Raw genomic sequence first — 247677 nt, 5'->3', positions numbered from 1 at the left:
ACGGGACCCGCTAGAGCCCATGATGCAGTGTAAACTGGCCAGCGAAACACTGAATCCAAGAGGCCCGTTTTGCCGGGCGATAACCGACAACTGAGGTTATGATGGTGAAAATAGCATGAAGGGTTGATAGCAACGAATCATCATCTTTTCTCTCCGACCAACACCTGACGGGTACCGAACCGTCAATTGCGGTACAAAATATGACGTCACCTGCAAGATTTCAGGCTCTTTTCGTCAGTACCGTCGTACAGAATATTAAATAGTTAAAACACGACAGGAATTCTAGAAGCTCCGAGTGCAACATGCAACAATTCTCTCACAACCCGTTCATTTATTCTGGTTAATCTCCAGGTCCCACGACGCAACTCGATCTTCAGTTTCGTAATTATTCGTATTCTTCCCTCTCCCCGGGCCCGCAACCATGAACCCGAACCCTCTGTCCGATCGCGAAAAGGCATTAGAGGACCAATGGATAAAGCAGAAAGAGTGTGTTTCCCGCGTCATCGGTGGCTTTTCTGACACCATGCTCTGACCAGGGGTTACTAACACAACGCAGAAAGCAAATGGCAAAAGATGCGGCCGCAAAGAAACAGGAAGCGGCCAAGCAAACGACTCAGGGTCAAGACCAAGCGGGACAGAAGTAATTAGGCGGGGTCAACAAAGGGAGTTTGACCTCAGACGATGAATCGATGAACTCTTTAAATTCCTCTTTTCGGAAGTTTTGCTTATTGCAGGACTGCGCACCTCGCCAAGTATTACTATGTATGTAATGCTGTTGTTGACCCTTTCGTCCGTGGGACTTTTCCGTATCTCACGTCGTCTCTGTCGACAATTCACTTCATCCGCCGGCAGTCCGGTTCCGTTCAACCTTTCAGTGCTTTACGGGCTGTCAGCGTCGAAAACTAAGTCCTCTTGGAAGCTCTTGGGTCCCTTCGACGAACAAAACCAGCGCAGATCCTTCTGGGGTGTGTTCCCTTTTGGCCCACTCGGAAGGTAACCGATTGGCTCGGAATTTGTTTCAACGCGTGGCTTTCAGATGCAGGAACATCGGCATCGCCGGTTGAGAGCGCCTTCGGCTGAGTATCGTCCGGACCCTTTTGGGGTTGCATTTTTGTTCCGGAACCCGCGATAAACTGCGATGATCGCGGGAAAATTGCCGGATCCCATTGCCGCACGAACGGGATGCGAGCAACGGTTATGTCGGACGGGAACGACGCAGCGGGACGGGGGGGTCTTCGTTTGTGATCCACGTGTAGTAATAAGACATTGATTGTCTCAACCTCTTGGCTCTCCCAGCTTCCCGGGTTTGTGTCACTGCTGCCGTTGCTCTCAAGTCAACAAACCACCAACAGGCGATCGCCACATCACGCCCATCCACGAGTGACAATGCGGTTCCTCCTCGCCCTCTCGACCGCAGCCGCGGTCGTGGCCGCGACCAGCAGCCACAGCACCAGTACCAGCAGGCCTCACAAGCGCGCCGACATAGACGACTGCCTCGCAGACGCCGGCGTCCCCGTCGACGAGCTCGACTCCGACGACTGGGAGCTCGACGCCAGCCCCTTCAACGACCGCCTGCCCTACACCCCCGCCGCCATCGCCGCGCCCACCTCTGTCGAGCACATCCAAGCCGCCGTCTCGTGCGCCGCCAAGCTCGGCATCAAAGTCAGCCCCAAGTCGGGCGGGCACAGCTATGCCTCGTTTGGTCTTGGTGGTGAGGACGGGCATCTGGTCGTGCAGCTCGACCGGATGGATAATGTGACGCTTGATGCGGAGACGAATATCGCGACTGTGCAGCCCGGTGCGCGGTTGGGGCATGTGGCGACGTTGTTGAATGACCAGGGGAAGCGGGGGTTTAGCCATGGGACGTGTCCGGGGTGAGTGTGCCCACCGCTTTTGGGCTGTCTTCGTCACGATTAACACGAAATGTATAGCGTTGGCGTGGGTGGCCACTCTATCCACGGCGGGTTCGGCTTTAGCTCGCACACCCACGGTCTCGCAGTCGACTGGATCGCCGGGGCCACCGTCGTTCTCGCCAACGGCACAGCAGTCAAGACCTCCGCCACCGAGAATCCAGACCTCTTCTGGGCCATCCGCGGCGCCGGCTCCAGCTTCGGCATCGTGTCCGAATTCCAATTCAACACCTTCGCGGTCCCGGACAACGTAACCTCCTTCGAAATCAACCTCCCCTGGAAAAACGCCACCAACATCACCGCGGGCTGGAGCGCCATCCAAGACTACCTTCTCGCGGGAGATATGGACCCGCTCCTCAACATGCGCGTCCTCGGCAACGGCTACCAAACCCAAATCCAGGGTCTCTACCACGGCAACAAGACCGCCTGCAACGAAACCATCCAGCCCCTCGTCAAGCTCGTCAACGGCACGCTGACCAAGCCGGTCGAATACGACTGGATGGGCGGCATCTCACACTACGGCTACAGCCAAGAAGTCGACCTCACCCGGCCCTACAAGCAATCCGAGACCTTCTACTCCAAGAGCCTGGTCACCTCCGCGCTGCCCGCCGAGGTCCTGCAAAAGGTAGCCGACTACTGGGTCAACGAAGCCAGGAACGTCACCCGCTCCTGGTACATCATTATCGACTTCTACGGCGGGCCGACGTCCGCTGTCACCAAGGTCGCCGCGGAGGACACATCGTACGCCTACCGCGACCCGGAGAACAGTCTGTTCCTGTACGAGCTGTACGACCGGAGTTTTGGGGATTACCCGGAGGATGGGTTTACGTTTTTGGACGGGTGGGTGGATGCGTTCACGAGCGGGCTGGAGGAGAGCCAGTGGGGGATGTATGTGAATTATGCGGACCCGACGATGGATCGTGAACAGGCGCAGCAGGTGTATTATCGGCAGAGCTTGCCAAAGTTGAGGGATATCAAGAAGGCGGTTGATCCGGATGAGGTGTTTTATTACCCGCAGGCAGTTGAGCCTGCGAAGCCGGCGGACCCAGAGAAGTAAACGATATTAACGAAGAGGGGTGGAATGTATATTGGGGGGAGCGTTGTACATACATACACACGAGCATGAGCATGGCACCTGCGGCGGCCATATTGACGTCAATACTTTTCATGTGGATTGAGGACAATTTTTAGCTTGCTTAGAGCAATTATTACTGGATTTACAAATTTCACTAGACCTTAATACCGCTCTTCACCAGCCGAGACCGAGACTTCCTTTGTAACCGTGTTCATGAGTGGTGTTTAATGTTGCAGGGTTAGGGTTAACCCCTTTTCTCTCCCGTCAGAATTTACCCTCAGTTGTAAGCCCCTTGCTGTTCCGGAATGGGTACGTTCAAACGCTTGGGTGACTCGGAGTAAATTATTACTGTCTGCCGTTACAATCTCGGTGTCATTTTGCAAGCGTGACCCATGGTGCAGCTCGGGACCGGATGACGAGTTGATGCCTGGGAGGCTGGGAGGCAGACATGGAGGCGTACACTGCGTGAGTGATGTGTTGGTTGATGCAAGGGCATCTGCCTCACGCGCTTGTCGTGCAAACACCCGTCCCAGGGAAATTTACGGCCCTTGATAAACTTGGCAGATGTTGACTCAGCCAGTCAGCCTCCGTTTACATGAATGACTCGGAGGTTCTGGTTATGATGCATGTTGAGCTTCATGAATTCCGCTCGGTGGGCCAGTCCTGTACTACCCACGAGACCCATTCTGGTTGCCTGAGTACATTCATTTTTGGATGGCCTCAGATTGCCTCTCTTGGTTCTTGAGATAGGTTCGCCCAATTACAGAGTTCGGCATCCCATGTTGACATCCGGGCTTGTCATCCAACTGTGCTATGAGGTTGGCCTCTTCCACAAGACCCACGATGGAATCTGACGTCGAAGGTTCGAACCTAAGTGGCTCTTTGTAGTACATTTTAATTGGTTGGATCCACCCCGGCACCCTGTCTGGCCTCTCGCTGTGTTATGCCGTAGGCCTCAGTGGCGCTCGGCCTCAGTGCAGATTTGAATCACAGTGGACCTGTGATCAAGGGAGCCTCGATGCCTTCGCCGTCCTCAAACTTTGGAGTCTTACAGAGAGGAAGAGGCGGATGGGAAGCCTCAGGAGAAGCCTCAATATTGGGTACTGTAGCCTCATTGATGGTTCGGAATGTGAGGGTATTTGAATCGTGGTTATCGGCCGCCTTAGAAGCATCAAGTCGCTGGCCAGGCCAAAACATCAGTTTATTCTCCAGCTACAATTTCTTCAGCATCACGCAGTGTGGGTACACCCAGCCAGTCTGCATTGGAGCACGCACTAACACAATCTTCATGCAAAGGACTTAGCAGTAGCAACTTGACGAGCGCTTGACCCTCCTACTTGAGCCTCACCGTTTCACCAAGGAACAAGCTCCGACCACTCAACATCGAAGGCCCAACCATACGTGCTATCAACGTCAAGATGCCCCCGCGTGCCCCCTCCCATCGCAGCTCGAGGCGTGGGTCCCGCCCCCCTGAAGCCGCCACTCCCGCAGCTGTTGTTGGGTGGGATCCAAGCCAAGGAATTATCGACCCCCAACTATTAATGGTCCAAAACTCCCCCTCTCATGTGCCGGTGGTGGAGGAAGAGGAGTTTGCCAGTTCGTATCACACCCACACTGTCAGTACCCCATCCTCAGGACATTACACCTCGTCTACCGGCCCCTGGTCCCCCGACCCCTACCAGGAAGTCAACCCCAACTACCCCTCCATGTCAGTCTCCGAGGCCCCCAGCCTCGCCGATCGTTCTTAGTTACATCACCAAGGAGATATGGCCAACGACCAACACCACCACGCCGATAACCACAACATCGAAACCGACCCGGCCTTCGACGCCCAATTTTCTCATCTTTCCATGTCCGCCAGCGCGTCTACCGCTCCGATGGGCCACGACACCTATGACACCACTGCTGCCGCCCAGCACTGGCCAGACCACAGCGTCCCGCTAGATCCCAATAATACAACAACCGCAGCAGGTTATCAACTCCCGTACGGAGCATCTTCGGCTGACGCAGTCCTTGCGGCCCAGGTCGGCGACGCAACCCACGATCATCAGTATTCCTATGTGCAACAGTACCACGATCATCAGCAACAGCAACAACAACAGCAACACAGCAACCAGTACGCCTTGGCATCCGGCGGCCAGGGTGAGGAGCTAGATGAACCGCCGGTTCCTAACCCGAGTAACAAACCTTTTCCTTGCGATTGGAGGGGATGTACCAGGGGTTTTGACAGGCTGTGTGACTTGGTGTAAGTATCTCTATTCCTCCTCCTTTTCGTTTGATATCCTCCCCGTCGTTTATCCCCTTCTCTTCCACCACCAAAGTAAGGCCCATGCTAACATATTTCTGCCTATACAGCAAACACCAGCATAACCACTACCCACCTCGACAGTGCGAGTACTGCGACGTTAGCAAGGCTGAAATGAAAGACCTGTATCGACACATGTGGGCACGCCACCCGGATGCCGCGAGGGCGCTGAAAATTCCGAAGGAGGAAGATACTTGCAATGTGTGCGGGTATTCTGGGAGGACGGATAATGTTAAGCGTCACCGGGAGAAGAAGCAACATTAATGTGGCTAGGGATTAGGGTCTGAGGATGGTTGGGGGTTTATTATGGGTTGAGAGTTTCGTTGTTGTTTCTAAGTTTGTTTCTTTCTATTCTCTTGCCTCTTTCATTTCCTTTACTTATCCATCCATCCTTCCCCCATCCACCCCCCCTTACCTCCGCCTCTTCTCCCTTTCTTTCTTCTTTCCTTATTGCGCTCGGGGTTTGGTATTTACCTTTCTTTGTTTCGCATCACAGACGATGACAATGGCTACTATCGCTACGTTCCCCACAAACTCTCGTCCCAGGAGCAGGTGATTGTGAATGATGTCCACGCCAAGGGCCGGGCGATTATGGCTTTTGGGATTCTCATCACGTATGTTGTCCCTCTTCTCTTCCGTTCCGTTCTCGTTGTTCACCCCCGTCACAGCGTAAGATCAAGAGATGGTTTAGCCCCTTGCCTCTTATTTTGACGACGTGGCTTAAATAATAGCTTGGTTTTGAATAACTACACCCGGGGCTTTCTTCGCGTCGGTCTTCAAAGATCCCCTTTCCTTATCTTCGCTTCGTTGTTGTTTAAGCGACCGTGTTGAGTCCTCAGAGCGACTAGTTGTGGGTGATTTTACCATACGGAAAGTTGAGAGAGACGAATTGTTGAATCGGTGGCGGTCATTATACAGCAAGGCCCCTCTTCTAAGGTCTACGGTTCCAAGACAGTGAGACTCAGGTTGGGTGCCGTTTTTGGTGGGAAACGGAGTCTCGGACCTCGAACATGCCAAATGCCCCTTGGCTGAACTACTTGTGCCTACCTGTGTTCTCAACCGCCAAGAGGCCTCCGTCGTCTGCCTCCTCACGGTGGACTCACTCCCGGGCGATCTGGACGATTGGTGAACTATCCAGGAATGTATCTATTTCCCTTATCGTCATGGTCGGGTTAGGAATCAACACCAAGAGTCTAGTACTAGAGTACTTTGGCAGCCACCCGGAGCAATACGCCGCGCTATCCCATATGTGGGCGGCCAACCAAGAGATCTCGTTTCAGGACTTCCACCGGCTCCAGGAGGTGAACCACAGTGCTGGCGACCAGTCGACTTCTCACCTGCGCGCCAAGACTGGTTACTAAAAGATTCTGCAATGCTGCAAGCTTGCCTAGGACAAGGGCCTGCAGTACGCATGAGTCGATACGTGTTGCATCGACAAGACCAGTAGCGCCGAGCTGTCTGAGAGCATCAATTCAATGTTCACTTGGTACGAGTGTGCGACCGTCTGCTTGGCATACCTCGCCGACGTCCGATCGAGTTCCGACACATATCGGCTCGACGGTCTTGCCAGTCAGTGGTATTTCCGCGGATGGACTCTCCAAGAGCTTGTAGCACCGCTGTACTCAACTTTTACAACAGTCAATGGCAAAAGATTGGGACCAAGTGGAGCCTCTGCAAGGAAATATCAAGCATCACTGGCATCAGCGAGCTGGATATCATCCTTTTCAACCCGGCGCGGTCCAGCGTCGCGCAAAAGATGTCGTGGGCGGCCAAGCGTATCACCACGCGGGTTGAGGATATAGCCTATTGCCTGCTGGGCCTGTTCGGGATCCACATGCCGCTCTTGTACGGCGAAGGGAGAGATGCCTTTCGGCGTCTTCAGGAAGAATTACTCAAGACCACGGCCGACCAGACAATCTTCGCCTGGATGCACCCGGCGTGGGAAGAAGCCCTTCCTTGGGGAGTTCTCGCAAGCTCCCCGGCAAGTTTTAAGCGGTGCGGACAGTTCACCGGGTATTACGCTGCCACCAGCCCTCCTGCACCCCATTTGGCTCGGGCCGCTAGGCGAGGCGGCCCCTTGTTCGCGAGTGAGACGACCAATCCGCCGGCTCTCGATCCCTCGGGTCAGGGATCATACGTGATGACCAACACTGGCCTGAAAATCGAGCTCCCGGTGATCGAGAATTTGTCCGAGTCGAGAATTTACTGGCACAACGATCACAGCGACCGGATCTCCAAGGTTTTGGAGGCGTCGTTGAGGGATGGCACGGGGTTGGGGATAGAGAGCCATGTCGTCGCGGTTCTCGGCTGTTCCGACCGCGTCAAGGGCGCCGCGATGGGAATCATGTTGAGCAGGTACGAGGGCAAGTCGACTTTCCAACGCCTCTTCAAAGATGACCTCGTCGAAGTCGAACCGACACTGGCAGCATCGGCGCCGCTCAAGGTAATGACCATATTGCCCCAGACAAAGTGGCCCGTCCCGCGAGGCCCACAGCAGTTTCTCGAGAACGAGTACCACGCTTGGATTTTTCTCCAGGTTGGCGTTTCGCAAAAGAGCTGCTCCATTCGCGGACCGCGATCGACCGACCCGATGCATGTGGATTACAGGAACGGTTGCTTCTCTCTGGAGCTCAAGTACGAGATGGCAGCGAAGATATCTTTGAAATATGGCGCACTGCAATACACCGTATACCTTGGCATCATCTCGCGATTTGGCCAGCAGCCCCCGACAGTCTTTTGCAGCGTAGTCGGGGGCGCAGGACGGGGAGACAGCCTCCATGACTGGAAGCACCGCCTGGAGTGGTCTGGTAGTCCCCGGAGCAAGCGGGACGGCTTCTGGACCGGCCTATCCGGCGCTAGCAAAGGCGGGATAACCATCATGGCATTCGACACGTCCGGGTCCAGGTCCAGGGAAAGGCAGCGAGATCTTGTCTACAATGTTGCGATGCGCCCGTGGAGCAGTAATGGTCTCACCACTCGCCGGCAAGACATGGAGCCTAATTAATTATAGTCACCCCGGCGCCAAAGCTCAGAAATAGTCCCTACTCGAAGAAAACCACTCCCTCGGGCCCAGGATTGGATACCAACGGTGAGATGCTCCATCTCGCTCACTACAAGGCCTAATTACCTACCAGCGGAATCTTGAAAATTTGAATAACCAAAACTAGAAATCTCGGTTTCGTGTGTGGTGGGGTTTGATGTGAGATAATTAGGGTGGTGGATGAACGGAGCCCCCGCCGTCGTTCGTTTAGGCCCAACTTTGTTGAGCAGCTCTCAAATGGCAAAGTGACGCCGACTCTCAGTTGTCACCTGGCGGTCGGTCGTGGCGACATTGTTCCGTCGCAAGTGGTTAGCGAAGCCGGCGTTTCAGGCTCCAAGAAGCCGTTATCAATCTCTTGTAACTAGTGGATTTCATACCAACAAGCCAATTGCGTGGCTTCGACGAAGAAAGCACATATATTAATAGCTACCTCATCATCCCCTCCCCCCTTTGTTTCGGTTAGTGGTTGAATGTGTTTCAGTTGAAGTTCGTAATTGAGGTACATGCACCTTGTTGGTAGATGTAACAGACCCAGCCTGTTAATAATATGTCGTATTTGTTTCAACAAGACGCCGTCCGGCCCTCTGAACCGCTGGTGTTTTCTTCTACTCAGCAAGTTGCAGCATTCCCAGTCTTAATTAGTCCCATTTTGCGTTATATCTTGTCATCAATGCTACCAAGTTCGCCATGTTGCTTGACAGAACCCCTGCGTGAAGTGGTCATATGCCGTCAGCATCTAGATGCAAGAGATAGTAAGTGATGGATAGAAACAGAGACATAATTATTCTAAGCTCAATTCGAACTTTTGGGGCCAGCGGATCGGGGAATGCGCCCAAGCCCATGCCGCCTTGACTCCTGAGTCTGACAAGCCGACAAAAACTACCTCACCTACTAGCCCAGATGATTGCGTCGGTATCCGATACATTCGCCATCATTCTCCAATATGAGTGGCTCATTCTTGGGCCGTTTGGTTACAGCTTGGGAAGACACAAGTGGCTATCTAACCGCTGGGATTAAGGGGCCCAGAGAAAAAAGAAAAAAGAAAACAAGAAACATCAAAAACATACAACACCGGGGATTCCCCAGTCGTCACCGACCTGAGTACTAATCCAGCGATCAGCAGTTTGACTAGGGGAGAGCGGACGGGATCCCGTATTTTCTACTGTCTATGGTCGTATGTGATGGTGTGGTGTTCAAACGATGCTTAAGAATGGTCGGTTAGGCAGGACAGGACAATTTAGTGGTGGTTTTTGGGGCTGTACAACGGACTAGCAGCCAGGTTTCGGTAACGGAAAGACGACAGCAAGTGCCAACACAACTTCAACCGTGATTATTGTGACATAGCCAACCGTGTCTTGTCAAAGTAGAAACGGTCGTTAGTGCTGTATCCATTAATATTTGCCTTTTGTATCAGGTCCGAGCATGGATAATGGCGTTGAAAATGGAGAAGGGTGTAACCCCACCCCACCGAAACCTTGGGACGATCTTCGATCAAGACCAGCGAGCTTATTTCCGGGTCAAACCAGGTATACATGTTATCATCATATTTGAGATCTTCAGCCCGACCGAGAAAGGAAAAGCGAAGAAAAAAAAAAAACAGAAAGGGGAAAAAAGGAAAACAAAAATTAGTCAATGACATCTACATGATTTCTGCCTCTCAAGACACCACAACTCAGCAGTCATTGCCTCCTATCTCATGATCCCTTCCCAGTGAAACACATTTTCGAATTAATTATTCTGGATCTGATCTCGGAATCGGAACAGACTTGACATCGACATGGGGAGGTGATGATTGGGGGTTTCTTCTTCTTCTTCTTCTTCTTCTTCTTCTTCTACGTAACTCTATGATAAAGCCTCTGCATCCACAAATCCGTACAGAACCAATCCCCCTCCTTGCGCACCCACTTCTCGCGGTAATGTCCGCCGCCTGTCTCGTGCTTGTCCCCGGCCCCGTACCCCTTGGGACCGGAGTGGTACAGCACCGAGAACACGGCGCGGACCTCGTCCTCCTGGACCATGTCGAACTCGCCGGGCCCCACCTGGTGGATGACCTGGAAATCGGCGAGCCCCTTGTCGAAGAAGGCGGCCCACGCGTCGCGTGAGACCCAGGTGTGCGGGCTGTCGGCCCCGGCCGCGGCGTCCGGGGGAAAAATGGCCTTGCCGTCGATGTCGACGAAGTGGAACGTTGCGTTGTCGACAAAGATGGTGTCGAATTTGTCCCACTGCTTGGTGTCGGCCAGGCGTGTGTACTGCGCCTTCTTGTGTCGGATGCGCTCTACAACTTCGGGAGGCGGCTGAGTCATTTTTTCCACTTTTTTTGTTTTTCTTCTATGTCGGCGTTGTCCGGCCCGAGGTTAGTTAAATATCGATCGAGTTTCGCAACCTTGTCGTGGTTTTTCTTGATCCACTTAGTGATGGTAGTTATCCGGTTGTATGTTTTGTATTTGTGTGTATGAATCTGTGGATGTGGTATTGGACCTTGTAACGGCTCGGGGACCAGGTCTCTATTGATATAATGTTATTTCTAGACGAAACAAGTCTGCGGTTTCAAAAGGGGTAACCAGAGCGGGCCTCCATTCCCTGGCACGCGACACAACCTGTCACTCTGCTTCCCCTTCGTGGCCGTCCACAGGATTAGCCCCAACAGAGTGGAGAGAGATGAATGGGTACCGAACGCACGAACCGCTCGCAAGCTAGGCACTAAGTGCTGCGTGTTGGGACCAACAGGGGTGTTGGTTATGCACGAGGACAACCAACATCACACCGCGGAGCAAGGTCAAGGCCCGAGTTTCACCGGGGTTTCTCCACTCCCACTAAGGTCATCGGCTTGTTTCTCTCGGTGTGCTCAGCGAGCTTGCATTTTACGAGAGATTCTCCGTTGATGATAATTTCGTGGGCGGCTTGGGGTTCACGCTAAAGGGGGGGGAAGGAAATGTCAAGGTCAACAATGGTGTCAAATGATCTCCTTGATTATCGTTACTCTATGTTGTCTGATGATCTGACTAAACTTGGCTACTCTAAAAGCTCTTGTCGTCTACTCATGCAGATGCGATAGGCTCTCAACCTGCCACCCAACCCCCCGCTGGCACATCACTGCTAAGCAATTTGTCTTTCCTTCCTACTGAAAGGCGTCCTTTATTAGTTGGGGAGCGAGGCCGCGGCGCTTCCCGCGTCCTCGGCATCGACGCCCCGGTACTCAAAGTACCTGTTGAACTCGGCGTCGTTGATGAGGTCCTGAGCGAGATGCTTCTCGTAGGCGATGGAGAACTCCGGGCCCTCGTCCGAGGCCGGGTCGGCGTTCCGGGTCGGGTAGATGATGATGACGCCCTCGGTCACGCGGTCGAGCAGGTGGCGGTAGGTCAGGGGCGTGGCAAAGCCAAAGTTGGCGGAGACGATATTGGCGTCGCGGTGGTCGGTCTGCAGGATGGACATAGGCGGCTTCGAGTCGCTGCGGATGTTGAGGCTCGTCTTGTCACGCACCAGCGCCACCATGTCGAGTGTCTTGTCTAGATTCTCCTGTGTCACGCTGTCGGTCATCTGCCGGACGTACGAGGCGATCTTGGATAGCGGCGCGTTCAGGATCTCGTCGATGGTGAGCTGCGGAACTGGCGAGGTCGGTGACAGGGCCGCGAACATGACGTTGTGCTGGATGCGTGGGTGCACCTTGGGGCTATGCATGCGCCGGCGCATGTCGACAGCCTCGGCCCAGAAGAGGTTCGACGACAGCTCCGGCTTGAAGACGGGGACGCGTAGGCGCGTCACTGTACGCCAGATATAGGCCGAGAAGGCGTCGTACGTCGATACCCACGAGCCGTCTGTTGGCGTCGCTAGCTTCTTCAGCTCGGCCGCCTTGCTCTTAGGCAGGTGGAAGAGCAGGAACTGGCCAACCTTATGGTCGGGATGGCGCTCCTGCGGCGGCGGACCGTCCACCTTGGACGCCTCGGGCACCTCGCTCTTGGTGAGGCGCGAGAGGTCGAGGCAGGCCGGGTCCCAGGCCGGGAAGGCCACCGCCGTCGCCGTCGCCGTGTTGGAAGCGAACGCGGCCCGGCAGTTCTCGGCCAGCTGGTGGGTGAAGCCGGACCAGCCCATGACGTCGTTGGCGTAGTGGTGGTGGTGCATGTTAAAGACGAGGCCGCCGCGCACAAAGTTGGCCTTGAAAGCTGACACGACGGGCTGATTATCGGGGTGCGCCTCGGCCTTCTCGCCGTACGTCATGGGCGGCACGCTCCAAGTCTCGAGGTTACCGAGCGTCACGGCGCTGTAGTTGGTCCGCTCGATGTCGTCGATGGACGGGTACTTGGCGCCGTCTTCGGGGGTATCCAGCCACTGCACCACGAAGCGCACCGTACTGTTCTTCTTTTTGACGAACGAGTGGCCGCCCTCCGGGTCCTTCTCGATCGTCCCGACGTAGTGGCGGGCCTGGCTGAGCGTCCGCTCGAGGCCCTCCTTCAGGGTGGCTGCCGCCTTCTCCTTGTCCGCATCGTCGCCGAGCCGGAAGAAGAGGGCGTAGTTGTTGTAGGTGCAGGCCGTCAAGTAATCGAGCGTCGTGACCTTGAACCGCTCCTCCTCCGGGTCGTTCTCCCAGCCAAAAGGCCGGAGCTGATGGACTTCCTGGCGGGGCATGGCGGAGGCGTGTGTGTGTGTAGAATCAGGACAACCTTACTCCTTTGTTTTTCGTTTCTCGCTTCTCGCTTCTTGATATCTCGTTTCTCGTTTTTGGTTTTCTCGTTACTCGTTACTCGTGTCTTGTTGCTCGTTGATTGTTGACCATGTTCCCTTCCTGCCCGAGACGCTTCCTCCTCATGACGCTAACCTCGCTTCCCCAGGGTTGGTTCCAACAGCCCAACCGTGCAGCGTTCCGACCTCGAGAGCGGGGTTGTCTAGGGTTGTCTGCGTGCCATGTTCCACATGTCCTACAATGCTGCATGAAGAGAGTCCGGGGGGGTTGAAAAGGGGGGGAAACGCGCGCTGCAGGAGGAGGTTTCGCTCCAGCAAGCGTTACATGGACTTAGTCACATAATTACAGGGAACCAACTTGGATTTGGTAATGATCTGCCCAGTCTCTGTTGTGTGTAAACTGTGGTCGGAGATGAAATGTCGCAAGTATGCCTCAAATGGTGATTCCCGACACCTGCGAGCCTACCTCAGGCAGCCAGAGTCATCGGAACATTTCCTGCAACCGAACGAGACCGGCGGGCGGAGAGGCCAGGAAGCATCGGCAAGCTTGGCGGAGATTGATGAGACGATACGATGGAGTCAAGAGCTGCAGAAAACCCTTCTCTCTTCGTCAACGAGGGGTATGCAGACGCGTCGAGCCCCACAACGAAGCGACGGTACAAGGTTTTAGCCCATCATATCGCGGCTCGTCTCCAGGCCAAAGTTTCCCGGCTGGCAGGACATTTTGCAGCCTCAAACTGTCAGAACAACAACAAAAGAGAAAAAGAAAGTGTACCACTGGATAGCGGAGTCTTGGATCTTCTACAATATGGTCTTCCTACAATATTTTGTATATAAGGTTTAACGGTCAGCCTGTCTGGCTCCTCGTCAACGAGCTCTTGCTTGTTCTCTGTTAAGAGGTAGAGAACTCAAGGGCGACCGTTTTGGAGAGCGATCGTTCGATTCGAATCACGGATCGGATTTGGCGAGGTCTCGAGCTCGTATTATGGAAAATGTCAAATTGGCCCATTCTCTGCACCAAAATACTACGTGAAAAATATGAGCCCTTGCCTCGGCCCCCAGATGGGGAGTTGGGGGCGAGGCCTGGCACTTGTTGTTCGAGGGATTGTGCTTTGTCTTGTTGAAAAGGAAGGGAAGGTGCGAGGTGGTTATTCTTCGTCTCCCCCTTGCCGGGGACTCCCCTGCTGGGGATAAACCGGAGAGAAAGCCTCGCTTGAGACCACACTAAAACGCCCCACTGCCCCCACGCGTTCCCCCATTCCAGGCCAATTAGATTTGGCTTTGTGGGACGGACGTTAAATCCTCGAATGATACCTGGGGGCCACCCGCAAAGCGCTCATTGGCACAGACGTCCGTCGCTAGGATGCCGAACCCGGGCAGATCCGCCAGCCGAGACAACGCTAGAGTTCCGGGAAGCTCACCCGAACCGTCGAGAACCTCTCGCTACAATATCCCTGGTATTTTGGGTCCGGTTTCTCCCAATCGCGGGCCTCACCGGGGCCCACATACGGTGCCAAAGTTCCAAATCACATCACCCACGGGGGGGAGAAACCCTCACCCATGCTCCGATGAATGCGAGCGGGTGCAGTGTGGAAACGCCCAGTGCCTCGCAAAGAATCCCGTCACTGTGTTGCCTTTTTTCATTGCCGAAACCGAGACCAAGAGCCAGGAACGGGAGAGATCGGCACGATTCACGAAGGATCAGCGAGAAACCATCAGTCCCTCTCGTGGCCCTCGAGAACGAAGGGAATGCCGTGATTGGTGGTTGGATGTGTAAGAAAGTTTGGACGGATTTTTCTCCGGTCCATCACATTGCCAAGCATTCCGCCATCCCTCATGTCTACACAGCAGTGTACTGTGTCCCGGGACGGTTGCATGCATCAGGGGAACGGAAGGGACGAAGCGACAGTTTCTTCCCAACGGCTCGCTGCCGAAAACCGTAAACCAGCCACAAGACGAGCAGCCGGCACTCGTGGGGGGAGGCTGGTCAGCAACTGAAGAAAGGTAACCGGAGAAATTCATGTTGTCGCAGTATGTGTACGCAGGAAGTGAAGGCCCCTGGTCGTAAGCCAGGTACAGTCTCCTCTCATTCGCGGTGATGCAACGTCGAGAAGCAATAACTGGGAATGTACTATGACGATCTAGGGGGGGGGGGGAGAAAGGGATGTTTTGGAGCCAGGCTACCTATGATCGAATCGAAAGGCTTTGTTTTTCCTCTTTTTAAACAAAAAAGGCCTCCCAAGCTGAAGAACGCATGGGATGAGATAAGACGAAGGCTGAACACCACCAGTCGTTTCTTCTTTTATTTCACACTTCGACTTTCCTTGGACCTCGCCGGACGAGTGATCCTCTGGGTTGGCCGTCTTTTAGTCTCGCTCTCGCCCAGTTTTAACCGGCAACTCCGTCTCCCAACGACTAGCGGACTACACGAAACGAACTAAACTACCTGGGCGACCAAGAACGCCGCGTCCTGATTGACGCTCGCCGCTATGGATCTCGACGGACCGGCTCTCGCACCGCCTACGGGCATCGTCTCCAACTTTGACAACCCTCCCAATGAGAATGCACTGGCATTGGGGGTGCTCAGCGCCTGCACCGCCATCGCCACCATCTGCCTTTTGCTGCGAGCTTATGGGCGGTTCTATCTGCTGAGGACGATTGCTGTGGAAGATGGTATGTCTTTTTTTTCTTTGAATCGTCTTCCTGCCTCAATGCCGAACTGTGGCTTTTTTGCTAACTCGGAGTGCTTTGACAGTTATGGTGGTTCTTGCATATGTTGGTCCATTCCTACCCGGTTCACGCCTCAATTCACCGTCGTGTCGATCGTGTCTGACATGTTTTTTTTCTTTCGCCCTTTAGGGCTGCTTTTGCGGCGCAATAAACTCCACGTTTACCATGGTCAAGACGCCGGGCTATTTCGTACATCAATGGGACATCCGGCTGCGCGATCTCATTCCTACTAGTTATGTAAGTGGCAGCCTGGGAGGGAAGGGAGAAGAGAAACAGAAAAGAGGAGAGCAGGAAGAGTGACCGGAGAACTGACCGCCTTCAACAACAGCACATCTTTGTTTTCGGCGTCTGCTACTCGTTCGTGCTCCCGCTGCTCAAGGTGTCCATCCTGGTAGACTGGTGCCGCATGTTCGTCCCGCACGGCTCCCTCACCAAGAACGCCTTCTGGTGGGGGTGCGTGATTATCGGCTTCGTGCAGATCACCGCTGGCATCGCCACCGCCGTCGCCCTGAACCTCCAGTGCATCCCGCACGAGGCCATCTGGGACTTCACCATAACCGACGCCCAGTGCTTCAAGCTGTACAACCTCCAGGTGGCCTCGGCCAGTATCCAGCTTGCCTCAGACATTTGCATCTTCCTGCTACCGCAGCGTGTGATCTGGACGCTCAAGATGTCATGGCAGAAGAGGCTGGGTGTGTCGGTTATTTTCGGGCTTGGTCTTCTGTAAGTTATTCTTCTTGTCCAAGAGACTCTTTCAGTTTCTGTTTTCCCCGCTTCTTTCCCCTTCATTTTCCCCCAGTTTTTTTTTTTAAAAGCTTTCAGCTAACCACACCCCACCCTTGGGATTCTAGTGCCTGTGTCTCAGCTGCCTTCCGGCTGGCCACGACCATCGCGTACGGTGAAGCCAAAGATGCCATGTTCGCCCTCGGCCCCCTGGTATTCTGGGCGACGGCCGAGATGGCCTGCGGTTTCTTCATCGTGTGCGTGCCCTGCATACCCAAGATCCTGCAGCAGACAGGGGTTTTGCGAAAAGTTAGGAGGGCGCTTGGCATGCCCACCGGGCCCACCGCCGGCTCGGGCATGCCAAACGGCGACTCCAGCGGCGCGAGCGGGCGGAACCGCAGCCGGCCCGCGGCCACTGATGCCAACAGCACCATGACGGGGGGTGGCGACTCGTACTACAAGCTGGATGAGGAGAGCGTGGGCATGGACGACCTCAAGTCGTCCGACTCGACCGAGCACCTGCGCGATAACCACCACAACAACAAGATCACGAGCGGCGCCGTCATCACCCGTACCACCCAGTTCACCGTTTCCGAGGGCTTCCGGTCGACGAGCGAAGCGGACAGCAACGACGGCTCGCACTTGTACACTAAGAAACAGCGGGCCCCGTGGGTGACATGAAGTAATTCATGGACGAAACCCGCTTCCACGTCATGTTTGCCGTTCCCGAGTCATCCTTCTCATCGACTAGCTGGGATCTGGGCCCGAAAGAAAGGGAGGAAGATCTTGGTTCGCAGGATGTGGGGGAGAGGAGGGGGGGGGGGGGGGGGGGGGGGGGGTAGGCAAGGGCCAGGGAAAAACTGAAACCACACCCCCTGGTGATCCACGTCGGTGTATTTTGTGTGTGTGTTTTTATGAATTTTTTTTTTAATTTTTTCTTGGCTCGGCAATGACCCGGCAACGACCCGGCAATGGCGGAGGATGATGCGATTTTAAGCTTGCTTTGGTCCGTTTTTCTTATCCGGAGTCACGGCGAAGCAACAGACTAAAAAAGAAGGACGATTGGGACCAGGACCTGCGGGGAACTTGGGAGCGGAATGTATTATTCATACTCATACTGATTGGAATCATCAAATCACGCTTTACCGCTGAACAAACTGTTTTGTTTGTGTGTTTTGACATCCTTTTGACCGAGTTTTGTTAGTTTTCCTGTCCATAAGAAAAGGGCTACCGAAGAAGGAAAGAAATCCCAGAAAGACTTCGCATGCTACATGTCGCGAGCAGAACACAAGTTCTTCCCCATCACAAGAGAAGAGGTCCGTGTACCGGCGGTCAAGAAAAAGACAAGGATCCCGGCCGACAGGCCCAGTGCTGCATCAGTCAGGGGCCAAAGTGAGAGATTTCTTCCATGTGGGGGCCGTTTGGGGCCGTTTGGGATATATTCGTATATAATTAGGTCTCGGCAGGCAAGCCGGCTTGGCTTTTTTTCTGCGCCCTCTCCGAGGATTACATAACCCGGCGAAAGGTCTCGGACTCACCGCTGGCTTGCTGATCCTTACGCTAACTCTAGGTGCGAAGCGGTCCTCTGAACAAGTTTGAAGAAGGAATTTGGAACCCTGGGACGTTCTCGGCTCCGCAATCGAGCGGGTTTCGAGTGGATTATGACAGTAAACTCGGTACCTAATCACGTTCCAGCCTGGCTTGGCAGCAAGTGAGGAACCGAATCCCTGGCTCGTGCACGCATCAGCGCGATCCGATATCCCCGGTCTTCGATCCTGCACTGGATAAAATTTGCCGACTTGCTAAGATGCTGCTGCTGCTGCTGCTGGTGGTGGCGGTGGCGGTGGGGTGGTACAGAATTTGGGAGGGGACGGAATGGTAGTTTGTTGTCCCTTTTTTTCTTTAGTGTAGTGTAGTTAACGGTGTTTTTGACAGGTTGGGAAGGTATAATTTGCGAGGGCTCTGATTGGGCTCGTGCACGGGCCAGAACCGCATTCACGCCGTCACGGTCACTTTGTGCATTACAGGGTTTTATGGTGGTCGGTTTGTCTTCGGACCCCTGGGATGTTGGCAAACCTCTCGGCCAGCCGATGACAAACATTCCGGAGCTACCAAGTCCTGGTTAGTGTGAATCCAAATCTTGGGCCGAGCCCCTGGTAGGAACCTGGTAGGGACACCGCCGGAAGCATCGAGGTCTGCGACTCAGAGTGCAAGTCTCGGCGTGTACATCGTGTAGGGCACGAGACCCGCACAAACCAAAGATCTAGGGTTGGATTCGCGTTACTGGCGTATTGCCAAGCGCGCAAGTAGTGTGTAAGAGTCTGAGACTGTGGAGAGGGAAAGGACATCGGAAAAGTCACGGGATCGCCAGAAAGCCTGCTTTCTGATGCAGTGACATGCAGGTACCAGGTGAAGCCTGCTCTCCTTGCCCTATCACATCGAAGAAGCGCTCCGGGACCGCGGCACAGGAAAGAGCTTATCGGAAGAAAATCGATGGGACCATGACAACGCACGGTGACTGGAGTAGGTAGCTGAGAGAGTGACAGAGAACCCACAGAGAGCTAAGAGCCAATAAGCACGCACGAGTCCAGAGTTGGGGGCGGACAGAGGGACAGAGGCCAGTTGCCCACCTCCTACAGCTCGCTGAGGGAAGTATAAGTAGAGACGGTGGATCACTTGGGTGACTCGGCGGGACTGTTCGAGAGAGAAAAGATCACATCGCTTCACCAGACCAGATCGTGTCCAAATCTTTGCCCTGCCATCCCATCTCATCGAATAGATACATACACTTACACCACACACAATCACATCTTCAGAATGGTTAAGACATACGGCCGCACCAGGCCGGCAGCCTTGCTCGATGACATCGCCATTGTGGGGTACGCCTTCAAGCTCCCGCAGAACATACACGACGACTCTTCCTTCTGGGAAGTCCTGGAGAAGCGCCGCAATATGAGGAGCGACTGGCCCGAGTCTCGACTCAACGCTGCTTCCTTTTCGAACGACAATAACCACAAAGTAACCCCCCCCCCTTCCCCACTTCAGTCCCCACTCTATGAAGCTTGAGGAGGCCATGATGACTGACACTGACCTTCTTTATATATAGTCTGATTTTCAACGCCAAGGAGGGTATTTCCTCAGTGAGGACCCGGGTGCCTTTGATGCCCCCTTCTTCTCTGTCACGGCCAAGGAGGCCGCTGCCATGGACCCGATGCAACGATGGACGCTGGAAACGTCATATCATGCGTTTGAGAACGGTGAGTGAATGAGAGAGAGAGAAAGAGAAAGAGAGAGAGAGACCTTCTGGGAAAGATAATTTGAGATGATTTAGATTTTGACTGACATCGATCTTCTCCTCTTCCCCAGCCGGCATGCCGTCCGAGACGCTCAAGGGGTCGCAGACCGCCGTGTTCTCGGCCTCGATGCTCGAGGACTACGCCCGAATGGCGGCCATGGACCCAGACAACACGGAGCGCACGGCAGTGACAGGGAGCACCGTCGCCTGTGTCGTTCCCAACCGGGTCAGCTGGTACTTTGATCTGCGCGGCCCGAGTATCCACGTCAATACCGCCTGCTCCAGCGCGCTGTCCGCGGTGGACATGGCTTGCAAGAGCTTGCAGGCGGGCGATGCTTCGTGTGTAAGTGCCCCTGTTTTCTTTCTTCTTTCCGTGCCCGTGATGGCTAGTAGGTGGTAAATCCAAATCCCAACTCCATCTCAAATTCAAAAAAAAGGAAAACCTGGACCAATATAAGAAAATATATATGTTAACAACCCCAAAACAGGCCCTAGTCACAGGTGCCAATCTCCTCCTCGACCCGGGTGTATTCCAGGTTCTGTCAAGCGGCGGCTTCCTGTCCCCCGACGGGCGGTGTTACAGCTTCGACGAGCGCGCCAACGGGTACGCCCGCGGGGAAGGTTTCCTCGCGCTCGTGCTCAAGCCCGTCACGGCGGCGGTGCGGGACGGCGACATGATCCGCGCCGTGATCCGGTCCATCGGCTCCAACCAGGACGGCCACACCCCCGTGCTCACCCAGCCCAGCGCCGAGTCTCAGGAGCTGCTGATCCGCCATGTCTACCAGCGAGCGGGACTGCCGTTTGATCAGACGCGCTATGTTGAGGCCCACGGTAAGCAGATATATTATATATATATGCACAACGACACCTTCCGTTTTCTCAATGAATCTTTTCCTCTTCAAGTCCGCTTGTTTCCCTGCTTCCCGTCTTGCGCATGAGTGACTAATCAAGAGCCGTGTTGTGTCGTATTTTGATTAGGAACGGGGACAAAAGTAGGCGATCCCATTGAGACTCGAGCCATTGGCAGGGTATTTGGAAACTGTCGGTCATTAGAAGAACCCCTCTTTGTGTGAGTTTTTCTTTTTCTTCTTTTGCTTTGCAGACAGAACAAACAACCCCTTCCTAGTAGTTCCCCTTTCCCATGTCTAGTTGTTGTTTCTTAGGCACCTCAGCTAATGCCATTTCTAATTATGCAGCGGGTCTATCAAAGCAAATATGGGGCATCTCGAAGGAGCCAGTGCCCTGGCCAGCATCATCAAGGCTATTTGTAAGTCGCCCTCATCCGACTGCTTTAGCCTCAAAAATCCTTCTCTGACAGATCTATTTTTTCTTCTTCTGCAGTGATTCTGGAGAAAGGCGTTATCCCTGGGCAGGCCCTGCTCGAGAAAGTCAACCCCGATATCGATGTTGACTCTTACCACCTCGCGGTATGTGCTGTCACCTACATAAACAACCTGATACGCCGGGCTTTATTATTTGATTTATCAGACGCTGGCTGACCGTGCATTTATTTGAAAACACAAAAGTTTCCCACCGAGACCACGCCCTGGCCAAGCTCAGGATTACGCCGGGTATCAGTCAACTCATTCGGTTTCGGGGGTTCCAACTCGCATATCATCCTGGACGATGCGATGAGTTACTTACAGCAGAGGGGCCTACACGGGAATCATCATTGTACCATTTCCGATCTCGATGGTGGCAGTGGTCGTGGTGATGGTGCTAGTACACCGGTAGATGCGAAGCTGAGCAGCAGCAGCAGCAGCAGCGGTAACAGCAGCAGCACTAGCAGCAGTCCGCGTACCTCGCATACCCCGCGTACCGTCGCTGCCGATGACGACGACGATGAGATATCGACCGTGCTACAACTACCGAAGCTCCTCGTCTGGAGTGCCGCCGACGAGGCGGCCCTGAAGCGCATGACACAGGCCTACATGTCGTACTCCTACAACGACTCCTACTACGAAGACGACCGAGTGACCGGCCGTGTCGCCTTCGGACACTCCAAGCTCGCCAGACTGGCCCACACGTTGTCCGAACGACGGAGCCGCATGCTGTGGAGGTCGTTTTCCGTTGCCATGGACGGCGCAGAGACCGAGGGCCACCAGCAGCAGCAGCAGCAGCTGACCAGTAGCAAACCAGTTCGGAGCTCGGCCGAGGTCGGCTTGGGTTTCGTCTTCACCGGCCAAGGAGCGCAGTATGCCACCATGGGCAGCGACCTGTGCCGTTATCCTGTCTTTTATGCGACGCTACGGCAGGTCGACAGGGTATACCGCAGCTTGGGTGCTCCCTGGTCATCAGTATCTGGTGAGCGATCTACCTTTTTGTTTGGTTTGAGAACTAACAACCCTAACCCGTGCATAAACAACGGCAGACGCGTTACGGAGCCCTGAAAACATCGATAAACCAGAGTACAGCCAGCCGTTGACGACAGCGGTGCAGGTGGCACTCGTTGACTTACTGAAAAGCTTTGATGTCACTCCCAAGGCAGTCGTTGGTCACTCCTCAGGGGAGATTGCCGCCGCGTGAGTGGAAACCCTAACCCTAACCCTGACCCTGAGCCCCTGAGCACCTGAGCCCCTGAGCCATGAACTTGGTCCATAAACAGTCCCGGATATCTTTTGTTGCATGTGGTTACGAAATGGATCTGACGGTTATTAGCTACGCCGTCGGTGCTCTATCACTGGAATCTGCCTGCAGGGTCGCCTTCTTCCGGGGACAGCTGGCCGGGAAGCTTAGAAACAGCAGCATCAGCAACGACAACACCAACACCAACGCCTCCAGCTCCACTCCAGGCGCCATGCTCTCGGTGAATCTCGCGGAAGACCAAGTGGCCGATTATCTCTCCAAGATTTTCGACGTGCCGGATGCGATCGCGATCAAGTCGGTGTGCGTGGCCTGCGTCAACAGCCCGCTTAACTGTACCCTATCGGGCCCCGAAGCCGCGATTGATGCCGTCAAGGCACAGGCTGACAGGGATAGCATATTTGCCCAGAAGCTGAGGACTGGGGTGGCCTACCACTCGCCATCGATGCTCGCCATTGCTGACGAGTACCTGCTTCTGATGAAGAAGAAAGGCCTCGAAGGCGATGCGGCGGCCTTGGCGGCCTCGGCGGAAACAGCAACAGCAGCAACAACAATCCCCATGGTCTCATCCGTGACGGGCAAGGTGGCCAAGGCGGCCGAGCTGATCCAGCCCGAGTATTGGGTGCGCAACATGGTGTCACCCGTCCGCTTCGCCAATGCAGTCCGTCTGCTCGTCAGCTCTTCTTCTTTTGAACACGTGACGGATCTGATCGAGGTCGGCCCACACCCGGCACTGCGTCGTCCCGTGCAGGATAGCATAAGTGCAGAGCGGCAGCAGCAGCAGATCCGGTACGCAAGTGTGCTCCACCGGTCGCGACCAGCTCCCGAGACCCTCGTCGAGTTGATGGGGCAGCTATTCTGCTCGGGCCACGGCGTGTCTGTCTCGGCGGTCAACCGCGGCGGAAAAGAAGAAGAGCACGCGGAGGAAGAAGAGGAATCGAAGCTTCCTGAGCCTCCTCTGCTGCTCGACTGTCCCTCCTACCCGTTTGACCATTCCCATCGCTACTGGGCCGAGTCACGCCTCAGCCGGGATTTTAGGCTGCGTGGGGCCGTCCAGGGCGGCGACTGTCTCGGAGTGCGGGTATCGGACTGGAACCCTTTGGCACCGAGATGGAGGAACTTTCTCAGTGTCGAGTCCACGCCATGGATAGGGCATCACAAGGTATGTTTCCGCAGTTGGCTGCAGAACTGACTGGTTGACTGACTGGCTGGCTGGATAAAATTATATAGATCAGCGACACCGTGCTCTACCCAGCCGCTGGCATGCTCATGATGGCTATCGAGGCAGTGCAGCAGCAACTGGCAGATGTCGACGACCGCACCGTCTTGGGCTACCAGTTCGAGCGCGCTGACTTCCTCCACCCAATTCTCGTACCCAACACATGGGAAGAGCGGACCGAGACGCAGGTGCACCTACAACCCTTGGCGGCAGGAAAAGAAGAGCAGCAGCAGCAGCACAGCTTTGATGTTGCCATCTTCTCGTATGCCCGGAGCGGCAGCAGCGGCAGCAGCAGTAGCAGCAACAGTAGCAGCAGCAGCATCGGGCAGTGGTCCGAATGTTTCCACGGCAGGGTAACCGTCGAGTATACAGACGGAGACAAACAGATGGCTGATGATGAAGGCGTGCGCGAGCTCATGACACGAGCTGAGACAGGGTGCAAGCTGCCGGTGGACTCGCAAGTCTTCTACCACGACGCGGCCGAACAGGGACTTCAGTACGGAGACTGGTTCCAACTGCTCCGCGACATCCGCTGGGACGGCGACAAGACGGCTGTGGCGCACCTGGACGTGTCCCGAGAGCGGTACCAGACCGGCAGCCTGGTCCACCCGGCCCTGCTCGACACTGCCTTCCATGTGCTGCGTGCCAGCGCCGGGCAGCAAGCCGCCGCCAACGTTCCTGTGCGTCTGGAGAAGGCGTGGTTTGCTGCCGCGGGATGGCAACAACAAAAACGCCCCAACAACAGCGGCGCCTCGGCGGTGACTCCGGTGAGGTGGTTGGCTACTAGCAACGGGAGTACCAAGACCAATGCTGGCGAGCAAGGCACGCTGTACGCCCTGGCAACAGACGGAACGGTCCTTTGCGCGATCGGAAAGGCCGTGACCAAGGCCGTGACGGCGGCCGTGTCCAAGAATGCAGCAGAAAGTTCAGCAGAGATCAAGAACAGTAACAATAAGAAGAAGCTCCTGTACGGAATCGAGTGGAAGCCGCAGCTCAGCCTTCTCGAGCCGCAGCAGCTGGCCCGTATCTGCAGCGCCAATGTTCAGCCGCGCGACGAGACCACCGTGGTGGCCAACCACGCCAAACTGTGCGCGGCGCTGGACCTCGTGGCGGTGCGCACCTTGCAGCGGATCGATCGTTCCAAGATCCCAGCCAACCACTTGGCACGACACGTCGACTGGATGGAGCACCACACTACCACGCTGACCCCGGCGCGCCGACAGGAAGGCAAAACCATCACCGACGCCGACCTCGAGGCGCGCCTGCTCGAGGTGGACGCGGCGCTCCCCGCATGGAGGCTATACACGGCCTGCGCGCGGCAGCTCGGGAGCATCCTGGCGGGAGACGTGGACCCGCTGCAGGTCGTGTTCGAGTCCGACTTGGCCCAGGCCTTTTACGCCGACCTGTTTCTCAACCTCTGCGCCGATGGCCGGCTTACCAACTTCCTGGACCTCGCATCCCATGAGAACCCGGCCATGCGCATCCTCGAAGTCGGGGCCGGCACAGGCGGCATGACGGGCCATGTCCTGAAGGCTTTGCAGGCGCGCGAGGTCCGGACAGGCGCACCCAGCTTCGCCCAGTACATGTACACAGACATCTCGCCCGTCTTCTTTGAGCGAGCACGCAGTCGCTGGCCGGATCTGGTGGAGCATGGCCGCATGACTTTCAAGACGCTCGATCTCGGCCGGTCCGTGGAAAGCCAGGGCTTCGAGGCGGGCTCGTACGACATGGTCATTGCCGCCAGCGTGCTGCACGCGACGCCGTATATCGAGGACACGCTCCGCAATGTGCGCGCCACGCTGAAGCCGGGCGGCCGCCTCGTCTTGGTCGAGGTCGTCAACCCGGCCGACATCGCTACCAACTTTATGGCGGGGCTTGTGCCCGGCTGGTGGGTTGCTCGCGAGGAGTGGCGCCCCCACTCGGCAGCTGTCAGCGAGCCGATGTGGGACAAACTGCTCCGGGCCAACGGGTTTTCCGGAAACGATGTCCTGCTGCGAGACTATAGGAGCGAAGAGTGCCATATCATGAGCGTCCTTGTGTCCACAGCTGTGTCCACTACTACTGATCTGTCAGCAGCAGCGGCTGCTGCTGCACCACCACCACCACCGCCTGAGCTTGAGCCTAAGCCTGAGCAAGACCGCAGCCCCCGCATTGTGATCGTTGTCGATGAAGGAGCATCAGACCAGCAATTGCAGGTAGCCAGTGCAGTAGGCAGCCTGGTTGGCCGGCCTGGCCCTGACTCGAAGCAACAGCAACAGCCGAAGCCGACCATCTCCTCCATTGCTGCCGACGAGCTTTCCGATGCCCTGGTTGGTCTGACCGAGGACGACGCAGTCATCTGTATTGCCGAGGTTTGCGGCAGACCGCTCCTGGCCGGTCTCTCCGACCGTCATTACGCATCCCTGCAGCTGCTGGTCAAACACTCCCCGAGGCTGTTGTGGGTCACAGCGCCGACCTCGAGAGATGATCCTCTGGCGGCACATTACAGCGCCGCCCAGGGCTTCCTGCGCTCCGTCCGAGCAGAACAGGAGCAAGAGCGGATCCGCTTCGTGAATCTGACCATTGAGATTGAGGATGGCAGCGGCAGCGATTCTACGGCTCATGCAGACATCATTGCTAAGACGTTCCAAGTCTCGTTTGCACCCTCACTCTCGGGAAGGCCATCATCATCCAAAGAAGTTGAGTATGTCCTGCGCAACGGCGTATTGATGACAGGCCGGGCAGTCGAGAACGTGGACGGAAATCAGGCCCTGCAGTCCCTCCTACAGCCACAACCACGCAAGGTTGCCTGGGCAGACACCTCGGCCATGCAGCTTTCGGCACGCAGCCCTGACAATGCCGGTAATGATGCCCCTGGAGTCGGTCACCTCTCGTTCGTCCAGGACCTGTCACACAGCTCCAACAGTGACATCGCACCAGACGAGGTCGAGATCGAAGCCAAGGCGTGGAGTCTAGGTCAAGGTGACGAGCAGGTGTCGGGCTCCGGCCCTACCACCACCAGCTGCGCCGGAATCATCACACGGGTGGGTAGCAACTGTAGCCCGTCGTCCCTGCTCCAGCCGGGTGATCACGTCTGCGTGGTTCTGCCACTGGGATCCTTCCATATGTCCAAGTACCTGCGCGCACATCACACGGCCGTGGCCAGGGTGCCGCCACGCGACAAGGCCTCCTTCGAGGCCGCTACTGCGTCGCTGGTACCCGGGCTCACTGCCTACCACGCCCTCGTCAACGTCGCACACCTCCAGCCAGGCATGAGCATTCTAATCCACCACGCAGCAGCCGAGGGCGAGGGGGTAGCCCAGATGGCGGTCCAAATAGCAAAGAGGCACGGCGTCGACCGCATCTTTGCCACCTTCTCGTCGCCCGATGAAAAGAAGCTGCTCCTGGCCAAGAAGCTGGGCATCCAACCCGAGCACATCTTCCCCCGCCGTCCGGCGGCAGCGTTTGCGCGTGGCGTCATGCGCCTGACACAGGGAGCAGGCGTTAGTGTCGTCTTCAACTGCGCGCTTCTCGGCGAGGACGCGCTGCTGGCTTCGTGCGAGTGCCTCGCCCCGGGTGGCCGCTTCGTCGAGGTGGGCAACCGTGGCAACATTGCGGCGGGTACCGCGCTCCCCATGTCTGTGTTTGCTAAAAACATATCCTTCTCGGCTGTTCAGCTAGGAAGAGGAGACTTACACGGGGAGGTTGTTGGCAGGCTGACCAAGACGATGGTGCAGCTGCTGGGCGAGGGCAGCATTCAGCCGCTCCAGCCGGGGCACGTCGTTGATGTATCGCGCATCAACGAAGCTCTCAGGCCCATCCAGGGCAGCAGCGGGGCTGCAGAAGCAGCAAGTGGACCTGTTGTCGTCCGCGCGAGAGACCAGGACGTGATTTCGGTGAGTTTTTTGCCCCTCGGCAGAACGTCAGCAGAACGAAGGGCGTTCCATACTAATCAATCTGGTCCTCCCTCCGAGAAGTATCTTGAAAAACAAGAGCGGCACTGGACATTCGACGAAAAGGCATCGTATTTCATCGCCGGAGGGTCTGGCGGTCTGAGCAGGGAGATCATCCGATGGATGGCCGACCGCGGGGCCAAGCACATCGTCATGGCATCCAGGTCGGGAGGGACATCCGATGCGGCCCAGGAACTGGTGGCCGAACTGAGAGCTCGCCATGTCAACGTGTTGGCGGCCCAGTGCGACGTAGCCTCGGAATCGAGCCTGGCCGGCGTGCTGGAACAATGTGCGCGCAGCGACATGCCCCCCATCAAGGGCTGCATCAACGCTGCCATGGTGCTCCAGGACGCCATCTTCCAGGACAGCATGACGTACGCGCAGTGGGACCTGGGCGTGCGCACCAAAGTGCAGACCTCGTACAACCTCCACCGTCTCCTCCCGCAGAACCTCGACTTCTTCCTTCTCCTATCCTCCCTCGCCGGCGTGGTCGGGCAGATGGCCAGCGCCAACTACGCCGCGGGCTGCTCGTTCCAGGACGCCCTGGCGCGCCACCGGCTCGCGCGCGGCCAGCGAGCGCTCTCCCTGGACATCGGCTGGATGAAGAACATCGGCATCATCGCCGAGACGGAAGCGTATCAGCGCCAGCGCCAGCGGGCCGACGACATGCAACCCATCGACGCCAGCGAGCTCCTGGGCCTGTTGACTTTGTGCCTCGACCCGACCAGCCCGCTCCCCGCGCCTGCTCACGGCCAGCCGGAGCAGGTGCTTTTCGGGCTGCGGACACCCGCAGACCTCGTCGCCAGGGGCCGTGCCGTGCCAGCTTTGCTAGGGCGGCCCCTCTTCGCCGCCTTCTCGTATGACCCAGCAGCAGCGAAAACAACAAGAACAGGCCAACAACCTTCTTCTTCTGGCGCTGCTTCTGTTGTGGTCAATGACAGCGCGCTCTTCCGCGAGGCGGCGGTGGGTTCACGCGAGCGCGCGCAGGTCGTGCGGCGAGCCTTGGCGAAGAAGCTTGCTCGGGCTATGTCCATCGCGCCCGAGGATGTCGAGCCGAGCAAGCCGCTGTCGGCTTACGGCGTAGACTCGCTCATGGCCGTGGAGTTGCGCAACTGGTTTGCAAAGGAGTTTGGCGCCAACGTGGCTGTTTTTGACATTATGGGGCGAGTATCCATTGCAAAGATCGCGGATCTGGTCTCTGCTAGAAGTAGTTTCAAGTAAAGGCTGAAATAAAATAGACGCAACGGATGGGATTATCCATTTCGAGAAGAGCTGTTTGTTGACAGAATTCCAAAAAATGCTTTGTCAGGCGGTTCCACGGGATATGTTTGCAGGGCTGCTTAATTACCTAATTATTTGCTTCGGATGCCAACGCAGCGAACAAACGCCAATGAATTCGTTAAGCATTGAATCATGTTAGTAGGTAGGTACTGATCCGGCGATCATAAGCTTGTCTTTTGGGTGGTGAAGACCAGTGTTGCTTCAGTGCAGGGCCGAGGAACGGGTGGGTCTGATCGGAACATCCGGCCCCATACCTCGGACCTGAGCTTCTCCGGCCGGCGTTTCAGCGAGCTCCAAAACGGAGGCGAGGGTCGCACACACCTTCGATAGGGAATACACAGCATGGTGACGTAACAGGTATTTAAAAACAATTTTCGCAATGGTAAGGGACCTGTAGCGCTGATTATTATATAGGTGGGCGGCCGGGATCTCCAAACCGGCCTGGTGTTAATTAACGCGGTGTTCTCCGGCCTGACCCGGGCGGCCGGGCCGGCACTAAGCATTACCGAAAACGGCCAGCCCCTAGGGCAGGGCTGCTTGGGAATCCGAGAGGGTATTATCAATAATGAAACCACTTAGAAAACACAGATTGTACCCCAATCACCAATGCGAGCCGCCGCGAGCGTCGCTGTTGCCTGCTCATTGGCCGGTTGTTTCAAGGCACTAATGCTCGCTTCATAGTCCGTATGATCAAGCTCGGGATGGTTGAAAAACGAAAAGTACCTACCTTACCTTAACTATAAATCGGCCGTGCCTTGACGCCTCTGTTGAATAAACTCACTCACAACTCCAAACCACATTCAATCCCTACCCAGTACTGAGGACAGCACACCACCACACCACCACACCAGCAACCAGAAACACTAGAGTAGAAAACGATCAAAATGAAGCACACCGCCGTCCTCTCCCTCCTTGCCATCGCAGCAACCGCGGCCAAACTGCCGAATGCCAACACCCGTGACATTGCCGACGTTGTTGCGCGTCACAACGGGCATCACCAGCCGAACAACACTATCCCCGGAGATGGTCACAACCGAGACCTGGACAAGAGGCGCGGGGGTGGTGCTGGCGGTGCCGGCGGTGCCCATAGCAGCGGTGCTGGCGGTGCCCACGGCGGCGGTGCTAACACCAGCAGCCACTCCGGCACCTCCGGTGCCAGCGTACTCATGAGTCTTGACGTTGGACTGCTTGTTGCTGGGGTAGCTGGGGCTGGCGTCGGTGCCATTTTCCTTTGAGGGACTTCCTGCATAAGGTAGCGTGTTAGGGAATATATGGAGTTAGCGATTGTCTTTTTCCTTTCCAGGACAGTGGATAGAGAAGGGACTCCTAGAGAGCAACTGGGCGCAGGCGCACCAGACCAATTGAACTCTGAGTCCATCAACTACATTTGTTCTCGTTACGGTTTTAGGTCCTAAGGGTTGACTGTAAAATCATGCATGAACCCAAGCTTGCATGCATTCCTTGCAATCTCCGTTTAGAAACATAGGTACCATTTCTCGCATTTGGTTCTCTTTTCCGGCGCACAAATCCAGAAGCAATTGGGAGCATCCCGAGCCTCTCCCTCTGTAAAGATTGATTAAGAAGTGGACCTAAATTTAGCTCCCGAAAGCATGTTCTGCGGGTGGCACATGTCCTGGTGGTGTCGAACAGTGTAATCTAGGCACCTCAAGATGTTGCAATCTGAACAGCATAAGATGGTGCATAAGAGCTGTGTCTTGATCGACCTTCTTTTATTCAAATCAACAGTAGACCAACAATAAAGTCCATAATAACAGCTCCCCCTACACGTAGTGATTCTAGACAAAACAAAGTAAGAATCATTGAATCAGCTGTGGTCATGCAACCTGGCTCTTCTCTCAAGGCTTAATCACAATTGTGAGAGGTGGGACCCAAGTTGGCTGCTATTTTTGGCGGGCAAGAGTCTAAAACTTGGAACAGGCCAAACGCCCTGGGACGACTCTTTGTCGTGTTCTTCTAGTCCTTGTCGAACACACCCTGCCTCTCGATTCCCATACGGAAGAATATAATTAAGACCCCGACAGAGTGTTGATCCAGAGCGTTGCGCCTGCGTGGTCACAGAAACAGAGACAGACATGGCTCGGTCGCTATTTGGCCAACTCAAAATGTATTCAAACAGACCAGGTCGTACGTAACCCAGAAAGAATAATCAACATCTTAGCAAAATTAGACAAAGATCACACCCCCCGCGACCTAGGAACCAGCACAAACCCCTCCGGCACCCTCTCACAGCCCCTCTTATACTCCTCCCACGCCTCATCCGCCTCCTTCTCCGCATCAAACCCCCACATCCACCGCTGAAAAAACGGATCACTCATCATATTCGGACAGCCCGCGGTAGGAAAGCCCGCGGACTCGCGCAGCTCACGGTCGCGGGCCTCTTGCAATGGGCCGTCAGCCATTTGAGTGAATCGGCCCTGGCGCAGCGTCGCGCGGATCATGAGGGATGTACGCTCTTTGCGTTTGCGCTCGTAGATGGCGAGGGCATCGCGGACTTGGGTGGGGGCGGTGGCTTTGCTAACGAGGGCCGCGAGGAGGGCGGCGGATTCGTAGCCCATTGCTAGACCTTGGCCACTGTTTAGGAGGGTTAGTGAGTGTCCTTACTCTCGTTACGCTGCCGCCGTGTAATAGCCCGGATGCAGGAAACAAACTTACAGATACGGCAGCGACTGATGCGCCGAGTCACCAGCCAGCACAAACTTGGAGCCCTCATCCACCCACGGCACCTCCTCTCCATCAATAGTCGGCTCAAACATCATCCACTGCAACACCCCCGACGTCAGGCTCAGCATCTCCAACAAATCCGGATGCCACCCAACCAACCCCTTACGGAACGCATCAATATCCACCGGCTGTGGCTTCACAAACACATCCGCCTTGTCCTTCGACCACGGCCACGTAAACGCCACGTTGAAAATCCCATCCAACAGATACGTCACCACCTGGCAGTCCGGCCCCAGCCAAACAACCATGTTTCCATCTTCAGCGTAATGCCGGAGGCTCGGCCGCGCCAACATCTCCTTTTCGGTGATCAGAATCCGCATCACCACCCGCCCATGCGGGATCGGCTGCGGTGGGCCACGACCGATCAGCGCCTCGCGCACCGCTGACCGGCCGCCATCAGCACCAACATACAGATCCGCCTGCAGCACTTCCCCGGATAACCGAAGAACCCCATTCTCCAAATCCACATCCCCCGGCTTCACCTCAACCCCATGGCGAATCACCACACCCTGGGCCAACGCCTCCTCATAGAGACACGCCTGCAGCGAAGTCCGCTGCAAAGCGATGAGTGGCGCGCCGTAACGCTTGGTATCGGCGATGAAATCCTGGTCCCAGAGGGTTTCGCCGGATTTGTAGGATTTGAGGAGGAGGTGCGGGGGGGTGATGGCTGTTTTGAGGATGCGGGGGAAGAGGTTGACGGATTGGAGGACGCGGAGGGCGTTGGGGTGGAGTTGGATGCCGGCGCCGACCTGGACTCGGTTAGTATGATTACATGCTGTGATGCTGAGATCATGTGTTTAGGTTTTGGGGTTGTTGACGGGTTGAAGGCGTTGAAGGCGTTGAAGGCGTCGAAGGCGTTGAAAGGGGGCCTACCTCTTCGCGTTTGGGGTTCTTCTCCAACACGGTTACTTGGAGACCGTGACGGCGGAAGAGGAGACTGGAGATCAGGCCGACTGGGCCGCCGCCGATGATGCAGACATGGGAGAGAGGCCGGGGCTCTGCGATTGATCCCATTTTGGACTAGCGTGGGCAGTTTGTATGTTGAATTATTTGTTATTTTCAGGGCTTTGGCTAGGGATATGGAGGTAACATTGCCATTGCGCCAGCACCGGAACGTGGAGAGCAAGTGGCATATATGTCCTGGGCGTGGTCCTCTCTACCCCTCTGGTCAGCACTCTATGGGGAATCGTGGATGCCCCATTCTCATGCCCATTCTGGAGAATGTTGCGCTACCGCGTGCGCCATGCAGTAATATCCCGGGGAATCCGTCCTATTCTTGGATGGTCAACTGTGAGGTGACTCTTGCAAGGTTCTGGGCATGTGAGGAATGCGATGTTGTAATCGAGGCAATGCCGGAGAAATAAAGGAGGAAAGAGCGAATACCGCAAGAGAATCCACAGCGGTGTAATTACTCCCTGTAACAGTGTGAAAAGTGGAGAATATCCCTTAACCCCGGTGGCTGACGTATGGCGGAATGCGCGACTGAAGCTCAGCTCTCGCCCCACAAACAACAAAGACAGTCTGAAAACAGTCTAGCGTTCTGTTACATGTAATTACCCGACGGAGTATTTCAGGAGTTTTGAGCAGGAGCAACCGGAGTGCAGCGCCGGGTGCCATCCGGAGCATTTCACAGGAGTTTTTGCTTTTTTGAGTTTTTTTGGAATTTCTAGAACCCTGCACGCGTCGCGGATCGCGCAGTATGTCCGGCCCGGCAGGCCATGCGGAATCCGGAGCGGAGCGGACCCGGCCCGGAGGCGAGTGGATGCGCCATGGTTCCGGCGTCGTTATCGGGCGTGAGGGTGCATTGCATTGCAGGGCCGAGAAGGACGGAGGGTTTGTCGTAAGACTGGTTCTCCCGAGTTAGGCTTTACACTCAGAAAGGAAGTAAGTGACATGATACATTGCGATCCAGCCGAGGAGAAGTCTAAAGATTGTTAACTCAAAGAGGCACGGCATGCCTGTGACATGCTTGTGACAAAGTCTGTGACAAAGTCTCTCTTTCATTTGGGTCTACAGAACCTTCTCCAAGCTACCAGACTACCTCATCGTCCAGCACTGTAGCAGCGTCCTCCTGTCCGTTCACTCGTTCAAGATCTAGTTCAACATCTAGTTCAGCACTCTCCAAACAGACACCATGGGTAGCATCGACAACAGCAGCACCGACAGCGGCACCGGCAGCCACACCGGCAGCAGCACCAGCAGCCTAGACTATGCGACCGAACCCATCGCCATCGTCGGCCTGAGCTGCAAATTCGCCGGCGAAGCCTCCTCCCCTTCCGGTCTCTGGGACCTCATGACGCACGGCCGCAATGCCTGGACACCCTTCCCTGCCTCCCGCTTCCACGCCGCAGGCGCTTATCACCCCGACTCCCAAAAGCTCGGCACCACCAGCGTCAAGGGAGCTCACTTCATGACCGAAGACCCGGCCCTCTTTGACGCAAATTTCTTTCAGTTTTCTGGTGAGGCCGCGGCCGCTGTGGATCCGCAGTACCGTCTGCAGCTGGAATCGGCGTATGAGGCCCTCGAAAATGCCGGGATGCCGATGAGTGCCGTGGCGGGGTCGAACACGTCGGTTTACTCGGCTGTTTTCATGCACGATTACCATGAGGGGATTGTGCGGGATGGGGATAACCTCCCCCGATTCGAGCCCATCGGCACGCTGGTAGCCATGTCGGCGAACCGGATCTCGCATTTTTTTGACTTGCGCGGTGCGAGTTTCACGCTGGATACAGGGTGCTCCGGTGCGTTGGTGGCGCTGCATCAGGCGGTGCTGGGGTTGCGGGCGGGCGAGGCGGATATGGCGGTTGTGAGTGGAGTGAATGTGATGTTGGCGCCGGATCAGTTCAAGACGTTGACGTCGTTGGGGATGTTGTCGCCTGATGGGAAGTCGTATGCGTTGGACGCCAGGGCGAATGGATATGGTCGTGGTGAGGGCGTGGGGACGATTGTGGTGAAAAGGTTGAGGGACGCGTTGGCCGCGGGGGATCCGGTTAGGGCGGTTATTCGGGAGACGGCGCTGAATCAAGATGGGAAGACGGAGACTATTACGACACCGTCGGAGGAGGCGCAAGTGGAGTTGATGAGGGAGTGTTATCGACGGGCTGGGTTGAGTCCGAGTGATACACAGTATTTGTGAGTTTCTGTTTTTTTTTGTTCTTTTTTTGAGATGCTTGGGACTCGAATTTCAACGCACATGGATCAGACAGAGAGAGAGAAACTAACCTAGAACAGCGAACTCCACGGCACAGGTACACCCACCGGCGACCCGATCGAAGCACGCGCTATCGCAGCCGTCTTCGGGCCCGGAGGACCACCTCGCAAGGCCCCCCTACGCGTCGGTTCAGTCAAGACCAACATCGGTCACACGGAGGCCGCTTCCGGTCTGGCATCCGTCATCAAGGTGGTATTGGCCCTCGAAAAAGGCCAGCTCCCGCCGACGGTCAACTTTGAGACGCCCAACCCGAAGCTGCGACTCGACGAGTGGAATCTGAAGGTGGCTACCGAGTTGGAGCCGTGGCCAGCTGCTCCCGGCGAGGCGTGGCGGGCTTCGGTGAATAACTTTGGCTATGGCGGGAGTAATAGCCATGTTATTCTGGAGGGTGTCTCCTCTCTTTCGACACTGACCAATGGTCACTCGTTGACGAATGGTCATCTTCTTACCAACGGCCATGCTCAAACCAATGGTACCAATGGTATCAATGGCCATGCCGAGACTAACGGTCATTTTCTCACGAACGATCAGTCCGAGACCAAGACCGAGAACAGCCAACCCTCAGTTCTCATCTTCCACGGCCGCGACGAACAAGCCTGCAAACGCCTCCTCGCCGACACTGCGTCCTACCTCCAAAACCACACCAACCCCAGTCCCTGCCTCCTGAGCGACCTAAGCCACACCCTCCTCCAGCACCGCACACGTTTCCCCACCGGCTGGGTCTCCGCCCACGTCGTTCCTCCCTCGCCTGCAGGTGACCTGTCAGGGGTAATCACAGCCCTGGAATCCGCCCCCCAATTCAAACCCACCCGCCTCCCTTCCTCCACTCCCCGCATCGGCATGGTGTTCACAGGTCAAGGTGCCCAATGGTACGCCATGGGCCGGGAACTTATCTCGTCATACCCCGTGTTCAAAGCAACACTCACCGAAGCAGAGGGATACCTAACCTCCTTCGGCGCGGACTGGTCTCTCACCGAAGAACTCCTCCGCGACGCAGCGAGCACGCGCGTCAACCAAACAGCCCTGAGTATCTCCATCTGTGTCGCCGTGCAGATTGCGCTTGTCAGGTTGTTGCGCACCTGGGGAATCACCCCCACAGCCGTAACAAGCCATTCCTCGGGTGAAATCGCCGCAGCCTACGCAGCCGGTGGCCTATCCCTCCGCGAAGCAATGGCGTGTGCCTACTACCGCTCTTCCTCAGCAGCCTTGACCCCCCGCTCTGGTCCCAAGGGTGCTATGGCAGCCATCGGGGTGGGGGAGACTGCCGCGACTGCATACCTAGCAAGATTGGCCGAGGGAACGGACGGAAAAGCGGTGGTGGCGTGTGTGAATAGCCCTGGGAGTGTGACTGTGGCAGGGGATGAGACCGCTGTGGTGAAGGTGCTGGAGATGGCTGGGGAGGAGGGGGTGTTTGCGAGACGGTTGAAGGTTGATACAGGGTATCATTCGCATCATATGGAGCCGATTGCGGGGCCGTATCGGAAGGCTTTGCTTGGTGCTCTCGCCACACAGAAGGGAGACCAACCCAAAGAGAAGCTTGATGTGATGTTTTCTTCGCCGGTTACGGGTGGGAGGGTTACTGAGGCGAAACAGCTCGCGGACCCGGAGCATTGGGTCGGCAGTTTGTTGCAGCCTGTGGAGTTTGTCAGGGCGTTTACTGATATGGTCGTCGGCGACCCTGCTGAAGGCAACGCCAACGTGGATATCATCCTCGAAGTCGGCCCCCACACTGCCCTCGGCGGACCGATCAAGGAAATCTCCGCCCTGCCCGCGTTCGAAGGGCTAGACCTCCCCTATCTAGGTTGTCTCACTCGCCACCTAGACGCCCGCGAATGCATGCTTACCATGGCGCTCACGCTCATCCGCAAGGGCTACCCGGTGGATCTGTCCGCTCTCACGCCCATCTCAGAGGGACAGAAACAAAAGTCGCGGGTGCTGACCGACCTGCCGTCGTACCCCTGGAACCACGCCAACCGGCATTGGGCTGAGGCTCGCGTCAACCAGGCCTATCGCGAACGGGATCAGCCGCCGCACCATTTGCTTGGGTCGCCAGTGCCGGGGGCCAATCCTGAGGCGGCGACTTGGAGGCAGAGGGTGCGTGTGGGGGAGAGTCCGTGGTTGAGGGATCATGTTGTTCAGGGGAATATCTTGTATCCCGGCGCGGGGTACATTTGTTTGGCTATTGAGGCTATGAAACAGCTGAGTGGTGGTGCCGAGTCAGTATCTGGGTATAAACTCCGGGATATCGAGATCCATGCCGCGTTGGTCGTGCCAGACAACGCCGATGGGATCGAGATCCAGACTGTCCTCCGAACAGTCAGCGACAAGACCATCGGCGCGCGCGGCTGGAGAGAGTGGGAGATTTTGTCTGTCACCCAAGACAGCCACTGGACACAGCACGCCAAGGGTCTCATCACAATCGACTCATCTCCCTCAGAGAAGAAATCGGTACCAAACCCCTTGGAAGACTCCGGCTACACCCGCCGCATCGACCCCGAGGATATGTGGTCCTCCCTGCGCAAACACGGCATGAACCACGGCCCTCTCTTCCGCAACACAGCCAGCATTATCCAAGACGGCAGCAACCCCAAGGCTGCGGTCCGAAAATGCGTCACCACCATCGAGGTAGCCTCATGTGACACCGATGCCCCCGTGAGCACACACCTGCTGCATCCAACAACCCTCGACTCGGTGGTTATCGCGTCCTACGCGGCCTTACCCGGCGGAGGTGTTCACGAAGAAGGGGCTAGAGTGCCCGTGTCGATTCGGGGACTCTGGGTTTCGGGTGCTGTGGTGAATACACCGGGCCATGGGTTCGCTTGTCACACGACAATGGACCATCTGGATGCTAAGAGTTTCCAGGCGGATGTGACTGTTGTTGATCCCGACTCGGATTCGACCCCTGTGCTGGAGGTGGAAGGTCTGGTTTGCCAATCTCTTGGGCGCAGTTTTGATGCGGAACAACAACCGCAATGGGCTAAGGATATGTACTCCAAAGTTTACTGGGCCCCGGACCTCCTCCTCTCAACCACTCTCTCCCCTGAATCCCAAACAGCAGTCAAGGGATTGCTCGCCCCCCCACGCGACCTCAAACCGAAAGACAAAAACATCTTGACTGCCCTCCGGCGGTTGTGTGTCTACTTCTGCCAGGAGGCGGTACAGTCCCTGACCGAGCAGGATATCACGAACCTTCAACCGCATCACGTCAAGTACCTCACCTGGATGAAATCCACCCTCGAGCTGGCCGCATCAGGCAGTCTGGGTCCCAACAGCGATAAATGGACGTCCGACTCCCCTCTGGACCGCGAACGCACAATCGCCTTTGCCGAGTCCAAATCCCCCGACGGCCAACTGATCTGCCGGCTCGGCCCTTTGTTGGGTCCCATCCTGCGGGGTGAGCAGGCCCCGCTGGAGGTGATGATGGCAGACAAGATGCTATTCAACTACGAAGCCAACGCGGTGCGCTTCGCACCCGGTTTCGAGCAGTTGGCTGCGTTGGTCAAAGGGGTCGTACACAAGTACCCGCGTGCGCGTGTGCTCGAGGTTGGGGCCGGCGCAGGCGGTGCTACCCGCCATGTCCTGAAGGCCCTGGGGTCAGAGAGTGAACCGTTCGGGGGCAGCTGGCATTTCACAGACGTATCATCCGGCTTTTTCGAAGCGGCTAGAGACGAGTTTGCCTCTCAGGTCGATATGGAGTTTGGGAGGCTAGACATCGAGCAAGACCCCGCGGCACAGGGGTTCCAGCCGGAAAGCTACGATATTGTCGTCGCGTCGCGGGTGTTGCACGCCACCAAGGGGTTAGTGCACACCCTGGAAAATGTCCGGAAACTCCTCAAACCCGGCGGTTCCCTTGTCATGATGGAGATGACGCAAGACCAGGTAGACGTGCAGTTTGTTTATGGACTCCTACCCGGTTGGTGGCTGGGTGAAGAGCCCGAGCGGCAGAAGAGTGCCTCGCTGGACACATCTGGGTGGGAGAGCACACTCAAACAGGCTGGGTTTAAGGGTGTTGAGCTGGAATTGAGGGATTATGATGCCCCCGGCCAAGAGGGACAGTACTCGCTCAGCAGCATCTTGGCCTCTGTCCTGGCCTCGGGCCCATCATCGTCCGATCTGCTAGCAGAAAACGGCGTGGTTATTGTTACTAGCACAGTAGCACCGCCGCCGGATACCTGGATCCAAACCCTACGAGAAACCATCACCACGAAAACCCTCAGCAAATCCCTCCCCGCTGTGCAAACCCTCGAGTCCTTAGACACCAATTCATGCGCGGGCAAGTTCACCATCTTCCTCGGCGAGGCCGGCCGGCCCCTGCTCAACAACCTCTCCGAGGCATCGTGGAACGGCATCCGCACCATGCTGACCACTTCCAAGGGGGTGTTGTGGGTTACCCGGGGCGGTGCAGTGGAGTGTGCTGATCCAGATATGGCGCTGGCGAATGGTTTCTTGAGGGTGATTCGGAATGAGTATGTTGGACGCAGTCTGGTGACGCTGGATTTGGATTCTAAGCAGCAGTCGGTCTGGTCGGAAGCTGATGTGGAAGCTATTGCGCATGTCATGGCTGCTGATGGTGTGACGAATCGTCAGGGGCCGTCGGATGCGGAAGAGAATGAGTTTTCTGTGCGCGATGGGTTGGTGTTGGTTCCGAGGATTTATAAGGACGCGCCGCTTAACAAGATGTTGTCGGCGCGGGATCCTGCTGAACCGGAGGACATTATCGAGCTGGCTTCCCTGTTCCAGGACGGCCGTCCGCTGAGTCTGAAAGTGGGCATGCCCGGGTTCTTGGACTCGCTGGTGTTTGATGACGCCCCTGAGGAACACGAGGAATGGTTCCCAGAGGGGGATGCGGTTGTGATTGAGCCGCGGGCGTATGGAGTCAACGCCCGGGATGTGATGGTTGCCATGGGCCAGGTGAAGGACAACATTGGTAAGTCTGTCCAAATACCCCTGAATCAAGGCGGGAAGACGCTGACAACTATAGTGGGTGTCGAATGCGCCGGCATCATTACCGCTCTCGGCCCCGAAGCCGCAGCCCAAGGTTTCGCCCTCGGCGACCGGGTCATGGCCCTCCTCCGCGGCCCCTTCGGCAGTTCCGCCCGCATCACATGGCAGTGTGTCTCTCACATCCCAGAGGGCATGACCTTTGAAGACGCCGCGTCTCTGCTGCTGGTCTCGGCCACCGCCTACGTCGGTCTTGTCGATGTCGCCCGGCTCTGGCAGGGTCAGTCCGTATTGGTCAACGGCGTTGCCGACCCTGTTGGCCAGGCGGCTATCATGCTGGCTAAGGATTATTTGGGGGCGGAGGTGTACGTCACGGTTGTGTCGCAGGAGGAGCGCGAGTTTGTGACGCGGGAGTATAACCTACTCCCCACTCACATCTTCAACATCGATGACGCCTCTTCCCTCAAGTCAGACATCTTATCCGCTACCGGGAACCGAGGCGTCAGCGTGGTACTCAACTCGCTCAGCGGCCCCTCCCTCCAAGCCGCCTTCGACGTCCTCGCCCCCTTCGGTCAGTTCATCGAAGTCGGCAAGCGAGACGCCCAAGACAACTCCCTCCTCGACATGTCCACATTTTCCCGTGTTGCCTCCTTCACGTCCGTCGATATCCTCGCCCTCGCCCGGGAGCGGCCCTCCGAAGCCTCCCGCGTCATCAACGAAGTCGCCCGTCTCGCAACCCAAAATGTCATCCGCCCCATCCATCCCGTAACCGTCTTCCCACTAGGCCAGATCTCCAAAGCCATGCGTCTTGTGCAGACAGAGAAACACCTCGGCAAGGTCGTGGTGTCCGTCTCTCCCGAAGAACAAGTCCCGACCCTCCCGCGTGTGCCCACACCAAAGCTAAAGGCCGACGCATCCTACCTCATCGTAGGCGGCGTCGGCGGCTTAGGCCGTCCCACAGCCTTCTACCTCGCCGCACACGGAGCCAAGAATATCATCGTGCTCTCCCGCAGCGCCGGGAACCTTGACCCGACTTCCTCGTTTGTAACTGGCCTGCGCGAGCTGGGTTGCCGTGTCGTGGCCGTTAGCTGCGATGTATCTGACCCATCTGACCTCGCTCGCGCGCTACAACACTGTGAAACTGCGGAAGGGCTCCCGCCTATCCGTGGTGTCATCCAAGGCGCCACGGTGCTGAGGGATTCCGTCCTGGAGAACCTGACGCTTGATGACTGGCGGGCTTCGATGGGGCCGAAGGTCACTGCTACTTGGAACCTGCACCACCACTTCTCTTCCAAGAAACTCGACTTCTTTGTCATCTTCTCCTCCCTCTCCGGCATCTTCGGCTGGGCCAGCCAAGGTAACTACGCCGCGGGTGGATCCTTCCAAGACGCCCTGGCCCATTACCGCACTTCCCGCAGTCTCCCGGCTGTGTCGTTAGACATCGGCTGGGTCAAAGGCGTAGGCGCCTCCTCCTCCCAAATTGTCTCCGACGGCCTCGGCAAATCAGGCCAGTCCCTGGCCCTGTCGGACGAGGATGTCATGCGTGCCGTGGGAATGGCCATCCTCCACCCCTTCGATCAGCCACAGATGCTGGTGGGGTTGAATTCTGGCCCCGGGCCGCAGTGGGATGTTACAAGTCTGACTTCGCCTATGGGACGGGATGCGCGGTTCGGGCCGTTGCGGTACCGGCCTCCTATCGGCGCCAAGGGACAAGGACAAACACAGAGTGGCGGTGCGGAAGGGGATGTGAAGCCTTTATCAGCATTATTGAAAGAAGCTGGGACGGTGGATGAAGCGCGCGCGGTGGCGGTGGATGCGATTGCGGTGAAACTGGCGGATATTTTTATGCGGGAACGGGAGGACATCGATTTGAAGATGGCGCCGTCGGCGTTGGGGGTGGATTCGTTGGTGGCGGTGGAGTTGAGGAATATGTTGATGTTGAAGGCTGGGGCGGATGTGCCGATGTTGAATGTGCTGCAGAGTGTGTCGTTGGAGGCGCTGGCGGGGGATGTGGTTGCTAGGAGTTCGTTTGTTACGGTGAAGGCTTAGGGACAGGGATGGAGTCAAGAATAGGGTGGGAGCTGTTGTTAGAGATGGAGACAGGGTTGTGCTAGACAAGTTTCGTATGTTGGTGTTAGGAGTCGTTAGGTTGCAAATTTGACTGATATTATATACGCTCCTGGAACCATTTTTTGTCGTCTTCCACGGAAGCTTCCATGGCTATCTCTGGTCGGTGGTCTGTGGTTCGTAATAGTTTCTTTACACAGCTTAGGAACTTGCTTAAAATGAACTCCCGCATATAGAGGTTGGAGTTGTGTTAGGGTTAGGGTAAGGGTTAGGGCTACTGTAAGCCGAGCAAGCTGAGCACAATTCATGATCGAATCTGACCTGCAAGACAAACGTAAATTGGTGCTGCTAGTAGAGACCCTTTTGTAGAGTGATAAGATCTATGATTGGTGGTGCCATGATAATCAGAGTTGAGGTTCTGCTGTCACCTCGCCATAAGCAACTGGGTGCAACTGACCGGTACTTAATTAACACCTCAAACAGGGGTAATAACCCAAATCCCCCAATCTATTTGAATCACCCCTTCCTCGCTTCATCAACACATAAGAACATTTTGCGGCATAGTACTATCATACAGCGCCACATTAGTTGCCCAGGCCTTGTTGATCCAATAGTACGTGATAAACACGTACGCCAACGCGGCCAGGATCTGTGTGCCCGTAAACTCACCATCGGCGACAAGCGGCACGGCATAATAGTCGACATCCTTCTCAGGGCCTGCGCCGCCGCTGCCGCGCAATAAGTCGGGCGGGTATGCACAGCGGAGTGAAGCACTGCGACACACAAATCGGGCTGCTAGGAAGCCCGTGATGTCGGACTTGGTTGGGGCGAGGGAGCTGCAGATGTCGCGGGGGAGATCGGGACAGCAGATCATGGCCCATATGAGGTCGCGTCCTCCTCCTCCTGCTGGAGAGATGATGGGCTTTAGCGAGTAGGAGGCCTTGGCGAGGAGGCGCATGTCTTCGACGGAGAGCATGGCATAGCCTGTCTTGCGGCGGCACTGGAGGTCGTTGCAGAGGTCGAGCGAGTATAGAAGATCATCAAAGGCGTCCTGGGGTGTTTCAGGGGGTGGAGTGGTGAGAGCGTGGGTGGGGAAGATTTCCATCGCCGCTTTGTTGGAGAGTTGTTCGATGTGGCCGTAGGCTTCGTTGAGATCTGCTAGTACGATGCGGGTCGGGGAAAAATAGAAGCCGTCCGGGCAGAGGTGCAGCAATGCGTCCTTCATCAGCGCTAGAATTTTGTCGTCCATGTATAGGTCGCCCAGGTGGTGGGGGTATCGGACGGGGTCGATGCCGTCCTCGAGCGAGGCGTACCAGCGATCGTACTCCTTGCATTTGTCCAAGGCGGACGATAGGCCACGGCTATAGGCAAGTTCGCCGTTGATGACGACGGAGAGGAAGCCGGGGCAGGGGCGCAAAAGCTCCTTCATTCCCGAGCAGCCACAGGATGCTTTGTCCAGCTCAAGCCTCAGCAGTGCTTCGAGCGGGTCGGGGTCCGGGTTCCTGGTTCCACGGTCCGATTGGGTCGGATTATCGCGATCAGCCTCGCGCCGGAGTGCCTGGGGCCGGTCCTTCTTCTTGCCGAATAACTTGAGCATGATTTCCTCGCTAGTTAGATTGGCGGACGTGAGATCGTCGAAAAGCTGAGCGTCGGTGGCTTCTTGGCTCTCGGGCTCAAGGTCGCGAGGGCCTTTGGTCTCGTATATGCCGCCAAGATAGAGCACGTTTTCGTCGGGAAGGAGAAATCCGCCAATGGCATTCCAGAGACGGGAGCGCAAAAAGTGATCTTCTTGTGACAGGTCGCGGCCCTTCCAGTGGCGATGGATGTCATCGGAGATCTGGTTAGCCATGAACATGCGCCGTCGAAACTCGACGACGCAGCCATTGGTGCTGGATCGAAATTGCAGCTACCCCAACGGTCCAGCCCATTGCATGGGCAAGGGCATCGGGTCTTTTGGACTCGGTGACTTCTCGTGCGACTGAAAGCCGAGAATGGAGCAGATGCCAACCAAGTCTTTGCCCGTCCAGGGCATCGGGACGACGCCATTGAGCAGCTCGGATGCGTGCTGCATCTCGTAGAGGCGCATCGACCCGTCAGAAGGTATGTCTGGAGACAAATCCAGGGCTTGAATAAAGTTCACCCATCCGGCCCTTGCCTGCACGTTGTCCCCTTCTTCGACGTGGGCCCTGGGTGTTTTGGGAATTCCGGCTGGGAAGACAAGCTCAGGTTTCCAGCCATTTCCGACGAGGGATTTGAGACTTAGGGAAGGAACCGAGATTGTCCTGCGAAGTCCCAAAAGACTGGAGCGAGTTACCCTTGGGCCCCATGGTCCGATTGCTCGCCAGGAGAGGCCTTGTTTGAACAGTCGGTTTTGCGACGCGAGCTGAACGGCGGCGATGTACACAGTAAGCAGTGTAGCCATGGCAATAATGGCAGCCGCGACAGACGACATCGCGGAGAGCCACGTCAAAGGGTCGGTAGTGGTTTCCATGGTGAGATAACGATGCGCAGCGCCTAACAAGTCTAGTTCGGATTAATTAGCAGGACTGACACAAAATGAAGCCGACATCAAATAGGGGGCGCCCTACCTCGAGATTAGGATATGGTACAATATCACCACTGATGGGAGCAAAGTGATGCACTAATTAGTGTGAGCGGGCGACTGCGAGCGGTGGGTCCTAATTCTCCTAAATATTCTCGAACAAACGCTCGATGGTGGGAAAGGAGAACCATCGCGTTCGAACGAGGTCGCGCTCCGGCAGCATTTATCTTCCACTGCGGCTCTGCTGGTGACGGAACGCGGTGTTGCGGCTGCAATGGCGTCGATGATGTGGCCGCACAATGTTGCATTGGCTGCTGAGCATCATCAGGCTGTGTCGGTGTGAGGAGCCAACCATTCAAGTTCTCAAGAGCGGGAAGGGAGCCATTCTCTGCCGGTTCGGCTTTGAGCTTTTGCCGCCAGTTTGCCTCGCTTCGCCTCGGTCGATGATGTGTATGATGCGTTTCGCGTACAGCTGGCTGATGCTATCACGTCGGGTCGAGCTGTAACTCTCTCACACGATCCGCCTGAAAACTGGCAGGCTGGAAAAGTTTTCACGGCCTGATTGCTTTGACATTTGGGCCTTACCGAGTGCCAACTCCCATTCCCTATAGCAGCGCTGCGGTTTGAGCAGCTGTGCATATTGCTCAGGCAGTACTGCACTTTCCGATTCCGGTTGCTCGTAGGCCTGACCTGCAGGCCACAGCCCTTTTACTGTCCGTGAATCACCTAATGGGAAAGCGCCACGCGGGTCTGAAAAGAAGGCACAACCGACTGAGTTGTCCACGCAGCAAGGGGCAAGGTTGCCTCACCCTGCCTTGTCATCTATATCTGTGATGGCTGGCCAATCTCTGGGTTTCGGACAGGTCCATGAGGCTGATAACAAGGCAACACAGAGAATCGGGCTTCAATGCAATGGCCGGCGAAGAAAGCGTATGGCATTGGGTAACAGCGCGGTCTCTCGGCATATTTACAATTCCTAATAAATACACGATGATCCCGGATATCATGCGGTCTACGTCTATTAAACAACATCTTCCTTTAGCCTTTCTTTCGCCATCATTGAACCAATCAGTCCTTTCCACCCCACCGCATCAATATCTCGTTTTCCACGAACGCCACTCCAAAGAGCTCGGAACACAACGATGGACGAAAATCGCCCATCGCACGAGCTGGTTGTCTCGGGCGGGCCGCCACTCGCTGATACGGCATCCGCAACGTTGCTAAGCGCTCAGTCCGACTCCCCAACTCGATCGACGACACCCGGTCGTACTACCATGGGGGTTGATGAGGTGGATTTGTGCTCTTTCTGCGTGGATCTTGTCAAAGGGCCTGCGACAGGTGACTCGACTAATATAGCTCATCATTCAACATACGGAGCTCTGATCACTTCAAGTGAGAACTGCGCGTTATGTCGTTGTTTCCATTCGTTACTGCCTCGAGCGGACGGTCCCCTCGCCGATGAAACGCGTGACGAGCGGCGTTTTCAAGTGGAATTGGAGGAACACAGGGGCCCATTAAGTTCGGAAATCTCTTGGGGGAAATATCAAGTTGCCGTAAGGAGCCTCGTGGCGCCCACGACCATAAAGGCAAAGTTCACTCTCGCTGTCTGTCTCTCAGAAGGTGAAAGAATCTAACCATTCACTGCATCCTCTATTATTCTTGCTGGGGTTCTCCCTGAACACCAAAACAGTTAACTCACTCAGGATTTGGCTGACGTCTATCGCCTCTAAGGACCAATGCACGAGCTGGCTGGATGGCAAGGCCGTGAGACGACGTGGGATGAAAAGCTCCTGATGATAAGGAAATGGTTGCAGAACTGCCGTGATGACCCCGGTCATACCAGCTGTCAACCCCAGCCATTTGTCCCATCTCGCCTTGTGAGTGTCGGTCTTGACGGGCGGCCGCCAAGGTTGATTCATACAGGAAAGGCGAGTGGAAATGAGAACATGGAGTATGCGGCTCTAAGTTACTGCTGGGGTGGGCTATTGCCGCTGCGCACAACGACAACGACGCTCGCCAAGTTCACCCAGGAATTACCGACCCGGCTGATACCGGCGACATTCGCGGAAGCAATGAGGATAACACGCGCAGTGGGAATTTCTTACATCTGGATTGATGCCCTGTGCATTATCCAAGATGACATCGAGGATTGGCAACGGGAAGCAGCAACAATGGATAGGATCTACGGTGGCAGCCAACTGACCGTTGCCGCCTCCCAGTCTGCCGACAGCTCAGCAGGCTTTTTTGCTGTCACCAGGGAAGGCCCTAACAGCCAGGACGCTTTGTTTCGAGCCCGTGGCTTTAATCACCTCGTGCGCTTCTATGATGGCGACGTTCGGGATCGTCCCACCTCCGACAACCTCCTTAGCTCGCGTGCCTGGTCGCTGCAAGAGCAGTTGCTTTCCCCAAGGATTGTCTCTTGCCTGCAGTCGGAAATGCATTGGCAATGCCATGGTAATCACAAAGTGGAGAATGGCTTGTCCTTTGGATCAGCACGCGACACAGAGAGAGATGTTAGGCTGCCGATGCGCGTCCACCGAATGCTACCGCAGACCGCAACTCCAAGTTTCATCCAGCTGCGCGCAGCGTGGGAAAAGGTGGTTGAGAACTACTCCGGACGGTCACTCACCTTTGAACAAGATCGTATCCCCGCGATTGCCGGCATTGTCCGGCACTTTGCATCAGTCCTGAATGATGAGCCTATCATGGGACTGTGGAAGACGACCTTCGCACGCGATATGGCATGGACACGGCTGTGGGTACGGAGAACTGCTAAGGCACCGGGCGATCCACTGTTGCCCTCTTGGACCTGGTTGGCGTGCCCTGGTGCCGCGTCTTTCTGGCACTTGAATGACCCCCTTCCTCACCCCGAGAAAAGACGGCCGCACATTGCTATCCAATCCCATATTCGGCTTTTGAGTTGGGATGTGCAGTGGTCTGGGACACCGTACACCTCACCCCTGAGATCGGCCTGCATTCGAGTCGAAGCTCCAGCCATGCTGATTGATATGCGTCCAACTGAGGATGTAATGAGTGGCGCACTCTCCTGCTACTATCAAGTGTTCGGAGAGAATCTGACCAACACTGCTGGAGTGTTAAGCTACCGTTGCTTCGGTTACTTTGATCGAAAGGATTTGACCGGGTCCGCGACACACTTATGCCTGTTAACGTCAACAGGTCGAGACATTGAGAGAGACGAGGTGTATGAAGTATTCATTATTGTTGAGCCGGTAGGCTTGCCGGAGAAAGGGAGGTTTAGGCGTATCGGGGCTGCCCGGCTTTCGGGAACAACACCTTCCTTCGGCCTTCAGAAGACAATGTCTATATTCCTAGAGTAGTCAGCTTGTCGAGAATCAGACAGGGGCTCGAAGTCTTCATGAGAGATTAGGTTGAGTCATAACTCAAGCGAACTTAACCGTTCCGCTTGTTCTTACGCACGGCAGTCCAGTTCTGCATGCGCTAGCCTTGAGGACAAGTTCCAGCTAGGCACACGAACCAGCGCTGCTCACAATTCAATCATGTCAATCAAGTTAACTAATCAACCACGCAATTACGGGCCTCTCGAGGACTCAATCAAGCAAGTTCCAAAGGGTGGAAAGTTGATTCCCTGCTTGATTGATCGACTTGGAGTTACGTGACTTTCCACGTGACTTTCCACCAATTAGATCAGAGATTTAGCAACTGTGTCGATTGCTTTGGCCAGGCTACGCGACTTCGACGCGACGACAGCCCATCCTCCTATCCAATCCCCAGCGTCGGTTTTACGTTCGGAAAGCCCTCCAATCTATCCAGTTCAATTGCCTAGACCTCTATGGCCCTGACTGTATTTGGCGGGGGTCCTCCGACCTCCATTATTGCGCAGCTGTCGGAGTCATGGTCCTCAAGCGATTCTGACCGCTTCGACGGCTTCCCAATCGCGCTTGCTGCGATTCTTCGGCTCCCGGATATCTGTAGGCAGCATCTCGACGCCGCGATTTCCGCGGTCAGTCTCCAGAGCCCGCTGGGAAGAACGCCTCTGCAATGTGCGGTTGCGGGTCTCTGGCTCTTCACCGAATGGACCGACGAGGTGGAGGAAACATCGTTTGACTTGTTCTACAAGTCAGAATCGGCGGAATCTTCTAAGGACTATCGTCGCACGGTCGAATGTTTGTTTGCTGCAGGTGCGGAATCCTCTCACTCGTCTCTCCCTAAAAAAAAATGACATTGATGGAGGCTGTGATTTTTGCTGCGCGCGATCTGGGAGATTGTTCGGTCGTCAGCTTGTTTCTGGCGCGCGGCGCCACACTTACCGACGACAAGATTGAGTTATTCGACATCTGTCTAAGGCCCTCGGTTCTGGACGAAGACGACGAAGGCAACCCAGCTTTCCAGTCATGCCTCTTGTCATTGAACGACCTAGTCAAGATTTCGCCGGGCGTTTTGCCTGTGACTTGTATGGTGTGAAAGAATGCCGTCCGGGACAACCCGAGCCTCATGAAACACACAGTGACATCAGCCCTTGATACCAGGATTTGGCTTACCGAGGATGCTTTCTCCGAATCGGCCGTCTCCGCCATCAACTCCGCCGATACGCGTTCTTTGGATGCTCTCCTCAGCGACCCGCGGTTTAACCCCCTCAGTATTCGTACCGAGGACGGGGATTCCTTGTTACATGTCGTGGCCAAGGCTGCCGTTTTTGGTTCTTTTGCCAGGAAAAATTCTCCTTGTCATAACAATTCAGCTGCTTGAAGCAGGCTTCTCGCCGTCAGTCACAAATGATGAGAGAGAAACGCCACTTCACGTCTGGGAGTGGGAGGACAGCATGGACAGGTCAAGCCAGGACGTGGTGGAAGACTTCGTCCGGGTTTTGGTACAGGCCGACCAAGCCATCGACATACTGTACATACTGGATCAGGGCGGGGACAATGCACTGCATGCCAACTTCAGCAACCCCCGACAGTTAAAAGCAATTCTCAATATCGCGGACCAGGCGTCCCTCGACAGGGCGTTACGGACGACTAATACGAGTTATGGATGCACCCCACTGATGGAAGCACTTAGGCTGGGAGAAGAAGCGTCTGCGAAAATCCTTCTGCAATTCTGTGCAGACAGGTACGGATTCAGCAACGGGGAGAGCGGCATGGAAATGCCAGAACTTGCTACCGGTTTGGCTCGGACCTCTTGGACTCGGGCGTGTGCGTCGGATTGAATGGACAATTCAGTCCCCTTCACCAGTTGAATCGCTGGGCACCTTTGCCCTGCGTCAAGGTTCTCAAGGCGTTATATCCGCACAGCTGCGGAACCAGCATGGAGGGCAAGTTGCCCTTGGACAACTACTTGCATGCGTGCCTCGTCGGTTCGCCCGAGATGTACTGAACTCCGACTTGTTTCCATGGAATCATCCGCGAATTACCACATTGGACTTCCTAGAAAAGGACGATCAGGTCGTTAAAGCAGCCGCATGGGAATACTTTGCCCTGACGGTACTACGAGAATCACGAGCTGACTCGGACCGAGAGAGTGGCGCTGCTCGGCACCCGGACCTAGTGCCGTCGGCTGTCCACTGCCTCGTAGACTTGGGCTATCTCGCGGCATATGAAACCATCACCAACCAATCTGGGTTGGCTCGAATGCAAGTAGCTTTTGAGCCAAAACAGTGGAAAAGCATGGCTGACCTTTGGCCGTTGTCAGGGGAGTGCATCGCGGAAGTGGTCGCGCATACAACACGCTGGTCTGTTTTCGAAAGCTCCTCGACTGCTGCCATTTTGCTGCGAGCTGCCTTTAACTCTGCCGACACTCAAGTCGTCCGTTCGATCCTAGAGAGGACTGTACTTGTACCAAGCCTATGGACCCGGTCTTGGTTAGAAGAGATTTGCCGCTGCCCCGTCGGGGTGGACGATGACGGGAAGCAGGCTCTGTTCCGGATGTTGTTGCACCATGCAGGCTCGAGCCGATTGAACGATCTCAATCCCGCCAACAGACAGACAGGGCTCATCCACGAAGCCGCATCTGGGAATTCTGTCTGGGTGGTGGAGGAGCTGGTTCGCAGGGGCGCAGACCCCAATCTACGGTCAGGACCAGCTGTTGGCTCCCTACCGGCGTTAGTATACCACATCTTACAACGGCATCTCGACACCGCCAAGGCCTTGTTACACAATGGGGCGGATCCAACAGAGCAAAATCCGACGGGGATGGATTGCGTCCTTGCTGCGTCGCGCTCGGGTTGCAGCAGTTTCCTTGAGGAGCTCGCTCGTGCCGATGGAGAGTACTCGTGGAGGATAGACTCGCGGCGAACTTGCACCTTTCCTCGCGACAGGGTCCGGCCTCACGCTAGCTCTATATCGGGCCTGGGTGCTTTGCACCTCGGCGCATATTTGGGCCACGTGGACTGCCTAAGATTCTATCTGGACCGGCAACTACCAGTACTAGAAGAGATCGACTGTTTAACTTCAGACGGACATACTCCTCTGTTAGCTGCCGCAGTGGCCGGAAGGGTGCGGGAAGTAGACTATCTCTGCCGGAAGGGAGTCCAGATTGACTTCCAATACCCAACCACCGGTAAGACAGCATCGCATCTCGCCGTCGCTGCTGGAAGTTCAGAGACCGTCCAAGCTCTTCTTCTGCACGGCGCAAAGTCTCAACCAGATTTTCACGGTGAGACACCTTTGATTCGGGCGTACCGAATGGGCAACAAGAGCATCAACGAAACTCTCCAAAACGCAGCCGGCCCCGCTGAGCCTCCTCTCCAAGCCGCCGCGACTAAATCGTCGCAAAACACCGCCTCCCTGCAGCGGCAACAGCCTGGTCTCGCTCAGGCATTGGAACATGCCGTCCGGTCCGGCCACCTTGAGCTTTGCAAAGAGGTGCGTGCGAGGGGCTGCCCTCTCGACGTCGATCTTGCGTGTGGAGGCTGCTCACCTCTAATTCTGGCGACCCGGAACGGCAAGTTCGATATTGTCCGATGGCTGCTCGAGAACGGTGCCTCAACTACCAAGATTTCCTGCAGGCGCCGCCCATATGTGGATCACAATCATTCAAGGATCGTATTTTACCTATCTGAACGCCCGACTTGGAAAGAGCGAAACACGGGGGGATAGCCGCATTTCCAATTTTGGCTTTCCAGCCACTTGCCAGGGCCAGCCACTCTCTCCCTGGGTTCTGAAACACGCGTCAATACACCTCTTCAGTGCGCCTTACCCAAAAGCGGCAACATTGTTGAAGATTAGTATCACCACCTTAAATCATAACTGAGGTTTGACTTTGACTGCCACTGTTGTGGTTCAGGTTCCTAACCTCCTAACCTCTCACGCCTCTCTCGACCTCTCAGTCCTGGCCTCCCAAAACGATACTCCAAACGTGCTTCACTGAACTACTTGCATGCCCTTGCTGACCCCGTCCCCAAACCCTACGACCATGAACTCAGCAGAGGATATGATACCCGTCGGGACAGCAACCAGCACCGGCACCCGAGCAGCCGCAGTTGAGACCGCCTGGGTTGCAGGGAAGGGAGTTGAACGGGCGGGCACAGGTGCAGCCGTCTTTCTTGATAAGGGAGCCAGCCACCTCGGCGGGTGCAGCGGTCGCCGTGGCGACCAGCGTGATGAGGATGGTGGCGAAAAAACGCATGTTGGGTTGATGGCTTTTCTTTTACATGAGTGATTAGGGAACCAGGTGATGACGGCAAGGCGGATGTTCTGGGAAGACTCACAAAAATAGCGAAAGTTTATTTAAGTATTGAGTTGAATAGGTAGCGTGGAATGTCTGAACCTGGTGATGTGAGGATGGGGCAGGAGGATCAAGAGGAGGTAACACGAGCTATTTATGCTCCTATTACTAGCCATGGTACCTATCACTGGTTAGAAGATCACATTTTCACCGACTCTGAAGCACTCAGCGCGAGGATTACCTATATACCACGATGTAAACTTCGCATTCGCACTCGCGCCGAGCCGAAGCTGTTCCTATTGGATCACTTAGCTTGTAAATGACTGAAGCCATTGCAATGTAGCCAAAAGCGTATCGCAGGATGACAACATCCAATAGCGCGGTGACAACCTCGGACTCACCCTGATTTTCTTCGGACTCGAAGTTTCTCCTCCATGGAACAGGGCACGCACGGCGCTACCTCAAGAGCGGAATCATCTTCGCAATTGTTGTGACTCATCCCCATTGGCGGATGAGCGGCCGAAAAATGCGTGGGGGGTAATTAGGCGACACTAGAACCTTTGAGTCCTTACATCCAAGCAACAACCATCACCATCCGCTAGCTTGTCATACGACGACGCCAAGTAGCACGAAATGTAACTGCAATGGCTTACACAGTTCATTTTATTCAACCACGCCAAGAGCCAGAGCAACAATCCGCCTGCCCCCGGTTTACACGCTGATAGTCCGGAAGATGATAAACTCCTCGCCTATAGCAACCAACGCCCCCGGAATCTGCGGGTGCCAGTGCACCTCCTTGGCCAAGTTCTGGTAATGCACAAACAGCAGCTGCAGCGGCACGTCCTGCACGCCCGCCGTGTCCTTACTCTCCTCATCATCCAACTCGACCACCAAATCCCACAGCGTAACAGTATTATCCCCCGCCGACACGGCCACAATACTGTCATCCGTCGGGTGCCACTCCACGCTCGTAATCTGCTCCTTATGAAACCCAAAACTCGCAATGGGCGTCGGCCGCAGCGGGTCCGCCGCCGAACCACTCCCACCCCCAACTCCCGCACCAGCTTAGGGTTATCAGATCCCACACCGCCCACACGCCCGCATCATTCCCGCTCGCAAGCAAATGCGTCGTCTGCCTCGACCACGACAGCACATTCACATCCATGTCGCTCACCCTGACCGTGAGCGCCGGCTTCCTCGCCTTAGGCCGCACGTCCCACACGCGCACGGTGCCGTCGCTCGACGCCGACGCGCGTCAGATAGTAGAGGTGCCGCGCACCAATCAAGGTTGAACGTGAACCTAAATTCCAATACAGGCTTGCTTTTGCCGTCCACTAATAGAGAGTGAAAGGTTGGGTGCGCAAGAGCGTAGTGTCCTGGCTTGCGGTGTACCGCAGCCACACCATTTTGGGGGAGTGAGCTGCATGATGTGTTGCAAAAGGTTCCATGATAGTTCGGAGAGGTTATGCGAAGGATGTTGAATAGGTCGATCATTTCAATCTCCGGGTTTCACATGCAGCTTGTCGTTTCCTTGTTACGGTTTGCTGCCAATTGATGATACCTCATCTGGCCTTTCCCTTAATCAGGGAGCTTGGCCATGAGGATGTTTCAGCATCACTCGACCGACCCTGCACCGAGTGACCGGGATCGAATGGGACAGCGAGAAACACGAGCTCTTGTTCCGATATACTCAAGACGTGATCTTTCGACCCTGGCTTCTTACACACCGACATAGCCAACCTTTGGGCCTTGCCCCGCTGTAGATTAGCTGATTATATCCTCTATACGTTCCTATAACCGTTTACCTTTATAGTTATCCCGGGCGCCTGTAGAAGGCAGGTGTCAGGTGACGATACGACTCGGAAGGAGCATCCCAGGACACGCTGACGAGCCGGGCTGTCATATAGGGTATAGTTGCTATAGGCTATACTAGAAAGCTATTACCGACGTTAGTCTACTTATACCTCTAGAGGGTCTACTTAAAGAATAGCTTATCGAGATAGTAGATTTTCTAGTCTATAAAGATATACTAGATACGTAGCTACTTGTAGTAGTTAAGGAAGGTGGCGGGTGGGCTGGGCATTGTAGTATACAAAGTCTTGGTTATCTGTCTACCACTTAGTGTAATTCTCTGCTGTTGGTGGTAGTAGCTCGCTCTCGAATCTCTGTCGGAGCTCGGGTTGGGAATCCTCTCGGTGAGCTGGGAGAAATAAGTGTATTGAAGCAGAAGGCCCCCAAGCCCACGCCGCCCATGCAGGGGATTTTGCTCCAGTGCCCCCAGTCACGTGCATATGTGGCTGGCCGATGAGCACACCGCTCAAAGTGCGGACTGGGTAGGAGACTGATAGTGGTTGGACTTTGATTTGAGATTACTTTTCCCCTCTTCCTCTGCTGCGTCGTCACTTTGCCTTTTGTAATTGCATGTGCATTGAACTCACAGGGCAGTCCACTCAACTCCCTTTGCTGGGCTGGTTGGCGGGTGATGTCGGCTGAGTAAGCGTCTTGGAGATCGTCAAGCGCCTCAGCGGGCAATACCGAAGGCGACGGGCCGGGTGCAGCGCAGCCTGCGGCGGGGATCCATATCCCATTCCGACCACGCTTCCGCGGGCTCATACGACCGCAATCCGTCACCATGTCCAACGCGGCGGTCGGTCCGGTCTACGACATCATCATTTCCAAGGTGATCAATGCTGTGGCGAGTTGGCCTGCAGACTGGCCGGGGCGGTGTCCGGCAGCGACGACTCGGTCCGATCCGCCTTGGGAGGCGGTAAGCCTGAGAGCTGTATGTCCCGCAGCTGGCGAGCCGCCGGCGTTGTAAGCGGGAAGAAGGAACTCAAAAAAAAAAAAAAAAAAATGGACTATGCTCCAAATCATCTAGATAATCCATCGGTCAGCAGTTTGACTAGGGGAGAGCAGACAGGATCCTATATTTTCTACTATCTATGGTCGTATGTGATGGTCTGCTCTTCAGAAGTTACTGAAGAATGACTGAGGAGAAGGTGGATGGAATGTGCTGCTGGGGAATGCGGGCTGGCGGCCGGGGCGTCTCTGCTTGAATCACACGGCAAAAGCTGAAAGAATTGTACGTCCTCAACTCGCTTTATTGTGACGGTAGTTTATGTAGATCCAAGTATGAATATTGGGGTTGCGGGCACAGGAGAAAGGTTTCGAGAGCTTAGAAAGATACCGGAACTTGCAAGGTAATCGCTTACGATAAGTTACGAAAATGATGTGTGAAAAAATTGACATCTCCTGGGTATATTTGACAATTCCATGTTTTGTAATTCTAGCTGTAAGAGTTCCATTTGGGACGATTCTCCATGTATATAAAATTCCGTGATAACTAGACAGCATCATCGCAAAATATCACAAGTTTTTCCTGTGCATTTAACAGCCCACTACAAGCCGTGTCCACCAACCCATGGAAGGCAAACAGTGGAACCCTTTTTTCTTCAAGGCATGGAACTAACAGCGTTGACAGGAGGTTGCTTCAATGTAGTACGACGAGATGAGGGAGCTTATGTTTGCGGATATTTAGGAGAGAAAGCATCATCGGGTTCAAAACGGTGGCCACCAAGCCTGAAGAAATCACATACGTGATGGCAACATGGAGACTGGACTAAGACGACTAGTAAGGACTGAGCCAACCACAGTGAAAGACCAGAACAAACAAACACCACACATCCTGAAATAGCAGATCTCGCTTTCGCTTGGCTGAAGGCTTGGATAACGTGACATTAACCTCCAGGCGGATCTGCTCACAGCTGAAAAATGAGGCGTGTAGGAGGGTTGCATGAGGCAGATGTAAAAAGGGCTGGGACAGGGCAAGGCAAAGTGGCCCCTCGAGTGATGTGGCGTGTTGACGACGGCCATCGGCATCCTGTGTAGGTGTAATTTCAGAAATAACAGATATGTGTGGTGGGGACACGCGTTCAGTGCTTTCGGCTTGGGCAGGTCATGTGAGAACCGCCCTTACGGTGCTGCCCCAGAGTCCTTCTTTGCCGGCTGAGTCCTCGGTCTTCCGTTTGGTAATGGGCCATGCCGGTCCGTCCTTCTCTCCCAACGTCTCCATCCTGCTGATGGAGCCGTTCCACCAATCGACCCTTTTCCTCCAGACCCCAACCTCCCCAGCGTTGCCTCGGGGCCTCCCCAGCAAGGTTATCCCCGCCGCCGGATTCCAAACTGCGCATGGAAAGGCTGGGACAACGCAAGATAAAGTGGAAAAATGGGACAAAGTGTTGTACTCCGGTCCGGACTTAGCGCGTGCCAAGCCAAGCCTCTTTTCGGCATCAGTCCCCCTGGGGCGTAATAACCTAAAATCAACCGATCGATCCCCTCCCTGCCAATGCCGGGACGGATGTCTTCGGTGCTGACTCCGGGTCGGCACAACACGATGCACGCTTACGCTTCGGGATAAGACTTCACTTTTCTGAACAATAGCTGCTTTGGACTTAGCTTCGAGACCGTGGAATGCACCGACTCTATAGAATTATCGAATCTTTCCTATCAAGAACCAGAAACATCCACGGGGAGGTCGGGTAATCACGGAACGACATGGCAATGGAGGAAGTTTATCAGCTTTGACTCAGGGCGCCCTTGGGAAGGCTGTGTGGGCGACGTTGCTTGGCGTGTACCGTACCCCTGTCTCGCGTTGGAGGCTGAATTACACCTTACACTAATGGAAGAACACAGCGGAATCTTCCATTCCGCGTTCCTTCAGAATGGAACAAGCTTAAATCTGACGATCGACACGTAAATCCGCACGAGGCTGTCACGCCTTCCGAAATTTCAGAATCGGTAGACACCACTGTGCCTCCCAAACGTCAGGAGAATTTAGCGCCGTTTTTTTTCAGTGCACACCAAAATCTGCACACGTTTGGCCCCAACGAAGAAAATCACACTTTTCCCGAAAACAGACCCAAACTGAAGTTTTCCAATCCGTTTAAACAAGATCTATATTACCTAGACTCGTACCTATTTTTTGATACCTTTTTTTATATATCAACGGCAATGCACGTCTACTGTAGTAGTTTAATAGCCTATCTACCTCTCAACTAGGCCTCAGGTAGTGCCAAGACATCAGATAACAATCGAACTTAAAGCAGAAGGGTATCAAACCGTACGCGTATTGCCGTTAGTATAGAAAATCGGGTATTAAAAGATATATATAGGTATGCCAAATGTAAATATCAATTCAAACATATTGAAAACTTCAATTTGCGGCTGTTTTGGGGGAAAATGCTCAATTCGCGAGCAGATGTTGAGGCTAAACGTGTGCAAATTTTGGTGTGCAAAGACTCAAACGGCGCTAAGATGGATTCTCCTGACGTTTGGGAGGCACAGCAGACCGGACCGGGTTCAAACGAACACGCCTCCCGTAGTCGATCGGATCGGTGTAAAAACGGAGTATTTTTTGACCGAAAGAAAATTGTTCAGGCCAAGATCTCTTTTTCGTCAAGTCAATTTGGCTCTTCGAAATCATTTTTGCACAAGTTTTTCAGAATCGAGTGTAACCCGGCTTTCTTTCAGCCATTAAAAAGTGTATGAATTTGTATTCTATCGTACCTAGTGTAATTCGTGTAAAGAACTGATCGTAAATTGATTCAAGAAAAGCCCCTGGCCTTGGTCAGGTTACCTTTTATGGACTTCGCTTAACCCCACGCAAGGGCGTGTGTTCAGGCCACCCATACATAACTCGTGGACATGATGGACACGCAACTTTCTGAAGGACGTTGTCCAGTTGTCTCAGACATGGGCCAGGGTCGATCGCGACATCCGAGTCAACCTCCAATGTCTTCCCATTGTGAGACACGCATACCTTGTCGCAACGTCCGTTCGTTTCTATGATTTTGACTACCTGGATACATAGTATGTAATTTACAAGCAGCAATGGTATCTAAACCCAAAGTCTCTATCCCACCTTGCCCCGCAAGCACATCGGAATAAAATCCGCCGTAGCGTGCGTCTGCGGGGCCGTCCAATTTTGGCAACCATCGCGATCAACTATCCCAAAACGAGCCTAGCGCGATCGGATGGGAGACGGAGGTTCGGCAAGTCGGATCAGCCGGCACGTGACTCACGGCAGCGCGATGGTATCGCTGACCAATCAACAATGCATCCGTTGCATCTGCACCCCACTGTTTGGTCCCCCCGGACCCACCGCCCAGCCATGGGCCCCACCCGTCGACTCCATCTCACTAACGTTAACGTTATTCGGACCTCTGACGAACTCCGTGACTCCCTCCGTCGACAGCATAAACGCCGTTACATGGTCTCTCGCCAGGCTATTCATCCCCTGCATGTCGCGCAACACCCGCATCAGATGCGGGACGCCCGATGCGGTGTTGTTATTGCCTGTGCCGGTGCCGGTAGCACCGGCCGTAATCAAATAACCGGCCGCGGAGGCGAGTGGGTCCGGTAAGAATGGATGCGCTTTGAAGCACGCCGACGAAGGCATCAACCGGGCTAGACGGACAATTTCTGCGGCCGCCGTTGCTGCTGCGCGCTGGTGCTGCTGTTGGTCGACTGTTGTTGTCGTCATCTGACCCCATGTCCCCGACGCTGATGACGGCGACGGCCCTCCCCCTTGCTGATGCTGAGAGGTAACAGCCGCAGCAGCAGCAAGCTTAATCACCGCGCCGTGAGCTAGCATATTCGCAAACAGCAGAAGCGCGTCTCCATCGCTCCCACTGCCGCTGCCGCCTCTGGCAGGCGAAGCCGACGATGTCGTTAAGGCCTGCATGCGTGTCTCAATAGCCGAAGCGAGCCCCGCTTGCTGTGTCCAAAAGTCCGTTGTGCCCCCGCTGCCGCTGCTTCCGCTGTTGTTTCTGGTAGGGGTTCTGGGAGAGGAGGTGTGAGTGTTGTCGCGGCTTCGGGCTGCTGCGCATCGGCCGTGCAGGGAGGTTAGCACGACGCATTCGGCGAAGGGCGAGAGAGTGGTGGGGGGTTTGCCTCCTGAACAGCGGATGGCTTCGGACAGGAAGATGGTGCGCGTATAGTGGTTTCCCTGGAAGTTGGCCTCGGGGGCCGGGAGGCGGGTGTTGATCTGAGACAAGTGTTAGAATTTCCGGACTTTTCCACTACTCCGGGACAAAGTGAAAATCAAAATGCGACAACTACTTACCATCTCTTCGTATATTGTCAGAGGGTAGTCATTCCGCGAGCACAACAGCCGATCCAGTTGAAAACCCAGCCAAAACGTGCGTCTCCGCTCCTCAACTGCAGAAAAGCCGCCGTCCCCCCCAAGCCCCGCCAGGTCTGGAGCTTCGCAGCTCGCTAAGCTCTCAACGGGCGATGCCTGCTGCTGCTGGTGCTGATGATGTTGTATCAACGGGCCCGAAGCCATGTCCTCGGGGTTCGGCTGATCGATGCTGTCCAACCGAGCCATGAGGACCAGACGAAACGCACGCGCAGCTGTCAGCAAGGCCTGGTGCTCGCCCACCCGCAGCAGCTCGCAGTGGGCCAGCAGCAGCCAGGCCTGGATGTATTCGAGCGCTATCTCGGATTTGGACCCGACCATGTACCCCTCCAGCAGGGCGCGGGTCTCGTCGTACAGCTGGTCGCAGAAGCGGAGACACGGAGCGGACATAGCTGCGGCGATTGTCCGTATTGCCGATCGGAGACAGGCGCGTGCCGGCCCGGGGTGTATTTGGTCGGCCCACGAAAAGTATCCCCGCTTGTACACAATTGGAAGCACCGGGTGGACGCGGTCGAAGAAGACCTGATCTAGGTCTGCTCGCACATGGTCTGTGAGAATGGCCATTCCTGCTGCTGCTGCTGCTGCTGGTGGTTCAGCTGGTGTTGTCCCTCCTGTGTCCATCATGTCCTCGTCTCGCACGACCATGTCCAACGCTCCCAGGCTAAGCTCACTCCCAAGCCCTGCCGTCGTTGCCCAGTCTGGCCATCCCAAATCGACAACGCGAGACAATGGATCAAGAAAGTCTCGTTCTGGTGACCCGTTCCCGGTCGACATACCCGGCACAGCGGCCAAATCTTCCGCGTCGTAACCCCCCAGTTGTTGGCTTAATTGCCATTGCAATGTAGCTGCGTGACGTCGGCGTGATTAGTGATGCGGGATAAACTCGCATTCATCGGGAGTGCGTGTACGTTGGGTGGGGGGAAGGGGAGGGGCGTCGAGAGACGGTTGGTAGGCTGTGCGGGTGTGTGTGGAAGTGTGTATATGGAGCTGTGTAACTGGGCATCACAAACCGATTTGTGACCGCATTGCATTGATTCTCCCCTTTTTGGGTCCCCTTTGCGGTTTCCTGTCCAGTACCAGGCAGACAGTACTACTTTCCAAACACAGCCCGCAAGTGGGCCGCACCCGGTCGCAGCGCGCCTTCCGTCTCCGGCACTCCTCGCACGCAAATCCGGGTTGTTGTCGGCGTCCTTTGTCGGCCATCTTGACCAAAGAATGTTGGGTAACCTTTTTTCATCCGTTGACTCTCACAGCAAGAAGGGATCAAAAAGCTACAACACAAGATAATATACGATGGACAGTCTGGCAGTTTTCAACCCGGACTTGGTTCGGCAGCAGCGCGGCCTCGGCTGCATTGCCGAGTGATATAAGATTTGAGCAATTGCGTTTGGAGCCCCGGGTTTAGAGGTGCGTCTCGGTGTGATTATTGGGCCGGTGGCTGACGAAGAGTCACAGTGCTCTATCAAAGGAGTCTGCAAGTGTAGGAAGAAATTCCACTGCCGAATAATGTGGGAAATGGGGGAAATGGGGCTGTACTTCGCCTTGGCCGTGCGAGATGCGGAATCCCATCAACCAAAGTTGTGTGGGTGGCCACGTATGATCCATGATCCCTGGTCAATCCGCTCTCATTACCTTTCTTGTCCGAATCAAAAGGAGATATCGAACGCCGGTACGGCCCGCAGTGCCAATTCAATGTGGCGGCTTTAGTCAAAAGCTTCGACTTGGCGGCCCCTGCGCGGGGGATCTTGGGCCCCCAACGTGGCTTGGGGGGCCATTGAAAAGGTACCGGCCCGGGTTACACAACGTCCACATATGCACGGCGACGCGCTTGGTGATCATGGATTCATGATAAGATGTGACCGGATTCGGGAAGGGGGTTGGATTCACGAGCATGATAAGATGTGATCAGATTGGGGGAAGGGGGGCATTAGACTCGCAGAGGTGAATTTCACAATAAGACGGATCAACGATGCCGGAGAATTCGCGTGGAATCCTCGTGTGGTTGTACTGCGAAACTCAAAAGCCCTAGCGAATACCACACTAACATACCTTGCGCTGCAATGGTACCCTCTTTCTGGGAAGAGGTGGGTATTGACTGCGCTTTCTTCAGAACTTCGACTCGGCAAAGATCATCAGATGCGCCGCGTGGACAAGCGGGCACCGGGGCCAGACTCCCGGCGATACGGTCCGCCAGTCGGAGAACACAGAAGGATGCCAAGGATTTTCAACGATCCGACGAGAGACGGGATCTCGCCGTTGCCTGCTGAGTTGAGAGGCTGGTTGGCTGGTTAAGTCTCGATTACGCAAAGCTTGTCAGAGTTTAAGATAAGTGGGGCTCTGGTCGGCAAAAAGGGACAAGATACCTGGGTGAGCGAAGCTCCATTCGCCTGCAGCCCCTCGCAGCTGCGTATGTCGTATCATTCTCTTTCTTCCTTGCAGGAAGCAGCAGTTGATTGCACCGTCGTTAACACCCATCTACCTGTTCAAAATCCCCTTCACGTGAGTGTGCGGGGGCTGATTTCTCATGTTTTGCACCCTCTACACTACTCGGGTTAGTTACAGCCACGTTTAGCAGGGGCAGAGTGATCTGCACTAATACACTCATTACGTGTCGTGTATGTACATCGCACCTGCCGCTCTTGTTTATTGTATATAGCAGCCTTGGCGGGCTCGCCGAGTACACGAGCTCCTTGCCCAATGCCCCGGGCTGTGCGCCTTGTGGTGTGCTCTGGATGTAACTCCGGTGGACGGAAAGTGGGCGTGGTGGGGTTCGGTAAAGAAGGCCGGTGTCCTCCGTATTACTTTTTTTGTTGTCAAGAATCGCCGTCTTCGGTCCTAAGCGCAGACCGAACGGCAGCTCGGATCCGCTACGATGCAGCAGCACATGCAGAGTCGCTTATCCTCCACAGATCAGGTTAATAACACATGCTGTGAAATGAAAGTTCTGCTTGCTTTGAATTATAATACGCATCAACAAACGCGAGTGCTCTGCATGGTCTTTTCAAAACTGGTCCGGGTTTCCCAGTGCCGTTAGCCTACTCTTCAAAGGTAGTGTACCACAAAAAGCTTCAGACGGTGAGTGGCTCCGGGCCGCGCCGCGGAGAAAGCTTGAACGAAATAAACTTTATCTGTCCTTCCACACCAAGGCTGTGAATCCGACCAATAAGAATAGAGTAAGCCCGTTACGACGTCCCCACATGATCCCTCCGATTCCCCAGCTTTCCCCCAGATCCCCACGATCTACGCCTTGCTGGCCTCCTCCTTCTTCTGCGCCCTCTTGTCCACAATCTCCTCACGCTTAACCGTATGAATGTTATGCATCCCCAAGCCCCAGTTAAACAAAAAGGTCGTCGCAACAACCGCAACACCTAGATACATAGCCCTGTCCACCGCGTCCGTGTAAGCCTGCACGACCGCACCAACGCCTGCCTGGTCCAGGCCCAGATGCCGGATCGACCTCGCACCAGCGCTAATAACCTCACTCGGGTCGAGCCCAATAACACCCATCTTCGCCTGCAGCTCCTTGCGCAGTTCGTTGTTGAAGATGGTGTTGGCCACAACAAGCCAGATGGCACTGCCCATGTTCTGCATCGACAACACGATGGACACGGCCTTGGGCATCTGCTTCAGCGCCACAATGTTCTGCACAGCCAACATGGGCCCCGACACGCTGGCGCCGATACCCGCGCCGATGAGGATCTGGTAGCCCACCCACTTTCCGACCGACGTGGTTGGAGTCAGCGTGGACAGCAGACCGTAGCCGATAGCGGATAGTGCACTGCCGGCCATGATCCAGGGGAGGTAGTATCCCGTCTTTTGGGTGAGTGCGCCGGTGAGGATGGTGGCGACGACCATGACCATTGTTTTGGGGAGTAAGTGCACGCCGCTCATGAGCGCGGAGTCGTTGAGGATGGCTTGGAAGTAGATGGCGAGGTAATAATCGGCGATGAGGATTCCGGGGACGCTGAAGAAGGATGTGAGCGTTGCCGAGCGGATGACGCGGTGTTGGAGCATGGCGAAGGGGACCATCGCGGTGTCGCGTTGCGAGCGCTCCCAGAAGAAGAAGAGGCCGAAGGTGACCACAGCGCCCACCAGCAGGCCGATCACCACAGAGCTGTTCCACGCGAACTGACTGCCGCCGTATTCGAGCGCTAGAAGCAGCATCACAGCTGCCGGGCTAACCAGTAGGAACCCGCCCAGGTCGAGCGACTTGACCGCCGTGCCGAGGACTTTGCGAGCCGGCAGCTTGGGCGCGGCCTCGGGGACGACGTTAAACAGCATGCCAGCAGCAACGGGAATGCCGAGAAACAGGTTAAGGTAAAAGATCCAGCGCCACGAGACGCCAGTCGCAAAAGCGCCACCGAGAATGGGACCAAGCGCGAAACCCATCTGGCCAATGCCCATGTTGATGCCCATGATTCTGGGTCGGCGGTGGGCGGGCAGGACGTTAGCGACGATGGTGGCGTTGCCGGTGAAGATGCCAGCTGAGCCCAAGCCGGCGATGGCGCGGCCGATGATGAGCATCGTGGAGGACTGAGCGGCGCCGCATAGTGCTGAGCCGACCTCGAAGATGAAGAGGAACACTAGGAAGGACCACTAACAGACAGTAAGTTAGTGTGAACATCAATGTGTATGACCATGCGACTTACCTTGATCGAAAAATGGCGATAAATGTTCCCGCTCAAAGGCTGGAACGCAGAGCTCGCAAGCGTGTACGCGCTGCTGTACCAACCGATATCAACCAACGAGTTGAACTCGGACGTAATAGGCGGCGTGACAGTCGACACAATCGCGATATCGAAGAACACCAGAAAATACGCGGTCACAACAGCCGCAAGAATCGACGCGAGCTTGATGCCCTGCGGCCACGGGTGTTCTGGCGAGGCGGCAGCAGGTGCGGGTGCGGGGGCGGGTGGCGTTGGTGTTGTTTCGGCAGCCCCCGTCTCCGAGTCTGTGTTATCATTTGTCGTGGTCCCGTTTGCAGAGCCAGGCTTCGAGTGCACCTCGCTCGAGAGCTTCTCCTTCTCCAAGGCCATGGTTGCTGCTGCGTTGCTTTGGGGTTCCATAACTCACTTGCTGACACACTGATTACTGTAGCCGTAAGCTGTGCCGGCAGTTGGGTGGTAGTCTGCGCAAAAGCAGGAGAAACAAAACTGGCTCGGTCGTCGAGAAAGAAATCCAGCCCTAAGACCAACTGAAAAAAGGGACTGATGAAGAGGACCACGGAAATGCGCAAACACAGTTCGATTTCTCAAGCGGAATTAAGACTTAACACCGCAATTACCGTCCCTGTACCGCGCTGGAACCGAGAGCAAACACCGAATTACGATTATGTACCATTCCAGCGCGGTTATGTGCCGGTTGACGCCCAGTGCAGCGCCAATGTTACAAGGGACCAAAACCGGCAATGAGTTGCCATGAGGGAACCTATCAGAACTTTTCCCGTTTCTCGCCAACAACCAGTTGGGCAACCTCCAAACGAGGGACACACAACAGATTGACGAATGCAAGAAAGTTGAGCCCTGAAAGGGTGCTCGGGGGAGGGTTGACCCGTGTATCCACCAGCTGTCTGATCCCGATCTCCACCTGGCACCAGCTGAAATCCGGAGTCCAACCGGAGTACTACGGTAGCATTTGGCGGAGTTTCAGCCGGCGGATCCACAACAGCCTTTCAAGGCCGGTTCTGTATCCGCTTACCTCCGGGCGGAACCGACTTGGCGTTGGTAATTACACGACATGTACCTGTTGCAGGCGGGAGGAATTCCACGGGCCAAGGCACACCACACCAACCTTATCAGCTGCTGTCAGCAGCCCGAGATCGAGGTTCTAGGCCGCCGACCCGGAGCGTGGTCCGCTTTCCGGTCAGCCAAAGAACTCCGCTCGATCCCGGCGCCGTACCGGCCGCTGCCCGGCCCGCAAGAACTCCGCTGCCACGATGTCCGCCATCATCCACGCGAAGACGTTCGGTGAGGCCGGTGGGTGATGTCGTATTGTCGCCAAGGCTGATTTGATCAGGCTGACTGACGGCTGTTGTTGTGGCTGAGAGGGGAAGTCTGAAGTAGTATCACCATGATAAGTGTCAATAGTTCAAGTTGACTTAACTACAGGTTCTAGAAGCTTGTAATTACATCCGTCTTTCTTTTTTCTGCGTCCGTCTCTCAACGGCTGTCCCTGTATCTCTCTTTCTCTGAGGAAGTTTTGTGTTCAACACAGTAAAAATCAGGGCTTTTCAAGTCCCAACCATTCATTCTTTGATTTTCCCATTTGTCTCAGCCTCGCAAGCCCAGCCTCAAGACCAACCCTCAACATGGTGAGCAGCTTCGCTTCCGAGCCCACCGGGCCCAACAATGGCACCGCCGAGTCAACAATCCTGGTTTTCGGCAACTACATCGGTACAGCCGACACCAAAAAAGCCCTCGACAAAACCGTCCGCCAACTCTCCCAAGGCCCCCACCGTGACTGGGTCCTCGACACCATCGCCGAACTCCCAAGCTACTGGGACGCTTTAGTTGCCAAGGTCCCCGAGGTAGCCACCGCCATCCCCGACACCCCCAAGCGCCTGGTCGATCTCGACTCCTGGTTCCGACATGGCACATCCGACCTCGCCCCCGATGCCACCGTCCCCCGACCGGTGATCGGTCCCGTGATCGTTTTGTCACAGCTCACGCAGTACTGGCGCTATCTCGAGCTGACGCATCCCGGCGGCGAGCCTGTGCCTGACGTCCTCGCCAGCCGACTGGCGTCATCCTCCCCATCACAACTCCCAGCCTCGCTCGGCTTCTGCGCCGGGTTGATGCCCGCCCTAGCCGTCGCGAGCGCGCACAACAGGCAGGAATTCCAAAAATACGCCGCCGTGGCCGCCCGGCTGTCGATGCTGGCGGGCGCCTTGACCGACGCCCGCGAAGTACAGGACAGGGAGGAGAGCGAGAAAGGCGGGACGGTGTCCTTCGCGGCGGCGTGGGTTGGTCAGAAGCAAGCTGATGAGCTGAAGCGGATTGTTGGGGAGCTGTCGCCTGATGCGTACACGGCTGTGGTGTATGATGAGGCGCGGGCGTCGTTGGTCACGAACGAAGCGACGGGGCCGTTGTTGGAGAAGAAACTTCGGGCTGCGGGGGTTATTGTGGCTGATACCGACTTTCGGGCCCGGCTGCATGATCCGGATCCGGCGAGGGCGGAACACATTGATCCGCTGCTGGAGCTTTGTCGGGAGATGCATGGTCTGCAGTATGCTGATGCAGAGGGGCTGGCGTTGGCGACGTATGACAATAGTGGTGATGGGAAGCGCGTGACGGAGGGGAATATGACTGCGTTGGTGCTGCGGGGTATGTTGGCGCGGCAGGTGGACTGGTTCAAGACCTTTTCTGCCGTTGTCGGTGAGGCCAAGGATTCGGTTGTTGTGACGATTGGTCCGGAGCAGTGTGTCCCGCCAACCTGGCTGAAGAAGCTCGATGGCAGGGCAAAGCATTTTGACGAAATCGAGGCTTCGTCTTCACAGGCGGCGTGGCCGACGGTGTCATCCAGCCTGCCGCTGCCTGCGTCGCAGGCCGTTTCTGTTCCAGCCGAGCCAGCACCATCAACATCGGAACGGCCTCAGCCCCAGCCTGAGTCTAACACGACACAACAACTGCAGTCCACACAAGACGAAGCCTACGCCAACGCCATCGCCGTCGTCGGTCTCTCCATCAAATGCCCCGGCGCCGACGACCTCGCCGAATTCGTCGACATGCTCAAGACCGGCAAGTCCCAACACGAGCTGATCACCGAAGAGCGCATGGAACGCAACTTAGCCTTCCGCACACCCGGCGACCCCGACCCACAGCGCAAATACTACGGCAACTTCGTCCGCAACCCGGATGCCTTTGACCACCGCTTCTTCAAGCGCAGCCCGCGCGAGTCGGCTGCCATGGACCCTCAGGCTCGTATGGTTCTTGAGGGTGCTTACCAGGCCGTGGAACAGTCGGGATACTTTCACGGCCTGAGTGATAGCAAGCATGTTGGTGTGTACCTGGGCACGGCAGGGTGCGAATACGACTACAACATTGAATGCAACGACACCAGCGCTTTCACGGGAACGGGGTCAGCGAGGAGCTTTATCGCGGGTCGGGTCTCGCATTACTTTGGCTGGACAGGCCCGACCATGACCTTTGATACGGCGTGCTCGTCCTCCGCCGTCGCCATTCACACGGCCTGTCGGAATCTGCTGTCTGGCGAGTGCACGGCTGCTCTGGCGGGCGGGTGCAACGCCATTGCCAACATCATGTGGTTCCAGAACCTCGCAGCGGGCAACTTCCTCAGCCCGACGGGGCAGTGCAAACCCTTTGACGAGTCCGCCGACGGTTACTGCCGCGCTGATGGCTTTGGATTTGTGTTCCTGAAAAAGCTCTCAGATGCCGTGCGAGATGGAAACCCTGTCCTAGCCGTTATTTCTAGCACGGCCGTCTACCAGAACCAGAACATCACGCCCATCTTTGTGCCGAACTCGGCTTCGCTCTCGCAGCTGTTCGGGGACGTGGTCCGTAAGGCTGACATTACTCCTAAGGATATCTCGCTGGTCGAGGCCCATGGGACGGGCACAGCGGTCGGTGATCCGGCCGAGTACGAAAGTATCCGGATCGCCCTTGGTGGCCCGGAGTCTGGCCGGACCAAGAACCTCCCGATCGGCTCGGTCAAGGGCCACATCGGTCATGCTGAGGGGGCGTCGGGTGTGCTTGCGCTCATCAAGGTGATCATGATGATGCGCGGTGGTTTTATCCCGCCCCAGGCCAGCTTCAAGAAGATCAACCACAACATTAACGTCCGCTCGGACGATATGATGGAAGTTGTTACGAAGCTGCGCACTTGGGACGAGGACCACAGAATCGCCCTGTTGAACAACTACGGCGCGTGCGGGTCCAACGCCAGTTTCATTATCGCACAACCCCCGAAATCTCTTGCCGGGAGCAGCGGCAAATTGACCATCGGCGAGGCTTCTCAGTACCCTTTCTGGATCCCTGGCCTCGATGCCCGCGCCATCTCAGCCTACTCTGCCAAGTTGGCTGCGTACTGCAAGTCCCTGCCTCCGTCGACGACACTCGCCGACCTCTCGTTCGCCGTCAGTCGCCAATCCAACCGCACCTTGGGGCAGGGCCTCATCTTCAGCTGCCGGTCAAGAGCCGAGCTCGAAGACAAGCTGCAGCAAGCAGCACTCGCATCGGATAAAGCCTCAGCCGCCCAGATCGGCGTCACATCCGTCAAGGCCGAGCGGCCCGTGATCTTGTGCTTCGGCGGCCAAGTTTCGCGATTCGTTGGACTAGATCGCACCCTGTACGACAACGTCGCCGTGCTACGCAAGCACCTGGATGACTGCGACGCGGTGGCCAAGTCTCTGGGTCTGGGAAGCATTTACCCCGATATCTTCTCCACAGAGCCGATCGCGGACACCGTCAAGCTACAGGCTACCCTGTTTGCCACGCAGTATGCCTCGGCTAAGGCGTGGATGGATTGTGGTCTGGAGAGCAAGATTGCCGCCGTCGTCGGCCACAGCTTCGGAGAAATTACCGGATTGTGCGTGGCTGGTGCTCTGAGCCTAGAGGATGCGATCAAGCTCGTTGCGGCCAGGGCCAGGCTTGTCCGTGATTCCTGGGGATCCGACGCTGGCGCTATGATGGCCGTCGAAGCTGACGAAGCCCTCGTCAAGGAGCTCCTGCAGGAAGCCAACGGCTCTCCCAACTCGGACGGCCTGGCCAGCATCGCATGCTATAACGGCCCACGCAGCTTTACGCTAGCTGGTTCCACGGCTGCTGTCGATGCCGTCCAGCAAACCCTCGCGGGTAATGCCAAGTTCTCTGCCATCAAGAGCAAGCGCCTCAGCGTAACCAATGCCTTCCACTCGGCACTGGTCAACAACATTGCAGATGCTCTCGGTGCGGTTGGGAAGGGGGTTACCTTCCACAAGCCGACGATCCCTGTGGAGCGCGCCACGGAGGAGGCCAACACCACACTGGACTGGTCTTTTGTCCCCACCCACATGCACCAGCCCGTCTTCTTCAGCCATGCCGTCCAGCGCCTGGCGAAGCAATACCCCCAGGCTGTCTTCCTCGAGGCCGGCTCCAACTCCACCATCACCGTCATGGCCAGCCGAGCCTTGGCCCAAGCTAATGTCGCAACCCAAGACCATCATTTCCAGGCCGTCTCCATTACCAACACCCAGAACGGCTTCAACGGATTGACAGACGCCACCGAGGCGCTCTGGAAGCAGGGCCTGCGCGTGTCATTCTGGGCCCATCACAAGCAATCAACCCTTGACTACGCCCCGCTGCTCTTGCCGCCGTACCAGTTCGACAAGTCGCCTGCATCCCGTCACTGGCTGCCCGTCAAGTCGGCGTCCGAGGTGATCCAAAAGGCCGCCGAGGCGCTCCTGAAGCAACGAGGTGCCCTTTTGGCTCCTCCTCCCGTCTCATCAACTCTCGATCCCAAGTTGATGGCTCCGTTCGAATTTGTGGGATACCAAGACAAGCACGAAAAGACCGCTCAATTCCGCATCAACACTGCCTCCGAAAAGTTCCACACTCTTTTCGCAGCCCACGTCATTGCCCAGACTGCGCCCATCTGTCCGGGCGTGCTGGCATGGGACCTCACTCTCGAGGCCCTGTTCAGTCTGATCCCCAACTCCAAACAAGACGGCCTCCTCCCCGTTGTCCGCGGTTCCGTCTTCCCATCGGCCCTGTGCGCCAACCCCGCCCGCGTCGTCTATCTCGAGCTGTCCGCCGTCGACGACACCAACACCAAGCCATCGACAACAAAGCAGAGCCAATGGAAAGCCCGCATGTTCAGCCTCGACAAATCCAAAGACGGCACGGCATCCGCCGAACGCTTCCAACAAACCCACTTCGAAGCACGCGTGGACGTCAGCCCCCCCACCTCCGCATCCTACATCCAAGAATTCGCCCTCTTCGAGCGTCTTGTCAACCACACCCAGTCTCTCGACCTCCTCCAGCTCAGCCTCAACAACAACGCCGACGTCGAGGTCCTACAAGGCCGCCACCTCTACCGCGCCTTCACCCCTGTCGTGGACTACGCCGACGTTTTCAGGGGGGTCAACTACCTCGTGGGCCGAGGCACCGAGAGCGCGGCGCGGGTGCAGCTCGACCGGCAGCACCGCCGCACCAACACGTGGCTGGACACGCCACTGGCTGATTCGTTCGCGCAGGTATCCGGGGTGTGGGTTAATCTTATGACGGATTGCCCGGTGGAGGATATGTATGTTGCGAGTGGGTGTGATATGATTATGCGGTCGCCTAAGCATACGGCTGCAGATCGGGCGGGGACCGATGTGTGGCATGTGTATGCGCGGAATGCCAGGCAGCAGAGTGACGCGGCGTATGTGACAGATTTGTTTGTGTTTGATGCTGCGACGGGGTTGTTGGTGGAGGTTATGTTGGGGATGCAGTACCACCGCGTGAGCAAGGCTTTGATGAGCAGGACGCTGGCGAGGTTGACTAAAGATGAGTCGGTTCTGCGTGTTCCAGCCTCGACTTCGGCTTCGACTTCGGCTGCGGCTGTCCCAGCTACTCGGAAGGTTGGTTCGGACGGAGAGAAGAAGAGGATCCGGGTACCGTCATCGTCCGCCTCATCCGCATCGACTTCCTCCAGCAGACGCGACATCACGGACGAAGTGCGCAGCCTGGTGGCCCGGGTTGCTGGCGTTGACGCGGAGGACCTGACTCTGGATGGGGACATGGCTGATTTTGGCATCGATTCGCTGATGGGTATGGAACTGGGGCGCGAAGTCGAGAGGGCGTTCAAGTGCACACTCAACCAGGAGGAGCAACTGGCCGCAACAACACTGCGTATGTTCATCATCTGCATCGAGAACGCTTTGTTTGGAGCGGAAAAGTTGGGAGAAAAGAAGAAGAAGAAGGTGAGGGCGGCCTCACCCGCCTCATCCGTCTCATCATCGTCGACGTCTTCAAACAGGCGCGACATCACAGACGAAGTTCGGAACCTGGTGGCTCGCGTTGCTGGTGTCGATGCCGACGACTTGACACTTGATGGCGATATGGCCGACTTTGGTATCGACTCGTTGATGGGTATGGAATTGGGGCGTGAGGTGGAGAGGGCCTTCAAGTGTACGCTGAATCAAGAGGAGCAGCTGGCTGCGACGACGTTGCGCATGTTTGTGGTTTGTATCGAGCATGCCCTGTTCGGAGCGGACGGGCCGAAGAAGAAGGTCAAGGCACGCTCATCCGCGAAGAAGGTGAAGGCAGCCTCATCAGCCTCATCAGCCCCGACTTCCAACAGACGCGATCTCACCAACGAGGTGCGCGACTTGGTGGCTCGCGTTGCTGGCGTCGATGCAGACGACCTGACTCTCGATGGCGACATGGCCGACTTCGGCATTGACTCCCTTATGGGCATGGAACTGGGCCGCGAGGTGGAAAGGGCTTTTCAGTGCACGTTGAACCAGGAGGAACAGCTCGCAGCAAGCACTCTGCGCATGTTTGTCGCTTGCGTCGAACATGCGCTCTTCGGAATCGATGCGGATGTTCCCTTGGAGGAGGATGAAAGCGAGGAGCTTGAGACATCTGATGATAGCATGTCTTCCGATGGCTCGTCCTTGGTTGTCATCGGTCAAGATTCGGACATTTCGACCCCCGACATGTGCTCTGAGGACGACGAGCCTATTCTGGAAAAGAAGGTCACGAAGGTTGCGGGGCCTGCTGCCAAGGGCACTTCACCACCCGCAGTCACCAACCTGACCCTGTCGCCGTCCGATATTCTCGACGCCTTTGCCGAGGTCAAACTGGCAGCCGACACGCGCATCCACGAATTCCACGTCGAGAACACGGAGAAGGCCCAAGTGGCCGGCAGCAACCGTCTCTGCGCAGCCCTTGTGGTCGAAGCCTTCGACCAGCTCGGATCTCCTCTTCGCACTGCCTCGGCCGGACAGGTTCTCGACCGTGTCCCCTTCCAGCCTCGCTACGGCCCGCTGATGAAGTGTATTTACGAGTTCCTTGAGCGTGATGCGCGCCTCATCGACATCGATCCGGCAACGGGACAAGTCACTCGCACCCACTTCCCAGCCCCGGCGAAGACGAGTGATGTCATCCTCCAAGAAGTGCTCGCCCAGCATCCCGAGTATGTCCAGGCTAACCGTCTCGTTCACCACGCCGGGAAGCATTTGGCCGGCGTGCTCTCTGGCAAGACGGACGGAATTCGCGTCCTTTTTGGTAACCCTGAGGGCCAGGCATTGACAGCGGCGATTTATGCGGACTGGCCCCTCAGCCGGATGAACAATGCCAATCTGCGCGATGCAATCCAGGGCGTGTGCGAGCGCGTTCGTCAGCGAGGAACGGGAGAGACAATCAAGATTATGGAGATGGGCGCTGGCACCGGTGGTACCACCCAACTCATCTTGCCCGTGCTCAAGAAAATGGGAATTCCCGTCGAGTACACGTTTACCGATCTCTCTTCCTCCATGGTCGCTGCTGCCCGTCGTCGCTGGTCGAACGAGTATCCCTTCATGCGCTTCGCCGTGCATAACATCGAAGAGTCGCCCGCCGAACATCTCCGCGGGAACCACCTCGTGCTCGCCGGCAACGCCGTGCACGCCACCCACAATCTCGTCACATCACTGACCTACATACACCAGGCCCTGCGGCCGGACGGCTTCATCCTGCTTACGGAGCTAACCCGCGTGGTCCCCTTCCTCGACCTCGTCTTCGGCCTGTTCGAAGGCTGGTGGCTGTTTGACGACGGCCGCAAGCACGCCATCGTCCAGCCCGAGCACTGGGAGAAGGAGATGCACAAGGCCGGCTTTGGCCACGTCGACTGGACCGACGGCAATCTGCCCGAGAACTCCTACCAGAAGGTCATCCTCGCCATGGCCTCCGGCTCCCAGCTCCCACAACACCTGCCCAAGCCCGCCCTCGCGCCCGACGCCGCGCTCAACAAAGGCAACGTCCCCGCCCGCACCGCCGAAGCCGAGCGCCTCCTTGCCAAATACATCAGTGGCTGGGACAAGCCGCGCCTGCGCACACTGAACACCAGCATCAGCACCAACAACACCACCGGCAGGCGTCCCGGCGCCGTCGTCCTCGTCACCGGCGCGACTGGCAGCCTCGGCTCGCACATCGTCGCCAAACTCGCCGTCGACCCAGCCGTCTCCACCGTCGTCTGCGTGAACCGCCACAGCAGCGAGCCCGTCGCCAAACGTCAACAAGAAGCCTTCACCTCGCGCGGCATCGCCCTACCCCCTAGCGCGCGCGCCAAGCTCCGCATCCTCGAGACCGACACCTCCAAGCCGCAGCTCGGCCTCCCGCCGGCCGAGTACGCGTGGCTGGTGCAGAATGCCACGGCCGTCGTGCACAATGCCTGGCCGATGAGCGTCACGCGCCCGATTACCGGGTACGAAGGCCAGTTGCAGGCCATGCGGAATTTGCTGGATTTGGCACGGGATGCGGTGCTTGCGAAGGGGGGCAATGTCCATCACTTTGCGTTCCAGTTTGTGTCGTCGATTGGTGTGGTGGGCTGCGCAGGTGTGCCCCGCGTGTTGGAGCAGAGGGTGCCTTTGGAGGCGGCCCTGCCGCGGGGGTATCCCGAGGCGAAGTGGGTGTGTGAGAGGATGTTGGATGAGACGATGCATCAGTACCCGGTGCTGTTCCGGCCGCATGTGACAAGGGCGGGGCAAATTGCCGGGTCATCGGAGAGCGGATATTGGAATCCGGTTGAGCATCTTGCGTTTGTGGTGAAGTCGGCGCAGGCTGTCAAGGCGTGGCCTGATTTGCACGGGAGGATGCAGTGGATGCCGGTTGATCATATGGCGGGTGTGTCGGCGGATTTGGTCATGAATCCTGCTGCTTCGCATCCGGTGTACCATATTGATAACCCGGTCGGGCAGCCATGGAAGGAGATGTCACCCGTGTTGGCACGCGCGCTGGGCATCCCGGCCAAGGAAATTGTTCCGTTCAAGGAGTGGATTCGGCGCGTGCGAACGTCGGCGCTGGCGGACTCAGATAACCCGGCCGCGAGGCCCGGCATGGTGGATTTCCTGATGGCCAACTTTGAGCGCATTGCCGGCGGGGACTTGATCTTGGATACGGCGAAGGCACAGGAGCACAGTGCCACGATGGCCGCGGAGGGACCTGTGAGTCCGGAGTTGGCGGTTAAGTATGTGGATGCTTGGAAGAAGATGGGGTTCCTGTATTAGATTGTCTCCTTTCACCTTATCTTTCTTTTGCTGTGCGGGTATATCCTTGTCAGCGTTTTGTAGGGTTTGAAGAACTGCGAGTTATTTTTGTATTTAAATCATGGACACGAGCAAATGCGGAAGTTGTGGTGGCCACACGAGTGCAGTCGACCTTGACGTGCGAGGTTTCGAGCTAATGACAGACGACCTAAGCACAGAACTTACAAAGTTACAAAACAACAGGCTTGTCACTGTGTCACTGGAGCCATGGAATGACGGATGATTTGAGAGTTGGCTATCAGGCCACGGCCAACGCGTGAGGAAAGCCAGGGGGTAATCAACATGTCTAGAAGCTCCCGCTGTTAGAGTTTCACATCACAGAATTAATTATTGGCTGCTAATCCTGCAACATCATGATGGAAAACATGTCTCATATTCAATCTCTCGTGTGCTGCACAACAAAATTACCACGCCTTTTTTCACACTCCAAACCTGCCTCGATATACCACTCCATTTTTATCCGCCTTCCGAGCATCAGTCCTGCCGGCTGTTGGCTGCCTTTCACTTCATGCGACAGCGATTGGTTGGAGCGGCAAGTCGGCGTTGTGATGTGTCGCCGGCTCCGTCCCGGCGGGCGGAACAAGTTCGGCTGCTGCACGCGCTTGGATCTCTGCGTGCTCTTCCAGCTCCTCAATGATCGTTTGGTTACCATTGATGCGGGCTAGGTCCAGGGGCGTCATGCCAGTATCTGAACGCACATCGACGAGTGCACCCCAGTCAAGGAGATGATCAACAACGTCAACGTGCCCGTTTCCCGCGGCCCAGTGCAGGGCTCTCCACTGGAACCCCGACTGGAAGTTTGGATCCGCCCCAGCCCGGAGGAGCCTTCTGACTTCGTGAGCTTGGCCCCATGCAGAAGCCCAATACAAGGGGAAGCCCCAGTTCTCGTCAAGAACGTTGAGGTTGTGCCCCTTAGGGGTGTCGGTGGGATGAGGATAGATAGCGGCGATGAAATGCTTATCCATGCGTGAAAGCTCTTGTCCCTGTTTGAACGAGACGCCGTTGGTCGTCATCCAGGGTTCGATCGAGTATATCATGACGGAACGGCCATCTAGGGACGAGTTTCGAATGTCGCCTTCTTCAACCTGTGCATTGGTGTAGTGATTCAGGACTTGACTATGGATCGTGGCCTCCGACCAAGGTTTTTTCTGGTTGCGGTATTGACGGTAAACGGCTGCCTTGTCCCACAATATTCCAGCCGCTGGTGATAGGTGCTCGTGCAAACACCCAAGGGCATGGCCAAACTCGTGGAGAATTGTTCCCTTATAACCCTCAGCCACCAGATTGGAGAAGTTCATCGTGGGCTCGTTCTGAGCGATTGTCCGAGCGGATTTTCCGAGTTTGGAGCAAGTGGGTTTACTGGTATCGAATGCGACCCGAATGTCCGTGTCACCGGCGTAGTTGTCATCAACAAATTCCATCGTGAGGTTCGCCCACTTTGTCCACTGCTTCGCGTATTTCTTGACTTTTTCGCGCTCCTCCGCGGTTCCGTCAATGAAGCGAATGCGAAGCGTCTGTCCAACCTCCCACAGCCATGTCCTTGCGACAGCGAGACACCCGGTGTCCGATGTAAGCTCTAATGGATCCATATCAATGCAATCCTCCGGATCCATCGCGCAAGCGACGCGGAGAGTCGAAAGAATGAACATCACAGATGCGTTCATGACGTCGCTCAACTTCCTTGCCTGTTCGGCCGAAATGTTAAAAACCTCGACATCGGGCGGCAGATTATGGGTATCCGGGTCGTATGGGACCAGCCACGACATAGATTCCTTCCGACCAGACAGCCAAAGTTAGCCATGGCAAAGGCGCAGGTATGAACGCTAGAAGCCTGTCAGCTTACCTCTGGGTTGGCCTGTTCAGATGCATCCATCACCAGCCCTAGGGGAAGATTTTGCCTGATTTCATTGCAAACGGCATCGATGGAGTTGTCGAACTATTCATCACGCGATGTTAACCGAATAAATTTGAACAAGACAAAGCGCCGGGTTCGATCATTTTATCAGGGTGATGCTGACCTTCCGGCGGGACGATGCTAGCTCCGCATCGGTAGGCGTATCATGGTCAGGCTCGATTCCCTGTCTGCATTAGTGATAAGATTGGAATGAGGGGCGAAGCGATCCCCTACTCTAAACGCCCAATCGCCTCCTATCCAATTCTCAAAGTCCCGGGCAGATGATTCTTTCCACATGCCGTTAAGAATGCACCTTGGCTCGGAGTCTCCATTGGGCTGGTACTCCATACTCTCCTGGCAGCCGGCCTCGAAGTTATTCGCCTCTCCCTATATCGGCAGTTAGTGACCACACGTGCAATTCTTATGCTAGGATCAGAAAATCCACTGAATCACGGCTCCCGCAATACGTAGAGGAGTAGGGACCTACCATGTACTGGCGCCTCCAGAAGAGAGGCAGTCCGCGAACCCAGTGAAACGTCCACAATTTCTCCCTGATGGATGACGAGACCTCCCGACAGACCCCATAGACAGTGCTAGCAAACCAATAGCAGTTCGCAAAGGCCAAAGAATAGTCGGGCTGGAGGCGAGTGGTCTGGTACAGGGTTGACGCGAGATCCACGACGCGAATCTGATCAGCGCCCTCGAACTTCAATGAGGCGAGCGGGAGCGGATAGACCGTCACAGGGTTGGTATCGCTGGAGCTGGAGGAGCTACTAGACAGCATGTCATCCAGGAATCTAGAAGATCTGGGGGTCCACTTGGATGCCGTCCATCGGCCAATAATGACCTGGTCCTGCTCCGTCTGGCGCTCGACAATGAGTCTGGTTCGGAACTGAGTGTCCTCATCCTCAATGATGACCTGGAGGTACTCGTGAGAGACGATGGAGCCTAGATTCTTGACATGTGTGATGCTCTTGACGAAACAGTTCTCGTACTGCGAGGCTTTGGCGTGCAAGTGGTCCTTCCAGGCCTTGGTGGAAAGGACCTGCTCCCTGTCGACGAAAAGGTAGGGGATAGACGGAATAGACGCCATGTTGTAAGGTTGGCAAAGAAGCAAAAAAGTGCTGACCCGGTTTTTTTTTGTGGTTTTTCTTTCGGGCAACAGGCAATAATAATGATATGATGAAGCGGTTCTGCAATGCTCTGTGTAGATGGGAGCGGACGAGATTGAGAAACCGGTGCCGGACATGCCGTAAACCGTCCGACATTTGGGGGTTCTTATAGTTTTCAAGAGACTTACCTACACTTTAGTTTCTCAGTTTGGCCTCTTGGTTCCAGCACCTTCCCCCCTTCTTCCATCGCGTAAGAGTGCCCCCCATCAACTCCAAGAAACACTGATGAGCTCCTGTACCACGAGGCCACGAAGCGCTCTCTAGTTGGCCGCTCACTGAAAACAAAAATGAAGCTTGAGAAATCGAGGATCGCGCCACTCCTATGCATCCCAGCCCAACTCACACCCATCTTTTACATGAGCCAGGAGGCTCAAGAGAGTCCGGGTTCTCTGATAGGCGGGGGATGACTTTGATTTCTCAGGTTGGCCTCTCGGTCCTGGCACCTTCCCCCATTCTTCCATCATGCAATATTAGTGCCCCCCCCTCAACTCCAAGGAACACTGACGAGAGCCTGCACCACGAGCCCACGAGGCGTTCCCCAGTTGGTCGCCCATCTGGAGGTTTAGCAAATGATGATCACGCCACTCATATGCATGCTATCCCAAATCACACCCATCTTCAACATGAGTCAAGGCTCGAAAGACTCCTTGGTTCTCTGTTAACCGGTGGAGGGTGAACATGCATGTTCAGAAATGCTTTGAAATATACCTACCTGAGTGGTTCTGTATCACGCTGGCACGCTGCGGCTCTGCGCAGAGCAATTGCCAAATCCGCATCCGGAGGAGTGCCGCAGACGACGTTGGGCATCTGGGTGAGAGATATCTCTGCTTTCTTCGGTGTAAAGCTGTGCATACCTCCGATAGCTTCACCCCCAAAAGACCTTCTTGTGCCTCCACAATTCGAGTGCTCTCACAGCCTGGTCGAGGTAGTTGAACCGGCTTGCCGAGCCTTTCTCTAGTTATGGGGTTGTGCGGCTCCAAGACCAGTAACTCTGTAGCAACTAACACACCTGGCCATCTTTGGCTACCTACGTAGGTACCTATAGGTACCTACGCGTTGCCTCCCAGAATTTCCTCTAATATCGGTGGCACCTTAGATTCGGTTCCAGGTCAACAACTCCGCAGCTCTCGACGTTGTGTAACGAGGAGAAGCGGGGGACCAGAATTATTACACGGCCCTTCAGACACACCGGATCTACTCACCAATCCCTTTCGCAGCCCTTTCCCCGCGCAAGGAGCCTTTGAATGTGCGTATCATTTGTCTCTTATTTTTCGAATTAGCGGGTTTTCCGAGTTTACCGCCAGTGGTTAAAGTAATGCGGCTCAACTCGCAGGGGATTCAGCCATAGGTACAAAAGTGCACCAATTGCATGCGATCGTTTATATTTTTAATGGGGACCGGAGTGTGGGTGGGAACTTGATCAGACCATCTCGATCATTCGATCCAAGGCAATAATAAACTGGAGGCACACCTCCCTCGGTAGGCCACAGGTTGGGCATTGTTGCATTGAGAACTGAAGACCACCATGATGGTTGCCTCAAACTACTTCGTCAGGAAGCATGCACTCCGCCGGTTGGATTAGGCATTTTGAAGGGGGACCTAAGGAGGTACCTAGGTACCTAGGTACATTTAGGTTTAAGTTGAAAGTGGTCGGCACCCGGTCATTGAGACAAAGCTTAATTATGGCGAGCCTGGAAAAGCTCCAACGCTGTTCCGTTTCCATGGCCGGCGTTTTGTGCTTTGTGTATTGGCGTGCTCTTAGATTTCAATAATGAATTGAACTGTCCCGTACTCGTTTGTTTCGTGGTTTTGGCGGGCAGTAGATGTTGGACATTCCGCTGTCATGGCTACCTACATCTTCCCGCTTTAGCTTATGGAAGTCCAATTCCTGGTTTATTCCAGTTCCTGTGCAGCCTCACTTAACATTTTAGCCTTTTCTTACATTTTAATTGGGTCTTGATGGGGAATACGGGATTCTTCGTGTGCGACGAATTTAATATTCTAATTATACTGTAGAATGAAATTGGGGAATTGTGTTCGTGAGCTAAACAACAGAATTAACAAATATGAACAGGAATCCCAACCAACCCCTAATTACTCTGTTCCCGCTTGCTGCTTATCACGCAGAGATCCTCACAGCCACCACAACCCCCCAACCCGTCAAGCTCTCCCACACCCCAAAGTCATTCTCCTTCCGAAATGTAACCTCCTGTGCCGTAACCGCCATCCTCACTGCATCATCCTCCGCCGACAGCACAGGGCTCGACAGCACCGGCGATATCGGCGACGGCAAACCAGGAGACATCTGTTCCGACCCAACCGACGACGTACTCCTCTTCCGGCCCCCTCCACCTAGACCCCAGCGCGACCACCCCGACTTTTCTTTCTCGACCGTCTTCGCCTGCACAACAGTGGCCTGGACCCGTTTCCGTTCCAGCACCGGCTCCGGCCGTAAATACGTCGCCAGTCGACGGGCCATATCCTCATCGCGGAACCACCACCCGTTGGTGTCGCTGTCGGAGCGGGAAGGGTGCGTATCAAACCGGCCCCATTCATCAAATCCGGTGTTTACTTGTTCCCGCAGCGCTCCTCCACTCGCATTCCCATCCCCATTCCTGTTTGTACCACCCTTCTTCTCCCCGCCCTTCTCCCCAAACCCACCACCCTCCTCCTCAACAGCAACATCCACAAACCCAACCCTCACCACCTCCCCATCCCCAATCCTCTCCTCCAACCCACTCATCCTCGCCCCATTTGGCACAACCCCCACCGGAACAAGCGTCAATTCCCCCCTTATCCCCGACGCCGTACCCCTCCTCGTCCATGCAGGCCCCGAAAATGAAGCCGAAGAAGACCCCGCCAACCCCCCACCGGCAGCCGTCAACTCAGCCAAAAACCCCTCCACATGCGGTACCAAGAGCGCTGCGAGACCGAGCTCGTCGGCGGCTTGGGCGGATTGGCGGGCGAGGCGGGCGGTGCGGAAGCGGGCGGGGAGGGCGCGGAGGTGGGTTGTTAATGGGGAGGCGGGGGGGAGGCCGTTGCTTAGGGTTGAGGTTGGGGAGGGAAGGTAGGATGGGGTGGTGGTTGCTTCGGAGTAGGAGGGGGGAGGGAGGGCGGTGGTGGACGTGGTGTTTGGGGGTTCGTCTGCCGGTGGGTGGCCCATTTTTCTTGGATGTTTAGTTGTTTCGTTGTTTGGTGAATGGATCGACTGTTTGAGGGAAGGGGGGTGATGTTGTTTGGGGGAGGTAGGTTTACGGTTCGTTTGCGCTGTTGAAGGTGTTGAATGATAGAAGTCGACTTGTCAGGTTAGAGGTCCAGTGCCTGAGGAACGAGAAAGGTGGGGGTGGGGCTTCGAATCGGGTAACTCGGCGCAGAAGGAGGATTCGATGTTCGGTTCAATCACGAAGGCAGAATCATTGATGGGCTCCCTTTGCCCAGGCTGTGTGGGGAGGCCAAACTCGGTCTCGGGTTCAGGGAAAGCGCGAAGCGCCAAGGGATAATCCGAGAGGTTTCCGAGGAGAAAGGGAAGGGCAAAGGTTTAAACGGAAAGTGAAAGCCGAGAGGGCTCATCTTTGTTTGCTCGCGATTCAACTTGGCGAACGGTAAGCCTTGTCTTGGCCGCCTTATGAAGATGGTCATCGGACCCCAAACGGACAAACCCCACCAAAATCACCCAGACCCTCTCCTCGCGTCATGATGCCTTGCATTAAGCCCGGGCCAAAAGGTGGTCGGGGCCATATCTGGTGGCTGTGCTGGGCCGCTAGGCCTGGAGCTGGTCTTGTCCTTGGGCTTTCCATGCAGGGAATCTTTGTCGGAGCGGAATAAAGAACGTTTCCAGAAGAAAACCCCTCTAAGCGCAGATGCTCCTTCGCTTGTTTGGGCCACATCGGGAGACCGGGGTTCGGGCATTGCTGGGCGGTTCTGTTGGCCGTTGGTGGCTTTCAGTGGCTGTTGAGCCGCTGTGCAGTGGCTGATGACAGGGGCCAATCTCCAGCTTTGAGCGCATGACCGGCTTCGGCTGCCGGCCAACTGCAAAAATGCCTAAAGAAACACTAACTGTCGTCGGTGCCTCTCTTCTGGTCTGACGAGAACCTACGCAACGACGGAGTCATGTTTAGGTTGGGCGAAAGCGTCATCGACATAGGCAGATGGGAATGTTAGGCGGTTCAACCAGTATCCCGATCGGTCGCCAAATCCGGGGCATCTCGGTGACGGCTTGAGACAGAAGCCTGACGCTTGCGGTGGACGCAAAACAACCTCGTGGATCCTTTCAACAGCTGTCTTCTCAAGCGTGCATCTTGAGACGCGAAAAGGGTAAGATGCAGTCCCAAAAAGCCGTTGATTTGGCTGTCCGTTTTGGATGCCCGGTCCCCGAAACGACATGCCGTGCGACGCGAGAAGGGCGACCTGGAGAATTGGAAGCCAAACGCGCTGCAGGCGCAGGCCGGGGTCTGTGCGGCCGTGCTTCCACGTTGTCTCCGCTCCACTCTCTTGGATTGCGGGGGCCAATCACTGGAGGCGCTCCGCCACAATGTTGAAGCCAATGCCACACAGCTCGCTGGAACACAAACTTGACAAGGCAGGATCGCTTCCGCTGTGTCACTCTTCGTCGCCGTCCCATTCCGTCCGAGCCGCCGTTCGGTCAGATGATGGGCGGAATGAGGCTCCGATCCATGCACCCGCTTGTCACGAATGCAGCCAAGCAGAGCCGGCCAAGCCCATAGTCGGATGGCTGTGTTTTGTGACTTTGTGGCCGGCGGCCGGAATCCTGCAGACGGCAGTATGTTTTGTTGTTCGGCATGTGTGGGCCGGTTGGTGACGGGAAAATGTACAAATATCCCAAACACCCCCTCAAACTTTGTCCATGCCGATAATTAGTGCATCGTGAGATCATCCGACAGCATCACAACAGCCTGGAAACCTCCGGGAAACTATCTGCATCAGCGTGCACTTGGGTCGACCGGCGAAGATACATATAAAGTCCTTTACACCACCACTACCCCACGCCTCATCAACATCACCACCAACCTCCTACTTCTTCGTTGAGCCTTTTTAGCAACACGCTCTATTACCTAATTATCCCATAATTTAATCTTTACATCCTTCACAATGGCCTCTTACAGGATCGCGGCGCCCGACGAGTATCTTGCCATCACTGGCATGAACGTCAAGAGTGGTATGTCTCCTTCTATTCTCTCTGTCATTCTTGTGGTTACCGCTACTAACACAACCATACAGTCAAAATCACCAAAGCAGCATGGGTTTGGCCCTTCCAGCGCTGCATGCGCTTCAGCGTGCAGCCCCACGACTACGCCATGAACCTGCAGGCCATGACCAAGGAGAAGCTGCAGTTCCTGCTCCCCGTCGTTTTCACCATCGGCCCCGACGTCAACCAGCGTGGTGCCAACTCCCGGCGCGACCTTCATGAGCCTTTCGCCGGTGCCGGCAGCGAGGGCGGCCCAGCGGACGCCGACCACGGCGTGCACGCGCACGACTTCCGCCGCGAGGACCAGGGCGACTCGCTGATGAAGTTCGCCATGCTCCTGGCGGATTCAGGCACCAGCAAGAGCGGGAGCAACCACCAGTTCTTGGAGAACATTGTCAAGGGCATTATCGAGGGTGAGACGCGTGTGCTGGTGTCGAGCATGACGATGGAGGAGATCTTCACGGAGCGGGAGGTCTTCAAGCGCCGCATCTTCCGCAACATCCAGAGCGAATTGGATCAATTCGGCCTGAAGATTTACAACGCTAACGTAAGTTGCATTCACCCACTCTCCTCTATCCTCTGTTGTCGCCAGCAACAACATGGACCCACTTTTACCCCTGAGTTCAACACAACAAAAACAGACCCACCTTTCCTTTACCCCTGAACCACCTACTTGAGAACATTTTCGCTGACAATTCCAACAGGTCAAAGAGCTTAAGGATGCGCCCAACTCGCTGTACTTTGAGTCGCTCAGCCGCAAGGCCCACGAGGGTGCGGTCAACGAAGCGAGGGTGAACGTCGCCGAGGCGCAACTGCGCGGTAACGTCGGCGAAGCCCAGCGCAAGGGCGAGCAAGAGCGTGAGATCGCCAAGATCCACGCCGAGACGGCCGTGCAAAAGACAGAGCGGGATATCGAGCGTGCCTCGGCCGAGGCTGTCCTCGCGACGCGCAAGAACGAGCTCAACCGCGACGTCGACATCTCCCGCATCGCCGCCACGCGCAAGACCGAAGCCCAGGACGAAGAACTCAAGCGCGAGGTGCAGATCAAGCGCGCGGCCGCTGAGATGGAACGTCTCCGCGCTAGCGACGTCGTCAAGGCCACCATCGCGCGTGAGTCCAAGCAACAGGCCGCCGACGCCAAGGCCTACGAGGTCGAGGCCGAGGCCCGCGCGGACTTTGAGAAACGCAAGCAGACTGCCGAGGCCGGCGTGTACAAGGCCAAGATCGACACCGACGCGGCCGCGTACAAGACCAAGCAGGACGCCGAAGCGTGGAGCTACGCCACGCTCAAGAACGCCGACGCCAACCTGCAGAAGAAGCTCAAGGAAGCCGAGGCGACCGCCGCCATGGCCGATGCCTACGCGCGCATGAGCCAGGCCTTTGGCGGCCCCGCCGGTCTGCTGCAGTACATGATGATTGAGAAGGGCACCTACGTCGAGATGGCCAAGGCCAACGCGGAGGCGGTCCGCGGCATGGCGCCCAAGATCAGCGTGTGGAACACCGGCGCCGAGGCGGGGGCTTCTTCGTCGGGTGAGGGCAGTGGTGGCCACCCGAGCAACATTGCGGCGATGCGCAATGTGTACCAGATGCTGCCGCCGCTGATGACGACTATCAATGAGCAGACGGGGATTACGCTGCCGGAGTGGCAGTTTGGTCGCCTGGCTGGGCAGATGTCGCAGGTGGAGAGGCAGGCGGGGGATGTCAAGCCGAATGGGAAGCGCTAAGGCTCTTGCCTGAAGCCGGCTTCTAACTTCTACACGGTGGGGTGGGAGAACATGATGATGATCTTGGATTGACAATCTTTTGCACGGACCTCGTTTTAGTCAGCGGATGCGTGGATTTGTCGTGGGAGATGTGGGGTAAGAATGAAGGAGTGGGCGTTTGGGCTGATTTAGCATGCATACCCTCGGCGGTCATTTTGTTTTGTTTGTCTTTCATCGATAGATTCTGTTTCGTTTCTTTTTTGTCAGCCTTTTACTCTCTTTTTTGTTCCTTTGTATTGCCTATTTAGGACGTTAATTATTGATAGTTACACATGGGAACTTTTCATCCTCCAAATTGCCAATAAGTACCCGAACATATCCAATCACTAAGCCATGTACAAGTAGATCTTACACAGTCTTTCCCGTCTGTAATCCAACAGCGGCTGTGGGCATTATTTCCGGTAACTACCAGCTATTCCTAAGAACATGGAGTTTCGAGCCTTCTAAATTGATATTGGTTGGGTCTTCCAGCTGCGGAATGTACGAAAGTGCGGCACGACTTGCCATGTTAGGAGTAACTGAACTCTAGGTAGTCATGGCTTCTTCCTGAACTTTTTCATATTTCACAAAAGCGACGACTGAGCGACCGAGTTTACTTCTCCTCTGGTCAAAGATTCCCACACACCCATTCTCCCCATCTCATGTTTCTACACTACCCACGTAGACACAAATCACCAAACTCACATCAGTAACCCAACAATTACGCCGATACCCCTAAAACCCACTCTCTCTTCCATCCCTTCAAACACCTACTTTCACAATGCGTCAACGTTTTCAAGCTTTCCTCCGTCGGTTGACCCGCACTTTCGCCAAAACCGACGACGCCAGAACCGACGACAACTGCACGCTGGTGGAAGTCGGCAGTATTGCTTGGCTTACTACCGACAACAAATGCAAAATCCGCTCCACCCTCGGCGATAGGGGAGACCGGTCTCTAAAAGGTACGGTTGAGAGCCTGTTTACCCGACCCCAGGGTTGCAAACTTGCTTTGCTGTAGTCATCTTCACCCAAGGTGCTCCGCTTTCCTACATTCTGTACACTTTGCACGATGCGAACCTATCCACCGAACAAGAAAAGGTCCTTAAACGCAGGAAAAACGGATTCTTTTCTCTTCTTCTTTCAGAAAGAAGGAAAAGAAAAAGGAAAGAATAAAAAGGAAAGCAGAAAAGGAAAAAAAAAGGAAACGAAAGAGAAAAAAAATACAGGTCAAGTACAGAACTTGCTGTTGCGGCCGCCGAATTTGGCAGGGCAGGGCCGCCATTTTCGGGGGTCTCGACAGTGCGGGGCGCTTGGTCACCCACCTGTGTGTGCCACGGGCCGCCTTCCGCGGCCTAGTCCGTGACAAGGTGGGGCGCGGGACGTACTGCCAACCAATCATTACATAACCAATCAGGAGAGGCTCGACGGGATCTCTTTGAGATCCATGAGAGCCAACACCAGGATCTACAAAGAAAGGTTGAGAGCCAACAAGCTCGATGGGATCTCGACGAGAGCCACGAGATCCAGGTACGAAGTAAGAAAGAAATTGTCGAGTATATAGATAGTCAGCTAGTCACTTGTTGAGGGAGTCTGGGACTTCCTCAGTAAGCAATACAACTTGTTCATTGCCATTTACACTGCGCCGTGAATATTGAGACCAGATTACTATCTTGTTGTGAACCCTTTGGCTTCACCGGATCACAACCCTTACATCATACCTTCAGTGAACCCTTTCAGAGTGTGGTTGAGACCCGATCCGTCATACAACCTTCGTCTAGTGAACCCTTGCAGAGATTAGTCTGTACAGGTTCGTCACAGAATCGAACCTCAGAAAATAGCTGTAATCTATAAATCTATAGGCTATAGCAGTGCTTAAGATAAGTAGGGCAAGGGGAAGCGCAGGTTCGAGGAGCCTTACAGGACCCATTGATACCAAAGGTTACGTTGTGAGAGCTTCGGCATTCAGAAGACAGAGTAGACAGATCAGGAAAGTTCCGAAGCTCGGTTGCGGAAATCCAGGGCATTTTATTACTGCCTGGGTGAGGCTGAGACAGGACCGGGAAGCTAACCCCCCGAACGGATTGCCCTCGCTCAAACAGCGAGGCTCTGAACCAGCGTGTCTCTAGGTGGGCAAGATTGACCGTCAAACCGCAGCTGAGAATTGCGTGATTGTTTTATCTACATACCTAGCCGAGACAGCTACATTCACCTCCGCTAGGGTGTTAACCCAAAAGCTTAGCGCCATATTCTGTACGTGTCCGACTGTTGGAATCTGCAGTACGTATTCGGAGGTTCGGGAGCAAATGATCCGCAACAGTGGCTTGGCACGCAGGGTCTGCAGTGCTTGCCTATAAAAGTTCCCTGGCTGCTCAGAAGCACCCAGAACTGGTCGCTTTGAAGACAGAAAACCGCACCGTTTGAACAGCAACGAAGACCAAAGCTGTCGTTATTATAGGAGGGCGAAAACGCGAATCTGGACCTAATAATCCACTTCCTTTTTGGGGTTCAAGTTGCTGACTTAGAATCACTTGGGTCACGTGCTGAAAACGCTGTCCGGAATTAAACGGTAGAGAACGCGTACACGCTAAGTTTTACAATTCCGTTTCTCTCTCTCTCTCAGTTCCGTTTTCTCATCAACGTCGCGGTGTGATTCTAACATTCGCCTTGTGACCGCGAGTTCCGCCAACGCGTCGCAAATCTTATCCCTGGCCAACCAAATGCGTCTGCGTCTTGGCAAATTGCAAGGCGCAGCAGCTGAGTTGCCAACTGGGCACGCGGGGTGACAGCCCCACTCTTTTCATGGTGCAATGGCATTAGCCGTAAGGCCACTTTCCCTGTCTTGTGATCCGAGGCATCTGCGACTACGCCCACCCGACGGTGTAGTGATCGGTGCTGAGGGGCACGCCGCCATGGGAGCCATGGGAGACGATATCAAAGGTTTTTAGGCGCGTTGGGTAGCTCGCATCTGAGTCTTGATCATCTTCCAGTGGTCGTTTCGAATTCATTGCACCGCGCTGCATCGACAACAACCGGGGAAGCGGGGTGAAGGAATCGAGGACAGGAATACCGGGCTGGTGGTGAAACAGTCAAAAGACTCAAAACCAGGGTGTGTCGTCGAAGACGTAATAATGTGAAGTTGACATTTAGTTAATTAGTTATACACTCTTTTTTTGCCTGCAACGTGAGCAACGCAGCTGGGTGGCATCTGGGGAAAAGGCGATGATATGATGACTTTTACATTTGTCAAAAAGACATTCATGGCTAGGGGTCGGGACATTACAGACAGCTACTACGTTTCTAGGTTGCTATTGACAGTAGGGTGGCCGGACATCAAGGAGAATGATAATTACTGCCCGCAGCGGACTGTACACTCATGCTCCCTCCCCAACACAGTCTCCATCTTTCCCAGAATTCTGACCCATACATCTTCTACTAATTCCGTTGACCTTGTTCCAGGCGGATCAAGGCCAGGTTGAACTTGTTGATGAGTGTAGAAGCGTGGTTCTCTCCAAGTTGACTGTTCTGCCTTCGAATTACTTCAACCATTAGGCCTCCCGCCTCTTCCCTCCTGCCCAGACTGTTATATCGGGAACGGCTGTGGCGGTCGGCTGTCCTTCTGGTCATGTCTGGATCATAGTGTTTTCGGAAGATGACCATATTTCGCAGCAGGGTGAAAGCCTATTCTTCGTCATCCGGGATCTTGCTGTTAATTTGAACTTCTCACTCCTCTTTCATAACTGTAACTACCTTACATCTATGACCATTCTTTTTACGCGCAACAGTGCGCGCAATAGTGCGCACCGGCCACAATAGGCACACGGAACCCACTTCCCTTTAGTTGAGCCTCAGCCTCTTGGAGTGCATGGCTAAATAATCTGGCATCATATCCCTAACCCACTGTTCGAGATTTCTGCAGCCCTCCTCACCAAACTCAGCCCTCCACTTGGTATTCTCGGTGTCAATGTCAATGGCGCCGGCCGCCTTGGAGGTGTCAGTCTTGGAGCTCGCCCTGATGGAGCTCGTCATGACCTGGTGGGCCTTCGATATGGTCTTTATCTTCTCATTTGGAACCATTTCCCACGAGAAGCGGAGCTTTGCCGGGTCAAGGTCGGCGAGCGGAGCGTACTTGGTCACCAGTTCGGGCGTCTTCATGATATCGTCAGCATCGAGTACAATCGGCCACATGCTGTCCTTAGGAAGGTAGGCCGCAAAGAACTCATAGAGCGTCCGGATCCATTTCATAGTCGCTTCGTGCTTTAGCGGGCCTTTCCCCTGACGTGCCTTAAGCCGCTCCGCATCTGGCCCTAGATCGGCGAGGGTAGTGCGGTAGAGCGAGGGTAGCATCATGGCCGGATGGCGGATCAGAAAGGTCGGGTGCCAGATCTTAAGGAACTCGTCCGGCAGCGATGTAAGGTTAAGAGACGATCGAGTTGGGTGTTTGACACCGTGTGCAACGAGGAGTCCCGGTTCGCTTGGCACAGCGTCATCGCCATAGGTGTACTTAGACTCAAAGAAGGGGTCGTTGAGCATGATAGCATGCTCCTTGACGTACAAACGTTGCCTTGTACCCCGCAGGCCCCTTGACTCTCGCGCCGGCGCTGAACAGCGTGAAGCCGGTACCCCGCAGCACGGACGCGAAGAAGGCGCTGACCTCCATGCAGTACCCGCCCCTGCCCTTCTCGATAATCTTGCTGTACAGGTCATCGGGCTCGAGAGACAGGAGCCGCGTTCGCGAGTAGTGCAGCGACAGGCTCTCGAAGGGGACGCGGGCCATGTGATGGCGCTGCAGGACCGTGAGGCATGCCAGCTGGCCGCGGGGGTTCAACCCTCGCGCATCTTGCTCCTTGAGTCCGATGTGGCTGAAATAGCGGGTGAGCTGTGCTGGCGTGTATGCGTGCATTTTGTCAGTCTCGTGAAACTTGGCTTCAAGGGCTAGGGGAGGGGTTGTGAGGCCTGAGATGATTCTAGAGGAAAGCAGGCTTTCCCCATACCTACAGTCTTGGCAGGCGACGCATCTATCAAGGGCTACCACGCTCGATACCACCAGCTCGGCAATGCAAGTCGGCGTAGCAGGACTCTTTCAAGAACCACCTACTCAGGGGCAGCACACATATTGAACCCCAAGTACCTACTACCTAAATGACGGATTGAACCACATAATCCTTGGATTGAGCAACGGGGGCAAAACGCAGTCAACATCTTAAACGCCCGCCCGGCCACCGGGAATCGCAATCTCGTTCATCTCCACGTTCAATACCTTGCTGGTGTTGTTCCTTGCCAAGTGATTACTGCCCCGCAAGCTGCGGCAGCGTCCGTCACGCGATCGATGCCGAACTGCCCGACACTGCCGCCAGGCCCAATCCCACGAGGCGGTCCACTGTAAAGATTACGGTCTGTCAGTGACCGTGATTCGGATCCGAGTTAACAGCACATCACAGTGCGCATGGTGCAGACTTACTCTGAACGTCGTCAAACTGCAAAATCCTAAACCCATCCGGGTAGTGGTGTACTTCCCGCGTGCCAGCCCCCACGACCTGGACCACATAGCTGGGTGACCTAAAGTTGGGCCGGCACGGCTGTCCGTCATTGGATACGGGTAGGAAGTTCTCCGCCACTGGCCAAAGGGGGCTCTGATTAGCAATTCAGGGTTTGTTAATGAGCTTACGTGTAGCAGTCTGAATAAAGACTCACGCTGCTGGCTGATCAGGGTGCAGCCGTCCTTGCTCTGCACAATCAGCCGGAGTCTCTGGGTGGTCGTGGACTGGAAGATCTTGATTTCGGATTCGGCCATGTTGAGGTCTTCGGTGTGGGCTCCTCGGGCATGCCTGGTAGAATTGATAGTAAATACCCAGCCAGCCTTCATCCAGCAATCCCACGGAGTCTGAGACAACATGAAGTACTTACAAACTGAGCAGAAGCTTCTCGTTGGGAAGGGGCGCCCGCAGAGACATGACAATGAGTTCCATCCTCATGGCTTCGAGTTTGCTGGAAAACTCCCGGGCATCTGAGGATTGATAGGGCACGGTCAGCCTTCCCGGTATGTTGTTTGTGAGATTGAGTGCAATGTCTCACTCTCCGGGCTTGCCAACTGGAATGCCACGTCCACGCCGCCCAGAACGACTGTCTCCTCAGTGCCAGTGTGGCCGACACACTCGACATCTTTCAGCAGCACCTTGAAGTTGCGGTCATCAGCGCGTATGGTGGTCGTTGGAACGACTTTTTAAATTCCTCGTGTCAGCTACCGACATCACGATGCACGTACGGGCCTGCAGCTTCGCAACGGCTTACTTTTCACGATCATGCGATCAACATCGACGTCCTGAGAAGGGAAGATGGCAGCGGCGTCCGGATCGCTTCCGTAGAAGACGACTAGCTCGGCACTAGCCTCTGGGGAGTTGTCTGCCGGAACTTGGACGATTTGGCTGGTTAAATCATCTTGCTTTAGCGTCTCGTAGTGAAGCAGCTGGATAGTCTCGACAGAGTTCCGAGTGTACGACTGTTTGTTCATGGTCAAGGTCACGGAATCAACCAGGTTTTCGATCCCTTGGAGGTCGCTATTCTCGGCCCGAATGATCAGTTGTGGCCATGATTCAGAATGGGTCTTGCCTGGCTTTGCGGCACACTCACGCCATGAGGTCAAGAACGCGGGTTTCGGAGGGCCCTCCAGGGGTGCTCGGGGTCTGGTAAGCGAGCATCGTTCCTAGGTTCTGGTCGAGCAGTGACTTTGCAGTGCGAGCCCTAAGCGTGTCTACGAATCTGTCTTCAAACTCGGCAATTCCTAAACATTTCAAAACGCCGTCAGTCTCTAGGATATGCATCTGAGAGATGATGTTGAGCAAGTCCAACGAGGCTTACGCGCTGCCGGAACGCCCGAGATCAATAACGACACCAACTTGTTGGTGGAGCGATCGACAGCTTTGTACAGCATCCAGGCTTTCTCTTTTCCCGCCAGGCGAATAGCAAAGCTGAGGGGTGACACTACCGGAGGTGTTAGCGCTCCTGCTCAGGAACCAGGTGCCTGTGGAGAGAATAATTCAGAATACGTACGGCCAAACTCTCCTACCAAGTCGCGGTGATCGCTTCCTGGTTGATCCGTGTTTGTGCAACGACACCGGAAGACCTGTTTAGGGGTGGAAGGCTGGCCGGAGTGGCCACCAACACCACGAGAAGCCTTGTGCGTCCATTCGGGATGCAGAGAAGCTTGTGGGCAGACGAAGTTTCGGGCCTCAGTGGAAGCGTGAATCCCGAGCCTAAAGCGAACCTCCGTGAATGGGAGTTGGATGACTGGCGTCGCCCCCTCGTCTTGGTCGTGTGGCCCTGGAGGTGCAGCATGGTGGTCTCTAGGCCCCTCGTCCTGGTCGTGTGGCTCCGGAGGTGCAGCGTCGTGGTCTCTATTAGGGGGGTCTCGAAGGTTCTCGACGAACCACGTGTGTATTTCACGCAGCATCTTTGAGGCTTGGGTCATGTCTTCTTGGATACGGCCGGCCTTCGTACTATTGCACTACCTGGTTAGCACCGCTTGTGGTTTGTCACTTGCTCGGGGTGCGGCAGCAGGAAAACAGACTGGTTAACCACGGCCAGAATCAGACTGAGGCTATTGGTGTGGACGGTGAGCTGGCTTCTTAGCGTCGCCAGGTCACCTCCTTCGGTGGTCCACTCGATCGTCCTCCAGATGTCCCGGAGCTCCCTTCTCCACCTCTGCCTTGTTGAAGCGGCGGGGTCTCGTGGCTCTCGGATGGAGCTATACTTCTCGACGAGGTGTTCGAGGTGCTTGAGGGTCTCCTGGCAGCTGCTGAGCATCACCATGAGCACATCCCCGCCGTTGTTGACCTGCAGCCCCCGAGTCACGGAGGGGAGTCTGGATGTGTCTATATTTAGGGCAGCACTTGCAGATGTCTGCTCCTCGCTTAAGGCAGACAGTGCGGCGCTCAAGGAGTAGAGCTGGTTTTCGACCTCGCGAAACTCGTCTGGCGCTGACTTGCGCCCCTTGGTAAAAGCCCGACCAAGCTTGAAGGCCAGCCTGGCCATCAGGTAGGCATCGCCGATCGAAATGGGGGAGGACATGGCAAATGGCACGACGTGTCGGTGGGCTCGGACGCTGTTCGCCGCGGAAAACTAGCATACTAGTAGTCCGTCGACAAGCGTGGTAGGCAGTGCAGAGAGGGTCAAGATGGTCCAATACAGGTACGTGAGTCATCTAGGGGGCCAGAAGTGGAGAAGCCCAACTTGAGCCTTGCCCAGAGCGGCAGGTGGCACACCAAGAGCACATCCCCGGCCGGGTGTTCGTGTAACTCCAGGTGAAGTAGCGGCAGCGCTGATCTAAGCACGATGCATGCAGGCTTTTAAGACAAGCTGCAGGCAGAGCAGGCTGCGCCTCAAATGGGCGCATAAGACAGAACACCGCGCTCCGAGCCTTATCTCTTCTTGTCTTTTCTTGAGGAATTTCTCGTGAGTCAGGCGGTAGCAGGCCTACTCACAGAAGCGGTTATCGCCTTAACGTACTTAGGGTCATCCTTGCCCTCCCGCGGTTCCTGCGAGACGTGCGAGTGTAAAATCAAGAGTTCTAGCCTAGGTACATCCCCAGCTGGTCTGCCCCCTGAGCCTCTAACGTTATCGCACGCACAAGAAGATGATGATCCAGCCCGGCATTCGGTGGGACCGCCGCGAGCCACCGCCCCCCGACATTCAGCGGTCCTTGGACCTTGAGCGCGAGGTTGCCCGGGTTCAGCGGCGGCGACCACGAGATCTCGGCCAGGCCAGTGACACTGGGCGTCGACGCCCACAAGATGAGTACATCAACGTCCAAATATCCCACCCCCGAGGATCTCATTGGACGGCGGAAACGAACCGGGATTTTGGAGATCAGTCTCGGTCGTATGATTCCGTGGAAGAACCCAACCGGCGGTCCGAGGGACGGGTTCACGACGGCGCCCACGCAAACGACGCCCTGGGTGGATCGCATGCGGACGGGTTCTTACCCCCAATTGCCGCGTCCATCCGCGCGCAGCTCGTCCACGACACAGCCCAGGTCGACGTCACGCACCTGTTTTACAACGACAAGGGCCTTGCACTCCCGCGGGCCTCGTACACCTTTCCGCTCCCGCACGGCTGCACCGTCGTGGGATTCTCATGCCGGATCGGACGTGACAGGGTGTTACAGGGCAGAGTCAAGCCCAAGAGGGAGGCCCGTGAGGCCTTCGAGCGAGCCACGAGCGAGGGCGAAACGGCGGGACTGCTGGACGAACAGACGCCCGAGATCTTTACCGCCACTCTGGGCAACATTCCGGCCCGTGCCAGGCTCAAATTCAGCATCTCCTGCATTGTCCTCCTGAAGTACGACTATGTTGATGGATCATCCGGCTTAACCACCTTCACTCTTCCCGTGTACATTGCCCCGCTCTTTGGGATGCCGTCCCCTGGCCTCTTCCGGGCCCTGGACACTTCGGCCAGCCTCAACAGGCTCTCGATCGAAGTCGACGTGCTGGCCCCCGGAGCCATCTCGTCCGTCACCTGCCCGTCCCATTCCGACGCCGAGATCGAGATTGGAGCAGTCAGGAGAGCCTGCCAGACCTGGCGGGAGTTTGCACAGTCACAAGGCCAGCGCCAGGATCCCGATCCCCGAACCGCATTTATCCGCCTACCCGAGATGGTCGCCCAGCTCGACAGGGACTTTGTCGTCGAGATCCGCACGCAGCCCGAGGCGGGCCTCGAGACGCCGCAGGCCTGTCTCGAGCGCCACCCTCAGTGGGACGGCCACACGGCCGTGATGCTCACCATACCGTCGCGGCTGATGCTGGGCACCACGGCTACCGCGGCGGCCCACGCGGATGGCCAGGGCGAGATCATCTTCGTCGCTGACCGGTCGGGGTCGATGGGGGACAAGATCGCGGCGCTCCGGTCGGCCATGGAGTTCTTCCTCAAGGGGATCCCGACGGAGAGGTCCTTCAACATCCACTGTTTCGGATCAAACCACGAGTCCCTGTGGGCACGCCCCACGGCGTACTCGGCTGACACTCTGCAGACGGCGCTCGGCTACGTCAGCCAGCACTTCCGCGCCGACATGGGCGGCACCAGCCTGCTGCCGGCGCTCAAGGCCGTCGTCGCGGGGCGGGACAGGGGACGCACCACTGACGTCGTGGTGCTCACGGACGGCGAGGTCTGGGACCTGGACGAGACGCTGCGCTTCGTCCGGGAAGCGAGGGCTGCCAGCGAGAACCGCCTTCGCTTCTTTGCTCTGGGCATCGGCGCGGCCGTGTCTCATGCCCTGGTCGAAGGCATTGCCAGGCTCGGCGGGGGGTACGCCGAGGTCATCCCGGCAGCGAGCAGTGGTGGATGGGACTCGCGCGTCGTTGCCGTTTTGGAGGCCGCGTTGACGGGACATATTGGGCCCATCGGTGTCGATGTGGAGGTACATGGATCTGAGGAAATGCAGCACGTTACGACTGGTAAGTCCCATGCCCGTCGAAGCGCCACGAGGATATCTCAATGTTCCTGAACGTGAGATCTAACCCCAGAGACAGGTGAAAGGTCCACTGCCACACCCAATAACTACGCCAATTCAAGACTCAAGATGATGCAGTCCCCCGCGGCCGTCTCCTCCGTAAGCCCATTTCTCCGGAACCGCGTCTTCTTCCTGTTCGAGTCGCTCCCCTCTGCCGCGCACCTTTCCTGCCTCCGCCTGCGAGCGACGCGGCCCAGCGGTGAAGAAATCACTGAGCAGGTCCCCATCAGAGTTCTCAGCGCTCCTGGCACCGCAATCCACAAGCTCGCTGCCCGCGCCCTGCTGGGCGACCTGGAGCGCGGTCAAAGCATTATCCACTTGGCGGATGGTGGCCCGACACTGGGGCCGTTGGCCACACAAAAAGCCGTCATGGCGGAGGGCAAGCGGCTGGGGTGTAAGTGGGATCTGGTGTCCAAGTGGACAAGCTTTTATGCCACCGAAGATCGTTTCCAACCACCACCGTACGGAGACACACCCTTGGACCCTTTCCTGGACGGCTCGGACCCAGGGATAGAGGTGGTTACCCAGAGCGAGCCCGGGCTGCTGAGGGCGAGGGCCACGACTAACAACGTGGCCCGGCGTCTTGCGGCAGGCCTGACCGGGCGGGGCGAGTTCGATGAGGACACTGACGAAAGCGAAGAGGGCGAAGAATTTCCCGCTGATTTTGGAGACGGCTCAACTGATGATGATGATGGCAGCAGTGACGGCAACGGTGGGCCTGCAGGCTACGGGGGAGCAGGAGCATCAGGGGGGAATCTGCCAAGGCCGGGAGGAGATCACCGTTCTGGAGGCAACCCTGGTCATGAAAGCAGCAGACATGGAGGTGGCAATGGTTCTGGCACAGGTCCGGCCGCAACGGGGCCGGGCTACAACGTTGCAAGACGCGCCGCGAGCCCGCCAACCCATGCCGGCCGGGTCCCGACATCGACCCTTTCGGGTTCTGACCCAGATAATCTCCGTGCCGGACGAAGCCCACCCGCAACAGGCCAGACCGTGCGCGGACTTCTTAACCTGCCTCTGCCACAGCGCATTTCCCCGGACCTGGATCGTCCAATGTCGCGACAGGCATGGAGGCCGAGGGATTCGCCGCCACAGCAGCCAGCGCCTCCCCTTCGTCCGTTCTCGAGACTTCGTAGGGGCCGGGATGAGAAGACGGCCACTGCCGATGGATGGCCAGTGCCGGAGTCGGAGTCTAGCACCGAGTCAAAGAGAGCGAGCAAGATTTCGAAATTTGCGCGAGAGCGCCTCGCCCAGCGGGAATGGGAACGGGCGGATCGCTCCTCTGCCACCACAGCCACCAGTAACCCGGCGCCCACCAGCGGCGCTACCAATCCCTACGAGAAGCTGTCCGGTGAAGCGTTGCAGCGGGAAATTATCTCGCCTCGCAACAACCCCGCACCAGCCCCAGCCCTCGTCATGGGACTGCTCGACGATGACGACGACGACGACGACCGGCGCGGCAGGGAGTACATCAACCTTCTCCTGCAGCACCAAGAGCATGACGGCTCGTTCCGTCTTTCCGGCGACCCAAGCGACCTGCTGGGCACAGTCCTTGGGGCCGTGGTCGACCGTGTCGCGGGGGAGCTGTACGCCGACTCAGACCCCGGCCGGGGCCCTGTAAATGTCTATTCGCCCTACATGTCCTCCAGGTGGCCGCCTCCCTCGCTCGACGAGAGCTACTGCTTCGACTGGGACTATGCGACGGGCAGCCCTTACCTCGGGCATTCGCATTCCCCGCCCGTCCCGGGCATGTCAAAGGAAAACGCAACCAAGCTGGCGATGGCAGCCGCCATCATCGTGCTACTGGAGTGGGAGTTCCCGCGCCTGAGCAGGCTGTGGCGGCTGATGGCGGCCAAGGCCGAACGCTTCGTCAACGGGGCCGGCAGCAACAGCGGCGGCGACGCGCGGGTCGCGCCGGGCGCGCTGGTCAGCCGGGTGAAGCGCGAACTGCCAGGGGGCTGTGACACGAGCGGGTGGAGGGAGGTACTCGCGCGCCGGTGGCAGGACCGCACCGAGGACGCGATATCGAGGGGTCCGCCACACGAGGTGTTGCAGGTGCACTTGCAGCCACGGGGGATGGGATACCGTTCGGCGATGGAAGCACCGCCCGCTGCAGCCAGGCTGTCGAACCCATTTTTCACGCGCCTGTCGCAGGCGGGGCGGCCGCCGTCCTCGTTGCCGGCGCCCTCGCCTCCAGCACCCGAGCCCCCGGCGCTGAATGAGCAACCACTAACACCGAGCCAACGGCCTAGTTGGGTGGGATCAACCTTGCGTCGCCCCCGAGTATACGCTCGTGCTCGACGCGAGGAAGGCGACAATGTCGAGGCTGGAAGTGAAATTGTCAAAGGCGAGCGGCAGAGGAAAGAGAGTCCCGAGCGACGGTTGTTACGGCAAAGAAATGACCCGATGGGGGGCTCAGGGGCGTCTCCCGCGGACGCCTCGGCCTCTGACAAGAGCTCAGACTCCAAGCCACCGCCAGACATAGTGCCGCAGCCAGGGCGAAGCAAGACCCCGACTCCCGGTCGTACTCTCGCTGAAGTAACTTCGAAGGAAAGCAAACCTTCAAAATCACGGGCTCCGTCGGATTCGGTGAGTTCTGCTCCTTCGCAACGTTAAGGAACGTACCTTGGCATTCATCACAGATACTAATCCCATGGCTTTGACGACGTCCAGGCCAACACGGGCTGGATGGACAGGATGGTGGAACTGATGGAACATGACCGGACAGCGGGGGGATAACACACGAAGGGTCTCGCTCGAGCTGGCGCCGGCAGTCGACGATCGACGATGACTTTTGCTAGCCGCATGCAAATAGATCTGGATGGGGTGAAGCGGGAACACTGTTGGCCTTTGCCGATTACCACATATGTACGCCCGCCCGTATCTGGTCCATGCGGTACAGTCCGCTCAACTCGACCCAGAGACTGCAACGCCCTTCTCTCGTCACAAGCAGGTTGTTTCGAGCGACGCTTGTGTCCTATATAGCCGCGGGGCGTTCTATCAGCGCCCCGAACCCAGAATGCTCGCAGAGGAGAAAGAAAGAGAAGGTTTTAAACTACCACGATCAGGATGGGGTTACCCAGGTCAATTGATTGCTTGCCTAGAATAGAAGAGTTGAGATAGCTGACAAGAAAGAGTACCTACCTAATTAACTGAGATTGTGGCTAATTAGATATCTCCTAACCTCGTCGCTGTGAGCTCCCTTGTTGAGTTGACTCGATAAAAGTGAGGAGGCATGTAAGAATCTTTATTGCAATGAATTACACACTTTCATTACATATAAACGGTTACACATATATATACCTTTCAAAACCGAAGAATATCCCTCAACATGCGTAGAAGTGGAGAGGGAGCGACACTCGGCGGGGTTACTCAGAAACTCCACGTCAAATGCGGTGGGGCATAACAAAACGAGGACCGTCACCAAACAACATATGGTAAGAAGCCAAACAACGGAAAGCGACAGAGAATGTTATAGATAAACATTAGAAAATGAGCGCCTTTCTCAAACTCCCCGATCCACCTCTCCCACCCGCCCTTTCCGCCCTTCGCACCTCAGCCCTCCGCCAGGAACCCGACTCCGGCTTTTCCACCAACATGCGACCACTCCGCACCCGTCGCACCGCTCACGACTATCTCCCAAACCCATATCTCGTACCCTCTCCCACGCAACCCTTCCCGCCCACCAACCCAACGTCCTCTTCCGTCTTAAACCCCGGCCCCAGTGCCACCCCCGATGGACACCGCCACAACACCCCAAATCGCAACTCAACACCCTCCATCAACCCCACCCCGGCCATAAACCAAACCATGATCCAAGGCTTCGAATGGTACGTCCCCGCCGACGGAGCGCATTGGCGGCGTCTAGAACAGGTCCTCCCCAGTCTAGCCCATCTCGGCGCAACATCCCTATGGATCCCGCCCGCGTGTCGGGCAGCCTCGCCGTCAGGGAACGGGTATGACGTGCATGATTTGTGGGATTTGGGTGAATTTCCTCTTCCTCCTCCTGCTGCTGCGGGATGGTCAGCTGGGGAGGAGGAGGAGAAGGGGGACAGGGTGCGGACGAAATGGGGTACGAAGGAGGAATTGGTGAGGATGGCGGAGGTGGCGGATCGGGTTGGGGTTAGGGTGTTGTTTGATGCGGTGTTGAATCATAAGGCGGGGGCGGATTATTGTGAGAAGGGGGTGTTGGCGAGGAAGATGGAGGATAAGGATCGGTTGGTGGCGGTGGAGGGGAGTGAGAGGGAGATTGATGTGTGGACGGGGTTTGGGTTTCCGAGGAGGAAGGGGGTGTATAGTGGGATGGAGTGGAAGAAGGAGCATTTTACGGGGGTGGATTATGATGATCGGGAAAAGGACCCGGGAGTGTGGAAGTTTGAGGGCAAGGAGTGGGCGGATGATGTGGATGAGGAGTTGGGGAACTATGATTTTTTGTGGGTTGTGGCTAGTCTATGTTTTTCGGAACTTCTAGCGAATAATGCTAATAGCCTGTCACAGAATGTTCGCCAATATCGACCATAAACATCCTGAGGTCAGGGAGGACCTCTTCCGCTGGATCGAATGGCTTCCACGGCAGATGAAGCTTGGTGGGCTGCGTCTCGACGCTATCAAGCACTACAGCTTCCGGTTTCTGCGCGATTTTGTTCATCACGCCAAGTCTGTTGCCCCAGACTTATTGCTTGTGGGGGAATATTGGCGGGAGGACTCGGAATACCTGGCAAAGTTTGTCGAGTTTATGGACCACAGGATATCCTTGTTCGACGTCCAGCTGGTGTCGAATTTTAGCAAACTGTCCTCGCAAGTCAACGGGGACTTAAGAACAGTTTTAGACGATTCACTGGCGATATGGAAGCCGGATCATGCTGTGGTAAGTTCCCCACATGCGATGCTCCCTTGTACGTAGAGCTTGACGCTTATGACTCTATCTAGACCTTTGTCGTGAATCACGATACTGTAAGTCTACCCTATTTGATGAATGTCTAAAACTGCTGATCGTATCCTTAACACTCGTTTAGCAAGCAGGACAGTCCCTTGAGGTTAGCTTAATGCAGGTCCCGTCCCTACAACCCGCAGTAATAATTGACCCGCATAGTTACCCGTCGCTCCATTCTTCATACCCCTCGCATACGCCCTTATCTTGCTTCGCGCAAACTGTGGCATTCCCTGCGTCTTTTACGCAGACCTCTTCGGTTCCATGGGACAACACCCCCAACCCGGATTTGCCAACTTCATCCCACCTACCTCCGGCGGCGCTGCCCTGCCCAAGATGATGCTTGCTCGCAAACTGTGGGCATACGGCTCGCAGTACGATTATTTTGACGAGCGACACTGCGTAGGTTTCACGCGCATTGGGCATCCGGCACATTCCGGGGGCCATGGTCTAGCTGTTGTCATGACGAACGCTTGGGAGCATGCGAGCAAAAGGATGTTTGTTGGTGAGCACCATGCTGGCGAGGTCTGGACGGATCTGCTTCGGTGGTGTCCTGGACAAGTTGTGATTGGCACAGATGGCTGGGGAGTTTTCCCCGTAGGGCATCGGAGCGTTGCCGTTTGGGTGAACAGCCAGGTGGATGGTCGGGGTGAGGTGGACTCTTTCGTGTTGTGAGTGGTCTTCCGCAGGCGGCTGTATCGCGTGAGTTGACTTCAGGTCTACGAGCTGACAAAGGGTGGTGGTAGCGACTTCGATATCTACAACCAGAATTCTCCGCCAACAGAAGAATCTTAACGGGCTTTAGCAGAATCGGAGGGCTCTCGCCAATTGGCGTTTATCGCCCGCCCTGGTTCAAGGCAACAAGCTCAAACGTGTGGGGTTAACAATCTTTAGAATGTCAAAACAAGTAGTTGCCTCACACTGGATGCCACCTAACTGGTGTATGTCAGCTTGCCCAATATTGATAGCTGGGGGAGGTGTCCACTCGGCTATGTTGAGACGAAGACAGTGTCGGGAGCTGGGAACGCGCTATGATCTAAAGACAACAAGACCGCCGTCTACGTCATCGTCCGAACAGCCATTTACGGGCGGTAACGCATTGATCGGGGTCCAATGCTCTTGGACGCCATCTGAACCCCGGCTGTCAGGCACGAGCCCCTCGCGCCGCATCTTCAGGGACCTTGCAGATTGGTTGCACAGCATTAGCCCTCGGGTGCGTTTCACCCGAAGTCAAGCTCCGGTGCTACGGCTGCTGAGGTGGTTACAGAAACATAACATCGAATTAATATTTGAACCTTTTATCTGCTTGACAACGGAAAATGAAGGACGGCGAATTTGTCTAGATGCCTCGGCGATATGGATCAAGACGGGACAGAGCGAACACCCGCGATCTCGCCCCACCATTTCCAAGAACCTCGGGAGCATACGCCGGAGCAACGGGGGACCAGCGGACAGGTTGAAAGGCCGCTCCAACCCCAGACGGAAATAAGGTGATAAGTCTGCGCATCTCCCCAGGGCCACAAGTTCGCGATTCGCGACAATTCTAAAAAGACCGCGGTTTTTTACCTGAGGGAGAATGTCCCCGCAGATCCATAGCTTATCTGGCAACGGACTGGGACAGCATGCGGCGCGCAGGCGAGGGGCGTTGAGAATCAGCACAGCCGGCTGAAAACGGAAGGCGTCTGAGAGGGGTCAACCGGAAGGTTGAACCCATTCGTTCCGACTTTAAGGGCGTAAGACGTGGCACGTGTGCAGGAAATTCTCATCGGGTCAATTTGCGAAGATGTTTAAACAACAAGAAGATATTTCGAGAGCACCAACTTGTTGTGAAGAGTCACGAAGCCAAGAATCCTGGGATCTGGCCCGAGGTCGATGATGCTTCCTCCCCAACGCGGAAGTGGACGCAGAAAGCAGGCCTCAGGGGATGTTGCAAGGGAGGGCTTGGAAGGCGAGCATTGTCCAATGGCCAGCCCGCCCCACAAGCCAGCCGAGATTGGCTCGATGAGCTGCCCATCTCGCCCCATCTGCCCGTGGTGCTCCATTTTCCCCATGGAGAAGTGGGCATCATGGCGGGCTTGGCGTTCACCGGGGTCTTCCAAAGGCTCCGCTTCCCCAGTGTCTCGTGTCCCAGGGACACATTGGGTCATTGATGAATGTCAGCGGGCGTGAACCATCGGCGTGATGGACGACCACGCAGGGAGGGAGGTAATTGAGGGAAAGAAACCGAAAAATAGAGTTGAACCGGCCGAGAAGATTGGCGATAATTGCGGTTGGAATGTTCGAAACGGAAAGCCGTTAGTTTAACCGCTCCAAGTTTGGCTCGCAACTTCCCCCAGCTTTCCCCTTTCGCACGGTTCTTGCCGGGACAAAACAAGTCTGGGGCGCCCCCCTCCTGCTATTGGCCAGCTCTGTCGTTCTTTCCTACCATTGCATTCATGTTGTGACACTTTGGATGCCTGAGGAACCAGTCCCCGCACGGGACCGGCACCCCCTCTCGTTTCCCCTTCCCTCTCTTCCTCCTTTTCTATTTCATCCATCCGCTCATCGCTGCCACACACCTTCCATCCATCAATTCCATCACACAAACCTCCAAAAATGCTCGCCTCCGGCCGGTTGTCTGGCGTCGTCGCCCGCGCGGGCATGAAGCAGCCTGTTCGCTTCCTATCAACCACACAAAGCAAGGGTACGTTACTCCACTGAATGAGTGGGCCAGCTGTCAAGCTCTCAGATCCACCAGCTTCCCCAGAAATGCGTTATTTACCATCTCGTCTCAACTCTAGCTCGCGTCCCCAGCTCCATCATCTCCACCCTCCCCACTGCTCGCCAGGCTGTCGGGCGTAACGGTTTGCTTCTCAATGGCGGCCGGAGCACCTTTGCCTCGACCATGATCCGTGGTGCGATGCAATCTCGGAGTGTTGTCGTTGAGTCCACCGCCGCCGCGCTTATCACGGCCGCCAAGGTCCACGGTGCCGGTGCGGCCACGATTGGTCTTGCAGGTGCTGGTGTCGGAATTGGCACAGTATTCGGAGCTCTCATCAATGGCGTCGCCCGCAACCCGGCGCTCAGAGGTAAGAGCGGGTCCCATCGTCTGCGGCCTTCCAGCCGCGTGAACCCGCCTTACCATTGGTTGGGGGTGCAGAGACAATGAGAGCTGACAGATCTTGGCAATTGCAGGTCAACTTTTCTCGTACGCCGTCCTCGGTTTCGCCTTCGCCGAAGCTACCGGCCTGTTCGCCCTCATGGTTGCCTTCCTCCTCCTCTACGCCTACTAGATAACGACTCAGCGCGGGCGGCTTGCATATTGCACTCTCACTCTTCTCACTTAGAGAAGCGATAAGTGTGTTAAACAGGGGTCTCGCACGGGTGGAGACACAGCCGTTGAACCACGCGAGCGGATACCGTTTTGGCGCTCGCCGAACCCGCTCCTGCTGGAGCCAACCAGGCCCCCTGCGCCTCTCGCGAATTTTTGGAGGCTCAGGTCTGTTAGAAAAAGCAGAGAGTGGCACTGGTTTGTAGCATAGAAAGACGATAAAGATGGGTTGTAATTGATGGCTATTTCATGGGCTGGCTGCACGAATTTTCCAATCCGAATTTTGTGCACATACTTGGCACGGGCCAATAGGCCTGTCGTTTGCAAAAATCCGTGCGAATCTGACCCTTAAACCCACACGCCTTTCCTAATTCGGTACTAATTATCTCGAAGCTCTCACCACTTTGCAACCACGCATGGAAACTCAAATGGGAAACCAACCTACCCCGGCAGTCTCATCACGGCGAAGCCAGTGTTCTTTGAGGGCTTGCTTAGAAATTTGGAGAAATGCAAGACAGATCGCGTTGTTTACGTTGGATTCATACGGGTAACGCCAGGTGGGGGTGAATCAGGGGAAGCTGTAGCAACTTGATGAAATATGTAGGTCGGCCATTTGAGATAATGATGGTGTGGTCTTGGGCTTTTACAACTCATATATCTCGCAGGGGTACTGGGCTGGATTTTCAAATTTTGTTGCTGCCAGTCATTCAAGGGATACAGGATGCGGTATGCGCTTGCAAAGAGGTAGGTAGGAGATATTAATTACTTCCAGGCCCACGAAACTGAGTTATAAATCGGAGGGTGATGGTCGTTGTCTCACGAGCCCGTTGTTATCTCCGCCGTCCCCCCAAAAGATTTTATCATCTCCTGCGCTTCAACATCATGGCGATACAAAGCGGCCCGCATTGCATTTCCATATCCCCCCCCCACAGCATTGACATCCGCGCCCTTTTCTAACAGTAGCTGTACCATGCCATAATCCCCCCGGTCGCACGCTACTAACAATGGTGTACGACCAGACTCCGGATCCCGCGCTTCTGTGTCAGCCCGGTGGGCGAGCAGCAGCCGTACCACGTCACGATTCCCCCGATCAGTCTCTACTAATAGCGGCGTACGACGAGAATTCGGCTCCCGCGCTTCTTTGTTAGCCCCGCCGTCTACCAGAACCCTGGAGAGTTGTGTGTTACCGCCACCGGTTGCCAGTAATAGCGCCGTCCGACCTTGTTTGTCAACTGTCTCTAGATTTGCTTTGTGTTGCAAAAGTAGGGAAACCAGGTCAATGTCGCGGCGTTCGACAGCCACAAGGAGGGCAGTGAGTCCGCTTTCCGAATGCGTAGCTTCGGTGTCGGCACCTCGGCGAAGGAGAAGCCCAGCCACTTTCTTGTGGCCTTTCGTCGAAGCAGCGAGCAGCGGACTGCCGTATGCGCCACCCCGCGATGAAGGATCGGCTTTATGCTCAAGGAGAAGTTCGACAACCTTTTCTCCCCCCTGGATTACCGCGGCGGCTTGCAGCGCGGTACCGTAGTATCCGCCCAGGGCGTTTACGTCGATCTTGGGCTTGTGCTGCAAAAGCTCTTCCACTAGGGACTTGCCTCCGTGGTGTGCTGCCGCTTGTAGGGCGGTGCCATATTTGCCGCCATACGCATTTCCGTCCGCGCCGGCAGCGAGGAGGAGGCGGAAGATCTTCCGCTGCTTCTGGCTCAGGTGCCGACAGGGATCGAGCATAGCGAGCAGTGGTGTTAGGCCTTCTCTATTTCGGACCTCGACATTGGCGTGATTCTCAATGAGTAGTTTGACCATGGTCTTATTGCCGCTCTGCACAGCTATGTGTAAGGCGCTGACATTGGCGCCTCCTCCCACTGCGGCATTCGCGTCTGCTCCCGCCCGCAGGAGGCTCTCTACGATGTCTTCGTTTTCCGTGTGATGATGAGACAGCTCAGAGATCAAAGTCGCAAGGAGGGGTGTGCACTCTGCCTGATCTTTTGCCTCTGTGTCCTCCTTGGCTGCGAGCAGCAGATTGACTATCTTCACATATCGCTGTTTCGCTGCGGCATGCAACAGGCTGCCATACTTAGCCTCTGCGTCCGGGATTGCTCCTGCTATTATCAGTAGTCGAACACTCTGCGGCTGGTCGAGCTCAACTGCGAGTGCCAGTGGAGTCAAAGGAGCGGCCCGAGCGGGTCTTTCGTGCACAGTCACGTTGATGTCGGCTCCATGAAGCTGGCCAAGTATGGTCGATATGATGCTCAGATTTCCAGACCGAAGGGCGGCGTGCAAGGGAGTGTTCGTTTTGTTTGCATTCCGTTCATCCGGTCGAGCCCTGGAATGCAGCAGGCGTTCCACAATCACTTCGTTGAGTGGATTATGCTCGATCGCCTCAGCCTCCAATACCGCCAGTAATGGTGTGCGCCCGTTGCCGTCCTTGGTGTTGGGGTCAGCCCCTTCCCGGAGGAGCAAGTCGACAACCTCGGAGTCTTTTTTCTCTGTGGCAACGTGGAGTACAGTGCCTCTGTCACCAATCTGTGCGTCAGGGGCCGCTTTTCTTTGCAACAATTGCTCGACTGTCTTGTATTGGCCGAGTTCGACTGCCAGCGCGAGCGGCGTTTGGCCTGTAATAATTTTCAGATTCAAGTCGGCCCAGTAATGCGGGTTCAGAATGGCCGTGATGATCCGATCGTTGCCGGCTCTGATCGCGGCGTGCAGAGGACTGTTGTTTTGGTCCGACGTGAGCACATTCGGGTCCGCGCCCGCTTCAAGGTGCGCCTCCGCAATTTCTTCCAGCCCCTGTTCGGCGGCGGCGATCAGGGGTGGGGTCTGGTAGTTGCTTATGTCTATCTGGTGTTTGGTTTTATAATTTGCCAACAAGAGGTCAACAACGGTCTCGCCTTTGGATGCCCAATCATGAGGCAAGAATTTTTTGATCGTGGACTGGGGCGAGTTCGGGTCGATAAGCAGCCCCAGGATCGCCCGGCGCCTCAACAACACAGCGATGTCAAGTGAATTCGCGCCGTGATCGTCTTCTTTTTCCATTTGAGCTCCGCAACGTAGCAGCTCTTCGACAACTGCCGTATTGCCTTCGAGAGTGGCTACATGGAGTGCAGTCCTCCCACCCACGCCCGGTGCATTGGGATCAGCACGGTGGTTTAAAAGCAACTTGACGATGTCGTTGTCCCATTTGATGGCCGAGTGCAGCGCCCTTGTGCAGTGCCTGGCCTCTATTTGATGCGCTCGTACGCTGAGTAGACGAAAGACCACGCACCTATGCTTGTTTCTCACCGCCAAAGGCAACGCCGACCCGCCGGAACCGTGCAGACGCACTCCATGTTGTAGTAGTAGATCAACGCCGACGTAGTATCCACTTGCGCTTGCGCTTATGACAGCCTTTATGCCGTCATCGTGAAGGGAAAGATCCAGACCTGGCCAGTCAAACAGTGTCTCAAGCGTCTCCTCGTCCACCTTGTGGTCAACAGCCCAGGGCAACAGACCCGGCCCGTTGGCACTTGAATTCTTCTGGGCGCTGGCAATTAGCTCACGGATGTGGTCGGAGCTCCACATATCCTCGATCAGCTCAGGACACTTGGTGGAAATAGCCCATCTCAGAACGTCCATTACGTCCTGGGCGCACCCTGTGTCTAGATCATGGGTGTCTGCAGCGCTCAAGGCACCGACTATCGCCCCAGCGTCGTCTTTTAGTTCCAAAAGCTTGACTAAGGGTTTCTTCCGACCCCGCTTGGCTTTGGCGCGTCTGGAAAGACCCCAGGCGGTCACGTAGTCCGAGATGGCGCGCTTAGACTCATCAAATATCCGCCAACCCTCTGACAGGGTTTCCATGGCCGACATGGCCTCAAATCCGACGGTGCCAAAGCGCTGATCGGACAGGTCGCTGGATCACGCTGCGTTGCGGTAAAGATTGCCCAGAGCCCTAACTGCTCGTTCCTGCAGTTCGCGTGGTACATTGTCCATCAGCCACCGCAAGAGATTCTCGGCTTCAATCAACTGATTTTTGCGTCTCAGGCCCTTGGCCTCGCGCAAAAGCGAGCGCATAACTTCACTTGTCGTCGGTAACTTGGCTCTTTGAAGAAGTGGCGGAATTACCGTCATAAGCGCATCTTCTCTAGAGCCGATACCAGACGACACCACGGTGTTGGCAAGAACCCCAACATGGGTGTTTGTGAGGCCAAGGTACAACTGGTCTTCCGTAACGCCTTCCCCGCCAGAAGCCGAGATTTGTCTCCGCCGCGTCCACGACTCAGCACCGATAAGAGGATGCATGATGTCGGCGATTCTGCTGATGAATATGGCAAAAATATCCTGGGAGATAAGCTGTAGAAGCGAACTTTGGGTGGATATAGAGAGGCAAACGCCGTCCAACACTTCGAAATTCCATGGGTCAGGCCTAGTCGCCATCATGAGGGGCACAGAAAGTGTAGTCAGAAACTCGTAGGGCATCTGGCTGTCTAGGGAGGCGCCTTCGTACTCTCCATCACCCAGCATGGATGCACGGTTCTCGGAAGCAAGCTGAGCAAGTTTCACGGGATCTGTGTCTATCCCGTGCGTCTGGGTAGCCCAGAGACGAATAGCTGAGACCAAGTCGTCCCGCCTTTCGCGCCGCTCCGCCATGAATGCTTTTCTCCTAGATATGCGGTCCAGGGCACCCAGGTGACGGATGGACCATAGCCAGAGGCTCAATGCAGCCTCGAGTTGGCATTCACTGATCTCCCAACGCCCCATGACGTGGTGCATGGAAAAGTGAATGGGCAGGCTCTCTGGCCGCGCCGTCGAATTCTCATCGGCAGACATGGTGAACGGCTCGTGTAAGCGGCAAGTGGTGGACCACACCAAGCTGGTGGATTCTTTCCACCCCTTGAGCAGGGCCATATCCGAAAAGACGTGCTTCGCCGCTTCTTGTAGTGCATTTTTTAGCCGTCTCGCCACCTCTCGGATTTTCGTGTTCCATTTTTCCTCTTCGGCCTGAATCATGCCGCCGGTCATATAGGATAGCGAGGCTCTGTAATGTAAAATTCTGGCTGCTTCGTTTGGTTGAGGGTCTTTCCATTCGTTCAGCTTGACCCAAGACACGGCCGTTATGACACTGTACGGATTTTCGAAGTTCCTTTGCTGTTGCGCATAGAACCCGGCGAGCCCGCGGGTTCCCGGCGCCACATTGACACCGTAGTCATGCGAGTGTAGACCAGGGTTCCGCCGGGAGTCGTTTGGGCTCTTCAGTGGTGACGGGAGATCGTCGATAAACCACCCGCCTAGGAATGATAGAGGCGTTAGCAGAGCCATACGTACACAACCAGACGGATACAGGTATCCTTACTTGCCTTTAAACTCATCATCGGCCTCTCTCTCTCAATGTTTGAGGCTTGCCAATCCAATTCATGGCCATCAAGATCCCTTCTCAGCTTGAGCTTGTTCTGGTCCGCACCGAGACGTCGGGACCGGAGGAGGGCGCGAACGATGGCCATGCACAGGGTGACGGCTAGTTGATACAGCGCAACGGACCCATGCAAACCTCTGAGGCCGACGAACTGGCAAACGAAACCGCAGCATGAACTACCGATGGCTACCCCGAGCCCGAATCCGGGTCGAGCGAGTCGCGATGCTCCCGGTCGCCGCGGCGAATCCACTGCGGCCTCGGTTTTCCAGGACGTGATGTAGGTATCTCCTGGTTTTTAGTAAGCAAAAGCGTTGAATAGCTGGTCGCCCACGCGTTGATTGCCAGGCTGAAGCCAGAACATGGTTATGTTATTGTTGGGTTTGGACTCTGCGTCGCACTCGGCGTCGCGCTCTACGTCGCGCTTTGAGTCGGACTCGGCGCGCTCTGTGTCGTGCTCTACGTCGCGCTCTGCGTCGCACTCGGTGTCATTTGGCGCCAGACGGCGCTTTGATCGATAAATGAGCGAAGCTAGACCCGAACGATACGGTGGATACGCCTTGTTGGCGTTGTTGAGAAATCGAAATTGCCGCTCGGCCGACCTGCCGTCGACCAGGATAGCGCAGCAAATCATGCCAATGACCAACAGGGTCATCCCGACAGTGGTGAGGCAGAAGGACCATAAGCCCGGCAAGCCATCCTCCTCATACAGTTCGGGGTAGTAGAAAGTGACCCAGGTCGCGTAGGCAAAGAAGCTGAGTTGAAGGAGAGTCCCCAGCGCAGCGATAATGCGAAGGAGCTGGCGAGGCAGAGGCTTAATACCAATATTCAAGCTCAAGTTAGGATGCGGTGCGAAATCACGGACCCCCCCAGCCTCCGCAGCCCCAATTTCCACCCAGTCCGTAATATTGTACCCATTGGCACATAAAAGAGTCTTTGGCAAATACAAGCCGCATGACGGTGGCCTTCTCGTGTCCACTGTTCCGCTTTCGAAACGATGGTAAAAGTCGTTCGGCCCCGGCGTGACGCGGAAAAATTCGAGGATGAGCGGGCGGCCGAAGACACGGCAGATGCCACCGTTGGACCAAAGCTCACAGACATCATCGCTTGTGGAGGAGCAGAGTTCGGCTTCAGCGACACCGTGGGCTTCTTGGGCTCTGCCGATCAAGGCTTTAAGCGACGAGCTTCCGTAAAGGCGAATTACCGAGACGACGGCGGTGATAACTCCAATGGGCGCAATACCAAAAATTATGCTGTCCCAAATGCTGGTGGACTCGCTGAGGAATTGTTTAGAGGCCTGCTCGCCAAACAGGACGAGAATGGGAGCGAGGTCGGTGGCGAAGTTGTTGGAGAAATCATTCCAGTCATCTGGCCCAGAAAGCGCGTGCGCAGGGGCGACCAGGGAAAAAAGGGTAGCGACACCAGAGATGAGAAAGGGATTAGCAGCCATGGCCGGATCCACCGCTTCACGGTCGCGATGTCCTGTGCTGCCTTAGATGAGTCCTAGAAGGTGCGAGCTCGGTATTAGGAGGTTGGGCGCAAGCCCAGCTTCAGCAGCCAAAGCACCAACACAACAATGGAGTTGTGTGTTCCGCGTGACATTTCCAGTTCGTGTCCCAACCACGGATCTCGAAGCTGATCTGGGAGCTGATCAGGGAGCTGATAGCGATAACCTATCAGCGGTGCAGCTGCTTGCGACGTGTCGAGGGCTGGGAGGGGAACTGGAGCTGCAGCCCTGTCAAGGTTGGCGAGGGGCTGAAAGTCGATCTTGGTGCTTTTTTTACACAGGAGATCGCGAAGCTCGTCTTCTTGGGTGAGGGACGTCCCACCGCGCCGTCATGGAGGAAGATCTCGGCGACGATCATCCGCACCAGCGAGGCACACTGCCCGAGGGCGTGGATTTTGGGAACCTAAACTCTGACGTGGAGCTAGAACAAGAGAGCGACGGGCAAGAGCACATCGACTGCGCGGTTCGAGTTGCACTTCCAGGTTGAGCATGAGATAATTCATCGACTGCAGAGCAGCGGTGCCTTAACATCCTATATCACATTGCGGGCCTGAAAAGCCCTGTGGACTCAATGTCCCTTGTCCAGCTTCTGATTAGTTGGAGAATTCCCCGGTCTTGCAGAAGGCATGGACGGGCGTGACAAAACACCACTGTAAATATCTTGTGTTTGGCGAAGGCAACACGCTCCTCGTGCAAACCGTCATAGATATGTTGGAGACCGTTAATGACGTTGCCAGTGCCAAATATGACGATGAATGAATTATATTCACGTCTCAGTGTTTACGGAGGAGATCCGCTACACCTTTGTCCTGAACCTGATCAGTAAAGCGACAGCCGCTGTGCTCGGGGCTCAAAACCACGGTGCCTTGACGCCACTGCACTTTGCCGTGGGATACGACAGATGTCCAAAGTGCAACAAGTGGAAATTGTCGAAGAGCTGTTGCAGAGGCATGATGGGGCTCTCGCCCTCCCATAAGGCCCCCGACGGGCTGACCCCTTGTCCGTACCACCTTGAGACAGCCAAGCATTTCGAGGAGAACTGGGTTGAGTCACTGAGAAGAGTGTCGATTTTCGGATCAGAGATACACTAAAACTCTAGGTGTCGCTCAAAGGAGCCGAGGACGAAGCCATAAGGCCGCCGCACGTCACCAACTTCAAGAGTAGCCTCGACGTGTAAATCCCAGGCCTAGGTGCTATCGATACTTACCTAATTAACCCTGGTTAACTCATTGACTTGCTCAAGATATCCGCGTATCCTTCAGCTTCGACAGACACCCGTAGGACGCACTGATCCTCGCCTCTAATATTGAGGACGGTTACAAAAGAGCAACCTTCGGTAGCATGCTGTCTTTCGTCTCATTCGGGGAGTTTCGCATTCATGGGGGGAACCAAAGGATCAACCTCGTTGGACGGCGTGACCCCCTATTTATATTCAGCTCGCTAAGGAAGAAACGCGTTGAGCGGGTCATCGAAGTCGTTGTTGGGGACCTAACCCCCCATCTCATGGAGAGGAAATCATCGAAGATTCACTTGGAAGCAAACCTTCAAGTACCTGGTACCTTAAAACTTCACGACCTGTGAATTGAAGAGATCTGCACTGCCTTTCCGGTCAGATTCAGTCACTACACGAGCAAGATTGGATCGATGGGGTTGGACGGTTTCTCATCTTGAATGATTATCCGGTCGGAATACTAATGTCGACGTCTAGATCACACAACTTGGATGGTCCAAGTTGACAAAAGAACAAGAGCTCATTAGGTATGTACACAACACCCGCTTGGCTCTTAGTTAGGGCTAGGGTTACGGTGAGGTTATGACACATGGAAAAATACTCGGAGGACCAGCCGGCAGTATTCGTTTTCCATATGTAGTTTATCTCTTTAGATTTTCGCAAATACACTATAACTAGCTGAGGAAATCTAGCGCTGTCGGTTTCTCTGCATCGGTAAAGTTGCGCTAGTTTCGTCGGATGCCTTGGTCTAAGAAAATGTAATTATCGAACCAATATCTCAAGGCTTGAGTTTGGAGGAGCCGTTGGTCGTCGAGGATACTTGGTGTGTCGGGGATACCCGAACCCGGAGTTTATGACCTGGGCCAGCAAAAGAAACAAGAGACATAGTCCCTTGTCAGGGTAAAAGGAAGACCACGGTGGCTCGGGTGGAAACGCGGCGACGTTTTACTACACCCTTACACTAAGTACGCCATGTAATTACGAGCTTGGCGAGGTTGCGATCTTAGATCTGTCAACCGGCAAAATTTACGGTAACTGCGTGCAGTGTACACTTGCACAACTCGGTAGCAAGGGGAGCAGGGGAGTCATGAATGATGTCGTGGTTCCCCGCTGTCTCCATTCCGGAGTCTTCGGCACTCGCACAAAAGACCCCCAAACTCGAAATTCCGGGGAAGTGACCCCACATTTCGACCGCTGATCCTGGCATTCCACTCCCAGTCCACCCCAGAACCCGGCTCCGGCAGCCAAGTTTCCACACGCTGCGGCTTCCTCAGTGGCCGAGTGGAAAAGCCGGCCGAAACTGATCAAGCTTTTGCGGGGGGGAAAGGCTCGATCTGGAAGGTTGACTTGAACTGGAGTTCGTCCCCTTGACCGGCAGTGAAGGCAATTGGTGGAATGAGCTCACCCGAGCTTGGGATGAAAGAAGGCGTGTGGAATGCGACGATCGGTGTGCTTCGGTGCGATGTGGAATCCGAGCAGGGGCATCGCCAGCGTCCTGCAGTCTGCCGTCATCGTGCCACGAACCATCCAATGCCCATTGAAAGAAATGTCCTTGGCCCAGAATGTATTCGTACACATGTCTTCGCCCGGAGAACCCTGGAAGTTGGAACAGTGGATTGCACGACCTGGCCCCCAAGACCGACGGATGACCGTGCACTCTCGACCCCTCCCTCATCCGTTGATGTGAAAGGTGCGGGTGTGAGGAATGCCCCGAAGAAGCACCGTTGCACCAAGCGCGGGGAAGAGAATGAGACGCAACGTTCTGTCTGGGGGACCTGGGGCCCTTCATTTTGGAGTCTCGGTTTGGGGAAGCAGGGACACAAATGGGAAACTTTGATTGTCGATCTTTGAGAGATCCCTTGGGACCCTTTGGGGTTGAAATAAAACCGACCACCGCTCTGCTCCGTTTCCCGTTGTTTGCACTGCCAACCATTATTATCTCGGCAGATCTCCCTCGGCACAGAACCCCACGACATCGCCGTGGACCGATCGCGGCCTCGAACAACCATGGCGGCAAGCACGTTCTGGAAGCGGCGCTCGCTGCGGGTACCCGATGATCGGACCACGCGGGCCGCCGAACTCACGCTGCGGCAGTCGTTGTACCCGATCTGTCTCGTCACCGTGCTCTTTTTCCTGTGGGGCTTTAGTTACGGCCTCCTGGACACGCTCAACAAGCATTTTCAGAACACGCTTGGGATTGACAAGACGAGATCGTCGGGATTGCAGGCAGCGTATTTTGGGTGAGTTTTGGCAGGAAGGATGGATTGTTGGGGGTTGTAATTGGGTGGGGAAGAGAAGAGCTAAGACTGACTGGGCTATTTTTGATAGTGCATACCCCCTCGCATCACTCGGCCATGCGGCGTGGATTTTGCGACACTTTGGATATCGGGCTGTATTTATCTGGGGATTGTTTTTGTACGGTCTCGGCGCCTTGCTGGCCATCCCGGCTATCATAAGCCGCTCGTTTGGCGGGTTTTGTGCCTGCATTTTCATCATCGGGAATGGTCTCGGTTCGCTTGAGACGGCGGCCAACCCGTACATCACCGGTAAGCGTCTTGTATCTTTTTACGCACCACCTTCCCCAAGCCCGTTTTTCGTCGTTCCTTTTACTTACTATTTCTCTAGTCTGCGGTCCACCCAAGTACTCCGAGGTTCGGATCAACCTAGCCCAAGCTTTCAATGGCATTGGCACTGTGATCGCACCCGTCCTCGGCTCCTACGTCTTCTTCAACTTCGACGAAGAAACAGCCCTCAAAAATGTGCAATGGGTCTACCTTGCCATCGCCTGCTTCGTCTTCCTGCTCGCCGCCGCCTTCTTCTTCTCCACCATCCCCGAAATCACCGACGCCGATATGGCTTTCCAGGCCAACGAGACCCACTCCGGGGCTGCCAACGACCAACCCTTCTTCAAGCAGTGGCGCCTGTTCCACGCGGCGTTTGCGCAGTTCTGTTACACTGGCGCGCAGGTGGCGATCGCGGGATATTTCATCAACTACGCCACCGAGACGCGGTCCAACACCGATTCGGCGCTGGGCTCGAAGTTCCTGGCGGGGTCCCAGGCTGGGTTTGCGATAGGCCGGTTTGGCGGTGTCGCGCTCATGCATTTCCTCCTGCCGCGGAAGGTATTCCTGTTTTTCTTAACAATGTGCATCGTGTTCTCCGCGCCGGCCATCACGCAGCGCGAGAACACGGGCCTGAGCATGGTGTTTGTGACCATGTTCTTCGAGTCGATTTGCTTCCCGACCATTGTGGCGCTGGGCATGCGGGGGCTAGGCCGGCATACGAAGCGCGGGTCTGGGTACATTGTGGGTGGTGTCGTGGGCGGTGCGTGTGTGCCGCCGCTGATGGGTGTTGCTGCGGACAGGCATGGCACCGGGTTTGCGATGGTGGTTCCGTTATGTTTCTTTGTGGGCGCGTGGACGTATGCGTTGGCGGTCAACTTTGTGCCGGCGTACCGAGATCCGATTGACGCGTTTGCACAGACGGATGTGGGTGTGCGGGAGCGGGATACTGACGAGGCGGATCAGAAAGTTGGGACATTGGGCGGTGCTGAAACTGGCGATGTGGAGGAGAAGGCGGGGGCGAAGAACCTGGAGAAGGTGTAATTAGGGGGCACACATTTGGATATGCTCAAGCAGTAGTAGTTTGAGGCCCTATATGCGTAATAGTGCCGTGTTTGCAATGATATCCCCGAATCACCCGATCCCTCCTCGATAACTCGGACGTAGCTGTTGGCAGCTGGGTAAGCAACTCGCCAAGGGCATTGAGTTCAGGTTATTGCGTTGTTATTATGATTTCCGGGATCATAATCAGAGCTTTCTCTCTAGGAGACACTGTGTCTTTACAGTAATTATACCGCGGTAATTGAGGGATTGGTTTGAAAGTCGAAAGGTGCAAGCCGTAACCTCTTGAATAAGAAGACAACTGCCCCTTATCGTGCCTCCTAACACACTCTCAGTGCGCCACATCGGGTTCGATACAGTCAACACTGTATAGATGCAATGTAATACGGATTGGATTACCTTACCTAGGGAGCTGGATCCACCCTGGCAAGATGAACAACAGTTCATCCCATGTTAACTAACGCGAGCACGCCACAAAAATCAGCTTGATAGCACATTGTTATCATCTCGGGCGCGTGAGAATTCCCTTTGGGTGGTTTACCCCTCTGTAGCTCTTCTTCAGAGTACTTAGGTAATGTAATAATTGATATCTATTGTAACGCGGTCACACAAACCACCAGTATCTGTCTAATTTCCTATGCATCGCATTCACGACAACAAACTGGTTTGCGAGGATCAAGGTTACGGCGATCAACGCCGTGATACCCACACTCCCTATCCCAAGGATCACTACTGTGTTATCTACCCCATACTCGGTCTGGTACGTACCTACACCCCCCATCGGGACATATGTACAATGCCAGGTCTCCCTACCCCCTTCTCGTCTTCCCTTTCGCGCCCTTTGCCTTCAAGCGCACGGGGCAAATTGGCGTCCGTCCTGTACGTGTCAGACAGGTTTAGCCGCTGAAATGCTTCCCCCCGGCCGTAGTTTGGGTTGGCTATGACAAGGGGGCGGCGCCATTGACCTGCATGGTCCTGTTGTACACGGCAAAGCCGCTGACGCGGGGGATGATGGCCGGCGCCTACATGCCGTCTTGGAGCTATGGAACAAGTGAGGAAGGGAGCTATCTTGGAGGATCAGGTTTTACAAGGTGAGAAGCCCCTGGGACTTTGCTCTGGCTGGGAAGTAGTATAATTATACTCTGGGCATCGGTTCAGAGAGGCCTACATAATAAAATCTAATTTTATGTCTTAAGTTCCTATAAACGTGAACACGCGGTCCTGGGCGGACTGGCCTCTCGACACGCGGGTTCGCAGCTTTGGAGTACCCGATCCACCAGGGAATGCACGCACCGACACGGCACCTTTTTGATCGGCATGTCGCTGGTTCCAGTCATCAACCACTTCATCGAACGTCCTATAGTCGTCCAAGGTTAGGCGAAAGGTTTCCGTCTCCAGGGCCTCCCGCATGTCGGGGGTCAGCTGCGGATTCAATTCAGGGGTGATAACAAAATGTGGCACCGTGATGGCCGTGCTTAAATCACTGAACTTCCCGGACACGATTTGCCGGGCCGCAACATCTAGGTAGAAGATGCCCAACTGTTGGAAGAGGGGGATATCATGCAGAATTTTGCGGAAGTCGGCCGGCTGCACATCCTCCTCCTCTGGCGCGTGCCCAAATTCCTTCACAATGCCCCGTATTGGGGGGACACGGCCATCCCGGCCTAGGAATCGGGACCGCATCTCCATACGCCCAGGTGCCTCTGTTCGTCCAGCAGGACGTAGCCAAAGCAACGAATGGAAAGGTCCTCATGGCCGGCTTCCTGCAGGCGCCCAAACGCCCGGCACTCGCAGTTGAAGGGCTCGGAATAATCGTAAAAGGCACTCATGAGTTCCCGGTCTTCTGGATCGGCGGTGCTTTCGTAGTCGGGGGGGCCCATCCATGCATCGTCGTAGAGGAATCGGAACTGTCGTTTGTCGCCGTTTTAGTCTCCAATTACTGTCCCGTACAAATGGATGCGAGGAATGCTTACCAGCTTAAGAGCGTATATTTGGTTGTCCATCCGGACCTTGAAAACATGGGCATGTAACCCCTCGCCCAGGTAATCGAGAAATTCGATCGACGGGTTGCCATCAAATTTAAACGGATTTAACTTCGGCCCGTCGCATTGCGGCAGAGGTACGAGATCTTCGCGTGAGCGCGGCCAATCTGGATACATGGTGAACGGCATCGTGGACAGTTGTGGATCGATGAAATCCCTCAGGGCCTTTGGGAAAAATAGTAGGGGGAAACATTCAAGCAAAGCCCTTTTGGCGCCAGCCGGCGCCTTATTTGTACCATCTCATGCGGTCGCAGCGTCGCCGCCATAAGTTGTGAAGAAGGTCGGTGATATCAACTGTGAGATGCGTTGAAGGAGGCGTGAAATTTCTTAGTCAGCGGACCAGCTAATCAGAGCGGCTAACTCCCTGAAAATTGTGGATGCGCTCGCCCATACGTGCTCTCATTGGCTAGTCCGATCTTGGCAGTGGATATGTGGGTCCGCTGACCCGCCCGCCTGCCACCGTCACAAACACAGAGGGCGACTCGGACGCGAGAACACCAAGCGACCGGGAGAGGGCGGTTAACCCTCATGGATGGCCGGTTCATTCTCCGTCTCCTTCGGTTGTTGGGTGGCAATCCGGAAGTGACAAAACGGAGACAGAATGGGCACTTCCGGCTCTCTTTGTCATTCCAGCGGTGGTTCAAGCATTTCTCCTACCTTCTTCCCTCTTTCACGCGCGCCTAACCCAACTGGGTCATATATTTATATATTGAGCGCTCGCGCCACGCATCCAAGCCCCATGCCCGTCTCGACGTCGTGAGCAACATATCGTAAGCGAGAACGAGGTGCCTGGTGCTAAGGCCAGTAGTAGGTTCAGCTTGCCTGGGGAAACACATAAAAGGTCTTCGCACCAACAATGTCGCAAAACTACCTGCCTTGGTTCTCATTTTGTCATTGAAACTGCATATTATCTTACCCCTATCTAGAATAAACTTGAAGATATGCGCCACCGGCTGATCGGTTGTGCTCTGTGGAAGTGGCGCTTGATGGCTTAACGACTCAAACCGAGTGACTCGATCAATAATTATTAACCGAGATGCGGACAACACCCCTTTTGGGATGTGAGCCTAGTCTCCGAAGGGAGGATGCCTACGCCAAGTTTAAGTTGGGGGCCGAGTGTGCTCCACACATCTTCTCAGTGACTCCTTATTAAATGTCGCTCAACTCGCTCCCCTCGTTCTCGCTACATTCAGGTTTGTGCTTCATTGCCGCTAGGGATTTATGGTATTTAAATCTCAGTCTCCGCCCCCTAGCTCTAACCCTAAGTCCCCTCAAAACTCCACCGGTCACGATCTGACCTTGAAAGTCAAGTCGTATCCAGGCCGTAGCTCGCTCCTTAGAATGGCGTCCAATAGCTCCTCTAATCCCCCGAAACCAATCCGGGTGTGGCTCACTCGTATGTTAATGACCCTATCCCGACCGCCATCCGAAAGCAACTTCCGTTAACACTCGACAGCACCTGGGCCCAACCCATGGAAGGTATGTACATCGGAGGTTCACTTAGTGTGCCCGGTCTCCTATTTGTCAAGCCCTTAATACCAAACTTGTTCCTAACAACTACGCTCGTTAGGTCATCTTCCTCCTAGAAGAGCTCCACCTCAACTACGAAATCAAGTCCTTCCGCTTCGACGACGTCAAGAAAAAGCCCTACACCGACATCAACCCCAACGGCCGCGTGCCCGCTATCGAGGACCCCAACACAGGCTTGACCCTCTGGGAATCCGGGGCCATCTACCAGTACCTCATCGAGCTTTACGACACCGAGAAGCGTCTCACCTTCGACGACGTTACCAACCGCCACCTGGCCAACCAGTACCTCCACTTCCAGATGAGCGGCCAGGGTCCCTATTACGGCCAGGCGGGCTGGTTCCGCCACTTGCACACGGAACCGATCCCGTCGGCGATTGAGCGGTACGCTAACGAAGTCAGGCGTGTGCTGGGCGTGTTGGAGGGTATTCTCGCTGCCGCGCAGCCGGATGCTGACGATGGCGATGTCCGTTGGTTGGTCGGTGGGAAGATGACGTTTGCGGACATGGCGTTTGTGCCGTGGAATTTCCGGTTGAGCGAGGTCTTGGTGCAGCCGTGGGATGAGGTGTGGGAAGGCCTGCCGCATGTCCGCGTGTGGCATGAGAGGATGGTGGCGCTGCCGTCGTGGGAACGGTCGATGAGGATTCGGGCGAGGTTAATGGATGAACAAGGGCTACAGTGGAATGGGGTGCCGAAGGGGATTGAGACGTTTACGGAGTATGAGAAGAAGATTGCGGAAGAGGGCGCGGGGAAGAAGGAATGAGTTTGACTCGCTAGATTAGAAGTCAGCCGTTCTAGACGTAATTATATCAGACGCCATTTAGTAGAATGAGATTGGATCGGGCTTTAAATTCACGAGGTAGAGATCATTAACATATTGCCAAGTGCCCCAAATGTATCGTCGACAGTATTGTCCACAGTATCCACGGCCGTCGTGTTCCGTCGAGGCAATGAGGCTAATCATTGCTTGTATTATCATGTGCTAGAATGACTTGTTAATAAGTCAAAATGCTGAATTGAAAAATTGCAACGCTGACATTCGCAATGACGATCGACCATTAAGTGGCCATCACTGACTTTTCCGTAGTCACCTCTCTGTACCCCTCAAATTATACAGACGAGAGACCGTTCTTAGTCCAAGGCCCCAAACATCGTCCCTTACCCATCTTGTTACATTCTCCCGAATTATACCACGATCAACCCCCTATACCTTCAACTCACCCATAACCTGATGATACCCCCCCAGCACCTGCTTCCCCCTCTCCTCACTCCTCACTTTAATACTAATCTGGTACGGGTCCGGCTCCAAAATCACATGGCTATTAGTCGCCTGCGTATCAATCGGCACGACCTTGCCGGTGCGCGGGCAAACCTTGCGGCCGAGGTCAAACGCCCAGAGAGTGGCGGCGGCAAATACAAAGGTTTCGTCGTCCACAATGTTCTGGCCCAGACAGGTGCGCCGGCCCCAGCCGAAGGTGTGCATGGACTGGCCCTCGCGGAAGTTGGGGTACCGCGTGAGCGGTTCTTGGTAGGTCGGCCAGGACGGTTCGAGCCAGCGCTCGGGGCGGAAACTATCGCCGTCGGGGTATTTGGTTGGGACGCGGTTGAGGGACCTGTGCGTGGGTGAGGAGGGTATTTGTTAGGTTGGGTAGGAGGGAAGGCGTTGGTAGTAAAAGTAACAGTGGGGTTAGGAGGTGCCGCGGCTAAACTTACCATTCGCAGGCAAGGACGATAGTGCCTTTCCTAATCTTGACACCCCGGTACTCGTCGTCTCGTTCTGCTTGGTGTGGGACACCTGTGCAACGGGTGAACAGAGACTGTCAGCTGGTACAATGACACACCACAAGTGCGACCCTCGTAGCGTGGGAGTGCTACTATGGTTGAACAACAGAAGCAGAAGTGCCACAAGAAGACTCACCTAACGGAACGCCCGACCTCCAGCGTACAGTCTCCTTCATACACGCTCTCACCGTCGGCAAATTGGGGAAATCCTCCATCGTCGGCATCCGGTTCCCACACACGCGGTCGATCTCAGCCTGGGCCTTCTTCTGCCACTCCGGATGCAGCGCCATGGCCATGAGGAAGAACTTAAGCGGCCCGCTGATGGTGACGACCCCGACCAGGTTCAAGAACCCAATCATGCAGCTTGCAAACACCTCCTGCTCCTCCTCCTGATCCAGCCCATCATTCCCTTCTTTCTTCAACTGCTCAAAATACCGATACGCCCACGTATCATTCGGCAGTTCCCCGTTCCGCATCCGATCCTTAGCCAACCGGAAATTGTTCAACCACCACGCCCGCTGCTCCCGCTCGCGGCGGATCTCAAAATTATACCACGGGTTCGCAAACGCCGGTAAATGCCACAGCGGTGTTAATGTGTTGGGCAGCGGGCCCGACACGCTCATGCAGTGCAGCGTCTGGTCTGCGCTATCGCCGTTGGTGCGCCCCTGCGTGGCGTCATCCCAGGCTAGTCGTGACATCACGCGCCCGCAGTACTCGCGGGTGTAGTCTAGGAAACGGGCCGGATCGAGCAGGAGCAGGCCGAGGTACCGCTTCATTTCGCGCTCGACGTGGCCGTAGAAGTGGTGCTTGTAGGCTTCAGCCATGGCTGCGTGGGCCCATTTTCGTTGGGTTTTCCAGATGTCTAGGGGGGTCGTGTGCTTTAGTAGTAGTTCCGAGTATGCGGGGAGAAAAGAATGAAATGTGTCGTATGACATACCATGGCGGTCCATCAACGCCGAGTAGGCCGGCCCCTCCTTATGCCTTATCAACGACCGAATCTGCGGCCGGCCGGAGTAGATATGACCTCGCTTGACCAGCAGTTCCTCAGCAATCTTCTCGTCTGACACGATGATGAACGGTTGGTTCAACGCCCTGGTGTAGTAGATCGGGCCATGTTCGTCGGCCCACTCCTTGAACTTGAGCCACAGTGAGAAGCGAGGGAGGTCATGGACGCGCCCCACGATGGGGAATTGCTGGGGGCCTGGGAATTTCGCCGTCGACCCAACGCTTTTCCTCCATGTGAGAAGCTGCTTGATGGCCGAGAACAAAAGGCTCGGGATAGCCAGGTAGAGCAGGACCAGCGCTAGCCCTTCCATGTTGAACGTCCCCGGTACTAAGGCGACGAGCGATGATAGGAAGAAGAATGCCGACCGGGATGATCCGGCAGGGCTACTCGTCTAAGAACGACGGAGTGGATGGTGAAGGAGATAGAGGGAGGAAAGGGTCTATGAATAACACGGGGGAAATACAAACAGGAGACCGCATGGTGTCAAAAGTAGCCGGGTGCCATGATTCCATAAATAGGGTTATCGGAAAGTAGGCCGGGGTAACCCATCCCTCATCGGAGCCCACTGACGCCGTGACCCCGGGCCCGACCTGTGGTCTGTCTCAGTGTGTGTATTCTCTATCCGGAAACCAAAAAGGGCGGATCCTCCCCCCTGGAACCCATGTCCACTCCATAAATAAGCAAGCCATCGGCGCCCCGAACCCGTTGTACGGGTTCTGAATCCCGAGGTCCTTAGCCGTCCTTCATTCTCGGGACAAAGGACAGACGAAATTCATAATGCCAGATGACCATCTACGGCAACGTTTGAAAGGATTCCCGTCCCCCACAGGGACCTTTCGTGGCGGGAGTCCGAAGGGGATGTGGGGCTCTGCGTGCCGTGATAGGAGGACTCGGGATGAAAAATCTAGTTTCCGGGATCTCATCGGTTAGTAGGAGTGTCGCGCTGCAAGTATGTTCGCGAGCTCGCCCTAGTCAACCCACGGAATGATTTGCTGGTGAGTCCACCAGTTTGGGGGGTTGGTGGCGTCGAGTTCAGCCCATAGCGCACCGGCGGTGGGATGTTGTGTCACGAAGTCCGTCTTCGGGGTAATCAGGCATATAATAATATCGACAGAGCCTATACGGGCCTGGGGTGCTGTCCCGGAACCGTCACCACTGGGTTCCTCCTTGGGAGAGGTCATGTTCATGTGAATTTAGCTCTAGGACAGGCATTCCATCCCCCGCACTGCCGTTCTGCGTGGGCCCGAGTTGAAGGGAAACGGTTTGAAGCGAAATTCAAACCACGAGCAAAACGCATTGTGGCATGGTCCGCGTTTACGGGATGCTGCGTTGCGACTTTTAGGACACGCCACTTCAAGCCCGACACAACCTGAGACCTTCGTGATGACACCCAAAACTGTCTGTCAACAAGGAGAGTTCAGAGGTCAACTCACCAATGTCGTGTAACTTGGGCGAACCCTGGAAAGTAACAGGTTGAGCTGCTTGAATGTTCCCGCGACCGGGCACGCCATGTCTCACTCCGGTAGGTAAGTACCTCAGAGTGGACAGGGATGCCAAGCTCCGTGGACGTTGACTTGGGGATGTCCGGTCTGTGGACAGCTGACAAGCGAATGAAGTGCCACACCACCATCAGCCGCTTGCAACGGGACCCGAACTGGGAATACACGCCGGAGAGCGTGGTTGCATTTCCAGCCGTGTGCGCGCCCGAACCACGGTGCTGGGAAGGAAAAAACAGCGAACAATCTGGGCTGGCCCAACACGACACATAAAATCGTGTTGGGTTTTACGGGTGCGGCCTGCCCAAGTCCTTCCTGCTGATTAGTCCACAGCTCCAGGCTTTCTACGCCTATCAATCCTCTCCGAATTCCGGAAAAGCAAGCTATTTCGCCCCGTACCTAAATCGAATCTGCAATTATGTAACTGATTGAGGCTTTGGCGAAGCTTGCAGACGGCCCGAGCAATCGGTGTACTTTGTGGTAGAGGCTTTGGTGCAATTTCCGGAAAAGGAAATAAGAGGCGGGCACTGCAAAACTGGAAACCTTGACGTTTGTTCCTGGAAGTTAATTAGCTTGAGAACAGGTTGTTCTTTTGTCATGGCTGGAACCATTTTCGCCCAAGCAACCGTGCTTAATTGGGGGCGCCCTGATCGTTTCACGATTAACGTTACTGACCTTGGGACTTGTAGAGATCCGGGTAAAAGCTCGGACCAGCAGGGAGCACCTATATGGGAAGTTTTGGATCGAGGTAACCGCAATCCCCGAGTGTGCAATCGCCGTTATTTACTTTATCGAGCGACAAGCGGTTGGTGTAATTTTGAGCTCAAGCCGGCTGCACACGGAGTTGCTTCCATGAGTCTTGGACACCACCGTGCCGAGAAAAAGTAAGTAGCAGTTTCCGACATTCCACAAAGAGATGGCGTGGGACGCGTCGCACAAGCCATTACACCGCAGTAAGCCCAGCGTTAGAGGCAGCCGATTTTATGGTAACACCGGTTCTGGACTTCCAGGTTTGGAGTCTAAGTAATCGACAACTGTTAGTGCAAAACCCCCCTGGTTTGCGACGGTCGAATTGATCAAATACGCAGTATGGATATTTAGCGTGAGATTTATATCCATGGCATAATTGTTACTTCACCAATTCCGACTTTTAGCCCCTGGTCGTCCAGGAGACAAAGCATTTGGTGGTGGGTAAGAACAGGAACCTTGATGGGAAGAGCGAGTGCCGATCAGCGCCCGGAAAGCGCGCCATCACAGACAGACACGCAGCAAATTTAGTAAGGCGAGGTTGACGGTAACACCACATAAACTCGGTAGTCGGGACCGAAAAAAAGCATCAGCGCCGAGAGCTCTGCCGGCTGCCAGGCTGGAGGCAACCGATATTCAGAGACATGAGGCTCGTCTAGTAGGGCTGACGCCGACTGACATTCGCGTCGAGGCTTCGATTTATCAATGGTGACGCACATAGAAAGGGGTCCACGGAGATATTTGCTCAGAGACGATGCAGGTCAACAATGAATGTACCGATCGTCACTGAGAAACCTAACACAAAATCTCTCTAAATCGGACGGCTCAATACCCACAGGATCAAGAGAAAATGGGTGTCAGTCGCACAGAAGGCATGCTAGCCGCCGCCGGGGGTCAACGGGCCGAGATCAGTCGTAGCCGAAAGCCCCACCGGTCACGGTAGCATGCCGCGAAGAGGCCGAAAGATTAGAATCCATGTGTTTCATCCCGGCGGGCGACATATCATCGGGAATAGACAGCTTTTTTGGTTCGCGGCGCGGTGGTGTTACACGTGGAATCCCGGAATCCTTGTCGTCAAACGCAAGCTCGAATCGCATAAAGGTGCGAGAGGTGATGAGTTGGGCTCGGGAAATTTGTTGGATAGGAGGCGACAAGGGAAGCATAAAGTTATCTCCAACACATGGATAAAGCGAGAAAACCAGGCCGTCAGACATGGGAATCGACAATACACGGCAGAAACCGGTTTACACGTCGATATGGAACATCTTGAATTGGGATGAAAAGGCAATCGCGAATCCTCCATCCAGCGGGGAGTGTGACTTCGAGGTCGGCTGCTAAATTTGCCGCCGCGAAATTCAGGCTCCAAACGTGTCGGGACGAAAGTGGGGCGATGCTCTGTGTTGCCCTGGCGCCGAGAATAGCTCACCCCGCCAAACAAATTGGCAAGGAAGAAAGACACTGGTGTTGGATGACATCGGTCCCCCCACGAAGCCTGAAGTACCGCAATATTGGCCGAACATCGTGAGGATTGAGTTTTTTCCCAGCCCACGCGAGGGATGTGCGGCCGCCGAAAGGCTTGAGCCAAGATGACGACGTGAGCATTACAGTGCCTAAACAACGAACTACCCCTCCGAATCGACTGACCACGAGGAAATGCAGTTCCAATATTCTGTCACTTCCCTTCCGGAAGTCGGCTCAAATATCACTCGCTTCCTCGATTCGCAAATACATCTCCAAGAAATATGATCAGCACCCGGACATGTTCCGCCATGACCTCGATACTATCGACTCTCTTCGCCGGGCCGCTCTCAACTCGATCGATGCCCACCCCAGTGGCATTAAAACGCTACAAACATACGCGGGGCAGTTGGTGTGGATGAGCGGGAAATTTCCAATAGACGTTAGTAGTATCCTGGGGGTCACTGGACCAGTGAATACTCTGATAGGCACCAAGTTGACAAACCCTGGGCGGATTTTAGATTGGCGTCGACTTCACCTGGTATCCCGCCCTCGGTTACAATACCGAACACCCCCTCGTCGCGAACAACCTCAAGTACGAACTGATGAATATCCTGTATAACCTCGCTGCCTTGTACTCCCAACTAGCCATGTCGTCAAACCGGGGGAATACCGACGGATTAAAGACTGCAGCGAACTACTTCTCCCAAGCAGCGGGGGTCCTCAAGCATATGAAGACCGTAGTGTTACCCGAGCTGCGCATGACAAACCCGCCAGATGATATGGATGAGGCGACACTCGAATCGTTGGTACAACTATTCTTAGCCGAAAGCCAAGAGTGTTTCTGGCAAAAGGCTGTCATGGACGGGTATAAGGACGCATCGATCGCCAAGTTGGCCGCCCGGGTGTCCGATCTCTACAATCTGGCCGGGGACGCTGCGATGCAAAGCGAGGCTATCAGCTCTGCCTGGATCCACCACATGAGTGCGAAACATCACCATTTCGCCGCCGCTGCCCAATACCGTGCTGCCTGCGATTGCCTCGAGAAGAGAAAGTACGGCGAGGAGGTCGCGCGCCTAATTGACGCCGTTGCATGCGTCACCGAAGGCCTAAAAGAATGCAGAGGAGGGTACATCAATAAGGCCGTTGTAGAGGACCTTCAGGGTCTCAAAAAGCGAGTAGAAAGTAATCTCGCCCGGGCCGAAAGGGACAACAATGTCATCTATCTTCGTGAGTAGCCCGACACTGTGAAATAAGATGTACCCAACGTGTACTGACAATTAGAAGAGGTCGTCCCACCGAAGCCCGAGCTCAAGATTCTCGAGCGCGCTAATATGGCAGTCGCTCGCACGCCCCCGCAAATCGCCAACCCACACGAGTACCTGGGAGACCAAGCCGAGTTTGGCCCCGCACTCTTCACCAAGCTAGTTCCTTTCTCTGTTCACTTGGCTGTCTCCATTTACGAAGAACGGCGGGACCGTCTAGTCAACAACAACATTGTTACCGAGCTCGAAGCTATGACTGACAAGCTTCACGGAATTATTTCCAGTCTGAATCTCCCAGGTTCACTCCAGGCACTCGAGAAACCCATGGGTCTTCCCGGCACACTTGTGCAGCATGCCGAAGAGATTCGACAAGCCGATGCACTCAACCGTCTTCAACGCGGGTTATCAGATATCGAAAAGCTTTGCGCCAGCGACAAGACGATCTTTGACGAAGGCAAAGCGCTGTTGGCCGCTGAGGAAGAGGAGGACAACAAGTTCCGTTTGATGCACGGGACGCAGCGTTGGTCTCGTCCTGCGTCTCGCGCTGATCAGGCCCACGATGGAGGAGCCAAGTTGTGGAATCAAGCATCCGAGATTGAGGGATACTTTACTTCCAGCACGTCCAGCGATGAGGTTGTGCGTGAAAAGTTCGCCGCCGTCAAAGGCACCCTGGCCATTCTCGCCGGTTCGGATCGTGGAATGCTGGATTACATCCCAAACAGCCGCAAAACCGAGATTCCCGATACTCTCAAACCAGCCATAGGGAAGCTGAGAGGAGTTTACAACGATGTCTTGCGCCTCGAATCACGGAGGAGAAAACGGGTGGAAGCCCTACGAGACCGGAGCCGTGCGGACGATATCAAGGGAGACATTCTCGCCGAAGCAGCCCGCTTAGAACGCAGTTACCCCAACACGCCTATTGTACCCGCCCATTTCGAGGAATTCTTCGATAAACGCTTGGACAGACTATACGAGCCCGAGCTGGAGGTGGTCGAGAAGGAACTTGCGGACCAGGAGAAACTTGTGGCAGACCTACAGCGGGCCAACCGCGAGTTTGAGTCGCAGAAGAAGACCGCCGGTGAAAAAGGGAGCCGTGATCGGGAGAAAGCGCTGCAGCGATTGGACGATGCGTACTACAAGTACAAAGATATCGTCAACAACGTCGAGGTGGGGAGGAAATTCTACAACGATCTTAGTCGAATTGTGGAGAGTTTCCGAAACCAATGCCGTGCCTTCACCAACGAAAGGCGAAAAGAGGCGGCTGCTTTAGAAGAGTACTTGTGGACCAACTTCCCACCTATTGTACCCCGTATTTTTAGAACTAACTGTTCAGCAGCGATATTTCGATGCCTCCACTCTCCTCCTTGTCGCTCAACCAACCGCATCCGCCGCCCCATGCCCAATCCTATCCTACCCCTGATCCTACGTCTTATCGCACGATATCACACCAACTACCCCAACAACAGTACCAACAACCGCGACAACCCGTACGTGGGCCGCCGCCCGCCGAGGCACGGATCCAAAGTTGGGCCGACAACGTCCAACAACAACAACCGCGGCCACTAGCCCCTGTAGGTTCGGCTGCAGCGATGCAGGGGGCGTGGAATCCAGATATGGGGATAAGGTTCGCAGGTCCACCGTCCGCGGCTGCGGCATCGGGAAGTCCTGCAGGTGGTCAGCAGGATGGGACGGCAGGTTTGGGGAGGGGCGGTAAACCTCCGGGGCCGGGGACGTGGGAGCCAACGACGGGGATACGATTCGGATAGTTACGACAAACATCAGGTGATGAGATGGCCATATTTACACAAACACATGTTGTGCATGTTTTAGGTTTAGTGGTAGCGTGCCACAGCAGGCGTCATAGCCTATTTTTGTACACATTTATGAAGAGTAAGACGGGGAATCAAGGAGGATACTACTGAAGTACATGTGCTCTTGTTATTCCTAGATGGGGACTACTTTTCTGTCTCTTTATATCCCTCCAGTGACCCCCAAAGGCCATTTAACGCATTGCCCAAATTCATCTGGTCCTGTCGAAGGCCCTTTCATCCACCGTCCCACGTCATGGGGACACTAATTATCATTCCAAAACTCCACACAGCACCTCTAGTCCGGATCCTGATCCACACCCTCGTATCTTGCTCCACGTCGTCGCCGACTTTCCGTCCTGACTCAATCTTGTGTATCCCACCCTCCAAGAGTCCGTTTCACGATAGTTTAGGGCCTTGGGCGCGTGCTAGGGCTTGAAAGTTGTGATGGCAGCCCAAGAAATAGTAACCATTGTGGTGGTTAGTGATATTGGTACTCCTAGCAGTTAGTCCACACGCAATACAACACCTAGTGATGCTGGTATCGTCAGTGAGATCCCCGCTGCCGAGGTACAAACCACCCCAACAACCTCCGGAAGATTTGGCAACAACGGCAGTTGGGGGCGGCAGCACGTATGCTCTCAGCCGCCGGTCTCGGATCATTATTCGCAACAACCGGGACCGGTTTGCGGCGACCAGGGACCGCTACAGTAGGCATAATCAACCTCGGACTGGGTGGTAGAGTCGGAGGAGCAGCTATAGATTGCGATGAAATCCTTGGCAATGGCTGGAGAGCAATAGAAGCTGTGGCTGACGGTTCGGGATCGGTCGACAAGCTTCATAGTGTCTGGCGCGAGGCGGAAGTGGTTGGTGAAGAGGCGGGTTCGGGAGATGATACGTCGCAGGAGAGGAGTTTGTTGCTTTGGTCTGATGTTTCGGACATGGTAGTGAGCTTCAGGTTGATGATTAGTGGTTTGGCTGCACTAGCTCCTGAGATGGGTGGTGATGCTTGGGTATGAAGGTTGATTTCAGCTGGCCGCGATGATGCTAAATAGGATTGAAGTCTCAGTTTCGGGAAATGGCAACGGCTTAGTGGTTAAGAAGGATGTTCTGGGTCGTGGTGTCAACATGAACAAGCAGGCTGATTCAGGGGTAATTTAACGTTGTCAAGCACATGGAGTAGAAACGAGCGATCAGAGTAACTGTCAGAGGGAGCCCTTTCAGAGCAGTACCGCTCCAGCGTTTTCCACAGGCTATTGTCTCCCTTGTAGCTAGCATACTACTAAAGGCGTAACTACACTCTAACACCTATTTATGAAGCATGCCAGCAGGGCTGGAAACCCCGTGTAATGTATGACCGACAGCATATTTGTACACGAATGAGCTCATTTAAGATATCAGCGATGATTAAATGGGCAAATGATGAGTTTTATTACGGGCAAACCTTCTTAGCATAACATGGGTTGTAACAATCACCTTTGTTTGTTCCGCATCCTAGGTCGTGTTGAGTTCCGGAAACGAATACCGTCGGCGCTTTTGTTGCCAATGACTTGGGACAAAGACATTTGACAAAAGAAATGGGATAGTGCCAAAATCAGTGCCGTGCCCTCTTTCATTGTTCCCTAGCAGCGTAGCGTAGCCCAAGGATCATTCTCCTCTAGAAAGGTTGAAGTTTGCTAAACCTTCGCCGCACTCCGTCAAGTCAAATTTATTGGATGCACCGAGCCTAAGACCACCATTCCCCGCGGCCAACACATTATGATTCCGGTGCCAGTGGGTTGGATTTACCAAACCCCCTTAAGAACGGAGGGAAACATTGCTAAAGTTAAGCAAGCCATGTCAACATGATTCCCACGAGAACCGGGCCAACGACGAGATCGAGGGCAGCCAAGCTATTAAACGCAGCAACGGAAACGCCGTTGAAGTCCACCGACGAGCCCCAACCAGCGACACGAAGCAGGGTAAAAGCGACCCGGCAAAGGGTTAGCAGCCAGAATGAGACGGGAATCACTACCCCGGAAACGCCTACAGAACGTAAGCGAAGAGCCCCACGGCAAAAGGACCACAATGCTGTCGCGGACAGGTCACCAGGTGGGGTTGCCCCGGGCCCATTATCGCCAACAAAGACGGCAATATCTACGCCGCCAGAAAACCTCGAAGGCGACGGTGAGCCTGATTCCCATAATAAGGCCATGGGAGACGAGTACATTCCCCTTAGGCCTCCCCCGATGCCTAGAGTGCCGAGAATTCTCAGAGGCCCTAAGAAGCGAATGAAGGAGTTTCAACTCCAGGATGCCCGGGATGCAGAGGAATCACCAAGCATAGAAAAGTCGTCTCGCATGCAGCTGGATGATGATCGCGTATTGGGAGATCCACCTGCGGTCACCAAGGCCCCGAAATCCCGGAAGGGATCCAAAAAGAAACCTAACAAAAAACCCTCACCTCAAGTTGAAACCCCAGTTCCGGTCAAAGTTAACACCAAAGGGCGATCACCACCGATAAGCCAACCAGATAAAGAAAAGAAAGACGATGACTACGTTCCAGGGAGGCCTCCGCCAATGCCGAAGGTGCCCAAAATCCTCAAGGGGCCGAAACCCCGTCCCAATAAAGCGGCTTCAACGACATCAGTACTTGAAGAGGGACGTGCCCCAAGCGATATGGATGTCCAAGATCACCAAGCCACTTCAAGCGATTCTGACCAGGAGGAACCAGATGAAGATTACATGCCGGGTCGCCCACCGCCATTACCCAAAGTCCCCAGGATTCTGAAAGGCCCCAAAAGGCAGCCCAAACCAGCAAACACGGACACAGGTGAGAAAGCGGTAGTGCCAAAGGATACCAAGGAAGTATCACCGATCGAAATCAGCTCTGACGACCATGAAACTGACGGGGATTATGTCCCTGGAAAGCCTCCTCCAATGCCGAAAGTCTCCAAAATTTTGAGAGGTCCAAAGAAGAAACCGAGAAAGGAACCGCCCGGACCTTTGGTCACCAAGGAGAAGGCATCAGTTTTCACCGATCCCGCTTTGTTAGACACTCCATACCCTCCCCTCACACTCCCTATCGGCAAGCCAACGACAGTGCCACCATCACCGCTACCAACCTCAAAACAACGACAACAAAAAGCCAGGCCATTTCCCAACCCAAAGAGAAACCCAATTTGGCATTCCACCTCAGCAACTACCGGACTAACTAACCCCACCCACCAACCACTCGTTCCTATCCAGAACGGGACAATCTATTGCGAGTCCTGTTTCTACCACGACGTTTTACGCTGGCTCCAGATTCAGGATGGTGTCATGAAAGTACTACGTTTGCTTGATCCTGGCGGGGCAAACGGCGATGGGCGAATACCCGCGATGGATGCGTTGAGGTTGATGGTCGGGGAAATTGTTGAAGCTGAGGGGCGTGGCTTGGAGGCTGTTGATGTTGGGAGTGACTCCGTTGAGGGAACGGAAGGGTATAGCGGGCAAGAAGAGGACAAGGGGGTGGTGGGGGTAGAATCGGTACACTGCGCGTGGCGGAAGGGTAAAAGCTGGCCGGAACTGCGACTTACAGAGTATCCACCGGATGTGATCGGGTTGTTTCTGCTGCGCACCTTGGCGGAGCAAGCTCTGCCCACTCTGGAGCCACAACACGCAGTCGAAGTGAAAGTGACTCTGGCGGGCCTACGGCAAGATATCGGGGTTGGTACGCAGTGCTTGAAGGCTATGGCGGTGGTGTATAGGAGGATGCTTGACGGGAACAAGTCAGCTAATCGAGGCTCGGATAAGCCTCGAGAGGATGGTTGGGTTTGGGGAGATGAAGCTAAGCAACCTCGTTCAAAACCAGCAGGGATGTTAGCAGATTCGGGATCTTGGACTCACGCCATCAGAAAGAGCCGGAATGGCAGCGAGGGAGGCTCCATGGGTCCATATACGCTGGATCGGCTTGGCAGAGCGTTGGGTACAACAATGGCCACCACCGACTTCCTCAAGTCAATTGGTGAGAAGCTAGCCCATGCTAAACATGAGTTGCAAACGACTGTGCCGGGTAAGAGACGGCGCAGTCCCGACGACTTCCTGCCCACAATGTCAAAACGCCGGAAATCGATCCACCGACCCATCCAACAGCAGGACACTACCGAGTTCGGAGGGGAGAAAATTGGCCGGGGTCTAATCCCGCTGCCATGTGCATACTGCTCAGAGTCGGGAGCTTCGCACCGCTACAACGCCCGGTATGTCTACCCCTGGGCCGGTGCTCCACACCCACAACGACAGCCGTCGATCCTTCCGGCCTACATGATACATGATATGAACAACAAAGCTTATCCCGGCCATCCATGGACCAACGCTCTACAATGGGCGTTTCCCCCGTCACAAGCCAAGCCCGAGCCCGGTGCGATAGAGCATGACATGCCTACCTCTGAAGCTTGGTTCCAACTCCTTTCCTCGACGCGTGACGTGCGTGTTGTCGACATCTTTTCCCAAGTAGAACCGAGAAAGACATTGGAAGAGAAGGCTCTGAAGGGTATCGAGGAGGACGAGGAAAACGGGAGCCTCCTCATGCGGTTGATGGTGGACATGACGGGCGATGTGACAAGGATAATGCTGATGGAAGGAGCCAGCGTTTTTGATGGGCTTTTTCTCTGAGACAGAAACATAAGTGTAACGTGTGATTGATGGTGGGGGTAGGCTTGCATCGGAAGCACTCGTTAGACGTAGGGGCGTCAGTCAATCTTACGGTCAACTTCCATCTCGGACTGCTCTTCCTACACGTATTGCTCTGAGCGGTGTACGCTGAGACAAAACCTCCGAGATGGAGGCATTGAAAGCTCCCTGAACCGCCGTGTTAATATATCAACCAGGCAACATCGTCGTCCTGTCGAGAGTTCGAGAAGAATCCATCTTTACTTGATTGCGACGTGGTAATTAAAGCATTCCCACTCGCCTTTGATAGGACTTTTTGAAACTCCGGCAAAGTTTCCATGCTAACTTGGAATTGGAGGGGGGGTTTATAGTCCGGAGAACGGGCTCACAAATGATCCAGACGGATTCCGGTTTGGTGGCGAGGAAGGCGCCGTTGAGGTGGTGTTGCTGTTGCCTATGTCTCAAGTGGTCTAGGAATAGGAAACACAAATGGAAGGAAGGACGGGGGCGGATCTCGGCCCCATGCCAGATGCTGAAGCATTGGATATAGTGCAATCTTACGTATAGCTAGTGTGGACGGGCGCGACTCATTTTTCGCTGGTAGTGGCACCGTGATCTATCTCCCACGCCATGCTCCGTCACCGTGCATCCGATTTGCAGATTCGAGAGGTTGTGTTTGCACTGTTCGATATGCCACTACCTACCTTAGGTGCCCCAATACTAAACCTGAAATGCGGTGTCCAGGCCAGCACGGTGGAAGATGCAGGAATTGCCAACATGGTCTGAATTTTGATCCCACCACCACTAAGCCTTCTGTGCTTGCCTCTCACAATCTCTTTAAAGCGCGCGGGGCGGATGACGACCGGGTTTTGCAATCCATCAATGCGGATCACCATCCCAGCTACTTTGCTCCTTCTATTTACATGCTACAAACTGTGGCCACGAATGGCTGGACCACATCTCCCTCCAGTCGAGCTGGAGCGCTCGGGAGTGGACCTCCTCACAGCCACGGCAGGGGATCTCCGTGAACGTCTCGAGTCAGGGGAAACCACCAGCGTCGAGCTAGTGCGACTGTACCTCGACCAGAGCGCCAAGCACAATCACGATGGCATGAAACTCCACGCCATCAACGCGGTAGTGTCCCGCGATGCATTGTTCGATCAGGCAATGGCATTGGATGCCGAGAGGAAGAACTCCGGCCCGAGGTCACCACTTCACGGGATTCCAATCACGCTTAAGGTGGGTATGCATTCTGATGGTCTTCCTCTTGGCGCGTTGGTTGACGTGCTCGGTATAGAATTTCTATCTCGCTCCGTCCTTCGGGCTCGAGACAACGTGCGGCTCCTTTGCCTTGGAGGGTCTGACTGCTAGTGAAGATGCAGCGATTGCAACTGCGCTTAGAGATGCTGGCTGTATCGTCATCGGTTTGGCCAATCTTTCGGTACGTCCTACTCTGTCGGGGTTTTAATAAACGCTCCACTCCAGTCATGGGACAGACTGAACTAATCATCAAGTATTAGGAGTGGGGAAACGGGAAGGGTTCTAACCTCACAGCTGGCTGGTCGGCCGTTGGTGGCCAGGTGAGAGAGTGCCCGATAATGCAGGTGATTCCTGCATGCTAACTGCGACTAGACTCAAACTCCGTACGTCAAGGGCGGCGTTGATCCCGACGACCAGTGGCTGGGCCACAGCGTAAGTTACCAAGCTCTTGCCGCTTTGAATAGACGCCCTAACGGTGATTCAGACTCCCGGCGGCTCGTCCTCAGGCTCTGCCGTAGGAACGACGGCTGGCTTCGCAGCTCTCAGTGTCGGGAGCGAATCAGACGGTTCGATCGTGCAACCGGCTATCCGTGCCGCCCTCTACAGTATCAAGGGGGCCGTGGGTGATGTTAACATGAAAGGCACCATGTCCGGAGGTGCTGGCTTCGACAGTGCTGGGCCGCTTGCCAAGTCAGTCGAGGATTGTGCCGACGTCATGGACATTCTGCTACCGGGAAGAAATTTCTGCTCACACCTAACAAAGTCGTGGGATGGGCTTCATATTGCCTACCTGGACTACAAGAGTTGGCAATTTGAAGACTGAATATGCAAAGCAACGCCAGCGTTTGACGAAGAACATGTAAGCGACGGTGAAGGAAGCCGGGGTGTGGCATGTGCCGTGCATCGCACAAATACTCACCTTCCTTCTTATAGGAGCGCACGATTGTCAACGCCATGGAAAAGATAGACAGCTCCGGTGGGAAGGTTGTATAGAATGCGCCGTTGCTGATGCCAGAGGCGATCATGAAAGAGTATGGCACAGCTCAAATGTCGGATCTTCTGAGTGAGTATCTTCACTCAATCACATGCAGCGAGCACCACTGACACTGGTCGCTAGCACACGACATTGCGTTTACCTTCTTAAGATTTCTCGCCTTGTTTAACAAGCCAGAGCTTCGCACGGTCCAGGACTTGGTCGATTTCAACAAGCAACATTACGAACTGGAACTTCCTCCCGGTAAGGCCATGTTCATCTGGTTCTTCGCAACGCACTAATGCTAACAGACTTTTGACCTGCCCCAGACCAGCCAAGCCAAAGCGTGCTCGAGAATGCGGCTAAAGACAACATGAACCATGAAAAGTACCTTCACGACCTTGGCTACTTGCGTAAGAGCTACCGTGAAGCCGTCGAAAAATGCTTCGAGGCAACTAGTGCGGATGTTATCATGGCGTCAGGAGAGTCGTACTTGACCAGCATCGCGTCGGGTGCGGGATATCCTATCACCAGTGTGCCCTTGGGGTTCTCCTCCTACAACGGTAGACCTTACGGAATGGAGATACTGGCACGAAACGGCGAGGAGCAGAAGATATTCAGAGTCATGTCTGCGTGGGAGGTATCATTTCCTGACGCAAGGAACCCCCCGCCTCTCCTCGTAGATTGGGGAAAGATACCTCACTCCAACCTGTAATAGTAAGCTGGATTGATGGCATCGTAGAGGGGAAATATCAGTACGGCCACTGCCCCCTATTGTGTTGGCATTTCCCTTCCTTGCTCAAAGAAGGGAGGGGGGTGTCGAATGCGATTTTCTACAGGTTTCAATCGAGCATCACCCACGGTACACAGACTACCTACGAAAAAGAATCAGTACCTGTACCGAGGCAAGGCCTCTCTAAGGCAATGGGCGTATTAACTCGGTACATTGATGGGGTCCACCCACAGGGTACCAATACCTTGTTCGGCCTTCACAGGTTAGAACGACAAGGCTCTGTGCTGTGGCGTGACTGGACATGGCCGAGGTGTATCTGCCGAAGATTACAATCGCCAACCGCGGTGAGAGCACCCTTTTCCGGTGGGTTAGGGTGGACATGGAAAGAACGAGCGTCGGGGATAAATATGGTGTCAGTGGTGGTGGGGTTGACCTGTGCGTGAACCGAGTGGAAGAACTTGGAAGCAGGGCCAGCGGAAAAATACAAAGCGCCAGTCGGGAAGGCACCAAGGCTCGAGCAAGAGCTGTCCCCGTTGCAGGGGGGGGGGGGGGGGGGTCGACGAGCGAACTTCGGCGCGTTGTGAGCGAAAAAATTGGGGAATTGGTGGGCGGAGACGATGAGGGGATTTTGGGCAGTGTAATCTTAGAGAAATCGCGTTGAGACAATTGTCGATGTGGTCTGTTTTCGTTTCTTCACGCCTTCTTCCCCGTCGCCCTCCGAGTTAACCTCTACAATTCAACCTCGTTTCCCCCTCTTCGCATGTTTCTTCCCTTCTCGCCTCCCCACTTGACGTTGTGGAAGGATCTTGGCAATCGCTTGGCAAACCTTTATTTCAACAACTTGGTCTCAAGTCCCCAAGGTCGCAGAGCAGCGTGGGAGGGTGTCAGTCCAAGGCGGCACTTCGGGAGGGAACAAGGGCCCCTGAACATGTTATATTAGCCCCACTTGTCACTGCCGGGGCTTATCGTCATTCGGTTCCCTTTCTCGCCCTCGCTTCCATTCTTTCCATGACCATTCTTTTCCTGCAAGGGCACGGTCTTGGCTTCTGTTGCAATCAGTTTATAAAGTAGATGAACGATCATCACTCACCCCCGCGGCGGACGTCTCGCATAGAACAACTCAGCTTCTCGGCGTCCAACCTCTTGGTTCTCCAAATTGCTGCCATGCCCTCTAAGCCCGGCACCAAGCTGCGGAAGGGGTAATCGCTCGGAGAAACCTGGGATGTCACGCTGCGTTCCCACCTCCTGTGTGAGTCTGTATTCGTAGTGTAGGCACCATCCTCATTTAATGACAATAAACGCAGGGCAACGGACTCGTAAGCAAAAGACACGCCTCGTGTCTCACATTGGCGCCGTTGGGCGTGTTCCAGAGTCCAGACGCATCAGTGGGTTTTTGCGGGGGGCTGAGTAAAACGAGTGTCTGCTAGCTTGATGCACTTCTCTCCGAAGAGGGACAACGCTCTCCGAGGAATGACTTGTTACCCTCCGAGCTGCTCTTGTACTCGAACTTCCTGAACAGTCGAGTTGTTCCAACCCCCTTCAGGAAGGCTTCCTTGAAATGCCAAAGCGGCAAAATGGCATTATCGCTGATCTTAACGTCCTTTGGCAAGACCCGGAAGCGACGCCGACATCCACCCGGCTTTACCGAATAGTGGGCCCGACGAAATGCCGCCCCCGAATGCGCAAATGCCCCAGCGACGGCCCCGCTCATATGAAACGGCCTGTCAATACTTCTGGAAAGACCCCCCCACCGATGACCTCACAGTCAGACGAGGACACCAAACCGCTGGACATGGTGAAACCGTAGAAGAGAGACACACAGTCTCAGGTTTTGGCCTTCCCCAAAAGGGGTCATGGGGCTACACCTATCAAACACTCGGGCGCCCAGCGCGACGCCAAAACGCCAGGCGGTTGTTCGCTCAATCCTCTTTTGAGCGTTGAACGGTGTGAACAGCTTGCAGCAACAGAAGGCGCCAATTTTTTGTCATCGAATGAAGAAGAGCACGCCCGGTGGTTCGTTGCGCATCTTTGCCTTCTCCCGGCCAATCGCCGCGAACCATCAGGGCGATACCGCGGTAGATCTGCTGATCTCAAACCGGGCTCGGCGGGCAGCGGCAGAGCAGCAGGGTGCATCCCGATCGGATGGCCACAAGCTGACAGCCCAGCCGCAAAGGTTTTGGCATCTTTACCTGGTGTTGTTTGTCCGGTCAGTAGGTCAGAGTTGTGGAATCGGCCAAGCGAAGGGCACAGCATGCAGACTCGCGGCATTCCACCACTCCCCGTTTGACGGGCGGCCCGATGATCACGGAGCTCTCCCCAAATTGCCGTATCTTGAAGGACCCGATCCTCACTGCATCCCGCCCACTTTCTTGAACTCTTCCATGTCGGCATCCTGTAACCGAATCGATGGAGCAACAGTTTACTCCAACGGGAAGTATTGGTCGTTCCGACCGCCCCGATCTGGTCGGCCTGTCGAGGAAGGAAACAGACCGAATGGAACTGATCGAGGTGATCTCACAAAACTGGCAGTTGCAGAGGCCGCGATGCCTCCAGAAGTCCTAATTTCTCTGCAATGTGCTTCGTTCGACCCCCTTTTATCTTTTTGTCTGATACTTCGCCATCCGATGGGGATCTCTCGGCCACTTAAAGTCGTTCTCTAACACTGCCATCGCCCCCACTGTCCTTAGACTGTGCGGACGCGTCATGTTCGACCCGCCCAGTGGGCTCAACTCTGCGCTGTTTCTCAGCCGCCATACCTTGCGCCTCCCCTGAAGATCGTCGATGCATTCCATTAGGCCACCCTTGTTCTTCTCCCCTTTGCCCCCTGTCGTTCCTGAATAAGTGTTGGACATCGTCACACCCGTTCGTCGCACCTTGTGCAACTCTTGTCCTTTCACTCGCCTTGTTTCATCTTTCTTAACCTCCTCCCCCATCTGGCTTCCCCGTGTTGTCTTGTCATACCCGGGCCTTTCATTCTTTCAAAAGCACGGCCGTCTCCGGATTCGAAAGTTCGACCAGCTCTCTTCCCTGGCAAATATATTCGACATCTCTCCACTGCTGCCTTTCAGTGGGACGTGCTTGCCGTCGACGTGGCCCAGCCAGGTTGCACCTTCCTTCCCAAACCGCGAGGTCATCTCTGCACACCCTCTTCGTGGCAAGGGCGAAGGCAGGAACGGGGGCACGTGCCATTTCCAGCCAGCCCACCTTGTCGTTGTTACTATCACTGCTCGGCCCTGTCCCCTAACGGAGACCCGGTAACCCGACGTCGATAGCACCACCACCCACCACATCACCATGGGCACGACAATACCCAGGAACCGCTGCTTCAGCATGCGGAACACCCTGACGAGGGCCATCGTACTAACCGTGGCAATGCTCACCATCGGCGGCCTGGTCCTTCGACCAGACGTGGATGTGCGTTCGGCGCTGATGAAGACCGCCACGTCAGCAAGGGAAGCAATGTCGATCCAAAAGCCCGTGTCTCGTCCCGAATCAGCGGGCTGGGGCGGGCCCGCGGGCGGCGAGGCCGCAGGGAAGCAACAGGAGGATGTGGTTGAGCCGGCCGAGGACGCCCAGCCGACGATCTCCAACTCATCCTACGCCATGACGTGCGACTACGACATGGAGCGGCTCCGGAAGTGGCAAGAGGTCTATCGCCTCGAAGAGACCTTCGAATACACCAAGCGATACGTCCAAGCCTCGCGCCAGGATATCCCTCGGAAGTCTGTCACCAAGCTTGATCAGGATTTCTTGGTTGATGCGGTCAAGGTCGTGAACGTCAACAACCAGTACCAACCTGAGACGTGCCCGGAACCTCTTGTTGTACCCGTCACCAAGTCGCCATACCCCAACACTGCCAACGCCTCGGATTTCATGTTTGGCGTCTCAACGACCTACCGACGATTCAGCGACATTCGCACGAGCCCCATCAATGAGTGGTCCTACTGGCTCACAGACGGCAAAGGAAACTCCAACGGTGGAAAGTTGGTGCTTCTCCTTCTCGATGCCACGGATGACGAACTCGAGGATGCGTATACCACGCTGTCCAATGTCGGTATTGATGTGGATGTGTACCGGTCGGACGCGAGCCAGATCATGGCGGTGCGTTACCTGGCGCTTGCACCCACGCTCTACGCGCACCCTGAGCGCAGCACGAAGAAGTGGCTCGTTGTTTGCGACGACGATACTTTCTTCCCTTCCTTTAATGGCCTCGCTGAGAAGTTCGCCGCCGATTACGATCACACTATGCCCATGTACATCGGCACATTCTCCGAAGATATCAACAACATTGAACGCCATGGCTCTCAGGCCTTCGGTGGTGCCGGCGTGTTTCTGAGTCTCCCCATGGCACAGATCATCTCCGAAAATTTCGAGTCATGCCGGACCGAACAAAAGATCCTCGAGGCCAACACTGGTTGGGGTCCGCAGGGCGACATCCTCCTTCGCAAGTGCATCTACGAGAACTCGGAGGTTAAGCTCACACTCCTCAATGACCTCTGGCAACTCGACCTCTTCGGCGACCCGTCCGGCTTTTATGAGGGCGGCATCAAGCCCCTCTCTCTCCACCATTACCGCGGCGGAATCTGGCACATCGCGCACCCTTGGCACTACACGAAAATTGCCCACGCTTGCGGCGAGGATTGCACCTTCCAGCGTTTCCAGACCGCCGACGACTTCATCATCTCCAACGGTTACAGCGTCGCCTACTACCCCTACGGCGTAGACTTCAACCTCGGTCAGTTTGAGGCGACGTTCCAACCGGCGCCTGATAACAAGGGGTACAACTTGGACTACATGATGGGTCCGCAGCGTCAATCACTGCATAGAACGGGCCGCAAGATCTCGTGGGAACTCCTCGAGGCGGACGTCAACGAGGATGGCACCGTCAGCCAGGTGTACATTTGCCGACGCGAGGATCCGCGATGGAAGAACCCCGATGGCTCACCGATGAACAACCGGGACGGGATCATTGAGTTGGTGTGGCTGCCGGACAATCAATGATCGTTACAGAGGCGTTGTTTCGATCTTCTTACTTCTGTTTTCATTTGTATTATCGCTTCATTTCGATGTTGGTGTCAGGTGTCCTCGATATCATACCTTTTCACGGGCTTCATTTATCTGGCTATTACCCTTATTCGCTTTTTATTCTGTTTTATTTTTACTGGAGTCAAAAGGGGTTGGGCCTAAGCACGGTTAGCTGGGCGTATGTTTTTTGGGGGTCAAGTGGGCGGTTCCGCCGACGGTGAGCAGGCATTTAGAAAGGCGTTGGTATTGTAGTTAATTGATATCATAACAACTTACTCGATTTGCTGTCCCTATGGTTCTGTGTCCAATGCGGGTTCATGAATATTGCACGATTGTTTGAGATCCTTTACGTTATCAACGTCATGAAGCGCCAGGCCAATCAACAAGCCGTAGTCAACGTGGTCAGATCAGTTAAACACAACATCCGCTGCGGCTGCTCACTACCCTATATCATAAGACGCACACGGCGTCTATTTAATTTGCCGTTACCAACACGCCCCAGTCATCCTGGGGACTCGGGCCAGTGCGGGCCGAAACGGACCGGACCGGGCCGCTGGGGACCCGAAACGGCCCGGCTCCAATTGGCCAAGGGAGCAGAACGAGACTTGTCAAAGAGAAACTGGGACAACCGCGGTCAAAGATATGAGACGCTGCCCCGTAGATCGATGTGACCGTGCTACATATGTTTCAAAAGATAATATCTGAGGAAATAGCAGGCAGCAACACGTAATTATCTTCAGAGTTCGTTTGTGTGCTGCCGGATCCGTCGAGGTAATACCGGAAAGTACACCACGACGAGAGGATAATGTCTAGATGGTTTAAACACCAGGGTTCCCCAGAGAAAAGACGGGCCCATTAGTACCGGTATAATACTTGCGATCCTGCCATGGGTTCTTAGAAGCCCACAAGTCTAGGGTGAACAGGTCGCCCCCCTCGAAAAGAGAAGGAAGACGTGAAAGCCGGTGTGAGAGAGACTTGTGTAGGGTTAATGGTGAGAGGTGCACGTGTACCGCGTCGACTGGGCTAATATGGGCCAGATGGTTTCAAACTTGTTAGGAAGGTTGCCTCTGGTAGGGCATAGCCGAAGGCACAACCTTCAAACCACGTGTCGCTAGCTGCTGGCTTCCGACACTTCAAGCCTGGGTTATTTATTTGGACTTTCCTTTCAGTACTCGATGCGACAAGTCGGGGATGTAATTAAACAGTAGGTTACTACGCAGGGAAGACACGTCCAAGCAAGTGGTCGAATTCCTCCTTAATAATAATGGCGCTTTTCACACAGGGCTCATTGGGACCGCGCCGACTGGAATACGAAGAATTGGAACATCAATATACGCCACGTGAATCTAGATTCCGAAATCGGTAACATGGGTTACCACGATTCGACGTGTTAACCGACAAATAGCAAGCACTGCGAGGTCCTGAACAAGCTTTCGGCTGCTTTCCCGACGGAAGATCGTGCCCGGAGGCGCATGTTTGACAGCTGCAATTTTTTTCCCATCAACGACTGAGATGTTAGAGCGAGCGCCACACCGGGGTTTTTTTAGACTAGTTAATTGCCCAAAATGGCCCTCGCTTCTTAGCCGTGTTAGTTCTGTCGTATCACGTATGCTAAATCGGGCGCCGTCTAATCATCCGGCTGATTTCCCCTTGCGCCCTGTCAAATAGCTTCGCTGCATGGCATTCCCCGAATCCCCGGCTATGGGAAAGGACGCGTCGGTTTCTTGACCCGGGTAAGCCCGTTTGGCAATCGTCCCGGCCCGCGGTGTTGAGAGCTCAATTTCTGCGGGGGCGTATCCGGGGTTTTGGGAAATCCGGGGTGTTGAGGGTGTTTGATGACGTGGAGTGTGTGGTGTGGTCTCAAGATGGAAGTCGCAGACCGGAGCGACGGTTCCGAAAAGTCTGGAGAGCTGAATTTCCCTGGTTATATGAAGAGTATTTATATAACGCTATCCTCAGGTCTTGGCTTCTCTGTTCCTTCTCTATCAGCGTCCTCAAGTTGTACCATCAGCCAAGACCAGAGACTCGATCCCGACTTATCCATCCATCATGAAGTTCACAGTCACCCTCAGCGCCATCGCTCTTCTCGCCGGCAGGTACGCGCCCCCCTACTTGACTCAAACCCCCTAGCCCAACCCACCACCATACCCTCAACCTCCCCCTCATGCCGTCTGGTCAAGCTCATGGTAGCTAACCTCCCCACAGCGCCCTCGCCAGCCCAACCCCAACAACCCCCATCATCACCCCCCTCCCAACCCCGACCCCCCCCTCCTCCTGCAAAACCTACACAACAACAACCTCCTACGCCCACGAAATGTGTCCCATGTACTGCGTCACCCCTGACAGCCCCATCTGCCCAAAATACCCCTGTCCCGCCATCCCCACGGGGGCCTGCCCGTCGGGACAGACTATCACACGGCTGCCGCAGTTGCCGGCTACGACTATTGTGGGCACGGTTACGGGGACGCCGACGGCTGCTGGGGAGGCGGTGTGTACGGTTACGGTGGAGGCTCAGGTTGGGTGTGCTGTTTGTGGGTGTTTGGGATGTGAGGTTTGTGCTAAGAAGACGGGGGCTTGAGAAGGGGGTCACTAAGGGACGGACGGTTGTGGGATAAGATGCAAAAGGGGTGATGTGTGAGTGTAAACGTGGGGTCATGAGGGGGGGTTGAGGGGTTGAGGTGGTAATTATGAATAGATGCTGAGCTGAAAAAGGGGGCTGATGTCAGCGCAGGGGCAACAAAAGGCTTTTCGGCGGTCATCCGTCATCAATCTTGCTTAGTTGCTACTAGTTACTACTGCTAGTGCATGGCAATTCAAAAAGAGGGCATGGGTCCTTGAAGGGGAAACAAGAAAAGTATCATATTCAAATCAACTCGCTCGCGATAAATCCAACACAGCACAGGGCATCTTGAAATCGTCACGGCTAGCATCTACTTCTCAAATCTTAAAAGCGCAACCCTATCTAGTGCAATCCCGCCTTACTATCCCCCTGCACACGCGGCCTCCCATCATCCTCCACATACGCCGGCGGCAAGTCCTCCGCGTTATGATGCTCCGAGTACGACGGAGGGCCGCCATCCTGCCCCTCCTGATGTGCGCGCGCCGACTCGGCGGCTGCCTCTGCAGCCTTCGCGGACGAAGCGCTGGCACCCGCTGTCGCTGCGGGAGGTGGAGGGACGCTGGATGAGGACCCCACGCCGAGGTTTTGGATGCCCGTTGTGACCTCCGGTACACCCGCTCTAGTTGTGGCTGCGGGCGGCTGGGTGGTCGGAGGATGTGGGGGAACCCATGATGTGGCTGGGGCGCCGCCTGTTCCAGTGGGTGCGCCAAAAGCCGGGCTTGGACCTCCAAAGCCCGGGGGTACAGTCTGGTGCGCACCAGGAAGGTCTTGGTTGAGATTCTGGGGCTGTTGCTGCTGCCCATAAGATTGACCCTGAGTCTGTCCCTGACCGCCCTGGCCCTTCCAGCCCAGTTCAGCACCCTTCAAGACCTCGAACAACCCCCTCGCGGCACCTGGCCATGTACCGTGACCGTGGGCACCATCATGCGCTGCAGGTGCAGCAGCCGTGGGGACCTCGGCCCGGAGGATCTTGTCAACAGAGACAGCCTGCCCGTAGAACTTGGCGTTGGCACTCTCGCGCGAAGCAATGACGGTTCCATCAATCTTCACACCAGCATAAAATCCGCGCGACTTGACATAGCTGTAAACGGGTTTGGTCAAGGCCTCACGGAACGGACTCTTGGCTCGGTCGGGTTTGTCGGCCTGCTTCTTGTCCTTGTCATCCTTGAGGTGATGGTGGACGTCGTCGGTGTGCTCGCGGTCCATACCCTGCTGTGACTCAGGGACGGGCGCGGTCTGGAAATGCGTATGGTCTGAGGACAACGGGGGCGGGGCCAGGTTGGCAGACGCTGGGATGGGACTGGGCTGCGCGGCGTTCTTGTCGTTGCCCGCGGGTACGCCCCAGTTGAGAGAACCCCCTGCGCCAAAGGGGCCTGCAGTAACCGCAAGATCGGAGCCGAGTCCGAGGCGAGTCTTGGTGAACATCTCGAGGGCCTCGCGAGTGTTAATCACGATGACGCAGTCGTAGATGTCCAGCCCGGCAACGAAACCGGCTCCGATGGAGGTGATTTGGATGCCTGAAGGGGGTGACCAGCTGCCGTCGGGGAGACGGGCGAGGAGAACGCCGCTGCCGCTGGATCCAGTGGCTTGGAACCCGACACGGACCGCAGTGAAAATGGCTAGACCCTGGGCACGGGCGATGACCTTTGACGGGATGGTCAGGAGCACGCGGGACTTCTTGGCTTTGCCGGCTGGTGACGAAGGTCGCTTTTCAGGCGTCGTAGCTGCCACAGCGGGTGTTGGAGCTGCGAGAGCAGCAACATCACTGTAGATGCCATCCTCTAGAAGAAATCAAACGTTAGTATCGTAGACTGAAGAGGTGTAGGTATTGATCAGACTTACTGCAAAACCCCCTGAGAATCCTAGCAGCTTTCTCGCATTCCTTATCCAAAGCCTCGGGCAAGAAACCTTCAGAACCAAACTTGTTGGCGAGGGCATTCACAGGGCCAGCGACCTTGCTCGTAAACGCCTCGCCAAAGGCAGAAAGCCTATTCGTCTTCTTCTTCCCCTCCCCATCACTACCGTGACCATGTCGATGATGGCCCCACCCGAAGGACGAATGCTCCTCAGTTGGCGTGGCGTTATAGAGGTCTTCCTCAAATTTTCCCGCAGGCGGCGCAAACTGCGGGTGGGCCGGATCGTACGCGGGGACGTCGTACTCAGGAAGAGGGGTATCGTTGGGGTGTTTTGTAGATTGAGGCTGGGGTTGTGTGTTCTGGGCTGGCGGTGGTCCGGGGGGAGGAGGAGGGAAATATGGTTGGTCGCCCTGCTGGGCGACGGGTTTTGCAGGCGTCTGCTTTTCGTTGGCGCTCATTTTGGGGGGTTGGTGAAATGGGTGGATGTATAGTTCGAGGCCTTTCGAGCGGTTTGGTGAGCGAAGAATGGGAATCTGAGTCTAGGTTGTAATATGAGCGCAGGTTGACGGTTGACTTGTGTTTTTATTTATTTGCTAAGGATCGGTTGTACTGTGGTTCTTTAAACGCGCAACACCCGTGGCTTGTACAAAGTCGTAATCAGTTTCAGGCTCATGTTGGGTTGGCTCAACTGCCTGATTGGCAGTGGTTGGCGATGGGGTCACTTTGGACGAATGTGGGAGAGGGTGAGGGGTCGTGGATGACGTCAACGGGTGGCTTAGATGTGGCGCCGGCTCATGCCGCGCGTTTAGCTTGGCAAGCTTGGGTGGCCTCTGTGGCGCTGTCTTTGTGGAAAGAAAATCAACCCTAACCCTGGAGAGTCCGGTTTCCCCTCTCTCTGCCAGTTGATTAATTATTCCGATGAATGCTCAACTTTCAAGGTTGCACCTCAAGGGCAGAATGATAAAATAACAATGACTTGTTTCTTCCCTCGTTTATTCACTGCCATTGTTTCATGTTCGATTCGCACATCAAACCTTGACTTTCTATAAATTTCGGCAGATTATTACATACTAGTTATTTAATTAACTACGGATAATTACTCTCTTCATTTCTAGTCACTTCGAGGCCTAATCTGACCTCGGGCCATTGCAGAATTCCAACGCCATGGAACTGCTGTTTGCGGTTGAACCGAAATTCGAGACATGCAAATTAATTAACAAGATGCAAACTAAATAGTGAGGGCTTCTGGCTTCATCTCCTCGCAACCCGCCACTTGAGCAATTGTCGCGAGCAATGCAGGTCCCCTGGCACACCTGTCAAGGCCCGTGTAGCACTGTGACACCTGGCGTAACGCTTGGCGCAACGCCTCTCATGGGGGTGGCTGGCGATGCGAATTGGCCTGGTGGGTCAGCTGAATTATTGGTTTCGTGATGTGACACTTTCACACCCACTTGATTTTAAGGGCGGGATTGTAAACGTCGGCAGTTTTAAACGGGAAACCATGACTCAATCGGCAAGTTCTAGGTGTAACGCCATGGGGAGGGAGAAAAGTTTAGAACCATTCCGGTCATGCGGGAGGTGTTGTTGGAAAGGGTATAACCCTCACGTTATTCGAGAAATGCTGCGGAGGCTTAGGCGTTAAAGGAGCTTTATGATCCTCGAAGACTCGGTAGTTGTTTGGTTGAACGCCCAGGAAACTGTTTATGCTATGGTCCAACGGTTTGATGGTTCAACTAAATGCCTTTAAACTCTAGCGGTATCTCGGTCAGAGCCTTAATTAACTACCTGGTGGAAGTAGACTGATTGTGTTGACCGTGTAAGTCTTTCCAGCTGCGTAATAATTAAATCAATAAGCACCATTTTAACTGGGGAGGCGGATCGATCGGAGCGGGTGACCGCGGAACCTCCGGGAAGTGGGCTTTTCTCACTCAAAATTGAAGAATTGTTGCGATTGGAGAATTGAAAGAGAGGGGAAGAACGCCGTACAGTTTCGGCCTATGTGTGCCCCTTTAGTTCCAGCCAACACTGAGTGTGCCCTAGCTCCTAGCGAGCCTCGCGAGCTGAGTCCGATCCCGCTTTCGTGGTGTGGCTAGCCCCTCTGCCGATCGTTCCCATTTTTAGTGTAGTTATATTGGAACGAGCCAACCTTGCTAGTGGGTAAAGAAGTCGCCAACCATGCGGCCCGGGGAGGAGGAAGAAAGCGCGAATGCCGCGGTGATGGTCGGTGTCGACGGGTGAGGCCATGGAAGGAGCCATGTAGGAGCGGCGATAAGAGGGAAAGCGCAAGCGATGCAATATCACACACGTCGTGGGTGCCGGCGCAACCCTGACACCCGCGCAAGACCGTTGCCGCTTGCGACCGAAGCCATCAGATTTCAGCTCAGGAGACTCAGCTCCGCGTCTGCGGCCTGTCCCACCTCACGCACGCACACACACCCACCCAGAACCCCCCCACAACACACAGAGGCCTTTCAGGTGGTGGAAGAACTTCTGGTGAAGCTTCTCTTTCGCGCACATCTAACATAGTCGCAAGAACACGGTCAAAGTGGCTTCCCTCGATGGCATTGAGCTTGGACTCAACACCGATATTTTGATATTCCCATCGAAACCCCCAGGTGCCAAGGCCGCCGACAACCTGCACGAGAAAGAGGCGCCATCTCGCGTCTCCCGTGACGCGGGGCGTGCGCGGGATGGCCGGCACAGCGAAGCACATGATAACTCAACACTCGAGTACATCGGGCGGAGTTGGGACAACAGACTTTGTATGTGATGACAGCGCTCGGCTTAAGGGGCGAACCGGCGTTCGCATCTTGCGCCTATGCCCGATTCTCCGGTGTAGGACAATGCATTTCCGCCCCTGAATCCCGTTCTCCCGCGATCTTCGTCGGGGTTGTCAACATTGATCTGTGCTTGCCTCACCGAGTTCTTTAGATGTTACCCTCTAATGTCCCCTATCCCCATCTGCTTGTCGCAAGTGCCGGGAAGAACGAGGCAATTAATGGGCAGTTGCTCAGACACCGAGTTCCCCGTCCCCTCAAGCATCTGTGCATGAAGCTACTGACGCTAGCAGGCAAGCAGGCGGGTATCGCGCGGCATGAAACCCCCAAAGTTTAACCCGCCGATGAAGGTGCATTGATCGCAGCGTATCCGGTATCGCAACGAAGGCCCGTTTGGTGGATTTGGCCAGCTGCAGAACGAGAGGCTCGTTAATTAGGCGTCTCTCATTGGGCTCACTCCCACATCCCACGCGCCATGTGACCAATCGCTGACATGGACAGCTCTCCTCACTGCTAAACTTGGCTCGTAGACCGACTTATCGCACCTTCGAAAGGCTAGCCATGGGCGCCTGTATTTGTCTTCGATAACCCGATCTTTCGCTCATGGAAAACGGTCTGCCGTATCGAGCGCCACGCGGCAATATGATACAATACGATCCATGATCAAGTGGATGGATAAGTGACCCCTCTTTCCCATACTTCCAGTCGACTTGAGATAGTAAGGTAAATTAAACTTCGGGTTCCTCGGTGAGGTACGACGAGCAAGCTGGCTACAAGGGAACTCCAAACGCACTTCCGCCTGTGCATCCGCATTGGAAGGGTGCTCCAGCATGCCAGGGACAGCTGATGCCTTCCGGCGTGCAACCCAACAAAACAAGCAGAGGGCCGTGTGGATGCCGGGCTTTCGAGCGTCATAACGCGTTCCCCGGTTTAAAATCCGATTTCTGAGTCTACGGGCGCCTACGCAATCCTTATCCTTCCCGAAAACTCCACCACACGGTGACGGACGACCAGTTATGAGGTGGGGTCAAAACCTTGTTTGGGTTCGAAACTTTGACCTTGACAAACTGTTTCCGGCTAGTATCCTCGCTCGGCTTACACGGCATCGGGACAACTTTAGCCACGAGAACGCTTGTGTAACTTGAGACGAAGTTCCCGACACTCACGAGGTTCTGCTATTCCGAGGACTCATTTTCGCCAAGAAACACAAATACCCAATAATACTCCGTTCCACGTGGGAGGAAGCGAACGGCAACCCAAATTGGAATCTACATCGGTAAGGCTGGCCTCCACTTCCCGGGTTACCAGCTCGGGGGGAATGGTACCTTGGGTGTGACATCCCTCCGCAGTGGCGCAAAGCACGAAGGGCTACTACCCTATTAGCGCCGGAAGTGTGTCCACCTCGAAGGTTTGGCGTCGTATTATGCCATTAGGATCGTTGTATTAGATTAATGATCCTCGATACGGCCTACCTGTTCCTTCACTTGCCCTTGACCGGTAAGCTGGCGGGTCGTGCCGTATCCGACGCGAGTTGCGGTGCGTTCCTTACCTACAGGAGCGCTTGACATTGATTACTAGGACTGAAACGGGTTCGGTTGCGTCTAACAACAGCTGCTGAAGTTGCTGTACTCTCCTTTTCCGGCGAAGTACTTCAGATACAATCTTGGCATGCGTAAATGAATGGAAACTGTGTCCCCAATGTGCTAGATCTATTCAAGCTATTACTGCACGCCATGCAGAATTTCATAGTGAGCCCGAAGGGCATATCGGAGTATCTCATCTTACCTCTGATTATCCTGTACATTTTCGGCCTTTTCCCCTGCCAAGAGTACATATTCTAATCACAGGATCGACCGGAGACAGGTCCCGTGCTGTTGTGTACAACAGCACAGCAGGCTTAGCAAGGCACACAACGCATGGTGTTCACACTCTTGTCTTCGCCCCGTCCCCTTTGGACAAATTAGTCATAGTAGCCGCAGGAATCGTGGCCATGCTTTTGAACGCACAGCCTAGTTGATTTTACGCGAGCCAATACTGTCTGCAACGTCGATCCCACGCCCATGTGTCTTTTCTCCTGACCACAACCCAGAATGAGCTGCAAGCCACAAGCATGAGATTCAAGGGGGGAAACTGTGTTGTGGAAGCTAGCTCTGTGCTCTTTTCGAGTGAAGCGCTTTGATTACCCCATCTTGCCCGCTGATTTCAACACTACTATTGATTTCGGTCCCAACCATGCCACACTCGTGCCGTGTCAAACCGCCTCTTGGGTCCCGGACTTGACCAATCCCAGCGGGTATCGGTCTCTTTCTGGCGAGACTTGCCCTTGACACGAGATACGCTTTGCCTTGAAGCACCAATTTGGGCATTCATTCTTCTACCATGACCCCTCTCCCTTGCCGGTTATGACAACCTGGCACTTTTGGCAGGGCCATAATGTCCAAAGTGTGGTCATTAGCAACACCTTGACCGCACAGAGTGCTGATACGTTTATTACCAACACATTTAGCAACCCTACCTTCCCACCACTTTACCGTTTTATTGACACCTTTTCAGCAGCCCAGCCAGGGGTTCACCAATATCACGGGGCCTGGACCTGGGGGAGGACACCATCAAGGCACTCACCAACTCGTTAGTAGTCCCTCACCGGGATGGAGAACACCTCTTTTCAGCACACACACTCCAACGACACTTCTTATCACATTACCCACCTGCCCCCACACTGCTAGGCCCTTCTGCTGCACATCCGTTGAGGCTTTTCACGAGGAGATGTCAAATGAGGGTGGATATTTTGAGAAAAGGGGGTGTGGAGGGCATCGCGAGTACGAAGCTGGGACTTTTAACAAAGGCAGGAACGATGTCGACTCCGTCTATAAAACTCCCTCTAGTGGACTCGGTTCCTCGACTTGATTCCCTCCTCATCACAACACGGCCCAGGAGTCTTTCCTCTTCTTCGATACATTTTGAACCCTAAATCTGACTCCGTCTCAACACCACCACAGCACTTCCCCCAATTCCTGCCCCAAGATGAAGTCCATCCTCGCCAGAGTGGCGCTCGTCGTTGGCATACTAGCTTCCCGCGCGGTTGCCGCCCCTCCGTCGACTCCGGCGCAGCGAGACCTTCTCGTCCCTATCGTCGACAGAGACGAAAGCGGTCTTGCTCCTCGGCAGTCTAGCTGCAACACTCCGAGTAACCGGGCTTGTTGGTCGAATGGGTTTGATATTAACACGGACTATGAAGTCAAAAGTCCTGACACTGGTGTTGTTCGGCCGGTGAGTAACGACTTCTCGTATGCTCTTACTAGATTAGAGCTAACCATAGATAGTACACTTTTACCTTGACGGAGGTTGACAACTGGACTGGTCCTGATGGTGTTGTCAAGGAGAAGGTTATGTTGATCAACAGTGAGTAATGTGCCGGCGGTTAATTTGGCTGAGCGTGGACTAACATGGGCTTTAGACAAGATCATTGGTGCGTCCAACACCTAGATACGATTAGTCGCCGCGCAGTACATTCGACGTGGCTCATTAACCCTCTCATAGGTCCGACCATCTTTGCTGATTGGGGTGATACCATCCAAGTCACTGTCATCAACAATCTCGAAACCAACGGGTAATCCAGCCCTTTTAACCTCATGTTCTCAACATATTGCTAACCCGCATAACAGCACCTCCATCCACTGGCACGGCCTCCACCAAAAAGGAACCAACCTGCACGACGGCGCCAACGGCCTGACCGAATGTCCCATCCCACCTCAAGGCGGCCGCAAAGTCTACCGTTTCAAAGCCCAACAATACGGCAGCAGCTGGTACCACTCTCACTTCTCCGCACAATACGGCAACGGCGTAGTCGGCACAATCCACATCAACGGCCCGGCCTCGCTCCCCTACGACATCGACCTGGGCGTGTTCCCGCTCATGGACTACTACTACCGCACGGCCGACGAGCTAGTCGCCTTCACCCAAAACAACGGCGCGCCCTTCAGCGACAACGTCCTCTTCAACGGCTCCGCCAAACACCCAACCACTGGCGCAGGGCAGTACGCCAACGTCACGCTGACGCCGGGAAAACGCCACCGGCTGCGTATCATCAACACGTCGACTGAGAACCACTTCCAGGTTTCCTTGGTGGACCACAAGTTCACCATCATCGCGTCCGATCTCGTCCCCGTGCAAGCACAAACTGTCGATAGCCTATTCCTAGCCGTCGGTCAGCGGTACGACGTCACCATCGACGGAAACGCCGCGCCGGGGAATTACTGGTTCAACGTGACCTTTGGCGGACAAGCAGCCTGCGGCGGGTCGTTGAATCCGAACCCGGCGGCGATTTTCCACTATGCCGGTTCGTCGGGCGGGTTGCCGACGAAGCAAGGGGTTGTTCCTGTCGACCATCAGTGTTTGGACTTGCCGAACTTGACGCCGGTGGTGCAGCGGACGGTACCGGTTAGTGGGTTCACGAAGAAGGCGGATAACACGCTGACGGTGAACATTGACTTGACCGGGACGCCGTTGTTTGTGTGGAAGGTGAATGGGAGTGCGATTAATGTGGATTGGAATAAGCCGGTGTTGGAGTATGTTATGACGCAGAATAACAGTATTCCGCGGAGTGAGAATATCGTGCAGATTGATACTGCGGATCAGGTACGTTTCTTTCACTGTCCTGCTTCTGCCATCAGGTTTTAAGAACATGAGTTGTTGACAGATACTGATGAATTAGTGGACATATTGGCTCATCGAAAACGATCCCAACGGACCGTTCAGTCTCCCTCACCCGATGCACCTCCACGTAAGTACCGCTGCCACCCTATGTCTATTCTCTTAACAACTTATGTTAACGCCCCCCCAGGGCCACGACTTCCTCGTCCTCGGCCGTTCCCCCGACGTCCCCCCCGGCTCCAACCAACGCTTCACCTTCGACCCAACAGTCGACCTCCCCCGGCTCCGCGGATCCAACCCCGTCCGTCGCGACGTAACCATCCTGCCCGCAGGCGGCTGGCTCCTGCTAGCCTTCAAATCCGACAACCCGGGCGCATGGCTATTCCACTGCCATATTGCCTGGCACGTGTCGGGAGGGTTGAGCGTGGATTTCTTGGAGCGGCCGAATGATTTGCGGCAGCAGATTACGCCGGGGGATCGGGATGATTTTAATCGGGTTTGTGATGAGTGGCGGGCGTATTGGCCGACGAATCCGTTCCCGAAGGTGGATTCGGGGCTGAGGCATCGGTTTGTGGAGGAGAGTGAGTGGTTGGTGAAGGCGTGATTATGGCGGTATCTCCGTGAGTGAGAGCGCGAAAGGGTGGATTGAGGTGTGGGTTAGTGAGCATGTTGTGCAGCCGATGTACGTATACGAGATTCGATCATATGCCGAAGTCCATGGAATGTTGTTGTACCCTCATCACTGTCCGTCCGCATATACTTTCGGCCGCGCTACAAGACGTTCCGGGCGCCTCAACATCGACAGGCAGGGAAGTATTCCTGATCAATGTACGTGGTTAATTAACAAGACAGGGGAGGCCACGACTAAAATGATGATCCAAGTCATGCAAAACAACAGAAACAAAACGTGTTGTATCATCCCGCCATCCCATCATCTCCAACGCCGTGCTAAAAGCGGTATCATCCAAGAAACTAGATAGAAACATGCAATAAGAAGTCCAAAGTGACGAAATCCAAAATGACCAGGGCATTAGTAACAAATCCCTAGACCCCAATTTTTGATCACGCGCCCCCCACCCCCTTTTATATACCAACATTCTCAACCCTAACCCCTATCCAAAACCCTAACCCCCAGTTCGAACCCAAGCCCCCAGTACCAGCCCTAACCCGAAGCCAACATGCAACAACCCCTTAAAAACAACAACACCAAACCACTCCCTCAACAACACAGCCAAAGAAAGTAACTCAGATCCCCTTCTTCGGCGTATCAGGACTAACAGTCCCAACACTCCCATGCCTCCCATGTCCCCTTCCCATTTGCCCCATCTGCCCCATCTGCCCCATCTGCCCCTGACCAAAACCCTGCGACTGCTGTTGCTGCTGCTGTCCCTGATGCACCCCAAAATACCTCACATTCCCTCCACCCGCACCTCCTCCACTACCCGGCGTAAGCGTGATGGCGCTCAACGGACTGACTAGATCCTCCATGCCCTCTTCTGAGGAAGCCGATTTCATCGCCGGTGAGGCCTTTGTCGTTGCTGTTGCTGTCATTGTGGGGATGCTACCCGGCAAAGCAACGCGCATCCCCCCAGGCGCCTTAGCAACATACGCCGCCGTGATATTCCCCGGCAGCGGGCCAAGTGTGTCACGACCGCTGTCGTGGCTGTCGATGGACGCCGCAGTGTCGGCGATAACGGTGTTACCCCCCATGGTGGTGGTGGTGAAAGTGGTAAAGGTGTTATTATCAAAGTTTTTGGGCCCGTCACGCTCGAGGTCGGTGTTTTTGATCTCGCTTCGTGCTCCCAAGCCTAAGGTCATGGCGAGGGTCATTTCGGTGGAGGCGTTGGTGCTGCTTCCTGTGCTGCCTTCTGTCATGCTGTCGGGTTCGGAGAGGAAGATGCCGATGCCCTGGGGCGCGGCTACGCGGGTACCCGGTAAGGGCGCGGAGTGTGGTGCAGGAGGGATGGTGTCTTTCGTGGAGCTCTCGAATGGCTCGGTCTCTTCCACGATGGGCTCGAACGCGGGGAGGCTGGGGAGTTGCGGGGCTGCGTTGGAAACGGAGAGGTTGGGACTGAAGCTACTTGTGTTTGGCGTCGGCGTTGGTCGTGGAGTTAGGGCGCCCGAGAGGTTGGAGAGGTTGGGGCTGACGCTGGAGATGATCTTGGGCGAGGGCGCCATGTCGGCAACCATGGCTGAGGCGAGCCCGATGGCAACCGGTGACGTCGGGGTGGGCGGAGGTCGGAAGTTGGCGTGGTGTCTGATCACAGCGGTACTAGCGAGGTTGTTTGTTGGCGGTGGTGGGTTCCGGGTAACGGTGCTAGCCAACCGACGGAGACGGTTGGTGAATGACGGGGCTGGGGCCGATACATTCATGCTGGGCATCCGCCTAGGCTTTTGGGTTCCAGGGCGGATGCTTCCGATACCCTTATCCAGTACCTCTTTCTCTTTCTCTTTCTCCTTCTCCTTACCTTTTTGGCCGTCCTTGAGGATAGGAGCCTTGACCTTGGACGCGATAAGATCGAATTGCTTATGCATCGACGGATTCTGGATGATCTCTTCCATCGTGACTTGAACAATCCCTTCAACCCCGGGCAGGTTGATCTTGACCAACTCGGCATTCAGCTTCTTCATGATTTGATTCGCGGGGATGAGACTGCCCCAGAGATCAAAGAACGCTGCGTTCAGAATTTCGGAGTCAGAGACACCCAACGCGCGGGGGCAAAGTGTCGAGTCCCACGTGCTCATGATAGCAGACTGGATCGTGTCCACTTGTGCTTTGCCGATCGTGTTGAGCATCTTCTCCAGTGCATCCGGATCCAGCAGCGGGGCCGGTTTCGCGGGCAGCGGGATCCTCTTGACCATAGCTTTGTACTGGAACCCGCAGGGGATAATGGGCTGCATCATGCTTACGCCCGTGAGGAGACTGATAGTGAAGCAGAGCATGCGGAGCGCGTGCTCCGCAAACTTCTCCGTGACACGGTCGGCGCAGAACGAGATGGAAACCTCCACCTTGTCGCCCGGACGAACGAGTGACCTGACAAAAAGGTCCGGGATATCCTGTGCCTTGGATTCATTGATGGTGAACTTGCAAGCCGCCGTGCCCAGGTGAAAGGACTTGGACTCCGACGGGTTGATGGCAGTCTCCTCGCACTGATGTTGCACCACGGTACTGAATCGGCTCCAATACGCCCACGGCGTGCATTTCTCGACAATTGTCAACGTGCCGAGATTCTCGAACGGAATGCTCGACAGACGCTGGCTATGGACGTACTGCAGCAGGTTCTGCGGAGTCAACGGCGTATCTGGGAACACCACACGGACCGGGATGGTGTTGACTGTCGGCCCCATGACGCCGGCCACAGAGTGGCCTCCAGGAAGCCGCATACGTCGGCCTTCGATCACCTCGCCAAACACGACATCATCCGAAGCCGACAGATTAGCCAGCACCATGGCCCACGCGCTCTTGAGGACGGTTTCAAAGGTTAGGCCAAAGCTGGTGACCGACCCGATTGCCAAGGCCGGATTGCGCACAGTCTGGACGTTGATCGACATCTCGTACGGGTGCTGGTGGCCGACGATTTGCGTGATGTTCGAGCCTTCTAACAGGGCGCGCCAATACTCTTCCGCAGCCAGTGAGTTCGCAATCTGCGTAGTGCGAATGAACTCGCAGTAGCTTGACCGACGAGGAGGGGTCTGGGAACCATCGTACAACCGTTTCAGGTCCTTAACGAGTAGTGCAACCGAGAGATCGTCGTATTGGGCCTTGGACAACCGTAGGATAAGCACCGATTGCTTGCCGCCGTCGAGAAACATGAACTTGGTCACCGGGTTCTCGAAGTGGATGGGCATCGCTTGGTCTTTCTTGATGACCTTCTCGAGCAAGTTGGAAAGGCGCCAAGTTGCAGAGTGATGCCGGCGAAACTCAATGCCGCTCGGCTTGATGACCGCTTGGTACACCCGACGATTGTGCGGGACGAACGCGGTGCGGAGAATGGGATGGAGCGTGACAAGGCGCTTGCAGGCCTCTTCAAGTTTCTTCGAGTCGACCGCGCCGGAAAAGTTGAACACGAGGTGGTTGATGTTGGTCCGGGCCTGAAGCATCCCCGTCTCGATGTACCGGATCTGTGCCGACGACGCCTCGGCCGCGTCCGCGATAACACTTGCATCGACTCCCACCCCGGGCGCGATGACCTCCCCGATGAACACCTCCTTGATCGGGGCAACTGCATTCGCCGGTGCCGGTGGGGGCGTGATGCCGGGAATCACTGCCGGGGAGTCGTCTTGCGCAATCTGTGGTGTGTCAGCACTGGCAACGGCCCGGCTGAGATCTGTGAGCGTTGCGTTTTGCAGCACATCGGCGATCGAAATGGGTATGTTTTGCTGTCTGCACATGGTCACGAGCCGGGCAGCCACGATGTCGTCTCCTCCGACGCCGAAAAAGTTATCAACAGCCGAAATCTTGGCCTCCTCCACGCCCAGTACGCGCGCCCAGATCGCTCTCATCTTTTCTTCGCCCTGTGTCAGGGGTAACGGCTTCAGGTGCTGAAACTTGGCGGAATTGGGGACCGTCGCCAAGTTAAGGAGATCGTCCTTGGTCAAACCAGCGATCATCTTCTGCAGTCGGGGTCTGTTGACCTTGAGCGATGCCGTGATGGGCAACTGCTTGACCGGGATAAACGCAGATGGTATCATGGAAGGCGGGAACTTGTTCTTCATCCCGGTTTCCACAAACTGCTTGGCCAGTGCTAGGGACTCCTTGGTTCCTACGCTCAGTGTCGTGAGAGTTTCGTCGTCCTTGAATCGGTCGCTGAGCTCAACAAACGCAGCGAGCAGAATGTCATTCTTCGCATGCCCACGAAATGTGATTTGCTCCACCACAACGTCCACCCCTTGCCCCAGAAACCGACGCATGTGCTGCTCGATTTCCGTCAAATTCAACGCCTTACCACTGTTGTCGAGTCCCTCCGGCTTGTTTGAGATGAACTCGATCAAGCCTTTCTCCGTGTATCTTGCGCGGTGCCCAGTCTTGAAATGCCGGGACTTGATCCCTGCGGCCGGTCCAATGGGGGTCATGGGGGTCATCATGGACTCCCTATTCGGGTACGAGAACCCCACAGTCGGGCCTTCGATGACAAGTTCGCCCACAGCGCCGACCGGAACCCGCCTCTTGTGGTCCTCCGGGTTGACAATAAGGAGATTTCCCGCAAATGGCCGCCCAATACTCCTGAGGTGATGAGGCCCCAGCGCTTCGAGAAACGCGATACCGAGCGGACACACATCATTCGGGCCATACGCCAAGACCACGTTGACTTTGCCGTGCCAGATATTGTACGTATCCTCGTCAAGGCCCCGGGTCCGGAAGCACACAACTTTGAGCGAAGGGAGAAGCGTCGGATCAATCTTGCGTGACAACATTGGCGTCATGTACGACCAGTTGACCTGCATCCGTTTGACCGCATCACCAAAGTCCTCCAAGTTCTTCATCGGTTGTGGTATGCAGACACAGCCGCCTATCGCTAGCGTGGTGAAGATTTCGGAAATGCAAATGTCCACCTTGAACGAAGATAGCTGCATCACCCGGCTGAGAGGTGTGATCCTGGCTGCCGGCCCTTGGCCACGGAGTGTTGTTGACAAGGCGGCATGACTGAAGGTGACACCTCTGGCTTCGTTGGATGATGTGGGCACGAATAGAATACACGCCGGATCGCTCGAGGCGGCCATGGATGTTATTGATCCTTGGCCCCTTGGTAATACGTTCATCAACTCGTCAGATACGATGACAACGCGCTCGAAAAGGTTATTGAGAACAGATGCGGCCGCCTCTGAGGAGATGGCGACCCTAGAGTTGAGACGCTCGAAAATGGACTGGATCAGGTTAAGATCCTGCGAGTCGATGGGGACAAACGCCCCGCCGGCCCTGAGAGAAAAATGCGCGTTAGTCAACAGAACTAGGGGCACAAAACAAATAGTGAACGGACAACGTACTTTAAGACGGCGACCATAGCAACAGGCGCAAGCCGACACTTGTCCATCACCACAGGCACAACCGAATGGGGCCCAACACCGGCATCTACCAAGTGATGCGCCAACCTGGTCGCCTCTTCCTCCAGTTCCAAGTATGTCAGGGTCCCATCCCACGAGCAGATTGCCTGAGAGGACGGCTGCCTCTCCGCCTGCTGCGATACAAGATCATGAACGACATCCTGCAGCTGCTCCTCTACTTCTGGCGGGTTTTCCGCTTCCCACTCCACAATCTGGGCGTAGTCCCGGTCGCTAAACAGCTCTACCATTCCGATGGGAGCGCTCGGAGTCGCAAGGATCGCGCGGATCGTCTTCCCAAACGTGTTGGCAACATTCACGGACTGCTCAGACGACATCATGCGCTGGCCAATGTCGACCGTAAGCTTACCGCTGGCAAACCGTGTGTTGACGACGACGTCCATGTCAAAGGTTTGCAGGAGGGAAATAGGCTTGAGTTCAAAATTCGTGCGGGTGGTAAACTTGCTGTTGAGACCCGCGGGCTCTTCTGTAAAGGTTAGACAAGAGTTGAACAGGCGATCACCGCCCTTGACGCCCATCGCATGTTGGAGCTCGGCGAGAGTGAAATGTTGATGGGGGAGACAGGTGGCGAATTCATCTTCGACCATCTTCAGGGCCGCTGACACCGGACTGTGGGACGAGAGCTCGTAGTTGCATGCAACAATGTTGGAGAAGGAGCCGACGGCGTGCCTCATCCCGAGGAGAGAATCGTCCCGCCCCATGGTCTGGTAACCGAAACAAACCCGGCTCGAGCCGGTGAAGTATCGCAAGATGAAGGCCCACGCAAGCCGCAGCACGGCATCGACGGTCGTTTTTTGAGTTCGTGTGAAGGCGGACAGCTGGTATGAAGTGATGTCCAATTCGATGCAAGTGCTAGTGTAGCCGAGTTCGCCAGGCAGGACGCTAAGACGAGGGAAAATACACGGCGGAATCCCTTTCAACTTCTCGCGCCAGAACACCAGACTGTTTTCCTGCCGGACCGTTTTGAGAAAGTAGAGGTAATGTGGCCACCAAAACTGGTCGGCGTCGGTGATCGCCCGCTCGGTTGCATAAGCACGTCGCAAATCGTGGAGGAGAACATGGATGCTGAGGGACTGTGGGACGTGTCAGTGAAAGACAAAACACAAATAACCGAGGTTAACACTCGACTGAACTCACATCACAGAGGGCGGTGCTGATATCCAGCTTCACCAACGTCCGCGTGGGGGCCTTGCAGACCGTGAGTCGATGGAGCGGTTTGCTTTCTGTCGGCCGCAAATTCGGCAGGTTGCTCAACTCATAGACAGGATCCTCAGCCGGCGCGGTATCGATGAACAGCATGTCTGGTGACGTCCGGCGAAGAATGACCTTGTCCCACAGACCGGTCTCGGTGACACTTTCTGTAAACACCGTCCGGAGTGCTGGATGCCTCACAGTCACTTGTTGCCATGCCGTGCATATCCTCGCCGTATCGATCGGGTCACCATTAGGCGAGGCAAACTCATAAATGGCGTGCAAATAACATGTGTCCGGCCGCTGCGCTTGGCTGATGAGGATGCTTTGCTGCACCGCGGTGACGGGGTATATCGTCTCTACGTCCCGAACGCTGGCCAGCTTGAGCGTGGCCACGCGTTCGGTGTTGAACTTGTCCAGGCCCTCGTACGTGACATCAAGGTGTGGAACGTCGGCCTGAGTCAACTCCTGTGGGTGGTAACGCAGCTTCCCAATAGCCTCGAGGAGAAAGTGTTCGTAGTTTTGGACCCACTGTGCAATGCGTGCCTGGTCCTTAGAGAAGCGGTTGTAGAGGAAGACAATCCTAGCGCTTCCATCGGCTACCACTGAGTTCACTTCAAACAACGCGACCCGGCCGACATTTCCCCCAACTCCAGAGTGAGGTGAGACAAGGGTTTGGCCTGGGATGGGGATTTGCTCAATAATGCCATTCTCCTTCCCCAAGTTTTCCAAGGCGCCGGCGTAGCTGAAGATGATCTCAAACGGCCAGTCTTTTGCCGCCAGGTCCTCCTTGTCATAGTGGTAAAACCGCGAAGCGAAATATTGGCCACCTCGAGCAGGTATCGACCGTCGGGTGTCCTTGAGTTGGCGAAGGATTTTGATGAAACCGTCGGATGTGTCAATGTTGAGGCTGATGGGGCATAGTGATGTAAACCAACCGACGGTGTCGGAAATATCAACCTCCGGGTTCCACGTTTCCCTGGTATGTTCCTGGTTCCAGACGGTCGGGACAGGCCGATCATGGAAAGTTTCGGCAAAGGAAAGCATCAGTGCAGCGAGAAACACGTCGGCCGGGTCGGTCTTGAAGACTTCGTTGCAAGAAGTCAGGAGAAGGGTGGTAAGCTCTTGGCTCAGCGTAAAATTCGCTTCTATTGTGTCATCGTAGGTGTTCGGCGTATCCTGCAGGCCCCAATAGGCATAGTCACCCGGTTGGAGCTCGTAAGGAAGAAGGTCCTTAGTGTCCGGCCCCATTGCCTCCGCCTTCTGGAGGTCCACCCACTTGTGGAAGGGCATAGACCTCTGTGACAGCAAGCTGCCGTTTTCCAACAATTCATCCAGGTCTCGGATAATGGTTCGCCAGGACGGAAGATCAACCGCGAGATGGTGAGCCGCAAGATACACCAGTTGCTGCCCGTCGTGGGAAACGAGGTAGTCGACCGCAAAGATGGGCCCAGTCTCAATGTTGATAGCCTGTTGTGTCCGCTCGATGACCGCCTGCAAATCACTTTCCGAGCCAATCATGCCGTGATTGAGAGTGTAAGAACCCGCAACGTCGGGCAGTATCCTTTGTACCCATCCGTGCAAGCCCCGACCAAACCGAGACCGCAGCATGGGGTGGTGGGCAACAATGGCCTCGATGGCTGCCGAGACGTCCTCAAAGGAAAACACCTTTTTCGCCCGCAGAAGTTGGCTCTGGTTGAAGCGGTAGCTCCCATCTAGTGCGGGCCGTCGTCTCAAATCCCCACCCATGCTGGTCTGGAAATAAAGGTGTTGCATAGGAGAAAGATCGAAACAATCGGACGTCTCCTCATCCCACTTGTGCGCCAGACCGCCCCTAGATACGGCAATCGCCGCGAGCTCGGATAATGACATTGACCCAAGGGCTTCCGTAGGATTGATGTAGATGGACTCGTGCTTGCATCTCGCCGCTAGTTCCATCGCGGTCATCTCGTCGCCTCCCAGCTGCGAAAAGGAAAAGTTCACGCCAATTTGGCCGGGGGGAACATCCAGAATCTTGCCGACCAGCCTCTGTATTGACTTTTCCATCCCGGTTTCCGGACTTTGTAGGACCTCCTGGTGCTCCAAACTCAACGCTTGGTGGTAGATCTCCTCGTTCATATTTTGTGCCCAGGTCCGTAGTCGCCGTACGTCCACGGCGCCCGCCTCCGTCAGGGGCATGGCGTCCAAAACGATCCACAAATCTGGGATGGCCTGTGGGATAAGCGTAGCTTCGGCCGCGGCTTTGAGATGTAATATTTGGGTGCCGGCAAAGAGCACGTGTGACTGGTGTATGAGGCTGATCGCGGCCGGGTTGTCTGGATTCGTTGTCGTTTCCGTGCTGGTGGCGCTCGATAGCGTCAGAAGTGCGACGAGTTTTCCATCCAGGAGTCCAGCCTTAGGACGTAAAGCTACTATCCTCCCGACCTCAGGCTGTGACCCTAGTGCTTCCCCAATGTCTTTCTTCTTTTCGAGTGATCGTAGTCGTTCCTCCTCCCGCTCCGCGCGACTCAGTGTTGGCAGTTGACCGTCCGTGGGTTCGGGCATAATGGACGTGCGGTTCGCTCGCTTGATCTCGAGTGGTGCGACCTCGACAGGACCGGCGGGATCGATCGCGGAGTGTTGGTTTGGTGGCGCGCAGGGGGTGATGCATGTTTGCAGCTCGGCGAGGGTCGCGCAACGCAGGATGTCTTTGACCTTGACGTCCATGCCAGCGGCCATGCAGGCCTTCCTCAGGGCAACTGCCCGCTGCTCATCGCCCCCAAGCTCCCGGAACGACTGGTGCACCTGGACCCTGTCGGTGCTAACGCCAAGCACCTGCGAGACCATAACCAACAGGCGCGCTTCGGCTGTCTCCTCTTCCAACAGCAACCAGGATGTCGAGGCATCGATGTGCGGGGCAGGCCGTGGAGCGGCAGCCATGGCGACAGGCGCCTCGAGACGGGAATATCATACACTCGAAAAGGAAACCAACCAGAACAAAAAAATGCAAGCTTGGAAAAGGTATCACCAACAAAACAGAATAACGGGAGCCGAGCGAAGGACAAGAAAGACAAGGCACAAAACGCGTGGGTTCTCAGGCACCGGGCCACATGGCGCAGCAACAGGCGGCTGTGGACACTGGGGGGTTCGAAGTCGGCTCGCACATGGACCCCGGTTCGGTCGTTCGGGACGAAGCGTTCGTGATTTACGGCAGCGGCCGCGGCGGATATGCGTCGAGATGCCGGGCGTTTAAAGGTGGCTGCGGGAGGACCAAAGACGATAGTGTAGAGTCGGTCTGCGATGGACGGATGAGCAATTCTTGGTGGTTGGGGTCGGTCCCTTTGCACAGCTCAACACTCCTGCTCTGTTCCCTCCAGCCCGGGCCGTTGCGTGTGCGCGGTGGGCGGTATGCTTCCGTTGCGAATTTCCCGGTTGCGTCTGGGCCTGAAAGCCGCGCCGCACTGCACGCTGCGCAACGGCGGTTGACCACCCCAGCTCATCCACAAGCAGCCCTGGACGAACCCCCCATTGTCAGCGCCAGTTGACCAATCAAGGAGGTGTTTCCAATGGCTCAGCCCCTGTCCCGGCCTGCACACACCATGGTTGATCGCCCGATCCAGGCTGTGTGGGCCCGTTGCGTCTCAGGGCCTGTCTGCGTGCCTGTGATGGTACGGAAACCTGGGCAGCGACAGGGAATCGACCGGGACGCAGGCTGCAATTCATCTCGAGTCGGGCGAAGCAGCAAAACATGGGACGACGGGAGCGGCCAACTGAACAAATACCGGCCCAAAGCGAGGACCCAGAGGGCAGATTCAAGAATTGATGAACTGCGCAGGAAACAAAACGTTCACCCACACCAAATGCGCGTAGCGGTAATTCCCATTTTCTGTGCCGCCCCCAAAAGCCTGTTCCTCCAGCCTATCGTGGCCCCCGAATTTTACGTGGTGATAACTCGTTGTCGTCACCGATAGCTTTGTTAGTCGTCGGCGTGCGGCTGAGAAAACGGATCGAATGAACTTAACTGCGGCATCCACCGCATCGCCCCAACATAGCAACCGTCCCGAAGCCAACGTGGCAACAAAAGCTTCGGCATCAAGCCAGGCGACACCTGCTGTCGATGAAAGCAGGCTCAAATCCAGGGACCAAGGGCGATCGTGGCGGAGTTTGTGTTGCGCTAGATGGACCTAGCGTACTGGGAAACTTCCACGCAAAAGAAAGGAAGGGTAGCTTTCCCGGCCCTGGAGATTTGGATATCGACCCACCTTTGGTCCCCGCCTGGATGCCCCGCACCCGCTTCCAATGCTCCTTCCATTTCACCGTTGGCAACCATTGCCTGCCGTGACCCCCTGAGGCTCCAGGCTTCCACATAAATCCGCCGAGAACAAAATGGAAATTCCCATTCTGCACACCACCCCACAAAAGCACCTTTGACGGCTCTGAAGACCTCCAGGAACGCCACACGACGTCATATCGATTGGCTCTCTCCTTATCAAACACCGAAGGCGTCTACCACTGTACATTGCAGCAAGCACTGCAACCCTCATCGATTCTAGCGTCAAGCCGTTGACGCAGGCGGCGTTGCCCGTGAGCTTTCACACTTTTCCTTGCCGGATAATATGTGAAAGTCTGGGTGCAGGAAGTAAGCCATGCAAACCAAAACTGTGGTTCCCGTTTCTCAACGAAGTTGGTCGAAGCGAGCAGCCAGGGAAGACGGCCAAGCCCTGGGGAGAACGAGGACACCTCGCTTCACCCAACCCTAAGTTGATAAGTGTTTGTATGTGCAGTATTTCTTGCCCAGAGCACGATTATGATAACCCGGCGAATGGACAGCAAGCTGAGAATCGACGTGACCATTAATCACAAGAGGATCCTTATCCTCTCTGGTCCTCTCCGGAAATCCAACTTTTACTCAGTCGTTCGTGGTTGCTTCCTTCCAAGACAGTTCGGACATATGATGCACAGAACAGCGGGATGGCACTAAACTAGGTGCCACTGGTCGTGGGGATCATGGGTTGTTGGATTTGTTGTTCCATTCTCGCGCCGGCGAAGCCCTCGAGTTGTGAAGTGCCACTGCGCATTTCGCGCGCCTCAAGGCAGGCTCAGACGACCGCTCGCAACGGATTGGACTATTCAACGCCCTAAACCCAGCCCGTGGCCGTCAGCCCACTTTATCTCGACAAACAGGGACAGATGCCGTTAATGGGAAGATAAACCGGTCTTGGGCCGAGAAAAACCATCATGATCGTGTTGTCTGGCGACGATTTGAGCGGAGGAGCTAATTATAGTAGAGTGAAGAAAAATCGCCATGCCCTCTAACGCGGTGCCACTTTGAGATAAAGCACTTTAAACAAGCCATCGAAATGGACGCTGGTTAAGGAGCCAAGATGACCTGAGGGACTCAACCAAGCCCATCGCCGGCAGCCCACCCTTTATAGTCCATCCAAGTTCACCAAAACTCCGGAGGTACAAATTTCCACGACCCGGCTTCCCTCCAATCAAGGCTGAAAACCCTGTTTCAAAATCAACCTGGGGCGACCACGTTCCCGTAATTAGCTCCGGGTCATTGGAGCCTAAGACCAGTCCATTTGAGGGAAAGTCAATGTTGACATTCCGTCACTTAACCTGTACCTGGAATCAAATTCCGCCCGTTCTCCTCCCCTCATAGGTTCAAATCATGCTGACTCAGACCATAAAAGATGATCCCCGGGATATGGCCAGCTTCCCGTCTGGTGTGTGGCCGTGTGAGGCAGTCAAGCCAGGCGTGTAAGTGTGCATACCGATTGCCCCAGGCTCCCTAATTCAAGCCTAAATTTCAAATACCGAGCGCAATTCCCTATTTTCGGCGCATCACCCAAGAACAACATCGAAAAATGATACAGTTCCGTGATGACTGATAAGAAACGTAAACAACGGCACAGCCAAGCGGGGATACAACCCCTGACCCTAGGCTACCACTGCTCGCCCATGAGTGGGTGGAACATCGTGTCGCCGTCCAAACTAGGTGCCAACTGAGCGGCACAGTGATATGAAGCTCGACAGACACCATTGATCCATGCTTTAAAACTGCAATGAAGGCCACAAGGATGGTGAAGCAGCGAATGGAAAAGGAGATGTCGCTATTTTACGAAGGGGGAGGGTTGGGACCTAGAATCAGGGGTCAAACTTATGCCCGAGATAGTTTTAACTCCGGCCCGGTTTCGGTGATTAATAATAAGGCGAAATCTGTGTATAATTCTTATTTCACTAACTTGTGCCTCAACTGCTAGTTATTTCCGGAAACGCTTCCAGCGTTGGCTCGGCTAGGGTGTGAGAGTGCACTTGGGCACACACGTGCCATTGAGCTGGAATGTTCATCGCCAAGGTAAACTCCGTAGTCCATGTTGATTCCACGCTGGCGCCTTTGTCTCATACATGACCGGTTCTCTTGCATCACTGATTGCTGTAAAAAAGACCGTGTGTTTTTCACCCATTTGGGTTGAGTTTGGTGGGAAAGTCCCAAAAATAATTAGCATCAACGTATCATTTCCAGTGTTCCACCCCGTCAGCCGCGAGTAAGACGCATCATGGCCCGCCCACGTTCTCAAACACGATCCCGAATCGTACGAAGTAATTCCACACGCCTAAATTCATCATGAAGTTGTTGCCTTTCCTAACCGCCCTGTCTGTGCGGAGGTCGTTTCCGTTACGCTTGCGCACCGCCCATGAATTCATGATCACAAATCACCGTAATAAGGTAGGTATGGATGCCTACCATGCTAGCATCATGGTCATCGCCCTTCAAGTTAGATTTTACGAGCAAGCTTCAGCCCAATCTTTCCAGCTGGGAATGTTCCCAAGTTAGTGATTCTCCTAAGATCAAAAGTGTGGAGTCTACGAGCTGCGATACGACGGGATCAACCTTCAAGAGCTTAACGGTCCAAGGGTTGGCGTCCCCGGCCACCGATCTAGCTGAGCTGACATGAAATACCACATTGAGGATAATCTCCGTGCCTTCCCCGACCGCCCTTTCGTTTGAGAGAAGCCCCAGTGGCGTGGTCTGGGGTCGTGTGTGTTCTTGCCGCAAGAAGGGTTGGAAACAAGGTTACGGCAAAGATCGCCCACCGAGTTCATAGAACTTAGCTTTGACCTTTACAGGGAAGTTCGTACGAGAGCTGGTATTTGACTGGCTGGGGCAAAGCCAAAGTCCAGATGGACGGTGTTCTAGCGCGCAAACGGTCGACGGGTAAGTACACGTAAGCAGACTCCAAGGTCGCCTTTAGTGTTATTAACACACTTGATGTGCGGCAAATGACTAAGTTTGCGGCACAGATCGACCCCTTGGCTGGGTCGACGCCATTGTTCGATGCTAGTAACCTAGGGCAAGGCCGTTTGAACGAACATACGATTACCGATAGTCTGGGCCGTGCGACGGGACATCAGGGGCGATAGGGGCCCCTTGTGAGGCACCCGTTATTCAGACTGATGATGGCCTAGTCGACACTCACGGCGCGCGTCTGGACATACGAGATGCCCTGGATACGATGGCAAACCTTGGGTACGATGTGCCGACGGCATGATTGATGCTGCCTGTGATGGGCCTGAGTTGTGAGATTTTCGTTGCAAAGGGTTATGGCAGGCGTCGAAAGAAAGGGAGCATCTCAGATATAAAAGTGTGCAAACCCTCCTGCTTCAAGGTGCTATTCTCTCTCATCATCAGCATTCACTTCATCAACATCTTCACTTCAGCATCTTCTCTTCAGCATCTTAAGCAACCGCAGCGCGGAAGCATCAGCATCTTCACTCACTCACCAACCACCAACCAAACCAACCACTTTTTTTTAACTTTCCACCTTCACCATGAACCGTCCCCGTACCACTCGTGAGTAGCATCACTCCAACCCTCACCCGCCAACCAAACAATCCCCAATCCCTACTAACTACTTCTCACAGCTTGCGGCGGCTGCCACGGCAAGGGCTACGACACCCTCCAATGCGGGCGCTGCAACGGAACCGGCCAGAACGGCACCACTACCTTCCAAGCCATGTGCAACGCCGGGTGCCGCAACGGCAAGAACCCGCGCACTGGCCAGAACTGCTCCAAGTGCCACGGCACTAAGATGGCTACCTACACCCAGCCTAAGAAGTGCAGCCCGTGCCAGGGAACGGGTACCGCCTCGGAGGTCTGCCGCTACTGCGGCGGTACTGGCATCAAATAAATGCTTTCGCCTTCGCCACTCTTTTCCGGGGATCCGGAAGCGGAAAGCATTTGTTTGGGATGTTGAACGGGAATGGGATGGGAGGATTAGTTAATCAAGGGGCGGGTCCTCCTTTGGATTGGGGGAGAGTGAGTGAGGGATAGGGGTTAGAAACATAGACCAGCTGGGCTGAGCTTGAGCGGGGCTCAACGGGGGGTTGAAGGGGTATCAGATAGACTCAATAAAGGAGCAGCGCGGGTGCTGTTGTCTCTGACTTCTCTCTCTTTGTTTTACTTGCATTAACTGGTAGTTGTGATGTTTTCGGTCTAGTGTCAAGCCTCACGCCACATTCTCCTTCATTTCCTCCGCGACCTCACTCATGGGTTGTATGTCCCGATCTTTCCGGGCAGATGGGTGGATAAGGGCACGGTGAGCTCCGAGAGCTTTCAATCAACCTCGGCATGACGTATTACCCACTCAATGAATGTGCATAGTATGCGCAAGTTCTTCCTCTTCTATGCGGAGAAGCTGAGAGATTGCATCGGTACATGCGTCTGTGTGAGTGGGGGGGCATCCCTACCGTAACTAGTGGAGTGTAGACTGCTGTACGTTGGGTTGCATGGCATGTTGACAGCATGTCAAAATCATTCCTTCTGATTTCGCGACCGAGTGGTAGTCTCGGGTAGTTGGTGTTGGCTGTACCTTATGGCATTCGTGAACGTTGTGGAAGAAACGATGATGTTACTCTGAAAAGACCGAAGGCTTTGCATTTCATGATGAGGGGTTGGTGTGGTGGTCATTTAGTTGAGCCCCGATATTCCTCGCGCTGTTCTTTTTTTATCTCCTTTTTTTTTTCTGTTGAGGAGATGCCCCGAGATCTTACTGTTTAACTACCGCTTGCTTCGCCACCTCTTATTGCCTGCCACTTTTACTCCCACGTTGTCCCGCTTATCGGGGATGAAACGTGAGGGACTCGGGGATGTTTTCCACCGGGCTTGCTGGGTTTATTAGTCCGGTTTTTGTCCGTGGATCATCCGATCTGGGCTTATTATGGAGAGTTTTCTCCGCTTGGTTGTTCGATATTTTGAGCAGGGTCCAGCCGCTTGCCTCCGAGGCTCTGACACCCACGTGGTGGTTGATCTCCGGTGAAAAGAGCCCGGGTGCGTGTGGGTGGAATCGTGGAACGTACCGGACTGTATCAAACACATGGAATCAGCCCATCTTCCCTCCCGACTCACTGGGAGCGGCGGCCTTCCTAATTGGGAAGGCCATTCATCAATAACCCGTTCGGCGCGAGCCGCGAACCCCTCCTGCCGCTAAAGACCGAACGAGCGAATGAAGCCCTAAAAGTCCACAGGCTGCATGTAATTCCGAGTCGGCGGCTTGTTTTTTGTGACGGTCCTGAGGGGGCTCAACAGCCCTTCGAATAGTTCCTGTACCTAATGCACGTCATTCAAGGGGAAAACACCAGTTCGAGAGCTTCTCAGGGCTGAACACATGCCTGGGTCCAGACTCGGGGTTGGCTGGGCCTCTTCAGCTGCCCCAGCTCGCCCGCCTTGGCGACGATCGTCCCACAAGTCAAAAATAAACCCCCCTGCGGACCCTGCTGCTTACCCGCGCTCGGATGAACCACAATCCCCAGTGTCCCCTTCGTTGAACCAACAATCCCCCGCCAGTGCCACAGCTTCAAGCCACTGACACCCGCACGGCCAAATTGCGACACCGAGGCTCTCGAGAGGAAAGGAAAGCTTATTCCGCTTGGCCGATGTAACACCCGTCTGCACTGGCGAACACCGGACCAGTCTCGAAGTCGGAAAAAAAGGGGCGGAATGGGGAAGCTGGGGTTGACGTTACTGTTGGACAGAGTTAGCGGCGAAAGCAAAGGGGCTTGAGGGTCTCATTGGTCGTGGAAGGTGTAAGGAAAGGACGAAAGATCTCGATAGATCGGATCTAAAATTAAAGATACCACCAGACGGTGTTTTGGGACGATAGCCGCGATGTGAAAGGTATAAAGCCTCGAGGGTCTTCCAGAGCCCATCTCGATATTCCCATTCGACATCATCAGCAGATCTCCTACATCTTTTCCCCAAAAACACCACTTTTCCCTCTATCCATCATGCAACTCCCCACCACCCTCACGGTCCTCCTTGCGGCCATCGCGCCCATGGTGAGCGCGTACCCGACCAAGGCCGCGCTCAACTGCCGCAAGGGCCCCGGTACCAGCTACGCCCTGGTCAAGACCTACGCGGCGGGCGTCGACATCAAGCTCAGCTGCCAGACCACTGGCCCCAGCGTCAACGGCGACACCCTCTGGGACAAGACCACGGACGGCTGCTACGTCGCTGACTACTACGTCAAGACCGGCACCTCCGGCTACGTGGTCGGCAAGTGCAGCACCGGCGGCAACCTGCCCGGCCTTAACAGCGTGCAGAGCGCCCATGCCAAGGCCATCATTGCCCAGGCCAAGAAGGATGCTGTTGGCCATCACGGCTGCTCGGCTGCCATCGCCACTGCTCTCGTCGAGGTAAGTTTCTCCCATTTGCAGGAAGGAAAATAATGAAGTGAAGATAGAAAGAGTGCTAACCTTTCCCCCCTTCTAGTCCAACATCCTTGTCTACGCCAACCGCGCCGTCCCCTCGTCCCTCAACTACGCGCACGATGCCATCGGCTCCGACCACGACAGCGTCGGCATCTTCCAGCAGCGCGCCATGTACTACCCCAACATTGCCGCCGACATGGACCCCGCCCGCTCGGCGCACCAGTTCCTCGTCAAGATGGTCGGTATCTCGGGCTGGAAGACTATGGCCGTCGGCACCCTGTGCCAGAAGGTCCAGGTCTCGGCCTACCCTGATCGCTATGCTGCGCAGGCCAGCAAGGCCTCTTCCATCTGCTCGGCTGGCGGGTACTAAATAAAGTTTTGGTGGCGGAATTGGTGTGCTGGTTCGCCGGATATCTGGCTTTCTCTTGTATATTCGTTTCCTTTGGCTCTCGAGTCGTGTATATACTAGCCAACGATGCGTTTATGTAGATATGGAGATGATGAGTTCAACACGTCACGATTGGGATGAGATCGATGCGGCCCAGGATCCTGTGTAAACTGGTATTTCCGGACATTAACCGTAGTGACCGTACCGTGATAATAATTCAGGTATGGTATTAATTATGGCATGCGCGGGAAACGTCGGCTCATCAATTATAGCTCAACCGAGTTTATTAGGTAGTCGGTTGTTCCTGCTTTCACCGCTCCATTCCCGCGGGGTATTTAGCCACGTGCGTGCAGCATGGCACCTGTTTGAAGGAAAGCTCAATCAACCAACCCTGCGGTGGGCCATATATATATTCTCTAAACGCGCCCACGATATACCCCCCAAAAATAAAGTCTCCATCAAGTTTTCAAGCTTAAAACCTTAAGGCGCCGAGCAATTTCAACAACGGAATGCCGCAAGTCAAGTAGAACTGTAGAACGCGTCGAGGCGACAAGAAACGGCCAGTTCGAGAAATTTGCATGGATTCCAAACACCATCGTTCCCGGGTTCATACCTGGGTGTCAACGACGCTGGCTTTTCTCAACCTCCCCTTTACTGCCTCGTCTGCTGGTGCCCACCAAGGTCAAGCACGCCTACCATGGCCTCACCAACCCAACGCCCTACCCCCTCTTAAGTTCGGCCCGTCCGGAACGTTCCACCTCTCCATCTTTGAGGATCTGCATTTTGGCGAGAGTACGTCTAATAATCAAGTCACAATTCCTGATGCGCCCCGCTAAACTGACTAACATGGTACGCCCCATGTTAGATGCCTGGGAAGACTGGGGTCCACGCCAAGATGTCCAAAGCGTGAAGGTCATCAACAGCATCCTTGACTCCGAGCCCAACATTGACCTGGCGGTGCTGAACGGCGACCTCATAACTGGCGACAATTCTTTCCATGAGAACAGCACCGTCTACATCGATAAGATTGTCCAGCCGCTTGTTCACCATGGCCTTACTTGGGCATCCACCTACGGTAACCATGACAACCATGTTAACATATCCGGCTCCCACATTCTCGCGCGCGAGCGCCGTTGGCCTGGAACTCGGACGCAACAGACCTTCCCTGATGAACAAGATGTCGGAGTGTCCAACTACTATCTCCCCGTTTACGGCCCCGATTGTTCGGCAACGAATCTCCCGTTCGACCCCCTGAACCACAAGCATCACGGATGCACCCCCGCGCTGCTTCTCTGGTTTTTCGACAGCCGCGGCGGCTTCCGCTACCAACCCACGCCTGACCCAACCAAACTCACCCCTCTCCCCAACTGGGTCGACCCGCTCGTAGCGGACTGGTTCACCCACATCAACACCCTCTTCACCCGCCAAAGCCCCAACAAGAAACCCATTCCCTCTCTCGCGTTCGTCCACATCCCCCCATACCCAGCCCTAACACTGCAGGAACAACGCGCATCCCAAAGCGACCCAAACTGGGAAGCACATCACCACCCGGGAATCAACGACGACGTGCCCGTCGCCACCCAAGCACAAGGGTGGTGTGCCAACGGAACGACAGGGGATGGCTGTGTGTACGGAGGGCAGGACAAACCGTTTTGGAATGCCATCTCAACAACGCCCGGAGTGAAGGCCTTGTTCTTTGGGCATGATCACGGAAATACGTGGTGCGCGCCATGGAAGGGGGAGAACGGCGGAACAAATCCCGGCCAGGGCGAAGGACAGGAAAAGAGGACGCAGAAGAGTAATGGCATCAATCTCTGCTTTGGACAGCATACCGGGTATGGGGGGTACGGGAATTGGATCCGGGGCGCGCGACAAGTCGTCATTTCGCTTGGGGGCGTAGGAGAGGATGTGGAAGTTGAGACATATATGAGATTGGAGTCTGGGGACGTGGTCGGGGCGGTCTCGTTGAATGGGACGTATGGAGGGGATTGGTACCCGGCTACGCCGAACGATCAAACGAAGGCACCGGAGACGCGATGAGTTGAGCGAATAAAGGGGGCTGTGCCAGTGACACCTCCGCAGCGTTAATTGCTTCGAGGCCCTGGGGGCAGTTGTTGCAGTCGCTACTACGCGTTCTGTTGTGTATCCTTTCGGAACTCACGATAGATATGAACAGTAATATTTGTTTGACAGAACGTAAGTATCAGAAAAAAGAAGTGAGTGATATAGAACAGGGTTCTAGAAAAACAAGAAAAAAGGTGTGCGCAATCCGGGATTCGAACCCGGGTCACTCGCTATTCCAAGAGAAGATGGGAAGCGAGAATTCTAACCACTGAACTAACCGCGCTTAGCTCTTTGTTGTGGATCATGACCGCTAATGCATCATATGAGCCTCTCACGGTGCGTGACCCACTTCCCGACCCAGCACTCCGTCAGACAGATCTGCTTTACCCCCGCCACGAAGCAACCACACGCAATTTGCTCAACTTACTTAGCTCAACAACAGCAACGGAATAGCAGGATTAACAATAGTAAAACACGAATTATTCCCACAAGATACTAAGCGACCCCAGCTATCATAACCAGCCCACACCTGCCTTGAGAACTACAATACCGAAGACAGGTCACCATAACCCCAAAATGCACTACCGTGTACATACCACAACGAGCAAAACCCAAAGCGTGGCCCGGAGAGGGAAGGGGTATGGTTTGTTTCTCATCCCGAACCAACGCCTGGGAAAAAATGCACCACCACCCGTTCCATCATGTGAAGAACCCAAAATCCGGTTCGAAGTTTAAGAAACCTTTTCCTTGTATCTCTTTCCCCTGAGAAACAAAACAGCCCGGGATAGTCAAGTCGAAGGTGGGGGAGGCGGTTTCATCGTGGCGGATGAGGCCCTCTCCGGGATAACTGGACCCTTGTTACTAACAGCGCGACCATTCTACTGCGGCCTGCTAGCTTGCTTTGCCTGTTTGTAAAAGGTTAGCAACGAAACCCATCTACTCGGTAGTTGTGTGCGAGAGTGTTCTCACCTTCATCTGCTCGATCCGTGCCTTGAGCTGGCTCGTGACCTCGGCCGCCCTCTTCCAGCTCTCCATCCCAGACGTGGCACCGTTACCCCCACCGGAAGGCGTCTCCCTTCCACTCGTCCTGCTACCCGTCCTACTTCCAGCCCGCTCACTGTACGCCGGAGGAGCCTCGGCGGCCCTTGGTTCCTTCTCTTCCATGCTGACGTCGCGGCGGAACCCTCTTGCTGGACTCGCACGCCCGCTACTTGCGTTGCTCCCGGTATACTTGCTTAACGGATGAGGCAAACCCTCACCGTTCTCTTTCTCCTCGCTGAGCGTGCTGACAATGCTCATCCGATGCCTGCCCGCGGACTGATCCCGGTAAAACTCGTCCTGCGTCGGGCTCATAGTCCGGAAGCCAAGTCCGCCGGGGGAGCTGGGGCTGCCAGGCCCACCTGGCCCACTGAGTGCCTCGGCCTTACTCAAGGCACGCTTCAAGCGGTCCAGCTCGCGCCGGAGTCGGTCGTTGGTTTGTTCCGCAGCGTCGGCATCGCTGCGCGCCCTGACCAACTGCGTCTCCTTCGCCTTAATGGAAAGCACATCCCTTGTGTGGTCCTCGATAAGGCCCGCATTCTGGTTCTTGAGCTCCTGGATCTCCGACATCAACTTCGACCGGTCGTGTCTCGCGTCGTCGAGGGCCTTGAGCAGTCGTTCGTTCGCATCACGGAGTTCTTCAAGCTCGGCACGCTCAATCGCCGTCAAACCCGATGCAGGTGTTGGGGATGGTGGAGCAACGGGCATACCGGGCGCTGCGGGCTTCGCTAAAGAACGGCCGGCGAGACCACCGCGGCCAAGGCCCATGCGTGGTGCGGGTTTTGCTGGAGGTGGGGACGCTGGCAGCTCTTCCTCCTCCACTGGAGGCGGTGACTGGGCTGGGGCAGGTCGTCTGGGTGAAGCACCGCCGGGCGCTGCTAATGAACGCTTCTGAGGGGCCTTCAAAGCGCCCAGGCCGCCCGGCTTAGGCATGCCGAGTTTACTCCCAGGACCCGCGCGAGGGGCAGGGGCCGAGGGTGCCTCGGCGGGGGCTGCGGCAGCTGGTGGAGGTTTCTTCGCACCAAGCGCCGACTTCTTAGCACCACCAACAGCCTTCTTCGCAGCGGCTGGCGGCGCTCGTGCAGCCGGAGGTGGCGGCTTTGGCTTGTCCTTGGCCTTGACTTCCGCCGTCTCGTAGAACTCCTTGACTTTCGTCTTTCGGATGTCGTCGAGGCCCTCTAGATGAGGGTTCATAGCTCGCTCGCCGATAATCTTCATCACAGTGCCCAAAATCTCGGCACCACCAGCACGGAGACCTTCACTAGATTCAGAAAGCAGTTTCTTGGCGCATCCGACAATGGTGGCAATCTCTTGTTTTCCGGGGACATCCCGAGTTGTCCTCAGACACCGAACCAGAAACTTCATCGTCCCCTCCTTAACCTGCGGGTTCTTGTGGACAAGGTATGTGGTGATGTCTTCGAGGCACTCGGTAAGGTCAGTCGACAGGAACACAGCGTCGAGTGCCGCCCCAAGGGCGTCCGCGACAGTTGCCTTCTTCTCCTTCAACCTCTCCATGATGGGCTGCATTACAGTGGCGCGGTATTTCGCGTAGCCCTTCCGAAGACCCTTGGCTAAAAGCTCGATGCATTGAGCGGCTTGTGTGACGACCGCAATGTTGGCGTCCTTCATGCACTTGGCAAGGCAGCGGTTGATTTCGTGAAAGTCTCCGTCCTTGATCCTTGGCACGTTGACGACGGCATACAGGGCCTCCAATGCCTCCTTCCTCTCCTTCCACTTCGAGGACGCCAGGTTGTCGAAGAAATCCTTGGGGACTTTTCCAACAACGTCTTGAGGCTCGGCCAAATCGAAGGCATCCGCTTCACCGGCGTCGTCAGCCTCGCCGCCGTCCTCCTCGTACTCCTCCTCCCCTCCGCCAGCGGGCGCACGCTCCTTCTCGGCTTGTTGTGACCGCAACAACCGCTCCTGTTTCGGTGCTCCGTCCGCCTTGACCTTCTCGAATTGTGCCTCCAAGTCCGTCTGTTGTGTCGGCTTCAGATCATTCCAGAACACGGGCTTCATGGCGTCGCGAAGCCACCGGTAGAACTCGACTGCGAGGTTTGTTGCTTCGGCACGGACATTCTTATCGGCATGCCCGAAAACCTTGGGCAGGAACTTGAGCACTGGTTTCGGATCGGCAGTCTTGCAGCCATAATTGTGGTAGATCTGAGTTAGGGAGGCGAGCGCCGCGGCGATAACCTTCGGCTGTTTGCTCGAGAGAACCGGGAGGATTTCTTCGATGACAGGCCCGGGAACGTCGACTTCGATGAAGAGCAGTAGCGCCTCAACAGCGGAGGTCTTGATGGCCGCACGAGTGGAGGATAAGCATTTCTCGGCAATCGGTGTTACTGCGTGTTGTCGAGCTCGTAGCGCGCCATCGCGACCACCAAACTTCAGGAACGCGCACAGCGCTGCCAAACCTTCCTGCTGTGCTGCCACGTTGGAGTCGCCTGCGGCGGATTTCCACAACCCTGGATCTTGGGTAAACGGTCGGAATACTGGGTCATATTCGTCGGGGGTCTTCTCGAATAATTGCGCCGCTTCTTCGTATGCCTGCTTCCGGACTTTCCACACCTAATTCAAACCAAAAAAGCAAGATGTCAGCGAGTGCCGAGTAGGCCACACCGAATGTCCACGACGACGCCTACCTTGTGGGTCCAGCGGTCTGTCAAAGGGAGGGAGCTAAAATCTTCTTCTTCCGCCATCTTGAAGCTATATCTAAGGATTGCACGAAGTAGGCCCGATCTTGGTCGTTCCCGCTCGGCAGGATGTCGCTGTTGGGGATTGGCGGGGTTGGCGCTGTCAGGGCTCTCCGGTTTCCGCCCTGGAGAAACGGTGTTTTTGGTTAGTATCCAAGAGAAAGGGCTGTGCTTGGTCATATCTATTGCTTCGCTGGCATGTGTGTGCACCGTAGCTCGCGGCAAAAAGTAATCCAATCGTCCATACCCCTATCTTGTGGGAGTAGGGGTCGTGAAGTGGGACGAACCTACCTTGGTACGTACAAACGAGCGAGCAGATGCACCCAGTGGTTCGGCGGTCTGCACGGATTCTTTGTGCTCCGCGGATTGGTGAAAAAGGCGGGTTGTGCTATGCGCGACTGGCCTGCGTGTTTCGGGGCTGGTGTTGTGGATGTGCTGCGATTTGTTGTCAGTCCGGGGCTCACTGTGGCTTGAGGTTTCTTGTTTGGCGGTGGGTGCAAGGAACAACCGGCGCCTTGTCCGGGGCGACCTGGTTTTTGTTTGGCGGGGGCCTGGTTTGTCGCTGCAAGCTGGATGTTAAAGCCACGTACCGAAAAGAAGATGTCTCCTTCTAAGCCTATGAGTAAGAGCCGGAGTTGGGTATTGAAAAGCCCCTAAGGAAAAAGCGCAAAGTCTCTCTTCAGCGATCAATATTTACTTGTCTGCGACACCTGCGTTGTTTGTGTGGCTCCTGCGCTGGGTGTTCGCTGCAAGACGGCGGGGCGCGAAGCCTGATTTGGCTGCTGGGCTTGTTGACATGTGCCGGGGTTGGGACCGATTGCCGGAGAAACCCCGGCTGCTGTTCGCGACGTCACTTCGTTATTGGCCCCCGCGTGCTGGCAGCGTTGTAGTGCCAGCTGTCAACAGCTCCTTCTCGCGGATTGACAGCTCTTAATCTGCGGCCAGCGAAACCTTGGCACCGACAACAAGTGCCATCAAAATATCCCCAGGGTTTCAAAGTCTCATTTGCCCCGCCATTGTTGCTCCAAGTTCGAAAAGCGGTTCGGATAGACGAGAAGGCCAAGCCGAAGCTTCCCAACACCACAACTCCCTTTTCAGGTTCGCATTCTAGAATCTTCTTGGGCGCGAATATTCCGAATTTTGACGACAAGACGCGACCTTTGTTGCTCTCGAACTTCAAGATCCACCCGACCTACCCTTGGTGCCCCATCCGCTGAAGACCGATCCGTCGAACATCCGTCGAACTCCCGACAAACAACGCATCCGACAACTTCATCGAGCCGTTCCTGAGCACAACGGGCGAGCGGCATGCCCTACGGCGATGCGCTCGTGGTTCGATAACTGCCACATCCGTTCCCAGCAACCCCTGATCTCGTAGCGACGAAGCGATCGACTACGGCTCCGTGACCGCCGATTCGATCACCCTAGCATTCTAGCTCGCAGCAGTTGTCTCGCACCCCGCCAACAAGGCGTTGCAAACGACTCACTGCGCACCAGAATGAGCCAGATATTGACCCCCAGGCAGGCTGAGGAGCTGTAGGTAGTGCATCCGGCTGCCGGCTATGCATGACGGTCTACCAACAGGTTGCGCGTGCGGGCACTAACGCGCGAGCAGACACCGAGCTCTCATAGCATATCTCTCTTCCAACAACCTCACAAGCACTGCCGCAGCGTTACGGGCAGAATTGGGGCTCGGCGAGGATGTTTTTGACGCGGGAACGGCAAAGAAATATGAAGGCCTGTTGGAAAAAAAGTGGACGAGTGTAGTTCGACTTCAGAAGAAGGTAAGCCTCAGCACCGTTCCAACATGGGCATTACTTCCTCCCGCCCACCTCCCCACGGTCTTTCGTGGAGGTCCGGTGCCTGACTGACTCTCTTCGCAGATTATGGACCTCGAATCGCGCAACTTCGCCCTACAATCCGAACTCGATAACGCGACGCCGACATCACGGCAAAACAAGGATCCAATCAACTGGCTACCAAAGTCACCTGCAAGGCACACCCTCCAATCGCATCGCAACCCCATCACATGCGTCGCATTTCACCCCGTTTTCTCGTCACTCGCCTCTGGATCCGAAGACCAAACAATTAAAATCTGGGACTGGGAACTCGGGGAGCTTGAACGGACCATTAAAGGCCACACCAAACCAGTACTCAGCGTTGACTTCGGAGGGCCGCGGGGGAACACCCTGCTCGCGTCGTGCAGTTCAGATCTTACGATCAAACTGTGGGACCCGGCAGACGAGTACAAAAACATCCGAACGCTACCAGGTCACGACCACAGCGTCAGCGCTGTACGATTCATCCCCTCGGGTGTCGCGGGCGGCACCGGGAATTTGTTGGTCAGCGCTAGCCGGGACAAGACACTGAGGATATGGGACGTGAGCACAGGGTACTGCATCAAGACGCTAAGGGGGCATGCGGAATGGGTCCGTGACGTGTGCCCATCGATCGATGGGAAGTTTATCCTCTCCACGAGCGATGATTATAGCGGCCGGTTATGGGATATATCAGCCGCAAATCCCGACCCAAAAACAACACTGATCGGTCACGAGCACGTAGTACTCTGTTGCACCATCGCGCCCGCCACCGCATATCCCCATCTAGCGGCTATCGCCGGTGCTAAGAAGCCGCCGCCGACGAGCCCCGTCGAATTCATGGCCACGGGTTCGCGAGACAAGACCATCCGTCTTTGGGATGCCCGAGGCACGTGCATCAAAGTGCTGGTTGGGCACGACAATTGGGTCCGCGGCCTTGTATTCCACCCCGGTGGGAAGTATCTGCTCTCCGTTGCGGACGATTACACGCTACGGTGTTGGGACCTAGCGCAAGAAGGGAGATGTGTCAAGACGATATCCGACGCCCACGGGCACTTTGTGCAGTGTATCCGATGGGCCCCTTCGGTGGCCAAGGAAGTTCCACCGACGAATGGCGAGGGAGGGGCATCGAATGGGGCGGCTAGCAAGGCAGCAGCAGCGGCTGTTACAGATGCGCAAATCCGGTGTGTTCTTGCAACGGGGAGTGTCGACCTCAATGTGAGGATATTCGCCAACTGATGATCGTCGTACTTGGTAAAATACCAACGCGACCAGCAAGACAGGAGGAAGGGAGGTGGGGGCTGAATGGACTGGCGCGATATGACCACGCTGGCAGAGATGCTCGACAACCGTTGTGTTCGCGTGTTCGAAACAATGACACGGTACCTGCAAGGTCAATGCTTCGGCTTCGTCGCACATCCCAGCGAAGAATGGATTTGGGCAGGGGATGCTCCGAGCAACCAGGTCCTCCCCGAGCCATGAGAGGCGGGCGGGCGGTAGTTAGTACAAAGATAGATACCCCTATGCAAGCGATTTAGCCGTTGGGTTCATGCAAGTCAGTCGTTGACAGTATATGTTATGTAATGTGGACTCGAAAATGGAATGGACTATAACTATTCGTACATCTCTGGTCTCTTACCGGGTCAATCCCCATCCGTCTCTCAATCTCATGAAGAATGAGTGCTTGTCCTGAAATAATTCCCCACCACTTTGAAGATCCAGAAACGGTAAACCAACTTTCACCCGTTTAACTTATTTATTTAAAAGTGCAGAAAACATCAAAGAAAAAAAGAGATACAAGAATGAGAGAAAAATAAATAACGAAAACAACACAAAAAGCTCACCGCCCACATCCCCTTTCCCGAAGGAAAGCTCAGTAGACAGCTACGAAAACCCACAAGTGAGTTTTACTCAAGTGCCCGGCCCCTAGTCGAACTCACCGGGCCGGGACACAGCGGGCATGCTCGGGGCAGCCCGCGCCCCCCCAAATGCGCCATCCGTCGGGTCAACGCATTTGCCAGATGGGGGGGTCGTTGGAAACAGGTGCCGAAAGGGTGGGTTATAAAGGGCGGAGGGGATGAAAGATCGGAGGGAAGGAAGGAAGTAAGAGGGGTTTGGGTAGGTTTTCACTTTTATTGCACATTGATGGCCGCCGGATACATCTCAATTGACATTGGTCTTCAGCTCTGGTTCAAATATAAATAAAGCATTTAGTTATCGATTTTGAAAATAATGTTTACAAGGCTCTCCCAGTTTTGAGTGAGCGTAACTGATGAATCTCTGATGGTAATTACTTAGCACAAATTTGACCAACCTTGAGTTTTCGCCAGTGCCCAACTAGTTTCCGTAACAAGATCTTTCTTAAGGGCCTGAAACTTAGAAGAGCACATGTAATCAACGTTTATGGGAGGGGTGGAGAGTTTTGTTGTAGCAATCCTCCAGATTAATTACTTCGTTAGATTGTTTCATACGAAACTTTTAAAATGATGTATTGAGATTTAACTTTTTACTGATATCTTACTTTACATTCTATTGTACAAATGGTCGCCTTATATGCAGTAGTCCTTAAACAGTCTTAGCTTCTGCTTGCATTCCAGTTTTGAGATCCGCTTATTTGGTCTAGCCGCGGTGGTGCAAGAGTTGATATCACTAATCGGGAAGTATGTTGTGTGCATGATGACCCGTCGTTTGTTCCACATGATAGGGAAATGTTGATCAGACCCGGTTGGTAACGGGAATCACCAACTTTTCAGCTTGCCTAACTGGATATGCCCCGTCCCGTTCATGACCATACACAGCGTGGACTTTCAGCCACGAGTTTGACGGCGTCGACAACTAATTCTGTTGCCTTGATAAAGTCGCATTGATATTGCCAGAAATGCTGGCGTGCTGGTCTACTTTTGGTTAGTGGCCAACCCCACGGCCAGGGATAGATTTGCAGACCGCACGGTGCGCACCTGCAGGTTTGCAGCGCCGGCACAGCCACTTTGCATTCCAAAAACGGTCCCAACATTCGAAGGCTAATTCGACCTCTTCGTTACATCCCGACGAGCTGGAACACGAAACTTGAGAAGCTGCGTTCGTGCCGCTAGTCGGCTCATGGCGTCTGTTTTGGGCTGAAAAGAAAAAGGGACGAAATGTTTCATCTCTCTAGCTCATTTCTGTCTCGGAGAAAAAAATCGCAGAGGTAGCTATTTCTGGATCAGGTCCACACGCGAACTCTCGTCCGACCTCACCGCCCAAGCACATCCGATGGTCCACCATCATGATCCCCTCGTTGGCCAAGCATTGATCGGCATGGCCCTAAGACCCAACGGCCGCCCCGACACCAAGAACGATTGAGAAACCGATTAAACCCGAGCGAGCGATGAGAATGACAATACGAGTGGGAAACGCACAAGATAAGATGTCCTCAGCTCAGCATTGAGGCTTGGCCCCGAGATTCTCGAGTTACGCCCGGCGCGCGAATGGTCTCGGGATGTTTCACATCACACCGTCACACACCGATACAGACAGACGCTCACGAGGGGCGAAGAGGCCCGACTGGGCAGCACGAAAGGGAGGAGTGAGGACTCTTGATTCCCTTTTCTGTCTTCCTGCAAGACTGCCAGCGCATACACCAAGGTACGAGCGGGGTTTTTTGGCTGGCCCGTTTTGTGCCCAATCCGCGAGGGCGTCTTTTTCATGATCGACTGATGTTGGGGGACTTTGGGTGGAAGGGGCTTGGCATGTTGTGCTGCATATTTTTTTGGTAAACACAGCCCTGAAGTTGTGGGCCAATGATCCCCGCCGCGGCCGCTCTAGCGCTGACGACCCTACCAGATTCGGGAGGGGTTTTCCGTGGCGGGCCAGCCAGAAAATGGGCTGAGCGTGGGAAGAGAGCCGCTTTGGGGGTGCAAACGAGAAGACGAGCGGGTTTGTTTTGGGGGATGATTTTCGACCGGAACCCTGCGCAAGCAGGCAGGCTTCAGGCACAGTCAACAAGCACCTTGACTCCCCGGCCAAAGGATTCGGGAACGTGGCCGAGTGGGACCCCCAAGCAAGCAACCCCGTCTCGTCCAATCGTCCAATGCCGACGTCGTGGCTGAGGTGAGATGTCTATCCTCGCTCCTTCGCACGCTCGTAGCCGAAAATATGTTCCATGATCATTGGTTTGGGCGTTGCAGGTTGGTGCCCGGGGCAAAGCAGGCAGCCAGTCTAGACCCGTAACGAAAAAGAAGCTTTCGCCAAGTCGAATGGATCTTGGAAGCCGTCCCTCCCTTCTCAGTTTGTCAGCGCGCCAAGCTGGGCACCTCTTGAGGTAGAAGATCGACTGGTTCCTCCTCAACTTCAGTTCCTCCCTCAACGACTATCGTGTGTCCAAAGAGGAGTGGCAGTTGCCCAACATGGCTCCCTTTGAGAGATCCCGGACGATGCGCATGCCGGCGTTCCAGCGGCAAAAGACTGTGTAAGTCGAACCCCACAACAGTTTGTTTACTTTGAAGAAGAATGCAACAGTGAGTTGACTAACATACCACGCGTTTAGCCTGGCATCACGACACAAACGCCGTATCCACAGCATCGTGCCATGGATCCAAAACCCGCTGCAAGGCGTCGACAAGAAGCAGCTCGTATTCGCCCCACGCCACGAAGCCAGCACGCTCGAGCTGTTCTTCGACCTCTTCTTCGTCGCCAACCTCGCGACGTTCACGGCCTACCACTACATCAACAACCATTCCACGCTGTTCGCGTACATCGGCTTCTTCGCTATCATCTGGGTCACCTGGTTCCACACGGTGCTGCACGATGTGCGGTTCGAGAACGACAGCATCTACAGCCGGGTGTGCAAAACCATCATGATGGTGGTGTTTGTGGGCTTTGCCTTGGTCGGGTCCGGGTTTGCGCCGGGCACACCGCAAGGAAACAACAACAACTTCCGGATCCTGTGCTACACGCTGGTGACGAGTCGGGTGCTGTTCAGCATCCAGTACCTGGTGCTGGTGTTTTTTGTCGCGCGGGCCGGCCGGGCTGATCTGTACATCCCGCTGTCGCTTAACGTGCTCACCTATGTGGTTGCGACCGCGGTGTATGGTGGCCTGATCGGGGCGTTCCCCGATAGCAAGCCGGTGGATGACAGCAACGGGATTTATAGCGTGTGGTGGGTTGTGATGGCGCTCGAGACGATCGCCACGATTGCTGTGTCCTGTTCCTGGCGGATGTTGAGTTTCAAAAGGACGCATTTGGTGGAACGCATGGGGCTGCTGACGCTGATTGTCATCGGCGAGGGCGCTATCGGTGTGACCAAGACGGTTTCTCGGCTCATGGGGAAGAGTGGTCTGGATCCCGAGGGCTGCGGACTTACTTTGTGTATTGTGCTGTTGTTGGTGAGTTTTCCCCCCTGATTTTACCACTACCCCTGATGTTAGCCCACCAAACACAACCTCATACTGACATGGACGCGCAGGTTGCAACGTGGACGATTTACTTTGACAACCACCCGCATGGGCATTTCGGCACAATCCGGCAGCAGATCTGGTCCTGCCTACACTTCCCAATTCACCTCGCCATCGTGGGTCTGGCCGAGGGCGCTCAGCAGATTGCCTTGGCCCGGTCCATCGCGTCCAAGACACTCAAGCTTGAGTCGTCGGTGGTCAAGTACTGCCTCACCGAGCACCTGGATGGAGAGAAGTTAGCTGAAAAGCTTAACGAGCTTATTGAGCCATTGCACTTGGACAAAAAGTCTGACAGTCTCTCTTTCGTGGGCACTATCACCGACGACATCGCACGCATCGAAGAGACCTCGGGCATCTGCCGGCCTGGCTTAACGGGCACTACAGCGATGGACCTTCCCGATGCGCTGCAGGACCTCATCCGCCACCTTGTCGCGGCCATGTACAGCGCCTTCGGCATGAAGATCCCGCTCCAGGAAGACGTCATCCTCTCGATGGTCGAGTCGTGGAAACTGATCTACCGCTACTTCTGGGCCGCCTTCATGATTCTCAGCGCCTGCTTCCTCGTCGTCATGATCCTCATCCGCACCACGAAACTCGACGCCTATGACTACGTCACCTTTTTCGTCCGCGCCTTTGTCATCATCATAGCCGGCGTGCTACTCTCGCTGTCCGCCACCAAAGACTTGATGTACGGCATCATGGCCACCCCCGCGATCCTCCCCTTCAGCGTCGCCCTGCTCTACATCATCATCTTCAGCGACCGGGTCGGTGCCTGGTTCGCCAACCGCCGCAACATCCGCTCTGGCGACCCCCTGATCGGGGCGGACCCGGGCCACGGCCACGGCCACGACGACGACCACGACGACAGCGGCGAGCACGGGGCCGCCAACGACAAGCAAAGCCTCCTCGTCTCTGCCGAACCCCTCACCAGCTCCAGCCCCCCACACCACCACCCTCACCAGCACCACCAGCACCACGACAGCGCATCCTCCCCACCTCCCGTCCCGCCCATGCCAACCACCCACTACAACCCCCTCGCCACCTGGGGGGCCTCCAACACCAACCTCACCAACCCCAACGCACCCCCGCAAAACCCAGCCTCCATCGTCCCCTCCCCACCAACCTACGCACCCGCCCGTTTCTACGACGCACCCCCGCCACCAGCCGCCTCACCACCAACCTTCATCTCCCCGTCCAACTCCCCCCCACTCCCGGCTCAGCCCCAGGCACAACAGACATACTACGCGCGGGAACAGCGCCAGCAGCAACGCCAGCAGCAGCAGCAGCACCATGGGCGGTCTGCTTCGCAGGGGTCGCAGGGTGGTGGTGCTGGGTATGGGGGGTATGCGCAGGGGCAGGGACAGGAGTATGTACCGTTGCAGGGGGAGGGGCAGTACGCGGGGCATGGGTATTAGTTGGGCAGTGAGATGAGGGAGTAGTGGATGGTTGTTTGATAATTATTATCATTGTGATGGCTGTTCGGGCTTTAGAGTGCTTGGATTTTAGCGGGCATCTTGATAGCGGGGGCGTTTGGGATAATATTTTGGGTATTTTAGCGGGTGTTTTTATCGTTGGAATTCATTGTTAATTTTGATGTTAACTTTATTGTTCACTCCCTTCGTTGTGAATTCCAGGTGTTGTGTGATATTTTGTTGGCTAGGTGCGCTCAGATTCTTGATATGAAGACGGGTTATAGCCCGTGGGTTAACGGCGGCAAAACTGCCGATGTTTATACGGAATAGGCAATATCATTGCAGCGTTACATAAATGAGGTGGTGACGCCTTCCGTTGGGGTTGCAGTGGATGGGTTTGACGGAAGGCGCGACTGTGATGCATTCCCCAGCCCTGAATGGCGAATTCTCCGACTTCAGGAACGGGCCGCGTGGCCTGGCACGGCTCGGCTTTTTCTTAACGGTTGACCTATCGGCCTTTTCGGGGAACTCGCGGGTTTGTCTTTATTCACCTTTCGGTGTCCGGCGTAATTCCCGTGGAATGAATATTTGTATTTCTTTGCCCATATCAAGCAAGTCCGTGGCCCCCGAATCACAACCGGACTTGCAGTAGGACCCGAGGAGCAGCACCCTCTACGACGGGTACGGCCTATTTGATCCAGAAACGTCTCCCGGCATAGGTTGGCCGTTAGTGCTTTCGGGTGAGAGTAAGGGGGAAGTCAGCAGGGATATTTGGCTGACGTTTGATCACGAGTTCAGATTAGACAGGGTGTTGAAGAGTGAGGAAACTGTCGTATTCGAAGGACATAAGAAAGGGTAAGCAGAGCTAACTCTCGCTACATACAGATCATCATCATCGCCATCATAATCGTACACGTCCGTTACCAGTCAAAATCAACATCAAACCCCCTCACTCACCCACTCCTCCCCCTTTTCTCTCCCGTCCCCCTCTCTCTTGCTCAAAATCCCACCTAAACCTTCCCCCCCAAAAGCCGCTGCACATGCTCGCTAATATCATTCTCCCCACCGCAATGCTGACACCGTGTGAAATGCTGGCCTTGTTGAGACACCCGGTAGTCCTGAGCTTGGGTGAACCCCCCTTGCTGTTGTTGGTGCGCGAGACCAGCTGCTGTCGAGGCGTTGGTGTTCGGCGGGACAGACCGGTCGTAATCGGGCACAGGCACACCGGAGCTCTTGCCTGCGTTGGAGGTCCAGGAGGTTGTAGCGGCTGCGAGGGCGGGGTTGCGGGCGGTTTGTTGCTGGGGCTGGGGTGGAATTTGAGATTGTGATTGAGGTTGGGCGTAAGGCTGCTGGTGCTGGAACTGGGGTTGGAAGGGTTGCTGTTGGGGCTGTTGCAGGTGTTGAGTCTGCTGGTGGAGTTGACCCGGTTGCTGTTGTTGGTGGAACTGCTGAGCATGGCTGTACTGGTCGTATCCATGTCCTTCACCACCTTGAGGCTGGGCCTGGGTCTGGCCCTGGCCCTCACGATCTTGATGACCGCCGAGCGAAGACGACGCAGTATACGCCGCAGCTGGCACGACAGCAGCGCCTAGCCCCATGGCAGCGTATTGCTTACCATGCCCCTGACTGTGTCCCTGAGGCTCTTGCTGAGACCGGGTCTCGGTCTGTCCGGGTCCAGAGCGGGTAGCGGTTGACCGAGAAACATCGCTAGAAGCGATGCCCGATGACTCATCGGTGGTCTGGCTGTGGTGCGGCGAGTGCGGCTTGACCTTGACGCCTGAAGCGGTGCCTGAGGGGAGGACATTGTACTCTGGCGTGGGCGCTGCTTGTCTAGCAGAGGTGATATCCCGAACGGTGGTGCCATGGGCCGGATTTTGACCCGAGGCAAGCCCAGACTCACCGGCCGACTGGTCGTGCTTCACACTCGAGGGCATGCCGGTGGCCAGCGTGTCGTAGTGACCGGGAGTCTGCGCGGCATTGCTGGTGTTGTTGGCTACCTGCCGAGTGTTGTCGGCCAGGTGGGAAGGGTTCGAAACCTCCCGTTTCTTGGTGGCCTCGTACGCAGCAGGAACAGCAGCAGCAGCAGCCGTTCCCGCAGCAATGGCGCCGTACTTCCCGTACCCATGGCCACCCGAGTTGGCCGAGGTCTGAGCAGTCTGGTCGATCCCACGGGCGGTGTCTTGACGGGCATCGATGGGAACGCCAGAGTTTTGAGTGCTGTTGTAGCCACTCGGCTCGTTCACACCAGCACCCCTGAACCCTGAGTAACCAGCTGATCCGCGATCAACACCAGACTGTGGGACGACAGACTCCGACGCAGGTACTCCTCTCGAATGCTCCAACGGCGCCGGGACCTTCTCAACACGATGACCAGCGTCCGCAGCCGGGCCAGCAACACCCGTGGCCGCCGCCGCAGACGCCAAGCCCTGATGACCACGGAGCGTATTGTTGTTGTTGCCGATGTTGTTGCTACCGCTGTTGTCGTTAGCTCCCGTGGTGATGTCCTCGCCCTGCTGCTTCTCACCGACGCTCTTCTGGTTGCGGTGGTGGTTCCACAGCCCATACGCGCCTGCACCGGCACCAGCGGCAGCAGCAGCACCGGCCGCGGACTTCTCCTTGTTGTGGCTGTTGTTGGTAGCCTGCTGCTGCTCATCGCGGTAATCCGGCGACCTTCTGCGCTCAGCGCTGGAGGGTTTGCGGAGACGGTTGGGGGTGGTGTTGATACCGGTAGTTTCAGGCTGTTGCTGCTGCTGCTGCTTTACGGATTCGGGGCCGTCGTTGGCGTGGTGGTGGCTGGTGTGAGAATCATCCTTCTCGTGGTGATGGCCCTTGTAGTTCTTGGACTCCTTGCGGCGGTGGAAGAGGCCGAGAATACGATGTTTCTTCTCGCCCTTAGGCGACGACCCCTCTTCCTCATTGCTGGAAGTCTTTTCCACGGGTGGGGAAGACCGCTGCGGGGAGGAGTCCCCAGCACGATCGGTGTGGTCTCGGTCAGCGGCCGCGGCGCTCCCGCTGCGACGCTTGCCGACATACTTGGCCGTTGCTGCGCCCGCTGCGAGACCGGCTGCACCGGCAGCTGCGGTGCCGTACTTGGACGGGGACGATTCGCGTTGCTCCGTCTGGTGTCGTTCCTCGGTAGTAGTGGTGTGGCCCGGCCCAGTTAGGGGGAATGCTCGGTGGGCAGGCTTCCCCGTCTCGGTGTGGGCATCTGAACCGAGATGGGTTCCGGTCCCGCGTGAAGCAGCCGCGGCAAGACGGGCGTCGTCGCCGGCAGCCGTTTCGGGCAGGAACCCGGGGGCCGCTGGCGAGGTACCGGTCCGGGGATCTTGGGTATGCTGCACGGTACGTTGGCCGGTGTGCTGGCCAACCTGCGGATCAGCATTAGCAGCATGAGCGGTCTGCTTCTGCTTCTCATTCTCCGGAATTCCAGAGAGTGCAGCCGCCCCTCCAGCGCCGGCGAGACCGGCCGCTCCAGCTACACCTGCACCCGTGTGCCAATGGCTCTTCCGCTCTCCAGTTGTGCCCGGAGCAGCTGCAGCACCTCGTTGGGCATGTTCCGTGAGACCCGATACGTCCGACACACCGGACACACCCTCCGTTGCCGGTCCCTGACGACGGGTCTCATCATCCTGGCTACCGTGGCCCACAACTGTGTTGTATACTCCGCCGCCCCTGTGACTGTCAGCATGCTTCCTTAAGAGCACCCCTTTCCATGCTCCGCCTTTGCTCGACTGGATCATGCCAGTGGAGAACACTGTAGACTGGAAGAAGGATACTGCTCACTTAGAAGGCAAACTACCCCAGTAAGGCGTCCTTTCAGACCCAGAAAGCTGATAGTTACTATTCTCACCACTCTCCTGCTCCTCTGAACCAACATTTCCATGCTCATCCCGCTTCGAAGCAGCTAGACCCCCTCCAACAACACCGGCCGCAAAGCCACCACCCACCGCAGCCTTGCCAAGTCCGGCGTGATCATTCTCACTCTGCTGCGTCGGTGTTGTATCACCGACTGCCGCGCGGTTGCTGCTGCTGTGGCCTTTTGTTTGGTCCAGGTAATCACCGCTGTACGCCGTGGTATCACCGCCGACAACATCTCCCGGGCCACGGCTGGCAACGACTGGGTTTTGTGCCAAGGGGGGCTGTTGTTGTCGGGGTTGTGTGGCAGGGTTGGAGACAGGATTGGGGACAAGGTTGGGGATGTGCTCGTCGCCGTACGCTTGGCCGCGCGGGTCACCCGGTTTGTGTAGCTTGTTGCGCTGGCGGCGACCGTAGTAGTCTTGCTGCTGTTGTTGTTGTTGCATGGTTTCGTCGGGCGTGGGGGGGATGGAGTCAGGGTAGGATCCTGGGATGGCTGCCATTTTGGGGTGGACTGTCAAACTGTGTAGGTGGATGGGTGTTATAAGCCGGGGTTTGTGTTCCGCTGACAAAACTTAGAAAGATGTGAAGAATGTTATAAGAATTGTCAATCGTCAGTAAAACCGTAAAACGTTAAATTGTGAGAACTACAAGTCCGAACAATCCAGGAACCAGATCGCGGTCCCTCACCCCTTAATAACAACCCTCACTGCTCATCCCAAGCCTCAGCGTCATCCCATTCCAACACCATGCTAGCATCCGGGTGCCGCATCCAGATCCCAGCTCGTAGCACCATGCCGGCTTGCGCGATCCGCGAGGAATCGTCATTGACATCATCGGCCGGACCCCTCCACCGGAATTGACCAATCATACCCGTTCCCGGCGTGCTTGCCAGCTGGGGCGACCCGGCACTGACGTGACGGTCGGCGAGTGGCTTGGCATCGGGCTCGATCGAGATTACTGGATTGGGAAGGAATCGGCGGGTGGCATGTGGGAGGACGAAGGAGATCTGGACGATTGTTGCGTCAGATCATTCCGATCGGGATGATGGAGAGCTGAAGAGCAACTAGCGTAATGTAGGTTGTTGTCTGGAAGTGGGAAGTGGATCAGTTCCGGTCGTTTGGTTCGCAAAGTCTGCTCAATCAATTTGTTTGTCATTGATGTTGGCAATTCTGAACGATTTGAGACAATGTGACGATGTTCTGACGGACCCTAACCCTGTTTTTGAGCATCACCTTTGCCTGATCTGGATGACTGAGTCGATAATTACACCGAAGTAGCAAAGCTGAGTAGTAATACGGCTTCCACGCCCAGATAGTTCAAAGAGATGTTGAACACAGTTCATTCCCGTTTGACAACCATCGGCTTCACTCGGGGATGGTCCGCCACACTGGTTGGAGGCGTCACCGGGGGGGGGGGGTTTAGAAGCATGTTAAGTGAGTCGTGGTCATTGGAAGCAGGTTTAGGAATATGATTTCTTTCATATTTTCCCACTTCTTTATATACAGGCGTACCACTATAGTAGTCCTTCACAGCCACAACCCCAATACTACCCCTGACACCGCACCGATAATTGGTCCGAATTATCACAACCCATTTTATATACCCAAGCAATATCAACACTATGCACATATATGATATGCCACTCACTAATGTGACCCCCCAATCTTCTTCCACGCCAAATCCCCCTCCTTCCCCTCCTCCCTCTCCCCAATATTCTTCCCCAGCCCACCCCCCGGTGACGGTCCGCCCCGATCCAACTCCCCACTCCTCGCCTTGTCCGGATTCCGCTTACTCTGCGCCGCCGGATCGTTGCTAAACAGCCTTGTATCCTTGGGATCGTACTGCTTCAGGCTCTCCAGCCTTTCTGCACTAGGACCTTCATGGGAGCTGTCACTGCCACTCCCGGAAGCTTTTTGCACCCCGCCGGTGCCGGCGGCGGATTGGAGCCGTTCGGAGACAGACGCTTGGGAGCGCGCGTCGTGGGTTGCGCGCGGCCGGGGCTGGGTGGTGCCGCCCCAGGTGCTGTAGGCGAGCCCGCCGAAAAGGGTGGCGGCGATCAGGAGGGGGACGGTGCGTGTGGCGAGGGGTTTGGACATGGTTGTTTTCGGTGGGGTGGTGGTGTTTCTATTTGGGTGGTTGGATTTGGTGATGGTTTAAGGGGGTTGTCGTGGAGTGCTACTCGAGAATATAATGAAAGAAATTTAGCGTTTGGTAGTTCGGAGAGCAAGGGAATGCAGAATTTAACAGCTTATAGGTATGAGTTGCGGTCATAAAGGGTGCTTGAAGTTGTTGGTGATCCAATTGTGGAGTAGTGACGCGCCTATTGTCATGACATCAAGACTCTAAACAGGATGAAAAGTCTACGCATTAGGTCAAATATCAACAAACTACCAGCGATACCGGTGACGTCACTACAGAAAAACACTTGAAGAACCGGATGTGGTGTCTATGTCTAGGAAGAAAGAAGTTGTCTTGATCGATTGCTTGTCCTGCCAGCCCTTGGAGAATTAAACAACCACAACATCACTTGGGACAGCTATACTACGTTGAAAAGCCGGACGAAACATCATTCAGGGGGTTATTTTACACTCTCACGACTCCATTTCTTAACACTTGTACAGACCATCCCTAACTACCCTTACCCCTTCCCCCCCAACTAACAATCCCCAGCGCTCCCGGAGCCTTCAGACTCAGCCCCGCGTTAAACTAAAACCCCAAAGCAGCATTAAACGCCGCCGCCGTAGTCTCATCCTTAGTCCCCAGCCCCTCCACCGTAGCCTTCGCGTCCTCACACTGCGCAATCGCCGCGTCGTTGGCCCCGCAAACATTGCCCAGCTGGTCACAGATCCGGTTCGTGATGATGTTGGGGTTGAGCGCGTCCTGCTGGCCCTGGGCCACGACGGCATCGGTCGGCAGGAAGGTGCCTTCGTCGGGCTTGCGGCCGGCTCGGCCGAGTTGGAAGTCCATGGTGGGTGTGCAGGTGCCGAAGTCGGCTGCACCGTTGGCTGCGTCGGCTTCTGCGCCGGCGTTGGCGTTGTTGTCGGCGGCGGCATTACCGTTGTTGTTGTCACCGTTGGCGTTGTTGTTACCGCTGGCGTTGTTGTTGTTGTTGTTGTTACCATTGGCATTACCACCAGCGTTGTTGTCGGCAGCCGCGTCGACACCGGTGTTGTTGGCCTGACGAGGATAGTGGAAGCTAGCCGCGTTGACGGCAGTAGCCGCAAGAAGGGCGAGGAGAAGCGTCTTGGGGTACATTATGGCGGTATTGTTGAATGACAAAATTTGAAAACCGACTGGCGGCTAGAAGTAAAGTACTGGAGGCTGTTGAAAGAGCGGAACGGTTCACAGAACCTGGAGTGGTGAGATCAACTCGAATGAATGAGACTTTGACGGTGAGTAAAGCAGAAGAGATATCGGTCCGCTGGATGACTGGCAATATTTAAGCTGAAGTCTCGTTCATGAGGCTCAGCGCCAAGATAGAGACGGCATCACTGTAGGGAAGATCGCAGCCAAAACAGATCATCTGGATCTCGTCTACAGGGAGATCAGACTGGTGTCCGGCCTGAGCGGGAGAAGGCTGGGATGACATTGATCGACTGCTTTAAAGCCATAGTTATGTTGTGCCGTCATAATATTCAATCAGTTTGAAGGAGTACGTAGATAATTCCTCTGGATCTTACTATCTTAGTGAAGTTTCCCCAATTAATACCTTGTTTCTGGTTCGATGCCTTTACTTGCATATCTGCTACGCTTGTCGTGACAGCGTCCTGTTTGATGATCGCCACGGCAACATTATCCGGCTTGGGACACGTCCACATATGTTCACATACCGAGCGATCTATTCTTGGCCTGTATCACCCAGTGGCGCATCTTCAATGTCAATATCTTCAATGTCAATTCAGGATCCCGTGCTCGACGCCAAAGTTTTGTAAAGGGCGTGTTGTTAAACTTCCTAATTGGGAAGGTCGCGTCTAGGTCTATACCATTTGGGTCAACACGCTAGTCTTGGAGAGCATTTTCTCGGCGTGACTCATGGGATTCCGATTTCTCGACCCGGAAAGCTGAAATTCAAAACCTTTTCATGGCCCTTTAATAACATGATCTATCGCGCATTCAGGTAATAACAGGTTTCCTACCGCCCTCATGAAACACCCCCTTTTGGCTTTCGGTCCATGCGTTTCCCCACACTTCACCACTGAGTGAGACGGACCATCAACCAGCCATGGTGAACAACGACGACGAAGCAATCGCCGAGGCCCGGTACGCCCGGTTAACCTTCAACGCCCCGCTCTCCCTATCCCACGCGGACACTTTACTCACCCACCTCGATCTAACCCCGGCCACCAGCGTGGTTGATCTCGGCTGTGGCTGGGGCGAGTTACTCCTCCGTGCCGCGGCGTCCGTCCCGTCGGACTCGGCGGAAGTGACGGCTACTTTCACGGGTGTCGACACCGATGTCACCGTGCTCGCGCGCGCTCGTCGAGAGGTTGCCTCGCAGGGGTTATCTCCTGGTAAAGTTACCTTTGTCGAACAACCCGCGGCCGCATGGACTTGGACTGGGACCGGAACTACCACCCAACCATCCCGCGCCATCTGCATCGGTTCCTCCCACGCATTCGGCAACACCTCCTCCATGCTCACTCACCTAACCAACCTCCTCTCCCACCCGCCCGAAGAAGACGGCCACAGCCCCACCATCACCCGCGCTCTAATCGGCGAAATGTTCTGGGAAGAAGCCGCCCACCACCCCAACAACCCCCGCGCCAAGACAGCCCGCGCGCAGTTCGAAGATCCCGACAGCAACGAAGAGAATCAGATCCCCTCGTTGGCCGGGCTGGTCGAGATGTGTCGCGCCGCAGGGTGGACTGTGTTGCATTTGAGCGTGGCGGATCAGAGGGAGTGGGACGAGTTTGAGTCAGCGCATCGGGCTGGGTTGAGGGAGTGGGCTTTGTTAAATGGGGGGAGGAGTCCGACGAGGGCGGAGGAGGTGAGGAGAGAGCAGGATGAGAGGGAGAGGGGGTATTTGGAGGGGTATAGGGGGTTGTTGGGGTTTGCGTATCTTGTTTTGGGGCGGTAAGTTATTTATGTTTATGTCCAGGTTGGGAGGTGAAGAAAAGTGATATAATTCGATTTGGGGATGCCAAAAAATATGAACAAAACAGTATGTGCCCGTATTATGTGTTGCCTGCTCATAAATACACCTCCTGATCTTGCCGACCTGGACGCATCCTGTGCAGTCGTCCTCGTGGTCCTCCTCTCTCGCCAACTCTCTCACCCAGCAACCGTATCAACCAACTTTGGCCCCCCACAAATAACCACCCTGCGTCTCACACCCAGCCTCCCCATCACCCCTACCCCTTTCCCCCCTACCCCTTTCCCCCCTTACCGACTCGACATAGCAAAATACAACAAAATCACCGGCCACCCCGTTGACAGCAAAAACGCCGCCAACACCGAAAATATATTAACCCCGCGATCATTGTCCGGTCCTCCCGCCCAGCGCCGTAGCAGGCCGATGGCGCACCAGATCATGCCGATGGCGTACAGTGAGCAGGCCCAGAATATGCCCACTAGGATGTCGGCATTGCGGTCCCAGGGGGCGAGGACCACGCCTGAGGTGTCCGCGAAGGGCTCGGAGAGGGAGAGGTTTTGACCCATGTTGGCAGTGGTATTTGAGGTGGGATATTAAGAAGGTTGTTGGGTGAGTTGTCGTTGTATTCGCTCGTGTTTAAGGAGTTCGCGTCGTCGGAGGTTATATCGATCGACCAGCGACGAAGGAAAAAACAAAGGTCGAGGGCGTGATACGCCGGAATGAAAGAACTGAGGACCGTCGACGGCGACCAGCGGCTGGCGGTGATCTCGGGAATGATTACAACAGGTCGATGAGAAAAATAATTATTAGCGACCTGTACCACCGGTGGTGTGAGCCGAGGAGAACCACAAAATAACATCACTCCCAAAACCAAGAACCAAAGAAAGAGAGAGCGAAATGGGTAAAAACGACTCAGCTGGGGATTTCCCCCATCTTGAAAGAGACCCAGACAACCGACCACCAAGGAGAACCCCAGTGTCGCAGTGAGAAAAGGGTGCAAGAACTTCCGGCCTCGAAGCCCGGTGGCGATCTTACATGAGTCCGAGGACGTCGATTGGCTGTGTGGACCGAAAAGAGCTTGCTCGTCTCAGACTAGCCTGGGGGTGGGGGTGTTCGAGACAATTAGAGTTGGGACGACGCTTACTATGTATGGGGCCCCGCGTGGTGAGATACCTAGGTGGTTCGTGGACTAAATATTCTTATTTTCCCTCTCCTTTTTTTCGCCTTCTAAAATTAACATTGGAAAATCAAAAACTCCATCCCTTGCACTAAAGGCCGTAACGATAAGATCTGTTCACTGTGCTATCCGCGTCCTTAGGATGACAGCTGAGGTTGACAGGCGGAAAAACAAAGTGGGGTTCTGTTGTGAAACCATGAACCCCTTCAGGGGCTGTCTTATCACCACATCTGACAACACGAGACCCGCGACCTCATGCGTTTCACGGCGGCGCCTCATTTGCAAAGAAAGTTTACGACGGCAAAACATCAGAATTCGGCTTCGTTCGAGGTGCGTTGTTCAATCAACTGCGGGTGAGAGTGCTACAAATAATTAACTTCGGTTTGGTGGTATCCTATTTGAACAGACGTCCTTCAGTCTAACGCTCCTTCAAGTAATATCAATAATTAGTCAAAATACCAATCAAAGCGGCATAAAACTCTAATGAGGTTCCGGGGCCCAGCTAACCTCGGACGGATCTCATGATCTCGACCTCAGAAACCATAATTTCATTAGATTCCAACGATTCTAACAATGCCGCCATGATGATATGCGAAAGCTGCTTGGACTTCTCTAGTAACGCCACCTGGACTTCGGTAATTCATTATTCCCAACAAAATCCAGGCCTCAGATAACCTTGGGTTCATACAATCAGGCTGGGACAGGGTTCTCGCTCAAGATTCAAAACTCGCCTTTTGATAACGCACGGCGGAGTCTGCATGGTGTTGATATCCCAGTGAATAAGGAATGACAAGTCATCTAACGTTGCCAAACTCGTACAGACTTTCCCGAGTATCCCCAGTTGTACTCGCCGTAGTTATGGTCTATGGTCTTTGTTGAATGACTTCCTTCACTTGTTTCTCGCCGGGGGGATTTTCGTCATCGTCCAGCGATAGTTGAGGTCTTCGGCGTCGACACCGTCCTCCAATTCCGAACGTGGCAGGTGTCGTGTGCAACTGATATTTTAAACAACAATACAATACTTCGGAACCATAGGGTTTTGCTGGGTACATCTCGAAACCTGGAGTTGTGTTGTGAATATGCACCGGGAACACCAGGGGCTTTTGTTGAACTTCGCGGGACCGTAAATACAGCGGCCCGGTTCGAAGGTTCGTAAAGGGCGTGGAGAAAGATCCAGGGGCTGGTCTTTCTCAAGTACCGGGTCGCGAGATACCATGATATTGAGAGGTCGCTCCCAAGACAGGTTGAGGGCGTCAGTTGGCAGCTTGGGGCGAGTTGAAGTGAGCAGGCGAGAAGCAGACTCCCAGGCACCAAGGAGAGGAGGGGATTGTATGCATTTTCTGCCTTGTCCACCTAATAAAACACCAGGCAGAATCCGTGATTCCAGTATGCTGCCTGAATTAACTAAGCCACCAACAGGTGGTTTCCGCACTCATTGATGCAAGCGCTATTTATTGGCCATACCTCGTGAGGTGGCCACCATCCGGACGACCAACATCAACAACCAACAACATGCTAGCCATGCTCTGACTCAAGGAGGATACGAAGTGGCAGGTCGCTGCGCAGCGTTGACAGTCGACCGTCCAAAGCCGACCGGAATCACGACCCGGGCCCCGTGTGCGGCTGAGTGCAGTCAAAGAAACTCACGTATACCAATAGATTATCGAAAACGTCGAGGCTCGCTGCCGCGCGCCAGCATCCCCTTGTTGTGTGGCCCATTCCGGCGGCCCATGGTGTTGCATCAGTGGTGAGTTGGTTGGCTAGGGCTACAGCTGGGGTAGTTGGGGCCTTTGGGGGTCTTGGGGTCCAAGGGTTCAGGCATCCTGCAGCGGGAGCGGCCCGGGCCTCACGAACGGTGCAAATGTGAGACGGTCAGAAGTTTTCTAAGGAAGGGAAATCATTTTCCGCGACACGTTCCGGGGTGGCAAAGCGAGGACAAAAAAGATTCAAAGAAGTAATTTTATTTTGGTGCATTCGAAAGAGGAAGAGTCAAGAGGCGGGAGAGATGGACTTGGCAGCGCCTTCCGAGACAGAAGCCCCACTTTTAGCCGCCGAGCCTTCCCTTCCATGCAAGCTACAGTGCGAAGACGCGAGCTGTGTTTTCACTGGATGCACCATCGAAAGACCCTCTGTTGATATGTCTCCCCAAAAACTACGTGTCGAAATGAACAGTTTTATTAATGTGGACCTAAATTTTGAAAATATTGAAATTGTTTTTGTTAATTTTGCAAGAGTTGGTCTGTAACTTGGCTCTCTGGGTGTGCCGCCGTACAGTGCGAAGAAGCTTTGTTGTTCTTTCCCGATTCGGCAACTGACCTCTTGAAACCCAACCATGCAGCCGTTGGTTGTTCAACGGAGCAAGCACCACCCTCCTTAGTCACACAGTTAACACAAGTTTTCCCTCAGTACAAGGCTGGAAGGCCGCCAGAAGGTCCCCCCCCAATCATATTTTGACACACCGTAACAGTGGCCCGTTCCTGGACCGGGCAGATCCAAGGCTGGCCGCTGGTGCACGAAGCCTAATGGAATGGCTTGCCGAGGCACACCATGCGTCCCAATACCCACGCGCTTAGTATTGGTGGAGGATGTTGTATGGTCAGGCTGCGGCCAGCTCGAAGGCCTACCACGCCCACATGGCCCCTTGTCTGCACAGCTGATCAACCCGACCTTAAGCCGTTGGCCGGGCCGTAGCAAGCGAAGAACACGGACCACAAAGAAGGGTGAGCCGACCAACAGTTTGCAACCCGGGACGTTGGGGCAGATTTCTTATCGAATTTTATAACCATGGAAGCCGGGTTTGGGGAAAGTAACGGGAGGATGAAGAAAGGCAGCGTTGTTGAGCCAAAGAATCTTCGACTCGATAACGCGACAGCATGACACCAGTATGAGTAAGGGCATTAGGACGTCAGAGAAAAGGGTCGAAAGTCAGTTGGTCCGTTAGGTAAGAGACCTGGCCAGGACACTCGCAACCCGGTGCCTACCTGTCTTTCGGGCCATGCCCATGTGTTCTTTGTTAGGCCCACGCCGAGTCTACCGACCTCATCGCCCAATCAGTCCAGCCGCCTCATTTTTGCTGCGCCCAGCGGCTTCTTTCAACAGCACATGATATCGGACGCCACATGGCAGGTCCAGTAGCCAATCGAGACGACCCAGGGCTTTGTTTCTTGCAAGGCCTCCCACTTCACTGCCCCCGACTGAATGCAGGACATGAACTGGAAGCCTTGGAAGTTGAGTCACCAACTTCCTGGGTCAGAGGGGAATAAAGAGGAACTGTGCCGCCGCCGTCATGGCTAACACTCGCAGTGTGGCCTGTTTGCTTTATGGCCGGCCGAGAAACGCTCTTGAAGTCACAGAGGTGAAAACGGAATAGGGGCCTTTGACTTCTCGACGACATCGAGACCCCGACGAAACCAAAAGGACAGTCGATTATCTCTCCAGGCCCCACGGCTCCAAGACTGACTCATCACCACATGGGCACCGCCTGTTCCAATCCCAGATCAACGGTACCTCTCTTACTACAGGGTCTACCCTATCATAAGTGTAGGACCTTTCGAACTGGGTTCACGATGTCAACCCTCCGAAGCTGTATTACAGCCCGAACTCGCCAGTCCCTGTCGACCTTCCTCACGGGCTCTCACTCTGCACTCGCTCGTCGATGGACACACACAACCCCTCCAGGGTCCCCTAAGACCTCCCGAAGCGTCCTTAACCGCGAAGAATACCGGAGTAAGCACTTCGTCGAGAACAAGATCGAACTGCGCACTCGTTTAAAAGGTGCCCCCTACAACATCGCCCGCCTCGCCGATTTAGTCCGGCAAGTCAGTGACAAGCCCGGCCCTTGCGAAAAGGACCTCCTTGATAATCCGGACTATGACTCGCTTTTCCTCGGCACGAACGAAGCCGAGGTCGAAACCTACTACTCAACTCAGGTCTTCCCGGCTGTGGCCGGCTCCCGCGCCCTCACCCGCAGTATTCGCTACTCCCTCCGCCAAGAGACCGTCCCCAATCTCAACTCGAAGTTTAAAATCAGCCGGCCTGCCCCGGACCTACTGTACGGATACAAATTCCCAGGCGCATTCTCGCAGTCCCAACACGCCCGGCTCGGAGCACTAGGCCTCGACACACCCGCCACAACCCAACTACACCACCCGCCATTCTTCCCATTTTTCCCCATCGAATTCAAAGGCGAGTCCGGCAAGCTATACGTAGCTGTAAACCAGTGCGTTGGCGGTTCCGTGGCATGTGTCCACCTGATGGAACAGCTCAAGGCAAAGCTCCAGCAGCACGCCACGGCGAACAACTTGCCCAATCTCACCAACCTTTCCAACGCCCTCGACACAGCTGCATTCAGCGTCGCCATGAACGGCACCACAGCCTTCGTTTTCATCACCTGGAGACACTACGGTGGCAAGGAGGAACCTCATTTCATCATGGCCCCTGTCGAGACGTTTACCCTGCACTCCACGGAGGACTACCGCGAGTTCTACAGCATGGTGCAGAATACTGTTAGCTGGGGTGCTGGGGAGAGATTACGGGGGATTCGGGCTTGTTTGGATGTGGTTAGGATTGAGCAGGCGCGGGGGAAGAGTGTGGAAGAGAGACGGGGCACAGGTCGCCGGGGGTCGAGTTCAGGGGCGGCAACCAAAACAGCCGCTGCGGCAGGAGGGCATCAAAGGAGGATGATTGAGGCGTAGTCTGAGTGTGAGAATGAAGATGAGGGTGTTGTTTGGTCCGGTGGAGGGAGAGAGTCAGGCTTTTGCCCAGGCAGGGGTTAGAGTGGTTAATTTGGCGTTTCGGTGATGGATGTATTGTTGGTTTACGGATGCGAAAGATTTAGACTGACACATCTGAGTTTAACCGGCATTGTGTTGTTAGCTGTTTGCCAGTTTGGTATGAAGCTGTGCGAGGGTTTATGGTATCCTTATCGAGTCTCGTCGAATATCAATAACGTTAGTCTGTCAACACACCATAAGGAAGTCTCTGATAAAAATAAGATAAAATTGGCAATGGCAAAATGTTCTTTCTACACAGGTGGCCACGAAACGAAGAGGAAACTATGTCGAGTCTCGGATCGGAGGGTCACGAACATGTGCTCGGAGACTTAACCTGTCCGTCATGGTCTGCGTCCGAGGGACTAACCCTAACCCTACTCTCAGTTGAGCTCCTCGGACAGCATCACCCATGGAACTTGGATCAAAGAGACTAATTTTATTCTTCCAAAATACATATTCTCGGCGCTGTATCAACTCAGCACAGGAACGAAACGTGATACATAGGAAAAGGAGAACAAGCATTACACCACGAATACACCGACCATCCTCGACCCCGGGAAGGTAGCGTTCACTCATCAAGAGTCAGGTTACAGCGGCATCCCAACTCGCGCTATCAGGTCTTCTTCTTCTTCTTCTCTTCCTGCCCTTCATACCCCTCCACCATTTCCGGCAACCTCTTCCCCTCTCCACACGCTCCTGCTCACCCCCACGACCCCCCCAGTCAGCACGCTACTCCAACCCCTTAAACCGCCGATTAAACTCCTCCACCGCAACAGCCACCATACGATAGATAAACGCCCTTCCACTCTCCTGACCAATCGGTATGAACGGCCCATTCGTCCCGCCCCGCAACGTCAGACTCAACCCCGTCCGTTCCTTCGCAATGGTCTGCACATCCTTCAGCGGCACATCCCACTCCGTTTGCAGCCGTCGACTGCGAATCAACAGGATCCGCGCATACGTCACCATTACCACCATGTCCTCGGTGGGCAGTTCCAAGTGTGCAATGTACGCCTCGTCGAAGTATTTGCCATTATCGACTTGTTTCAGCCAGCTCTGGCCGAGGGCTTCGCGCTGGGAATAGGGCCGGACGATACCGTCGGCGGGGATGTAGCGGGGTAAGCGGACGCGGTCGAGTTCGGAGCCGTCGAAGACGGTGGTGGTGTTGCGCACGCCCTCGGAGACGTTAGAGGCGAAGTCGAGGACGCCGATGGCGGGCTTTGTGGCGAGGCCGACGACGCCCTTGCCGATGCCTTTGAAGAATCCCAGGGCGCCTTCTTGTTCGGCGCCTTCGAAGGGTTTGAGGGCGAGGCCACCGACGCCAGAGGCCACGGAGGTGAAGAGACTGTTGGCGCCGGCCGTGACGCCGAAGAGGGCGTGCTTGGGCCGGTTGCGGGCGCGGGTGATGCGCCGGCGGTCTTGGAATTGCTTGTCCATGGTGGCCGCTGCCAGGCCCTTGGCGAAACTGCCCGTGACTTTGGAGAAGGAGTCGGTAAAGCCGTAGACAGACTTCTTGAAGAATGAACCGGCTCCCCGGGCGAGTCCGAGACCGAAATCTTCCGGTTTGTCCGACATAATGAGACCCTGGTACGGCTCGTAAAAGATATCCGCGAAGCCCGAACTGATGTTGTTGAAGAGCCCCACGGGGTTCCCGAGGAAGTCGGCACTGCCGAGGATCTTGTGGATCTGGAACAATGCTTCCTGGCTGTAGTGGTTCGACACATTCTGGATTAGCACAGGGATCGAGACGCGCACGTTCTCCAGCATGAGCGCGTTGAATCGGACGGGGGCGTCATTGATGTTGCCAATGGCCATAGTCATGACGTTGAAGAAGAACATGACGGGGTTTTTGGATGATGTCTTGTCCTCCACATTGACACGCTCGGTCCGCACAAACGACAGGTCTAGCTGCATAGGCTGGATGTTGAGGACCTCGAAGTAGATGTCCCGCCCGGCCTGCTGCTGCTTCGGCTGCGGAATGTCGATGTTGTCGTCACAGAGCTTGTCTTCCTCGTTGGTGGTCGACGAGGGCGACGACCATGACGCGCCGGGGATCTTGGAGAACTCCAGCATGGCGTAGATGAAGTCCTCGTCTAGCTCGACCGTCATCTCCTGCAGCAACACGGTGGCGTACTTGATGTATTCGACACCGTACGACTCGTCTTTGACCCGTGTCACCATGGCGTGCAGCGAGGGGTGAGCCTCGATCTCCTGTGCCCTCTTGGGAACCACACTAGGGTAGAGGATCATCGGGAAGATGCCGCCATAGAGCTGGTTGTCGATCTGGATCCACTTGACCGCCAGACTGACCGTCTGGTACATCGGCGAGTCGCTGTACCGTAGCTGCACGTCACGGAAAGTGAGGTATGCCAGCTCTTTGAGCTGCGAGTTGATGAGCGAGATGCCAATGCCGGACAGCCGCAGTTGCGCGCGGAACGTGGTGTTGGTGTCCAGCGCCTTGGCTTCAAACCCTTCTCGGCTACTGCTAGAACCGGCGTTGGACCGTTGGCGGTACAGACTCTTGGACTGCTTGAAGTTGGACAAGATCATGGTCTGTGTTGGCCCATCCGCCGTGACGTTGATGTCGATAATCTTGGTCTGGCCGTTCGTGCCAATAAACTTCATCGGCATCAGGTTGCCAATTTCCGCCAGCTTGACGTGCCGCTCCTTGTTGTAGGCACTGATGCACACTTCCCTGTGCTTGGCCGCCGGAAAGTCCCAGGCATACGGCATGATGCTACGAGGGGGAAGACGGTACCTAACCGGCCTCCACCCAGAGCGGTCCTCCGTATCGTCCTCGTCGATGCTCGGATTGACTTGGTAGAAGGTGAACTCGGTGTCACTCTCGTTGCGCATCGAGAACGGCCAGTTGCGCTGCTCCAGAGTCAGGTTCAAAAACACTGTCGCCTCCTCCATCAGGACTTCCACCCGAACAAGTCGCTGTCGCTGGCCGGCCTTGGCAATCTTGAGATGCGTGATGCCAAGATCGGTAATGTTGAACGGCGCGGTCCACTGGTTGTCGACTCCCGGATGGCACAGGCAAAGCTGTTTAACAGCACCCCGATGGAGGTAATGCAGGGGCTTCAACAACCCGCTCTTCAACAACATGACACTGGAAGAGCTGGGCTCGCGAATGTTGATATCCTCGCCCAGCTTGTTTTGGATGACGTATCTTGGCGCCAGCGTCACGGTCTTGACCATCTTGTACTTGCCCAGCCCGGAATCCACCGTGACACCCAAGTGAATCTCCGCATTGGTCTGCGACGAGTTCAGCACAACCTCGGTGGTGCTGCCAATGGCATCGAAACTCTGCGGCTTGCTCCACTCCGATTCCCCGGCCTTTAGGATGGCTCTGTTCCGATGGTCGTCGTTGTTGAATGAGAACATCAGCGGCTGTGCTTTTTGCTCATTCCCGTCCGACACATCGATGAGAGGCTGGCCGGCCGCCGCCTTGGCGTGCTGCATGAAGCTCTTGGAACGGAAGCTGACATCCAGCCCGGTCTTGTTGAGCACGACGTACGGGCTGTACACTGTGACTTTGAACGCACCGCCACTGTTAGGAATGCGGAAGTAGTGCAGCCGCAAGTTCAAAGACATGTTAGCGTTATCGCGACACACAAGATTTGTTTCTTTCTTGAAGTCGTCGTTCGATCCAGCGTTGATGATGGCAAATTCGCTCGGCTTGAAGGGGGTGTCTTGCATGTCGACACTGAGAAGCAGCAGATGAGATAGCTCAACCACATGAACAGGGCTGACGCCGCCCTTGCGCAGGAAGTTGGACCAGTCCTTCTTCGTGTTCTTATCGTAAATCCGGTACTTGAAGTTGTACGGCAGTAGGTTCTCCAGCGTGACGGGTGCGGAGATCTTCAAGCGCATGTATGGGTAGTTCCTGTGAATTGTAAGTTGTCTGGCTTGTCTCGGAAGGAAGAGAAGAAAAGAAAACCACAAACCTGGTCATCGGGTTCGAAGTATCCCACCGCGTAGACACCTGGAAGTAAAATGGATCGCCGTGCTCCCCCTTGCAGACCAACGTCTTCGTAGGCCGTCGCAACAAGTCCCTCCACCACAACGTGTCCGTGCTCCAACCATACCCAAAGCCCGGATCCGGACGCACGAGCAGACTCTTCAGATACACGGCCCCGACCGGTGCAGGCCTGCTCTCGCCCGGCGCAATCTTCTCAATCTTGAGGAGATGGCCCTCCTGAGAATCATAGACGCCCAGCTCGACAGGGAGATCGGTGTCGTTCTCCACAAGCAAGGGACTGCGGAGCGTCACATACTTGATATTGTCGGGGCCCAGCTTGACATCAACCAGGAGTTTGTGCAGGACACCGTCCGCCTTGGGCTTGAGTGCGTAGAGGAATTCGCCCTCGCGAGACAGCCGAATGTTTTTAACCATGTCGAAGCCGCTGCCGTCGAGCTGAACGGACACATTGCTGGCATTGGCCCCTTCGGTCAGGGTCAGACTCTCTCGCAACTTCTCCCAGTCCTCGAAGCTCCAGGGTACCTCTTGTCCATCCGTCAGACGCAAAGAGGTCGTCTCTGCACTGCTCTGTCTCTTTGCATGCACCATGACATCAAACCCAGTATAATTGCGGATGCGATAGGGCGCCTCGACACCTCGAGGCTTGCTCAGGACGTCTTGAGCCTCGCTGAAGAAAGCAAACGAGTGCGACAGTAGCGCAATGCTAGCCGTCGTGATGGTTATGTCAAAGTTGCGCTTAGACGACACATCGACCGACAGTACGCTCGTCTTTTGGTCGCGTGCCACTCCAAACCCAACTTGCCACGGCTCGACGATGGGTTCCCACGCGGACTTGGCAAAGTTGTAGATGTTGACGTACATCTCCAGTGCCGTTTCCGCCTTGAGATTCGACGTCCAGTTCTCCGCGTTTGCCGTAAAGTTCTTGACGCTCATGTCGAGTATGGGCAGCTCGTGGACATCGCCAAGGAGGACGACTCGCACGCCTTCGACTGTGACGCTGAGCTCCTCGTGTCGAGCAGGCGGCTTGACCACATCATGTGGGGGTTGTGGGCTACCCGGTCTCTGCGAAACACTCCCTGCACTCTTGCTTGCTCGACGGACTCTCGCAACCAAGCCGGAGGAAGACTTGCCAGCCCCGGGTTTTGGCCTATGGCCAGATGCTTTGAGCTGCTTAGCCTTTTGGTCCGACGCCTTGACCGCGGCGTTCGTGTTCGCTGGAGGATTACTCCCGGAAAGCTCCGAGGCTTTGGTGATGGTTTGCGTCGCAAGCAAGATATCGCGTAGCGACAAGCGCAAAATAAGAGGCTCGATGTCAGCGTGGATTTTGGTGCTAGCCGGCTGAGAGTTATCCACGGAGAGCTGGAGCGAGAAGTCGTCGATGATCCTCAGCCTGGAGTCGTCGAATCGATCCATCCGGCACAAAAACATGCCGCATTTCGAAACTTGGAAGGTGAGGGCGTGGTGCTGGGACAAAATAACCTGCTTCGTCCCCAAGACAACGGCCTCAGAACTCGTGCTGAGGGGGTTCGCGATCAGGATGACCTGCGCATCAACGACGTTCACCCGATACGCCAGTGACGTCTTTGGCCTGTTTCCATCGTTCTTCGTCCCGGGTGGCTGCGAGGCTGGCGGCGTCGACCGGGCTGTGCTGCTCTCTGATCGCCTCACCGAAAGGTTGGCCTGGATGGAGTCCGCGTCGCTTGTGTCCTCGGGGCTTTCGATCGGACTACTCTCGGGGAGCACAGGTTCGTTACTCTTCGTCCCGATGGTGATAAACTTCTGAAGAGCAAACAGATAATCGAGCGCAAAGATGACGCGAGGACTGTCGATGGCGACCATGGCGATGATATTTCTTTCCTTGCCGCCTGCCATGGTGACACTGGCCATGAGCTGCTCAACGCTAGAGTTTCCGCTAGTCATGATGCGGCGGAACTTGTTGGTCTCGCGGTGCCGTGTATCGTAGATGGTGAAGGCCTGGATGACGAACTCAGCTTCAAGACTTCCATTGGAATCCATGCGTGTCTTGAGCCGGCTGGTGTTGAGGCTAAACTTGGACAGACTCGCAGCATCAAGATCGCCGACCGGGCCATCTTCTGGGGCATTGATCAACTCCAAGCCGATTTCGTTCACGACGAACTTGAGGTCCAGCTTTGTCCAGGCCTCACCGCGAGTCCCGAGTTCAGGGCCCATATCCACGAGCTGTTCGTTCGTGCCAGTGCCACCATACCCAGGAACGGTCCTGGCACGCTCCAGGGTCGCACCGCCAACGTCTCTTTCCGCGTCAGCCGTGTGTTGATCAGTATCACCCGCGAACGCAGCCGGGACGGATTGGGAAATCTCCAAAATGGAGTTCAGCTGATACGGCGTGATGCGGAGATTGAAGTCCGTCATGGACCCTTCTATCTCCAAGTCAGGTCTCTTCGCGCCGTCCGTGTGCTCCGCATACGTGATCTGGAAACCCAAATCAACGTGGTCGATGAGCTCAAGCTCTTCTTCACGATCCCCGCTGTAGAAGAAATTCGACGTGAGCTTGATGTTGCGTATGCCCGCTGACAACTTCATCGCAATCTCCGAGTTCTCCGAATCATCGAGCGGCGCAAACTTGTTCTGCGCGTAGATTTCACCGAGGTATGCTGTGATGACATCTCGCTTGGGACTCTCCGGCCCGACCATGCGAGGGAACACGACGATGGGTGTTTTGACAACGACGTCGAACTTGATCCGGCTCTGACTCTGTTGCAGCTGGTTGGCTTGGTTGGCAGCAGCCTGTCGAGCGGCGTTGTAAATGGCTTGCATCTTGCCGAATTTGACGAGGAAGTCAACGATCTTGCGGAATGGTTCCTCGACAAAGTTCAACTTGACAGAGCCGGCTCGCAAAAAGATAGACGAGTCATATCCGGGATACCCCTCCTCCTTGGACGAATCGAAGGTCTCGTAGCGGAAGTCGGCCAGCTCGTCCCCTTGAATGGTAACAAGCCGGCGCAAGCTCGAATCGGCCGAGACACCCAGGTTAACGTCGTCTACCAAGCTCAGATCGCCGATTTTGGTCGACACACGCATGCACCGACCAAGCAGGAAGACGCCCACGTCAGCGTGGTTGAAGGACAAGGTAGCGAGCCGAATGCCATCGTTATTAAGGATCAATCGGATACTCTTAAGGTCGACCTTTACCCTGATGGCGCCGCCTTCTTGCTGTGGCGGTGGTGGTGAAGGTGGCTCTGGGGTCTCGTCCGTTTCCGAGTCCGCGTCCATGATGGCCTCCTCCCGCCCTCGTGGGGTTTCGGCTGATTGATTGTTGGTGAAGGTAATCAGGATGAAGTCTAGCAGAGTAAGTAGCGTCTTGCGAGTCACGACGAGGTTGATCGTAGATATGGCAACATCAACGTTGGTTTCCACGCCCTCGTAAACAGACATGAACTCGGGCGACTCCTTCTTGACCCTAACAAACTTGACATGCACGAGATCCCTGGCCTGTTGGCGGTCTTCAACATCGCCGGAAGACACGATGGACTTAAACTCGGCAGGCGGGTTCTCCACAAAGTCGTCGACGGTCACTGATCCGAGGGAGACCTCCGCACCCATGTCGAAGGGTCTCAAGTGGTACTCCACCGCAAAATTCTCAGCCACCAGCTCGACGAGAAGCTGGTCGAAGCCTCCCCGATTTGGGTCGCTGCGGTATAACGAGCCCTTGAGCTTGTCGACTGTGAAGTTGAATTCAAAGATGCGCTGTTGGATGCGAAGCTGCTCATCTGACGAACCATCCTTGGCATCCTCGAATTTGTCATCGTCGTCATCAAGGTCGTCATCGTCAATGATGATGGCCTGTTGCTGCGTAACGAATGGGAGGAGCGGCGTCGACATCCTTCTTTCGCTCTTCCGCCGAGGTCGAGTGGACGAAGTGCTTTCGAGACGAGGCCGCTGAGCGGGGCCGTCGTGGTGTGGTGCAGAGTCTTGATTCCCGCCAAACTTGGGGATCGCGACATCAATAATTCGCATAAGCGTTTTATATTTGGCATCTGACGCGCTGACTTGGAGAACTGGCATGTGCCCAGAGATCTTGAACTTGGTGAGGTTGGGAGCCTTAGGGAGGATTGATGTTTCAACCACGAAGTCCACATTGATCTTGTCGACAACGTGCAATTTCCGCTCGTCATCCCTATCAACCAGTTGTTGTTTTGTCTCATCGATGGACGGACCGATCAAGACTTGCGTCGACGTTAGCTTGACGAGAAACTTGTCGTACATGAGCGACTCAAGCCGCTTGATGTCCTCATCGGTGTACGACTTAGCCTCCTTCGATTCCAACTTCTTAGTGGTTTCCTTGTCGGCCAGTTCGCTGGTCACGCTAATATGGCCGGCATCCAGGATCAAGCAGGATGAGTTTTTACTGGTGATGGCCATGGGGATGATGATCAGGGGAGCTTGCAAATCCAGTTTAGCGTTGACGGTTTTGTGCTCTTCCAGGGCGAATTGAAGCCCTGCCCTGGTCTGCTCACGGAGACCCTCCACTGTAGCACCAGCCGTTTCCATGAGTGCGCTGATGGACTCCATGTGACGTTCTGGGGGACGGAAAAAGTCCACAACCCCCAACACCACGTTCGGGTTCCAAACAATTTCCAGCGGCTTGAGCTTGGCGGTCACTGCGATATCGCCTTGCTCGTCTAGAGGGTTCTGTTCAAGTTGGAACTGGAAGAAGGCCTGATCGCTAGCCTGCTCGAGTTCGGCGATGGAAAGTCGCTTATTGGCGTGTTGCGAAGGCGCATCTTTGACACGAACAATCTCCTTGTAAAGACTCTTGGGAGTCGTGCCGTCGTTGACACGCAACCCACCCAGGCTGAGATCCACCAAAAAGGAGTCAGGCCGTTTGCACCCCTTGGCCTTGAACACGTCGAAATGGAGACTTATGAGATCCCGTGAATCTCCATGTGGGCTTTGTTTCAGCGTAAAGCTGCCCGTGCTCAAAGATGTCTCGATCTGCATCTTAACGGTGTCCCGCGGCGCATCAACCTCAGCGGCCAGGGCTGTCTTCTCGTCCCAATCGATGGCCTCGTAGAGTTCCTTGCGCTGTTCCTCCGTGATCTGCGTGTTCTCGGTCTCATCCTGCTTCTCCGATTGCTGAGGCTTCGCGCCCCAAACCCAAGCGATCCAACCTTGCTGTTGTTGCTGATCTTGTTGCTGGGACGATGGTCGGTTCTTGAGTGCCTCGGCGTTTTCCTTCTTCAGTTGGTTGCGGGCCAAGGATCGCCAGAAGCGAAGGTCCTCATAGCCAAGCTTCCACTCTAGCTTGTTCAAGTCGTCCGTCTCCTGAGCGTCCAACTGTTGGTTTTGTTTCCTCTTTTTGAAAAGCTCAATGTAGCGGATCCTGTCGTCCCTGCGTTCTCGGAAATAGTCCCACGACCACCGCCGGTTTTTCTCGTGGATCTTACTCAGGACAGCATCTCCAGCAAACTTGAGCCAGGCTTTGGGATCCTCCTTCGGCGTGACACCCTTGGGCTGGTACTTCTTGTATTCCTGGTGGCGTATGAAGTAGTGAAACAGGTCAACCATCATCAAGGCATCCCGGTACTGTTGATCATCCAGCACCACACCGATTTCGTCGAACAACAGGTTGGCTTTGAACTTCGGCACATTTGGACTCCCCGTCTTGTCCAACTCGATCTTGGCTTGCCCGGAAACCGGCTTCAGTATGAACTGGTGATTCCCGGCGACTTCATTCTCGCTGCTTGCAATCATGGACTTGAAGTTTCCTACGATCTCGTCGTGCGGTGTCTCTTCGGTCCCTGGTGTGTGAGCTTCACGGCCTGGACCCAGGAGCTTAGTGTCCGTGTTCCAGTACACGGCTAAAGATTCCAGCGTCGCCAGCTTGTGGGTCGTCTCGGCCGAGTCCTGAATGAAGGTGGGGGTCCATTCGCCATCGGTGCTGACAGCGCTGAACTCTTCGAGGGTGACGCCGAGGGCAAATGGATGCCCTGGTGCCGAAATGGCATCTTCGTAACGGACATGGATATTTTTGACGGTGACCTGTAGATTGTCGACAATCTTCGTAACCAAACTCTCGGTGAAACTTTGCGTGCGCTTCTGTTCTTCCTGGCTCAAACCTTCCTGCGACCTCTCTTTCAACAGTTCAGCCGAGTCGAGTTTCTCCATCTTGATCCGCTGCTTCCGACGGTCCTCCTCTTCCTCATCGTATTCCGCTTCCTCCTTGGGCGATGCAAGCAAAAAGACATCCTCGATAAAGACCTTGACCGGCGCACCGCGCAAGTTCGACCAAGGGATAACGAGTGTCAATGCACCAAGATGGCCCTCGACAACATTGATGGGCAGCTTCAACTGGTCCAGAGCTTCCCGGCGTAACTCGAGGTCACGCAACTTAACGTCGCCAGACCAGATTCCGACCTTGAGCTGTGTAGGGTCGAAATTCTTCACATACATGCCCAGGAAGCGGTTCAAAAGCCCCGCAACGAGACCTTCGAGCATGGTGATGGCAGCGTGCCGTAACCCGGGCAGGGGAGTGGGATGGGGTATCTACCGTCTAGATCGTGGGGTCGTCATCGGCGAACGGAGGGCGGGGGCAAGGGAAAGCACGAGTGTGTATCGTATCGGGGAGTATGAAGTCGGCGCCGATTTTCGTATTTTATTCGTTCGTAGGTATCGTGTGTTGAAGGTTTATCTATGTCATGACGGAGCTGTGCAACACACCAACGTGTCAGGAATGGGCAGAGACGCGGGGCCAACGACGAGGAAACCCACCAAACGCGCAATTCCTAGGAACAGGTAGCTAAGGAACAAGAATCGGGAAGGGAGCAAAAGATACACGCTGGACAGTGAGGAATTGGGTCAAGCTCAAACGAGGAATGCGACAAGGGAAAATTATCTGGCTCTCGTCGCGGCGCCAGGTGGTGTTGTGGCGTGGTTAGTGCTGGGGATGATGACGACGGCCCGTCTCTTTCATCCGAGGCTGCCCAGTTGCGTTGCTGCCCACCAAAAAGCCGAAGCTTGGGCCGCTGCACAGTTGCAACTACACGACCCCGCTGCGGGCCCGTCTCAGGGGCGTGGTATCAGTCGTAAAGTTTCCGATTCCAGATGAATCGCAAGTTCGGCCCATTAGCTTGAGCAAGATAGGTCGCGAACAATCAAAAATGGTCATGATATTCCCGGTGAGGCTTATCTTATCTTGTGTCTGGAATTATGGTCGATATAGTTCAGACGCCGTCCCTAATTGTCTTCTACGACCCCAGCGCAACTTGCACAATATTGAAATTCATCGCCGTATTTACAATCCCGTACGGCAACCCTTGTACCTGGCCAGTCTCCAGGGTTGCCTGCGTTCGAACATGACGTCATACATATTGCAAGCAGCCCTCGTTCCTGTCTGTCGTGCTGTAAGGTCTTGCATCAAAAGGTTGTGAGCGGTTACATTGCCGGTCTTGCACAAGCCGGTAGCCATGGAAAAGGCGGAGGTGTCCGGCGTTTTTTCCGATCCTATTGATCGTTGCGAAGTATATCACGGCGCCGCCGAGCTCCCATGTCGCCCACAGCTTCCTTTCACGCCGACATACTCCCTAGTTGAAGGCTCAATCTCCGTTCCTCCTTCCTCCTCCTCAATTAGCTGCCCTTGGCCTAAAGTCTATCCATCCGCAACATAGCCTGTCAATTCTAAGCTTCAGCGTCGATTCCCCGTCCCCTACGCACAATGTTCCCCGCAACGCTCCGGGTCGCACGCCTGCCCCGGGCCGCCGTCCGTCCCCAGACTCTCGCAGCGACCGGCCGAGCGCCGGGGTGGCCATCCCCCTCATTCTCGACTCAATCTCGCCCTTTAATCAGATCGAAGCAGACAACAATCGCCGTCTCCAGACCTTTCCAGTCCTCGTTACGCACGCAAATGTCCACGAAACCGCCGGTCCAACCAACCACTATTGACAAGCAGCACGAGAAAGAGCTCGGCCAGCAGAAACTAAAAGCTCGGCCCGATGAAGTTACGGAGGAGTCCTCTGTTCGACATGCCTTCGAGCAAAGCCAGGCACCACCGCCGAAAGACCGGGAAGTAACAGCTGACCTCAAGGAAGATCTTGTACGCGCTTGACTCTCCAACCAAGCCCCACTACTCACTTTCTTCGACGTCACATCAGTCGCGTAGCTGACGCTTTGCTAGCACGCCATAAAAGACACCTTCGCGCTCTCCACGGTGCCCCGCGAAGCCTTTACTCTCGGCCTAGCTGGGACACTCCCCTACCTAGCCACCTCACTCTCCACCGTTCTGCTTTCCTGGAACCTCAACGTCGACTGGCCCACGCAGTCAAGCTTCCTCAACTCCTTCCTCTTCAGTCACGAAACTGCAGCCTACTGGCTGCAACTCATCGAGCCGATCCAAATCGGCTATGGAGCCGTGATTATCTCCTTCCTCGGCGCCATCCATTGGGGCCTCGAGTTTGGGGAGAAAGCCCCCTTACCAGAACGTACGCGGCTCCGATACACCATTGGTACCCTCGCGCCGGCGGTTGCATGGCCCTCAGCCTTTCTGCCGCTCGAGTGGGCGCTGACAGTCCAATTTGGCGCGTTTGCTGCGCTGTATTTTGTGGATTCACAGGCCACCGTCCGAGGCTGGGCGCCGGCGTGGTATTCCACGTATCGTTTTGTGTTGACTGGTGTCGTCGGTATTGCTATCCTCATCAGCCTGATTGGCCGCGCCAAGATCGACCAGAGCCTTAACCGCCTAGCCACGGGTGAACTAGCGGACCGTATGCATGAGACGCCTCGGGGAGATGGGAAACAGCATAACTGGGCTCAGGAGGAAGCCGAGGAGAAGAACAAATTAAAGGAAGAGAAGAAGAAGCGGGAGGAAGAGGAGAAGAAGAAGGAACAGGAGGAGCAGAAGAAGAAGGACGCGGAGGAGCAAAAGAAGCCAGAAGGGGGCAAGAAACAGGAGAGTAGTGAGGGCAAGCAGGGTAAGGAAGATCCCGACAACAAGGCGGGTAACGATAAGGAGGAAAAGAAGGAGGGAAAGACAGAGGAAAAGGAGGGAAAGAAGAAGGAAAAGAAGGCTGACAGCAGCGAGGAGAAGGATAAGCAGGAGGATAAGGAGAGCCAGCAGAGCGAGAAGAAAGCTGACGACAACGCGGGTGACAAGAGCAAAGGTGATGAGAAGGAGGGCGGTAATAAAGGCGAGCAGGCCTAGTTAATGACATGTGTTTTAGACTTCCGAGGGACACTAAGCCGGCCTAATACCTTTAGTTCCGATAGCCACAGATGGAAAGTCGAGCCTCGTATTTTACCCCGAACTGAAACCCTATCCCAACGTAATGACAAATTTTTGACAAGTCTTCTAAGATTGAGAGAGAGCAGGTCTAGTTTGCCCCCGATCTATTACTCCATTCCCAGCAAGGGGCTCCGTATTTGTGAAGAAAGTTGGACCCATAGTTAGTCGTCTATATTTTCACTCAAATAGGAGAATCAATCACCAATTTTGCCTCGGATCCATCTGGAAGATAGCTCCATACAAGTCTAGCGATAAGCCACCCAAGGGAGATATTATCGGGCACCGAGTTAAGAAGGGGAAAGAGCGCATTCGTCATGCATTATGTGTTGCTAAAACGGGAAGTAGGCTCCTTGGGACCCCTTATACCTCCATTCCATCTAGAATTTCCGCAAATCTCACATCTTCTGCTTTCTCCACCATCGCGAACCTTCAGCCAGTCCAAGTATTCTTACAAAATTCCTTCTCTCCCGTTGAACAGCCATCCTATTCAACTCAAAACGCCGAGCCTACAAAACCCCTTATTTTCAACCTCAAACCCAATCTCTCTCGCCCACCATGAGGCAAACAATTCACTCACCTCTTGCCCAGCCAGGCCCCTACGGTTACCCGATGCGCTTCGGTGTTCGTCACGCCGGGATTAAGGGCTTCAAGATCTACGGTGCCAACCATAGCCAGCCCTTTCGCTACATCGAGTGGCATACCCGACGCCTAGTTTTGCACCAGAGCGCCCATAAGCGAGACAAGAGTCCGGCACTAGTAACGCTGTTTGAGAACTGGCCATACTAGTCGTTCTCGCCAGTGGATGACGAGGCAGCGACATTTACAATCAAAGTTCATGACCGGAAGCTCAGCACGGTCCAAGAGGACGCTGAGCAAGGTCAAGATCAGGCTGGCAACGAGGCCATTGAAGAGGCACCTACCGAAGAAGCCCCTGAGGCCGCATCTGACACCGAGGCTACCACCGATCTTGAAATCCCCATGGAGCACACCCGCTGCCGGCCCGTAACCTTTCGGTTCGAGATCCCCGTCCCGACCGCATCCTCTACCACAACGACCATCCTCGAAGCCTTCGAATGGCGTCGTGCCCCCAGACACTGTCAAGAAACTCGCGGCATCCGCAAGAAGTCCCTCCCTGTGCTTGAAACCGGCGACGAGCGTATGCCCGACGAGAAATTCGTCTATGCCCCATCGGGCTCCGTCCTCGTCCGCCTCGGGCCCGTTTCCCGTACCTCCAACACCGCTATCACTGCCACCGCGACCCCTGTATCATTTACCGGCAAAAACCGCCCCCTGGGCTATACCCGCGACGGCGAAGAAATCGTGGCGTCGTACACTGCTTCGCGGGACTACCGTGCATGGTGGTACTTCCAGTTCTGGGGTGCCGGAGCGTCCGGCGAGCTAGGCGAGGCGTTCACCCATGTCGCGGTGATGAGCGCCATGGCAGTGTTTCAGGATGAGCAGGCGGAGAAGAGGGCTAATGCGGCAGTGAATACGCTTAGTGGTGAGGTTGGGAACGCGGTGACTACGCCCAGACGAAGGACAGCGGGCCCCGCAGGCGCGATGCATGGGGTTGCGGGGATGGCGCCGATGCCGGTTGGGAGGGGATATCATGGCGGTAGGAGGGTAGGTAATGGGATGATGTATCTGGGAAGGGTGTGATACGGGGGGTTGTCAAACGCTGCAAACTCCCGTGTACTTCATGTGTGTGGAAAATGAATTAATATCGCCTAAAAAAGAATCGCTTGAAAGAACAATGGTACCAAATCAAAACAAAACAGTGCCGCTATGTGGCGTGGTATCATTGGAGTTGAGGTGTAGTACAAAAGTGGTTATACAGCAGCAGATGCCGAGTCATTAATAAGCTTCCTCCGAGCCGTCTCTCCCAAGCAGAAATTAATCCGTCCGTCTAATTATCCCGCCTCCCAGCCCTACTCCGAAACCTTAGGCTTCACCAACTCCGGATACTCTGGCAACTTCCACGAGCCCCGATCGTCCGACGCAAACCGCGAGGCGATCTGATCAATCCGCAGCGTCGACACCAACCACATCGTCCAGTGGATCAGCTTGATCGCCCACGCCGTCTCGGGCATGAGGATCTTGATGCCCCTCTGGATGTTCTCGCTGTGGACGATATCAACCATCGGGCGGAGCGTCTTCTCGTAACCCGCCAGCGCACGGGGTATGCCTCCTGACCAGGGGTCATTGGTTTCGTTGTTAGTAGCTTGACTGTCTGAGCTCTGGCTGGTGAGTTCGGCGCTGCATGCGCGTGCGATCTCCCCCGCGAGCACGCAAGCACCGATAAGTGCGAGCGAGGTGCCCTGTCCTGTCATCGGGGACGGACAGTACCCAGCATCGCCGACAAGTGTGACGCGCCCTTCGGTCCAGTTATCAAGTTTGACCTGGGCGAAGTCTTGCGTATAAAAGTCGTCGGCTTCCGGCGTGAACAGGCCATCGAGGGACCGCTTGACCCCCCACTCGTTGGAGAGGTCGTGCTTGAACGCCTCCGCCCACGCCTTCTTCTGCTCCTCCACCGTGCCGTGCTTGATGGTTTGCGATAGCCGCTCATCGGGGTTGCGGAAGCCTAGGTACGCCCGCAGGCAACCAGGTTGGTCGCGGCGCGTCATGATGTACCGGCGTCCGGGGAACTGGCAGAGCACGGCGTTGGGGGTGTCTTCGTCCCGTGGTGGGATGGTGTAGAAGGCGCAGGCTACACCGACGGATTTGACGATGTCTTCACGGCCGTCGGTGAACATGTTGCGCCGGGTGCGCGAACCCAACCCGTCGCAGCCGATCATAAGGTCGTACTCGGCCTCAGTGCCGTCCGACAGGCGCGCACGTACGGCGGTGCCGTCGCGGATGTGCTCAAAGGAGGAGACGGTGGTACCGAAGCGGTAGGTGATGCCGGGGAGGTCCTTAGTCTCGTCGTACAGCACGCGCACCAGGGAACCCCGCATAATCTCCCACTCGGCCGAAAACCCCTGGGCGCCCTGGCCGGTCTTGTTGCTGCCAAAGTAGGCTTGGAGCTTGCCCCGGGCGTTGAGGATGCGGAGGCCGGGCTCTTCGACGCGAACTTCGCGTACCTGTGACTCGATGCCCAGTCGCCGCATCGCTACCACGCCTTGGCCGCGGAGGTCAATTTGCTGGCCTGACGCGCGCAGGTCTGGGTGCCGCTCGACGATGGTGATCTCGCATCGCAGTGGTGGTGGAAGGCGGCTCAGTTCCAAGGCCACGGCGGGACCGGCGACTCCTCCGCCCGAGATAAGCACCCGGAGAGGTCGCGGTGATGGTGTTGTTGACATGTTGAGGAGCGCTACTTGACAAAAGATTGAAAAGGCTGAGGCCGTAGGACGCACAAATGGAGATTAAGTATGTTGGGTGTATGGCGGGTATCTTTGGTTAAATTAGTAGTGGTGGTGTTTAGCATCGCGATGGTTGGAGGCGGCATCAAGCACATTCATATATCGTTTCCATTTACCGTCAACGTCGGTGTAGTGGGCGCACCGAGCTCCGCATCCTACACGTGTACAGCAATTGCCGGTGGAAGCGACAATGAACCCAACCGTGGGGATTAGTTCCTTCAAGGACTGCGTTCGGTCCTACCGTGTCCTGCGTAGGAATGTCCTGGGGATCCTTTCCGGGAATTTGACTCACCCGTCACGCCCGACAAGTCGCGCGGCTCGTCCGAAAGCTCGGGTTTCCTATTAACCGAGAGGCATCGGAAGGAACACCTTCGGATATTCGAGCCAAAGGCTTGGCTGGATCGAGTGCGAACCCCCTGGGCTCTGCACAGGAGGCCACGGCAGCTTACCGAACCTAGAGCCAATTGAAACTGTCCCTGGAAGGGGTCGACGCGTCACCGCATCGTTTGTTGATGGCTGTGCTTTCGTATGTTTCTCCAGGATTTTTGCCGTGTGCGTATGCGCCTACGTTTCGCTCCTATTTGACGTGTCTTTGAAGGATTCGCGTTTCGAAAGTAAACATTTCACATTCCGGTCGTTAAACGTGCCAATTTGCTCCCCCACATGGTTGGGGTCTTGCATTGACAAGCTTTTTTTTCTTCCGGAGAGTCTCCGGTGGTTGGAGCGATCTTAATGCCGAGCCTCCACCACCCAACACCTTAGTCAGCGACAACTTCCATAAAAAACTGCATTCAAACGTCCAACATCGACCAACATTCCTCGCTGGGATATGTGTAGACTAACTTATACTTATGGCTGTCCGCCGACGTCTTCGGTGCTGCCCGTGTGTTGACCAAGAGAGGTAAATGCAGGCACGGTATTTTTATGAGAAGGACCTCCCAATGCTCTTTCCCCTGCGGAGGTGCTCGTAAAACGGCTGCCTTCCAAAAAACAGTTCTGACCATCCTCGCCAAGCGACCACACAACCCCCTGGAAACATGCTCTCAGAGCTCCACTTACATCTAGAATCACGATGTCGCTTGTTAGCGGACGCCAGGAACGTCAGGTCGGGTCAGCCATCATGGCTCTTTCCTTACAATGTGCCCGGACTTTTGTTTCCGGTTTGGGCTCCTGCCGCTTCGGTCTCCTCGGTTTGTTGGCACGCGGCCCCCAATTGAGCGGGGAGAAGACGAAAGAAGTCAAGGCTTGAAAAAGAACTGACGCCGGAGGGTTGAGTAACTTGGGTCTTGACTCTTGACGGTCGACGACTCGACAGGATCAGTTATGGGCTTCAAGAAGCCGCCGTTAAATCCCTCTCCTTCATGTCCGAGGTTGTGTAAATTTCGATTAGTTACCTCCTCAACAGCGGCCTTGCCGCTTGACAGTTGGTGCCTTACGAAATACGATATACCTGATGTGGAACCCAGGGTGCCGATTTCCCGGGTCATAGAACTTATAATGCACCCCCATGGAGGAGGTGCTAAGGTCCCGTCTGACTGTGAAGTGACATAACCACACTGCAGGCGAGCCAGGCCCCAGCCAGACGGCGGATGGCCGCAGCAGTGGGAATGCAAGCCCCTTGTCTGAGCTAATTTCTCTGATTTCAGGATGTTTTCACCCTTTCCCTTCTTTCTTCAAGCAGTTTTCACTCTTGAGAACTCACACTGTTTCCATGTATTGTGTCGCACTTGACAAGTGCTAATATCTCTTAACACCGACGCTTTCCTCTCGACGGTTCGGGCAGCGGCCGCCAAGGATCGATCCGAACTCGACTCTCTGTTCTCCCGGCGCTGCGTCCTCGCACGCGGCCATCGCCCAGTTGTGATGATGGGGGCATTGCCAAACCGCCGCGTGCTCATCAACTTGGCCATCGTCGCTTTGGCCGGTCTTCTCATCTTCGCCATCGCGCTCCCTTCTTCCCGTGTCACCCTCCGTGACCTCGTTAAACAGAAACCGAACCCAGAGATCCCAGACGAACCAGCGCCGCCACCAAAACCGAAATACAAACCGGAGCCAGACTACCTCCCGCCGCCCATTAAGGACAACTTCCCACTTCTGGCTACCTCCTCCCCACCCCCGATTCCTAAATGGAACCAACCGCGGCAGGATGCGCACAAGACTTACAATCTCCCCGCCGCTCCCCCGCTCTTCATCGGCTTCACCCGGACCTGGCCCGTCCTTCAACAGGCTGTGGTCAGCTACATCACGGCTGGCTGGCCGGCGTCCCAAATCTACGTTATTGAAAACACCGGGGTGCAACAAGCCAATGCACGCGGGCAGCTCTCGCTCCAAAATCCGTTCTTCCTGAACCACACCGCGCTCCATGCGCTCGGCGTTAACATCATCCAAACCCCGACCTTGCTCAGCTTCGCGCAAATGCAAAACTTCTTCCTCTCCCTTACCTACGCCCACGACTGGCCATACTTTTTCTGGAGTCACATGGACGTATTGGCGCTGGCGTACGAGGACGGGCGCGCCGGGCTGACACCGCGATACGATGCGCCGGGGTATAAGTCGCTGTACGAACTGGCGTTAACGGCGCTGCAAACAACACAGGAAAAGGGCCATAAATGGGGCCTGCGGTTCTTTTCCTACGACCACTTGACGCTGGTGAACCCGAAGGCATATGAGGATGTGGGTGGATGGGATACCTTGATCCCTTATTACATGACTGATTGTGATATGCATTCTCGCCTGACCATGCGCGGATGGACGATCGAGGACGCGAAAGCGGGGATTATCACTGATGTGGCCTCGGCCTTGGGCGATCTCAGTGCTTTGTACCGTGTCGACGGAGTCGAACCCAACTTTGTCGACCCAAACCCTCCTCCGCCGAAGGAAGAAGGGGGAAAGTCAAAGCAGCGGGCGAAGCGAGACGAGGACCCGAACCTCGCTAAATGGAACGCTTTGCGGAAGACAGCGGACAGAATGTTTCGTAAGTTTCAGTACCACCTTCACCCTCTTCCCACGGTCCAATAGTCAGCCTCAAGATTGTGCTAATCAACGATCACCCCATGCACAGAACACAAACACGGCGACCGCGAGCGCAACACCTGGCAACTCGGCCAGCACGGCGGCGAGGGCGAACCATTTTACTACAACGCGGCCGGCCTTGCTGAGGGCATCGAGGTTATGACCGAGACCGGACGCGAGATGTACCGCCGCAAATGGGGCCATCGTGACTGCGAGCTTATCAAGAAGGGCGGGCTGAAATTCGAGGATGCGTGGCGGGTAAAGAAGGATTGGGATTGAGAAGAGAATGATAACAAGAGAAGACTAGGGTATATGAGACTAATATGGAAAGGTGAGGTTGCAGAGGCATGGGAATGGTTATAAAATGGGAACGGTGCGTCGTCGTTAGAAAGGGTATGTCGGGTTGGCGTTTGGGAGATTGGGTACAAGGGCTTTCCTTGTTCGCAAGCCGATGGTTTGGATGGAATCTACACTTGGATATTCACGGTTTTGGGCGGGGACATGATGTCCCAGTGAAGAGGTGGCTCATGGATAAAGGTGTATGTGTACAATGTTTTTCTCTTGTTTGAATACAATCAGCGACTCTTTTTATTTGGGTCTTGAAAGCGGGCAGCAAAGTCAGGATTTGGTGTTGATAAGCGGATCTGCAATTCTAAGTCTCAAATCTCAATAATTCGTTCACATGCAAACCTTTATCCTGTCTTAGCTTGCTCGGCTACGCGGGGAACAGCAACTAAAAACAGGAATGGTTCCCTACACTACACTAGTACCGTGGTTTACCGCCTTTTGGCCTTTGGCTCTCGGCATCATCGCCTACACAGTCTTAACGGTAAGGTCAGGAGGCAAGACGAAGAGTTGTCACAACTGGGATGTGACGTCAGCTCTCGGTCCTCGGGGTCCTCCAGCAGGGCATGTGGCCGTTTCCTCCAGACTGGGCTAATAATTACATGTAAACTCAAACTGGAAAAAGGTTGGATAAAGACACTGATGTCAGAGATCACCGCCGTTCCAAACTATGCGATGTTAATTCCCTCACGGGAATCCGTCGTTCCCTGAGCTGCTGCGCATACACAGTACTCCGTATGGGCTTAGGAGATTTTGAGGGGCTCTTGACGCAGTTTAAAACGCGACCCTGGTGGGGTCCCTTGTTTTCCGCCCGGGTTTCCTTGTCCCCGCACTTTTTCGCTGTTGCGACTCAATTTCGCTTGTCAACATTGCGGACATTAACGTTACTTGTGTGCATCCGTAAAGTTCCAGACCGAACTTGGATCACATTGTGAAGTTATTTTTGGATTTTTGATCCGACCTCAAAATTCCCCGGATCGCTTCGACCACGTCCATAAATGGCATCGCGGGTTGAAATTAATAAAGCGGTACCATTGGTATAATTACACTCCGAGGGGGACAAACCGGCTGGCTGCTTTTAGGAGGCCATGGCCGAAAATGCAATCGGGAGGATCCGGTTCATGCGCGGAATGCGGTCGCAATGCCGGGCCACCTGGTCTGCTCAAAAAGGCAGTTTGCCTCCAAGGTTCCCCGCGGGCGTGACTACACTACACTACACTCCCTACTTTGTCTCAGCGGTGGTACGGACGTACTTAATGCATTTGCGCTTCCGACATTTGCGTCGACCGAGGACTTTCGCGCCCCGTCCCCGTCGCGTCGCCCACGGACAACCCGAAAGTGCTCCTCCGTGTGGTCTCGCTCATTTGCGAGATCGTGGGGCAGGACCGCTTGGCTTGTCTTGCATCTCCGTTCCCCCTGCCATGTGGCTTAAGGCGTTTGTGAGCTGAGTTTAGCGCTAAGCGCGTGGGGGGCTCAGCCCTATCTGGCCCGTTTTGAAGACTGTCAAGCGCCGAAGCTACAGATGGATGAACCCCTACTAGTGTAGTCCCTCAGCAACGAGGGGGTTACCAAACGGCAAGAAAACGGAGCTGAAAGGGGCGTTGCGGAAGGATGAAAGGATCGCTGCCCGACCATGGTGGCAAGTGGCTCGGAAAAGAGCCGCAGCTGAGCACATCATCGACAACAACAAATCGGGCCGGTGCCAACGCACGAGCGCATCGATGGCTGGCAGCAGTTCCAGACTGCTGGGTCCAGTCAACTGGCTTGGGATTATTTGACACTTGACACTGGCGGTTCAGGTGCTGGAGCGAGAGTTAACTCAATAAAGATCCTCGTTGTTTCAAGATAGCTGAAGGCGGGTGTTGTGTCGAAAAATCCGCCTCCGTTGGTTGCTAGGGAGACTCGGGAATGACGAGAGGTGTCTCACTTTCTGTCGGTCATCTGCGAGTAAGTGTACACTCGATACTGTGCGACGCCAAGGTCGGGACATCGTTCTCCTCGTTTTGGCGGATTTGGAGGGACTTGGTCCGTGAGAGTGCTCGCAAGACCAAGTCAAGGTCACCCCGCGCCGAAACCGGTAATCCGATCCCTGGTTGCGTCATATTGAACGAGACAACGACCGGGAACATCCTCGCCTCAAGTTATTCCCCGGATCGTGATATCGGCGACAAAATCAGACGGGTTCTTTTGGCCGCGGATCTTCCGAAATATGAGGTATCGAAAAGGGCTCTTTCGTGACGCCGCATCAACACCATGTGGCGACAAGATGACCAGTTCTCTCGGATCAGAACCAACAAAATGCTGTAAGGGTGCGCCGGCGAATTAAGACTCTGTATCCTTCTACAAAGCAAGGCCCCGAGGGCCCGTAACAACTAAAAGTGGGTTAAAGAAAGACGCACCCGTCTAGAAACGCAAGCCGCATGACGGCCACTGTGAACACATGGAACCTGAGGTGCTGAGAAAGTGTGACCATTCATGGCATGAAGTGACCATTCATGGCATGAGGTGGCCAGTCGCCGCCAGTCGTGTGCTCTGTATTTATTTTCGCCAAGCCTAACTGCGCGCCCCGTTCGCCTCGCAAAGCACCTGACGTTTCCAGCAGGTCATCAGCGCGCCCATCACATCCGGCAATTTTGCCCCCCACGCCCCCAATTCGCGCAATCACGAGCAAATGCCTCGACAGTCGTTGCCCCCCACACGGGCACCTCGAAAGCAGGAGCAAACCGTCCTTTGTTTCAATAATAACTCCCCGCCGTCCCCAGATTTCGCAGACCGACTCGCATTTGTCGTCTACACGCCCTTCGCTAATTACTTCGTTCTGGTCCGACGCTTTACAGGCAGACCTGCGCCGAATTCACGCCGTTCTTGCTCCAGCATCCATCTCATCGAGCCACTGCTTATACGCCCCCCACACACCCGACACCCGACACCCTCCGTTTTCCCGCCACATCAAAAACGGCATTTCCGGCGCACCCCTCTCGCAAACCCCGCGCTTCCAGCCCATCCAGTCACACTCCCTCACTTAGACGGGATCAACAAGAAACCAGCGACAATCCTCGGCTAGGCCGCCCAACGACTGAGCACTTTGCTATATATTCGACGCAGCTTCCGTGGCTCCTGATTCCCCGCGAAGCGTATGCCTGACCACGACAACGCCCGACCAACGTGTTGTTCATTTTCGCCCCAGATCATCGACCCCTGACCGCTGCATTGCGCGCTGGCCAAGCAAGCCCTTGCTGACTTGGGTCTCGGTTACTGGCCAGACGGTGCTGCGAAGCCACGACAAGGAATTGCATCCACTCACCGAAAACAGCTGGCTTGTGCCTTTTTATTCTCAGGTCCCCCGATCATTTCCCACAAACAAAAAGAGGCTCTGTTTCTTCCGTCACACCGTCTGCTTCCACAATCTCACTCAACTTGACCTCCCTCGGATTTCCATTGCCGACAAAGGAACGAACAACGACGCAGAACAATACAACAATCTACATCGGCACGCTTGCATCTAGCCAACATGTCTTCATCAGAAAGTTCATCGCCAAACCACACACCACAGCCTCGCATGGTCGTGCACAATCTCTACATTCCCGATTCAGCCGCCGATGAGATCGACCTCAACAACCAACCTTGGATGATGGCCACCGTCATTGATGACGACGATTTGATGTTTGGTGGGAAGCCATTGTGCGCGTGGTATGAGGAGGACAGGCGCATGCTCAGTTCAGCCATGGACGAAGAAGAAACAAGGGGCCGTCAACGCGAACGGTCCCGCGCCGACAGCCACGACCACCACCAGCCGCAACATCATGAACAACAACGTCAACAACAACAACATAACCACCAACACGATTGCCATCGCAGCAAGAAGGCGACGAATACGCGACAGTGAGGCCAACATGGCATTTCCCTGGGCATCACGTACCCTCCTTACCCGGCGTATCAGGAGGACTTCACACGTTACACTCGCCACCGATATCTCCCACCCACCGACCGAGGGCTGCGCTGAGGCTGAGGTCAGCCACCACCACCAATGAACATTACGGCGCCGATGCCGAGTTGTGAGCGGCATACAATTCGCCAGCATTCGGATGCAATGTGCATCATCTCGGTCATCCGGGACTTTTGTGGTGGCTGCGCGCCGACATTTCCTCACCGCTTGCTTCCGTTTCACATCCCGCTTCCGAGCATGGTTCCGGATCAGCCCATTCCGTTAATCGCACCATCACCGTCGATACCAGCATTTCCGCATCGCATCCCGTCACCTCTCCGCGCCTCCTTTCTTTTTTCGCATACCGGTGCATTGTCGCTTAACGGCTCGGCCATGCGCTCGTAATTGCATTGTCCCATCATCATTATCATCGATACCTTTTGCATTGCGGGGGAATTCGCTTATTTTTACTCCCCGGTTTTCATACCATGGGTGCACACGGACGGATGGGCATCTTTCTTGCATTCGGCGTATTTTCATTCCCTCAAGGTCATTTGTTTTGTTTCGTTTGCGCACGATACCAACTTGGCTTTTTTTCCTTTACCGACACGACACATTCCTGACACTGATGTCATGCAATGGGCTAGATATCTCTGGCTTACGTCGTTGGTAGACGATACATTCTTCTTTGGACGTTAACGTCACGGTCACGATAAGGTGATGTGGAGTTTCCTCACGCTCTCTTATCACGGCCTTACTGTCCGGTTATGGTTGGCAAATAGATTTCACCTTGGCTTGGGCCACAGTATTTCAGAGGTCAGGAACAAGACGGCAATTGGTATGGCATTTGGCATGGCGGTTGAGGTCTTCGTCGTGCACTCTCGCTGGGCGAGGGAGTACCAGACGAGGACCGGACAACGCATTATATTCTGGCTGAAACATATCGTTGGTTGTTTACTACTGCATGGTATTAGGCTTTACAATAAGCCAATTGGGAGGAAGGTTCTAAGAATCAATGGGATACAATTTGATATACTCGCTCCTTTCCGCTGTGATGTGATTTGACCATGAAGAACACCAAATGTGCTGTTGGGCTGGCCGTCGTGTGTTTCCCCTTGCGATATAATAATCAATGTGCCTCAGTGAGAAGCGTTTTTCATGGACGTTTACTGTTGTTGGGTAAAATGAAAACCAAACAAGGAAAGCATCGCTCATTGATGAATTTAAAAAGTCAAAAAGCTCACCAACTGCCGAAACAGCCAGCTACGAAAATTCCCTCCCTTCGCCCGTCGACTCAGAAAGTCCTTTTTACGGTGCCCGACCGGGGGCTCGAACCGACGCAACCTCTGTTGCCAGCGTTGCGCGAGGAGACGTGCCCGGCCTTGCGGGTGCAATACCCTTCCAACTACGCCATTCGATTCCCATCTTTGGCGCAAATTGGTCGGATGCTGCGGGGGAAGGCGTGGAATTGGGGGGTTATAAGGGGGGTTGAGGTGGGTGGCCGGATGAGGGAGGGAAGGAACGAGATTTGGGAATGAGGTCGGCGATGGGATGGATGTTGGGCTGAGGCAGCAGTGCGTTTTCATGGGGAGTCATTCGGTATGTGATGGACTTGGGATATTCTCATTGAAACGAGTTGCGCCCTTCGTCTGGGAATGGAAACGGTTGTCCGTTATCCACGGCAAAAATATTATCCCGTTCTTGCTCTGGTGACTATCGCGACGGCTCGACAGGTTCGGTAAATCCAATTAAACCTTTTAAAGGACACAACTTACTTCTAACACCACCTGGCTACGAAGAACCGTCACCTCCATGCTGTGGCATCCCATACGATGCCGCTACCTCATATCCCCGACCTGGTCCGCCATCTGTTCACCTACAGCCCATATGCCCAGCAGAAAACAGACAATGTGAACATATGTTAACGATTTTATTTGATTCAAGACGACCTGGGGTGTGGTGTTGATTCCCCGTTCGGTACTAGTACCTAGCATGATTACTAAAGCTTGATGTCCCCTTGCCGCTCGTCGTTCACAAGTCCTACCCACTGTCATAGCCGTAGCCGAGAGAAAGAGTCAAGTATTCTCAACCGGAGCTAACGCCGTAAACAATTACACATCCATGATCCGTTGTGCCCATACGCCTATCCCGTCCCTCTGCCCATCAAGGGTGAGTTCAGCATCACCTATGCCCGGACACTCGCCCAAACGGCCCAGCCCGGCCCCTTCCTCACTTTTTCACCAGCCCTACATCCACACTTTGCTAAACAAACCGCATAAGACCAGAACGCCAAGGACCACATAGATGAGCAGCATCACGGCGACTAGCGCCTGTGCCGACAAAATCCAAAACCAGCGCCATAATGCGTTGCAGATGGCTGGTAACAGAGAGTACCAAAAGAATCTCCATGGGACTCCTAGTAGAAGAGGCATGGACAGCGGCCAGCTAACGAATCCAAAGCATGCCCCCGGACCCACGACAAGCGCGAGCAGCAACGCCGCCGCAATGAGCAATCCTAGCGCCCCTTGAAGTGCCTCAATGATTGCTGACATGTAATGCTGGTAAATAAGAGGGACACGGGGTCCGTCCTCGGCTTGTAGTTGGGGGCCGCTCGGAGAGTTGTGGGGCGGGAGTGGATTTTGGGCTATACTTGGGGATTCGAGGGCATGGGCCGTGTCGATTCTTGTCATGGTGTTGCGTAGTTTTGGATGTGGCCTTGCACTCAGCGTCGTCGTAGATCCGAGGAGCTTGATGCTCCAAGATACGAGAGACTAGGATGTTTATCCGGACAAGTCTCGGAGAGTCGGGAGCCGTCGGGAATTAATGTGAGGTTCGAAACGGGGCGGACTCTTGTCGAGAGTTGGGAAATCTTGATTCCTCGGAGTTCGTTTGTGTCGAGAATTGGACAATCGAACTTGATTCCTAAGAGTTCGTTTAACTTGGTCGCACCTTGGATCATTCTGGAGCAGTTAAGGGCAAGGGATGTCGTGCTCTTGTTGTGGATGAAGACGGCTGTTTTCGTCTGTTACAAAGTACCTTCCTTGTGTTCATGTCAGATGTTGTTCTGGAAGCGGCGACTCAATTTAACCCATGAGGGGAAGTATTGGTGCGTCAATCATATCACATCGCATTGACTCTTTTTGCTGAACCTGTCGTAAACCCTCAAGGGGCCTAGGTCATTTTGGCGTCAAGGTTGCTACTTGTGAATATCCATGATCCTACCATCATCCAGCCGTTGGGCGATCAAGTACTTTTTCATTTTTCCGTCTGATGTATGTACCACAACGTGGGTTTCTACCAATCTCATGTTCGCAAAAGTTCGCTTGACTCCCTCTCTGATCGAAATGACGTTTTACTATTTTTCGGGATGTCGTATGGCGAGCGTTCCAAGAGAATTGTCCGTTTTATCGCCGATCAATAACAGAACGTGCATTCGTCGTTCATGCTTTGGGTTCTCTCAACTCCCTGAGGTTGCCCATCCCGGGCAATTCACTCCGGGAAATTCACATGATAGTCTTGGCTCAACGTTAGCTTGGAAGTTGAGGAGAAATATCGTCGGAAAAGCTCCGCTTGCCACGATCCCCAGTTTTGGTTTTCTGGGGTCCGCTAACCCCGGGTTTGCCCCAGATTTCGGACAACCCACCCAATGAACTGACATGAAACGCTCACATTTCACCCGAACGGGCTAGTGAACACTTCCAAACGTGGCGGAACGGATCCGATGCCGAGGTTGAGGTCCACATACCCCATACAACGGGTGAAGACGCATTAAAACCTCTCGAAAGAACTGTAGGGACGTTAGAAAACTTTGGGGTATCACTTCTCGCGCAATCGCTTTTCTGTTACCAACGTACATACCCATAAAGCCTCGCTTGTTGCTCAAGACGTCAAGCTTTCGATAGACCCTAGCACCATGGACACCGTCAATAACGCCCTCGCCTCGGCGTGGAACTGGGCAAATGACACCTACACGCCGCGGCAGATCGAGTTCTGGGGTACACTCGGTGTGCAGTTTCTCTTCTTCTGGGTCCCCGCGCTCTCCCTCACCGGCCTCGACTATGCCTTTCCCGCCTTCTCAGAACGGCACAAGATCCAGCCCGCACCCAAACAACCCACAACCAAGGAGATCTTGCACTGCCTCCGCGTGGTGCTCTTCAACCAAGCCCAGTCGATCGCAACCTCCCTCCTCCTATCGGCCGTCTCAGCCGCCTGGGACCGGCCCTCCCCCTTCCAGATGTCGCGTACCCTCCCGTCGGCGGCGGAACTCGCGCGCGATTTCTTCTTCTGCCTCGTCCTGCGCGAGATCCTCTTCTACTACGCGCACCGGATGCTCCACACACGCGCGCTATACAAGCGCATCCACAAGAAGCACCACGAGTTCACGGCTCCCGTGGCGCTGGCCGCGCAGTACGCCCACCCGATCGAGCAGCTGCTGGCCAACACCCTGCCGATTGTGCTTCCGCCGGCGCTGCTGGGGACGCATATTGTTACTATGTGGCTGGTGCTTGGGGTGATGCTGGTTGAGACTGCGGCGGTGCATAGTGGGTATGATTTCTGGGCGGGCCTTGCAAGGACGCATGATGCGCACCATGAGAAGTTCACGGTGCATTTTGGGGCGTATGGGTGGATGGATTGGTTGCATGGGACGGATGGGTCGAAGAAGTTGAGGAAGCAGGAGTAGGGGCTGTTTGTATCTGGGAAATGGGTTATCACCATGATACCGCTGGAGGGTCAGGAGGGGACGTGGGCATAGACTCGAGGCATGTGGAATCTATGATTAACGACTCAATACAACGTCTCAACTCATTGGCACTTCAAAGCAGCCGTCCGGGTACGTACCCAACTCGGCCCGGGCCAATGTTACCATGTTTGTCCTCGTCGGCAGCGTTTCCGCGTGTGTTACACCCCTGCTTTGAATTGCTGTGCTACCCTAGGAGAACAGCCCTCAACGTTCTTGAGGAAGATATGGTGGTGCGCGGCCTTCGGAATGATGCCTTAAATAGGTGTACTGACATTGAGAGGACTAAGGGACATGATTTACCCAAGAGTCTAAGCATTGGCAGTCGGTAAAGTTCCTAGTTCCATCGAAGGTTGTTAACGTGAAGCTATTCCCGGCTGGCCAGGGTTAGGGTTCCAACCCTGACACTGCATTGAGAATCGCTTCCTCATTGCCCCTTCCCACACCGTCCACAACCAATAAAGTTAGGAAGGGGCTGGTGGCCTCCCGGCCACAGGCCAAACATACAAACCGTCGCCACGTTGCAACCCCCTTTTTCCAGGCCCTGGTGTGCCTTGCGATTTGGCAGACAACTGACACACACACCCGCAGTCCCAGGCGCCCGATTGGGCTGGTAATCCCGCGCTCGCTGACTGTCGCAGCTGCACGCTGTGCTGCAAGCGAGACAAGGGAGACAGGGCAAGACAAGACAGGCGGCTGCACCGAGTGGCTGCACCGAGTGGCTGCATATCCGATCAGCGTGGGCGGTCGGTACTGCGCGAGTGCGCATGCCTAAAAGGCTGCTCGATCCCATGACTTGAGTGGGCTTGAGTCACTTTTGCCTCGTTTTGCGCCGAGTTGGGGCCGCGCCGGGTCTCACGCTTGTCACTCTTGAATTGACGGTCGGAGTCAGGCAAGCTCATTTCAATCGCTGCCTGCGGTGCGAAAGGCCGCCTTTTCTTTTTTATGTTGTACTTCATCGGATTTGCAGCAGCGGCCATAAATACATACAGCCACACGCTAGCTAGCGCACTGCGCGCTGCGCATCCCGCGCTTCTCATCATTTCATCGCTCGTGGTCTCGGGACGAAAAGTGAGGAGTTGACTTACTTCCGACGGGCCCTTCAACACCACCATTCTCAGTCACATACAGGATACACGCCAAGCCAAGATGAAATCCCCAATCGACTTCGTCGCCGAGATCCTCGGCGACATGGAATACCGCTGGATCCCCTATTCCTCACTCTGGTGGCGACTCTGGACCCCGCGCATCCCGCGCGGCGATCGCTACCACGAAGGCGCCTTCGTCGGCTACGTCCTCGACGACGACGACGCAGTAACATACGACGAGGACGGTGTGCCCGATCTCTCGGGCCTGTCGCGCATCGACATCCGTCGGCTGCTGGCTATTACGCCGATTCGGAGGGTGTACAAGAAGCTGCCGTGGATTGATGTGGTGCCGATTACGAGGCCGGTGGAACAGATGTCGGAGGAGGAGGTGAGGGACCGGAAGAGGTTTGTGATGGATTCTACGTTGGATGCGTATGAGGCGGGGAAGGCGTTGTATCCGAGGCGGGTGTTGGAGGATATTGAGAGGCAGTTGGAGGTTGCGGGGGAGAGATTGGCGAGGAAACGGGGGAGTACGTTATCAGAAGATGATGAGGATGAGGATGAGGATGGAGAGAGTGGGCAGCAAAATGGGTCTGGGAAACAAACACGGCAAAAACGAAAACGACGACAAAAATATAACCCCCTCGCCCGGCTTGCTAGTCTGCGCGCCCGTCTGCGCGCCCGTCTGCGCACTCGTCTACTGGCCTACTGCAAAGCTCCGCAGACCGTCTTTATCTCGTACCCGGGCTTCGACGACGTAACGACCCATGTTGCGGCCTGGGCCCCGGGGGCTGAGATGAGCAAGATTGTTTACTTTAACGACAGCGCCTCCGCGTCTACGTTGGATGTTAACAACAATGACGACGACAACGACGAGAACCCCAATGCCAGTACCTCTAATGACAACAGTGGCAATACCAACGACAATGGCAATGAAACCACCACTCACGAGATCACCACTCACGAGAATGACAACAACGACGTCAACAATATCGGGACCGGCAATGACGATAATGACCAGATCAGTACTAATGACAATGTCAATACTGATGACAATAACAACACCGATGGCAATGACAACGCAGATGGTAACGACGACAACAGCAGCAGCAGCAGCGACACCTCCAGTAACAGCGACGACACCAACGACGACAGCTCCCCCACCCTTCGACTCGGCACCATCGTCTACCGACCAGGACGCACCCAAGTCGAGTTCCGTTCCCTGCAAGAACTCATCATGCCCGATCCCGCCAACACAGACGAGCAGTTTGTGCCTGACAGCTGGATGCCCTCGATCGGGTTCCAGCCCATCGTCGTGCGGAAATGGCCGTACGGCGTGCTGGGGATGCGTGAGGAGATGGAGGGGGTGCCGCAGTTGACTGTGGAAGGGATGAGGGAGGCTGTGGAGAGGGCGAAGGCGACGATTGAGTCGGGGTTGGCGTGGAGGACGTTGAGGGAGAGTGTGGTGGGTCAGAGTGAAAGTGAGACTGCAGGGACACCAAACCGGGTGTTGCAAGGGGTAGACAAGATTGTGTTTTTCTATGCCGAAGGACTAAGCGACGACACCGTCGAGTACAGCCAGCGGGGCCTGTTTCTGCTCTCCTTCGCCCTCTGCCTCCGGGATCTCATCACATCTCTCCAAAACACCAACAACACCTCTCATACAGAATCAACCCCCCAAATCCCCATCTACCTGCCCTCCCACGACCTCTATCGCCGCTGGAACTCCGCCGAACTCTCTTTCCTCCGCTCAAACAACATCACCCTCGTCCCCTCCAACGCCCGCCTCTTCCTCACCATCGACGCCACCACCGCCGTCCTCTCCTACCGCCACTGGTCTCCCGTCAAACAAGTCATCGCCGACCTCGCCCGTCCCGCCGTATTCATCTGCCGGCCCGTAGACACCTACAACCCAGACTCGCTAGACGATCGGGAGCGCGACTTTGACTGGTATCCGCAGACGCCGGAGCAGCAGGAGCAGCAGCCGGCTGACGCTGCGGCTGACGCGCTGGCTGAGGCGGTGGGTGAGGCTGGGCAGAGTGGTCCGTTGCCGGTTGTGCGGTCGAGGGTGGTAGATGATGGGTGGAGTATGAAGGCTATGGATCCGGATTCGCCGAGGGTGAGGAAGATGCTTGTGGATGGCGGGGGGTATGAGAGGTTTGAGATGCCGGGGTTGCCTGGTGTGGAGGTTATGGAACCCGGGGAAGGTGAGGAAGCGGGGGTTGGGAGGGAGGAGAGAGAGAAGGTGTGTTTGTATTTGAGACGGGAGGGGACGTCGACAGAGGTGCCATATTGGTGAAGGGGTGGTCTCAGTGGTATAAGTTTGGTTGGGAATTTGGATGGATTGGGGGTGCGGAATAGGGGGGATGATACCCAGCTCATAGCGTTTGATTTTGAATATTTCATTTGGATTTTAGCGTTAACAAACTGTATTGTCAAGTAAAAAGGGTTGATAAATACCTCGTTGCCGTGTCAGGGGTTGTGGTGTGTAAATCTCGAAAAGGGGTGATACAAGGCATCATACGGCTTTTGTCCCATTAATTATCGCCACATCAATGTAGTTATACCAGCCGGCGCTCTTGGATCACATGCCGAGGCTACATCCGAAGAAACGCGCTCATTGAAAATCTATAACAGCCGTTCGTCCCAAGTGTACTTCTGACACCCTAAAAAACACAACTAACGTCTCATCCTCCCAATAACATCCCAATATTGCCGCTGCCGAAACTCAGCCAGCCCCGTCCCATCCGTCCACACCATCTCGTCCTCCGCCCACAGCGCATCGTTCGGCACCAGCACCGCCACATGCACGCGATCACCATCATGCGGACTTGACCGCGGCGTCTGCCCCAGCACGACAGTGGGTTTCTCCTGATATCCCTTCCCGGGCCGTGTTTGTACTGGTGCCATGAAAACAGGCCCCGAATCGACATCCTCCAGGATCGACCGCCGCGCATGAAGCAGCGCAAAGAACTGGGGAAGCGTCGCGCGAACCGCGTCACCGTCTGCCAAACCACCATACCGATGTCTCTCTCTCTCGTCCTCATCATCAAGTTCATCATTACCCCCACTCCCTCCTAGACGGACATATCTCGGCCCACGCCGACAAAAATCCGCCCGCCAGTCAAAAGTTCGATCATCCTCATCCACCAGCGTCAACACCACTTTCCTTTGCAACCTCCCATCCGTCCGCATCTTTACTAGCACCGGGCTCGGCACCTCCCTCATAGCCGCCACAGGTCGCACGCCCAGAACCACACCCTCCCCGTCACCATCATCTCCGGGATTGTCTAACAGCACGCGATAGAGCGTCACCGACCCAGCGCGGGCTTCCTCAGTCCATGCTAGGACTGTAAAGAATCCACACGCGCCGTTATACTTGCTCAAATCGAACAGTTCATTCTCATACCGTTCCAGATCCCTCGCATTTCCCGTTACCATCTCTCCAGCCCCAGGGAGATACAAATACAACGTCCTCTCAGCCTCAATAACATCCAACCGTCTCGCAGAATGAAAAACCCCATGCGCCGATTCAATCACCCCGCCGAGACCGTCGACACTTAAAAAGCCCGGGAAACCGGCGCTGACAGGTCGGAGGGGAGCGAGGATCTTGTCGAGACGGGATTTGCGGGCGGTTTTGCGTGGGGGGAGGAGGGTTTCGGTGAAGGTTTTCCAGGTGAGGAAGCCGGTGTCGGGTCTTGATATTGCTGAGCTGGATGGTTGGGAGATGAGGGTTGTGGTTGGGTTTGGGGTGTCTTGGTGAGATTTAGGCGGATATTTGGGGTTGGTTTGTTCGTTGGGGGGTGTTGGGGCTGTGAGGTGGATTTCGATGGGGGGCATTTGCATTTGGATGTTGGGCAGTCGGGGTTGGCGAGGCTGTCGAGAGGGTCGAGGCATGGTGGATGAAGGGTGGATGAAGGGTGGATGTTCCGTAGTTATTGCGAAATGGGAAATCCGAAGGAGAAAAACCGAAGTAAAAACAGGCAAAGTGAGAAATAAAGAACTTACTGGCAAATGTTGTTGGTTTGTTGAAAAGCAGTAGGTACATAGTGGCGTTGCGAGGCACACATGAGGCAGTCATGAGACCCCTTTCCTGAATCATCGGGATCATCCCACACACTCACTCACTCAGTCACTCACTGCTGAGAGTTGGGCGGAAACGGTGTGTCGCGTGACACTCAACTCCCGCTGGGTGTCCATATCGTAGTGAGATGACCGCAGGCGAGGTCACTCTTAGCATGATCCTAATCTGGCTCGTTATCTCAGAATCTCAGATTCCATAGACGCGCGTGTCTGATGAGTTGAAGTCTTGGCAGGAGAACCGCCAAGACAGCTTTAAATACCGAGCTGACAGGGGGTGGTCTGCACTAACACATCTCACACATATTCCGCAGTTGTCCTGTTAGTACCGCTGACCCGGCCCGTCCATCGTATTGATCGCAACCGCTGCTAATTGGGCCAGAATCATTGCAGCCCCAATGCGTCGTCATCGCGCTCAGCTTCACTTCTCACCTTCAACTTAACCAGCCTTAACACCCACACTCCTTCACCCTTTCCCAACTCTCTTCATCCTCGCGATGAAAGCCACTCCTTTACCACCCCCATCATGAGCACCCACCCACGATACCGCGACGTCGTCGACCCTGTCGAAGGCGAAGGCCTACTAACCAACGATGAGCGCAATGGCTCGCTCGAACTAGCCGACGAAGGCGATGAATACAGCCTCCCGCACACCCCTTTCGGCAACCACGACAGCAACGGCAACTCGCCCCAACCACAGAGCCCACCCAAATATGGCTTCCGGCGCTTCCTCGCACGCTTCCAAGCCACCCAGCCCCGCACCATTGTCATACTCCTCGCCGTGCTCATGTTCTGCGTCGCGACGAGCGGCATGCTGATTTTGATTCCCCTGTTTCGGCTGCTGGAGGATGCCGTGTGTCATGTGCACTATGGTGTGCCGCGGGGTGAGCCGATTGATGAGCGCCGGTGTAAGGGGGATGATGTGCAGCAGGAGCTGGCGTTTTTGGGAGGCGTGGCGGCTATGGTGAACTCGTTTGTTGGGCTTGTTGCCGCGGTGCCGTATGGTGTTTTGGCGGATCGGTATGTTGTTTTTGGTCTTGGTTTGCTGTCGTCAGTGTTAGGGTTATGGGGTACTAACGGGTGTGCAGCATTGGGAGGAAACCGAGTTTTGTGATTGCGTATTTGGGCATGATGATGGCCTTTGCGTGGACACCGCTGATTCTGGCTTTCGGGGACCCGTCACTCGTCAGGCTGTGTGTCTTTGGGTCACTGTTCTTTCTGTTTGGAGGTGGTGTTCCTGTGGCGTTGAACACTCTGCATGCCATTGCATCGGACATCAGCTCCGAGAGTAACCGGTATGTTACGGGCATTCACCCAGTTCCAGGCCCGATAACCTTCTGACTATTTCCAGGTCTACACACTTCCTCTACATCTCCTTTGGCGCCGTTTCCGGTGGCCTAATCGGCCCCATCGCAGCCGGCCTCATGATGGAACACCTCGGCCCATGGTTCCCCGTCCGCCTCGTCTTCTACGTCAGCCCCATCATCTTCACCCTCGTCCTCTTCCTCCCAGAAACCCTCCCGCTCAAACTCGAGGACAACTCCACAACATCCGCCCCCCAGTCACAACAACCCTCCCTCGCCCAAAAAATCCGCGACGAAGCCAACGAACTGGCCGTCTCCTTCCGCCTCCTCAAAAACCGCAACATCGCCCTAATCCTCCCGGCCTTCCTCATCCAACCCGCCCTCTTCGCCGCCTACTCCTCCACCCTCGCCCAGCACATCAGCACCTACTTCGGCTGGACCCTCGCTCAGACCAGCTACCTCCTCTCGCCCCTCAGCATCCTCCAACTTATCATCATCGTGCTGGTCCCCATCCTCTCCCGTTTCCTGACCAACCCGGACGGCCGCTTCCAGTTATCCGCTTTTTCTAAGGACGTCCTCCTCGCTCGTCTCTCGCTACTGTTGTTGATTGCCGGAGCCGTCATCGAAGGCTTCAGCCGTGAAACAGTACTCTTCATCATCGGTCTGGTCGTCGGTACCCTCGGTGCGTCACACGGCCCCATGGCACGCGCTATTGTCACAAGCTATGTCGAGCCGCAGCAGACGTCTCGATTATACGCGCTGATCAGCATGCTGGAGACAGGCGGGATCTTGCTGGGTGGGCCGGTGCTAGCGTTTTGTTTTAATGTTGGCTTGGTGCATAAGGGGGTGTGGGTTGGGTTGCCGTGGTTTTATGTCGCAGGGATTGTGTTGTTGGCCTGGGTCGCGTTGGTGTTTATACGGGCGCCGAAGAAGAAGGTCGTGGTCGATGGGGAGGAGGGGGGTGGAAACTCGGATGATCTGGGGTATATGTCTGCTGAGGAGCAGGTTTGAATAGATTTGAATGTATTATTTTAGATGGCAATATATTGTACACCTACCGGCCCCTTTCTGCATTTGTTTTTATCATCATGACTGAGCCCATCCCAACCTCACCGCACAACTAACAAAAACATGCCGCAATAGTGTGGTGAGACAATGGAGTGGCGTTGATAGAGCGATTTCGGTCGTTGTTGTTGGTGTCGCTGTTGTTGTTGTTGGCTGCGGGCGCCTTTCATTTCCCAGGGTAAAGGGGGTTGATGATGTGGACTAGACTCGCAGCCTTCCCTCGCATATCCTGAGACGAGGCTCCGTTTTCTCCCGTTCCTTTCTCACTTGTACATACCCTCTTTCTCTCTCTGCCCGGTCCAGTCATCCATCTTGATACTACAATCAGAGTCGTCTCGGAATGTGCCCCTGTCAAACGCAAGCTTCCGATCCCACGGAGCCCGCGCCAAAGTGGAACGATCATTCAGCCCTCAGTTGGCTGCCTGAGCCTATCCTCCTGTGTGTTCCTCGGCTCCCGTGTTCCGACCCATAGCCGCGCGTGACAAAACACGCATGCGACCGCCGACCGGTTCTGGCGTTAAGATCGACCAGCCGCAAGCGATGCTCTTGGCGAGAACCCAAACCGGGTCTGAGCTTTGGGCCCAACGTTCCAGTGACGCCTTGAAAATCTCTGTAATCCGGTAATCAGCCGGCCGTTGAGGGGAACATTGAAGGGAGTTTGTCTGTGCTTCTCGACAATCTTGCCACCCTAGCAGTTCTCTTTTTCTCTTCTTAATCCACCTGTCGGTCCGGGATCAAGAGAACGGTGAGGGTTGGATTTAAATTTGCCTACCGTATCATGATGACAACACATCGGTGATGAGGGTCGATCTGAAGGACCTGTCAGACTTTTGACAGATTCAAGTTGCAGTCGCTTAACGACCGTCCATATCGCGAACCTGGCCCGGCTACAACCATCGATCGATCGTTTTTCACTTTTCATGATACGACTCGACTCTCCACAACCGACAACAGCCCAAACCAAGACGCGGTCCTAGACGGATAAACAAATCTAGGATACGCGCTGCCATTATGAAGTCCCTTCGTCCCCTCCACTCTTTAATTCAGCCTGAGTGCCCGACCAGCTATGATCGGCGGGTCACGAGGGAGAAAGGTAAGGGATCAGGTTGCATTAGATGAGGTTGCGAATGAACATCTCAATGAGCCAAGGGAGTGGGTGGGAGTGAGGGAAGGCTCGGGCACAGCAGGTAGAAGACGAGGAGGAATGGGCAAGGCTCGTGATTATTGCGTGAGCCCTTTCGGCCGTTCTGGTTAACGCGCTGGTCCATCAATCATATGAAAAATATTGAACGATACAAAGAACCGACCATGGAAATTTATAGTCTTGACAAAAAAAAAAGAAAATATTAGTCTGGACAAAAAAAAGCTCAAAAAGCTCAAAAAGCTCACCGTCCCATCATCTCAATCCCCCATAGGGGTCAAGGAATGGGGGGCGGTTACGAAAAACCCAGTGGTTTTTCTTCGGCCGGCGCAGCACGCAGGATTTGAACCCTAGACTTTGCTTTCGTGGTGTACCATTTGGACGCCCACGGCTCCCCCAAATACGCCATTTTGACCGTGGTCTGCTTATTGGGGGGGCGGTTGGAAGGAGCTACGCGGGAGTGGGTTATAAAGGGTTGGTGTTGGGGGAAGGAAGGGGCGACGAGGTCGGTGTGCTCGCTGTGACTCACGTGCAACAAACAACGTTGTGCTAACTGTCATCTCATCGTACAGTATGAACAAGCTGTGTGTTCCATGCTCAACGGTCACATTGAATGTTAGGGCCACTTGCTGCTAATATGGGCGACGATTCATGATTTGCGATATCAACAAGCTCATGTTCAAATACTCTCGCACTACTTTACTAGTTAGTTGGTATCCCATCAAACCATGACGGCCTCAAAGATGCTGTCCATCCTCTGTCTTTCCAAATACAGTCCACTCCAAAACGACCACCCATGGAAAAAGCCACCCAACTCGCTCCCAAACTAAACCAATATCGCAGGGGGTATGTCTCGTCTCCTAACCTCTCCTCTATGACACCCTGTAATAGTAAAATCACAAAGAATCCATTTCGCTCTGTTATCAACTTCTCCTCCGATCACCCAAAGCCTTCCCCTTCCCCTTACTGCTACTCCCGGCATCCTTTGCCGGCTCCGGCTCAATAACCGGATTCAACAACCCCTCCAATCGCACCTTACTCCGCTTACTCCCATTCTCATTCCGCTTCGCCATGTAAAAGTCGTACCGGTCCGGGAACAGAATGATGTTCGCTAGCCGGGCAACCTCGGCCTCCGCACGCGTCATGGTATTGCTGCTACCCGCACTACCACCACTGCTGCTGCTATTACCCATATCCACATCACCGTCCTTAGTAATCCCACCCGCACTCCCATCTCCCGATCCCGACCCAGAACTCGCCGGCGGCGTAGGCGCAACATCAAACGGCGCCAGCCCCATAGCCTGCAGCCCCGCAGGTCCACCGACCTCGCCGATATCCGTCTCTGTCGGCCGCCCGATATGTGTCGCCTCGCTGCCCAGACCGCTACCCGTCGAGTCAAAGTCAGGACCCGGGTGCCCGCGCTGGAAGGTCTTCCGCTGTCGGGCGAGGTACAGTGCGTTGGTCTGCGTGAGCGGGGCCGCGGGGACGTAAACGAGGACGGAGACTGGTGGGCCGCTGGCGGGCTCGTCTTGCTCGCCTTCGGCTAGTGGTGGCGGGGTTGGTGCGCGGCTAGCCATGACGTTGGGGTTGGAGGTCATGTGGTAGGCTAAGTCGGGGTGCCAGACGATGTAGTCGCCGGTTTGGAGAGTGGGGATGGTTTGGAGGGTGCGGCGGAGGTGCAGGTGTGGGTGCCAGAGCTCGGTCAAACGCTGGGCGTGGCCGGGGACGGCGCCGTGGATGATGGTGGACTGTTCCTTGTCGAGGGCCCAGTTGGACGGATCGAGGAAGGCATCCCACTCTGGGCCGTCACGGCGCTCAGGCGGTTTTGTCTTGGGGGAGAAGAACGGCCGGAGAAGGAAGTAGGCCGTCGCTAGTTTGGGGCTGGGCAACAGCCGGATGAGGCCCGGCTCGATTGTGCTGAGCGCCACGACGCCCTGGTACATGCGGAAGATGCTGCAGGCGCCGTAGCCGTTGTACAGATCCGACGTAGCCGGCACGCGGTGCGTGGGGTCCCACGGGTCATACTTTTCCCATTCGCCGCGGAACACGGCGTCGTACGTGCCGTCACGGCCGTAGCCGTCGGGCTCCCAGCGCTCTAGGCTGCCGTTGTCAACCTGCGCGATGAGCGTCGACGACGTGAAGTCACCTAGCAACTCGGCCGCGGCCTTTTGCGCCTCGAGGTCGGCGTCGGAGGACAGCTCCTCCTTCACCTTGCTCGTCGAGGCGTCCGGGCCGACATTGCCGATGTTGGCGCCGTGGATACGCAGACGATCGCCGTACGCAATGGGGAAGCGGATGGCCATGCGGTCGTCGGCGTTGTTGTCCCACAAGGACATGGCGAACCGTTGGGCCTCGAGCACGCGGGGGTGCGCCCGCGTGCGCACCTGTGCCGGGGTCCAGAAAAAGTCGAAACAGGTCGGGTCCTGTGGTGGTGGCGCCTTGTATTCGGTCTGTCGCTCCAGGTAGCTAACCGTCTCGTCGATGGCTACCTGTGCATCGGCCTTGGGCACGACCCCGCGGACAACGCCGAGGCCGTAGCGCTTGAGGTCGCGGGCAAAGGCCGCGCGAGCATCGGGCTGGTTAATGTCGCCAAAATCGATGCTGGGCGTCAGCGAAGTTCCGCGCGACGAAATGTCGTCGACATGTTCCCGCAGCGCTGTAATCAGGCGTGCCCACGACGCTTCGAGCTCGGCCTCGTGGCCCGCCACCAAATTGCGCTTAATTTGTCCAAAACGCGATGGTAGCGGCACCGGCTCTTTGCCATAAAACGAGAGCACGGGAGGCTCCATCGCGGCGCTGCTGGAGTCTGTTGTTGCTGGTGCTGCTGCGGAAGTGGCTAGGTGTTGCGAAAAAGTCACGCCGAGCACTGGACCACCTGCTTCTTGCTGCTCCTGCTGCTGCTGGGCGGAAGAGCCACTTAAACCCGCGCGGTGCCTGAGCTTGGAGATCCTGCGGGGTTTCGGGTGCAAGGCCGCCGAAGCCGCGGCGCTGAGAGCTCCGTTGGGCCCAAGGTTAAGATTTGCATTTGCGGAGGAAGGGCCACCCGTAGCGTTGGCGTTAGTGGGTTGCTGGAGGCCCTGGTGCTGCGGTAGGTGGTGACACGCTGTGCGCCGGCGCCCGCATTGGCTGCACCTCGCACGCGGCTCGAGACCCAGACCCAGACCCAGACCCTTGTCGTTATTAAACCCGTTCCCCGCGCCATGCTTCGAGCCCACTGTGGCCAGGAGACTTGCGCTAACGATTGTCGTCACTGCGGCCGTGGCCGTCTGGGTCGAGCTCGTCGCCGTCGCCGCCGAAGTACCCCCCATCACAACGTCTATCGCTGCTGCAGCTGCCGCTGCCGCTGCCGCTGCCGTCGCCGTTGCTGTCGCTGCTGCTGTCGCGGATGCCGATACCGATGCCGATGCTGCTGCTGCTTTGGCCAAAGCAGCTCGTGTTGATATCCCCACGGGCACACCGTTTTTAGAACCTGCCATCCTCCTATCCCAGGCTCACCATCAAGGTTCCGAAGATTGTGCTCTCTCGGTGTCGTCGTCGTCGTGCATCGAAACGTGGCCGCTGTCTCGTCAATAAAAGGAAAAAAAGGGGCGCGGTACCGATGGCGATGAGAGCGCAACTCCTTTTACATACAGCTTCTCAGCTCGGAGATCCCGGGGTAAAACTTCGGCGCAATGTTTTACGGCACGGCTGGGTCCTTCGGTGGGGAGGTCTGGCCCTCTTTCGGTGGTGTATGATGGGTGTGTGTGGGTGTGTGTGTGCAGAGTGCTGGGTTCAGGTTGTCGGCTTGGTCCTCCTCTTTTCCGCAGAAGAAAAAATAAAACACCTCCTGCCTGTCTTGGCTGCGCACTTGTAAGTCAAGTTAAGCAAGGAAGTGACTTTGGCCCGGGTCGATCAAGCAACCGAATGATGGGCACGCGCCCTTGATAAACCAGCTGGCAGGTGCAACCCGATGGCTCCAAGTATCAGGAGAGCCGAGCCGCCCACATCATGGTCATTGCTTATACTAGTAGTTCCAGGCCTCTGGGAAATCGGCCCAGCCAAAGCGTCGGAACGGCGAAGGGCATCAATATAAACGGTGTCCCTCGCTTTTCGGCTCCTTTAGGCAAAATGCCCAGCCAGCTGCCCGCGTTTGCGCCGGAACCGCAACGCCTGCTCGCCAACATTATCCGGGGTTTCTCCGTGGGGGTCGATGAGCAAAAACTAGCGCAAGCCTTGAGCCTTCAAGCAGCGGCTTCATCGGACAAGACAGCCTTGGAAGCCAGAAGCGAAGCCAAAAAGGGGGTCAGTTTCCCCACGAACTGGGGGTCAGGCACGGCGCATCGGTCTCCGCGCAGCAGTGGACGGGCCCCAACGGTTGGCAAGCCGGGACGCGGAGTGGGTCTCGCGCTTCATGCTCCAACAGCACCGAAGCGGCAAGCGGCAAGCACCTCAGCAACAGCAGCAGCACCTGTCAGCGGGACCTGGAGAAGGTGTTCCACCCACTGCCCACCCGAACCTTGGAAGTCACCTCCCTCCACTTGGAATGAACATTCAACACGCGTCCAGGTGGGCAACGGGCTGCACAGCGCGTGGGAGCGGGGATCCCGGAAACAGGTGAGATCCTCGGCTGTGGGCCGCTGTCTTGCAGTCTGGCTGGATAACGACGAGTCTTGTCCAGGTAATGCAGTGCGTGCTTGCGGCACCCGCAAGGGCCGACACTCCTTGGGCCGTGTTTTTCGACATCCTCAGTGGCCGTCTGCCGTCTGCCGTCTGCCGCGCCGTCCTGATGAAGCGGGGGAACGTGGGAGGACGGCGCGGCGGGAAGGGCATCCCCTAACCTCAACTTCCACTAACTAGACCCGAACCCGAACCGCATGTCTCTGACCGGCGGCCATCCATCAGATTCCGGGAGGGCCAAAGCCCATCGAGGTGACACGACTGCTGAGGGAAAAAAAACTGACCTCGTGTACGAGTGGACCAATGCTTCAACAATGTTATGCCGGGTCTCTCCGGGCGCCGAATTGCTCGTCGTCCAGGCAGTTGTTGCCCAAAAGGGAAGGGGGGGTTTGCGGTTTCCATGGGGCCCGGGAGGCCAGTGGGTTGTTGGCGTTGACCAGCGCTGCAAGTTTCGGCAGAGAATGTGGCTAGCCTCTGATCCAAACGCGCTGGCGCAGGGCTGCCCTGTCAAGGGACGGCCGTCCGGTGCAATTTGGGAATCTGGGCCAGGCGAAAAACTTTGGGCAGGCGCAATTGGCCCTCGTGGTCGATGGTGGGGCGCTTGTCGGAACCGCCACTCCGCAACTCCTGCAAGAAGTGGCACCCGCCAGCCGCGTTACGGCCCGCGATTCCAAGGCGCGGGCACGTCCCAAGGGTGTCATCCCACTGACCCGCACCACCCAAAACACGATCGTCAAATTCCCCGGCAGGAGGTTCGCCTGGTTTGGCGGAGCACAGCAGGAAGCTTGGGCCAAGCAGCAGGCGGTCAGCCTCAATGGGAGTGCAAACGCCGAATCGGACAATAATTCCACGTGTAGATACCAAAGAGTTATGCTCTCACAAAGCTTGGCTATCCTTCTATTGCAAACCCTCACGACTCGAACAGAACAGCAACATAGTTAATTCCCTTCCCTCTTCTCTCTCTCAAGAAGAAAACAGCTCATTGCTCTTTGACCCCCAAGCTGTGACTTCCTTCCCAGCTCACAATTTCTCCGTCCTCTCAACGGGATCAGCACACAATCACTGGCAGGTCCTTCCCAGGGTCCTGCATCGACCCCGGCCTTGGCACAAACCCCCGGATGGCTCCTTCCACGACCGCCTCGGTCAGCGACAGCCATGTTGGCCGCCCCACGGCCCTTCAACGTTCAGAGCACATCTCCGAGGTTTATCCGTCGTCCTTTCAAAAGGTGCCGGACCCCCGCTCGCCTACCGGATTCGGAAAGAGCCTCCCAGGCTTGGAGAAGCCCAAGATCTGGAGTCCACGCTCAGTCCCGGGATCAGGCCCCACGATTCCGATGAAACGTTCCAAGCTGACTGGGGCTTATGGACGTCATGCTGGTCTGGGCCTGAGAAATAAAAAATAAAATAGAAAATGACAGAAAAAAAAACGCCCTCACAAATTAAAGTAACTCTCGGCGGAAAGGAACACGTCGATATTGCTTCCGGCGATGCGGTCTTCCCGGGAGCCAAGATGAGACTGAAATGAGTTTTCCTGTTGCCACTCCCAATTTTTCTTCCCGGTTAACATTCTTCTCAAACTCGCCAAATTTCCCGGCTTCTCTTTCGGCCCGCAAGATACCCAACCGAAAGTTTATTTCCCCTTGCCCCGATGCGGCTCAAGGCTGCCGTTGAAACTGCGATCCGCGAGACAGCTCCATGCGCATCCCGGACATTCAATGCTGTTCTAGCCGGAGAGACAAGCTATTCCCAAAACCGCCAGCAATATCTCGGAGCAAACAACCGTAGAAACCCATCACGCATTCGGCGGCAACGCTTGAACCGTCCCAATCGCATCATTCCACCGTCCAGGTTCACTGCCAGATGGAGATGCTTCCGCAAACCCCGGCGGAAGTGGCTTTCACGTCACCTGTCCACGCGTCCTCTCTCGGGACGCGGCTGAATCAGGTCTTTTCATCACGATGGCGACACCCGCGCCGTCAGTGCTCAAGGCTTGACACTTTGTTGTTGATGAGACGCACGCCTGGAACCTTCGCTACAGCCCCCGGGTCTGGGAATGGGGTCATATACGAATACACATTTCACACATACCCGCTGCTTGGGAAATCCGGACCCCAACCCCAAAAGGTTTGAAGAGGCTTGGCCTTCCTCGTGCGGAGAAATACCATCTCGGCGCCGAGGCACAACGGTCGTTAAAACCCGCTGTCCCGCTTCCCAAAACCATGCCGCGATCATGTGCCCTTGCAGGTCGACAACTCACTCACCGGACGCGCGAGGAGAGCCAACTCTCTTTACAAATCACAGTTCTAGCCCTTTCTTAACTCAAGCACTGTCTCGGCAGCAAACCATCGTGGCACCCCCACGGAAGGAGTCAGCCATAAGTTCTCCCCATCAAAGCGGACAGATGTGGAATAGTTTTAACCCGGGTCCTACGCTGAGAGTCAAGTTACCCGGTTTTGCTCTTGCGGGCGTTTCCCTCCGCCATGTCCCGGTTCGTGGGATCGGTGTGTGTCGTGTACCGATATCGTGTGGCCTCTCATCTTCGAGGCGCATTACACGGTGATTCGTTGATTTCGATTGCGCTCCCCGCGCCTGGCGTGATCTCTCTCTCGCATTCTTCCTTTGTTTTCTTCTTCGCAAGCTGTCGAATAGATGCTCGCCCTGATCTCGTCACTTGCTCGCTGGTGTCCTAACCACATTTCAACCACCCCTGGCCTCATACACCAAGCACAGGATTTGGTCCGTCTCATGCCATGCCCCCAAAAATAGCACGATGGGCTGGCCCGCCTATCCACTAGTGAGCCAGCCAACCAGCCATACCGGTATCATGTCCGTCGGGTTGTGTACACTAGTGTCTTCCGCAGCTTTCCCCTCAAACCAAGAGGACAACCCCTGTTGCAAAAGCCCGAGAACGCCGGTGCGCCGGGGATTTAGTCAACCCAACTCAACTCCAACCCCAACTCGCTTATCGTGTACCGGATCCTTCTTAGGCGGGCATCGCCCTAGCGTAGACCATCTCCCCGCGCTGTCCGTCTATCCGTCAATCTGTCTGTATGTCCGTCCGGTTCCCCCATCATAACCGGGTCATGGGGTCGTCCGAAGCAACCCTGCGTGGCTGGCCGACTGGGAACTCGAAAAGACGACAGACCACTGGCTCGCTCGAGATTACTTACATGACCATACCACGCTCATGCGGCCTGGTTCTGGCCTGTCACTCGTGGCCGATATTGCGTCTGTAACCTCGCACGTTCCATTCTCTCTGCTCACTAATGCGGAGGGTTAAAGCTTTTTCTGCTGTTGAAACATTTTTCCTTTTTTTCTTTTTCTCCAATGCTTATCTGGGTGTTAACTTTTGCCGAGTCTGTCTGCCGTTAAGGGTCCTGCACCTGCAGGTTCCAGTCGGATGTCGGTGTGCTACTTAAGTTGTGCAGACTTATAGCTGGGGGTTGTGGACCGAAATAGACGACGAGTTACCGGAAGAGTCAGTCCCTCGCGTGCCCCCTCGATCTGGAACCACTCACGGACCCTTTTTGCACCTTAGTTATGCAGGGTCTGTCTGGAACCGTGACATGGCAAGTGGGATAAGTCGGGAAGTGGTAAGCGGTTAAGCGGTTAAGCGGATCGAGCAGGGTCTGGGCGGACATTATGGGGGAACTATGAGAGTTGTATGGTGGCCACTTGACAGTTGGCGAGTACCCCGTAAAAAGGGCATGCGGTATCGGACTTGCTCAAGGGACGAGCCAAATCATTGATCAAAAGTGGTTGCAGGCGGTAGATAGCGCGGCCGAGGAGGTGCATAATTATATGAACCGATGTGCGCAGTTAAGGGGCTCAGCCGGCTTCGGCAGAGCATGTGAAGGAAGATTCGGGACGACCAGAACGGAGGGACTAGCGCTAGGGGGATGAGCTGAGGAGTAAGATCTCAAGAGAATCATCATCAAGTGATAGTACGAGAACAATCCTGGAAAGAAAATGCCCACATATGAAGAGTGTGAAGAGACTTTGGCATGGCGGCCCCCAAGGGCAATATGATGAGCAGCACAAGTAGAAAGTAAGCACGAGCAGATGTAATTCCGGCCTTCCACGAAGATCACAGACTCAAGCATGCTTGTGGTCAATGTCGAGAGAGGTTAGTTATGAAACTGAACGAGTGCTCAGAATTTACTTAGATTCGAAACATAACGCTGTCTCATACGAGGTTCAGCCTTTTATAGCATGTAATTACCTTATTTTTGCGAGACCTTCTCGAAATCTCGAATTCATTGCCAATGTCAGGAGCTTGCAACTCGAGAAAGCCTCAGAAATCGAAAAACAAAGTTATCGCCGAAGAAAAGGGGGAAAAGAAGGGCAGAAAACGAAACGGAGAAAAGTAATTAGAGGAAAAAGAAACAAAGTTGAGAGAGATAATTAAGGGAGAAATGTTGGCCAAGTTGAGAATAAGTCAAGACGAGGAAGTGATCTCCCATGTCTCTCATAGAGATATTGAATTTTGTAGTCATGCTGTCAACATCCTCGAGATGCCAAAGGCCCATGAGCATCCGGTTGTGGTGTTACCGTGAGGCACCTCATGAATGGGAGAAGAAGTAGTATCCGTGTGATGATCCTTTTACTGTAACTAGGCGTGAGGTTGCTGTAGGGTTGTGTTTGTTTGGTAATTCCAAGGCTGGGAAACGAGGCACCTGCCTAGGTACGTTCACGTAAGGTTGAGGTGGCCTGTGTCAAATGTAGCGGCACAACTGATTGATAGACCTAGGTACAGTGGTCGTCTCATTAATAAGTACCATGGGGAATTTCTCGGTGTCCATTATCCTGTTTTACGAGCCCCTAATTTATAGGTAAATCCCATATCTCACAAATCTGCCTTCTTGGGCCTATCCAAACCCTCACGCATACCCACTCTGCACCAACCACTGCTTCAGCCCCTCCTGGTCACGAACCTTGTACGCCGCCCGTCCCCGAATCTTGTCCTTGACTTGTTCCAGCGTGCGATCAAAGCCCTTAGTACTTACCCCGGCAAAGAACTTCTCAATCTCCTCCAGGCTCTGCGTATCCGTAAACATGGGCAAGCTGACCTTGACCATGCGATCCACCAGGATCGGGTTCCCGCCCAGCTTGGCGTTGAACTGGTCCCAGTTGTCCCGCAGGAATGCCCATAGGAGCGGGCGGCCGGTGCGGTTGGCCGCGAGCACGTTCGACAGGATGTGCATATCGCCGGGGTTAATGGAGTCCGCAGCAGAGGCAGGCGGGGAAATGTTGAAGATGAAGGGGAGCAGGACGTTCTTAATGAGCGTCTCGTCGTCGGCGTGGCCGAGGGCTTGGAGGCAGATTTCCTTGCCGTCGATGGCGGAGGTGTTGTACCATTCGTCCTTAAGCAGGAGGACAGCGGCGTTGGGGTCCTTGCGGATGGCGGCGCGGTAAACCGGGGCGCGGAGGTCTGCGGCAATAGGAGAGCCAGACCGGTCGGCTTGGTACGCAGACCAGCGCTGGAACCCGGCGGCGTTTGTCCTGAGAAATGTCAGCACGGTGGAAGGGCATGTATTAGAA

General features: G+C 55.3%; 64 protein-coding genes and 1 non-coding gene across 65 annotated transcripts in view; 38 read left to right on the top strand and 27 right to left on the bottom strand.

Annotated features, from left to right (window-relative positions):
* Positions 1–421: 421 nt before the first annotated feature.
* On the top strand, positions 422–644 carry C8A04DRAFT_10903 (uncharacterized protein; the record flags this gene model as incomplete). Its single annotated transcript, XM_062776756.1, has 2 exons — positions 422–499; positions 537–644. The coding sequence occupies 2 exons, from the start codon at positions 422–424 to the stop codon at positions 642–644; spliced, it is 186 nt and encodes a 61-aa protein (XP_062638550.1).
* Positions 645–1386: 742 nt separating this feature from the next.
* C8A04DRAFT_10887 (FAD linked oxidase) lies at positions 1387–2967 on the top strand (the record flags this gene model as incomplete). The annotated part of the gene is made up of 2 exons (XM_062776752.1): positions 1387–1874; positions 1932–2967. The coding sequence occupies 2 exons, from the start codon at positions 1387–1389 to the stop codon at positions 2965–2967; spliced, it is 1524 nt and encodes a 507-aa protein (XP_062638549.1).
* A 1784-nt stretch (positions 2968–4751) lies between these two features.
* C8A04DRAFT_27181 (uncharacterized protein) lies at positions 4752–5554 on the top strand (the record flags this gene model as incomplete). Its single annotated transcript, XM_062780209.1, has 2 exons — positions 4752–5101; positions 5341–5554. 2 exons carry the CDS (start codon positions 4752–4754, stop codon positions 5552–5554), a joined length of 564 nt encoding a protein of 187 aa, XP_062638548.1.
* Positions 5555–6453: 899 nt separating this feature from the next.
* Positions 6454–6651, top strand: C8A04DRAFT_27180 (uncharacterized protein; the record flags this gene model as incomplete). The annotated part of the gene is made up of 1 exon (XM_062780208.1): positions 6454–6651. One exon carries the CDS (start codon positions 6454–6456, stop codon positions 6649–6651), a length of 198 nt encoding a protein of 65 aa, XP_062638547.1.
* A 227-nt stretch (positions 6652–6878) lies between these two features.
* C8A04DRAFT_27179 (uncharacterized protein) lies at positions 6879–8294 on the top strand (the record flags this gene model as incomplete). Its single annotated transcript, XM_062780207.1, has 1 exon — positions 6879–8294. One exon carries the CDS (start codon positions 6879–6881, stop codon positions 8292–8294), a length of 1416 nt encoding a protein of 471 aa, XP_062638546.1.
* A 1868-nt stretch (positions 8295–10162) lies between these two features.
* Positions 10163–10633, bottom strand: C8A04DRAFT_27178 (uncharacterized protein; the record flags this gene model as incomplete). The annotated part of the gene is made up of 1 exon (XM_062780206.1): positions 10163–10633. The coding sequence occupies one exon, from the start codon at positions 10631–10633 to the stop codon at positions 10163–10165; it is 471 nt and encodes a 156-aa protein (XP_062638545.1).
* An 835-nt stretch (positions 10634–11468) lies between these two features.
* On the bottom strand, positions 11469–12953 carry C8A04DRAFT_10865 (acyltransferase; the record flags this gene model as incomplete). Its single annotated transcript, XM_062776740.1, has 1 exon — positions 11469–12953. One exon carries the CDS (start codon positions 12951–12953, stop codon positions 11469–11471), a length of 1485 nt encoding a protein of 494 aa, XP_062638544.1.
* A 2811-nt stretch (positions 12954–15764) lies between these two features.
* Positions 15765–17141, top strand: C8A04DRAFT_36085 (uncharacterized protein; the record flags this gene model as incomplete). Its single annotated transcript, XM_062783400.1, has 4 exons — positions 15765–15782; positions 15867–15974; positions 16066–16460; positions 16589–17141. 4 exons carry the CDS (start codon positions 15765–15767, stop codon positions 17139–17141), a joined length of 1074 nt encoding a protein of 357 aa, XP_062638543.1.
* A 2136-nt stretch (positions 17142–19277) lies between these two features.
* C8A04DRAFT_10930 (polyketide synthase) lies at positions 19278–28710 on the top strand (the record flags this gene model as incomplete). Its single annotated transcript, XM_062776765.1, has 13 exons — positions 19278–19478; positions 19567–19717; positions 19827–20098; positions 20244–20586; positions 20734–20824; positions 20952–21022; positions 21097–21182; positions 21282–21485; positions 21603–22059; positions 22127–22277; positions 22414–23504; positions 23594–27432; positions 27514–28710. 13 exons carry the CDS (start codon positions 19278–19280, stop codon positions 28708–28710), a joined length of 8154 nt encoding a protein of 2717 aa, XP_062638542.1.
* A 944-nt stretch (positions 28711–29654) lies between these two features.
* On the top strand, positions 29655–30005 carry C8A04DRAFT_27174 (uncharacterized protein; the record flags this gene model as incomplete). The annotated part of the gene is made up of 1 exon (XM_062780205.1): positions 29655–30005. One exon carries the CDS (start codon positions 29655–29657, stop codon positions 30003–30005), a length of 351 nt encoding a protein of 116 aa, XP_062638541.1.
* Positions 30006–30965: 960 nt separating this feature from the next.
* On the bottom strand, positions 30966–32526 carry C8A04DRAFT_36082 (putative salicylate hydroxylase; the record flags this gene model as incomplete). The annotated part of the gene is made up of 3 exons (XM_062783399.1): positions 30966–31362; positions 31444–32261; positions 32386–32526. 3 exons carry the CDS (start codon positions 32524–32526, stop codon positions 30966–30968), a joined length of 1356 nt encoding a protein of 451 aa, XP_062638540.1.
* A 1120-nt stretch (positions 32527–33646) lies between these two features.
* C8A04DRAFT_27172 (putative polyketide synthase) lies at positions 33647–41713 on the top strand (the record flags this gene model as incomplete). The annotated part of the gene is made up of 3 exons (XM_062780204.1): positions 33647–34644; positions 34744–39650; positions 39705–41713. The coding sequence occupies 3 exons, from the start codon at positions 33647–33649 to the stop codon at positions 41711–41713; spliced, it is 7914 nt and encodes a 2637-aa protein (XP_062638539.1).
* Positions 41714–42266: 553 nt separating this feature from the next.
* On the bottom strand, positions 42267–44222 carry C8A04DRAFT_27171 (uncharacterized protein; the record flags this gene model as incomplete). Its single annotated transcript, XM_062780203.1, has 2 exons — positions 42267–43620; positions 43699–44222. The coding sequence occupies 2 exons, from the start codon at positions 44220–44222 to the stop codon at positions 42267–42269; spliced, it is 1878 nt and encodes a 625-aa protein (XP_062638538.1).
* A 1325-nt stretch (positions 44223–45547) lies between these two features.
* Positions 45548–47611, top strand: C8A04DRAFT_10879 (HET-domain-containing protein; the record flags this gene model as incomplete). Its single annotated transcript, XM_062776747.1, has 2 exons — positions 45548–45893; positions 46005–47611. The coding sequence occupies 2 exons, from the start codon at positions 45548–45550 to the stop codon at positions 47609–47611; spliced, it is 1953 nt and encodes a 650-aa protein (XP_062638537.1).
* Positions 47612–50176: 2565 nt separating this feature from the next.
* Positions 50177–51349, top strand: C8A04DRAFT_10868 (ankyrin repeat-containing domain protein; the record flags this gene model as incomplete). Its single annotated transcript, XM_062776741.1, has 2 exons — positions 50177–50833; positions 51068–51349. 2 exons carry the CDS (start codon positions 50177–50179, stop codon positions 51347–51349), a joined length of 939 nt encoding a protein of 312 aa, XP_062638536.1.
* A 1279-nt stretch (positions 51350–52628) lies between these two features.
* Positions 52629–54551, bottom strand: C8A04DRAFT_27169 (uncharacterized protein; the record flags this gene model as incomplete). Its single annotated transcript, XM_062780202.1, has 2 exons — positions 52629–52981; positions 54356–54551. 2 exons carry the CDS (start codon positions 54549–54551, stop codon positions 52629–52631), a joined length of 549 nt encoding a protein of 182 aa, XP_062638535.1.
* A 3472-nt stretch (positions 54552–58023) lies between these two features.
* On the bottom strand, positions 58024–59889 carry C8A04DRAFT_10880 (uncharacterized protein; the record flags this gene model as incomplete). The annotated part of the gene is made up of 2 exons (XM_062776748.1): positions 58024–58962; positions 59041–59889. 2 exons carry the CDS (start codon positions 59887–59889, stop codon positions 58024–58026), a joined length of 1788 nt encoding a protein of 595 aa, XP_062638534.1.
* A 2466-nt stretch (positions 59890–62355) lies between these two features.
* C8A04DRAFT_10942 (putative mfs transporter protein) lies at positions 62356–64181 on the bottom strand (the record flags this gene model as incomplete). The annotated part of the gene is made up of 2 exons (XM_062776770.1): positions 62356–63711; positions 63765–64181. 2 exons carry the CDS (start codon positions 64179–64181, stop codon positions 62356–62358), a joined length of 1773 nt encoding a protein of 590 aa, XP_062638533.1.
* A 1241-nt stretch (positions 64182–65422) lies between these two features.
* On the top strand, positions 65423–74302 carry C8A04DRAFT_10878 (putative polyketide synthase; the record flags this gene model as incomplete). Its single annotated transcript, XM_062776746.1, has 2 exons — positions 65423–70676; positions 71304–74302. 2 exons carry the CDS (start codon positions 65423–65425, stop codon positions 74300–74302), a joined length of 8253 nt encoding a protein of 2750 aa, XP_062638532.1.
* A 545-nt stretch (positions 74303–74847) lies between these two features.
* Positions 74848–75930, bottom strand: C8A04DRAFT_10911 (uncharacterized protein; the record flags this gene model as incomplete). The annotated part of the gene is made up of 1 exon (XM_062776759.1): positions 74848–75930. The coding sequence occupies one exon, from the start codon at positions 75928–75930 to the stop codon at positions 74848–74850; it is 1083 nt and encodes a 360-aa protein (XP_062638531.1).
* A 3596-nt stretch (positions 75931–79526) lies between these two features.
* C8A04DRAFT_27164 (uncharacterized protein) lies at positions 79527–80570 on the bottom strand (the record flags this gene model as incomplete). Its single annotated transcript, XM_062780201.1, has 1 exon — positions 79527–80570. The coding sequence occupies one exon, from the start codon at positions 80568–80570 to the stop codon at positions 79527–79529; it is 1044 nt and encodes a 347-aa protein (XP_062638530.1).
* Positions 80571–82516: 1946 nt separating this feature from the next.
* C8A04DRAFT_27163 (Flotillin-like protein 1) lies at positions 82517–84337 on the top strand (the record flags this gene model as incomplete). Its single annotated transcript, XM_062780200.1, has 3 exons — positions 82517–82583; positions 82646–83160; positions 83318–84337. The coding sequence occupies 3 exons, from the start codon at positions 82517–82519 to the stop codon at positions 84335–84337; spliced, it is 1602 nt and encodes a 533-aa protein (XP_062638529.1).
* Positions 84338–88189: 3852 nt separating this feature from the next.
* On the bottom strand, positions 88190–89059 carry C8A04DRAFT_10869 (uncharacterized protein; the record flags this gene model as incomplete). The annotated part of the gene is made up of 1 exon (XM_062776742.1): positions 88190–89059. The coding sequence occupies one exon, from the start codon at positions 89057–89059 to the stop codon at positions 88190–88192; it is 870 nt and encodes a 289-aa protein (XP_062638528.1).
* Positions 89060–89670: 611 nt separating this feature from the next.
* On the bottom strand, positions 89671–92419 carry C8A04DRAFT_27161 (uncharacterized protein; the record flags this gene model as incomplete). Its single annotated transcript, XM_062780199.1, has 10 exons — positions 89671–89732; positions 89814–89969; positions 90047–90180; positions 90260–90359; positions 90428–90571; positions 90644–90909; positions 90983–91133; positions 91211–91333; positions 91403–91848; positions 91920–92419. 10 exons carry the CDS (start codon positions 92417–92419, stop codon positions 89671–89673), a joined length of 2082 nt encoding a protein of 693 aa, XP_062638527.1.
* Positions 92420–93141: 722 nt separating this feature from the next.
* C8A04DRAFT_36075 (von Willebrand factor type A domain-containing protein) lies at positions 93142–95422 on the top strand (the record flags this gene model as incomplete). The annotated part of the gene is made up of 4 exons (XM_062783398.1): positions 93142–93306; positions 93363–94800; positions 94876–95317; positions 95365–95422. The coding sequence occupies 4 exons, from the start codon at positions 93142–93144 to the stop codon at positions 95420–95422; spliced, it is 2103 nt and encodes a 700-aa protein (XP_062638526.1).
* Positions 95423–98348: 2926 nt separating this feature from the next.
* On the top strand, positions 98349–100581 carry C8A04DRAFT_27159 (alpha-amylase; the record flags this gene model as incomplete). The annotated part of the gene is made up of 6 exons (XM_062780198.1): positions 98349–99289; positions 99354–99723; positions 99786–99809; positions 99872–99892; positions 99949–100457; positions 100533–100581. 6 exons carry the CDS (start codon positions 98349–98351, stop codon positions 100579–100581), a joined length of 1914 nt encoding a protein of 637 aa, XP_062638525.1.
* Positions 100582–102381: 1800 nt separating this feature from the next.
* On the top strand, positions 102382–103058 carry C8A04DRAFT_36073 (ATP synthase F(0) complex subunit C3, mitochondrial; the record flags this gene model as incomplete). Its single annotated transcript, XM_062783397.1, has 3 exons — positions 102382–102469; positions 102567–102854; positions 102961–103058. 3 exons carry the CDS (start codon positions 102382–102384, stop codon positions 103056–103058), a joined length of 474 nt encoding a protein of 157 aa, XP_062638524.1.
* An 854-nt stretch (positions 103059–103912) lies between these two features.
* On the bottom strand, positions 103913–109926 carry C8A04DRAFT_36072 (ankyrin repeat-containing domain protein; the record flags this gene model as incomplete). Its single annotated transcript, XM_062783396.1, has 15 exons — positions 103913–104059; positions 104168–105579; positions 105613–105616; positions 105659–105931; positions 105971–106691; positions 106722–106728; positions 106762–106782; positions 106822–106963; positions 107024–107161; positions 107192–107419; positions 107459–107553; positions 107584–108354; positions 108420–108735; positions 108811–108866; positions 109020–109926. The coding sequence occupies 15 exons, from the start codon at positions 109924–109926 to the stop codon at positions 103913–103915; spliced, it is 5238 nt and encodes a 1745-aa protein (XP_062638523.1).
* A 3295-nt stretch (positions 109927–113221) lies between these two features.
* C8A04DRAFT_10947 (major facilitator superfamily domain-containing protein) lies at positions 113222–114819 on the top strand (the record flags this gene model as incomplete). The annotated part of the gene is made up of 3 exons (XM_062776772.1): positions 113222–113454; positions 113543–113760; positions 113840–114819. 3 exons carry the CDS (start codon positions 113222–113224, stop codon positions 114817–114819), a joined length of 1431 nt encoding a protein of 476 aa, XP_062638522.1.
* A 1209-nt stretch (positions 114820–116028) lies between these two features.
* Positions 116029–116996, bottom strand: C8A04DRAFT_36070 (uncharacterized protein; the record flags this gene model as incomplete). The annotated part of the gene is made up of 3 exons (XM_062783395.1): positions 116029–116540; positions 116573–116744; positions 116811–116996. 3 exons carry the CDS (start codon positions 116994–116996, stop codon positions 116029–116031), a joined length of 870 nt encoding a protein of 289 aa, XP_062638521.1.
* A 1224-nt stretch (positions 116997–118220) lies between these two features.
* Positions 118221–119169, top strand: C8A04DRAFT_10922 (glutathione S-transferase; the record flags this gene model as incomplete). The annotated part of the gene is made up of 3 exons (XM_062776763.1): positions 118221–118275; positions 118336–118358; positions 118450–119169. 3 exons carry the CDS (start codon positions 118221–118223, stop codon positions 119167–119169), a joined length of 798 nt encoding a protein of 265 aa, XP_062638520.1.
* Positions 119170–119610: 441 nt separating this feature from the next.
* Positions 119611–121504, bottom strand: C8A04DRAFT_27151 (uncharacterized protein; the record flags this gene model as incomplete). Its single annotated transcript, XM_062780197.1, has 4 exons — positions 119611–120019; positions 120120–120201; positions 120325–121050; positions 121126–121504. The coding sequence occupies 4 exons, from the start codon at positions 121502–121504 to the stop codon at positions 119611–119613; spliced, it is 1596 nt and encodes a 531-aa protein (XP_062638519.1).
* A 3519-nt stretch (positions 121505–125023) lies between these two features.
* Positions 125024–127926, top strand: C8A04DRAFT_27150 (BRO1-like domain-containing protein; the record flags this gene model as incomplete). The annotated part of the gene is made up of 5 exons (XM_062780196.1): positions 125024–125031; positions 125097–125337; positions 125417–126125; positions 126183–127434; positions 127497–127926. 5 exons carry the CDS (start codon positions 125024–125026, stop codon positions 127924–127926), a joined length of 2640 nt encoding a protein of 879 aa, XP_062638518.1.
* A 3995-nt stretch (positions 127927–131921) lies between these two features.
* C8A04DRAFT_27149 (uncharacterized protein) lies at positions 131922–132599 on the top strand (the record flags this gene model as incomplete). The annotated part of the gene is made up of 1 exon (XM_062780195.1): positions 131922–132599. One exon carries the CDS (start codon positions 131922–131924, stop codon positions 132597–132599), a length of 678 nt encoding a protein of 225 aa, XP_062638517.1.
* A 942-nt stretch (positions 132600–133541) lies between these two features.
* C8A04DRAFT_10946 (amidase signature domain-containing protein) lies at positions 133542–136574 on the top strand (the record flags this gene model as incomplete). The annotated part of the gene is made up of 9 exons (XM_062776771.1): positions 133542–133835; positions 133894–134037; positions 134117–134176; positions 134229–134288; positions 134341–134659; positions 134736–134919; positions 135002–135093; positions 135159–135508; positions 136503–136574. 9 exons carry the CDS (start codon positions 133542–133544, stop codon positions 136572–136574), a joined length of 1575 nt encoding a protein of 524 aa, XP_062638516.1.
* Positions 136575–138856: 2282 nt separating this feature from the next.
* Positions 138857–140563, top strand: C8A04DRAFT_10934 (glycosyltransferase; the record flags this gene model as incomplete). Its single annotated transcript, XM_062776766.1, has 1 exon — positions 138857–140563. The coding sequence occupies one exon, from the start codon at positions 138857–138859 to the stop codon at positions 140561–140563; it is 1707 nt and encodes a 568-aa protein (XP_062638515.1).
* Positions 140564–142636: 2073 nt separating this feature from the next.
* Positions 142637–143165, top strand: C8A04DRAFT_27145 (uncharacterized protein; the record flags this gene model as incomplete). The annotated part of the gene is made up of 2 exons (XM_062780194.1): positions 142637–142683; positions 142793–143165. 2 exons carry the CDS (start codon positions 142637–142639, stop codon positions 143163–143165), a joined length of 420 nt encoding a protein of 139 aa, XP_062638514.1.
* A 384-nt stretch (positions 143166–143549) lies between these two features.
* Positions 143550–145521, bottom strand: C8A04DRAFT_27144 (uncharacterized protein; the record flags this gene model as incomplete). The annotated part of the gene is made up of 2 exons (XM_062780193.1): positions 143550–144988; positions 145050–145521. 2 exons carry the CDS (start codon positions 145519–145521, stop codon positions 143550–143552), a joined length of 1911 nt encoding a protein of 636 aa, XP_062638513.1.
* A 5343-nt stretch (positions 145522–150864) lies between these two features.
* On the top strand, positions 150865–153097 carry C8A04DRAFT_27143 (laccase; the record flags this gene model as incomplete). Its single annotated transcript, XM_062780192.1, has 7 exons — positions 150865–151110; positions 151164–151242; positions 151298–151309; positions 151381–151450; positions 151506–152478; positions 152555–152623; positions 152684–153097. The coding sequence occupies 7 exons, from the start codon at positions 150865–150867 to the stop codon at positions 153095–153097; spliced, it is 1863 nt and encodes a 620-aa protein (XP_062638512.1).
* A 641-nt stretch (positions 153098–153738) lies between these two features.
* Positions 153739–162663, bottom strand: C8A04DRAFT_27142 (uncharacterized protein; the record flags this gene model as incomplete). The annotated part of the gene is made up of 3 exons (XM_062780191.1): positions 153739–158410; positions 158479–159626; positions 159691–162663. The coding sequence occupies 3 exons, from the start codon at positions 162661–162663 to the stop codon at positions 153739–153741; spliced, it is 8793 nt and encodes a 2930-aa protein (XP_062638511.1).
* Positions 162664–167559: 4896 nt separating this feature from the next.
* On the top strand, positions 167560–167918 carry C8A04DRAFT_27140 (uncharacterized protein; the record flags this gene model as incomplete). The annotated part of the gene is made up of 2 exons (XM_062780190.1): positions 167560–167581; positions 167653–167918. 2 exons carry the CDS (start codon positions 167560–167562, stop codon positions 167916–167918), a joined length of 288 nt encoding a protein of 95 aa, XP_062638510.1.
* A 2095-nt stretch (positions 167919–170013) lies between these two features.
* C8A04DRAFT_10892 (uncharacterized protein) lies at positions 170014–170806 on the top strand (the record flags this gene model as incomplete). The annotated part of the gene is made up of 2 exons (XM_062776753.1): positions 170014–170421; positions 170498–170806. The coding sequence occupies 2 exons, from the start codon at positions 170014–170016 to the stop codon at positions 170804–170806; spliced, it is 717 nt and encodes a 238-aa protein (XP_062638509.1).
* A 596-nt stretch (positions 170807–171402) lies between these two features.
* Positions 171403–172864, top strand: C8A04DRAFT_27138 (uncharacterized protein; the record flags this gene model as incomplete). Its single annotated transcript, XM_062780189.1, has 2 exons — positions 171403–171616; positions 171690–172864. 2 exons carry the CDS (start codon positions 171403–171405, stop codon positions 172862–172864), a joined length of 1389 nt encoding a protein of 462 aa, XP_062638508.1.
* Positions 172865–173085: 221 nt separating this feature from the next.
* Positions 173086–173171, bottom strand: C8A04DRAFT_t49. The gene has a single exon. It is a non-coding gene; the product is annotated as a tRNA-Gly (tRNA).
* A 595-nt stretch (positions 173172–173766) lies between these two features.
* Positions 173767–176628, bottom strand: C8A04DRAFT_27137 (armadillo-type protein; the record flags this gene model as incomplete). Its single annotated transcript, XM_062780188.1, has 3 exons — positions 173767–173793; positions 173858–176497; positions 176572–176628. The coding sequence occupies 3 exons, from the start codon at positions 176626–176628 to the stop codon at positions 173767–173769; spliced, it is 2724 nt and encodes a 907-aa protein (XP_062638507.1).
* A 1492-nt stretch (positions 176629–178120) lies between these two features.
* C8A04DRAFT_36059 (WD40-repeat-containing domain protein) lies at positions 178121–179678 on the top strand (the record flags this gene model as incomplete). Its single annotated transcript, XM_062783394.1, has 3 exons — positions 178121–178158; positions 178238–178406; positions 178506–179678. The coding sequence occupies 3 exons, from the start codon at positions 178121–178123 to the stop codon at positions 179676–179678; spliced, it is 1380 nt and encodes a 459-aa protein (XP_062638506.1).
* Positions 179679–182824: 3146 nt separating this feature from the next.
* Positions 182825–185286, top strand: C8A04DRAFT_27135 (bacterial low temperature requirement A protein-domain-containing protein; the record flags this gene model as incomplete). Its single annotated transcript, XM_062780187.1, has 3 exons — positions 182825–182886; positions 182965–183802; positions 183883–185286. The coding sequence occupies 3 exons, from the start codon at positions 182825–182827 to the stop codon at positions 185284–185286; spliced, it is 2304 nt and encodes a 767-aa protein (XP_062638505.1).
* Positions 185287–186293: 1007 nt separating this feature from the next.
* On the bottom strand, positions 186294–189641 carry C8A04DRAFT_27134 (uncharacterized protein; the record flags this gene model as incomplete). The annotated part of the gene is made up of 2 exons (XM_062780186.1): positions 186294–188955; positions 189067–189641. 2 exons carry the CDS (start codon positions 189639–189641, stop codon positions 186294–186296), a joined length of 3237 nt encoding a protein of 1078 aa, XP_062638504.1.
* A 203-nt stretch (positions 189642–189844) lies between these two features.
* C8A04DRAFT_27133 (uncharacterized protein) lies at positions 189845–191237 on the bottom strand (the record flags this gene model as incomplete). The annotated part of the gene is made up of 2 exons (XM_062780185.1): positions 189845–190049; positions 190789–191237. The coding sequence occupies 2 exons, from the start codon at positions 191235–191237 to the stop codon at positions 189845–189847; spliced, it is 654 nt and encodes a 217-aa protein (XP_062638503.1).
* Positions 191238–191847: 610 nt separating this feature from the next.
* On the bottom strand, positions 191848–192396 carry C8A04DRAFT_10895 (uncharacterized protein; the record flags this gene model as incomplete). The annotated part of the gene is made up of 2 exons (XM_062776754.1): positions 191848–192155; positions 192324–192396. The coding sequence occupies 2 exons, from the start codon at positions 192394–192396 to the stop codon at positions 191848–191850; spliced, it is 381 nt and encodes a 126-aa protein (XP_062638502.1).
* A 967-nt stretch (positions 192397–193363) lies between these two features.
* C8A04DRAFT_27131 (SAM-dependent methyltransferase) lies at positions 193364–194218 on the top strand (the record flags this gene model as incomplete). The annotated part of the gene is made up of 1 exon (XM_062780184.1): positions 193364–194218. The coding sequence occupies one exon, from the start codon at positions 193364–193366 to the stop codon at positions 194216–194218; it is 855 nt and encodes a 284-aa protein (XP_062638501.1).
* A 305-nt stretch (positions 194219–194523) lies between these two features.
* Positions 194524–194799, bottom strand: C8A04DRAFT_10902 (uncharacterized protein; the record flags this gene model as incomplete). The annotated part of the gene is made up of 1 exon (XM_062776755.1): positions 194524–194799. One exon carries the CDS (start codon positions 194797–194799, stop codon positions 194524–194526), a length of 276 nt encoding a protein of 91 aa, XP_062638500.1.
* A 4177-nt stretch (positions 194800–198976) lies between these two features.
* Positions 198977–200104, top strand: C8A04DRAFT_27129 (uncharacterized protein; the record flags this gene model as incomplete). Its single annotated transcript, XM_062780183.1, has 1 exon — positions 198977–200104. One exon carries the CDS (start codon positions 198977–198979, stop codon positions 200102–200104), a length of 1128 nt encoding a protein of 375 aa, XP_062638499.1.
* Positions 200105–200911: 807 nt separating this feature from the next.
* On the bottom strand, positions 200912–210644 carry C8A04DRAFT_27128 (uncharacterized protein; the record flags this gene model as incomplete). The annotated part of the gene is made up of 2 exons (XM_062780182.1): positions 200912–204071; positions 204133–210644. The coding sequence occupies 2 exons, from the start codon at positions 210642–210644 to the stop codon at positions 200912–200914; spliced, it is 9672 nt and encodes a 3223-aa protein (XP_062638498.1).
* A 1216-nt stretch (positions 210645–211860) lies between these two features.
* Positions 211861–213342, top strand: C8A04DRAFT_36055 (uncharacterized protein; the record flags this gene model as incomplete). Its single annotated transcript, XM_062783393.1, has 2 exons — positions 211861–212238; positions 212320–213342. The coding sequence occupies 2 exons, from the start codon at positions 211861–211863 to the stop codon at positions 213340–213342; spliced, it is 1401 nt and encodes a 466-aa protein (XP_062638497.1).
* Positions 213343–213978: 636 nt separating this feature from the next.
* On the top strand, positions 213979–215082 carry C8A04DRAFT_27126 (uncharacterized protein; the record flags this gene model as incomplete). Its single annotated transcript, XM_062780181.1, has 2 exons — positions 213979–214168; positions 214223–215082. The coding sequence occupies 2 exons, from the start codon at positions 213979–213981 to the stop codon at positions 215080–215082; spliced, it is 1050 nt and encodes a 349-aa protein (XP_062638496.1).
* A 269-nt stretch (positions 215083–215351) lies between these two features.
* Positions 215352–216722, bottom strand: C8A04DRAFT_27125 (monooxygenase; the record flags this gene model as incomplete). The annotated part of the gene is made up of 1 exon (XM_062780180.1): positions 215352–216722. The coding sequence occupies one exon, from the start codon at positions 216720–216722 to the stop codon at positions 215352–215354; it is 1371 nt and encodes a 456-aa protein (XP_062638495.1).
* Positions 216723–218648: 1926 nt separating this feature from the next.
* C8A04DRAFT_10912 (uncharacterized protein) lies at positions 218649–220073 on the top strand (the record flags this gene model as incomplete). Its single annotated transcript, XM_062776760.1, has 2 exons — positions 218649–219756; positions 219844–220073. The coding sequence occupies 2 exons, from the start codon at positions 218649–218651 to the stop codon at positions 220071–220073; spliced, it is 1338 nt and encodes a 445-aa protein (XP_062638494.1).
* A 3577-nt stretch (positions 220074–223650) lies between these two features.
* Positions 223651–224025, top strand: C8A04DRAFT_10905 (uncharacterized protein; the record flags this gene model as incomplete). Its single annotated transcript, XM_062776757.1, has 1 exon — positions 223651–224025. One exon carries the CDS (start codon positions 223651–223653, stop codon positions 224023–224025), a length of 375 nt encoding a protein of 124 aa, XP_062638493.1.
* Positions 224026–227977: 3952 nt separating this feature from the next.
* Positions 227978–228745, top strand: C8A04DRAFT_10885 (fatty acid hydroxylase superfamily-domain-containing protein; the record flags this gene model as incomplete). The annotated part of the gene is made up of 1 exon (XM_062776751.1): positions 227978–228745. One exon carries the CDS (start codon positions 227978–227980, stop codon positions 228743–228745), a length of 768 nt encoding a protein of 255 aa, XP_062638492.1.
* Positions 228746–229951: 1206 nt separating this feature from the next.
* On the top strand, positions 229952–232189 carry C8A04DRAFT_10884 (uncharacterized protein; the record flags this gene model as incomplete). Its single annotated transcript, XM_062776750.1, has 4 exons — positions 229952–230379; positions 230551–230724; positions 231046–231840; positions 231931–232189. 4 exons carry the CDS (start codon positions 229952–229954, stop codon positions 232187–232189), a joined length of 1656 nt encoding a protein of 551 aa, XP_062638491.1.
* A 380-nt stretch (positions 232190–232569) lies between these two features.
* Positions 232570–233787, bottom strand: C8A04DRAFT_27120 (uncharacterized protein; the record flags this gene model as incomplete). Its single annotated transcript, XM_062780179.1, has 1 exon — positions 232570–233787. The coding sequence occupies one exon, from the start codon at positions 233785–233787 to the stop codon at positions 232570–232572; it is 1218 nt and encodes a 405-aa protein (XP_062638490.1).
* A 709-nt stretch (positions 233788–234496) lies between these two features.
* Positions 234497–236285, top strand: C8A04DRAFT_10939 (general substrate transporter; the record flags this gene model as incomplete). Its single annotated transcript, XM_062776769.1, has 3 exons — positions 234497–234990; positions 235059–235265; positions 235322–236285. 3 exons carry the CDS (start codon positions 234497–234499, stop codon positions 236283–236285), a joined length of 1665 nt encoding a protein of 554 aa, XP_062638489.1.
* Positions 236286–238403: 2118 nt separating this feature from the next.
* Positions 238404–240956, bottom strand: C8A04DRAFT_36047 (uncharacterized protein; the record flags this gene model as incomplete). The annotated part of the gene is made up of 1 exon (XM_062783392.1): positions 238404–240956. One exon carries the CDS (start codon positions 240954–240956, stop codon positions 238404–238406), a length of 2553 nt encoding a protein of 850 aa, XP_062638488.1.
* Positions 240957–247016: 6060 nt separating this feature from the next.
* The window catches only part of C8A04DRAFT_36046 (peptidase family M1-domain-containing protein), a gene marked incomplete at both ends in the record, with an annotated part of 7405 nt that continues 6744 nt past the window's right edge, over positions 247017–247677 (bottom strand). The window contains 2 exons of the mRNA XM_062783391.1: positions 247017–247567; positions 247612–247616. Of these exons, the coding sequence (XP_062638487.1) occupies positions 247017–247567; positions 247612–247616 (556 nt within the window). The remainder of the gene's footprint in view (positions 247568–247611; positions 247617–247677) is intronic.

Source organism: Dichotomopilus funicola (assembly GCF_033296635.1).
Source record: "Dichotomopilus funicola strain CBS 141.50 unplaced genomic scaffold C8A04scaffold_18, whole genome shotgun sequence".
In the NCBI taxonomy this organism is placed as follows: Eukaryota; Fungi; Ascomycota; class Sordariomycetes; order Sordariales; family Chaetomiaceae; genus Dichotomopilus; species Dichotomopilus funicola.
The sequence above is the reverse complement of the archived record's forward strand: the minus strand, read 5'-3'. Positions and strand labels throughout refer to the sequence as shown.